This window comes from Scleropages formosus, chromosome 19, assembly GCF_900964775.1.
Source record: "Scleropages formosus chromosome 19, fSclFor1.1, whole genome shotgun sequence".
NCBI classification, from domain to species: Eukaryota; Metazoa; Chordata; class Actinopteri; order Osteoglossiformes; family Osteoglossidae; genus Scleropages; species Scleropages formosus.
The window spans coordinates 21,464,032-21,718,082 of NC_041824.1; the positions used below are offsets into that span (position 1 = coordinate 21,464,032).

At 43.8% G+C, this 254,051-nt stretch overlaps 8 protein-coding genes and 1 non-coding gene across 22 annotated transcripts; 1 reads left to right on the forward strand and 8 right to left on the reverse strand.

The window, feature by feature from the left end:
* Positions 1-11,583: 11,583 nt before the first annotated feature.
* On the reverse strand, positions 11,584-12,203 carry LOC114909179 (beta-1,3-galactosyltransferase 1-like). The gene has a single exon (XM_029246482.1). It carries the CDS (start codon positions 12,201-12,203, stop codon positions 11,679-11,681), a length of 525 nt encoding a protein of 174 aa, XP_029102315.1. The 3' UTR covers positions 11,584-11,678.
* A 3,859-nt stretch (positions 12,204-16,062) lies between these two features.
* LOC108939258 (sodium channel protein type 8 subunit alpha-like) lies at positions 16,063-79,588 on the forward strand. Of its 6 annotated transcripts, none has more exons than XM_018760426.2 (28): positions 16,063-16,236; positions 23,242-23,337; positions 24,304-24,635; positions 36,296-36,414; positions 37,944-38,033; positions 38,702-38,830; positions 40,346-40,437; positions 44,355-44,576; positions 44,704-44,767; positions 45,741-45,882; positions 49,657-49,863; positions 50,002-50,289; positions 51,149-51,421; positions 53,245-53,380; positions 53,658-53,896; positions 55,605-55,778; positions 55,976-56,332; positions 56,606-57,076; positions 59,833-59,950; positions 61,053-61,207; positions 61,950-62,123; positions 69,564-69,686; positions 75,112-75,396; positions 75,869-75,922; positions 76,398-76,535; positions 76,817-76,921; positions 77,389-77,659; positions 77,838-79,588. In XM_018760426.2, the coding sequence occupies exons 3-28, from the start codon at positions 24,360-24,362 to the stop codon at positions 78,989-78,991; spliced, it is 5,856 nt and encodes a 1,951-aa protein (XP_018615942.1). In that variant the 5' UTR covers positions 16,063-16,236; positions 23,242-23,337; positions 24,304-24,359; the 3' UTR covers positions 78,992-79,588. The 6 variants fall into 6 exon arrangements, with proteins under 6 accessions (XP_018615942.1, XP_018615944.1, XP_018615941.1 ...); XM_018760427.2 differs by lacking the exon at positions 16,063-16,236 and adding an exon at positions 18,607-18,620; XM_018760428.2 differs by lacking the exons at positions 23,242-23,337; positions 40,346-40,437 and adding an exon at positions 40,064-40,155.
* Positions 79,589-89,125: 9,537 nt separating this feature from the next.
* Positions 89,126-89,199, reverse strand: trnan-guu (transfer RNA asparagine (anticodon GUU)). Its single transcript has one exon. It is a non-coding gene; the product is annotated as a tRNA-Asn (tRNA).
* A 7,187-nt stretch (positions 89,200-96,386) lies between these two features.
* Positions 96,387-145,038, reverse strand: LOC108939284 (disco-interacting protein 2 homolog B-A-like). Of its 4 annotated transcripts, XM_018760471.2 has the most exons (40): positions 144,793-145,038; positions 118,793-118,864; positions 116,135-116,272; positions 115,089-115,214; positions 114,272-114,484; positions 113,334-113,474; positions 113,076-113,081; positions 112,668-112,787; positions 112,301-112,498; positions 111,681-111,772; positions 111,384-111,494; positions 111,073-111,196; positions 110,811-110,920; positions 110,611-110,713; positions 109,455-109,519; positions 109,185-109,278; positions 108,752-108,871; positions 108,547-108,661; positions 108,139-108,278; positions 107,915-108,051; positions 107,596-107,676; positions 107,203-107,330; positions 105,982-106,096; positions 105,590-105,791; positions 104,435-104,547; positions 104,162-104,185; positions 102,850-102,930; positions 102,594-102,717; positions 101,314-101,435; positions 101,082-101,193; positions 100,861-100,970; positions 100,469-100,599; positions 99,955-100,123; positions 99,318-99,488; positions 99,118-99,179; positions 98,946-99,003; positions 98,527-98,601; positions 98,074-98,248; positions 97,379-97,502; positions 96,387-97,059 (listed from the first exon to the last, which is right to left on the reverse strand). In XM_018760471.2, the coding sequence occupies exons 1-40, from the start codon at positions 144,875-144,877 to the stop codon at positions 96,807-96,809; spliced, it is 4,740 nt and encodes a 1,579-aa protein (XP_018615987.1). In that variant the 5' UTR covers positions 144,878-145,038; the 3' UTR covers positions 96,387-96,806. The 4 variants fall into 4 exon arrangements, with proteins under 4 accessions (XP_018615987.1, XP_018615988.1, XP_018615989.1 ...); XM_018760472.2 differs by lacking the exon at positions 113,076-113,081; XM_018760473.2 differs by lacking the exon at positions 104,162-104,185.
* Positions 145,039-148,226: 3,188 nt separating this feature from the next.
* On the reverse strand, positions 148,227-161,499 carry LOC108939435 (cyclic AMP-dependent transcription factor ATF-7-like). 3 transcript variants are annotated; one of them, XM_018760783.2, is made up of 12 exons: positions 161,300-161,499; positions 156,909-156,980; positions 153,709-153,805; positions 153,130-153,260; positions 152,751-152,903; positions 152,286-152,530; positions 151,981-152,077; positions 151,771-151,890; positions 150,786-150,935; positions 149,518-149,706; positions 148,931-149,036; positions 148,227-148,656 (listed from the first exon to the last, which is right to left on the reverse strand). In XM_018760783.2, the coding sequence occupies exons 1-12, from the start codon at positions 161,426-161,428 to the stop codon at positions 148,430-148,432; spliced, it is 1,716 nt and encodes a 571-aa protein (XP_018616299.1). In that variant the 5' UTR covers positions 161,429-161,499; the 3' UTR covers positions 148,227-148,429. The 3 variants fall into 3 exon arrangements, with proteins under 3 accessions (XP_018616299.1, XP_018616300.1, XP_018616301.1); XM_018760784.2 differs by having other exon boundaries at positions 152,286-152,443; positions 161,300-161,431; XM_018760785.2 differs by having other exon boundaries at positions 161,143-161,347.
* A 4,912-nt stretch (positions 161,500-166,411) lies between these two features.
* On the reverse strand, positions 166,412-171,076 carry asb8 (ankyrin repeat and SOCS box containing 8). Its single transcript, XM_018760214.1, has 4 exons — positions 171,017-171,076; positions 170,076-170,296; positions 168,702-168,806; positions 166,412-168,323 (listed from the first exon to the last, which is right to left on the reverse strand). Exons 2-4 carry the CDS (start codon positions 170,202-170,204, stop codon positions 167,688-167,690), a joined length of 870 nt encoding a protein of 289 aa, XP_018615730.1. The 5' UTR covers positions 170,205-170,296; positions 171,017-171,076; the 3' UTR covers positions 166,412-167,687.
* A 2,790-nt stretch (positions 171,077-173,866) lies between these two features.
* On the reverse strand, positions 173,867-190,064 carry LOC108939413 (la-related protein 4-like). 4 transcript variants are annotated; one of them, XM_018760740.2, is made up of 17 exons: positions 189,591-190,064; positions 184,299-184,440; positions 183,791-183,949; positions 183,578-183,665; positions 183,059-183,195; positions 181,950-182,053; positions 181,263-181,373; positions 181,088-181,141; positions 180,434-180,643; positions 180,049-180,152; positions 179,636-179,677; positions 177,772-177,957; positions 177,277-177,328; positions 176,979-177,131; positions 176,703-176,827; positions 176,321-176,513; positions 173,867-176,067 (listed from the first exon to the last, which is right to left on the reverse strand). In XM_018760740.2, exons 1-17 carry the CDS (start codon positions 189,681-189,683, stop codon positions 175,717-175,719), a joined length of 2,304 nt encoding a protein of 767 aa, XP_018616256.2. In that variant the 5' UTR covers positions 189,684-190,064; the 3' UTR covers positions 173,867-175,716. The 4 variants fall into 4 exon arrangements, with proteins under 4 accessions (XP_018616256.2, XP_029102152.1, XP_029102153.1 ...); XM_029246319.1 differs by having other exon boundaries at positions 184,290-184,440; XM_029246320.1 differs by lacking the exon at positions 189,591-190,064 and adding an exon at positions 185,547-185,768 and having other exon boundaries at positions 184,290-184,440.
* A 2,117-nt stretch (positions 190,065-192,181) lies between these two features.
* On the reverse strand, positions 192,182-202,972 carry LOC108939200 (integrin beta-7-like). Its single transcript, XM_018760354.1, has 14 exons — positions 202,879-202,972; positions 202,681-202,760; positions 201,263-201,458; positions 199,861-200,031; positions 199,087-199,328; positions 198,467-198,625; positions 197,731-197,826; positions 197,527-197,616; positions 196,718-196,858; positions 196,447-196,637; positions 195,612-195,937; positions 194,084-194,294; positions 192,829-193,022; positions 192,182-192,444 (listed from the first exon to the last, which is right to left on the reverse strand). The coding sequence occupies exons 1-14, from the start codon at positions 202,940-202,942 to the stop codon at positions 192,293-192,295; spliced, it is 2,313 nt and encodes a 770-aa protein (XP_018615870.1). The 5' UTR covers positions 202,943-202,972; the 3' UTR covers positions 192,182-192,292.
* A 1,594-nt stretch (positions 202,973-204,566) lies between these two features.
* On the reverse strand, positions 204,567-252,962 carry LOC108939069 (ATP-dependent 6-phosphofructokinase, muscle type-like). Its single transcript, XM_018760193.1, has 23 exons — positions 252,895-252,962; positions 217,662-217,773; positions 215,113-215,186; positions 214,482-214,559; positions 212,264-212,453; positions 211,320-211,485; positions 211,055-211,099; positions 210,737-210,845; positions 210,534-210,626; positions 210,285-210,377; positions 209,651-209,776; positions 208,815-208,879; positions 208,530-208,593; positions 207,684-207,830; positions 207,143-207,213; positions 206,912-206,999; positions 206,668-206,820; positions 206,405-206,569; positions 206,109-206,170; positions 205,790-205,901; positions 205,409-205,508; positions 205,144-205,249; positions 204,567-204,992 (listed from the first exon to the last, which is right to left on the reverse strand). The coding sequence occupies exons 2-23, from the start codon at positions 217,756-217,758 to the stop codon at positions 204,845-204,847; spliced, it is 2,352 nt and encodes a 783-aa protein (XP_018615709.1). The 5' UTR covers positions 217,759-217,773; positions 252,895-252,962; the 3' UTR covers positions 204,567-204,844.
* Positions 252,963-254,051: the final 1,089 nt, after the last annotated feature.

Genomic DNA, 254,051 nt, shown 5'->3' on the forward strand with positions numbered 1-254,051 from the left:
ACACGGGCCCCACTACATCCCCTCTCTATTTCATTGAGGAAGGAGGGATAACCTTACAAATGCCATGGAAGAGAACAGGGCTGAAGGGGGAATGAAGCAGGTCCTCCCTCCCTGCTGACCCCCCAGGAGCACCCCTGTTCTCTCCAGTCCTCCTTCCTTGTCCACAATCCTTATTAGTGGGGCAGCTGGTAGTGTAGTGGTTAGCTGCTCTAACTTCCACTCAAAGGTCCAACGGTTGAAACCCATCACCTGCTGTAGCACCCTTACGAAAGGTACTTGCCCTAAACGGATGAGATCGAAGTTACAAAATAGGTGGATCGCTGACAAATGTATAATGGTCCCGCCCCAGTTTGGTGCTCAGTCCACAGTCCTGCTGGTGTCTCCGCTCACGCTTCTGACCGCGTCCTCAATTGCTCACCGAGCCACACCCCTGCCTTAGTGCCGCTTTATCAGGACGGATTTCTTTCCGTCAGCCTGCGGTTCCCCTTGCGTTGGAGTAAAACACGAGTTTGGTCATGGACTTAACGTGGGGGAAGTCCTTTTCTAACCAAGGGGGAAAAAGTGACTCGTTGAGTTGCTTGCGAAAGGTCATTTTCTTTCGTTTAGTTATGGATAAATTAGCAATGTTTTATTCCCCGGTTGCGGATTTTCTGCAAAAAAAACGTTACACCCCCATCGTCTTGCGTTGGCCTCTGCAGTCGACGACCAGTGTGTCTGTGGAGCACCTGACCGTGACAGTGATCTCCTTTCCCGACTTTGATACCTTGGGTTCACGCTACACATTCCAGGCCAGCGACTGGTGCCTCTGTCCTCCGTACAACCCTGGTTACACCTGTCAAACAAAGAGCCAGAGAGGGAGGTTACAGCTGGGAAAAATCAACACTAACCTAGTGCAACATGTCATCTCTCATGAACACTGATGGCTGAGCTGTCGTCTTATCCGTTTTTTTTGCAGTATTATGGATCTGCCAGAATTTTAGTGCCTTCATTTCTATGATCATCTCTAATCCTAACAACATCTGGAACATCTTAAAGTGCACAACAGCGCAAACTCATGGTAAAATAAGAAAAAAGTGGATGAACGAAAGTAGCTGAGGGCGGCGGCGAGGCCCTGCCAGTGTCCTCCGTACAGTTGCCGGTGTCCTGCACTGACGTACCTGCCGGGATTCATACATCCCCGGTGTGTGAGGCATGACTTTGTTTCTAACCACCACAATGATGGCTCTCGCACACCAATTTCATCTGTCTTTCCTGAAAGCTTATCTTGTATTCTGTCCCTGCTCTACACTTGACCATTTTTTTCTTCCCTTTTCCAAAACTGAACAGGGGAGAAACATGGGGTACAAGTTTTCATTTCTTCCCCGCTTCCCTGCTGGTGAATGCAGCACTGGTGTGTACACAGGATAGAGAGGCCCAGTCAAAACATCCTCAATAATACACACGGAGTGGTTATTAAAACACCTCAAAGGGATGGTCTGGTACCCTCGAGATATGACTGTTCCGCTCACGCAAACAGATGTGCGAACATGCATGGGAGCGCTTGGGCACGGTCACACACCTGTACACACTTGTCCGTCGGGTTCTGGTACCTTTGTGAACCTTTATTGAAATAAAAAAAAAAAGCACTTGAAAAACGTACATATTTAACATTTTGACGCCAATAAATTATCTGCCACCAGCAGTGTTTTCCCATTTAACTGTATGGAATTTGCTGTATTTCAAGTTGCGATTCATTGACATTGTTCTATGGCAAAGGGAGGGGGAGAGCAAATTCAGAATAGTGGCTATAAACATGTACTGTATAATACCAAGCTTCTGAGTGTGGTCTCCTTTTATTTATATATATTCATTGAACTTTTATCTATTTACAGCTGCATCGTTGTTCATTTTATTACAAATATTTTTTTCAGCATTGTGGTGAGAGACCTGATGCTATTTCACAAATGGAATTATTCCATTACTTGGATTACTTGAGCAAGCAAGCTGCCAAAATGAGGCTTCATAAGTGAGGAAAAGGGTCACAGATATTAATTTTGTATGATTTTAACTGCTAAGAGCATGAAGGGAGTGAGTGTAAGAACGCCTTCAGTGTTTCATATTGTACACAGTAATTCCCGTTTGTGGTCCTGTCGGGACGGAGAAATGGGAGGACAGGGGCGACATCTGGTGGCCACTTGTGGTAACAGCAGCAGGGATGGACAGGCTTGAAAGTACCCTTGCGTCCCACACTTTTACCACGAAATAGGTATTTAATGGGAGGCAGCCTTTCTCTGGTGACATAATAGGTGTGTAATGACTAATCCCATATGTTGCTTTAGAGGAAATTGTGTGTGGTAGAAACAGAGAAGCAGCGCAGGGGTAAAAAATAAGTGAAGCCCAAGTGTCATTGGTGAAACCAAGTAGGTAAGTAGAGTCAGGTGTGTAAATTATCATTTACTCATAAATTTAAGACTTGGCATTTAAGTTTTGTAAGTTTATTTTATACAAGAATACTTGCCGTCCCTACAGGGTTCACATATTTTCGAGCACCACTGTTGATCCTGAGCAATTAAAATCACTGAATTTATGATGGTAATTTTAAAGAACAGACGCAAGGATTTGTTGTTGAAAGGGTCCTATAGGAACTTTCTCTTTTATCTCCACCATAGTTCTCAGTTCCGGCTTCATTGTGATGGAATGATCTCCCTCTATCCCTCACACCTGCTGAATCCCTCAACATTCAAGAATGGCCTGAAAACACCTCTTTGGACCCACTTCTCTCCTGATCTCTCATCAGCTCCATAAACTTGCCCCACATAATTTCTTTAAAATGTACAGTACCCTACTAGTTCCAACTGCAGCTTTATGTGTAACGTATGCTGGCTAACACAGTGCCTGCATCAGTATTTGTATATCTGCTGGCGCTTTTGTTTTCTCTGAATTGTATGTTGGTTTGGAGAAATGTATCTGGTAAATAAATAAATGTAAGAGAATACTTAATCCAAAAAAAAAAAAAAAACATGTACTTTGTTTCCATGCACTGCAGTTTAAAAGACAACTATAGAATGTAAGAGTGAATCCATAGTTTTTGTATTTTGTTCCATACCAAGACAGAGAGGAATTTGAGAAGCCTGTAGCACCAACACATAGTGCCTGTTGCCATATTGAGCAAGCTGGAAAAGGCCACGGTGGACCTTTAATTCTTAGCAAATCCACACACACACACACACATTTTCAGAACCGCTTGTCCCATACGGGGTCACAGGGAACCGGAGCCTAACCCGGTAACACAGGGCGTAAGGCCGGAGGGGGAGGGGACACACCCAGGACGGGACGCCAGTCCGTCGCAAGGCACCCCAAGCGGGACTCGAACCCCAGACCCACCGGGGAGAAGGACTGCGGTCCAACCCACTGCGCCACCGCACCCCCTTAGCAAATCCAATGTCCCCAAAATGTTCACCTCCTTCCTCAGGGTTGTTAGTCAACCCTTCACTTTGTTCACTTTTTTTACTGTCATGAAAAATATAGAAAAGCACTCTGAACACGTCTACCATTTCTGCTCACCAGCACGAATTTATCCGAAAAATGCACTAAAACCACAGATTTTCTTCAGTTTAACTTCTTTTCTTTTGCAATGCCAGTTCAGCTTCATTCTTATCTGCTTTACTGCATATTAACCTATTCACTGTAAAAACATTGTAAAAGCTGTCCTCGTGACTTATTCTGACTTTTAAAAAAAAATTAAATTTTGTTTTAAGAAACAAAAGTTTCTGTGCCATGTCATGAAGATGAGATAACATGGTATCTTTAACATCCAGAGAGGGCTTACATGAGTCCAGCAGGCCTGTGGTTAGTGTTGGGCTCCTCTACCCTAATATCCCAAACCTTGACCTGTAGGATCTGATCTCATCTGCTTTAAAGTCCCTATAAAATAAGTAAACTCACTCTCTCTCTCTCTGTCTCTCTCACAAACACACACAGAGAGTATTCCCTGAAACAAAACAACCTCAGACGTGAAGGGACGGGTGTGTGGAGTCGACTGTAAAATTAATCGAATGAAAAGATTTCGTTTTTTTTGACGAGTCAGTTCAGGAGGAAATTTGAACAGAATATAAATTCAGAATTAATTTTCGTTACCCCATGATGCCAAACCAGTTTGAAAAGAATATTTAGAAGCTAAAAAAAGAAGCATTTCGGGAGCAGGTTTATTCTTTCAGGGAATATGGATCACATGGCACAGACACCGATAGAGTCGGGAGCTGCTGCCAGCCTCGCGGAAGAGCCCACGCATCCACGGCTTCTGATCTCTGGGCTTGAGGTGTGTCAGTCAGGAAACCAATTTGAACGACGCTGAAGTCTGGCATCGGGCGGCGGGCTCTGGACCGGACCCTCTCCCACTCTTCCATCCCCGGTGCCTTTGTGACGCGCCGCGAGGCTGAGATGCAGGAGCTGTAATGAGCGATAAAACCGGCAGCGCTGACAAGCTGCGGCGAAGCCCAAGAGCTGGAGATCATCCCACTGACAGGAAGACAGCAGCACTCTGTCCTACAGCTGTTACACCATCATCCCCTCACCATGATATGCAAATTAAAATGTCCATTTAGTGCACATGCTTCTCCGCAACACCTTCCCAGGACCAAGCTATGTTCATTATTATGATTCATTGTATTTTGCTGAAATTAATTTCCTCTTTTTGTAAAGCACTTTGATGAGCAAAATTTGTAGGAAATTCACTGTATAAATAAGATTATTATAGTCTGTTATTTTCTCTTAAGGGTTCAGTTTGTCCTATTAACTTTTTTTATTTTTCTTTATTTATTTTTTTATTTATTCAAGAGCCCAAGTGGCCAAGCAGGCTAAAGATGTTGCTGAGATTGTGAGTTACCAAACGATACCAGGACTCGAGTGGGAGGGAAATGAGCTTCTGCTCAGCCTTGCAGCTCAGCACAGCTTTAAAATGCAGTGGGAGAACAGAGACCCCCCCCCCCAGTGTATTAACGACAAGGATGGAGCTGAGGAATCTACCCAGCGAAAGGGCCTCAGTGGAAAAAAAACACACTGCCCAAGTCTGGAAGAAGTCACATTGTATGTGTGTGTGTGTGTGTGTGTGTTAGAGCGTGAATAACACTTGAGAAATAAAATCTGGGTGAAAAACACAGGATGAAACAGAGAGATATACTCCGTTACATGTACTGTACTTCTCCATTTTTCCCCACCAAAAGCATCTTGTGGGAAGCAAACCTTTGGTGGTGATGATAATATTAATACTAATAATAATAAGTGCATTTACTGTTGATTGTTTTGCTGGTAATAAAACAAAGAAAACTATTCCAGAAGCTGCTGCTTCTTTACACACAAATTAAAGCAGGTTATTACATTTCTCCAGGAAATTTTTCATTTTTTAGACATTCCACGGTGTTACATTAAGGTAACCTGTGCTTTTCCTGCAGAAAGAGTGAGCCTATAGGGACTGTACTGTACTGTGTTCTCTGCTGTACTCTGCTCTGCACTGTAATGTACTGTACTTTCTAACATTGTTTACTATGTTATGTCCTGCACTTAGGGGAGTTAAGCGCGTCTGATTCAGGTAACAGTATTATTAATTGATAGTACTCATAAATATCCATTTGTCCTATGCAGGGTCGGACTCGTCCAGAGCCTATCCCCGAAGCGCAGGGTGTGAGGCAGGGGGACACCCTGGGCAGGGTGCCGGTCCATCTCAGGGCTCTCACACACATTCAGTCACTCACACCTACACACGCTACTGTGTTTTCAATTACATCTCAGGATCAAACTGGACAACTCACTCATTTCGCCTAGCTCCTTTGCTAAGAGTCTGGGAGTTGCGATTGATGCGAGTCTGTCGTTCTCTCGACATATCGAAGCCACAACCCGGTCCTGCAGATACATCCTGCATAATATTCGTAGGATCCGTCCCTACCTCGCTACTGACTCCGCCCAATTACTCGTCCAGGCCATGGTGACTTCCCATCTGGACTACTGCAACTCTCTCCTGTGTGGCCTTCCTGCTACTGCCATCAAACCTCTGCAGCTTCTCCAGAATGCTGCTGCACGAGTTGTGTTTGATTTGCCAAAGCGCTCCCATGTATCTCCTCTACTCATTTCTCTGCACTGGCTTCCTAAAGCTGCCCGAATCAAATTCAAAACCCTGGTTACTGTGTACAAATGCATCAATAGATCTACTCCCAGCTATTTACAGGACTTGATCAACCGGTACACCCCAGCCAGGCCCCTTCGCTCATCTACTTCTGCTCGCTTGGTTGTCCCGCACATGAAAGGCAAAGCTCGGAGGTTCTCGGTTCTGGCTCCGTTGTGGTGGAATGACCTTCCCCTGTCACTCAGAACTGCGGAAACACTGTCTGTTTTCAAGAAGGGTCTGAAAACCCACCTTTTCCAGATCCACTTCGCCCAAGATCTCTCCAGCTCATCTATGGTGTAACTGTTCACGCATCATAACTCCAGAAGCATCCCCAGATACAACGCCCAGATACAATGCCATCAAACCTCTGCAGCTTCTACAGAATGCTGCTGCACGAGTTGTGTTTGATTTGCCAAAGCGCTCCCATGTATCTCCTCTACTCATTTCTCTGCACTGGCTTCCTAAAGCTGCCTTATTCAGCCATTACTCTGGTATTGTACTGCTCATTTGTGTATCTTATAATAATTAATTTAAAAAAAAAAAAATTGGCGTGGGTATCGGGATTTGTCTATCCTCTGTCTTATGTACCTACTTGAACGATGAACCTCGGTGCAGCAAGTGGTAGGGAACAAACTAGGTTTGCTTGAGACTTTCATGTCCGCAGCTATGTCTCCTTCTCTTAATGTAATGCATAAATTGTACTTTTGCTGAGACGTTCGTCACATTGGACAAAAGCGTCTGCTAAATGAATAAATGTAAATGTAAATAATGTGATGAAAACAGCTGAGACCTGATTTAACCAAAACTGCTTTTATCAACTGTTCATACACCGAAAGAGTTGTTTGGCCATTGATGTGTTGTGGAAACCAACAACTGTCCCTTTTATAGACTGAGTACATGGCCGTTTAGAGGTTTCCTACACTGCGTCGGTATATAGGTTGTTTTGCCTACTTATTAATGTCCCACACACCCAATTTCAAGAACTATTTATCCATACCCAGTCCCCAAAGCTTATGATGTGATTTTATTTCACCCCATTTGGGACATTGGTCAGTTGCGGGGCACTGACAAATACACAGGTAGCTTCACACAGTCCGGCACTAAGGGAAAAATGAAGTCCATTTCACTTAAATGGTATGTCTTTAGGATGTCGGCGTGAACCGTCCAGTCATACTGAAAGAACACCATGAACACCATTATTGTGGAGCTGTGTTAGTGACCCACATTCTGGATGCGATCCTTTACTATGGAAAGCAACACGAAAAAGCTGCATTGCTCTTTTTACAAATGATCTGCTGAAGCCAGCGTACATGCAGTTTATTAAAAGCTGTTAATATGACCATTCTAACAAATTTAGAGGAGAAATATAATTATTCTCAGGGTACTGGGCAAGTAATTTTCTAAACTCACGCCTGCAGATGGAGCTCATGTTGTGTATACACTATGTACATATGAGACGGCACTGCCTGCAGCAAGTTCTTCTTGCGCCTTCACATTATAAGAAGAGGCTTGAAGAAGTCGTATGATTCTGAACTTGTTTTTAAACACATCACATACGGTAGCTTTAGTGATTTAGCAGTCGGTGTTTTAGTTAAAAAAAAAAAAAATTACTGGGGATATGGGGGGTTGTCAAAGCTCAGGTAAGTGTGTGGGAATCAAAGGAAGCAGAAAAACTGAGCCGAACAGGCAGACCTCAAGGGCCTCGATGTGCCCAGGACCGGACTCAAGGCTGGGCAGCGCTGGGCCACGCTGCACCTGTGAGCTGGGGCTCCAATCTCAGCACTGCACTTCCATAGACAGGAGAACGGCCAGTATACTGGTTCGATATAGTATGTGATATTGCCACATGCATCAAAAACACAGCAAATGACTGATTCTATCTACAGTATATCTAAAATAATAATGCAATATAGAGACTATATCACTTTGATAATGCAAGTGTGTGTTTTTTTATTTTACCTTTATGTTGAAATTATGACGGACTCCATTTCCTGCATACAGTTTGTATGAGATGTATATTATGCCATGCAGTGGCTGGTAGCGTAGTGGTTGGAGTTGCTGTCTTCGGATCCAAAGGTTGCAGGTTTGACCTTCATCGTTGGCTGTAGTACCGGTAAGCAAGGCAGTTACCCTGAATTGCTCCAGTAAAAATTACCCAGCTGCATAAATAATTGTAACCTTAACAGTGTAAGTTGCTTCGGAGAAAAGCACGAACAAAAGTAAGTAGCCTAGTATGTATTCATTACAACAATTAGAGAGTTTTGGAAAAACTTAAATACAATATGGGTTGCTGCAGAGGCAAAGATGAGGTAACGGGTTACAAAATAGTTGAGGGCAGGGCATTGTGTCCTTAAGGTTGCTGGTTCAAGATCCACTCCCTACTATTACTGTATTACACTTAAGTGTGGTGCTGTTCTGAATTGCTACTATAAATTCCTCAGCTCTCTCCGTCACTTTGGATGAAAGCACCAGCAAAGGACCAAATTTATTTTACTGCATGTCTCAGCGACCATTTTTATCAGGTTAAAGTCCTATTTTGGCACCATAGTACTGTATATATTCAGTGAGATTCTGAATATGGGTTGGCGTCTGCATGTGTAATAACACCTTCAAGAAACGCATGATCTTTAGCCAGATTGCATGCTGGAGTTTCCATAAGGAATATGGTGTTTTGGCCAATTAATGTAGATGTTGTTGTATTTTCAATGAAGTGGTAAAACCAAGCACAAACAAAAGCTGTTGTTAATGTATGAAAAATGATTATACATGTTTTTTTATACATTATACATTATAGATTATACATCTGTTCATGTACTATTATCCAAGATAACAGTGATCAGTGCTATCTGTAGTCTTTTTGGTGTACATTTATTCTGTGTGTGTGTATATATCTATGTATGTATGTATTTATTATTATTATTATTATTATTATTATTATTATCCATTTGCCTGATTCTTTTCTCCAGTGGAACTCACAATGTTAGGTTTGTACACAAGTTATTTGCAATTATTTACCCATTTATACAGCTGGGTAATTTCTACTGGGGCAATTTAGGGTAAGTACCATGATATAGGGTATTACAGCAGGTAGTGGGAATTGAGTCTGGGTCTTTCAGCTGCAAGGAAACAGCTCAAATCACTGCACCACCTGTAGTCCCCTCTGGTTTTTTGATACATTTTTTAGGTTTTCCACCTTTCAAGCTCACTGAGACCTCTGAGCTTCCCATCAAATTTGCATAACAAACTTGCATAACAGTTGGTTATTAATTCAGATCTAAATTTTTATTAAAAGAAAGTGACAATAAAGCCCCTGATCCCTTATAAATATGATTTTGCAAGGTTCCACAGGTTACAGAAAAACACTGTGGCCAAGTGCTGATCTAATGCATCCCGTGTTATATTTTTCCTTTGTTTTTTTGCTGGAGAGCAAAAAAAGAGAAGGAAAGAGTGTCTTGTGTGATGGGGGATGGTAAAGATGTCATCTGTATGTAATTTCACTGTATGAATTTTTCAGTGGGTCTTTTTTCATGTTTGACATTTATTTCAATTCAGCTGCTACACCATGTAATGAAACTAAACAACTAATTATGATGAGTCATGATGTCTGTCAATGTAAAAATACTTCTATATATAGAAAGGCTACATGGGATGAGAAGTTATGACATTTCACTAGCTATGAGTATTCTTGTATTATAATCATACAATATTCGTCAAAATACTATGGAATGTTTTTCTGGTTTCTTCATTTCTACTTAGAAACTTTATTATTCCGCAAGCAATGTGATTAAAATGTGGAATATCAAGGATGACTGTTTCCGCAGCTCTGCAAGACAAGAACAGGGCAGCTTAGGCAGAAACCTTTGTTGCATGATGATGATTTTCTGCCATCATGGGAAGTCTGAGGACAATATCCTCAGTGACAGCGTGCTAATCTGGCTGGAACGCCTATTAAAATCTGTTATGTCCCACAGACTTTTCTGCACTTGACATGTGAGAAATCATTTCTGATGGTACCTTCATCTGCAACATTGTATGTATTGGTGAGGCACAGTTTTGGGAATGAAATGGAATTTAATGGCAGATAAAGAGCACTAACGGTTCAACAGTCGTGTGGCTCAAGGTTACATTGAGTTGGAGTGGGTGCTTCTGGGGTGGTGGTGCAGTGGATTGGACCAGGTCCTGTTCTCCGGTAGGTCTGGGGTTCAAGTCCCACTTGGGATGCCTCGTGACAGACTGGTGTCCTGTCCTGGGTGTGTCTCCTCCCCCTCCAGCCTTACACCCTGTGTTGCTGGGCTGGGCTCCTGTGTGTGTGTGAAGAAAGTTGAAGAATGACTTTGAAGAAAGAGAAGGAATAGCTGTCAGGGACAGTTGGTAGTTCAGTAGTTAGAGCTGTTGAATTTGAACCCCAAGGTTGTAGGTTTATTTCCCACCTCCAGCTGTTGTACCACTGAGTAAAATATTTACCCTAAAAGTGTTCCAGTAGAATTTCCCAGTTGCATAAATGGGTATGTCTCTTTAGAGGCAAAAAAAAGCTAAATAAGTAAATGTAATGAATTGGCAGCAAAAAGGTCACAATCTTCTTGTTAGCAGCAAGACATAGACGTCCTTAGTATTAGTGCCAATGAAGACACTTTTGCAGCAGGTGGAATGTCCTCCACCTCAGCTTTGGTCCTTTAAAATGTGCCGGTGTAACGCTTTGATATGTAGAACAAGTTCATACGTTAGTGAAATGTGCAGTTTAGCAAACTAATTCTAATACAGACTAATAGTGTAAATGTAAACCCATTGCTGGGACAGCTGGTAGTGTAGTGGTTAGTGCTACTGCCTTTGGATCCAAAGGTTGCAGGTTTGATCTCCAGCTGTAGTACCCTTCAGTAAAGTCCTTACCCTAAATTTCTCCAGTTAAATTACCCACCTATGTAAAAGAGTAATTGTAAGCTTGTAACTGTAATAACTGCAACCTTAACATTGTAAGTTGCTTTGGAGAAAAGTGTCAATAAACTAATGTAAACCACACACACACATTTTCAGAACCGCTTGTCCCATACGGGGTCGCGGGGAACCGGAGCCTACCCGGCAACACAGGGCGTAAGGCCGGAGGGGGAGGGGACGCACCCAGGACGGGACGCCAGTCCGCCGCAAGGCACCCCAAGCGGGACTCGAACCCCAGACCCACCAGAGAGCAGGACCCGGTCCAACCCACTGCACCACGGCACCCCACCTTCTTCTTTACATTGTATGAAAAATAAAACAGATTCAATAGAAGCACAAACACAAAGGGGATTTGAACATACAACCCAGTGTATGGCTACTTACAACCTATAAACTTATAAAGTGGCACCTGTATAGAAATAGAACTTAATAGATTTGATTGTTCTCACAACACATGTAACATGTCTCTTCCTGAAAAAAAAAGAATTTTTTGTGTAACGCTTTCACGGGAGTGAAAATTACATATAAAAAATTAAAGGTTCAAAGCTTTGAAGGTGCACTGTCAGAGTTACAGTGTTCTACTCATGGCACAAAAGTGTTCAAAGTGTTAACATGTGGACTTGGCTTTCTGGAAGTCGTGCCAGATGCAGAGAAGCTCATCAGGCTGAAAGCCGGTCACAATGACGCGTTGGTAATAAACGCACCTCTGGTACTTCACATGATAGATTTCAAACAAGTTGTGCATTGAGGTGAAACTGAAAGCGTACACAGGCTGGACACCTAAAACCCGCAGGCATAAACCCACGTAGATGTCCTCAAGGGGAACGGGTCTCACAAAACGAGATGCCATGGAAATCTTCTTGCCGAGGTCGGCTGAAAACAGGTACCCGGCCCCGGAAACATATGGAGGATACGAGTCTTCCGGGAAGATGTCCTCAGGCATGTACCACTTGCTGTTCTTGTCCCTTCTTGGATGACCATCTTTAATGACCGAGCCGGTAATATAATTCCGTCTGGTGGAGTTGGGCACCAGGAGCTTATTGACCAGGTAGTCCACATTCAGGAAGATGTCTGCGTCGATCTTCATGGCATAGGATGCTCCCTGGCAACTGGTGGCCAGCCAGTTCATCATGTAATGTAAACCAAACTAAGTTAAATAATTGTGTCAAAAGACTGATGAATAGCGGAACAAGAAATACTCAAGATGCAAAAACCATGAAATAGATATGTGGGTCCATTACTGATCTATTAAACATTTACTGTGGTAAAGGAAGTGGGGTGTGGTGGCACAGTGGGTTTGGCTGGGTTCTGCTTTCTGGTGGGTCTGGGGTTCGAGTCCTACTTGGGGTGCCTTGTGATGGACTGGCATCCTGTCCTGGGTGTGTCCCCTCCAGCCCTACACCCTGTGCTGCCAGGCTAGGCTCTGGCTTGCCGTGACCCTGTATGGGATAAGCAGTTCACACTGTGTGTGTGTGTGTGTGTGTGTGTTAAAGGATTGCAGATTCCCAGTCCCTGGGTACAAAACAAAAGTAAATAAATAGGAATACCTTGATTGTGCCCATTGTTATTTTAAAGAAGTACAGCTTGACAGTATATTGATCGTAGACAGACAACCCATTGGCAGCGAGTGTCCTCGGAAATCTGACGTACGGACAGCACAAAGACATTAGACTCGGGATCCACAACACATGCAGATGAACTGCATCTTTTACGTGAAGGTGGTAAGGTACTGAATTCCCCCTCCCATTTTCAGTCACTACTGTTTGATGCATCTGTTAAATTAGGCTGACAATGGAGTATACAGTGTTTTGTACTTATACAAAAACATCGAGCTATATGTTTAACACCGATATCGTGCATTCAGGACCAAACTGTGAGGTTGAGCTGGAAATTCTACTTTAATGATCCCAGATCTTGCACGTAAAGCTCATCTGAGCAAAATGTGAGTATCCCCTATTTTTCCTGTTCCCTAGAGTAATTCTCAGTAGTTTTTAATTGCACGTTGAGAAATTGTGTGTGATATCACATCAAGTCGCAATGAAACAATTCAACGACAAATGAGTGTACGAGAACACAACTGACTATTGGTCTCACCTACAAACCTTTTAAAGCTTTAAAGTGTGTGAGAGGTGATGAAGTTATCTGAGTAGAAGATAAATTAGTTGGCTACACAAGCCATTAGAAAGCAACACTTATCATCATTGTGTGAAGTTTTTGCTGGCTGTTACTTACATTTTACTGACAGCAAGGTAAGAATGCATTAAAACTGGTTGGAATGGTACACTAACCACCGATCAACATGTCTTGTGCGATCTCCTCATTTTGATGTGACATCTTACCGATGTGATTTTATAGACATATTACATTGTTTTCTTCAAAAAAGAGCAATTTAGAATAACTGAGAATATTTGATTACATAGGGGGTGCGGTGGCACAGTGGGTTGGACCACAGTCCTGCTTTCCGGTGGGTCTGGGGTTCGAGTCCCGCTTGGGGTGCCTTGCGATGGACTGGCGTCCCGTTCTGGGTGTGTCCCCTTACGCACTGTGTTAGTGGGTAGGCTCTGGTTCTCCGCAACCCCATATGGGGCAAGCGGTTCTGGAAGTGTGTGTGTGTGTGTGTGTGTGTGTGTGTGTGTTTAATTACATGAGATAATATTCAGAAACACAATATTACATTGAATGTCAAATATTGAATATTCTATTTACGAACACAAGAGAACTCAACAGAGAGTTGGGTAATTCATTACAGTATTTCACAATACTCTTAACATCACGAGCCTGATGAATGAAATCTGTTTAGATTTCATAGCAAAAGCGAGGATGCAACCACATTAAAAAAATGCAGGCGGAAGCAAAAAAATGTCACATTGTCAAGTTTCACAGAGAACGTAATATAACGAGAAACAGTACATGCAGCACATTTTCAGTTTCAAAATTTTTGTTTGTTAAGATTTTTGTGTGTTTAAGACAAAATCCGTAGAATTTTAGAACCAATTTGTTCAGAAAAACACACACACAGTCTGAACCGCTTGTCCTATACAGGGTCGCGGGGAGCCAGAGCCTAACCCGGCAACACAGGGCAAAGGGCTGGAGGGGGAGGGGACACACCAGGACAGGATGCCAGTCTGTCGCAAGGCATCCTAAGCGGGACTCGAACCCCAGACCCACCAGAGAGCAGAACTCAGCCAAACCCACTGCGCCACCGCACCCCCTTTCTTCAAAATAAATGTTTAATAAATTAAGCTATTTATGTGCAAGACTAAGGGAAAATGGTAATGTACTGTACTCATGCTGAATGCAATAGCTAAGACACATATGTACAGAAAGGCAAATATAGAAATTTTACAAAGTCAGCAGGTGATCTGACAAATGCAACACTATCGCTCTACTGTACCTCGTCTCATTTCTCAGAAGGAAATTTGCTGACTAAGCAACTTAGTTTCTTCACTGTCGACTTTCGCTCTAGCCGTGTGGCACGCGGCAACTGAATCGTACGCCTCAAATTCCTGCACGATTGCCGTAAATGCAGTGTGAGCTGGCAGGAGGTGAAATCTCTGTCCTTGACCGACAGCTTAGAAATAAAGACCAGCTGCTTGCTGTTATGGAGACAGTCGCCGAAAGATTTAAAGCAGCTTGTCAGAGAACTGAGAGAAGACGAGGAAGGTGGAGACAACTGACAGGGAGCAGAGGGTTTCCCTCACCTAGAATGGTGGGAGAGATTTTTAGGTAGATTAGATTTTGTCAACTGCTGGGATTTAAGACTTGTGTTTTACTTTGAGGAGACCATGCTTCTGTTTATTGTTTGGAGTAGCAAAAGCCTGTCGAACAAGAAAATCCGGTGTGTTTCTGATTTCTATTAATCTCACGGTATCCAAAGAACCCATCTCACGGTGAATGGGTTCAAAACTTAAAAAAAAAAAAAAAGTTTGTTGTAATTTTAAAGAGAAATTAGATTTAATTTTTAAATACAATAGGTCTACTGAGCTATAATAATTAGCTGTGATTAAGCTGCGAGCAAGTAGATGGTCCATTCAGTGAATTAATAAAACAGAAAAAGTCTGATTTTTTTTTTTTTCCCAAACAATGATTTTAATAAACCAGCTGGAACACACAAAACTGAAGACCTTGCAGCTCTGCATGACTGGCCACCCCTACTTTATTCCAGTCATAATGGAAGTTTAAAACCTATGTGGGGCCTCCTCTCTGCAAGGCTATAAGCGTAAATAAAAATTGTCCAACAAGTGCACTCCATCACCAGAGGAAAGCTGCAGTGGGCAGAGTGAAAAGAGGCAGGTGGTACAACAGAGAAGGGAAGCCCATATATGTATACCCAGCTTTAGTTGGCAATTCCATAGGGAGACAAAAGGGTTGGATACTTGATCTGGATCAAATTCAGTGTGATAGATGGAGAAACGATGCATAAAATGAAGAAAAATATTCAACACCTTGTGCTGTGGAAAACTTTCAAAGTACTATAAGTGTTGACCCAGGTGTTTTCTAAAAATGAATGTCTATTCTCACACATGTGAAACTGACCTATTGGATGGGTTAAAAAAAAAAATACTCAAGAATAATTTTAATTTGAGAGTAGAATTGAAAAAAAGTAAAAACAGATGAAGAACAATAAACGTTTTACAGCGCACGTTTCATTGTACTTCATTTTAGACTGTTAACACTACTCACATGGAATGTAACACTTCAGCCTGGCAGTCCCACGTGTGTCCATCATTTCTGCTCATTTTCCATCATCCTACTGGACAGTGTGTGTGTGTGTGTGTGTGTGTGTCTGATCTCAGCTCACTGTCCAGCCGCACACACCTGTGACCCGGTACCACGAAACACTGACTGTAGGCTGGATGTTGTGCAAACGTTGAGGTATTATTTACAGTGGAACGTACGCCGGCCCTTAGAATAAAAAAGTGACATCTTTTAAGAAAAGCGTTTTCTTCACTTCTACACACAAGGCAGCGGAGTCAAGCTGGTTCGGGGCCGAGAATTTGCCGACACTCCCTAATATTTTGCTGAGAGTCATCAATTATGCAGGGTAGCCGCACGCACTGGGAAGGGAGATAGCGGCAATATGGCGACAACTGCAGTTTCTCCGCTATTTTTTCGACATCTGCAGTCCAGCGACGCCTATCTGGAATTCCGCTAACGCGAAAAAGGTAAGCGGATCTTGTCGTTAGCGACGCGGCCGCGGCTTTTCACGAGCAGTCGAGTTTTTTCCGGCTGTCAGCAGCGTAAATGAAAATGTCGCAGAGCGGTTTTCCGTCCAGCAGCGGAGCTGAGCTTCTCCTCCTCCTGTTTTCGGACGGAGCGACCGGCCGGCGGGGCTTCACCATCTCGGAGGTGTAAGACTGACATAAATCCACGGCATGGCGCGGTTCCCCCGACCCCCCCAGGCCAGGGTGTTGGGGGAAATTGTTGGATAAGGGAAAAGAACGCGCCAGAAGAGAAGGGTGTTGGCCCTTACGTGGGGCGCAACGGAATTCCGATTGCATGATACCTTGGCCAAGATGCTGACGACGATGTTACCATGTTTCATTGGTATTTTACTGCATTGATTCGCGAGGACGGATAAATGCCAGGTCCATTTTCCAGAAAAACGCTGTGTGTTTGCCATTTCTGTGCAGTGTTGCATCTTGAAGGCAATAACGTGATAATTCCGCCCCCCCCCCCCCCCCCCCCCCCCCCGTGTCCAGCCCCCCCCCCCGCCAAAAAAAATCACCCCCTCCTAAGTGCCATACTGCCCGTGTTCATGGGGTCTGATCAGTCTGATGTTCGCCCCTTGAATTACATTCTCTAAAACAATGTGTGTGCGCGGTACTACTGTCATTTATTTAATACATACAATACTTCTGCTAGACAGGATTGTGGCTTTACGGGTGTGGTACAATACCTCCATTTTTTTTTTTTTTTTGGAGTGGGCGCACAAAAGATGAATTTGTGGACACAGCCAAAACCTTTTTTTATGTAGAAGGTGTGTGTGATTTATTTGTTGGCGATGGCGATTGCGAGAAGCGGACTTGTGCTCCGACGGACAGTGGTACCCCGGAGAAACCACCCACTGCAGTATTTGCAGTATTCTTGGAGGCTGTGGCCCGCGCTCCCAACTACACATGTGTATCCTACATGCAACGCGCATCCACACTCACCGACGTGCACTCGCACCGGGGCCTTGTCTGCATGTACTTTATGAAGATTTTTAGCTGCTCGATTGCAGTATTTCAGTTATAACGGTATGAGTACATACAGCCCATAGATCACATAGGCGCGCTCCCCCACGTTGAAGAATAAGGCTGGAATGACAATCGATTTATAGCTTAAGAAGAGTTCTGTCTAAATGAGAGGAAAATACTAAGTGCTGCCCTCCCGCATTGTCTTTAAGAAAATAAAAAAGCACCAATGTCTGTTTCGCATTTTGTTGCGTTCGTTGTCGAAACATGTATGGGTGTACCACGTTAAAACATAGTAATGCTCTACGGTGGGGTTTTATTTTATTTTTTTTTTTAAAAAAAAAGGCAGATTCACTTGTTCTATACTTTATGGCAGCGGGGGAAATAGAGAAGTGAAATATGAGTGGAGAGTACATTGGCTGCTGTGGATGTGATGTGATGTGATTGTGTCATTGCGTGTAGGTGAACGAGCGCCGTCCGCGTGCTCCTGTATGTGGCTGTTATATAAGCGCTCCCCAATGTGCTGGAGGAGAGCAGGAAACAGCAGTAAAACGGCCCATCCTTGCATTTCCAAAGCACCCAAGAACGGGCATGGTTTCTCTCCCCAGCCTCTTTAATCGTTTCAAGCGGAGAACATTTTTGGATTCAGTGGGAGTCGCTGGAGCCGCGCGCCGGATCGCACGTTTTCCTCCTCTGCGGGGAACGGATGGGAAAACGTGACCCCCTGTAAAGATGGACGATGGGAACTGGTGTTACTCCCCCGATGTAAAGTCTAACTGCCGGAAGGTGCACTGATGTGGATTAGCGTGGGGAAGCTATGACAGCGGACTTTTTTTCTGCATTCCCTCCACGACGATCGGTCGCCAGTGTACGTGGCTCAGTCGGACGTGTGTGTGCGCGCTTCTCTCAGAAGTGCCTCCCGGGTGGTCTTCCCTCCCTCTTTACATCCTGTTCCGCCAGCAATGCGTGAATACACAGTGGCATTATTTACCGAGTTTTAGCCGTGACCGCCGCTGCCCGCCGTGTGAGTGTGTGTGAGTGTGTGTGTGTGTGTGTGTGTGTGTGTGTGTGTGTGTGTGTGTGTGTGTGAGAGAAAGATCGTGGCTGCTCTCCTGCCGAGCCGACGTGGTGCTGAAACGGACAGCGCCGCCGAGCCGAAGGGTCTCCTCGCGCCGCCTGCCTCGCGCCGCCTGCCTCGCGCTGCAGCGTAGACAGCGTCGCCGCCACGTCGCCGCGCTTTCGTTTCGCAGGAAAACACGTCAATAAATACCTGGATTACCGCAGCTGTGGTCTCCGGATCGATTACTCCTTTTTGGCTAGAAATGACTCCAGAGCAGAAAACGGATTGCGTTTGACGGAGGCTGAGTTAAAACGTGAGTATTATTATTTTTTTTTCCGTGCATTTTCTATGGCGTTGTGATGGATGCCGGTTAAATTACAGGTTTCATTGATCCCTGGTGTTTCTCGCGCCAACCTACCTGTGTGCTGTTCTCAAGTTTTCGTTCCTTTCCTTAGTGCACAGCTGTAGCTTACAGCAACGTAACATGTGTCTTTGGGAAATGTGATAATATTTCATCAGTTGCTAGTGGAAATACGACAGAACTGGTATTTTGTTATGTATAGTATAGGCGGCCGTCTCGTGCCGCGTGCTGTCTATGGCGCTCGGTGAACATGAATCACCTTGAAGCGGAGAACGAGGTTGTGTTTTTGCGCGTGACCCGTTCTCACTCGGTGCGCGTGCACGCGTCCATTGAATAATGTCATCGTTTGGTTCGTTTTTTAATGTTGATAAGAAAGAAGCTGGAGCAGCTAGACGAGGAGACCTGTGACTCGGAGTGGGAGCTCTGCCGTGACACTGACAGTGGAGAATAAGCTCAAGCTGAAAATCACGCAGAGCCCCTGCACTTCCTCGCAGGGGGACACACAGCGAAAGGACACGTGGTTCTAGAGACGTTCATTCACATCATCTATAACCTCTGCTTTACACCTTTATATCGCTTCTTTTCTTTTCTTTTCTTTTCTTTTCTTTTCTTTTCTTTTCACTCATTGATTTTCGGAGATGTTCTATTTCTGTCTTGGTACCAGACGGAATTAAAGCTGCCTTTGGTGCGCATGACTGCTTATGTCTGTCTGGAGGCATGGTATATACCTGAGTAATGTTCATGTACATGTACGTGTAGGGACAGCTGGTAGTGTAGTGGTTAGAGCTGCTGCCTTTAGACCCAAAGGTTGCAGATTTGAGCCTCACCTCCAGCTGTGTACCCTTGAGCAAGGTACTTACCCTAAATTGCTCCAGTAAAATTATCCACCTGTATAAATCAAATGGGTAGATAATTGTAACCTCAACACTGTAAGTTGCTTTGGAGAAAAGCGTCAGCTAAATGTAAAATGTCCATTATCATAAATGATATTGCCCTGTGTTCTTCCGCTTATTGTCTTATATAGCTGAAGAAAGGTTGTCGCTGAATTTCTTTATTTTTGAACGGTAAAGAGAAATCCATTCCCTTAGTCTGACTTATTTTATATGTGCAGTTTTTTCATTTGAAAATAAATGCTCATTGTGTTTGGGCAAAGTAGGGTTTGCAGTGGAATTTTCAAAATTGATCATTTTAACACATGCAAAAAAATGTGCTATATTGGTGTCTGAATATAAAGGATTAATACCTTATCGGGTGTTTGGTTATGAAGCTTTCATTTTTTCTGTCTAATTTCTGTTGGTCGTGTGGTTCGAATCAAATTCAATATCTGGTGCGCTGCGATCACCTGTTGTAAACATTCTGGTTACCTTAATTTGATGCACTCACTGGTGGAGGTAGGTGTTCACAGAGGTTTCACATAGTGTGTTTATTCCAAACAGAACACTCTGAGATTCTCCTCATTGTTCAAAATATTATACATTCCTCTCACCCAACAACTACCCGTCTTCTTCCAGAGAAAAATCACATTGCTGCCATGATCCTCCAGGACCTTTCAAATAACTTTTAAAAAATTCTTCATCAGTCTTAGAGCACTCATCTTCTCATTTTGCACACCCCATATACATTCCTTGTTCTTTCATTGTTTTCGTCAGAACAGTGTGTCTATGTTGTCTGGCTGTCTCTCTTCAAGACTGGAGGGCAGTTTGGACAGTTGAAACGCTGCCATTCAGATGTTATTTAAATCTGATTAATTCCTCTCCAGCTGCAGAACAATGTAGATGAAAACAGTTACTGCAACCATATTTTGTCTTCTGAAAGGACAAACGTTTATTAATTCCATTTTGAATGAATGAAAGTTAATGTGAAAACCTTGCTTGTGTTTGGAGAATCCAAGGGGATTTCAATTTACAGTAGATACGTACTACATGGTGACTGTTTTCGCAAAAAAATGTGATACTTTAAGCCAATTCCAGAAAAAATGTGCAATTTCATATATTTACACAGGTTGATGTGTTGGCTGCATAATTTAATGTCAGTGTCCAGCAGCAAGTCCTCTCAGGTTGAAAACCCCTGTTCATGACGTCCATATCTGCTTGCTCTCCTTCAACCCCAGATGGATTTTTAGTTATTTTTATATATAGTATCTGACAGAGTTAGAGTCATGAGTGACATTCTTTTATGTAGCCGTGATGTGTTATATTATAAATTTGAGTTGCATATGCTGAGAGTTGGACTCGCAACAAAAAGTAGGTATTAAAATGTATAATAGGATTGAGAGTTAAAAGTCAGATGTAATATTTCGTTTCAAAGTGTTATAAATGGGGATTTAAATGAGATTATCTGAAAGCAAGCTGGTATAGATGAGGAGACCTGCAAGACCTCCTGGTCTATGTGCAGAGTTTCTCAGTGTTTAAAATGTATAAGCGCTGCAGCCGGCTTATCGCTGACATCCGGTTTCAGGACCTAGTTCGTGTGAGTGAAAAAATGTCTCTATGGATAATGGTCACAGTAATAAAATCAGTCTCACTTTATAGTCCTGGTCTATAAATCATGGAAAAATTAATTAAAAAATTTTTCCATATGATTATAGCATCTGCTGTGGCTTTTTTGTCTGCTTCTATGATACATGATTTGACTATAGAGATTTCAGGATCTTCAGAGTAAATAAAAGTACACTTTGTTAATTGATACTTATTTAAAACAGACTATGCAAAATATGACAGTAGAACTGTCCTACCAAATGTGTGTTTTTAGGGAAACAGATGAACAACCATCAAAAGGGAAAAAACCCATGCATGGTTTAAAAATAACCTTAAAAGAGTTGTGTTCTACATCTGGACATGGGTATAATTAAAAAGCGTATTACAAAAATAACAGGACAGGAAGGAAAATGCAGGCTGAGGGCTTGAAATAGGAGATCCGTTCATCTGGCACCGATAGCCAGGAACAAGATGGAGTTAGGCGGATTCTTGGCAAATGTTCTGTCCTTTCTGGGGACACAATAAATAAGATTATTTGAACTGAAATGTTTAGAGAAATACATTTTTTTTAAAACTTTTAAAAATTTCTGAGTATACATTTAAAGGGGTTTTAATAGAAATACCTCCTTCACAATAGTTTCTATCTATCTATCTATCTATCTATCTAGGCAAATTACTAGGGAAAAAATTCAGTTTAAACTTAACATTTGCTTTCCACTATCATAATCATGCTGAGGGCTAATAAATATATGTATTTCTATTTCTGTATTTTAATTGTCTCCAGTTTATTAGTTGATTGTATTCTGCAAGGTATAAAAGTTTAAACTCATTACAACAGCATAAAATTTGAAAAACCTTTTTTAAAAGACAAAAGAATTGACTGTCTATATTTTACTACATATCTGGACATAAAAACTGGAAATAAATGGAATCCTTTTTACCCCAAATTCTGAAAATTTGGTTATTTTTCCCTGATAATGGCCAAAATTTTCTTAAAAGTATGATTTCATTTAGCTACATATTGTGTTCCTCTGATGACAAAATCATTTTTTTTTATTCTTGTAGCATTTTGCAAAGCGAGATTGGTGAAGTTTTTTATGTAATTATTACAAAAATATAAATATTAGATATTAATTAATGTTAAATGTTACAAAAGACAGGATTGTCAAATAGTGACAGTTCTAACCTTTTTCCACCTTGGCTATCCTGATTTGCTTACAAACATTTCCTGCAAATCCTGAAATGTATCCCAGAGATATTATCTGCAAAGATTTATTTTCTTATAGTTTTTAAGTTTTATAATATGTTGATATTTGTATTTTCACTATTTATGTCTGGATACGTTTTGGAATTACAGATATTGTATTTATTACTACATTTATGTTTCTCTGATTTTATGTTTTGTTGTACAAATTTATGGCTTAGGAAAGGTTAAGAAAAAAGGCTATTGATAAGGCAATAAAAGACTTTGCAGAGAGTCTAGAAAGAGGTATCATACAATTCTCAGACTCTCACACAATATGTTTAAAAATCAATGTAGGAGATCAGAAAAAATCTTGTTTTTTCATAAGTTCCATAATTTAAAGTATGCTGCAGCCCTGACCAGGACGGACAAACAAACAACCGAGTGAGTGAGTGAATTTAGAGTACAAGATCCCATGTGTTGTTGATATAGAACTTTATCTCGACTTTTTATAGTATTAAATGAACATTTGCAATTGTTTTTAGTCTCCAATAACTGAAACACTATAAAATATTTATGTGCTTCCTTAATATACTGTTTTTCGTAATGAAAAATTACTTAGTGTTTCCCACCTCATCCCCAAAAGAAATTGAAAATAAAACTTATAAAATACAGTTTTTTAAAAAATATATCTATATATAAATTATATAAAATATATCTACGTTTTACAAAAGTGTTTTAAAACATTAGCGAGTGTCAAACAGGATACAGTTTGTGATTTATATCAGAGACAATATTTATTTCATCGAGGTCTGCGTGTATTACGATTATAAAACACAGACTTGTGGAAAATGAAATGATGAAATAATATTGAAAGTAGGACAGAATCTGAATGGACCGTATTCTTTTTCAGTTGTAGTTTCACATGGACACAAAAGTGCCGAAATGCTGAGTTTGCAGAAGTTGATATGGGCCCCAGCTGCTCCCCCAGTCCCCTTCACCCTGTTCTGTGAGTCGATGCTGTCACCTTCGCATTAATGCTGAAAGGACAAATCGCAGTAATTTGTTGGAAGTAACGATTAGTGGGATGGATAACCGAAGATGTTTTCAGGTTGACCTGAATCTCTTATATTTACTCGTTCACAGTTTTCTGTATATGTGTGTGGTCTGTTTCAATTGACCGTTGTTACCATACAGCCCCGTTGTGTTCGGTGCTTCGTTATCTGCGCAGACGTGTCTACGTCAGTGTCACAGTGGATGCTCTCAGCTCTCCTTGGGTGTGTGCTTCACCGCCCTGCTGTTTTCCAAATGTCGAGAGAGAGAGAGAGAGAGAGAGAGAGAGAGAGAGAGAGAATGTATTATTCAGACACTTTGGTGTTTTGTAAGAATTCAGTCCTAATGCATATTTGGTAATCATATGAATAATTTACTCAAGTTTATTTTTACCAAAGTCACTATTTTACCTTTTCTACCATGTTCCCAGTAGAAAGTGAATGGTATGAAATGCTTCTATTCAGCTGGCATTTATTAATTTCTCTAGTTTTTTTTTTTACGGTACTGTCTGGATATTTTGGAGTTACAAGTATTGTGATTAATTTTGCATTTATGTTGCTCTGAGTCTGCATTGATGATGATTTTAAAGCAAGGATGAATTTTCAGATATACACAGAAATTAAATAAAAATAAAATCCGTGATATTTCAGAACTCTTTATTTCACATATCATTTAATTTAGATCATTCCGAAGGCATTTGTTATTCGTTATTTTTCATTTTACCTTAAAAAGAAAAAATGTCAGAAAATTAAATAAAATAAATGTATATCGTGTATTTCCAAATTAACGTGCTGCATATGTGATCCCAAGGGTTCGCGTGGCTATTTACAAGTATGGTAGATGCCGGACACCTGGGAATTACCTGCCTTGAACCCTTGGAATTAATCTCATGCTTGTTTGTTTCTCTGTACAACACTTTCAGAGCTGGCCGTCCTGGATGGTACATAACTAAAGAAGAAGTCGCTGCAGGATGAAAATATGGCTGCACCCCTTATTGCACCGCCAGGACCTGACAGCTTCAAGAAGTTCACCCCGGAATCTTTGGCCAACATTGAGAAACGAATCGCTGAGGAGAAGAATAAGAAGCCTCCAAAGCCCGACAGCAGCCACCGCGACGACGACGATGAGAACAAGCCCAAGCCCAACACTGACCTGGAGGCGGGCCGCAACCTGCCCTTTATCTATGGTGACGTTCCTGGAGCGATGGTGGCAACACCACTGGAGGACTTGGACCCTTTCTACGTGAATCAGAAAGTGAGTGTCCCCCACCCCCCACTCGGCTATGGTATTGGCCAGCCCTGTCCCACCCACCCCCCAACAACCTACAGCCCAGAGATTTCCCGCTGCCAGCAGCAGTGGGATCAACACACGCCCACAGTGAGGATGGAAGAACGCAGTGGGCACATCTGCAGAAATTCTGAGAATGTGCTTACTTTCCCTCATTTGTTCCTTTTTTTTTTTTTTGCCTTTTTCTGAAACATACATCACCTGAATCCCAGTTATATGAACTCAGGTGCTGCTTTATGATGCTTTTAGAAAGAGCCTCAGGTGTTATTTATCGCTATAGTGCGACATGTGCTTTTTCTGAAGTATTTGTTTTAGGGGTTAACAAGGTCAGCCTGGTCACACGGTAAGTACTTACTAAAAACAGAGGGGGTTCTGATTAAGAATGTATTTGCATTTATAGTTCAGGAGAAAGACTTTTTATTCTTTTTTCTTAACCTTTCCTAAGCCTGAATCTCATCCGTTTTAAACCAACATTTATTTCCTGGTTCTCCAGCTCAGGGTTTCACAGTGCTGCACCTGTGTCTGAGTCAGAGGAGTTTGGTCCATTAAAGTTTTGGGCTTATGGTGTATGGACAGGCCCACGAATATGATGGTACAAATTTTATGCATGTATGAACATGAAAAACTGAGTGACGGATGTTTTGTTTCAGGTGCTAGTTTGCATCTGGAAAGGGGAGTCCAGCTGGCACAGACAGTGTATTTGAAAAATGCAGTTTATTGGTTTATTTTTGACGTTGTTTCATGCCAAACTGTTTTTGTCTTTGAAATGCATATGCGATTTCAGATTTTTCAGATCAAACAAATGTCGGTTTCATAATATTTATGACTGCTAAGCTTCCACTGAGACAAAGTATAAATGAAGTGGTGCGATATTTGATGTCCAGTATTTTCCACATATGTCTCCGGGGCTGTAAGAAATGAGCCGAGACACGATAAAACTAAAGTGACACACTGGTAAAACTCCAAAGCGAATATGGGAAATTTAAAGTATGTATGCTATTACATAGTGCAAAAAAGTGGACATTTCAACATGAAGTCATCATCAGCAAATTGATGATGTCATTACATCATAACCATTGTCATTGTCATTGCCACGACAGTACAGGTAAGTAACGGAATTGTACAATCTGCAGTTTTCTAAATACTTTTCAGTTTAAGGAAGTAACATGAAGTAATATTTCCCCAAGCCACTAAAATGGAGCTAAAAGTGGGCAGATTTGAGGAAGATGATTGCTGTAGATTAGAATAATTAAGGTGTAGTGTTTTGTGTTCATAAGAATTTTCTAAGACATGTTTGTGTGGGATGCTGCCAGAATTTCAATATGTTGTCTGAATAGTCGGTCACCCTCAGCATATAATTAACTCAGAGCAGGTAGCTGATTGTCATCTCTTGGTCTTGCACCATCTAAGCACGGAACACACAAACGTTAGCTGAAGCCGCTTGTCCCAAGCAGGGTCACGACGAGCCAGAGCCTAACCCGGCAACACAGGGCGTAAGGCTGGGATGGGAGGTGACACACCCAGGATGGGATGCCAGTCCATCGCAAGGCACCCCAAGCTGGACTCAAACCCCAAACCTGCTAGAGAGCAGGACCTGGGCAAGCCCGCTGCACCACCGAAACACAGAACAGTGAAATCTTTTTAAAGCACTTGCTGTTGTGATAAAATATAACACTAAATACAGAAATAACACTAAATAACATATAACACTAAATAGAGCTAACCCCTAAATATATATTTGCTTTGTAATTAGTTTCAATTTTCCTTTTATATTGTGTAGGTGTCAGTTATTGTTCATTTTGACATTGTACCTTATTTGGCTTGTATCCCTTTTAATGAAAGCCAAGAGCAGGCAGAGGAGTTGATTCCACCAATTATGGGCCAGGAAGGAGAATGTGTGCGTTCTCTTCCCGTGGGGCATCACTGGCCAGCAGCTGATGAACTCAGAGTGTCGGTGGGCTGTACTGGTACTCAGCTGTGTATCTGCAGTGTAAGCAGTCATGAAGTAAGTCAGCATCACAGCACTTTACCAGATGGGACAGGAAGGCAACCCAAGAGCTGTTGAATATGTGATGTAGGGATTGTGGAAGAAGATCATTTGGAGGATGAAATTAACATGAACTATTTAGAGCTGGGGGGGACGTGGTGGCGCAGCAGGTTTGGCCTGGTCCTGCTCTCTGGTGGGTCTAGGGTTCGAGTCCTGCTTGGGGTGCCTTGCGATGGACTGGCATCCCCTCCTGGGTGTGTCCCCTCCCCCTCCAGGCTTGCGCCCTGTGTTGCCAGGCTAGGCTCTGGTTTGCTGCAGCCCCACTTGGCATAAGTGGTGTCAGTCAGTCTGTGTGTGTCTTTAGAGCAGTCAGCACTGCTGGGAGGATATACAATAAAAAATTAACATCATCTTTTATATTTGTGGAAATCTATGGGTATATTTCAACAGATGAAGTTATAAGAGATACGGTTATACATTCAGGTTGCAACAAGGCGAAATAAGAACGCAAATGCTGCACAGATTTATTCCTTGGACATTCTTAAGGACCCAACATTCTGAAGACGTCTTGCTGCTCATTGTATATGCCTCAGAGGGGGTGCGGTGGCGCAGTGGGTTGGACCGCAGTCCTGCTTTCCGGTGGGTCTGGGGTTCGAGTCCCGCTTGGGGTACCTTGCGATGGACTGGCGTCTCGTCCTGGGTGTGTCCCCTCCCCCTCCGGCCTTACGCCCTGTGTTGCCGGGTAGGCTCCGGTTCCCCGTGACCCCGTAAGGGACAAGCGGTTCTGAAAATGTGTGTGTGTGTGTGTGTGTGTGTGTGTGTGTGTGTGTGTGTGTGTGTGTGTATATGCCTCAGCTTTCTTGTTACCAAAACCCACAAAGCCACTTAAACCCTGGATGTTGGTTCAGATATTATGTAGCAATACACGTTTATTAACAAGCTGAACATCAGTCATGCTTTTTGATTATATATTATGTATTTGCCCATTTGTAATAGATATTTACTGTTCGTAAACCAAGAGATCAGAATCATTCTTTTGTGGATGAAAACCGAATCTTGAAAAACTACTGAGCTTGTAATATATTTTTACAATGAAAATGTATGATGAAAAGATACAAATTCCAAAAAAAAACCTGAAACGCTTTTATTTTAAATTATTAATATGGGTACAAGAGCAAGATATTAATATGAGATCACCTTCTATGTAGATCCTATGATTTTGCTCTCACAGTAGTTTCTGTAATGTAATGGACTAGTGTAATGTTTCAGGGGACGTGGGTATCGAAACAAAAGGCAGGAAACAGGTGAAATGTTCCTTCCATCCAACTCCCAGTGCTGGGTAAAACACTTTGCTCTTTGATCTCTGGATGCTAAAAGCAAACTGTACTGGACCATATAGATATCAGCTGAATCAAGGTTTCAGAACTTTGGAGCTCTTTCAGTGGAAATCTACATAAGCACAAGGATGATCTACAGTATGATTTTCAGACACAAATTACATCTTGTCTGTTACTGATATCCTTAAAAATCTGTTTGGCCACACCAAGGAGTTTAATTACATTTATCCGACTGTTTTCACCAAAGCAACTTCCATGTATTTACCCATTTATATAAGTTGGAAGTTTTATTACAGAAAGTCGTGGTAACCGCATTATTCCTGGATGCTAGAGTCAGAGAGGAGATTCGAACCAGTCACCTTTGGGTCTAAAGACAGTAGCGCTAACCACTACACTTCTAGTTCATGTTCCTTATTTGTGGAGGCGCTCATTAATCTGTTTAAAGTTTTGGAGAATGATGTCAAGCTTTTTGATTGAGTTAATTGATTGAGCAATCAAGAGAGCCAAATCACACGATTTGTTTATGTTATCGAGCACGATGCTGCCACTACATGTCTAGAATCCAGTCCTAAAAGACAGCTTGATGGCTGTCACTCCGGCAGGACCAAGTCTTGCGGGTCATTCAGTGGGCGGGGCGATAGCGCTGCCAATTCACGTGTGTGACGTGTGTGACGTGTGTGACATAATCGCCTTCCCTCCGCCTGGGACGCAGTCGCTGCGCAGTCCGGCTGCACACACTTTTGACAGTTTTTAAAAGGATAAGGGTTCGCAAACACGTTGTCAGCGAGATAGGCAGGAATTTTTCAATTCAAGAAATAAAACCTTGCATAGGACATTTATATGAATGCATTTTTATATTATGCCGGTGACTCGTTATTTTCATCCCGTGTTCTAACGTTTCATCTTTCAAAACATATTAAACGGAATGAAGAGTTTCAATATTAGAATAGAAGGCCACATATTATTCATACTTTCTGGAAACAGCGATGGTAACGGATTTACCGTAGTAAAAAAGTCATAACACCGACCGATACTCACGTTTAGTTGAACTGCTGAAATGGCGGGAAGTGAAGTAAGCGATGAAAAATATTTAGCTACGCTTATCGACAATGATTATTTATCTTTCAAGATAACAATACAAATTGCCGTGGATACAGAAGAGTCATTTATGGGAACAGTGAAGTTCTTCTAAATGTATTTACTTCTTAGTTTATAGAAATACAAGTCTGACAGCTTGTACAATACATCTTTGGGAATATGCAAATTTTTGCGCGTCCAGCTATAAAACTGGCGGCTTCACTAACACATGCAAAGCCCAGCTTCGTAATGTGTGTAACATTGTAGAGAACTGATTAAAAATGTCTCGAGAAAGATTATTTTGTTATTTATCTGTATTGTTTTCTCATTGTCTTATTTAGACTCACCGTTTTTAGAATAGCTCAAATATTTCTGTGTCTTAATAGCACAATAAATGTAAGGTGACCTCATGAGGCACGGAAAGATTTTAAAGCATTTGGTTAGTGATTTTTGTGAAGAATTATAGCAATATTATACTCCAGTTGTAGGTATTAAGAATATATTAATGTGGTAGTAAGAAAATGTTTGATTTTCTGACCTCCGAATCACCATCTGAACCAGTTGAGAATAGGGGGCATTTTACACACCTTTAAAAAACAGGATGGCAGATCAGTTATTGGAAGTTTAGTAAAAATGACATAATGAAAAAAGTATTTGATTCTTTTCTTGTTCTTTTTTCCGTAAACTTCAGAAATGTATACTTCATTACAGTGCTGCTTGTAAGTATGTGAACACTGCAGGGATGGTCATTATTCTTGTGTAAAATATTCAAATAAACTAAAATATAAATGTTAAATATTGAAATAAACATAAAATTAATAAATGATTATGATTTACACCCCTGACTCTACTTACTTACTTGCTTTAACCACTGACACTTGGGCTTCACTTATTTTTGCACCTGCACTACTTGTGTGTTTCTACTACACACACAATTTCCTCTAAAGCAACATACAGAATTGGTCATTTCACACCTTTTATGTCACATGAGAAACACTGATCCTCATTAAATAACCATTTCATGGTAAAAATAAGGGACGAAAGGGGTTCGCATACTTTCAAGCAACACTGTACTTTTTACGTGGGGTGTTTGGGAATACCCTCTCATGCTATGATACGGTTCTTTCAACATACTTTAACACTGTAAAAATACAAGAATTCGGTAGAGACGTGTGAATATTTCACTTAAGTATGCTTACCCACAGACCTTGGTCAGTTATTTTTACTTGCTTTGGCAGTGTAGCACCTGAAGGTTTGCTTACTAGTTAACGTCGACTGTCCCGCACTGCAGCTCTGGTTAGTGTGCTGTTTTCCATTGTCTGCACAATCATGGTATTTACTCCACTGTGCTTTCAGTGATACTTTTGTGATTAGTTTTTTGTAGTGCCTTTTAACAGTGCATCATATTATTCAGGAGTCATTTGTCAGCCTGTTCTGGCCTATGGTCCAGAGACAGTGGAATGGATCATGTGTGCTGTATTCTTTTTTCAGCTTAAGAGCGATACTGTACACTCAAGTCATTGTTCAATGTGATGAGGTGAACTACCACTCCGTCTCCCTCCTTTCAACCAACTAATGTAATTGCCTTCACTCCACCGTGCTGCCACAGCACTCACCCCTAAATGAAGGCAAGAAAGTGGTATACCTGGTATAGCCTATAGCGCCATCGCAACCTGCAGTTTCTCTGTAGTGCTTTAGCACTGTCAAGAAATTTACTTTCAATTCAATGTATTGACAGTAAACTTCATACACGTTACCTGTTTCAAGGTATTCTAAGTCATGGACCTGTTTTGGAAAACAGCTGTTTTCTTTGAATTTTCTCTTTTTCTTATTTTTCTTATCTTATTAGTTTTCTTATTCTGATGCTAAATAATGTTCACCATTATAAAGGACTGTGAGCCTACAGTTCTCTCCATGCTTCCTCAGTGCCACGTATATTGTAGGAGCTGATGATCAGACTGAAGTAGGCCTGGCGATTTGCAAAATCCACTTTGAGTCCATAGTAAGGCTGTGCCTTTGAATGAGAATTAAGACATACAATTAAGTGCTTTAGCATGATTTCCAGAATGTAAAATATAAAGGAATTCACATTTAAACAGCAGAAGTTGACATCCTCTATAAATAAGAAATATGACATCCTCTGTAAGACATCTTCCTGACTCTGACCTAGCTGGATGTAGGAATACCTTTTGTAATCTTGTCACTCATTTGAAGACTCAAAAATGAAATCTGAGCTAAATTTTAAGCGCATTTTAGTGCCTGTTTTCAAAGGCATCCGTATTGTTTCTCAGTCGATGCCTCTGTCCAAGATGACTTTCCAGGACAGTGTAATGTAAAGTAAAAGTGCTGAGAAGGTCAGATGATGGCACTTCGGGATGAAATATTGTGTTACGGCTAACATGTGGTCAACCTAGAACTGGACTACACATGATCATTTATGATTAGTAAGTTTACGAACAAAGAAAAAAACTGCTATCTTATTGCATTACTGCAAAGTCGAGCTTCTACAAAGAAGCGAAGGTTAAGAACACAGCGAAACACTAAGCATGCGTAACACAAGCCTAAACATGCCTAAAATGATTAGCATGTGAAATGATGAGTCTTCAAGAGCTGGCAGAAGGTCAGGTGACAAGTGGTACAGGTGATGTTGGATGGGAACTCATTCCAGAGTTTGGGATCTAGAAGAGATGAGCGACCCTTCCATGTGCTCTTGAGGAACGGAGAAGGCAGGTGGAGGCAGAGCAGAGGTTGCATTCAGGACTGTGGGGAACGATAGGGGACTCGATGCACAGAGGAACAAAGACCTGTAGGTCACGAAGTGGCTCTTAAAGGGGACTCCAGCGGCGATAGCGAGTAGTGTAGTCGTTAGGAATGTCGCCTTATACTCGAAGGACCGTTTAAATCACACCTCCTGCTATAGTACCCCTGAACTAGGGACTTATGCTGTATTGCGCCTATAAAAATTAACCATCTGTATAAATGGTTAAATCTTTTTAAGGTGCTTAGCGTTGCTTTGGATACAAGTATCAGCTAAATAAATGAATGTAACAGAGACACTGCAGTGATGGTGTGTGATTGTTGAAAAAAATGTTAATTTAATGAGCCTATTCAGACATATGTTTTGACATAAGTTTATTCTGATGTCAAGAGCAACTGTTGATGCATGTGTAATCATGGTTTTATCATCACTGACGTGATACATCTGAACCTGCTGTCTTGACACTCTGTAATGTGACTGCTTTTCACGTGGTGAATTTGTGTGGCCTCCGGCTAAGGAACAGAGTCCATTTAGACATATTTCAGGGATATTGCACATTACTCAAAAAGTTCAATGTGGCCATTTAATATGGAAAAATCACAAACTGCGCTAGACATGTAAACCTTACGAAATGCAGTACGGTTCCTCTCACCTCAGACTTTACTGCTGGGGAGGAGGCAGTATGATTACATTTTTTCATTATCGCATTGTCGTGGGATTCAGTGTGATTAAGGGGAACGGCTGCATGTTTGTGCTGACACAGGCAGTTGTTCCCCACACAAGTCTTTCTGACCATTTTATGACATAAATCAGGTCCATGTCATAGCTTAACTGCCAGTCTCTGAAGACATTGCTGTGATGACACGGCGCTCTCTGGGCTTGGGGGGGGTGCATGCTGGGTACTCTTCACGCCCCGGGCCTGCGTGTCTCTGTGTCCCGGAACATGGAACACGGCACACTGCATCAATTGGAATAACTCTGAAGTCCTATGCAGGATGTTTCCCTGTCCCGGAGCACAACTGTGTGATTTTTTTAACAGATTTTTATGTTTTTACCGTTTTCACCACTGTAATTTTCCTGTTACAGTTTATTGCTTCATTATTTATCCTGAATCTCATATCTATAAGAAAAGGTATTTGAATTTTAGTGTGTCTGCCAAGCGGTTACAGTGCTGTCATGAGGGCTGCGTGTGGCCGGTGGTCGGAGAGAAAGACCCATTTTTATGGCAAATTCAGCGAAACAAGTATACATGTAAATGGTCTTTTGTGATGTTTTTAAGTGCATTCCAGTGCATGCAAGGATTTATTTTTATTAGCTTCCAAATTAATAAAATATTAACAAAAAATGCCAAATTGTTTAGATTAAACTAAATTTGGCTTATGTTTGGCATATATGAAAACTAAATATGTCTTATATATGCATATATAAATGTGGCTGTGTGTATATATATATATATATATATATATATATATATATATATACAGTATATATATAGTGTGTGTGTGTGTGTGTGTGCGTACATATATATGTATATATAGATTTTGGACAAATGTATCCAACTGCAGGCGAAGAAGGGATTAACAGATGTTTGTTTTCGAGCGGTCTGCAAAACACAGCAGCATTCGCCGTACAGAGTAATCAAGGCCAGCACTTAAAATGAAAACCAGAGCATGCTGCAGTGTTTCCCCAGATATGGTGCCCTGCTGCATTTGTTTTAGTGAAAACCCAGTGTCAGATGGAAGCGCAAATGTTTCCAGGCAAATAAAAAAACACGCCAGGAGCTCACGGCCCATTCTGAGCAGGATTCTTGGCCCGGGGGATAGATGTGACGTCGCCGACTGTGGAGAAGCGAGAGCTGCACCCCTGCAGGATGACATGATGGTCGTGCTTCTTTCTGCACGAGCCCTCCCCCTCGTCCCCATGCACACACGCTCCTCTCCCGCCTCTCCTCTCTCCGCTCTGGTGTTACTGCAGTCCCCCCCCCCCACCCCCCCAGCAGCACCGGCACCACCAGCACCACCACAACCCGCCTGTCTCCCTCTCTTGGCTGCCGCGTTCCACATTATGAAATTTTCAGTAGCTTTGCAGCAATTCGTTCCTGCTTTCGGAAAAGAAAAACCTTCGTTTGCACGGTCTCGCGCGTTCGTATTTTACGCGTGTCCATCTGTGCATCACGTGCGTTTAAACGGCACCGTTCTCAAAATGGCAGCGTGGTTCCGCGCTGCCTGAGCCGAGCTTTCCTCCTGCCACTTTACTCACACCCACGCTGTTTGAACCGCTTGTACCATACGGGGTCGCGGGGAGCCGGAGCCTAACCCAGCAACTCAGGGCATAAGGGGGACGCACCCAGGACGGGATGCCAGTCCATCGCGAAGCACCCCAAGCGGGACTCGAACCTCAGACCCACCGGAGAGCAGGACCTGGTCTAACCCACTGCGCCACCACGCCCCCTTTACTCATGCCATTTGTCCATAATGTCACAGCACACTGAACTGTTTATGAGCACATCGCTGTGTGTTCTCCAGGTGGGTTTCTGTACGATCAGACGAATCATCTCAAACCATCAGTGGCCGAGAGCAGCAATGTGATGATATGTTGAGCGAGTGAGAAGCTCCATTGTCACCATCTACCACGTACCGTCTAGGAACGTTCGCCGAGTGTGGCTGAAAGGCCATGTGAGACCCTGCTCTAGAACATCTCGCACCTTCCCGCAACGAACCGAGGCTGGAACTAACTGCTCCGGTCTGGATATTTGTTCTTGTGCTGGAAAATGCAAAGGAGAATGACAGTTGGAGGGGGGTGCGGTGGCGCAGTGGTGCGGGTCCTTGGGGTGCCTCGCGACGGACCGGCGTCCCGTCCCGGCTGCGTCCCCTTCCCCTCCGGCCTCACGCCAGTTTCAGACTGCGTGTATGTGCGTGTGTGTGATTGACGGCTGGACAGAGATGGAACAAGATGCGATTTGTTCTCGTTTCTGATTTTTTATGTCAATTTTTTCCCCTGATTTTCGTTTATCGCTTGCAGTTTTTTATTTCCCGACATGTTTTTGTTTTATTTTGGGCATTCATTTTTTGCTGCTATTTCATTTGTGTATTTTCTTTCTGTGTTTGATTATTTCCTTTTCCTATTTTATTTTATATTTACTTTGTGCGTATGTTTTTTTGTATGCAAATTTCTTTTTTTTTTGTTTGTATTTTGCACCTCAGGGCCACCATCCATCCTCCCATGCATCTATTGGCACCACGGGGAGTGCGCTGCACCCCGTCGCGAGACCTTAATGCACTGGATGCCTTTGTAAAAGCACGAGGCAGCGCCCTGTTAATCTTTTATGCAAATCTCCATGTTTTATTCAGAGTGTGAGGTTATCTGCTTGTGCCGTGCAGGCCTGTATTGGCTCCTTTTCGCTTATTTGGAAGCAGCCGTCCCCAGCAGATAAGACACCGATTAAGGTATCTTAGCAATGCAACTGACATGCAAACATGTCTTTGGATTTGCTGGGGAGTTACTAGGCAGGATGGGGAGGGACCCTCCAGCAATGTTTTTTCCTCCATCGAACTCGCCGTCTCCCTGTCCGTGGATGCTGTCAGCAATTTGGGGAATCAACTGTACGCCGCTGACGGCAAACGGTCTTTAAGAGCATCTCCAGGGATGTCCATTTACAACAATCATTCTGATCAGGAACAAATTCCAGAAGAATAACGATACACGTTTTCTGGAGATGTCAATTGCCTCGAAGCACTGCGAGTAAGGGCAGCAGAGAATGAAATTCCCCTTATTTTTCCTTTTGAAAATTGGGGAAACAAGAAACATAAAGATGGGTCATGAGAGCAAACATACAACTGCAGAAATGGGGAACAGTGGTGCGAGTTGTGGAATTTATGAACCTGCTCTTCTGTTGATTTTTAACATTTGTTTTTCTACAAATGCTATTTATATGTTCTCATATCCTGCTGAAGTTAGTAAAAGTCCTTCATTTCCCATCTCATTGTGCTTTGTGCCATATATGTGCATTAAATTTAACGTTCTAGATATTTTCAAGGAACTGCCAGGATATTTTGTGATAACGATGTTTGCATTCATCATTTGCCCCAAGGAATTTCTTCTTCCAGCTTCTCTCTCAATTCCGTTGGTTCATTCTGATATGTGTTTGACTTAAGATTTAGAAACTCTACAACAAAAGTAACAATAACAATTGCTGATAGAAACGATATTGTGTGTGTTAAGCTGAATGACTGGATTGTTCACATTTTTGGTAGATTGTACTTAGATCCATTTTTATTCATACTTAACAATGTAATCACCAATAATCTAATTTGGAAGCATGTGCAACAAATTTTGTTTTGGTCACAATGTTCTTTTTTGCTAATTTGACATGTTTTAATGTAGTGCTTCTTCAGAACTGGAGATGCAAATTGAAATGTTTCAGATATGCTTAATATTTTCTCATTCTTCTCTCTTTCTCTCTCCACAGACATTTATAGTGTTAAATAAAGGGAAAACAATCTTCCGCTTTAGTGCCACACCTTCCTTGTACTTCATAAGTCCTTTTAATATTCTTAGGCGAATAGCTATTAAAATTTTGATACATTCATATCCTTTCAAATGGCGCATGACAAAGTAACAGTTATGTTTGCTATGCAGTGCTTATTGCTTTTTAAATTGAAGTGTGTGTGTTAGTGTTGGAATCTTCCAGAATAATGACTGGGGGAATTTCTAAATACACAATCAGTGCATTTTAAAGAAGAGGTCACAGCTGAGGTCATTGTGGGGATGATGCTAGGGCGCTCTCCCATCACTCTGCTGAAGCCAGTTGGGCAGCAAGTGACCGTGCAGGAGCGTATGGCGAGGAAGCGTGGCTGAGTGTGGCTCGTTCCTAACAGCTACTAGCTGGTGTCGAATGACACAAGCCACCAATAAGTGGTCCAACATCTGCTAAACCTTCAGTATAACAAAATAAAAACGTACAGTCAAACCGTTGGGCGTCACCTCCTACCCACAAATTTAGCAGACCTTTACTAAATAAAAAGGCTTATGAATATTTAAGTATGTAAAAATACATGAGAGTCTTCTCAGCCTTTTCTGGGCCTGAGGATCAAAATGTATTTTACAAAGATTTTGTTCCTCTTAATTGTGCAATGCATCTCAACAGACATATATATATATATATATATATATATATATATATATATATATATATATACGTATATATACACTGCTAGCCAAAAGTCTGGAGTGAAATTTTCCAAAAGTGCAAAAAGTGCGAACATTTCATTTAACTTTTTTGCATAATCACTATTACTGAGAACAACAGATTTTAGGGTGACTTCTTTGGCCAAGCCCCAATACACACAACACACACACACACACACACACACAAACACACACAGACCACAACATTTGTTATAGCAGCAATTATTGACATTATATACTGCATGCAGGTTAATGCATGTGCACAAAAGACAAATTTCTCAACATTTACAAGAAATTTGTACACTCTTAGATGTCATTGAGCCAATTGTAAAAATAATGTACAGTAGTGTCAGTTTGCAGAGATGCACAGCCCTCAGATTTACAGTGCGCCATATGCTTCTGTGGATCTCGGGGCGTTAATGGGGACATTCCTTCTTCGATGTTGTTGTCTGGAAACTGCTGAGAATTGATCTTCTAGAAGTTTCCTGCCCACTTGATATCCAACTTTGACCTTAGTCAGGGAGAGTCCATTTGGCACAAATAATGTGCAAACAGTACATTTTCCTTTCCCTGGTTTGGATATGTATGTAAAGCCCTAACAATTAGTAAATAGTGGCTCACCTTAGGTTTTCAGGCTATCCTCAGTGGGGTGCATAGAGACTCTTCATGCTTCCTGCTGTAATCTGTGAAATTTCCCCCTCCGCAGAAAAACAGATTAGCACATACTCAGTGTCAAAGTGAACGCAAGGTTGAGGAACCATGCGGTGTTAAATTACATTTTCAACACGGTACTATAGGACACGTGCGTCTGTAATTGCAAATCTGAATCAAATTCAGCTGTGATTTCTTCAGGGGGGGGAGGGACAATGAGATGTTGTCTTATGTGTTTTCACGGTTCACTTATGGTGGTTTCCTTAACCCTTTCTCACAGTCTTCAGCATGATCATTATGTGTACAATTCTGACCAACTGTGTGTTCATGACTTTTAGCAATCCTCCAGAATGGTCCAAACAAGTAGAGTAAGTATACCTTCGAATCAGCACACACAGTGGCTCTAAAGTCAGGACTTTGTTCAGCTCAAACTGAATCATCCTACTTTTTTACATCAGATCGAGGATGTCCTGAATTGTACGATATCTATGGTCACCTCGAAATAATGCCCATTATATGAAATCCGTATTTTCTTCTTCTCCATATAAGACATCCTGAGGCTAGTGGGCGTGTAAAGGTTTTAAATTTTTTTGTACATCATGAAAAAATATTCTTCTGTAAACATAGTTTCCTCTGGAACATTCCAGTAAGACCTTGACTTCAGAGAAATAACTGAAAAACGTTAATGCTGCTTCAGTCTTACGTGTACGCATGACATGAAAATCTTTTCTTTTCTTAAATACATAAGATATAAAGGTAAAAAAAAAACCAAAATCAGAAAAGTTTTGTTTAAATGGCTATAATGAGTAAAATTGTACTGGATGAAACATCTTTTGCTCATTTGAATGATATTAAAATGAGTGTCCACATACATACATATCCATCAAACATATGTTTGATGTCTTAAGGCAGAAACAGAAGGACAAAGCCTGAGTTTAGAGCCTTTATTATTGCATAAAACAATGCGCACAGTATAAAGAACTATCATGAAAGGAAATTTGCTCCCCTAAATTTCCTCTGTGGGCTTTTCTTCCAGGTACACCTTCACCGGAATTTATACATTTGAGTCCGCTGTAAAAATCATTGCCCGTGGGTTCTGTATAGATGACTTTACATTCCTTAGAGACCCATGGAACTGGCTGGACTTCATGGTGATCTCTATGGCGTAAGTACCACCTATGAGTGCCATCCTTCTCTGAAAACATAAGAGCAAGTGCAGTCCGTTTTTGAAATGGTGAGAATGCAACTGTTGGTAGCTACGCAGGGCAACAATTTCGATTTGGTTCTTCACTGCAGACACTGTTTTTTTTACCTTGTTTTAAACCATTGATTTGAACATCAGTTTTGTCCATAGCGATTTTCCCCATATTTTTGCCTGTGGCCATGTAGAGTATCATAACCAGCTCTGTATGAATCTTTTACTTATGAAGAGATCTGATAGAGAACATTAGATAGAAAACCAAGCAATGAAAGAAACCATAAATAAAATTCCTTCTTCCACTCTGCGGTAGTAGACAACGTTCTGCTTCTCCACACAATAAATACTCTTCCCTCATTCTTTCCCCGATTTTAAAGGGTCTCCTTAGCTCAATTACAGTGGACTCTCCAGGGGCCACTTTTATTACTTTTTCATCCTTTCCCCCTCTTTATTTTATTTTCTATTCCTTCTATCGCTTATTCTCACTTCTTCTCCTTCATTTTTTGAGCAACCTGACCTGGATGGACCCTTTACATTCCCACACCTGAGAGTCTTGACCTTTACCCTCATAAATCAGGTCCTAGCAAAGCCTTATACTGGTTTACAGAGCAGGATTTGCTAGGCTGGATGAAGCATTTGAATTTTGTAACAGCATTCTGAACTTCTCTCTTGTGTCAATGTTCTCCGAGAAACGGGAAACCAGTTCTTTAGCCCGACTGCACCCTGGAATGACGACGCTCAGGCAAACACATACAGACACAAACACACTCCCTGGAAAGTGGCTCTTCAGGCTTGCACTGATTTCTTTTTGGGTGATCGATGTTCACAGGTATATCTTCCAAAAGTGTTGTCAGGTGCAAGGAACTGAGCGTCTTTCCACAGCTGATCCTCCCGCCCCGCTGTCTCAGTGTCATTCTTCCTGTCTGGTGCCACTCAGAGGCAGGATCCAGAGTGGGAATTTTCAATATTTCTTTCCTATCTATTGCAATGACAGGGAATTTTTTTCTGTAGTCCATCTATGAAACACAGTGAAGCACATTAAATGGATAGTCACTGGCATAAAACGTGTCCGCCGATAGCCCGAGTTCAGTATCTGGTGAAAATACTGTAAGTTTAGCTGTTTTGTTCAGCTGACTCTTTTTTTCTTCCGAAAATGTTGCTTTTACAACCCCTACATGTAACTTTGGTTTGATCCTGCAGGTATATAACAGAGTTTGTAAACCTAGGCAATGTCTCAGCTCTGCGCACGTTCAGAGTGCTGAGGGCTTTGAAAACTATTTCTGTTATCCCAGGTAAGACAAGGGGGGTGGGCAGGGGGGGTGGGGTCGGTGTTAGGTGTGTTTTTGTTTCCTTTTCCTTTCCTTTTCTTTCCTCAAAGGACAGGCTCTGTGAGTGGCGTTCCTCCTGGTGGGTGTCGTAGTGCTCTGGTGTGTGTGTGTTTTTGTCATTTTGTCGTTTGTGTGTGATCCTCCCTTATTCCAGATATGTGACAGAGTTTGTGGACCTGGGGAATGTATCTGCGCTGAGAACGTTCAGAGTTCTCCGAGCATTGAAAACTATCTCTGTCATTCCAGGTGAGACCCAATTTAAACACTAAGGCTGATAAGGCTGACCAAGCTATTATTTGTTTTAATTTTACTAAAGGATATTTTCTTTTGAAAACAAGCATATGGTTATTATTTCTTTTTTCTCCAAAATTATCAAAAATGGTACAAATACATTTTTGATAGGCTTTGCAGTCTGCTCCCGATGATCTCACAGGTTCCTCAGAGGAGCTGGTGCCCCAAATAGGGTGAACACTGAATTCAGTTCGAAGCATACCGTTGCCCGGAAGCAAGGCGTGTTGTTCGCCCTTCAGCGTCACAGAGTTGCAGCAATACATTCATGTAAACTGGAGGTTATTTTAGCCAAATGCTCATCACTTGTGACCTCTCAAACATGTTTTATGTTTTAAACAAAGGTGATTAATTAAAATTAACTCGTCTAGCTGACACCGTTCCCCAAATGTTCTGTACAGAAGACTATTGGTGCTTTCAATGATATGCTGGTAAATTAAGATACCAACAAATATTTATGCATTTTTGCAGCTGTTTATTTCTTCCTGGAGCAATTCAGGGCCAGTACCTTGCTCAAGCCACACTATAGTGGAATCAAAGTTCAAGCCTGAGTCCTTCGAGTGGAAGGCAGAACTATCCGCAGCACTACCCACTGGCTTCAAATTGTTTAAATTGCATTCAATATGGCAAAAGGAAATGCTCCAGTCTTAAGTTGTAATAAGTGCCAATGAGTGGTTTGCATTTTTGATGCCCTTATTTTCTGAAACACATCAAAACCTTCTAAGTAGAGTCAAAAGCTGCTGTGTGTATGAAGAATGAGATGAAAGATCCATAAGAATTCAGTGTCACAGCTGTGTTACATTTGTCAGTGAAATACCCTCTGCAGCTCCGAGAAATGAATAAATGTAATGTAACGCAGCGCAACAAGACTTTAGCAGGCAGGAGACCCCAGAAAAGGGTGGAACTCTGCAATGTAGGCCATACCATTTTCGAATAGTCAGATTCTCATCCTCAACCGCTATTACAGTGGAAACAAGTGTATCCATCATATTGCTGCACCTTTCACAAAGATGGATGAAATTACTGAAAAGGCTTCAGTCAATTGAAAAATTTAACATTGGTAGGGCTTTGGCGTGTTAAAAATGCATACTTTTTAATGTGTGTTGTCTTCTGGATGACGAATGGCATACCATTTAGTGAGATCCCAAAGAACCTCCCTATTATTTATTCACGAAGACTGCCAAGCCTAGTATGTGGACATATTCTATGCTGCATGACGCTTCTCAAGTCACTTGCTTTCTTATGATATTAGCCGTTTAAGAGCTTGGCCCGAAAATTGCTTATTTTTAATTTTTTCCTTTGTTAACTTCTGTTCACGTTGTTAGTTTTCGGTTTTATTAGAATATAACATACAGCACAATGCTTTAGAAACAAAAATCGATCGTGGGAGATATTGTTTTGTGCAGCAACCTTTTGGTCGAGGACAGAGAGAGAGAGTGGCTATCTGGTTGTACACACTCATGGTTATCAATTAATCATTTTTGGCGCCGCAGAGAAGTGCTTGTTCTGCGTGTATCGCCCTCACTCAACAATACGTTTCATAGCTTGCATACTATATCTATTTTTTGGGAGTGAAAGAAGGACTGTATCAGTATTCATGAAAGCAATAATCTGGAAAAGAATCTCAACAACTTTACTTTGTACTAAGATATTAGCCACACATTACCACTGGTCAAAGTACTTATTACATTGGTGTGATTTTCTTTATGTGGGACTTAATGGGAACTTGTCAGTTGTAAGGGTCTGTAGCACTGTCATTCAGATAGATTTCTTTTACATATTTCCAAAATAAACATAATTAGAATATAATATTTTGATTTAGTTGAATACTTTTGAAAAATGCATTAGCTGACTCATAGGAACAGTCACATTTAATGACGTTAAACAAAAGAAGACATCATTTTTTTGGCTATTGCGTAATTGATCCGCTGTAAATTTCAAGTTTTTATATATCGGTAAAAGTCACTTTAAGTAGTACAGTTTACTTGATCTTTCTCCGCTTATGTATTACAAAATTCTAACAGCATAACAAACAAACACACTGAAATTCTATAAAATCCTGTTAATCATTTAAAATTATTGGCATGGTTAAGGATGGTTTTGTGAAATAAACTTTTACATAAACTTTTTAAATAGCAAGTCTCAACTCCATATAGAGCAATATAGTCGCATTCAAAATTGCATTTTATATGAAGACAGGCAGTACTCAAATTATCAGTTGAATTTCTGGTTTGAAATTTTTGACCAGCCTGCTGATATAAAATTGCTAATAAAGTCTCTGTGTCCCATAAGAGTCCAGTGACAGAGAACATTCTCTCTTCATTATTAGAAGCCTTATTGTATGTATTATTTACCCCTGTGTTTATAGCACCAAACAAAAAGCATCTGTAATGTAAAGTGAGAAAAAACATGGAGAGTATTCATAAATCTGGAGTTTTTTTCAGATGAACTCTAACAATATCATATTGCACTTGCAAAGTAATTATTTAAGTTAAGCACATTTATACTTTTTACATTTATATTGTTACATAGGTAGGAAAGAAAACGTTTAGAAAAATTTTAATTACTTTTTCTGACGAGGAAGTACATTCTAATATCATCATATTAGACATATAGGAGCCACCAAAAATGTGTTGCTGCGTTAGTCAACTCCATAACTGTTCTGTATAAACTTAATGTTGGAGGACTGCTGTGCAGAAGGTAACATGTTCTGCAGCAGCTCTCTAGTGGCGAGACACATGTCGTTAAACATGGCTTGTGTGAGGTTTGGATATTCGGAATTGTGCATTTGCCCTACAATTGCACACACCCCGGCAATGAAAGAATATTTTTCTTCAGCCTTGGCGTTTAAATGACTTGCATGTGATGATCATCTCCCCTGCCTGTCCTCCTGCTCTTTTCCTCTGGTTTTGCTCTTTGTCTATCTGCAGTGTTTACAAATGGACTTTTTGGTTTTTCGCACTGTCTATAGGAGTCTTCCCACTGTTTTCAGGTTGTCGCGACAACAGCGAGCGTGAAAACTCCTCGCCTGCCAGTTGTAGCCCCTACTTCCTGTAACAGGGTTTTACATTTTTTAAGTAAAACATTTCCTGTCCTTGTCCATCACCTACAAGTCAGTGTTGGCACTGCAGTGTTCTGGCGAAAAAAAAGCAGAACCTGTATAACACTTCTGAGTTACACTTAGGAAAACAGACACATGTTCAAGATGATCTGTTTATATACACATATGTTATTTAAGCACTTTTTTCTTCACAGCAACTTGTGATGTTATGCTACTTATTGATGCAATAACAATTTTATATGCATACCATGCTTAGGGATCCTATAGCTAGAGGAGGGATTTGAACCAGCAACCTTTCATTTGAAAGGCAGCACTGCTACCCACTACACTACTAGCTGTCCTTAGAGTGCCCTGAAATATAAGTGGGATGACTCCTACTTTTTGTTATGTATTAAAACAGGGTGACTGATCAAATGTTCATTTATTTGCTACTCTGTATTAAGTAATACTGGATTAAGTAAATAATGTGTCGTCGTGAAAAACAATGCTCATAAGTACAGATAATGGGTTACAGCTGTAAGAAAGTACAGAATGTACAGTAGTGTCATATTATTAGGCATTAGGTAAGTTATTTGTGTACCGAAAGAAATGTTTTAAATTAAACACATGTACTTATGTCGAACAGTAGGTTTACGCCACATAATAAAATTTTAATAGGTTTATTGTAATTATAGCATGACCTCTTTTGAGCCTGTATCAGTGTCTGAAACACGTGGCCTTCGGACACCCTGGGCAGCCATGGCACAGAGCAGCGGACATGTCTGGCAACCCTGTATGGTCTCCCTGTCCGTGTGTGTGTGTCATCACCCGTTAGGCCTGAAGACCATTGTTGGCGCCTTGATCCAGTCTGTGAAGAAGCTGTCGGACGTGATGATCCTCACCGTTTTCTGCCTGAGCGTCTTTGCCCTGATTGGCCTGCAGCTCTTCATGGGTAACCTGCGGCATAAGTGTGTCATCTGGCCCATTAACTCCACCGAGAACTACCTGAGCAATGGCAGTAAGGGCTTTGACTGGGAGGAGTACATCATGAAAGAAGGTGAGCGCTCCACTGTGAGCTGGCTGAACACCAGTGCCGACAGGCTGAGGGGTTTTCGGAAAACAAAAAAGCGTGAAAGGTTATAACAGACCCCACCTGGTTTTGTTTTTTGTTTTTTTTTTTCCAGAAAATTTCTACTTTCTGCCTGGACAAAACGATGCTCTTTTATGCGGAAATAGCTCCGATTCCGGGTGAGTGACATGTAGTATATTCGGCTTACTTTACAGTCATGCGTCGCTTAACATCCGGGGTACATTCTGTCCAATAGGACATCAGGCGATTTGGACGTTGTGTGAACATCATATATACTGTACAAGTGTCATCATATACACGATACAAGTGCCACAGGTGTCTACATCTGATATGGAGAAAATGTTAATGATGCGGTTTGAGGACCAGACCCGGAATTCTATCCCTCTCAGCACCATGACGATCGCGTGCCTTGGCCAGTAACATATATGTTTAACATTGCTGTTGAATATTATGTATTATGAAACAGATATGTACTGTACCATTATACGCCTGGCAGCTCAGTCGCTTTGTTTACAGAGGATACACGCGTTACAGGAAGATGCACTACGGCCGCTCACGTCTGCTACGTCCCGTTAGCCGATCGAGATTTTTCGAATCTGTTGTAACCTTCCGGAACCTCGGACGTATTATGCAGTCGGACGATGTGCGGAAGGACGTTGAGCGATGCATGCCTGTGCTTAATTTCAATTAATTCAGCTGAGCTGAGTTCATGGTTTTAGCACCCTTCCCCACAGGTTGCCTCAGAGCGTTTGAGAAAAATTCAAAATACCCAGAAGGACATGCAACAAGTAACCTAAGCAACAACAACGATAAACCGTTAAATAAAAGTGCGGGAAAAAACCGAACAGCTCTTATATACCTACCCATATCATTTCGATCCAGTTTGTTCGGAAGCAATAACGGGATAGTTCAACACCGAGGGGACGGGTCCGATACCTCAAAATCTGCGAGCTTGGTCAACATTTGCCGTGAATCCTCCAGTTGGGAAACTGCACGCTGAGTGTGAATGTGGTGAAGCTGTGCTCTACAGGACATTCTCAGCAAAGCTGAGCACATAATACACTACAGATGCTGCTGCTCACATCCAGCGAATTTTTTGTCAGTTAGATTGTGTGTTCCTTGCCATCCCAGCCGCTGCCCTGAGGGATACACATGCATGAAGGCTGGGAGAAACCCAAATTACGGCTACACCAGCTTTGACAGCTTCGGCTGGGCTTTTCTGGCTCTCTTTCGCCTCATGACACAGGACTACTGGGAGAACTTGTACCAGCTGGTAAGATCCTCTCCTTTTTTGTCGTCCGCCTTTGCTCGGCAAATGCCCTTGTGCGAGTGAATAGGGAAGTCGGTGAGCTTTATTGGAACAATGTAAAAGGATGTGCAGGGAGCTGGGATGCTGTGTTCTTTGGACGTGCTGCTCGCAGCACAATATCTCACCAATCAATGTCTGGGTGAGCAAGTGGTATCGTGCTACCCTCGCTGTAGATGTGCTGTTTCTGAAGTTGCTATAACACGAACATTACGTTGCCAACTTTCGTGGGCGTTCCTGTTGTAGCTGTGGCAGCTGGTAGTGTAGCGATGAGATTTGCTGGCTTTGAATGCAAAGGTTGCTGCTTCAAATCCCACCTCCAGCTCTACCTTGTGCTAGGTGCCCTAAGTTGCTCTGGTAAAACTGTGTAAATGGATGAATAATTGTAGGGAGGTTAATGTTGTAAGTTGCTGGGTGCTTTAGTTAAATTAATCAGTATGAATATATCTGTTTCTTTGGAAGGCTAATTTAAAGGGTACAGTGCACTTTTGAAGTTGGCTTGACATCCATCTATCATATTGTCAAATGTAATAAATTAATATACCTCAGTACCCAACCTGAGAAAAACTAGGTGTTTCTGTAGCTTTTATAATTCTTTATTTAAATTAATGTTTCACTTGGATGATTTGTGTTTTAATTTATTCATGCTTTATTGGCACTTTATATATTTAGGAATAATAAGCTGCTTGGCAGGTGGCATGGTGTTGCAGCAAGTAGCACTGCTGCCTCATAGTGCCTCACAGATGTTTGAGTGTAGATTCAAATCTGGCTCACACTCTGTGGAGTTTCCATGTTCTCCCTGCTTCTTTGTGGGATTCCTCCAGGTACTCTGGTTTCCACCCACAATCCAAAGACATTCAGTTTATGTGAACTGGTGATGCTAAATTGCTTGTCATGCGTGTGTGTGCTTACCCTGTGATGGACTGGTGTTCCATACAGGGTGTAACCCTCTCTGCCTTGCACCCAGTTATTCCAGGATAGGCTCCGAACCCCTGCAATTCTGACCTGGGCAAGCGATTAATGAACATGGATGAATGGATTAATACTAATTTATTCATAAAAAGTTTTATAAATGATTAAATTAAGGTTAAATATTTAAGTGAAGCAAATTCAGTCACACCTGGGTGTTTGAAGTTATCTATGAAACATACGTGAAACTTAGAGGTGTCAAACAATCAGTGCTCTACGGATTGCTTCTGGCGAATTTTTAGCTTTGACCTAATTAGCCATCATATTTATAAAAGAGACCATTAGCTTAACCCTACAACTCGTAAAAACAGGGGAATTTGTGCAACTCGAACATGAGGCCAGGGAATTCAAGTGACCCTCTGCTGGGAAGTTACTTAAAATTTCAGGGCAGTATGTGAATCCATTGCATCTCGCAGATGTCGGCTCTCTTATCCCAAATTTCATGAAATATGCCCCAGGTCATCCTTTTCCTCTTTATCCATGGCTCCTAGCGGCCGAGCTCAAGCGCAGCTTTACTGTTACGACGCAACTCAGACATATTCCGTACTTACCTACCGACGGCTTGATTCTCACTGAGGGCAACAGCTGGATTTTCACCAAATGAGTCCAAACATTCTCACTTTGCACATACATCTTGATCAATGTGCCTGAGTGTTGGCGGAGAAACTTGGCCCAGCTACCATGGCAACATCATAAACCATTCTGAAGCGACTGGTTGTTCATTAAGATGTGGTTACGGCAAGAATTACATTCTGAAAGGATCCAATGAAAAGTTGTTCTCAGCTTTCAGGGCGTTTCACTGGCAGTAACAATGACAGTAGTGACGGATGCTGACCGTGTCTAAGTTAAATATTTCAACTCCGGACCTTAGAACAGATGAAATGTTGGCAGAACCTTCCTCGTTAGAGAAATGTTAAAGATGGACGAGCCTGTTAACCCGGTCCGAAGAACGTGGTAGCTCAGCTCCAGATGGTGTTTTGGAACATCAGGTAAAATCTGAAATATGCAACTGTGGTTTTTTTTTTTTTGTGTACCAAACACAATGCAAAGCATCTTTCGTATGTTACATCACACAGTATTTTCAAAAATCGAAGTGGCATTGAGATATAGCGGACATCAGGATCGAGATGTCCAAACAGTCAGCCGAAGGGGTATGGTATCCCTTCCAGAAAATGCAGTGCTATACATTACACAAATAACCTGACACCGTACCTGTTTCCACACCCTGGAATAAAGAGAACTCTCTCTCTCTCACTTCCTGCACTCCACTACTGCGCGGTACACACTCAGAAAGGTTTCTTTTCCTCCACCTAGTTGCCTTTGTGTGCGTTGGTTCTGTGCACTCCCGTGTTTCGTTTTGTGCTTCTCGGCTTCAGTGTAACAAGGGAAACACTTAGGCTTTCTAATGCATGGGTGGATGGAGAGAAGCATTAAATATTTACTGTAGTATAACAGTAAGAGGCAATCAGAAGGATCGGAAATGACTCTGAGACTGGAAGCAGGTTTTTAGATGATGCCCTATTTTTAGTAATATCCTAAGATGTAGGTATTATCGCTGATTAAGATTCTCCATGAAACTTGGATTGTGTCATCTTTTTCCGTAAAAATGTTCTTTTACGTGAGGTGAAAATGCGTAAAAAATGATAATTAACAGCATATGAGGACTTAAAGATTCAAGTTAGTTGTTCGCTATCAAGGTGTATAACATAATGCAACTTATTCTTCCTAGTTTACAGTGCAGAAGACATGTTACTTTGTTCAATTCTAATAGTGATAGTAGATTTAATGCCATTGATTCTGCAGTGTAATAAGAGCATTTTGAGTAACGTGTGTGAACATGAATGTGCTGCAATGTTGCAAAAAAGTGGCCGTATTTTAATAACGCTTGTGGGAAGATGTTGATTTTGTTTGGTATTACAATTTCAGCACGGTTTACCATGTTATTGTCCGCCTTTGAGTAAAATCATCTCCATCCTATCTGCTCGTGGTCTCTCATCCTGTCTTTTCCAAGTCTCTTGTTCCATAGTCCTACACCCTTCACTTTGCTCTTCCGCCCTGGCAGCCAGTGCAGTTTCGACCATTGCAATGTGTGTGTGTGTGTGTGTGTGTGTGTGTGTGTGTGTGTCTGACTTGTCTTGTTCACCTTGCGGAGTGTGTTGCGCTGCACCGCTCTCATTCACATTGCACATTTTACTGCAACACACTTCAACAGACTTCTTTCAAGCACTTTCTGTAAATCGCATCAATAATAAATGTCCGTGTCAGAGCAAATCCACTCTGCCGTCTCTGTGAGAGGAGCACACACTACCCACAATCCACCTCTCCTTAATGGGAAACCATTACTTTACCCAAAACCTGAAGCTCAGAAAAATTCCTGGAGGGTCTTTCTCAGACCGACCTCAAAGCTACTCCAAGAGCCTGGCTTGGAGGCTTTTGAATTGTGGTAAATCAAAACAAAATTAACACCACATAACGAAAAATGTAATCGCTGCACAGAATTTTAGTCCTCCTTAAATATGAAAGCAAACCACAGCATTCTTTCACAAATATCTCTTCGGTTTTTACGCACAGTTGTTGGTAAAATACTGTATGTAGTATTTCATTTGTCTTTCTCCTTCTGCTATAATGCGTTCGAAGGATTTTACTAGAGATACGTAATGTGAACTGTCTGCGCTGGACAGGAGGAGGCAGCATCCAAGATGGTCTGATCATTGTGAAAAAAGATGTTTTATACAAGTACCAGACTTTTTTTTATTTACCCTCGACATTTAGACCCTGAGAGCTGCTGGGAAAACCTACATGATCTTCTTTGTGCTGGTGATCTTCGTGGGATCCTTCTACCTGGTAAACCTCATCCTGGCTGTGGTGGCCATGGCCTATGAAGAGCAGAACCAGGCCACCATGGAAGAGGCTGAACAGAAGGAGGCTGAATTCAAAGCCATGCTGGAGCAGCTGAAAAAACAACAGGAGGATGCCCAGGTTAGGCTTCGCCCCCCATACTGTGTGCGTGTGATGGGGTGTCTCTGCATCATGTTCCTCTGCGCTCTTTCGGTTTCTGTATTCCTTCCATTTACCTTCTCCTTCCCTCTTGTTCCGTGTGTTTCGCCCCCTCGCTAGGCTGCAGCTATGGCGACCTCAGCAGGTACGGTGTCAGAGGATGCGGTAGAAGATGATGGCGGAGGTCACATGTCCTGCAGCTCCTCTGAGATGTCGAAGCTGAGCTCCAAGAGTGCCAAGGAGCGCCGCAACCGCAAGAAGAAGTGGCGTCAGAAGGAACAGTCGCGTGGCGAGGAAAAGGGTGACAGCGAGAAGAAATTCGTCAAGTCTGAATCTGACGATGGCAGCAAGAGGAGTCGGTTCCGCTTCCCAGACAACCGGCTGGGCAGAAAGCCCTCTATGAACCAGGTGAGGCCCACAGAAGGGAGAGAGGTGGGCCAGTGGGGCTTTCTGGAAGCTGCGGGCAGGGTAAGCGTGTTAAGAAAAATTGATAATGGTGTTGCGGCAAACCTTCGCATCTCTTACTAAGTGAAAAAGGTTTGTGGTAGTTACAACACCCCTTAACACTAACCTTTCAGGACCTCACTTTCAGTTCGACAGCTTTTTGGTGTTTAGTAAAGTATCAAAACGGGCAACGTTGGATGCGTACGGTTGTATTCCACAAGAGCTCGACGCGCTGAGTCTCGCGTTGTGCTGACAGTACGGTTAAAAACAGGCGTAAACCCTGTAACGCCCATCTGTCTCACTCAGAAGCTCCAGTTTCATTTCTGTACTGTGGCTGCGGATGTGAACTGGTGTCGCTGTCAATACCGGTCAATAAGTATATTCACTTTAATGTCTGGTCGGTGCCCCAGTCCAATACGATTTGTGCTAAACTGGGGAAAATGTAGAATTCTTTCAGTGGCAATGGCTTTGTAAATATCGCTGTCCTCAAATATGATTCTGAAAGCAGCAATACATCTGTTTTCCCTGAAATTTTTGACTATGTTTGCTCCTGAATCCTGCAGTACACGATATGTGCCTGTATTTCCACATAATGATAGTCTTCATCTAAAAATCGATGTACTTTCTAAACTCATTTCTTCGACATTCTTTCTTTTTTATTTAGCACAAGCCTTTAGAACAGAAACTATGATGAGCTGGACCACTTTGGTGCAGATTTTCCTATCCGGTGTAAAATCACTGTAAATTATCTAAGTCGTCAACCTGCTGAGCCAGACACTCTTACCCTCTGCCTTCCCTCTCACTTACCTGTTTGTTCCCCCAGTCCCTACTCAGCATCCCAGGGTCACCCTTCCTCTCACGGCACAACAGCAAGAGCAGCATCTTCAGCTTCAAGGGGCGCGCCAAGGACGTAGGTTCAGAAAATGAGTTCGCCGATGACGAGCATAGCACGGTGGAGGAGAGCGAGGAGCGGCGGGGGTCCCTCTTCAGCCCGTACCGCCGCAGCAGCTACAGCGGCTACCACGGCAAGAGGAACAGCACCGTGGACTGCAACGGCGTGGTGTCCCTCATCGGGCCTGGACGCCTACTGCCTGAGGTGAAAATAGATAAGCCATCTTCCGATGACAGCGTAAGGACGTCTATGAGTAGATCAGTCTAGGCATGGTGCTCTTTTCTTCCCTCTTCCTCTTTTCTCGGATTTTCCCTTTATTGTTTGCACTTGAACCTTGCAAGTCCTGAAGAACTCTCTGCTCCCTCTAGCTTTTGTATGCCTTTAAATCCCGTCTTATCGAATGCCGCCCCGAAACCCTAAACTAAAAAAAAAACGGCAAAAAAAAAAAGAAAAACTACAGTCCTGGTTCTTTTATTTTTAATGCTCTGCAATCACAGTTTTGGGTCTCAAATTTAACTTTTTTTCTCTTCATTTGGTTGATGTGTTTATTTTTTAGACACGCCTCCCCCCATGTTTGAAACTGATCCTTTCCAACCTTGGAAAAGTTCCTTGTAGAGTTTTAGTGGTGTGAATAATAGTGTTTTACAACCACTGAAACCTGATAGGGACTGATGACACAGGCAGCTGTGATCCAGACACTGAGGGGGGTTCCTGTCCCCAGCTGGCTGTCAGAAGCCTTTCTAGTCATTATCTACTGCTTCCTCCTGTGACCTTCTGGGGAGGATTCCAACCTTCAGCTAAGAATTGATTGCAGTATACACTGACAAGAAGGTTGAGGTGTTCTTCACAGTGTGTCAGATGGTCATGTTGAAACAGAAGAATGGCATACCCAACTTTGCAGCTCCTTGCTAAAGCTCCCTGGAGTCTTAGTTTCTTTGTAAAAATTGCAGCCCATTGAGGTTTACAAGTTTTCACCATAAGGTTTCTTGGTCTTCCTTTTTTTAAACCCTCTTTTTTACATAAACACCAGGATAAAGCCCAATAGCTCATCCTCCCAGCTGGCATGGTGGTTTGGCGTCCTTATTACTCAGACTGAGCTTCTGTATACTTGTCACTCAGCATGACTAACAACCAATGCCTTACACTTAAATTTCTCCACTCCTTGCCTCACCCGTGCACGCAATTGCATGCAGGCCTCGATGACACCCTCCACTCCCACCTTGCCCACATTCAGCTCCCACCTAATTTTGGGAATTGTGGGATAGAATATTTGGTCAGGCCTTAGGAGAATGGAGTCAGTGTCTACTGTGGACTCACAGCTAAGACGGGACTTTCCAGAACTTTCGAATGTAAACTTCTAGAAGAGTTTTTAAAAATTTCTTTGGTTACTTGTGGCTATAATGTATAAACCAATGAAGTGGTAGTATACACTCTATGGAGTAACGTAATTTCTATCGCAGCCACTACTAAAACGGTAAAGATGCAACAGCTTTATACAATACGTTAAAAATAATGTCCAAAAGACAGTTTTAATAAAGCGTTTTCATTTTTTCCCCCCACTATTCACATCTCTCTTGTAACATGCGATGCATCCAACTTCTCAGCACCTCCGTGTGTAAATGCATGTATTTCGCTTTAGAAAAGAATTGCAACGTGAAGATTCTCACCAGACTTTTGTTCCTGCGGGTGATCGTAAAAGCTGTTTGTCCACTGGTAGTCATACCACTCCTCCTATGTCTGAATCCACATGCATGATTGTGGTGTGATAAGTACGCTTCCCCACTGAGACTACCACCATGTCCCATAGAAGGGTTTCGCTCTAGTACCTCTGTACTGTGCCCCCTACGTGCCCTCCTGTGTCACAACTGACTGGAAAAGCACACAAAAAGTAATCTCATTTACATATCGGTGGGTGAAAATTGTTTTCCAGTTCCTCCAAGGTATCCCCCGGCCAGTGCTGTAGCTATACTGCAGTGGGTCTCTCCTTCAGTTGCTTTCTCACTGCCGTGGCTTTCCCTCCCATGCAGCCTACCACGGAAGTGGAGGTGAAGAAGAAGCTTTCCGGCTCCTTAATGGTGTCTGTAGACCAGCTCAACACCTCCTTTGGTCACAAAGACCGGGCCAACAGTGTTATGAGCGTGATCACCAACACCTTGGTTGAAGGTACTGCTTTCTTTTCTTGCAACAGCTTCCACCGCTGCTCCCTTGTCTTCTCGGCCAGGGCACATGCAGTTTTATCTCTATCGTGTTTAATAATGGACTGAGATATAAGCAGAGGCACTTTTTTACTCATTTCTAATCCTAAGGTTGCTACAAAAATTAACTATCAAGAACTGACATGTCTTGTCAGGTTCTCCACAGTGAGAGACTGCAGTAGAATGCAGTGCAGTGCTCTTTTGTGGTTATTTGCTTCTCTCCCACTTTTCTCCCTGTTCTACAGAGCTGGAAGAGTCCCAGCGCAAGTGTCCCCCGTGCTGGTACAAGTTTTCTAACAACTTTCTGATCTGGGAGTGCTGCCCATTGTGGTTGAAGATCAAGGAGATTGTTAACCTAATTGTAATGGACCCATTTGTGGACCTGGCCATCACCATCTGCATTGTTCTCAACACCCTCTTCATGGCCATGGAACACTACCCCATGACACCCCACTTTGAGGAAGTGTTGACCGTTGGAAATCTGGTGAGTGCCTCTTTGTTGGGTGCTTGTTTGACTGAATGATCAATGATATTACTGGTATATATTGTGGTTGTTATGAAGGATCTTTACTGAAAGGGTAACCCTGCTTTCTCATTGAACTTGTGCCCTAAACTAAAGTCACAGACCGAGACGGACTTTGAAAACGGTTGTGTCAAATATTTTGTAGAACTCCCCCATATAAGGAAAGAAAACTCCATACAACACATCCCCTCACCCCTTCCTTCAAAGTGCATGCACTCATCTGAGCCATACAAGCCTGAATGTCAGTGAAATTACAGGTGCTTCACTCACTACTAAGTTTATATCTGCATTTATGTATTACATTTACCTGATGCATCAGGCTACAGGGGGTTTGACAGGGTCCTTCACTCAAGTGGGTCTATGGTTCAAGTCCCAGTTGGGGTGTCTTGTGACAGACTGGCATCCTGTCCTGAGTATGTCCCCTCCCCCTCCAGCTTTACACACTGTGTTGCTAGGTTAGGCTCCAGCTCCCTGCAACCCCACAGGGGACAAGCAGTTTCAGATGATGTGTATGTGATTTACCTGATGCTTTTCTCCAAAGTGACTTACAATTATTTCCACAGCTGCATAGTTTTACTGGCATGATTTACAGTGAGTACACTGCTCAAAGGTACTATAGCTGGAGGTAAGACTTGAACAGGTAACATTCAGATTCAAAGGCAACAGCTCTAACCACTGCACTACCAGCTGCGATTGTAAGGCATATCGTAACCCCATACCTTATGGACATCAGTCTGGGCACAAATTAATTTAGCTTCAATAACATATCCAACCCAGGTGCTCAGCAAAGTATGAGTCAGCAAATTTCTGCATTTCATAGATGCTGATCAGTCACCATAATCAACAGGAGACTGTGTTCTTTTTGCTAGTTGTCTGAAACAACAAGGATCACACAGATGGTGGCTTCATAGCCTGTCAAGGGGAAATTACCAAGTGAAATATCCGTTTGGATTAGATAATGCGTTGCCAGTAGTTTGCTGTCATCGCTCTTGGGAGAGGTCCTGAGCGTCAACACAACATATCTGATGAATCAACTCTACCGTCCTGTGCCTTTAATCACAGGCACATGGCATCTGCCAAGGATCTGAGATCCTTCACTCTGAGAGGTGCAGCGTCACCCAAGATGTGTGCTGAATTATTGAACGTCTACTTCAGTGACGAAGTGAGAGCAGGATAAGAGCATAGAGGTAGATTGAGAGATACAGAAGAAGCACAATGGCTTCCTGTTAAAGTATTTAGTAACCGCATAATTGTTGTAGAAATGCTTTGTGGATAGGTAGTTCACATAGGTAGTCCAGATAATCAGCTGTAGCACTGGGCCATTTTTGTGGGTTTAACAGGCCACGTTTTGGACCCTTTTAACATAGAAAGATTTTGGGTGGTGCTTTAAAATGAGTGAAAAGGGCATTCAAAGTATTTATTTTTTAAATTCAAACAAGGGATTTAATAATTGAAATAACAAATAAATATACTTAGCCACGTGGTATGTTTGACATATAAGGTTCTACAATTTGATTTTAGGGATGGTTTTTTTTTTTGTTTCGTTTTTTTATTTGGACTGTAGCACAGGTGTAAGTGAGACCAGCTGCAGCGGTAACCCCTTTTAGAGTCCTGTGTGCACCTATGAAATGAGCCGCTTGGTTTACTCCTTGTTTTCTTCACCTGGTAGGTGTTCACTGGGATCTTCACTGCGGAGATGTTTGCTAAACTTGTGGCCATGGACCCATACTACTACTTCCAGGAGGGTTGGAACATTTTTGATGGCTTTATCGTGACCCTAAGCTTAATGGAGCTCGGGCTGGCAGATGTGGAAGGGTTGTCTGTGCTGAGATCATTCCGCTTGGTAAAGTTGATGACGCACAAATTCTTTCACCCTCCTCTTACACCTTCTAACTTTGTTTTCATGTACTGCATCTATCAATTTTTTACAAATTTCATTCTTTTCCTGTTTATAATACACTACGTTTGCTGATTCAGTTATGCCTTTCATATTTTCTGCTCTTCACTTTTGTCTACATCCCTGTCATTCTGTGTCCTCAGCTGAGGGTGTTCAAGCTGGCCAAGTCCTGGCCTACCCTTAACATGCTCATCAAGATCATTGGCAACTCTGTGGGTGCCCTGGGAAACTTGACCCTGGTGTTGGCCATCATTGTTTTCATCTTCGCTGTGGTGGGCATGCAACTTTTTGGCAAGAACTATAAGGACTGTGTGTGCAAGATCGCTAAGGACTGTGAGCTGCCCCGCTGGCACATGAACGACTTCTTCCACTCCTTCCTCATTGTGTTCCGTGTGCTGTGCGGCGAGTGGATCGAGACCATGTGGGACTGCATGGAGGTCGCCGGGCAGACCATGTGCCTCATTGTCTTTATGATGGTCATGGTCATTGGGAACTTGGTGGTAAGGAAAATTTTCCCTAAAATCACCATCAGAAGAGAGAAAGCTGATGAGTCTGTGCAAGAAAAGTAGTCAAATTATTCTCAAAAGAGCAGTCAGAATAGCCTTTACTGAGCTTGCTTTCAGATAATGGGACTTGATTTTGCCTCAATAAACATCTTCCTATAGTTTTTTCCGTGATGCAGTTATGTATGATGTGAAAGTGTCATTAGAAAGGCCATAGTAATGATGTTCTGCTGTATGGGCTCAGGGCTGATTACTGTTTGCATTTTTCAGGTGCTGAATCTGTTCCTTGCCTTGCTTCTGAGCTCCTTCAGTGCAGACAACCTGGCAGCCACAGATGATGATGGCGAGATGAACAACCTGCAGATTTCTGTCATCCGCATCAAGAAAGGCATTGCCTGGGTGAAGGCCAAAGTGCAGCTCCTGGCCGCCACCATCCTGAAAAAGACAGTGCCGGAGGAGGTAAAGCCATTGGATGACATGTATGACAAGAAACTCAACTGCATCGCCAACCACACAGGCGTGGACATCAACAGAGAGATGGATTACCAGAAAAATGGCAATGGCACCACCAGCGGTATTGGCAGCAGCGTTGGCAAGTATATGATCGATGAGGACCGCATGTCCTTTATCCACAACCCCAACCTCACCGTGCGTGTTCCCATCGCTGTGGGTGAGTCTGACTTTGAAAACCTCAACACCGAAGACTTCAGCAGCGAGTCGGACATCGAGGGGAGCAAAGATGTGAGTATGAACAGATTTAGTGTAGAATGTATACTGTGCTGAATTTGAATCTTTGCAAATTTCACACAGAATGAATAAAGTCCGTTCATATTTGGTTTGCTTAAACACCACTGTAAGACTTGCAGATTCTGGGTCAACTTTTGACAGAATGACAGTGTGTCTCCTATGTGATGATCCAGAGATTTCTCCCGCATGAAAATTCTCCCGTCATAACATAAAAGCATTAAAAACATTCAGTGAGTTGACATAGTCTGTCTTCAGATTCAAAGAGGACTCTACTTAATATGAGTCTTATTTAACATATTTGTTTTATTTCTTCAAAATCATAATTGTTAACAAAGGATTTTTATGTGCCTGTGGTCTTTGTGTGGTTTTGATGTTGACTCAGTGTTATACTAAAATTATTTGCAACGTTTTGTCTAATATAGATGCGTAGCTATTGTTCTTTAAATTGATATGTAAAATGATGGCTTGTTTACCCAATAGTGAAGAGAATTTGAATAGTATGTGTTAAATTCAAAATATGGGGGCGCGGTGGCGCAGTGGGTTGGACCGCAGTCCTGCTCTCCAGTGGGTCTGGGGTTCGAGTCCCGCTTGGGGTGCCTTGCGACGGACTGGCGTCCTGTCCTGGGTGTGTCCCCTCCCCCTCCGGCCTTACGCCCTGTGTTGCCGGGTAGGCTCCGGTTCCCCGTGACCCCGTAAGGGACGAGCGGTTCTGAGAATGTGTGTGTGTGTGTGTGTGTAAATTCAAAATACTTAAAGGCATTGCGGTAACCTGTGCCTTTAGCTATAGTGGATAAGTTGCTCTGAGAATTTTAAAACCACATTTATAAATCAGAATATATTGTAGAGAAAGTCATTCCACACTGTAGAGCACAGTATCAAATGTCTCTATTATTTTTAAAATAATTTACCAGATATTGGAAAATACTGTTGATTTGTATCAGAATCCACCAAAACTTTAAAAAAGCCATCTATGTTTCTGACCAGCACTTTGGAATTTATTTAATACTTTCGTGTTGTCTAGTTGTCCGTTTACACTATCATGGCTTGATGCTCTCCTGGAGTATAGCGTTACTATTTGTTCTTCATTTGCAATCATAATGGGCATATGACATCATCCATAAACCTGTACACTATACTTTACATTACATTTTCAGTCTTTTAAGAAGATAATTCATAGTATATAGTGATCCCTGATTCTTCACCCTTTCTGTGTTCTCACCCTGTATAAAGTTGCCATTTAGGAAGACCTCAGCCCTCACCTTAATCTCACACACACAGTCTCTGCAGATCTGTGTGAAATGAGTGCATCCATCCTTATGGGTGTTAAAGTCTGTTCTTCCATCCATCTTTAGATGAGGTTAATTAAAGCCAGGTTAGCAGAGACCCATAAATAATGTCTTCTGACAAGATTATTAGTCTCATCTTGACCATTTTCTGCATGTTTAATTCATTGCTGTTCAGCTTCTCTGGTATTGTAAGAGACCAATGTGTTCTATTCATCTTGCATTTTATAGATTTATGTATGGCACGTATATGTGACCACGGGTGTAAATGATTCAATCAAAGCTAGATAAAATATGTAAACACACTCTATTTTTGGCCATTCATTGACAGTGATTTCTTGAGGCAAGATCATTATGGTCAGGTACTTTAAATGTACTGATATTAGAATTGCATTGTTGACAATATCCATTGTCAAGGTTCTTCAAATTCAGGTTCCCCAACTTCATGAGCAATATTTGTTAGGTGGTGGATGGTTACACACCTTGCCGTTATTTTGTTCGGGGAAATATTTCATATACCTTTTTTCTTTGAGTAACTGGTAGTATAGTATAGTGCTCTTGCCTTTGGATCCAAAGGTTGCAGGTTCGATCCCCACTTCTGCCTGCGGTACCCTTGAGCAAGGTGCTTATTCTGAATTGCTTGTGTAAAATTACCTAGCTGTGTAAATAATTGTAAGATGCTTTAGAGAAAAGTGTCAGTTAAATGTAGTTGTGTTTCTTGGATGTTAAAACATTTTACATTTGGCAAAATAAGCTCAGTTCATGGTATTGGGAGTGTCCTATATCAGGTACTGAATAGGTTCAGTTCAACACCATTGCTGGACGGTTTGCTGCAGATGCAGCGTGTTTAGAACACAGTCCAGACATATAAAGCACCCTCTACCTTATATATCTAGAAGTCATGCTATTTATTCTAGAAGTCATAGTTTCCAAGCTAACTGACATTTATTGACTGATTTATTTAGAAGATGCCTTTCTTCAAAAAGTGCAATTTGGAGATTGACTAGAATTAGCATGAACATAGTCACAGTGGTGGCACAGGATCACACAGAAGATTGCTTATATTGATAGACATAGCTTCTGTCATGATACCATGCAGCTTTCTATGCACTGTAGCTGAAAAATAACGCATTTAATGAGAAAAAACCCTGCTATATGAAGCCAAAGGCTCATTGTGTGAGTCAAAGGATACCTGTTTCCATTAACAGCTATCTCAGATTTTTGTTATGATGGGCTATGTTCAATAGTGAGGAGTCTTGTTTCCTTGTTTAGAAATACGTGGAGATATTTAAAGCCGTCTGTGTGTTGAAACCCCGTATTAAAATCCCTGTGATTCTAGTACAATCCAGTAGGAAAGACAAATGCCACAGAGAATTAGCACATCCAAATAGAAGCCACTGAAAAACTGTGTGTTACATGGGACTTGGAGCAGATGGTACACAGCTCACTGTTTCTCCTACTGCCCAGCTGGATGATACCAGCTCTTCGGAAGGAAGCACCATTGACATCAAGCCAGAGATGGAGGATGTGGTTGTAGTGGAGGTAGTGGAAGAGTACCTGGACCCAGACCCCTGCTGGACAGAAGGTGAGGTTCCTCTTGTGGCAGACCAGGGCAGCTGTGATGTCACCACATGCTTACGTGTCTAGTGCTTAAACTCGCTATTTATATACAAAAGTAGCTCCAACTGACAGAAAAAATATATCCGTTAAATATACATCTACTTTATTAGTTTTTTCCTTCTTTTCCCTCTCACTCTAGATATTCAGAAAGAACAGCCGTTTGAGTCCATGTACGTTGCGTTCATTCGTGTTTTGATTCGAAACTGAAACAACAAAAGGCAAATTACGATGCCTTCGGTCATTTTTTGTTTTAAAAACTAAAAAAAATTATGAATTAATTATGTTTAAAAACCATTTTTTGCTCAAAATGTGAAGTATTTAAAATATGTCTGACTTATAGTTTCTTGCCATCTTATTTTTTGACTTTGAGTTATTTCGTTTTGTGGTATTCTTGAACAAGCCGGGTGTAAATAAATTGAAACTGCGTACAATCCATCAGTGGATTCATCGAACGTGCCGACTTCGCTCCGAGTTATTGATCATAAGGTAATAAGGATCACTAGTTGCTTTTCAAAAGCAGCAAAAGAGTGACAGTAAGGGAGGATGACATGTCCACCGAGAAAATCGGCAGGATTTTGAAGTGAACTTCTACGTTCTAGTTCTAGGTTAGGCTACTTGTTAGACTGGAAATATTGTGCACTTTAAGGCATTCATCATATTTGCTATTGTGACATTGTGATTTCTACACCTTGATTAAACGAAAAGAGATAATTAATAAACGAGTCCTTTTCTTTTTTGTGCGTTTGCTCAGAAACAATAAAAAGCCGTTTTTCTCATGTTTCGCGTTCACATTTTGTTTTTCAATTTCGAATCAAAAAACAAATGAATGCAACGTACACGGAGCTATTTGCATGGCCATTTCTGCTGTCAATATATTACCTAGTACGTTAAACAGCAAATGCTAATAGGATCTGCAATGTTTTTCATACACACAGGACACTTGAGACAAGGCCTCCATGATCCATGAGAAGTAAATGAATAAAAGCCTTGTTAGTGTGGGATGTGTTTTACAGTGCAGCACAACTCTGGGTGGAACAGAGTGTGACGTTTACTGTCCCCTCCAACAGCCTGCGTAGCGCGATACAAGTGTTGTGATGTCTCCATTACGGAGGGCTGGGGGAAGCACTGGTGGTACCTGAGGAAGACCTGCTACCTGATTGTGGAGCACAACTGGTTTGAGACCCTCATCATCTTTATGATCCTGCTGAGCAGCGGTGCACTGGTATGTCCAGTCAAACACACGTAACAAAGGCACTTTACAGGCTGTTTTACACACACACACACGCAATGTCTACAACCGCTTGTCCCGAGCGGGGTCGCGGCGAACCAGAGCCTGCAGAAAAGGTTTTTTTCAAAAAATTGTGACTGAAGTGTGCAGTTCATATATTTGGAGGAGGACCTGTCTCTTCACCACTGCTAAGTGCAAGTGTGGGAGAGTAATTCGATTTTGCCTACTGCGCTGGGCATAACTGATCTTAATGGAGGCCGCTCATGCCTTTTAACATGGAAGTCCGGCTTGGATTACAGCAGTGAGCAGTTTTGTTATGTCTGTCAGATCTGCTGTCTCTAGGGGACTTAAAACCTTGAGTGAGTACAGTTAGTATGTACTGTTAAGTCCTTGACTTGCACTCAGCACCTATCTGCAAAAGCATGATGGAATGGCATTATATGTGGGGGTATGTTACTGGTTACATGTATGGGCTATCGATAGAAGTGCAGGACTTTCCTGTTTCCAACCCCTGGATGCCTGTCATTGTTTCCCCATCCTCTGGTATTTCTGCTAGAAAATAACAGTAATTTCAATTTCCAGTCTATATCAATATGTAATAATTAGTAATTATTATGTATAGTCAGTGACAATTATCAGATAACTACTGATGTACCTCCAAATATGGGAAGAACTGGGAAAAAAATGAGCTAAAAAAGAAGTAAGATGCAATATATGTCTTTTCTCCTCCTCCCAGGCTTTTGAAGATGTCTACATCGAACAGAGGAAGACGATCCGCATCATCCTGGAGTACGCGGACAGAGTGTTCACCTACATCTTCATTCTGGAGATGTTGCTCAAGTGGGTGGCCTATGGCTTTGTGAAGTACTTCACCAACGCCTGGTGTTGGCTGGACTTCTTCATAGTGGATGTAAGTACCCTCCTGCCATTCTCTCCGTTCAAACATCTGTATTTCACCCCACACACTGTTCTTTGTGTCCACCACCCTGTACACACGCCAAGGCTCGGAGGGGAGCCTATCATTCCACCTCGTGATTATCTCTTGACTACAAAGTCTATGAACACCCCTCCCGTCTTTCCCTATTTCTTCGACAATGCAGATATTATGTATCCGCAAGAAAGATTTAGAAGTGTTTTTTAAAGAAGTTTAGCAGGTTGTGTCTCGTTCCTCTGTAGATCTCGCATGGGAAAAGCTGTGGGTCGAGAGACAAACTAATCTGGACTGGCAGGCACTTCCCCTCCCTGCAAAGCGTTTGAATATCTGTAGCATTCAAGCATTTCTGTAATCCTTCTGAAGACAAACAAACTGTACTCCTCTTAAATCATGGCTGTTCAGAGCTTTCCACACCTAAATTTGCTCATCTAATTCCAGAATTTCACAAGCAGCAGAATTTTAACAAACTTACCCTACTGAGAATACTGGGATGTTGCTTATCCACAGTATTTCCTAACATCTATAATAGTCGTGTCATTTTACCATTGCTTTGAAATTTGATCTTGTTTAACCTCCAGTGTTTCAGTAAGCATGGTAACTGAAAACCTAGTCTTAAATGTGTGAATGGATAAATCTGGATGTGTTGAGGAATGGCGTGATCGCTAATTAAGCCAACTGGGAGTGGTGAGGTGAGGATGAAATGTCAGTCAGCTCTGTACAGTCATGCTGGGATGAACAGAACGAAGACTATGAACACACACATTACGGAACACCTGAGCCCAACCGAAAAGCAAGGTGCACACACAACGGATGTTCTCATCAATCACAAAAGACATACACGTTGGATTAGCGCAGCAGTGTCGCTGAACCTGCCATGAAAACATCTTGCTCGGGGCAGCCCTGTTGTATAACAGAGTTGGTCGAAGGATGGTGGCGTCATGAGTCAAAGCAGACAAAGTTGAAGAACGGACCACAGTATCATCATACGCAAGGAAGGACCTTTCCTTCTTTGTGCCAGAGGTCAGGTTCTGATTAATCAATCTAGATTAGCCCACTAGCAGAAGTTGATGCTCTTTGTGAGAAAAGACCTTGAATATTTTTACCAGTTAAGACACGATGATCCTTCTTCCCTGCCTTACTGCCTGTTAGTGCTTAGACATTTTGCTGTATGCAGAAGAAATGAATTACTGAACTGTTACACTGATCCAACAGTCTTGATGCGGTTTCTCGTTAGTGTGCTGGTCCATCTCCCTGGCATTCTCATGAACTGTTTGTCTTTTTATGCATTTCCCAAAACTCCACATGGAACAGAGAAGCTTGAATCCTGAAAGTCAGTGTTCTGCTAATTAATTCTGACATCCTTTGTTCTCCAGCAGATCCTTCTCCATTTAACTGAAATGTTTCCATTTGACAAGTGAATACAATTCTGTCCCAGTTTACAGGGCAGAACCAGAAAGCCTAAAGCAGAAATTACACAGAAGCTTCTCCAAGTGCAAAAACCTGGCTAGATACTGCACAAATTTTACCATCCATCACTCACCAGTTAGATGATGCTGACTTGTATTCAAGCATCACTGGAATAGTTTGTCAATATGTTAAGCTCTGTCTCCAACTTGTTAGCAGTCTATGTTGTATGATGGTGTCTTCAGTGTTTTTCATTCCTTGTCCTTCTTGCAAGCCAACTTCTGAACTGCTAACTTTCAGAGGTGGGGTTTGGGAAGACTTAGTCCAATGAGTGCTCTTTGTATCCTGAAGATCAGGAAGTATTTTATCAGTCATAAAACCTGCATCTAAAAACTAGCGTGCTATCTCAAGAAGATGAATGAGTTGATGGCTGAAGGGGAAGGAGGTACTCTATCTGTAGCCATTTGACAATGTTGGATATTAAAAAGAAAATAAAAAAGCACGCTAAAACAACAGGGAGGTGGGTCCCACAGCCAGGTTAACCCCTGTGTGGCCTGTACAAAGATCAGTGGATGATTCTGGAGGTACCACTGTCCCTATTCCTATAGAATTACAGCCCTCTCTGTGTACTAACTTTGACCCTTAACTTACCCCTTTCAGCAGTACCCAACACGTATGCTGGCCAGGACAAATTGTTGGGGTTTCTAAAAGGAGAGCTTGGGGTGGTCAGGGAGGATTCTGTTGTGAAATATTTAAATTAAATTGCTGTCCCAATGGACAAAGATCCAGTTGCTGTGCTTACAAATTGGCACATGCACTCCATGATGTTTTATGGGATGCTACGTTCACCCAGTCTTTTAACGTTGATCTAGGTCTTAATTAAAACTGGGTGCAAGAGCAACTAGGTGTATAGTCATTGGCCGCTACTCTCCACTAATGTATAAGAGCTGAAGCAACCTCAGCAGCTGCATCCTTTACATTATTTGTCTAGTTAGCAAATTTTAAGTCCATCAATCTTGCAGAGTGAACCCTGGCCTGATACGACTGCCAGGCCATTTCACAACACTCTCCCTTTCCGCATCCCAAAGCCATTGTACTGGTTCTAACCTTCCTTGTACAACTGAAAAGAAGACTAGCATATGCCCATTCTCCGCCTCCTCCCATTATCCCTTTTGCTTCACTTACAGCAAGAGTTGTAGAGGGACGGTAGCTGTAAGTGTAATGCTTGGGTTGGTTTTCCAACCTGTAGTTGGGTGGTGATGTTTTGGCGAGTAAAACTTACTAGAACAGTGAGACTGTGATGACCCTTGATGTCCTTACCCCAACCCTCCCCTACCCCTCAATAGTCCTAACCCCCGCAGTTCTCCTTATTGTTTCATGTGGTACAGAGATTTTATGGTGTTGGGGACAAGCGACTAATGGTAAGTCTGGTCGTGGGCGGTCTTTCTCTATCAAATCTCTGTTTGACCTGTGGACTGTGCAGTCGAGTGGTATGGCTGAAAATCTGCGAAGGGTCTAACATGTGATTAGACGTGCCGATTGTATCAAGAGGTGAAAAGGTTAGGCCTGCTGCAGGTTTCTGTGTGTTTGTGAGTGTGTGTGTGTGCGTGTGTGTGTATGTGTGTATGTGTGTGTGCGTGTGTGTTTCTGATTCCTTTCCTGTTCCAGTGCTTCACACGTCTGTTCATTGTTCATGTGTGCCTGAACTTTTGTTGCTGTGGAGATGCCAGGTGGGTGCTGCAAGGGTGGAATTGATGTTATGTTGTACAAGACCATGGCAATACCATGGCCAGTCAGTCTCTGCTTTCAGAGCCAGTTTTTGCTTCTAAATATAGTTTTAATAAACAATAATGTTTGCTGGCTTGTAACTTCTGAGATCTTGGCATTCTCTGCTGCATTGTAAATGGTGGGGTCTTCAGAAATAGTTTCCACGAGTCAAGTCCCTGGAAAAAGTAGGAGCTGAATGCATGAACAGAGAGAGTAAGTTAAATAAGGCATACAAATATAAAACTACAATGAAACAGTTGGAGGCATCTTGTCAAATCTAAATGCATAACAAGCATAAAAAAATGCAGCGATGCTACACTCAAATTGAGTGGAAAAAAATCATTAAGTGAGATATATTTCTCCAATTTAAAATGAATAAATTTAAAAAACAGTTATAAATTATAAACTTGATTTAGAAATCTACAAGTTTGTCTTTTGACAACCTGTTAGAACAACCTTCTTCACACTGCGGTGTTCAATAGCCTCCTCAGTAGTGCTTTGATTCTTCACTGATCCAGTCAAGGGGATCTGAAGCACCACAGATAGGTGCAAACAGGTAACACTGTACATCTGGCCCCATGAAGGAACTGTTCAGTCAGGCTGTTTCCATAATCATATGCAATATTTGGTGAAATCCTTGCAGCACTGTAAATGATCCCCTTTTCTCATCTGATTAAGGACGCTTTTATGACCTGAATGATGTTGCAGATGAAATGCCTCTCAGTCTTCACAAGTCAAAGCACAATGCTCTGTGCTGTAACAGGTTTTTGTACAGGTACAATGTTATGGTGGTCCACTATTTGTTATATTTTGCTCCTTTTCGTTTCTGTGCATCTGAGTTACAGTACAGTTCAGCTGGAGCATTCAGAATAAGGTGCGATGGATGGACTGTCATGGATAGCAAATGTTTTGGATATTTATTCTTGCAATATCATGGTCTGTTATTGAGTGATAAACATGCCCAATTCTGGAATTACAAAGTTGTGTTGTCTAGAAAGCGAATTTCATGATTTTTTTTAAATGTAAGATTTAGAAAGCAATTGTTAGCAAAGCGGGATTGATCCCCAAAGAGTCATTGGTGGCAAAAAATACTTCCAGTGATTGGGAAAATGGAATATTAGTTCCTTTGTTGCAGAACCTGAACATTGTGCCACTTTTTTTAAAGCTCTACTTGTGGGGTTAGGGTTAAGCACACAGCTACTCTGGGCATGTGAGGGCTCTGACTGAGCCCTGTGACCCCTGAGAGAGTCACCGGCCACCAGCTGTGGCACAGAAGGGATGCCAGTCATGGATGTGGGCTGAGCTGGAGAAAGAGGGAAAGGGCAAGTGGCTGCTGGTGGTGCCCAAAGGCTGTGGGAGGTGGGAGGCTCTGCTTTTGCTTTTGTTTTTGTTCTTTTTTTTTTTTTTTTTTTTGTTTTGTTCTCGTCATCGGATCACAGCCACAGATGTCATTAACCTTGCCTTGCAGAGCACTGAGAGAGGAAGGAGGCGCTTCAGGCACCCACACAGTCGGCCCAGGGGCCCTGGCCCCCCAAAAATGGGGCTCTCCATGGGGGCAGGCTGAGGCTGAAGGTGAAAATTCCCCCAAAGATCATTCTGTAGATGAAGGTGGAATCTTTATTCTCACTCTTGAAGCTGGATAGAAAGCCATTGGGGCGCTCGATGGGGAGTTACTCTGATCACCATCTTTTAACCGGCACGGAGAACTAAAGCAAATTGGCAGAAACAGGAGGGACTGAAGGCGTCGCTTAGAGTATCGGTGTGCTTCACTCAGAATCACACCGAGACCAATCTCTACCAGTGTTATGAATTCAGGTGACGCTCATAATATACAGATCTTCATAAATATATTAGCACCCTGTGTCCACCATCAATGGCTTTGTTTTCAGTTTTTCTTTGAGGATATTAGGCAGCAACAGTTCTTTGATGAATGTAAATTCATTTTACATTTAAGTATGAATTTATACTGCACCTTGTACAATATCTTTTTCTCACCAACACCTGTACTTGGTTCTTCCTGCATATGCTTTGAGTTCTTGATACAGGCCATTGTGGATTCAGATTCCCCCCACTGTGTGTGTAGAGAAAGCAATGAAAAAAACCTGCTTGAGAAGGTGGGGGGAGGAAGGGGTGAGTTCTGGATGGGGATACAAACTGGACCTATGAAGGCTGATATCAGAATAAAGCTTCCGCCTTTGTTAGAACTCCCCTTCTGTGACTTTGGTCAGCTTTGGATGTTGTGTCCTTTGCGGTGTTCTTACCGAGTAGTGTTGGTGGCTGGTTGGAGGTGTTCTCAGGTCTGTTTGATACCCTTTGTAGAAGGAACTGAGCTGTCCATGGACTTCTCTGCCCATTCACTCTTTGCCTCCTTAGATGCCCCCTCCCAGTGCAGAGGAGGTTTCATCACTGGTGTTACAGCTGAGATTTACAGTATTACACATGGAACACCAGGTGTGAATAAGTGCATGAACAATTTCAGTACTGCCAGTTTGTAATGATCAAACTAACGGTGTGAAGATTTCACCACTACCTCCAAATTGGCTGCAGCCGTGAAGAATTCAGCGGGGGGGGGATAGTTAATGCTGCCCCAACGGTCATACACCAGTAAGGTCTCCATTCGTCTCTTGCCTCTTTTAAGTGTAAAACAGTTGTTATGCGTGTGTCTGCTTTAGTTTTGCACTCACTTACTCACTTTGCAGTAATGCAGTCAGTGTACTGGCAAAAGTATTTACTTTAAATCCTGCGTTTCAGTTTTGCAGGATGAACAGCAGCCATTCAACGGGCTAAAAAGAGATCTGGTCGAGTGCAAAGTGTCACTATGCCGTAAACTACCTGTGAGCAAACTGCTGAACCATCTCATAATTATTATTTTCAGCTAACTGTAAATTTTACCCACAGTATTTATATCAGTTATATAGCATTTTATTTATGTATTGCTGAGACATTTAAGGGAAAAGGCTTAAATTGTCTATAAATAAAGATGATGTTGATATTTATAATGTAGAATAAGAAAAGTTTGTATGAAATACATATGAAGCTCAGTACAGTTTCATACACTGACACATGTTGTTCAAAATTCACACCATCATAAATTTAATTGATATACATCAGTATTTTTATTGTATTTGTGCGTAGCATCCTTTCAAGCATTGGTTCAGAACCCTTAACTAGGAAAACAGAAATTGCACAGTATGAATGACAATTCGTGGCAGTTAAGGTTAAACAGGGCTGGGAATAAAACATATCATGAGGAGCGTATTGTTTGCAGATTAAAAGGGATACATTTAACGTTCAGCATTTAGTTGAAAGCGAAAATAGAGCAATAATAGCAGTGGTGCAGAACTAACAGCGGGCACACAAACACGGAGTCGTGCTCATGCTGAGGCTGGAGGCTGGGACGTGGACCGTGACATCGTGAGGGTACTGGGAGGACGGGGGTCCGAGGGGCTGCGGAAGGCGAGTGGCGCACAGGGCCTTTGGTCGAGCTCCAGTTTCTCTCAGGTATTCGGTCACTTCAGTGCAGTACCAGTACATTAGCTGACTTCCCCTTCTCTTTCCGCCCTCTACCCTTCCTGTGATTGTGTGACTGTGGCTCTCCCCTTCAATTTTCAATGCTGTGTGAAACAATTGTGACTGGCAACATGACATACATGTACATTTTGACCTGTATTCTTTTCCATAGGTGCCTTTAATTTGTCTGTCTTAAATTATGTGGGATTTTATGCTTCTGCCCAGAGGGACTTGGCGGGACAGTGTTAGAAGGGCCAGGGTAAGGTTCTTGTAGTCTGTATCTTGGGATTTTTCTTTCCGCAGGGAACCCTCCCTCCTAAATGCCTCCCCCAACCCCTCCTCAAACTCCGCCCTTGTGCCCTTTCTGTACGAAATTGGCCTTGTGTGCTTGCTTCTCTGCCACTTATTTTCCCTTTTGTTTGATTCTTATGCCTCTCTCTCTTTCTCTTTCTCAATCACCACTTTCTTTCCAGGTACAAAGAAGTTTTCAAGCGCTGCCGCCTACCCAACCAAAAAAAAAAAAAATATATATATATATATTTTGCGCAACTATAACCTATACTAAACACAACTATTTCTATATATTTATATACATATATAAATTCCAAGTTATATATGTATATAATATTTGTGTATAACCGAACGTTCCACCAATGCTAGGGCCATTCTTTGTGAGGGAAAATACCTTCGCTTCTAACAGTTTGGAACCTCTCTTGCTTCTCTGTTTCTGTGTAGGTGTCTATAGTCAGCCTTATAGCTAATGCCCTGGGCTACTCCGATCTAGGGCCAATTAAATCTCTCAGGACACTAAGGGCCTTGAGACCCCTCAGAGCCTTGTCACGTTTTGAAGGGATGAGGGTAAGATCCAAAGCTAAGCAGCTGATCCTTCTGCATGCCTATTGAAGAGTTTAAGCATGCTAGAACTGATCAAACGTTAAAAAAAAAAGATATATTGGGGGATTAAAAAACAGGACCTTAAAAAAAGAAAATCACCTTTTCATGCACACATACTGCCTACCTAATGTGGTAAAGAAAAAAGTCATGATGCAGCTGAGAAAAAAAAAAATATACTGTGTATAATAATTTAATTGCTATAGTGGAAAGTCTGTTCCCTGATTTCCATGGAACCTATTTGTTTAGACCCAATTATTCGTCTGCAGTATTCTTGAGACCACCAATCATAGAAGCAAAAATTAAAGAGAGAGGTATTTATTGCAAAGCTGCCTCATCACAATAAACAGTAGATTTGTGATTGTTATATTAACGGTAATTAAATTGGCCCCGGGTAATATAAGAAAAGCCCTAAAAAATCCTTGATATACTCAAATCTCATGCCATTTCACAGAACATTAAATCTGCAATTGGCTGCTCATTTGGCCTGATTTATCAGCCTCTACTGCTTTTAACTGAGAACCCCCCTACCCTATCCTACTCCCCTAGCCTACACCCACTTCACCTCATACCCTGATGCATCTTGTACAGAGAACCACCAGTAGCAAAGGTGCACCATCACAAAAAGCAAATCCCCCAAAGGGCGGTAGACTCAGTAGATCTGAATGCTTTCTTCAGTCCTCCGATGGAAAAAAGAACAGTGCTTTTCAAGAACCAAATAACTAGAGTGCAAACGACTGCATAGATCTTGTCAAATTAATCAAAAGAATTAAATGCATAACCGCATTTGGTGTTTTTTTATGTGCGGTCACCCATTTGAAAGGTTAATTCAATTTGGTGGTAGCTCTGATGTCAGTAGATCACGTCTTCTGGTCTTTTTCCCTGATGGTTGTGGCCAGTTGCGCCTGGTTGTTGTCACTCCAGTCTCTTTTTCTCTGAGGACTGGTGGCCTTGTCTCATAGTTCCAGCTTCTTCTCACCCCCAATCCCTATCCCCAGCAACCACCACCCCCCCTACCCCCACCCCCACCCCACCAAACCTTGCCCCACATTAGCACTGTGCAGCTGCTCCCCTCTTACCGAACCTCTCCGCCCCTTCCATCCTGTCACTGTCCACTTCAGCACATTGGGCCCTGTGTTGCCCCCTCCAGCGCTGGAGGGCAGCTTGCTGGTGGCTCACCCCACTCTCCTGCTGCTCCAGGACCTACACATGGAATTGAGCTTTACAACACACACATAGCTGTGTATGTGGGATGGACAGATTTGCTAAGCTTCTGCCGGAATCACCACATTTTTACCTTTGCTCCTGCCAATTTGCATACGGCTGTTTTAAGCAGCCCCCCGATTAAGGATCCCAAAGAGGTACCAGGTGCAGTTTAAGGCCCATTCGTTCTCGTTGAGCTCGAAGCAGAAGCTTAGGAAACGCCCAAGGCTGTCTGCACACAGAAGGCATTAGCGTTTTCACACCACGGCACGGCACAACACAGGTGGCAGGAGCTCGATGTTGCCTCCCACTCCCAACGGGAGATGACCTGGGCAGGCAAGGTCTTGCAAAACTGAACAACGAGATTGACTCCACTCTGTGTCAGAGGAATAAGGCCGACGTTTGTTCCCTTGCACTTTGAAGGGGACGACGCTGCCCCGACAACACGGGACGCACGCCGACCCCAGAGTGGTGTCGTCTCCACCTTTCCGTAGTGGTCGAAATTACCAAAAATGACAAACTATATTTAACGGCAGAAAACGGCACGTTATGGTTGTCAAGCAAGAGAGTTCCATGAACCTTTCTTGGTTTCCTCTTCACCATGGCACTTAGAATGACGGTACTCTGTTAGGAGTGTGGTGATGCCTGTCTTCTTTAAAAGTCCTGTGTAGTGTCCTTTAAACTTAATGTACACATTCCAGAGCCACCACGCTACTGTAACTGAAGCAGAGCCACGTCTGACAGCATAAAAGGCTTTGTGTTCTCATAAGCATTCGAAACACTTTTAAAGCCTTACAGACATATAGTGGGCATTTCACCCTTGAGTTGTACACCACGTCACCCATATCGTGTTTCTAACTAATGACGTAGCACGCTTACGAGCCGTTTGCGAGGTCTTGTTTCCACTCGGTCTCCTCTACATTTCTGAAACGCTGCCCCGTGCATATTTTTCATGTTTTCTGTTCCAAAGTATCAAGAATACAGAGGTTGAAATAGTATTGTCATTTTTGGGTTAAATATTATGGTACATGTTGTCTAAAAAGGTAATTGCTATATAGAAATACCCCTACAGAACAACCAAATTCAAAGGGTAATTGGAGTTTGAGGTGGGGTTTAATTTCCTAGGAACAAAAGGCAAAACTGGAATTTGCAGGCAAATTCTGCCCCCACCTATACGTATACATATATGTATATATGTACATCTATGTATATATGTTTATTGATCTGCTACTCTTTGGAAAACCTTTCTGATAATAACTGTCGAAGGAAAATCTGAAAGATGGCATCTTATTGGTCTCTCAGTGGAGCTGGGATTGTACTCAGCGCTGTGTATTTGAGGGGCTCTGCCCTGACTGATGGTGTGTGTGCACTGTTTGTGGGACACTGGAAACAAAGGAGATCAGTACGAAAGAGGCGTAGCTTCAAAAAATTGCTCTGAGTCATCTTCGGCAATTTGACGTACTTTAATGCGCTCCATGTGGGTGGTGTAGAGGCTTCTTTGTGAAAGTAAGTGCTTGATTCAGACCCCTGCATAATTCCATGACTGTGTGTTCTTTGTCAGCCACAGCGAAGACTTAATTTCAAAATGCAATGTCATGTCACTTCTGGAATTACCCGTAGAGCTTGCAGATATCCTAACTAATCACCTGGCTGTTTGGGTTTACGATTTTAAGATACTGGAGTGGAGCCGCAAGGCCACGATCTCCTCGGGGCTCTGTAGTATCCCTCAGCCCTCCGTTGTTCCTTCAGTGTCCGAGGAAGAGTTAGAGCCACCTTCGCGATCCGGCGCGGGTGGCCCGAGGTTTCCGGCCTTTTCCAGTGTAACATAACCAGGCCAACGACTGGCAACCTGCAGCCACAGCCATGTACATCCCCCCCTTCCACTGGCTGCAGTAGCAGCAACAGGCAGATTGTGTCACATGGCTGTGTTGCTGTGGTTGGCTGTCCCCAGGTCCCCACAGAGCCCTGTGCGGGGGAGCGGGGGAGCGGGGGAGCAGGGGAGCGCTGACTGATGCTCCACACACGATTCCACTCAATATGCTATTGAGTTGACTGGGGTGTTTGTGTTTCTGCTATTATCTATCTACCTATCTACTTAATTTATAATCTGAAATTGCACAACAATGCCATGTAACACGCATGTACTCTTCAATTGCCAATGCACATTATGCACTACTGAGAGCCATTTTCCCTCTTTTCTCTTTCTCAGGCGCACTAACGTATGTCCCTTTCTCAAATGTCGTGGTTAAGTTCCATATTCTAAATTTACCACCGTACAGAGCAAGCTGTGATTCTCTTGGCAAATGCAGGCACGTCCCACAGAGAAGCTCAATATTAGCGCTTTGCTAGTATTCGGACCATATTTTTAGATGCAGACCGCGTACTATTTGTTATATCGAACCACGATGCAGTGACGCTCCATCGCCGGATAGTCAGGGATGCTACGCTCTGGCCTTCGGCAGCGTTAACCGTGCGGTCTTGTGTGTTTTAAAGCACGGTATTTCCATGGCCTTGGCTATAGTGGTTTATTGCTTAAGAGGGCAGGGTTAGTTGGGCAGTTGGTGGAATTATTAAAATCTCAAACAGCATCCATGCCTCACAGCTCACTAACGCTAACTGTACACCTAATTTCTTCCGTTACTCAGATATACCCCGTTGAAGACGCTCTGTGCTGCATTTCAGTCGAAAACACCGGTTTGGACGGTTAGGGTACTCTTCCGATTCCCTCCTCGCGCAGCTTTTAATAGGCCGGCCACGTCATTTGTCGATTGTGCCCCAGAGCCTTCGACGGCCGGACGAAGGCACGAAGCGTTGTGCTGGGACTATAGACTACAGTCCACCTTGGCTAAGCAGCTCTGTTGGTGTACGAGGTGCACGTGAGCTTGTTCACAGCGGTGCGCTCTCATTCCTCCAGCTGACGTGTAGCTCTCCAGAGCCACGTGACTTGCAGCGTTAGAAGAGGAGAGAGCAGCGCGGACGCGGGAACCGAAGGAGGGCGCATCCATTGATTCCCGCTGCCAAAGCCGGGTTCGAGGGAACATGCGATACGTTTTGCCGGGCTTTGAAACCGCGTTACCGCGAAGAAGCGAGCGTCCTGCATTCGGAAAGAGCGCGATCATGACACGCGGCACGCATAGCCGCTGCCTACCATGTGCTGAGAGAATCCAGCGAAAGCTCCCCGTTGTCAGTCTGAGGGGGAATATGGCTACGGAAATGAGTTTGCAAAAGACATGCATGCTCAGCTGTCTGCCTGAGAGTTACTGGTCAGCCTGCATTACACTAATACTGTGAGCGGTTTAGCGTGCGCTGAGCTCATTGCTATGTGTTTGATTGGAGCGAGGCTACGAAGGGGAGGGGGAGGTGCGTGTGGGTCGAGAACATGGAGAAGCGTGTGGACGAGTGTGTATAGTGCTTTAGCTTTTCACTGCAAATGTGAATTTAGGTGTGTGCCGTGTGCGTGCGTGCGGAAACAGAGTGAAAGCTGCATACAAGTGTGCCTAAAGGTTAAATGCGTAAAACACGTCAATTTTGCAAGTCGCAATAAAATATTGAGACTGATGTAAATAGTCAATTCCAGAGTTACGCGGAGTCGTACGGGGGTTAAAGGTCACGCAGTGACGTGGCGTCAAAGCCACACTTCAGACCGTGAAGATCTACAACGCTTGTTGGACATTAGATGTCCGCTTCTAGAAACGGTCGAATGTTTTATGAGAAGACGATGAAATCCTTCTGGTCTTAAGTAACAATTGATAGCTGATAAAAAGATAAAAGTGATGTAGCCACTAATGGCGATTATTATAATTATTATCGGGAGGTCCCATCTCTGGCCCTCAAGGGCAACAAAGTGCTTTTTGTTCAGTCTCACAATGGCTCACACCTCCTCACCTGTTCCTTCTGGCTTCAACCAGGCACTCGTAAAAATGCATTTTCTAAAATCTGCAGGAGTCCTTCCCCACGTTAATATCGATATGGTTCCGAAACAGTATCGGCTTCCGAAGGCAAACTGGAGGATGTGTGGAAGTGTTCGGTTTTAACTATGTGCCAAGTGTTGCGTTGGCGTCACACAAGTATGCAGCAGCTCTGAGGTGTGCGTGCGTGCGTGTTTGTGCATGCGTGTGTGACTGCGGGTCGGTGAACGAGCTCGAATATACTCACACTGTGGTACCCTGTCTCTCCCGGTCTGCTCTAGGTGGTAGTCAACGCCTTGGTGGGTGCCATCCCTTCCATTATGAATGTGTTGCTGGTTTGCCTCATCTTTTGGCTGATTTTCAGTATCATGGGGGTCAACTTGTTTGCGGGCAAGTACTACTACTGCTATAATGAGACAGAGGAGTATCGCTTCCTGCCAACGGAGGTTAATAACAAAACGGAGTGCTTCAACTACATCAACGCCAACATGAGTGACATCAGATGGAAAAATGTCAAGATCAATTTTGACAATGTTGGTGCAGGGTACCTTGCTCTGCTGCAAGTGGTGAGTGTGCCTTTCTTCTCTCCATCATCTCCTCCTTCCACCTCTGCTCATCCAGTCTCCTACCGCTCTTTGCTTCATTTCCACCTCTGACGCCTGGTTCCCTCAGTTCCATCGCACCTTTACTCTACCTACACTGGCCGAGGCTCACATGAGCCCCCCGTACACCTTCTTCCTTCACCCGATTTCCTCTGAAACACAAATTATGGCCCACTTGCGCCGTGTTACATTCTCAACGTGATCAACACAAGTGATTTATGGTTTAGTAACTTACATCATTGAATTTAAGACACGTATGACTTTGAGAGCAGGGTTTTGCCAAGCATGCTGTCTGTGACATGGTTTTAGTGCCCTCAGTAATCCTGAGTTGCAGTTCCTCGACACACCCGATAACGACACCATTTTGTGGTCCGACTCCGAACGGGTAAAGAAATGTTCCGTACTCTAACGTTTTACCGTTTTCTCACCCTTCAAGGCTACATTCAAAGGCTGGATGGACATTATGTATGCGGCAGTAGATTCCAGAAAGGTGCGTCTTTAATGGTTTTGTTTTGAAGCAAGGCTCTCACTGTCAGACTAAACTACGGCACAGCTGTGCATAAGGTCGGCACCTAACCCTTCAAAACCCACTTATGAAATCTCTAGCCGGCTATTCTAGTTAGTACATTTATTCATTTAGCTGATGCTTTTCTCCTTAGCGACTTACGATGCAATTATTTACCCAGCTGGGTAATTTTACTGGAGCAGTTTAGGGTAAGTACCTTGCTCAAGGGTACAACAGCCAGAGAGGGGATGTGAACCTGTGGACTTTAGACCCAAAGGCAGCAGCTTGAACCTCTACACTACCAGCTTCCTCGAAGTAGAGAAACCACTGAAGGTTTTGAACGCGATAAAAATCGTAAGATTTGGGAATATTTTAGTCTTAATTAGCAGGAACAGATTGTGTTTACAAGGAGTGTCCCTGTTTCGGGACTGAATATGCTTTGCTTCCTGTCTTCTACCAGGTGGAAGACCAGCCCTTCTATGAGGACAATATTTACATGTACATCTATTTTGTCATCTTCATCATCTTTGGCTCTTTCTTCACTCTGAACCTCTTCATTGGTGTCATCATTGACAACTTCAACCAGCAAAAGAAAAAGATAAGTCCCTGCTCTTTGTCCTTCTCTACCTGGCTGTATGTGCAATGTCGACATATCTGAGCCACTGAGGGTTTTAAACAATTAAATAACAGTACTAATTTTAAAATTACCAATATATGATATTAAATTGTACAATATTAAAATTGCCAGAGTTAAAATATTTAAATAATAATCATGCTATAAATCACTGAGAGTCTTTCTTTTAGCAGAGGTGGTACATATATGATATGTATAATGTATATTGAGCGAGATTGTAATCCAATTTTTGTTCATCTCTATACTTTGGGGGTCAGGATATCTTCATGACAGAAGAGCAAAAGAAGTACTATAATGCCATGAAGAAGCTTGGTTCTAAGAAACCACAGAAACCCATCCCTAGGCCAGTGGTATGTTGGAACAGTTTTTTTTTTGGTCAGTTTCGGGCTCTTTGGAGTCTTCAATCACGACCTTCGAAAAACTAGTTTATTGCGCTTCTATAGGATCTCATCGGGTGTTTTCCATCTTAGTCGGACACACCTGCGGCTTCCCCGCTGCCCTTTACTTACCTACACTCTCCTAGAAGTACACTGCAACAGTATGGACTCCATCACTTTCAAACATCAATGATATTCCCCTTACAGTCAAGTGTTGTTCTAAAAATGACTTTGTTCCAATGTGTTGAAAAACTTGTGGTCAGTACAGCATTCTGCAGGGCACAGAAGCAATGACTCTAGAGTCATGATCATTCCAAAGAACAGGAACACTATTGCCCCTTTAACGAACCTCTAGATCCCACAGGTGTGCTACAGTGGCATTTAGCACTGATGTTTAATTGCGTTTCGTTTCATTTCATTTTGTTTCTCTCTTCTTCCAGAACAAGATCCAGGGGATGGTGTTTGACTTTGTGACACAGCAGGTCTTTGACATCTCCATCATGATACTGATCTGCCTCAACATGGTTACCATGATGGTGGAAACGGACGGTCAGACGCAGGAGATGGAAAACATTCTGTACTGGGTCAACTTTATCTTCATTGTTGTGTTCACAACTGAATTTGTGCTTAAGCTTTTTGCGCTGCGCCATTACTACTTCACCATTGGCTGGAATATCTTTGACGTGGTTGTGGTCATCCTTTCCATTGTGGGTAAGTAAAGCGGGGGACTGTGCCGTCCATCTCTGGTGACGTGTAAGCCCATTGTGATTTTGTTCCTTTTTGCGTTACAGCCTTTGCTTTGGGAATTCTTTCAACCTCCTGAAAGCTTATCTTAAAATCATTTGAATTCTGTTTTAATTACTACTTCTCTTTCCACCCTGAACTTCAGGAATGTTTCTAGCGGACCTGATTGAGAAGTACTTTGTGTCACCAACTCTCTTCAGAGTGATCCGTCTCGCCCGAATCGGCCGCATTCTGCGTCTTATTAAAGGGGCCAAAGGAATTCGAACTTTACTGTTTGCCCTGATGATGTCACTGCCAGCTTTGTTCAACATCGGGCTGCTGCTTTTCCTGGTCATGTTCATCTTCTCCATCTTTGGAATGTCCAACTTTGCCTACGTGAAGAGGGAGGCTGGCATTGATGACATGTACAACTTTGAGACCTTTGGCAACAGTATGATCTGCCTGTTCATGATCACGACCTCAGCTGGCTGGGATGGCCTGCTGCTGCCCATCCTGAACTACCCGCCAGACTGTAGCCCTGAGAAGGAGAACCCGGGCACCTCGGTCAAGGGGGACTGCGGCAATCCTTCTGTCGGCATTTTTTTCTTTGTGATGTACATCATCATCTCCTTCCTTATCGTGGTCAACATGTACATTGCTATCATCCTGGAGAACTTCAGCGTGGCCACAGAGGAGAGCGCAGATCCGTTGAGTGAGGATGACTTTGAGACCTTCTACGAAATCTGGGAGAAATTCGATCCGGATGCCTCTCAGTTCATAACTTTTGCCAAACTGTCAGACTTTGCGGACGCACTGGAGCACCCGTTGAGGGTGCCCAAGCCCAACACCATTGAGCTGATTGCCATGGATATGCCCATGGTGAGCGGGGACCGCATCCACTGCCTAGACATCCTGTTCGCCTTCACAAAGCGCGTGCTGGGCGACAGCGGCGAGTTGGACATGCTACGGCAGCAGATGGAGGAGCGCTTTGTGGCCGCTAACCCCTCCAAGGTGTCGTACGAGCCTATCACCACCACGCTCCGCCGCAAGCAGGAGGAGGTGTCGGCCATCGTGATCCAGCGTGCCTACCGTGCCCATCTGGCTCGGCGGGGCTTCATCTGCAAGCGCAGGCTAGGGACCAACAAGCTGGAGAACGGAGGGGCCAACCAGGAGAAAAAAGAGGGCACGCCTTCCACTGCCTCCCTCCCCTCCTATGACAGTGTAACAAAACCGGACAAGGAGAAACAGGAGGAAAATGAGGGGAGGGCCCGAAAAGAGAAGGGCAGAAACCAAAAAGATGTCAGGGAATCAAAGTGTTAGGAAACAATAACAATAATCCACTAAAGAAAAAAACGAGTTGAAACGAACTCCACAAATGTACAAATGTTTCATTTGCAAGTAAAAAAATGGAAAAATACAAAAAAAAAATTGTTTACATGGATTCTAAAAGTATCAATGCAGGAGAAGCGGCTTAGTTTCTTACGGCTTTGAGGACACTTAAACCAAACATAGTCAGCTTAAGTGTGTGACGCGGGTGCGTAAAGAGCAAGATTTTTAAGAGCGAGGGGCGGTGAGCGAGAGCGGAAAGAATAACTCATCGAATTCTGCCCCGGTTCATCGGAGACTTCTTTGTCAGGGACCGTCTGCTAGGGGACACGTTTCTTTGCAGAAGGAGAGAGAGGACGACGGAAGACCCCGTGGGTGACGGTGCAAAAGCAATGACGCTGTGGATTTGTCCCAAAGGAGAGTGGAGTCTTTGGAAGGTGGAGTCTGCAGTGACATTCCAAAGCTGCCCGGAGGTTTCTCCGTGTCTCTGTCTTTATTAATCGAGGAAAACCGTAACCGGCAGGATGAGCAAATTTACACGAAAGGGGGGGAAAAAAAAAAAAAAAAAAACACGAAGGACAGAGAAACCCGGAACAATACAGTAGGGTTTTCCTTTGGTCGTTCCGAATATACTTGCATCTTTACGTTACTGGAGCGGGAAAAAGGAAGAAAAACATGGAGCCCATGTCACTAGTGTTTTCATCTTATCTTTGTTATACCTGCATAAAAGACATTTTCTACATGGGCGTTCACACTGACAGGGACGGGGGAAGAATCAGGGTTTTGATCTGGGCTGAAGGGGACTCGCTCAGACTGAGTTCCCGACGAATTAATAAATAATTGTGCTCGTTCAATGCATAGAAATGACTTGCATGATGGCATGTTTTGATCAGGAATCATGCATGAATAATCATAGTCCACAAGACACTAATACTCAGACCACAACAGTGGCTTGACCGTAAGCAGAAGGCAGTCCACTGGAAAGATTTAAAGAAATATCGAGAAAGACAGCAGCGTTCATTCCTGCGGTGCACAGTAACAGCGAAATAGGCGAATACAGATCATGTCCTTCACAAATATTACTGTCCAAGTGATATCTTTGAGAGAAGCCTCACAAGGATTTTAGGTGAAAAGAGACTGTAACCATTCAGTAGCTAGTGTTCCGATGTTCTGATGATGTTTAAATATGCCGACATTGTGCCACATTAAACGAGGAAACAAGCCGGGCAGGGAAAGGTCGACTTCGTGGATGGACAGGGACGCTGAGTGCGAGAGCGAACACTTGAGTCACTTTAAAGGAACGCAGAAGCGAACGGACTGGGCCCCTTTATGTTCCGCTGTACTCTTCTCTGGCCTGTCCTAGTCTCTGCGCTGCTGGACATCAGCTCGGGAGTTTGGATGCGGTGGACGAGTCGCGGGCGGAGTCGTAGGGGCGCGGCGACGGGGCGTTCCGCCCCGGCTCCGACGGTCGCCGCTCGAGAAGGGGTGTCGCTTTTCGACGGGGGCTGACGATGTGACGTTCGCCTCCGTCTCCGCGTTGCCTGTTAAATCGTTCCACGCGGTCTCTCTGTCTGTTGGCCTCGTCGTATCGAGGCGGTCATTTTCGCACCATTTGAAAGCGTTTCGTTGCAAAGGTGTTTTCAGTTCGTCCATTTTAATAATTGATAATCCTGAAAGGTTTTCGCTCAGATGTTGACTTGGAACGTAGCGTTTCCCGCAGAGAGAACCGTCGAGCCCGTCGACTTCAGAGGATGCGGAAACGGCGAGCGATCGCGCCGACGGTCAAGGGGAGATGGAGGGACACGGGGCGGGGACGACGAGGAGGGTTGTTCCCGCTTTTTCTTTGGGGAAGAGACAAAGCACCAGACCTGCCGATGCACTCAATCGAAGGGCTACGAGAAAAATCTCAGCTCAAGACAACTGCCCAGAACAGCGAGCGAAGGCGTGGCCTGGCGCGGGGCCGCCCCTCAGGGCTTCCGCGGGCCCGAGCGGACCCTCCGGAGTAGAAGCGTCCTCAGCAAGAGCCCGACACCTGGTTGTCATTCGGCTTTTCGTCAGACCAGGTAAACGTAAGGGCACTTTTCCCCCTTACGCTGCAGTGAGGTCTCCCTCTGCAGTGTGGACAAGGCACGAGGTCCTCTCTGCCAGGACGGGACGAGCCGCCATCTCCGCGAGCCGGGTGTCTTCTAGGTGTCGCTGACTTGGAGGGAAGCCCTGAGGTTAGCCAGAGCCAAACAAAGACTCCTACTGCCCTGTAAATCAGCAGAGAACTATTTTGAAAGTGGACCAAAAATAACAGTAACAAACTGCGACGCATTTTCGTACAAGCTACAACGCACCCCACGTTCGGGTGCGTGTCCTCCGTACCCCAAGACCCTTATGGTTCCTCCGGTGCCAGTGGCTGCATGAGGTCTCTGAATCGCTGGTGGTGTGGACTTAAACCAAATAAACTCCCACTTTAAAAAACACTAGCAAATAATACCATCCAATAGTTTTGTGTGCCCATCTTGGATGTGACGTATAAACGAAGATCTTCATTCATACACAAATAACAATAATACTATAAAAATATATGTACAAAACAGGCTATGATGTAAATGGCACAAAATGCTAAAAAGAATAGGGTGATTTTTTTGAAAGAAACTATAAATAATGTAATATATCATTTTATTTTATCAGCATGCGGTGTCGTTTTTGTAAATACAGAATTTAAAAAAAAAAAAAAAGACCACTATTACTCTAGTAACAGATAACGATAATATAGAATGGCTTCCAGCTGATGTCCTTTGTCACATTTGTTACTTTTTTCGATTTTTGAGACACTTTTCACATTAATGAGGGGAACTAAATGGAAAAAAAAAAAAAAATTATATATATATATACTACGAGAAATATATACAAATATATATATATATATATATATATGATAAGTTTATAAATGAACACTGTCACACTGGGCCCCCTCTACTCCCTGTTTTAAAGAAGCAGTACTAACAACAGTGATTGCTCACGTTTCTCTTTTGTGCAACACTTTCAGTGGAAGACCAAAACTCTGGCTGGCCCAGGACCTCTGTGTTTCAGGGACCAGCTGATGCACGGTGTTTTCTGAGCTGCTTGCTGAGGTTCAGTAGCCTGTGATATTGAGAGGATTGCGCTACCAGCACACCTTTTGTACAATCGTGACGTTTTTTCCCCCCGCGTACCCTCCTCCACTACGGTAGACTCACTCCCGCACCCTAACCTGCCTAGTAATTATGCTGCTGCCAGACAGAACAAGCAAGGTGTCCCATCTTCCATATGACGTAGTGTGGTGACTGTTTGTTCCGACATCCCTCCTGATTGTAAGGGCTCCCCAAACAGGTCAAATAACACTGGGGTTAGCTTTCGGTATTTGTTTCTTGTGCTCTCGAAACCATGCCATCCGCCGCTTTCCTTTGTTCGTTTCGCGTCTTTTTATTGCACGTGCCTTTTTCCGTTCATTCTGCGTATTCGACGGCGAAAAGAAATAGTGCCGGGCCAAAGTCGCCAAACCGTGGGATCTTGTCCAAAATGGAGCACAAATCGAATCCGGGGACCTGAACATATCCCAGGAGCCCAAAACACTGCCTGTGAAATGCTAAAAAAGAAACAAAGAGAAAATCCCGAACAGTAAGTTGAGTTTTAAAAAAAAAAAAAAAAAAAAGAAAAAAAAAATTTAAAATTTAAAAAAAAAAAAAACAAAAAAAAAAATCCACAATACATGCAAGTCAAGCATAGTGTTTTTTTGCGCTCGGTGTCGTGTCAACTTAGCGTGTGAAAAGCAGCTTGGGCCTCCCGTGGTGCCGTTCTCTTCGTCCCGGACACAGGTCTCTTACTTTTGTATCAGTATTGAGTTTTGTAACTGTTTTACTCATTGGCATGACTGAGATCTTTTTTCTTTGCTAAAAGAAAGAGAATAAGGTGCTTTTTATAAAATATTGTTATAATTTGCCACTATGATAACGGAGGGAATAAGAGGGTGTGTTGCACAACTACTTGGACTTATGGAATATTGTCTTCATTTGAGCACGAACCTTTTTATTAACAATAAAGCAGCCTTCCAGTTCTATGTTGTGTTTGGGTTTATTTAGGGTTTTAAGGGACACTCTGGTTTTGTCTCTTTTTTTCGGGTGAGCGAGCGGGAACCGGCGGTTTCCGCTTCTTTTCGTACGCGGACGCTCCGGCTTCGGATGTTCCTGGACTCGAACATTAAGAACCATTTCGGACAGCTGTCACACACTGCCACATCTGGACTGCCTTAGTAGATTTGCTTTTTTGTCCAAATCGTTTATCTGTATGTTCCCCAAAGGGAAGTCGAAAGTGTGTTTTTATTATGTGACTTGCTATATTTATACTCTGTGTCCGCAACCCAACCGTGTGGCTACGACGCGGCTGTAACAGACCTTTTGAGATCTCCTCAATTCAGTATGGCTCTTCGTAGGTAAGTAACCTCTAGGCTCTCTGCTCTTTAAGGCGTCGCCGAGGGTCTAGAGTATCGAGGGCGGGTTTTAGAGCGCCGCGCGACTCCTACCGACCAACGCGTCGTCGCGTAAACCCTTAACCAGATCGGTAAGTGTATCCCAGAAGTAGCCTGTCTGCAAACGTACCAACTGCCCGATTCTTTACAAGTGGGACCAAATATCGACAGGAAAATAAAGGTGCGGGAGAACGCTTTCGGAAACACGAGGCCGAAAGCGGCGCGGCTCTCTGGGCGTACTAAGGGCGTTGCGTGAAATAAGCGCAAAGACAAAGCAATACTGTACAGCGAGGGTAGTTCGTGCGATACGGTGGTCACGACTCGGAGGGCGCCGAGGATCCGCAGCACGTCTCCGCTCCTCTGCCGCGTCACGGCGGCGGCAAACGTACCGCAGAACTACGGGCGGCGTCAAATTCTTGTGTCGCCCCAGTCAGCCATATTGAATTCAGGGGATTCCAAATACACACACGCTCACGCATGGCAACCTTACGGTCAAAAGAGCTTCTCTGGGCTACTTGTAAAGGGAGATGCCCCAGGTCACGGTCGTATCGGGAGGAGGGCCTCGCTGGCCGCGGCGCCGGCACCGCCCTTCGGAAGCGGAGCGAAGCCAACCGAGTTGTTTCGTGACTGAAACGTGCGCCGAGGCCGGAGGCGAACGCGAACCGCTACCGCTCTGCTTCAAGGGTTTCCGTGTCGCCTTCATCCGTAAGGGTTCGACGAAAAGAAAAAGGAATGACTTCACTTGCTTCTCTGTGAAAGACGAAATCAGTTAAGTGTATGTGTATGTGCTTAACTACATTTTAATTAAAGCTTTCTTTTCCTTCGACCTTTCGAAAGAGGACTAGGAGCCCGATCTGTGCGCGCCTGGGTGCGTCTTCTGTAACTTTGCTGTTGTCGGTTCCTAGACTTTGCGAATTGAACGGGTGAATGATTCACGTTCTGTTTCCTCACACAGGTGTAGCAATTTAGATTTCCATAGGTGTGACGCTGGCACTTCCTTTTACACTCCAAATGAAAGTCTTTTGACGGAAACGTTGCACTGGGTGTTTATATGTGAATAAACAAAATATTTCAAAGGAACGAGATGTTTCACTTTTTTCATGCGCCCTTCAGAAATGGAGACTATTCCAAAAGCTTGAGGTTTTATTTCAAGTTGACACTGTACGCACCTCTAGTTTTTTTGTTTTTTTTTTTTTTTTTTTACACAAAAACTGGTCATGGGACTGGGACCCAGTCTGAGTTAAGTGAGTTGAAGCTGAGAAGGTGTGAACTTTGAGTTTGTCACTAGGATCACATACTGATTGAAAGCTCACATTTATTGCGGTGGGGGGGTGGGGGAACAGAAATTGATAATTGAAGGGAATCCTATGGAAAGCATTATGGAATTTAAAAAAAAAAAAAAAATATAAAAATACATTTATTAATCAATCCACATAAATTATTGTCTCATTCACAGACACTCATTACATTTACAGTACTTATGTAGCTCCAGGGCAAATTCCACTGTTAAGGTACCTACAATTATTTACCCCTTTATACAGGTGGGCAATTTTACTGTAGTAATTCAGGGGAAGTACCTTGCTCAAGAGTACTACAGCTGGAGAGAGGATTCAAACCTGCAAACGTGAGGTTCAAAGGCAGCAGCTCTAACCACTATGCTACCAGTACCACAGTGTAAGTACCCTCTATACCAGACAGGATACACAACTGTAACCAAAGACAGTAACTGTGCTTCTCCACCTGGGAACCTTCTCCACCTTCTCCACCTGGACTGTAACCTAACCCCCCCACCCCCCACTCCCCAAGCCACTGCAAATAAGTATGAACCGCCAGCCCTTAAGCATTTTGGTTACCTTGTGCTCTTACTAAGACACTATAGGAAGGAGAGGCGATCAGCCGTGTCCCTCACACCCTCACACACACTGTCTTTCCACAGTGCGCTTTGCGTAAATCCTCTCGCTGTCCTCCTCAGCTTCCTTGCCCATCCTCCTCCATCGCAGAACCCGAGAAGCGCCCCCTCTCGCACGGTCACGTGGGCTGCCCACCTGCTTTTTCCACCCATCCCTCTGCTCACTTCCCCTCCTTCTTTGGGCCGTGTGCGAAAGCGGTCGTTGTTTCTCATCTCTCGCCCACTCGTTAAGATTATTTTGCACACAAGCCGCGCGCGTTTCTTTCTGTTCCCACCCCGGCGTGCCGTGCCGTGTTTACGGCTTGGGATGGCAGCGTGAGCGCGGCTGCCGGGAGACAGGAGGGGCGCTGTTGGCGTGTGGAGGAGGGAGGGGGTTCGACAGAGCACTGCAGTGCAGATAAATGAATGCAGCACTGCAGGCTGAGTCAGCAGTCTCCTCGGAGCTCCGCCCACCGCCTGCGGAGAGCGCGGTGCTGCCCAGACGCGGCCTGAGCAGACCTGGCAAAGCCGGCGCTCAGTACAGAAGAGAAACGGCAAACCGTATAACGTTCTTCTCGTTATTCGTGGCCCTGCTGTCACACGAAGCGGCTGCAGTCGGGGGGGGACGTCACCCACATCTCTCGGGGTTTTCCGGGGATGTGCTTCTCGAGATGCCGCTTAGAGGAACCAGGGACACGGGTAAGACATAGGAGAGACACAGCAGTACGTCTGCAGCAACCCCCCCCAGCCCCCAGCTCAAGGGGAGGGGGGTGCCGGGCTGAGGCACGAGAGAGCCGTGTCATGTGACCGGGAGAGCCGTACCCCAGCATAGTCCCCGGTCTTCCAGGGAGAGACACAGTCTTTCCTCGGTCCAGCCCTTATGTTGCGACGTCTCGCTAGCGTCACCAGTGTGTTTTCTCACTGGGAGGAAACGTTTTTATAACACTTTCAGAATAGGTATATGGAGATGAAAACAGACTCACAAATACATGCAGCAGACACCAATAATGTTCTGGAGTAACTGGAGAAATAAGTATATTTGAGAGGGAATAAAACTGCACCGAATCCATTGTACCACACACACGGTTGCTGAAGCCATTTGTCCCAAGCGGGGGGGGGCGCGGTGAACCGGCACCTCACCCGGCAACACAGGGCACAAGGCTGGAGGGGGAGGGGACACACCCAGGATGGGACGCCAGTCCATCACAAGGCACCCCCAGTGGGACTTGAACCCCAGACCCACCAGATAACAAGACCCAGCCAACCCCCACTGCACCACCGCACCCCCTCCGCTGTACCATTGCATTTTAAGTATGCTACACATTTCAGTTGCCCAGCGAGCTCATGTTCTTAAACCCGTGACCAGGTGACCTCAGCAAAGCAGCTTAGTTACACTTATAACCCGGTTTTCAAACCTTTTCCAAAAAATCACTACAATTTTCCGACTATTCATGAATGCACTGTCGTCCTACTGCACAAAAGGAGAGGCGCACGCTTGTGACATAATTGCTGAACATTTGGAATCTAGAAATCTAGAATCTTGTGCATAATTTGTTGAACTTGTATAGTGCAAGTTTTTCATATTATGGAATCACTAAAGAAATGATATTTTCACAATCTGTGTTGGATCTCTGAGAGACACTACTGAACAGAGCTCTGCTCATAATCACTAAATAATTATTTTCTTCATTACTTTTTATTTTTTTGCAGTTTCTGGCCACTCAGACCTTAAACATATGCTTTCCTTTGACCCTAACCCTGCACCTTTTCACATCCCTCTCAGTATCATTAAAGAAAAAGCCTCAGTGTGAAGTGAGCCAGTGGTGGAGCTATCAGGAACAGTAAATCACAGCAATCGTGAGAAAAGCAGGCACCCGGGGACCGTGTTCGTCACTCAGTGATCATGAGGACCAGGCCAACCCAGCGCGCCCGACCGGGAGACTCAAACCTGACATTTCATTGTTTGGATTCGTCTGTGAACTTGTTCTCTGCTTGGTTTTAGCTGACAGATCTGCACCTGTGGGCACGTTGTGAGCAGAAAGTTAATGGTGAGGCTGGTGTGTTGAGGGGACAGTGACACTGGACACAGGCATATTACACACACACACACACACACACACACACACACACACACACACACACACACACACACACACACACACACACACACACTTCCAGAACCGCTCCCCCCATACAGGGTCACAGGGAACCGGAGCCTACCCGGTAACACAGGGCGTAAGGCCGGAGGGGGAGGGGACACACCCAGGACGGGACGCCAGTCCGTCGCAAGGCACCCCAAGCGGGACTTGAACCCCCAGACCCACCGGAAGGCAGGACTGTGGTCCAACCCACTGCGCCACAGCACCCCCCCAGGCATATTACAATTTTTATAAAAATTTAGAAATATTCCTTAGCCTGAGCGATAGTGGCATCCATTCCTGGATGAATCCTACCTATCTTAAAAGCCTCTTAACACACTATTCTTTCAGGATAAGTTCCAACCACTAGGACCCAGCAGTGTAGAAGTAGATGAATGAATGAATGAATGAATCTAGTTACATGTGTGAAATTAATAAATGTTGAGATAATATGAGATGGAGAGAAGAGTATCATTATTGCCAAAAAACTCCCTTCTAGATGTGACACTGACAATGCAGTCCATTATTACACTGAGCTCTATTACTATCTGTTTTTTTAGCTAAGGCCTTTGTCCAGGTAACGTAAAACATACAACTTACGATGATTTACCACTTATGCTATTGAGTTATTCTTACTCTAGCGATTCGCCGCAAGGGCCGTGCTTAAAGTTTCTACAAAGAGAGCACTAACTCAAACCCAGGATCTTTTCATTTCCCCTTTGCCAAGACACCTGCGGCCCCCCGTTACACTCACTCAGGGTGGACATTTGTGTCTTTCTTACGAGCTTCATGTGGGATAGCAGATGTATTTAGGATTTTTTAACCAGAGCAACTGGTGCAATCACAGGAAATCTGTGACACTGGGAAATATACAGAAATACTCTATATGTGTGCGGACTGAAGTGCGGTCTAGTGACGGCACAGAAGAGCTTCTTGCTGTTCAGTACCGTAGAGACCCCTTTGCTCTCAGCGCCCCCGAGTGTTCGCGCGTGGTACTGCAGCGTGGACGAGCAACGCTTGGCTTGCGCTCGTCTTCCAAAAAGCCTTTGGAGGACTTACAGTAAATACTTAAAAATAAACCCCACGGCTTTGAACTGCATGGGTGGATAACTGACTGGAAAATCACGAAAAATAACAAGTATGTTCTGTCTACACGATGCTGTCCCATGTAGTTTGATTATTGTTATTACTGATTACTTATTATCAGTCAGCATAGACGATGAGGAGAGTCAGCGTGTCCCAGAATTGTGCGATTTAAACGTCTCCTTGTGGACCAAGCTGAACGATACCGGCCGACTTCAGTCTACATTAATCATGTTTGGATCTGAAGGAGTCAGTGTGATATTTACGTTCATCATTTAGCTTACACTTGTACCCAAAGTGAATTACGGTGTTAGTACTGACCGTTATTTACCTATTCAGCGGGGTAATTTTACTGGAGCGATTTAGAGTAAATACCTCGCTCAAACTAAGGTACTACAGCTGGAGGTGGGATTCGAACCTGAGATCTCTGAGAGGAAAGGCAGAAGCTGTATCCCCGGGACGAGCAGCCATCCCACGAGGCCCAAAGGAGACGTTACCCGCGGCGCCCCCGTAAAATATTTACGCGTCCCTGGGTGGGCTCGAACCACCAACCTTTCGGTTAACAGCCGAACGCGCTAACCGATTGCGCCACAGAGACAAGCTGGCAGCGGAGGCGCCTTACTGCGGTATCATTGACTGCGTCCCGTTGCATCGCCGTGTCAACTTGCTCTGTATTCTTCTCGATGTATAAATGAAGCGCTGGACACGCGCACAATAACCGCCTGGTTCGCTTTAAGACGTTGAGCATTTTAAAGAAATATTTGCACAGGTTTCTGCTCTTCTTGTCAGCGATTACTGACGTGACATAAGCGCGGATTCACCGAATAATTGGACTCTTTAACCGATTACTGTTCGCGAGAAGCGCAGCTGGAAAGAGACGAAACGCGACTAATCGTGGACAGATTGGAATATAAAACACGTGACTAAGATCCCGACGTCCGAACCTTTAATTTATTATTGTGTTACAAACGCGAAACTGCGACTTTTTTCTGTGCTTCTCGGGATCCGACTTTTGTGGTACTATGCTGTACTGTACTCTACTGTACTGTGCTGTACTAGTATAATACTGTGCTGTGCGGGATATAATTTGGACGCAAAAAGAAAACATATGGGATGTGGATTAATAAACATTTCTCACTGACACTGTAAACATTTATAGGCCGCTATAAGTCTGTTATGCGGTATAACGTGATGATCCACAAAACCAGTATATAAAGCAGCAAGACAAACTTTAACAAATTCTACATGTACCACTTGCACTATTAGAACTGAAGGTAACGTCAGAGAGGGTTGCATAAACAGCCTGCATTATTCATACAATTGAATTAAGGATTAAACATGAAAGATCACACATAGGAAATTAATATAATTAAATAAGGAACCTCGACTACAGGACATGTTGGCAACAACAATAATAATGATAATACTACCAGAAATATCCTATTCATAATAACTCTAACCCCAAATATCTTTAAGATAATACATAAAGAAAACAGGTGTACAAGACACATGTATCCCCCCATCATGTGATCGCGATGAGTAAAGAATAAACTGGATAAAAAGTCTGAATTGTGAACTGTATATTTAATTTACTTTATTACAGACTTTATTCTGCTGTATTCAGTCTCTTCAGTTTATCACTGCTCTTTTCATACATGTGTTATCAACATATGTATTAGTAAAATGCAAAACAGCCATTGTTACCAGCATTCATTTGCTGAACTTGAAATAGAAGCACCTTACAGAATAATTTCTATTAGGTCTTACAAAACTCAACTCTCACTATAGATGAAAAAAACATTTTTACCTTATTAAATTTATTTCACACACAATTTTTTTAAAATTTTTTTACTGCCACCTCTAACTTTAGTGAACTATGATGGCAGTGAAGGCGGGACAAACTTGAGCACTAAGCTGATTGGTCAAGAATAAAGACTGGCCAATGAAAATGGCAGGTTTTACTACAGGGTTCCTGCTGTACAAGACGATTGGTTCTAAGGAGAGAAAAGGAGAAAAACACTAATTGAAAAGGCTGACACAAATGTAACAGTAAAAGACCATTTTTCCTTTACAAACATACTCCGGTAAAAATTACTCTGAAAAACTGTTTTTTCTCCAAAAATTCATTTCAGTATGAGTACTGAAGTACATGTAATACACTACAAGCGAGGTTCTTTTACTGTAATTTTTTAAATGCTGGTATTTATTGTAAATGTCCTTAGTCAATCTTGTTTTTATTTACTGTAAAGTAAGTGCTTTGAGAAGCTATATTTAAATGTGCTGCATAAAATATTAACCTTAGGGCAAGTTTCAGAATTAAAGTGATTGCTCATAACATCTCTCTCCTCAGTTATTTTAAGGTATAATTTTCAATGAAGTAACAGTAAATAAAATCAAAAAGCCATTGCTATTGCTTTTAAAGAGTATTTTTTGTTACCGTTTCAAGTTTTCAAGGCCTTTTCAACTTTTAAAGTTTAGGACTCATTATATGATAAGGTGCCACTTCTCATTAGATACGCTTAGGACAATTCGCAGTATGTGACACGTGGAGAAACCATGCCCTGTGTGGGGGGTCTGCTTCCTTGCCTGATGCTCACAGTCCCCAAGGTGCATTTTTGGACTTATAATTTCTGTTCTTACAGGGAGTTCCTGGTAAGGGAGAGTTGACCGTTTGTTGTGTGAATTTTCAAGCTACAAATTACATTTGCTCCAAACTGTGAATTTGTAAATGGAACAAGCATACAGAAAATTAAACAAACTGACCTTTAATTATCCCTGTTGCTTTAGAATACAAACACTTCTAGTCTCTCCCCAGCAGTAGGGACACACACAACCTCAGAAAGGACTTTACTTCAGATGATGTTACTATAGTAGCTAAGTTTTATGCTGGAATATATCGCACCACTTGCTGAAAGCATATTTTGGACTCTGCTTCCAAGGAAAAAAACAGACATATCTGCAAAATAACAGCTTTCATTTATTATTTTTATTTGCAACTTAAAACAATAATGATTAATGTGGAGAGAGCAGGTGATAAAAAGGATCCTACAATGTATAAAAATTAACGCATTGCCAGCACATTTGAAACCATTTGTTCCAACTTAAAAGTTGCAATATTGTGAACGTCAATCTTATTTGGATCTTCCCTGTTCAAAAGTGCATTTATGATCAGATATATTTACAATAACAATGAAATGTTTACTTATAACTGGAACTGTTACTTACAACCCTTGTGTTCCATCGACAAAGCTTGCATGCTATACAGTAGATGTGAGGATAAAATAGACAATATGTACTGTTTTAAGACATGGCTATACTTGCATAGTTTAAAAAAATCTGCTGAGATAACAGTTCTTTTAGGTTTTGTTATGACTCAAGTTTTTGGCCATTTACGTGTATACACGAATGACAATAGCACAGCCTTGAGGTCCATCTCTGTACAGTCATCATCTTAAATGAAAAAACATCACCAGTGACACCAGTAGCTCCTCAAGATCTTCGAGTATCACGAGAAAATGACAATCACAACCCTTAAGAATTTTGTGGGGAAGTTAACACCAGCTCACAGAATACAACATTTGCATTTATTTATTTTTTTTTTTAAAACAGATAATCTAATTATGGATATGTTCAAGACGGTTTGAAAGACAAAAGTAGCAGTTGGACACAGTAGAAAATGTTTTTAAAAAGAAAATAAGATTTGTAAAATATACATCTTTCTTTGCTGCTTTATTATTCAATTTACAGATTGTTGCAGGTATAATATGTGAGAAAAGCCATCAACGGGCGAATTTCACAGGCCTAATAATTTATCTATAAAATTGTCTATAAAACAAATTTTCTATAAAATCAATACTGCTTTTTCAAGCACACCGAGAATACAAAGTGGTGAACATGCTGCACTGTAAACAATATAAAAACTAATGAAACACTAATAATGCTCCACTTAAAAGATACTTTAGAAACAAAAGGTATGACAAGTCTCCCCATTTTGGTGAGAATTCAGTGATGTTTTGACCAGGGAGGAACACAAAGTAAATTTTCAATGGGTTTCAGTCATGTACGTGTTTTACACAAAACAAATGCTCAAGAAAACCTACAAACATGGGAAAATATGCTGTTGTAAAAGACAGTCTGTTGATACCTATTTCTCAATTATAAAACCGAAGTATGAAGAAGAGTGTAGTTTCTGTATTTCATTGGTTTACGGTATATGTTGTTACTCCAGGAAACCCTGCTACTGGGAAAATTTGGAACATTTTAATTAAAAAAAAAAAAATCAGATTATCTTAATGTAGCATGTAAGATCACTCAATATCATTTCTGTAGATCAGACAATCCATTCACAACTCTGGAAAGGATCAGGTTCCTGTAGCAAGAAGACTCAGTCTTCATTAAATAGACAAAACAGATCCAAGAAGTTCTCTGGTGTTAATATACACTCCATCACAAAAAATTAAGTCCATAAATCAATAAACAAAAACAGTAATAAGAATAGATGTTTTACTGCCAGCTTTTGTTGTTTTTTTTTTTTTTTAAACATTACAGACAGTAGTTAGATACAGTATTCTAAAATATATTACACTCCAGTTTTTGTTGGTCTTAATACAAATACATTGCTGATCTATCAAACCCAGTGATACCAGAACACCCCTGCAATCCAACAAAACTTCTAGGTTCCAGTCATATATATGAAAGCATTGTCCTATTCAAACACTAGTCAAAGGCAGCAACAATGTTCTCATGAGGCCCTGCTAAATGACATCTGTTTATGGACCTTAGGAATCACCAGCTAGTAGTGAGCACAGCATAGTAACTGCAAACAGTACAGTACTGAGTGGGAAATATATACTGTTTGTAGACAATGAGGGTTATGATGGTTAATATCTTGAGCACCTTTGTTAAAAATGCTTATGGAATCCATACATTGTCTGTCTAGAAGAACCAGATATGTACAAAGAGTGGTATTCCTGGAGGACAGGGGGAATGATCTCTGCTCGTTGAGTGAAACCTTATCTCCCTGAAATAAAACAAATCATGGAAGACCAAAAAAAAAAAAAAAAAAAAAAAAAAAAAAAAAAAATGTCAAATAGCAGAACTCTTGGAAGTGACACTTTCATGCCCACATGCTCATTCCATAGAAAGAAGGGTGCAGTTAAACAGCTATGCAACAGTATATTTGTTGAGCATGAGGAAGTATTGCAACGCTTTCAGTTTAACTCCCCAGTGTGTGCAAACATTTATGGCTTATTTTCAATTCAGTGGTTTTCAAATCTAAAATATTTGCTTTTTTCCAAACAAAGGGCATTTAGTTATACACATACATACATATACATATCACAGTATTTACAGGAGTTTGCAGATTAGGAGCGCTGGATGCATATCATAGTACAGAAATAGTAAAATTCATGGCACAATTGCCTCACCTGTATGTTTAAAAAAGAGAGCATGTGCACTTTTCATTGTTGAAGCACCACCCTACACTTTTTTTCCTCCCTTTCCTGTAACTTCTATACAAGTTGTTTTACATCTGTCACTGTCCTTTTGCTGGCTCTATAGGCTGTAAGGGTACAATTGGCACTAGAACTTTCTGTACACTTCAGAATTCGGAACATACAAGACAAAGTGTGTACCCACATGTTTTCTAACTTCTATTTGCATTTTCAATAAAATAGTTCAGTTATCAATATATTATAAATCTAGATTAATCTTTATGGACTCCCTTCGAATGGAGGGTGACATTAAACAGTATAGACAGAGGAGGATTCTTAAAGACAAGGTCCGTTTGTCTACGGCTTGTCCGTTGGGAGGTCCTGGCGTCTAAAAGACTGTACATTCCTGATTAACACAGACAACATTAGTGGAACAAGTGATAACTGAAATATGCTGTAAATGGTACTATGTTCTCCATATGCAACATTGTATAAGAATTTTCAGAAGCTAGGTGTCGAACTCCAGTCCCGGGAAGAGAAGGCCGTGTTGAGTTTTGGCCCACCTGAGCTCTTAAATACTGACTGAGCTGCTCATTATATTAATCTACCCATTAAATGACACTGAACCAGATGCTGTGCTTGAAGACCTGCTATTTTTAACTATGTTAACTCAAGCTTCTTTAAATAGCTAACAGGCGATGCCAAAGGCACAGTTGCTGTACCAAGTTCAGCTGTCTCTGTGGTGCTCCTTTGTACAGCGTGAGGAAAATGAAATTAAACAGAAAATTAGTTTTGAATATTAGATTTACAATTCTGAAATTACTAAATTATGGGGCAGCAGGTAGTGTAATGTAGGACTGTCATCTTGTAGTCTGAAGGTTTCTAGTTTGAATCCTATTCCTGCAGTAAGACCCTTGGTCAAGGGACGCTGAACTGTCACAATAGTAATACCCTGCTGTATAAACAGGTAAATAATTTTTAAATTATTTAACACTGCATGTCCATCTTGGAAAAAGATGTCAGCTAAATAAAGGACAATTTAAAAAAATAAATTATTTAATCAATAGCCTATTAGAAGAAGGGATGAAATTATTGAAATGAAATATTAAAAAAAATGAAGTGCAGGCCATTTACAGAGAAAGACAAAAATCAGTAACTCAAATGCAACTATATCTCAATTGAATTTTTAATTAAAAAATCATTTAAAGCACATTAAATAAACTAAGAACTTAGATGGAATTAAAACCTACAAACCTCCTGGTACATCTGCAATTGAGTTTGATGCCGCTGTACGAAGGAAATCCAGTAAGGAATTATTGTAATAGGTCATGACTCCATAATGTGAATACAGAGCATAAATAGAGGAAAATAAGTGGTTAAGCAAAAGCTTTAAGGGTAAATGCAGGTTATTGACAATTAGTATTATGAAAACATACAATATTAGAAGTTAGAAACATTTTTCTTGGTTTTATGAATATGTTCTTAGTCTTATTTAGTAGTCTAGAAAATTGCTATCAAGTATAAGACCAGTCAAGTTTTTTCCTTAAAAAATTAAAGAGTATTTCAAAAAGTAAAATTACCGAGAAACAAAACTGACCTTTATACATCATTGAACTCCCCCATTAATACTTCCACCAGACCTTTTCAAAAATCAAAATATACATAAAAACCTAACAAAGTTAAACTGTTAAAACGCACACGCGCACACACAGACACACACACGGACAGGACACACATAAGAAATGTCACGTTTTCAAGGCAAGGGGTTAGTCACTTCTTGGAACTACTATGAAGTTTTGTTTCGGTCCAAATTTCTGCCTACACACAGCATGAGGAACTCAGGGTATTGTACATATATTTAGTAAACACTTGCAGATAATGAAAATTAGTCATTTTTAACATCGTTCACAACAAGGAAAAAAATTGATAGTGTGTGCACTGATGAAGTGTCTGAACATTGCTAGCTGTTGGAAAAAAAAAAAAAAAAAAACAAAATTAAGAAAAAAAAACTAGGTTTGTTCCCATAATATAGTCCATTTTCACATAGTTTGAAATACTTGCAGAGTCTGAACAAGTCATCCTGAAATGACTCCATACTGAATGAAAACCAGGCTTTCTGGTCAGCGATATTGCCTTCACTTGTGCAGATTCGGACCTAAGAGGATGGTGTAATACTAAACAGACACAATGACGTACAACCAAGCAAATGCAAATGGGAAATTAAGTGCTTTTGGAAAGTGAGGCCACCAAAAGACTAAGAGACTGTAATTACTGGTTGATGCAGAGAGACAGAAATACATCACCTGGAAGTGAAGGGGGGGGGGGGGAGAGAGGAGAGAAGAAAAAGAAAAAAAAAAAAAAAAAAAACTTTAAAATTGCATTTTTAAGGTACTTGATCACTCATTGCTTTTGTTCCTCCCCCACCAGTTCCTTCCCTCCATTCCTTCCCAGCTCATTCGCCAGCTGAGGAGCTGAATCCTTACATTCACTGATTTACTGCACTGACTAACAAGTTTACACAGTCCTTACCAAAGCAAGTGGCACAGCATAAGTAATGCATTCCTGTAAAGGATGGTGGGAGATGGCTGAGACTCAGTGAGAGACTAGCGCTTTACACCATCGCACTACACCTCTGCCCAGCTGAGTGATCAGAAGCTTGGATAGTGGTTTACAAAGCACACTTCTAGGGCTTTCAAATGTGCAGTGTGTGATAAAAACCAAGTGCATCAGGTTACAGGTCCAGCTCCATGAAGCTCAGAGTCAATCCAGTAGTTCACATGTTATAAGCCACATAAATGGGGTCCAGCTGGTCGGCGAGGAAAGAGTCCCTTAGATGCATCCGCTGCTTCTCCCCACGGGAGTTGATGGGAATGACTCCTGGATCCACCACAACCACCACACCCACCACTAAGTGGTGCTCCTCCAAGACCACGCTAGTAACCAGGGGCACCAGGTCCAATGCCTCCTGCTCAGACCCACACAGCTCCGATACCACCACCAGAAGGTTTGTCCATGTAAAAACAGCACTAGAACAGATGGAAGAAACAATGGAGCATTTCAGTTTGGTTCAGCATAAATGTTGCAGGACTGTGGTCAAGCAGACGGTTGTAGAAAGATATGTATTCCAGCGAAAATGAGAGCTACACATACATGTCACAGAGCCAGTGGGAAAACCCTGAGTTTCAGACCCACTTTCAAACCTTTACTCATTCGAGCCTGTATACCAAAAGATTTTAAGGTGTATACATTTTGCACTCTAAGAAAGCTTACATATATTGCAGACGTGCTAGAGCAGCAAAATACATACTGACAAAAGCAATGAAGCACAACCGCATGTAGTCTCACCTCTCTCCGATGCTGCGATGGGCACGTGACACAGATGTTTCAATGTCGATGGGATGATAGCGCAGCCCCCTCAACTCCAGAGCTTCATCCAGAGAGCCCACCACAAACAGAGCATCATGGCGGTCTGGACAGTGTGTGAGGGGTTGACACCTTTACTATCCTGACTAGTAAGTTTATAAACACAAACATTTTAAACATAACAGCTACATCAAATCTAATAAATGGAAGCTTTAGGACTTAAGTGGAAAACAAACAAACAAAAAAAACCCGCCAAGTGGACCTCAGTTTGTCCACAACGCAGCTAACTCATTACCTGATTTTCAGGAAATGCATATTTTACAACAGAAGCAAACTGCAGAGACAAAAGACTTTGATGCTGATTCCTAGCTGCCTTTTTTGCTTTATTCACAACAAATATTTGAAAACTGAGGGGGGGAGAGGAAAAAAAAAAAAAAAAAAAAAAAAAAAAAAAAAACTTCCCCTGTACCAATGTTCTTAATCTCCCCAAGAAGTTATTATGGCAATAACTGTCGTTTATGGATGTAAACAGAGAGAAATAGTAAGAAAAATATAAACTGATATGACACCAACATTTCAGTTAACATTGTTGATTAATGTTTGTCACTATTTCGTAACATCAATGCCCAATTTTCCAGGAATCTGCAGGGTTAAGGTTCCCTTGTAGACTCACTGACCTCCACTGGCATCTAGCAGCTCGGTCCTCCTCACAAAGCCTAGGTAGCCAGTCCGGGCCCACAAGGTCTGCGGCTCACCAAAGCTCAGCCTGGTGTTGAAGTGATCTGCCTGCAGGCTCTCCTCACCATAGATGGTGTAATAACCACTGGAATTGTGTGGGCTGCTCACCCAGATCTGAGAGAAAGGCAGTATAAAACATATAAACTGACAGCAGAGCTCAAGAATGAAAAGGAATATCAGGGAGAAATGTGATGTTGACAGGAAAGGCAAGAGATTAGTGTGGACCAAGAAGTTTCAAACTCTTCTTTCTTTCCTCTTCTAACCCTAAAACAGCTCATGAGCAACAAGTAAAAATAAATGGAAAAATACTGGTGAATACTGCTCTTGGAACAGACTTGGCCTGTCAGTTCAAACGGCCTGAACCCAAGACTAATGAGATTCAGCACTCCTACCTCACCAAGATGGGAGTCTCCTAACGGGCCACGTGTCTCCGGGTTCACTATGATCACTCGGACCCCTGGAAGGATCTGAAAAGACAATGCCATTAGCATGACATGGTGACAGTGAGATTTCACACTCATGTAAAAACAGTACTAAGTACTACGAGTCCTACACACTTTTTTCCCCAACAGGTTTAAACACATTTTACAAAAAGTGTTGTGTGTATTTCAGATGTGTTCATTTTCAGGTTGACAAACATTTAATGTAAAGTTTTTATTGAAATTAGCCAACTACTGACGTCTAAATCCTTTTTTTGGAAACACGCACAGTATGAATGTGCCCTTAACTACTTAATGGTCACATGATTAAGTTAATACTAAGACAGTACTGAAATTATATTAGACAAGTATCAAACAGCATGCAGACTCACAGTTCCAGACTCCATAAGAGGAAGACTCTGAGGAGCTCCTCGCTCAACCAGTCGAACCCTGAAAGAGTGTCACACTGCATTAGTGCTATCAACCTGTGCAAGAACCTCCCTCTGAAGAGGCCGAAAAGACAAGAACGTGAGAGGACGGAAACACAGGCCCCCACTGTCTTACCTGTCATGCCGAAGTGACTTCATGTCAACATAGACAGTTGAGGGGTCTGGCCCTGTAGTGCCCTGATAGTGGAACAAACAGGTGACTGTAGAACATTTTTTCCCTGCAAGTCACAGTTCACAGTGTAGAGACTATGTGTGGAAATGTGTTCAGCCCTGTACTAAGTGATCAGGACAGTGTTCAGGGTGCACAAAACTTACCTGCAGGCAGAGAGCCAGGTTGACCCGGGAACCAAAGGCGGTGCTGACAGCACGAGAAGACAGGCCCAGGTCCTTGAACAACTTGGAAAAGGATTGCGTAAGAGCCAGACGGGGTCGCTCTTCTGCAACAACCACACAGCTGCGCACACATGACAGGTTTACCCCACGAGCCTACAGAGAAACATGGGAGATGGTTTAGGTTTGTGGGACCACTACACAGGAATAATGGAATATAGTTCTGGATGCATGGTCAATTATTCTCATTGTTCTCCATTGTCACATAAGCAATAAGTAGCAATGAGGATGATCTGGTAGTGCAAGGGAATGTTTATAAAGGGAGCCAGAGGTTAATTTGCTCTAAAACCACATTTGGAGGCAGAAAATTTTTTTTTCTCCCAAGCTGGTGTTCAAGTAACATTACCATATAGGGTCACATGGCAGAAACATTTTGGCTGCATTTCATACATTTATAACAATTCTTACTCATTTTTGGTCATAAATGAATGACAGACAGAGGAGGAGGAATTACAGAATGCAGAATAAAGAAAAAGAAAGAAGGAGAATGAGATCTAGGAGTAGAAAGGCCAGTATGTGTGTGTGTGTGTGTGTGAGAGAGAGAGAGAGAAAAAAAATGTACCTTGAGTGCCTCGGTCTGTGTACCCAATCCCTTGGTGCACAACTCCATGACAGAGTAGGAGCAGAATGTGTCTCTGATGCGGTACTGACTGAGCGTGCTCAACCACAGTGGTAGGGAGCTCTCCAGCTCCATCGGGGGAATCAGGATGGACTGATGACCTGAGTAAACACTGCAGATATACAAACACCATCAATACAGACATTACTGTCATAATGTTGCCTGTGTGTGACAGAGACTATGCCATGCACAGACAGAAACCATTGTTACACAAACCTCGCTAACCATATACGTATATTGCTACCACTGCTACCTAAAGTCAGAAAAACCACACCAGTACAGGCTCCCTAAATAATCCTGTGCAACTGGTACACTGACAATAAGAAATAAAGGACTCAAGTCTACCGGATATTTTCACAGATCTGAAACAAACCAGCTTAGAACAGATCTGCAAATGTCAAGTCCTGCTCCTCTTTCAGGGAACACAGAAGGTATATGGGTGTGTATGCGGGATTACCTGCTGAGACACCAGAGCACAAAGCCCAAACCGCAGTAGGGATCCAGACAGATGACAATTTGCCGGGAAGAGTAGAGCTCACACTGCAGCTTGATAGAGCGGCACAGAGCACTAACTGCTGCATGGGAGATCTGAAAGACAAATGTCATAGATTAAGCGCTTTCAGTACATGATCGTCCAAAGAGAACTTCAGACTTTCAAGTTTTTAAACTTCAAGCGAATCACACCCAGTAAAAAAGTCACATTCGCAGAAAGCAGAAAAAGACTGGAATACAAAAACAAACTATATTAAATATAGGCTACAACTGTATTATGAGGCAAGTATGTGTAGCTAAAGAGTATCATTATTTCTGAGAATGTTGCAGGGTTACTGATGGCTCCAGCTTCTTTACCTTGACTCCAGTCAGCATGCCGGTGGTGGATACACTGAAATCTAAATAGGCCAGCATTTCAGCAGTGGGAGGCTTGTAAATTTGCATTGGACGTTTTCGAGGGAGATCATCTAGGACAGATGATGAGGGCAGTAAGTTTTAGTACAAAATCAATCCTGTCTGGATACATGTGCAGATTGTGCCAGTTTCTGTTTTATTATTATTAAATATCTTATCATTACCTGTGTCTATGATAATTGGCCACGTTTTGACATTTACAGTGGCTGCAGCTTCCTTTGACCGGAGCATCTTCATAAGAGTTTGAGTTGTTAGTATGCAGGCTGCTTTACTGACCTAAATGATTGAAAGGCCACACAAAGTTAATACTTCTTAACTACAATGAGGCACTTGGCTCAATTCATAATTTACACTACATAGCATGTATAACTGTAGCTGAAGAACAAACACACTTACATCAATTATCATGCGCACAGTGGGCAACGTGGCAGCCAGGTTCTGTGGGTGTGGGGGGCGGACAGTGACTGGAATGCAGCCAGCATACAGACAGCCATAGAAAGACGCTATCAGGTCAATACCTGAAGGAAGAAGGAGCAACATCAACACTCAAAAACAGTTCCCCTGCACCTGAACGGGTAGACGAGGATGAAGCTGTCCTGCTGAATCTACTCTCAGAGCAGTCTGTCTTTTACGTCAGGAAGGAGTGCAAGGATTGTGCGTGAAAACAAGTTAAAGCAATAAAGAGGGGTGCATCATTAGAAGCTTGGTTTTTTTTTTTTTTTTAAAAAAAATAAGATGTTATTTCTGGCTCCTCCTGGCATTTTGATAGATTTATTCAGGGAATGCTACAGAATACAAGCTTACTGGAATAGTGTTAATCATTAAAAAAATATCTTTAAAAGGTTTGATTTGTTCCCCTCTTTATTCCTGCCTCAGCATCGTAGCACAGCAAGTAGCACTGCTGGCTCACAGCACCTGGGTGGTGCAAGAGGACATGGGTTCAGTCCCTGCTCAATCTGTATGGAGTTTGCATGTTCTCCTGGTGTCTGTGTGGGTTTCCTGCCACAGTCCAAAGACATGCTGTTCAGGTTCCCCCATAGTGTGCGAGTGACAGAGTGTGTGTCCACTGATGTACGGATGAGTGACCCAGTGTAAGTAGTGTGTCTAACAGTGGTGAATAAGGTGTGTGGGCCGATAATACTACATAGAGTTTGTTGGAAGTCGCTTTGGAGAAAAGCGTCTGATAAGTAAATGATTCAGGCTGTATTTTTGATGACGTTACACAATGTAAATCAATTACTCTTAAACATTTGGCAAGAAAATGTATTTAATAGCTATGATTTACACCAAAAGTTCCCTCTATAAATAGTATGTGGTTGACTACAGTGTCAAATGTTCTTCCACTAGAAAAGTTAACATCTGAACTGCAAGATAATACCATATTAATTTTGCAGGATTTGGTCACAGATTCCTCCTTTTGGAACTTCTTAGAGCAAAATGAACAACAATGTTGTCAGTACTGTATTTGTTAAGCACCTGTATGTATTTCCATGTTCTCGGTTTCCTAATCCTGCCTCAGTATTTACTGCTATGAAGTTCTGTTCTGTTGTTTGTTAGTTAATTGTAAAAAAAGCAAACAAGAACAAAAAACAAAATTCATGGCACAAGAGGTGGGCCCAGTCAGTGTACTGCAGAGTGTGTTTAACATAGGCAGAAATACTGGCATCATGTCCCACCAGGTGGGTAGAGAAGCACCACATTGTCTCCTGTGTTGATGCTGCCCTTCTCTGTCAAGGCAGCCGAGATCTTCTCCGCCCGCCTGTGAAGCTGAACACAGGTGGCTGTGCTCACTGCTGCCCCCTGAAGGAGAGACGAGCATGAGTATGGTAGCACTGAAAGGACAGTTGGGTAATGTTTTGGGAAGAAAAACGCACATAACAGTTTGTGATGTGTTAGCACATGGTTACAAACACCAGCTGGTCCATGCCCCACCTTAGCATTGAGAAGGACAAAGAGCGTGTGATCAGGGTCAGTCTGAGCTCTCCACTGCAAAGCTTCTGTCAAGAACTGGTGCTGTTGAGAGTAAAAGAGCAGGAGTTACCATGCAGTACCAGTTTCCTCACAGCGCTAGTATGTTCCAGCACTCAACCACATGTTTAGAGAGGATATGAATGCCAAGCGTAGCGGTGACTTTTACAAAGCTTGACTGGTAATCTGGCATTTCAGCAGTTTCAGTTGTCTGAAAATTATAACCAACTTCGTATGACTTCCATCATTATTACCTGTGGTTTACAAATGGATTTCTCAGCGGATAAAATGAAAATTTTCTTCTGAATCAGGTTATAAACTAGTTATCCATAAAAACAACACTGCTTTTATTATCAGTAACAACTTGTTCCCTAACAACAGAAGAACACGTGTTGTACTTCAGCTACCTTTAAAAACTCAGATATGCTCCTGTGTTTATAGGCACAGGACTGGGGCTACTCTTTGTCTTCGAAATAGCTTCAGTTCTTCTTGAAATACTGTCAAACAAGTCTTGCACTGTGTAACACTTCAAGCAAGCAAACAATTCTTTGAAGGATGAATGTAGTGTAAATATTCTCTGTACTTGGTACTCTAACTTCCCATAAAGGTCCAGTGGTGCTGAGATCTGACTTGAAGACACTGAAGTCATGGAAGGGGAACCCAAACTAAAATCAGTTCAGCAGTTTATATACGAGCAAAATGCAGTGCAGCTGGCTGTGTAAAATGGCTTTATTTTGACTACTGCACAAATACAAAGATCAGGTTTTAGACTCAATGACTGTTTCTGGCCATATCATTTTTGCTCCTCATTCCATGATGAAGTTAAGTGTTTTACACAAAAGAGAAAAAGTCAGGGTGAGTAACAAAAAAAAAAAAAAAAAAACCAACAACATGACAGCAAGTTAATGGAATGAGTAAAAATCACAAGAAGAAAAACACAATTAGGAAGTGAGGAACGAGACCACACAATAGTTGGCAGGGACTGGGCCAGCTGGGGAAAACTAGCCAGCAACGTGGGAGATGGGAGTTCTCACTTGTCACAATAGTACCCTTGCCCTCCTGCATTCATACACATTCATTTTTTTTTTTTTTTTATAAAATTGCCATTCAACAACATTAATATGTCCTTAACAGTAGCAATTAGCAATGGGGTTCTATACCCTTATGGCTCTTGTCTTTGAGCATGGTTGTGTGATGGGGTGTCACCACACAGCACAAGTGACAGAATGACAGAAGACAGACAAACAGAGTCAAACCCACGGACCATTACTCTTACCATCACGGTGGGCCACATATAGAGCTACATCCCCATGGTGGCAGGGAGAATAGACAGAAGAGAGCACAGTCTTTAGCACAACCCTGCACTTGTCTGCAGAGCTCCTAATACTCTGCTCTGCTGTCATCACTTATTAAAGGTGAATAAAAACTGATTTCATTTCACTTTGTCATCGCTCAGAACAATTGCTGCTGCTTTCTTGCTTTTTTTCCCTTGAGCTAAGGCAGTTCTGCCCCTATTTTGACTCTAGTCACAGAAAGGCCCCCGTCTTACCTTTTTGACTAGGTCCTGGTCATCTATTAGAGCCAGCTCTCTCCCAGCTGCTTGGGCAATCCTCTTCCCCGCTACCAGATTGCCGACCATGACTGAGGCTGGACCCACACCCACTGGGGAAGGAGAAAGTGAGTGGTGTACAAAGGACCCACACTCATACATATCCAAAGAATACATACATACATACATACATACATACATACATACATATTTATGTACATACAGACAAATTTAGATACATATATACAGTACTGTACAAAAATCTTTGGCACTTAGATGTTTCACAAAAATATTTTTTTAGACGGTTATTTAATGTCTTCTGCAGTAGTGTCAATGGGAAAGAGCATATTTTAGATTTCCAAGCACACACACACACACACACACACACAGTCAAAACCGCTTGTCCCATACAGGGTCGCGGAGAGCCAGAGCCTAACCTGGCAACACAGGGTGCAAGGCTGGAGGGGGAGAGGACACACCCAGGACAGGACGCCAGTCTGTCGCAATGCACCCCAAGCGGGACTCGAACCCCAGACCCACCGGAGAGCAGGACCCGGTTTGACCCACTGCACCACCGCACTCCCCGATTTCCAAGCATTCCTTTTGCAAAAAGTTACAGTATTACAGTAAAGGTTTTGTATGCGTAAGAAAGCACGCACGCACGCAGTCTGAGACCGCTTGTCCTGAGTGGGGTCGCAGTGAACCGGAGCCTAACCCGGCAACACAGGGTGCAAGGCTGGAGGGGGAGGGGACACACCCAGGACAGGACACCAATCCGTCGCAAGGCACCCCAAGCAGGACTCGATCCCCAGACCCGCCAAAGAGCGGGACCCGGGACAAGCGGTTGTTGACGATGTATGGTTACTAAGCTTTGTAGGAATTTTATTAATAAGAGCATTATTTTTTGGAAGCATTCTCACTTTACAGCTTTTTCCCCCAACCAAGTGCCTAAAACTTTTGCACAGTACTGCAAGAACAGAATCATGTGGACATATGCATACACATGGCTTTGTTAGTCTCACCTAAATTCCATTTATGATATGGTATTTCATCAAGGTGTACTGTCTTAGAGTATCAAGAGGTCAAGTAATTTTCCTGTACTCTACTGTAAAATGTTGCTGTTTTTCATGCCCTTTGAAAAACGCTCATTGCTACCTGGCTGCTTCTGGCGTGGTTTAGGCAGGTTGGTGACGCAGGTGTGAGGACACATCAGAATGTTGCAGGGGTGCAGATTGCCCTCCAGGAAATGCTGTTTGGTTTCGGACACGTGGATGCCTCCCAAGGGGGTCTTGGAGAGAGTGTTGGCAGGGACTAGAGCCAGGCAGTACAGCCCCACCTGGTGAATACTGTCTATGGCCTGGACAAGTCAGACACCACAAATGAGGATGATATAAATGTGTTCCACTCAAAACAAAGAATACAACGTGTATCCAACAATGAGCTGCACACTCTAACATGTGAAGCTGTAGTTAAACACAAAAATATATAGCTTTTAGCAGCCTAGACATGCAATGTGTAGGAGGGAGGAGTCTAACACGTGCATGTACCTGAAGTACTCGGCTCATCCATTGGAAGCTGTCCTCCTCATTGGCATCGGGCCTCTGCTCTGCTACCACCACGATCCTCTCGTCGTAGAACACAGTCACAGAGAACACCACAATCCTGCCACACACACACACACACACACACACACACACACACACACACACACACACAGTGTCTGAGGAGTCAGTGCCGCAGAATGCCGGCTCTTACAGAAGTGCTCCTGGTTTCCCTTAAATACAGCCTCTCAGGTAAAATACTGGTCTTTCTGAATATGCTAGTCACATCATCTGCCAGATGTTGGCAGTCCAGACAAGCAAGTGAAGTTAAGGTGGCTATACAGGGAACATTTAAGGCAGCATGGGAGAACTATTGATTAATGTCAATCTAATATCACAGCTGAAACAGCAGATTTATCATTTCCATTGTTACATTTGGTTGATGCTTTTCTTCAGAAGCAACTTACAATTATTTACCCATGTATACAGCTTGTTAATTTTTACTGGAGACATTCAGGGTTAAGTACCTTGATTATGGGAACTACAGCAAGGCTATGGATGTCACAGTGTGAACAGCTTCAATAATTTGAATGTCCTTACATTAGCATAACTAAAGCCTTAATATCCTGATCAAAAGAAAAACATCAAACATTTATTAGCTGCACGGCTCATCTAACAGCATAGTGTCCATATGTTTTACAGTGCGACACAGACACATGGTCTTGGGAACTTTAAATTATAAACACTTGTAAGTCAAATTATCAAGATGCCTCCATCTAGTGTAGCGCTTATTATGTCACACTATGTGCTTGAGACACTTCAGAGAACCATGCCTCAAACTGAACAAAGAGTTATTGATAAACTATACCAATGAAGAGAAGCCAGAAGTAAAACTTTGTTAGATATGATAAAATATGTTGGCGTTGTCATTATAATGCATAAAAATGCCTTTTTATTTTGACTTCCTTACTAATTTGAGGGGACTCATTTTTTTGTTTGTTCAGAATAAGAAATAATTCAGTCTCTCAAAAGAGGAATTTGCCTAAAAGGGTGATTTTGTTAAAATACTATAAGAATTATATATGTCAATATAATTCACTTCTGTTTAAATATAACAGTAAAAAATGCATTCAATTAATTAAAATTTTTTAAAAACGATTTTAAATTTTTTGACCATTTCTATTTCAAGGTGACCCCAGAACAGGATATTCAACCATAGTCTCCTACCTCCCACGGTAAACGGTCTTGACGGGCTCTACCGCTAGTGCAGTTGCCACTAGGTCATCCGCATTGTGCCGTCGGCTACTGACGTTCAGCAGGCCCTCCATCTTGCCCACCACAAACACCAGGCTTCCCTGCACGGCAAGAAAGCGCCATACACCTCTTCTCAGTTGAGACATTAATTCTCACCATCAGCCACGTCGGCCTGTTCTGACCAGACAGCTACTATGCCCTATAAGGGTGCATTTTCATTCAGATATTTTTTATTAAAGCAAAGTTGTTCTGCTAATGCAAAGTATGTTCCATCTGTGGTTTTGCAAACTCCTTGCTGCATTTGACTTTCCGCAAACAGCTGTCTGGTAGCCACCACTGCTAGGCCCAGTTCAGCATATCACTCACTGGCCCCACAAAGCCCAGCAGTCCAGAGCGCACAAAGGGGATGTCTCCTATGGGTGCACCACTGGAGTTCACTGGAATCACCTGCAAAAAAAGAGGCACAGGGGATCACACTGATGTCGCGTGAACAAGGTTAGAGATTACCACAGATCAGCATGACAAGTACTTGCAGAGTCACAACACAAAGCCTAAAGGAGAAGTCTTGACTCAAAGGGAAAATCTGAAAAGGAGTTTCTTTGGAAAGGGAAGTAGCAGTTGAAACAGACACACACAGTCATGTGGCATGCCCTGTGACAGGAAGCCAGCACATGAAATCCTTTACCTCAAATGTATTCTTTGTGACCCCAGGCAGACCATAGTACATGGTGCCCCCAGCGCGAGAGTTCACCAAGATCTCCCCAATTTCATCTGTCTTGCATAGCTGTGGTGGCCCATCCGGCTTCACGATGCACATCAGAGCTGCAACAAACACGGTAACAGTGTGTCCAATATGACCTATGCACATATTCAGAGAGAGATGCTAACACACTCACAACTGGTTCTCACCACCAGGCATGACGTGACCCACATCCTGCACGGTAAGGGCTGAGTTCTTATCTTCCGTGTTGACCCGTATCACCCCATGGCTCAACCCCCACATGGACAGGATAGCCCGAGCAGGGAGGGGTGCCCCAGGGACTCCTGGTCTGGATAAGAGGTAGAGGAAAAAAAAAGAAAAAAAACATTGTCAGCACCACTATTTTTCTACTTTAGTTATTCTAAAGAACATGCACCGTATGTAAAAGGCAAGATGAGGCAAAATGAGTGGGGATAGAGTTGCTTTCCAACCCTCTTGCATCAACAACTAGTGACACCTGCAAGAAGCAGGGTGGTGGTGTCAGAAATAAGGCTAGGAAAAATGAAACTGCACTAAACCCAACTGAACTTCCAGTAGGTCTTAAGAGCAAGGAGCACCTGCGGATGGCCACTGTCATGGCTTCAGGCGATGCCGCACAGGGGCAGATGACCTCTGGCTTCAGGCCATGAGACTGAAATACGTTGAGGAAGGCATCACATGATGACACAGACCCTGTGACAAAGATCTCAAGGTCAGAAAAGCCATCTTTGTGACGAGCCAGTGTGGACGTGAGGCACGTGGGAGTGGGGAAGCAGAACTCACAGGGGTTGGCACCGTCTGCGACGAGGAGCATACGCAGGGTCGCCAAACTGATGTCCCGCTGTTCTCTGAATGCCATCATGGCCCAGTGTAGGTCACGACACTTCACCAGAGCCACTCGCGCTGCAGAAGGTCACAGGAAGACCTCATTCACCCATGTCACCAAGCTAATGAAGCAGTGAGGAACACAACACTTGACGGAATCCCTGGCAGCTGTGTCCAGACTCAAACCAAGAGATAAGACAGGCTCTTGAGCTGCAAGTCGTGCCTTATAGGTTTAGCCAATCGAAGTGTACTTCTATGGTGACAACAGCAGCAAGTTAATTCATGCAGCACCTTAAGATACATGGACTGCAGACTATCACCTAGTGAGCGATTGTGCTTCACACTGCGAAGTGTTTCTCTGGCTTAACCACTGTATTTATCCGTGACAAACCTTTGTGAATGTTCACCCTCTGCACCCAGGACAGTGGGCATGCCTTCATCACGGAATAGGGCACGCTGATGGTGTGTATCCGATTCATGACACACTGCAACAAAACCACATACAGCCGCTCATGTAGCAATAGATGCAGAACTCTTACTCCCCTGTCCTGGCAGGGTTCTCTATTCTGTCAGTGTTTAACGGAGATGATTTCAGGGCAATGAACTGCTGCTACTGCCAGCGGCTGTCTGGGGCCGCAGAGGACCCCCGAACAGGACTTACTGTGAGAACGCCATGCCACAAGCCAATGTCCTTCTTAAAGTCCACTACATTGACCAGGGTCTCTCCTGATGAAATAAAACCACAAAACAACATTTGTCTAGAGCTGTAACCAGAGCCTCGGCATTCGGCGTGAGGTACATCCCTTATTACGCAATGCTTTGTCTAACCAACATATATTGACAACCACACAAAACACATAATTAAACAATGCTAAACACAATATTTGTCATGAGGCAAGTGGTTGGTACTGAATTATTTACTGCTCAGGTACCTTGTGCTGGGTAACTGCACGCATGCTTAAATGTTTCCAAACTGTCTCTCTCCCGGCTGTCTTCTCTCTGAATTCATCAACACCTTAACCCCCTCACCCCCCTCCCAGTCCCCTCACTATGTGCCCCATTTAGGCATGCGGTGTTTGTGCCCAGTACTGAGTCCAGTAGGGTCTCTGCATCCCGACTCATGTGCCGAAGCACGTGGCATCCCTTTCTTTTCCTCTGCAAACCGGCACGCCGCCTCTCCAGCGAGTGTGCTAATCTGCGCGAGTATGCGAGAATGTGTTTGTGGGGGAGGGTGAGCCATGCAAAAGACATGCTTAGCCCAATGGTTTTCAGTAAATAGTTATAGAATGGTGTTATATTATTGTGGGTAGCAAAATGAAAAGCTCTGAAATCATTCAGGAGCCAAAAGATGCCATATGGGTCTTAAATTTAAAGCAGGTGGATTTTTGGTACTAATGCTTTCTAAGTCAGGTTCTGGGCATCATAATACCTTTTGAAGTTTATCCCAAATTCTTGTCATGAGCTCATTAACCACTTGGTCAGGAATATTAATTTTTTTATATATGGTAAAGACGATGTGCACACAGATTTATGCTGAATGACACCTCAAGATATGCCTCAAAACAAACTGGCTATTAAAATAAAAGCAGTCAAGTCACCCCTTGTATCTTACATTCTGTAGGACAAGGTAAATAAGTGCATAATCGGGCCCTCCTCAGGACATGCATGCCAACAGAGGGCAGATCTAGCCTCAGTGTCTTCAATGAGCGTGTGGTCAGTGACGGAGCAACGGTACCATGAGTGCTGAGGTGCTTGTTCGTAGAGAACATTTCTAGGCTGTATGTGAGGATGACCTGCACACTGTGTGCACCACTCACCTTCGATGTAGTTGCAGGCTTGCGTCAAGGCTTGGCAGTGTGTCAGCATGGCTACCTTGGACACTGCCACCCCCATCACTGTACCCTCCTTACTGGCTTTGTACTGAGAGGACACAAAATACAGGTCCTCAGTGGGTTTGGAATTAGCCCACGCACAGAAAGAACGACGACAGTTACATAAGCAAATCGGTTGCTCTCACCTCAATGTAGGCCGGGTCAGTGTTAGCAGTAGGAATATGGGGCTGCCAGTCCTTCGACGGTTTTGTCAGATACTTGGTGTCAGTCACCACCCACTTCAGTCGAGGCCAACCTGCGGATAAAAAGTCGGGAAGAACACTACAGATTTCCATCTGCTGCTGTTACAGTTCCACTGCCAGGTAACAAATTCTTAATGACCTAACAAAACAACCAAGAAAACACAAGGCAGGGGGGAAGAGAAGAAGAGTAAGAGCCAGTGCTGACCTTTGAACTGTATGATCTCTCCATTGGGGGTCTTAGGCAGCCCCTTGAGGCACGCCTCACTGGTCAGTGCCAGAGACACCCCACAGCTGCCCAGCAGGAACCCGATCTGTTGAATTCCTGCATCCTGAGACAAAATGTTCATTGACAGAAGCATTTTAAAATGACAAAGTAATGATCAGCTCCTTCCCCAAACCCTTTTCAGTTCCTCATCTCTTTACCTGTGACTAGAGTCTAATTTAATTTTGCCCTGCTAAAACTCTGACAGAATGCTTTGTGATCACTGTGTCTGTTTTGCGTACATATCTCCTCACCTTGCGAGACAGCGGTACCTCTATTGGTACTGGTATGACCTCAGCCAGCAGGCAGCCATAGAAGGCTACATAGAACATCCCAGGGTCACTGTTGGGATACACTAGCGCCACCTACTTAGCGAAGACACACAAAGATGCACATAAACCAGTGTACAATAATCAGCCACTGGCACCTTTAAGTGGTATTAATATCAAGAATGTTTAACAGTTTCTCTGTTCTAAAAAAGCTTGACTCCTGCAGATGCAGTATTCTTTATGTTCCTGCTACCCTCGTGATCCCAGGAGCCTCCCTCTCACCCGATCTCCTGGTTTCAGCACTGGCTCTGTCTTGGTCCCCAGCCGGTTGAGAAGGGTAAAGGCTAGCTTCACACTGCGGCTCCACAGCTTCCCTGCAGGACACACAGCATCTACTCAGCCGGCGTTTTCACTTAACACGACACATATTGCAGTAATGCCACTTTCCCCATTAGAACAGCTAGGACATTTTTACTGATGCATTTAAGGCAGGAAGCACTTAGCGTAACACTAACATATGCCTTCAGACTCAGAGGTTGCAGGTTTAAACCCCACCTCCTACTGCAGTACCCTTACCCAGTAACTTACCCAGAACTGCTCCAGTTTTTATTAAAAAAAAAAAAAAAAAAAAAAAGAAACCCTCAGTTGTATCAATGGGTATATAATTGTATGTAACTTTGTTAGTTGCTTTGGCGAAAAGCATTCGCTAAATGAAAAAATGTAAGGTGGAACAGACTGCACAGCAGTACAATGCCCTTCTGGGATATGAACCTGCAACATTACCAGCGGCACCAATACACCCCAGCCTCATGGATGTATGACAGAAATCAACAAGAGTAGTACTCACTGAGCCTTGTACCTCCCCACATGACCAAACCCTGAAGACCTGCATTGTGTCTCACCGTAAGTAAGTGTGTACAAAGGCTTCCCTGTGATGTCCAGTGCTGTCAGGGCAGGACTCTTCGCCTGTGTGGCCCCCCAGCGTGCCAAGGCTGCCTGGAGGGCTGGAGGCCAGTTACTAACCACACCCAGTGGCTCGCCCTTCACCGGGGTACTCTGACGGCCCTCAGGTTTGGGGGTGTTGGGGTCTGGCTGTGGTACTGTGGGAGTGTGGATTAAAGGGTTGGAGAAAGCAGGCACAGGGAGAAATACATCTACTGAATGTGTTATTAATGCATTCTGAAAGCTAATAAAATATATCCTGAAATCATTGCCTTTTCTTGAAGGTATCTGCTGAATTGTACACACGTAGTACATTGATGTGCTCACCCTCCACGATCTCATCCGTGTCGTCTACAAAAAACTCACTCAGCGGTGGCCTCTTGGGGCGCTTGAGAGTGTTGAGCAGCTGCTGGATCTTGGTGGAAACCCTGCTGCTCACAGGAACCCCTGGGAGAGCATAGAGGGACACAAGATGACGCACATACACTGACCTTCTCAGTGGGAAAAGTGCAAGCACACGCACAAATCCTCTCTCCACTTACTCATAACACACTTTTCTACACTTTATTTTCTGTGTGGTAAATATTGTCTCGGGGTTATTAAGTGTATGAGTAAAATTACAATGTCAAACATACAACAGTAGCTGTTAATACACAAACACATTCACACATACATACACAGACACAAACAGATGCACGGATCTAGACTGCTAAGTCAGACTATCTTGAAAATTACCTTTTCCTACAGCCAGTAAATGATATGTGAAAAGGGACCAAAAAGGAAAAAAAGTCACAATTTCATTAGCAACATCCTCAAACAGAATGTTTGAAACATACATAAATAAATAACAGCATGCTCATGTTGTGCAGACAAGGCCAAAATGAAGAGTACTGAAATGTAGAAAAATAGAAAAAACATGAAGCGAATAAAAATCCGAGTGCTCATCTACTGATATGGCAGAGCTCAGAGTAGCATCACTTGTGGGGTCATTACCATCCGCGGTTTCCATCATGCTGGAGCGGCTCTGCCCACGGCTCATGCCCCGTACGGGGGCATTCGGCACCTCCACTCCACCTCGTGACACCTGGTCCTGAATGGCGGACGTCGTCACATCCGGAGGCACGCTGTTATTTTCTGGCCAGAAATGAAAACAGTCAGTATCACATATGCACATCCAAACACAAGAAAAGTCAGTACATTAGCATCCTTCTTATACACCTCAAGCAAAACAATAATATAAACAAACTCATACCACCTTAATGAGTACAGAAACTTGAGTGCCTAGATCTACTTAAAGTCACCATGTCTGTTCTGTGCACCTTCTCACATTCTGTCTATCACCTTTTTTAGAGCCCCTGGAGCTCACCTGGGTCTGAGTTACTGTAAGCTAGCAGCACCGCATCATGAGAACTAGTGAGAATGCCCCTTTCGCAGTGTGTACACCTGACATTATGCATCTCGTACATTTACATTTATTCATTATGTGACACTTTTCTCTAAAGCAACTTACAACGTTATGCTACTTACAATTATTTACACATTTATACAGGTGGGTAATTTTACTGGAACAATTTAGGATAAGGACCTAGCTCAAGAGTACTACAGCCGGAGGTGAGATTCGAACCTGCAACCTTTCTATTGAAAGGCAACAGCTCTATGCATTACAGTACCAGCTGCACACTTAACATTTGCTTTTTCCAAAATCAGACACTGCACCTGACACAACTGTGTGAGATTTAGTATGATGTACTCTCTTGAAAAGTGATTTTTTTAAAATCCATTTATCTTCCTGTCTATTTAAATTTCATGTTGTTGATGGTCCTTTTGAACGGAACCATTAAAGGCCAAAGAATTTCAAGGTACGTGAAGTGGTACTGGTGAGGAGGGGGTGGGGGCAAAGCCAGGAGGGTCGTGGGACAGGTGTGGCTCACCTATGCGGGTGTGCGCGAGCACGTCAGCCAGCGCAGTAGGTTGGGGCTTGCCCTCACCATGCGACAAAGTGGAGGAGGCGGAGGAGGACGTGGAGGAGCCCTGAAGGGAGCGACTGATCCAGGAGTCTGGGCTTTGGAGCGTCTGAGCCAGGGCTGCTCTCAGAGCGGCTCGCCTGCGCAGGGATCCTTCATCCTCTGAGGCAGAGGAGGTGTCTGTCCAAGAGACAGAAGTGGACAGAAGCTTAAAACACACACACACACACACACACACGGAAGTACAGTCAATCTCAGACAGAACAAAATCCCAACACAACAGAGTATGAGACAACACACCATACAGAATAATGGCGAGAGGGAGAGACACAATGCCCACACACACGCGCACACACACAGAGCGATATAAATAACTTGCCCAGGAAACCACAGAAGATGCTGTAACTCAAGAGCATCAAGGGAGACTCTGGAAAATATACCCAAGCACAAAGCAATATACACAAAGACACAAACACATACTCGCACATGCACACACACAAGCATGGATGTTTGTTTAGCTATCTTTGTGGGGATTTTACACTGACTGTCACTGCAGTAAACAAGCCCTAACTCCACCTCAGTGAAACCTGAAAACATATGAAAGTTCATAAACAAAACATTCTGTCCTTTTCATTTTTTTTTTTTTTTTAAAAGCAAAGCAACTTTGTTCTACTGGAATGTTGCCTCAACATTTTTTGGGGTTTTTGGTCCTTGTGGAGATGTTTGTTTTTCAAAAAGACACACAGCCTAATGGGGAATGGGCAGAGGAGATCAGTGAACCTACCAGGAGGGGTACAGTTCTCAACGGAAGAGTGGACAAAAGCGGAGCGGCGCTTGGTGGGCATGGGCAAGGCCATCTTCTGCTCCTTGTGCTTGGCCAGGGCAGCCTGCACTGCCTCTGTGTGGATGTCTGTGTATGGGGCAGGACAGAATAGGTGACAGAGATGGGGTGGTAAGTATGGTGAACAAAAACAAGGAGGAGATGTAGGGATAGGGAAAGAAGAAGCAGATGAAGGAGTGGAACAGAGGTGAGAAACACAAGTACAGTAAGGAAATAAGAGAAAAGGGAAAGGTCATTAGCAGATGAGCACGTAGGACAATACACAGTACATTCTACTGCACAGCCAATACTTCAGTAAAACACCATTTTACATTCAATCTGCAACTGAATTACAAAAACAGTATCTTCCATCCATTCATTTTCATCACCCCCGGCTGTCATCTTCCAAAAGAGACAGAGTGCCGACTGCACCCACTACCCATGAGCTCTTGTTCCTGATTGTTGGCAGAAGCGGAAGGAGCAGCCGTAGCTAAAAACCCGTGTCGCTCGCAGCATTTCAGAGGCTGCTGACCTTTCTCTTTATGAGTCAGCAAAGGTGGTTATGTCAGCCTGTGCAGAGGAGGCCTTGACTGACGGTACCCCTGGCATGACCCCCAGTGCGAGGGTCTGGTAGTCACCAGCTCAAGCACTGAGCCTCTGTCCTGTGCTTCCTGGTTTCATAGTGCATCGTGCAGAGACTGCAATGTCTTCATCACACTCAGGGGAGGGTGCGCAAAATCCAGAAGGTGAGTGTGTTCTCCACATCTCAGCAATGGAGGGAGGGAGAGGGAAAGGGAGGGAGAGGGAAAGGAGGAGAGGGAATGGGAGGGAGGGCAGGCGACAGAGAAAGAACTGAGGGAGACTGACAGTAAATGGTGGGGAAGAGAGAGCGAGAGAGAGAGCGAGAGAGAGAGAGAGAGAGAGAGAGCGCGAGAGAGATGTGCAACCCCTGCTCCCTCCCTCTGCTACATCAGTGTTATGCCCTGACAAACTGGAGGTGGGGGTCTCACCAGATCGGTAGCGGTCATCCCTGGCGCCACCGCTGCGGTGAGCACGACGCTGGCGGCTAGATGAAGGGGCAGGTGGAGGGGCCTGGGCCGAGTTGGAGGCTGGGCCCCGCTGGTCATTTTGCAGGCCTGGATCCACATCTGAGTGGACACAAGGAACAGCAAATCACTCACACAGAGGATAAACTCGACAACACACATCTCCAATACTGAACACGGTAAAGTTGCTTCTCAACACACTGAGCTCTGTGCATCCAACACTGCATACACTTCTAAAAAGAAGACCCAGTAAGAGAGTCAATGTGCTTGTCACAGGCCCCTCAAACTGAGCCTTTTCCTACTTATTATGAGCAGTATGGAGCTGTAGTCCAGGTTATGCACTCAGCTACTTCACATACACAATCACACTGGTCCCAAGAGACGCACACAGTCAACCCCAGGTGGAGAAGGTGGAAAGTGCATGTCTTTGGACTGTGGGAAGAAACCGGAGCACCCGAAGGAAACCCACGCAGTCACGGGGAGAACACGCAAACTCCACACAGACTGAGCGGGGATCAAACCCATGCCTTCTCGCACCTCCCAGGCACTGAGAGACAGCAGCACTACTGGCTATGCCACCGTACTAGATACTTCAATATGCATATAAACTTTTCCACAGCTGCTGTACAATGGCACTGTTCCATCAGTAGCCATATTCAGAACAGCACAGCTTACGAATTAAACTCATTAAAGACAAGCCAGGCGACTGGGAGCAGGTGTCAGCCAGAAGGCTCACTGCACACCACTGTACAGTGGAGCGGCAGGAGAAAGCCAGCCTTTCCAGAGAGTGATGGGATAGGTAGAGAATGCATTGGCCAGGGTGTGGAGCCCCTTCTCCGGGGCTGACAAATCCCACTGTGCTTGTGGGCCCATTGTACCCCCGGTGTCTGCGGTGACTCAGGGATTCAGCATCTCATTCCACACTCTCCCACACGCTCCACCACAGGCTCTTTGCAAAAATTCTTTAGAAGCACTTCAGCGTAGAGACACGCCACAGCAACGCCCTACACATACGCTATCCGAACATGGAGAGCTCATGAACCGCCACCACTGAGCCAGAAGAAGCAGCGCCGCGATCCCACACTTCTGCCTTGTCTCGTTCATTTCCTCTGGATGTTACGTGAAGAAAGTGCCATCAACAACTTTTTACAAAAGTAAAACAGCTACAAGAGTGGCTTCCTTTGAGGAAAAATGAGTGATTATTTCATGGACTCCTTAGCCACTGCACTACCTAGACTATAGGCACTTGGTTATGGAATGGAAAAGACATTCTCTGAAACCAGGAAGAGGTTGCCCAATAGTCATAGGGGGCCCGGTGAAGCAATCTAAGAGGCTTATGGTGACTTTTCCATCCACATGACACAGGGCATGTCATAGCTCTGTGGCAGTCACCAAAGCTGAGTATGACCCCATGGAGAAGGGGCAGCCAAAGTGCGCTATGCAACTACATGCCATACCGGTACACTGATGTGCCAGTGCACCACAAAGGCCTGGGCATTCAGCTCCACCAAGTAGCCTCCCAACTCTACTGCGGTGTAACAAAAGCTAGAGTGCAGTCACACCAATGCAGACAACAAACACTACAATAACACCATTGCAGGAATTTGCAGGAAATTGCAGATACTCCATGAAAGAAAAAAAAAAAAAAAAAAGCCAGGGGATTTTCTAGTGTTAAAATACACTAGTATTGATACCGTTTGCTGAGAGCCTGGCTATTCAGCCTTGTCTCTGACCTCCAGCACAGGAATCGCAAATAACACAAACATCCCCTCATCCTCCTGTGGGACTTCGGGGGGGGGGGAAAAAAAAAAAAAAAAAAAAAAAAAAACATATATATTACATATAAGCCAAGTAACAGCCCATGAGTATGGCAAATATGTTGAGCTGGGGAAATGCCCATGAACTCCTTTAAGACTGCTTCCAAAGGTTATTTGAAATAAACTGACCATATAACTGTTTAGAGGAAGCTGACATGTCATTTGGTAAGGTGGCAGGTTACTGTGAGTCGCACATGACTTCACTGGAACAAAAACCCTTTCACATCTACTTCTTGTTTCATGCAATGTCCGATGATAGGTCGCCGTTTCCCCAAAAGAAATGTGCTCAGGGTCACATAATAAGCGACAGTGGAAAACCTCACTTTTGCTCATTTTCCTCTAAAATACAAACCTGACTATTTCAAAGACACAGCAGAGCCTGCTGAGGATGCAAAGAAACTGCAAATACATTAAAGTAGCTTACATAAGCTACTAGGAGGAGTGACACGGCTTCTGGGATAGGCTCCAGTTCACTGGGACCCTGTTCAGGACAAGCAGTTATTGCAACTGGATGGATGGAAATCGCTAAGTGCAGTGAAGGGGGTAATTACCTCCACCACTAGAGGGAACCATTTATCTACAGAACAGATTTCACTACAGGAAGTTTTGTAAGACAATAAACATGAACAAGAAATCTGACATTATTAAAGCATATAGAACTTCACTACTCATAAGCTCCCCTACAGCTAAGTGAGATAAATATGAAGTTACAAGGATAACAACGGGTTTAAACTGGACACAACAGGCATTTTCATTATCGTCAAAAAGACTGAAGAGATTAGGCAGAGGTGAGAAAGTGTCTTACTCTGAGTCTGTGGGATGAACGGGGCCAATAGCTTGGCTCTTTTCTTCTCATAGCCCTTCTGAGTAATGTCTCCTGAAAAAGAGAGCACAAAATCAGCATCTGCCATGTATCAACCACGGGGAGGACATTTATGACCATGTGTCCATATACAGTTCGCAGTACTCTGGGTTTACACCAAGGTCAGTTTGGGAACACGAGCCCATCTCCAAACCACCATGTGATGGGTGGACCTGGCGTTCCTCTTGCTTTATGAGGGCTCTCGTGTTTCCACAAACACAGCAGACAGTGGCACAGTGGATAGCGCTGATGTCTCACAGCGGCTGGACAGCGCAAGAAAACAAGCTTGATCCCATGTTTGTGCTATTTGTGTGTTCTCCCCAAATTCTCATGGGTTTCCTCCTCCAGTCAGCGACGTGCACGTGGAGCCGTCGCACTGTGGCCTGACTGAATATCACCACGGCGATTAATAAAAGATTATTATGCCACTCGCCACCATCGCAATAGAAGGCTCTAGATTCAAGTGATTTTACCGTCATTAACAGAGCACTTCTACACCAGTGGTATAAACGGTTAAAATGTGAACACCGTAAGATCAATCAAAGCATAAGATCATCAATGAGCTTCGGACAACGGCTTTCACTGCGACAGCGAATACGGCAAAATAATGTTTGTTTCCCTTAATTGTCAAGCTCATTTTCTCAAATGTTTTGAGCATATCAATGAATGAATAGAAGTACTGCACTTACTGAAACATTCACACTGTGGAGTACAGAAAGGACACAGATTTCCTCCTGGATTCAGCCGACCAAGATACAGTACACTGTCCCCGCAGCACAAAAGAAAAAAAACATCACAACAAACAAAAACCACAAACAAGATGAAGAGCCAAAAGCAGCTCTTTAGCAGCACGTGAGGCTGCCTCACATGTCCCTTGAACTGTGGGCAGCAGGTTTCAGCACTCCCACTCAGGACTCTGGTTAAAGTCCATGCCAAACTCCCCCCCAAATACACAACCCCCCACCTCTGCACTCATACTGTCCACAAATTCAACTCTCGGGGGCAGGGGTGTGTGGGGGTTATTTACCCACATGATTTTCCAGTCCTTTCCCACTGACTTCAGTGAGTTATCAAGGAAGCATATGATAAGGTGGAAAGAGAACAGGGGTTGGTGGAAAGAGGAAATACGTGAAGACACAGAAAGGGCAAGTGATAAGGATGCTGCCAAGACGAACACACCACTGGGTTTGGAACCCTGGATGTAAAGATGGACGAGAGATGGGAACACAAGAGCCCCTCATAAAGCAAGAGGAACATCCTTTTCCACAGTATTTGCATTGCTCATGCTGTGCGCGACACACAATGTGTACTGTGTGTATATGTGTGCTGTGGCCCTGTTTACCATATGTACTTCCTGCCAATAAAACACTCTGAATGGAAAGCTGAACTGAGAGTGAGTGACAGAGCCGAAGGGGAGAGGGCCACAGCTGGGGAGGGGCTGGGTGGGGTGGGGGTGGTGCGGCGCTCCCAAGGGCTCAATGCTGCTGGCCTTCTTCCCTTTCCGGCTCCTGGGCCCAGGATCCCTGTGCTGGCTGCCGATGCTCGCTGTTCCCAGGGCGGGGTGGAGCCGCAGGGGTTTACCTGATATTTAGCAACCGTTTCACACCTGTAGGAGCAGGTGAGGTGAAGTCATACGCTGTTCAAAGAGGGATTTTAACACTGCTGCTTTGGAGAGGGGCAGAGCAAGGACAGCACAAGCTACTGGGGTGCTTGGGGTCCTCAGCCTGCCACGGAATCAAAGGACCAGAGATGACATCCAGATAGACCAGACCTCTCTCTGAGGGTTTGGGAACGGTGCGCTCAGTTGGAGCAGCAAAGGGACACGGCTTGTTATAGGACAGAGGAGGGCCTGTGCTATGCTGACGGGTACAACCTGGCAGTGCCACCACAACACTGAGACCGCATTGTGCTGCCGGCTTCGTGCGCTGGCAGCGGTACCCTGCAATGGCCCTGCCAACCAGACCCAAGCGGCAAGAGTGAGAATCAGAGAGTGACAGAGGGCCGTACTGTCAGATGGCATGATTCATCCCAGATGTCAAATTTAAAAAACTCCACACAGATTTGTTTTGAGCTCATTAATTACTAAAGAAATATAAGAATGTGATAGTTGGCGAGAAAGTCCCATGACAGTACAGCATGGCCTCCGATCCGCAGGCCACAATACACAAGGACCTGTTACTGCGTCACGGTCGAGCACAATTGCTATTGCACAGGGGTAACGCAGCACGGGTGCTGTACACGCCAACAGCCCTTTCCCTGTGGGACTGGGAGGTGATGCCGTTTTAAATGGTACTCTGTGCAAAGGTAGCTGGTCAGGAAGCATAGACCAACCCCACCCTGATGGGGTAGCCAAACACCCTCAGCCATCACAAAAAGGACCACCCTGGCAGAGTGACAGCAAGGCGAGAGGACAAGCCATTGGGCCAAGGGGCTGCAAGCGCATATACACACATAGGCCAAGCTGGAAGGAGCCCTGAAGGGTCTCACTTAGTTGAACAGGCCTGGAGGGGGGCAGCCTGCCAGCCCCCAGAGCCCTTTAATCACGTTTCGGGTATTGTGGCTCAGTGGCTGTGTCCTATTTCATATATGTGTTGTAAAGCACAGCAGTGCCACTCCACCGAGACTGTACTTCTATAATTTACTGACTTACAAAGAACAGCTCTCTACAAAACATCAATACATTTCATAAAGAGGTCAATTAAAAATCACGAAAGGCAGACAAGGTGTAAAATTCTAAGTAGTTTTCTAACATTCAAATTCATTCATTCAGCAGACACTTTTCTCCAAAGCAATACACAACTTGGAAAACAAAAGAATATTTCACAGCAGGCAAAGAGCTTTAGATATGGACATGATGTTCACAAAGTACTTTAAATCCATTACCACCATTTTTAAACACATGACATGAGTAGCTGTCAACAGAATATGGAAAACACAAAATAGGAAATACAAAGGTAATCATGACAGACTGAGCGATGCGAATTTAATGAGCCGCTAGCAGATGAGGAAAGAAGTGAGTGTGAAAGAGACATTTTGAGACTCTTAATGTTACCCAGTTATGACTATAAATTCATAACTCCATCAGGTTTCCAAACTTCCCGAAGATCATGACCGGCAATGTCAGCTTCCGCCACGGTGGGCACTCGTGAGACAGATCAGAGAGGGCAAAACCTCCCACCTAGCGGTCAGTGAAATGAGTAGAACACAGTGTCTCAGGTGACCTGGTCATCCCCCAGTTCTCCGTCACACTGCGTGGGACCCTTCTCCAAAACAGCCATGCTGGGAGTCATGCAGAGAGGCATTTCTAATGGTGCCAAATACCATAAGCAAATGATGATTCTGTGGGTCACGCTCACTTACAACTCATTCAGCTTGACCCATGGTGTGAAAAGTAACATGGCCAAGCGTTCACGGCATTCAAAGCATGTGGCAGACACGGCGTCGGGCCAGCACTCACTATCCTTAACCCGATGTTCCCAATCCACGATCACAGTGGTCCAGAACCCACCCCGGAGGCACAGGACACCAGGTGCTGTAAGGTACACCCCCCGGGTGGGATTCTTCACAATTCTCCAATACAGTTCTTGACAAGCATGTAGAACCCTGACACAGATGCAATACCAGTCGAAGAACATCAATTACTCGCACACCAGTTGCTTCAGATGCTGTGTGGGACAGACAGATGCTTTCACTAGAAGGATAAAAGCCCATTTAAGACATGGCGAGTCTGGGGCTGTCACTAAGGCGGACTGAACAACCCTAATTGTTTAAACGGCTGAAAGTCTTAACTAACCAAACGAACCAGTTAGCGTTTCAGCCGCAATCCTGTTAGAAAGGAGCAATGATCTAGTGCACTGACCTCTTTGTAGATTTACTTCTCGGGGTCCACCGGCCACAGAATGGGAAGCACTTCAGAGCACTCCTCCAACGTCGCTCTGAGTGATCCGTCACAGTTGACGAAGACACTCAGACGCACACAGAGAACAAAACACACGGCAGGCCAAAATGCCACGGAAGTATAAGCACTTTAAAAACAGCCAGCCGCACTTAATCCCATCAGTGTATCCGTCCCGCTGCCACTGGGCCCTCAAAGTGCACGTACAACTGCTACTGCCGCAGGATTAGGCACATCACGCCTGACCGCAGCGCTGCCTGTTGTCTTATGTTCCCGTGACTTGCATATTCCCCATTGTACCCAGACACAGATTTTATTAATAATCATCTTTTCGGCATTGAAAAAACCCACAAGGAGTAGTTTACAAAAAAACTGGTTATTTAGATGCCATGACCCGGGATTGGTGAGAACACAGTAAAGTGCTGTACCATTGAATGATTCCTTCCAGTAGTTCTAGAAACCAACACAAATGAGAACTGAGTAATTATATAAACAATAATTGATAAGTAAGAGACACTTCGGCTGGGACAAACTGTCGAGCTCTGATGAACACCTGTTCTTCCATTACCTCAGTAACAGGTAAAAATCCACAAATGGTTTTTTTCTCATGTTGTGTCTTAATCCGGGCCTGTAATCCCAGATTAGGACTATTTAGAGATGGGGGCCCGGGGGGGGGAAGGAGTATTGCAGTTGGATGGGATATGTGTGTGTGCAGGGGGAGGGGTTGTCACGAGACTCTGTGTGTGTGTGTGTGTGTGTGTGTGTGTGTGTGTGTGTGTGTGTGTGTGTGTGTGTGTGTGTGTGTGAGAGAGAGAGAGGTCACACTCCGCATGGTGTCTGCTGGGCTGCAGTGATCTGACCCACGTTACGAGGATCCTGAGCCTTTGCATCTCGGACCATCTTTACGTAGCCAAGGGGGATTATTTCCACACAGATTCTACTGAAAGAGAGCAGACACACATCTAATAAAAGCAAACTGCACAAAGATCAAAGGGCAGGGCAAAACACAGAAGGAACTGCCATCACCCAGTGGCCTTATTTTTAGTTCCTCTATGGGGCTACATCATTCCAGAAAACAGAGGGGAGGTCTGCAATCAGGGATAGTCATTTAAACCCCAACACATTTTTCCAAGACGTCTCTTGTGTATCTTTTCCATATAATTAGGCTCATGCAATTCCTTAAAAAGAAGCAGCGCCTGTCTGAAATGTAAAAACACTGTTCAGGGGGCCACAGCACTAAGACATACCCCGGTGTTCCAAAAATGAACTCTCCTCTGGAGACTGTGAGGTACATCACCTGGAAGTGGGGCTGAGTTTTTATTTAATTTGGACTGGTTAAAAGCACACTCCAAGGAGTACTTAAATATTTAAAAAAAAAAAAAAACACTGAACTGAAACCTAAATAAAGATGTTCCTCCTCCACCTCTGTCTGCTTCGTGGTCCCACATACAAGAGGTCCAAAATCAAAAGTCCAAAGGTTCTTGGTTCTGGCTCCAGTGTGACGGAATGACCTCCCGCTGTCACTCAAAACTGCTGAATTTCTCATTACATGTAAAAAAAACGTCTCAAAATTCACCTCTTTTGGACTCAATTCTCACCTGATCTCGGTGCATGAGAAACGTGCAAGTGTTTGTTTAATCACTTCTAATAATTTGTGTAAAAATGGAAAAGCCTAGGGGGCGTGGTGGCGCAGTGGGTTGGACCGGGTCCTGCTTTCCAGTGGGTCTGGGGTTCAAGTCCCGCTTGGGGTGCCTTGCGACAGACTGGCGTCCCGTCCTGGGTATGTCCCCTCCCCCTCCAGCCTTACGCCCTGTGTTGCCGGGTAGGCTCCGGTTCCCCGTGACCCCGTATGGGACAAGCGGTTCTGAAAATGTGTGTGTGTGTGGAAAAGCCTATGTGCAGCCACTCTTGAGATGCATACTGGTTCATATGGGGGTGTGTGACAAAAACTCTACTGTACTCTAGAATTATGCGTCTGCATCCAAATATCTCCCTTGCTGACGTAATGCGCTCTTTGTATTGTGTTCCGAGCTGTACATCGCTTTGAAGTAAAGCGTCTGCTAAATGAATACATGTAAATGTAACGTAAATGCATGTCTCTAGAAATGGAGACTTTGCAAAAAGCCAGCAACTTTCTAACAAACCAAAGCAAAATGCTCGAAAACAGTTTTGCAGAGAAAGCCGCATTGCTGGAAAAGCTGCAATGTGCTGCGTGGCCCCTAACCACAACGCCCCCAAAGGGTGTTATGTAAAGGCAGGCGTCTCTGTACAGCCTTTTGCATGGACTACTGCTGGGTCAGCTGCATCTTTTCAAGCCCACACAGAGCATACAGAGAGGCGCTTGCTGCCCCTTACACAGCCACCCATGAGGTCAAACCACCGCAGGAGGGGATGCAAACCAGCAACAGACCTGTATGCTTCAGCAGCAAATCATCACTCACACATCCTGGAAACTACTGCATTCAACAAACACAGGAATTGACTTTATTTACTAACCATACAAATCTGTGTTTCTTCCTGCCAGTTTAGTGAAATCAAATGTAGTTGACAGCCTTTGCTACTCATTAGTTGTTGTAAGATCCGTTTACTCTGCAGCATAAATGCTGCAATTCAAATTAGTGCTACGGGCAGCACGGTGGCACAGCGAGTAGTGCTGTCGTCTCAGCGCCTGGGTGCTGAGAGGGGACATTGGTTCAATCCCCGCTTAGGCTGTGTGGAGTTTGCATGTGCGCCCTGTGTCTGCACGGGTTTCCTCTCAACGTCCAAAGACATGCTGTTCAGGTTCACCCATAATGTGTGAGTGACAGAGAGAGTGTGTTCCACTGCTGTATGGATGAGTGGCCCAGGATAAGTAATGTATCTAGCAGCGTAAGTTACCCTTGTGAATAAGGTGTGTGGGCTGGTAACACTACATAGAGCTCGTCGGAAGTCGCTTCGGAGAAAAGCGTCTGCTAATTAAATAAATGTAAATATAATGCTATTTTGGGGTTTTAACTGCTTTGCATTGACGTAAAGAATCTGTGGCTGGAATTTTTTTTTGCATTGAACAGAGAAGTATGTATGTACCCGCAGAAAGGAAAAAGGAGTAAAAATAAAGTGACATATGCTCTGCCGCCCCCACACCCCCGAAGCTCCAGTGCGGCAGTCCAGCAAACATGGCCATCACACAGTGGGACCAGGAACCGCCCAGGCTGCTTGGCTCACCCTAATCAAACAAGTGCGGCACTGACAGGCGGTCAGCTCCACCTATGGTGCGGTGTATGGCTCTCCAGGTAGCACAGCATGCCAAATGCCCCGAGGGGGAGTGACAGCCCCCTCCTTCCCTCACAGTGACCCCCACCCCAACTGCCGGAAGGCATGCCGCTACAGGCCCGAGAGGGGACCTGGCTGCTGCCTCCACACACTGCAAGCCCTCTTACAGGACACTGCTCTACCTTAAATGTGTAAGAGCATGTGTGAAGGAGAGTCACACACACTTCACTGGAGGGATTTGGTGAGGCGCAAAGCCAGGATTGGCCGTTTAATACCTGTTAGACTAATAAAGCGTTTATAGAACAATAGGCATTGGCGACAGACTCGGCGGACAGAACAAGGGACCGTGGCGACTTTGCCGGGTACCCTGGGATGCTGTGCAATTGCTGCGAACAAATTGCATGGCACAGTAACGTACACAGCCGATCAGTCTTTGTGACACAGTGGCCCGGAGGGAGATATCGATCTACTTAAACCAGAGCCTATTCCATCAACCACCCTGGAACTGGCATCTGAAGGCCCAGACACAAAATAACTCCCTTCCATCACAGGGATGGAGCAGAAAAGAGGACAATCATACCCTTTTGCCACTGGCATTTATTGCAAAACGACAATTCCACCAATTGGGCTAAAGTCAGGCTGCAACCCTGGAGGGTTCTTAACAAAACTCTTTTACTGTCTGAGTGAGAGAGTACAACAGGTCCCAACAATTCACATCACAACACGGTCATAAAACCTGCCTCGCCTGCCTGTTTTCAAAACTGCAATGCCAGGCCTTCCCCCAGCTGCATCGTTTCCAAACCACATCTGATTAAATCTCACCAAATCCTTTCTGGGCTTACAGCACAGAATCTGCGTTCGTTTCCAATCTCACTTTCATCCAGCATTTAAAGTGCACAGCGCGGCCTTGTTCGGTTTATGTCTGACAATTCACACACACACACACACACACACACACACACACACACACACACACACACACACACACAAATCACAATGAAAGTTTTTTAAATGAACTAAACACGCACATCATTTAAAGAATCAGGATCAGTCGTCACCCATGGTCACTTTCCGCCATGCACCCAAGATGAAGGTCTGAACTGTCTCCAGCCTCACCGTCACACTGTCCCAGTGCAAGGAGAGAGGCACTGAATGTGAGGGCCAACACTTCCTTTCCCTTCACAGCGCGTAACATGACACCCCACACAACCTCCTAAGACTCCCTCTGGGTTACAAACTCCACAGATGTTCAAGTCCCACTGCGCTCGCTCTGGGCTCGGGTCCCACGCTGTCACGTTCTGAGCAAAGGCCAAATATTGCAGCAATACATCAACATTATGACTTGTCAGGTTCCACACACTGTTACTGTAAAAATGAAATTCAATAGATGTATTCACTTTTTCATCAGGAAAGTATGTTGGGGTGCGGGTTTATAAACTGTGACACTGTCACTGTACCTCACCCAGAGAAGACTACTCTCAACCAGTGAACTAAGAGTTAAGCCCCCTCTCTGTACCACTTCTCAGACTTCACAAAGCTTTCTCCCTTGCCGTGTCTCACTGTAGCTGCTCTACTGCCCTACTACCCAGCACATGGCAGTGCAAGACGGACCGTCCGCCTTAGACCGGACAAAACGAACTGTGAGGCAGGCACAAGGGCCACCATTGTGTGTGTAGACCTCCATGGGTTCTGCACGGCGGAGAGGCACGCAGAGGCAGAGCATTCCATCAGGACCAAACCATCTCCTTTTCTTCTAAAGTCCATCTACTCGTATTTCATGGGAATGCGGCTCTGTCACTGTGACAGAGAGACACCCAGGGGGGGTTTGGAGGAGGGGCCAAATGCAATCCAGCTCAACAACCCCCCCACCGCCGCTACAGGGCAGCCAGGCTTGGTGCCAGGTCACTGCAAGCAAACACAAGCCCGATGGAGACCGAACCAGTGTTTCCAGCCGGGCTCCTCCCCGCCCCACCCCAACCGCGGGTCACACAGCAGAGTACAGAGCCCCGTCACACAACATGACGCACATCGCTTCTTCATGTCTGCCACAGGTTGAAATAGTTACCGTTTAGTCCAAAAACATTTCACTGCAACAGGTACTGGTACCAGGCCAGAGTGGAGCGAGTGTCTGTGCAAAAACCGCTCGTAACACATGGCAACAGGCGTGGACACAGAACATGAGGCTCTCTCTCTCTCTCTCTCTCTCTCTCTCTCTCTCTCTGGTTTATGATGAGTTAAAACGCAGTGACTCATCCCTTGCCGCAATCCTGACAGACGGGCACGTGCACATGCAGGGGGAGCTAATGGCTCCCGGCTACAACTGTATAAAGTTCTGGTGTTTCTGTGGTGGTCTGTGTGTCTCTTCTCTGCCATAGCCTCGGTCCACGGCTCATTCTGTTAAGAGATAAGCGACGAGCCTAAGAGATTTTCCACATCCCGTGATGCAGCGTTTCTTTCCCGCTTAGAGGCCTGCCTTCCACCATGAATACATGCCAAGACACAGAGCATGCCGTCAGCAGTAGGTGTGGGGAACAGAAGGATAACATTACTCATCTTCCTCCCCGTCTCCAGGACGGGGCCCCTGCACATCACTGCGGGACTGCCTGGAGGGGTGCCTAGCAGAGCAGTTCGCACCCTGCCAAGCTGGTCTGCACTGAAGCAATTCCATGTGAACAGACTGACAACCAGAGGGCACGGCGCTGTAGCTCCAGTCCACTGCTAACTCCGGTACACATCACAACTGACGTAGGTGATGCAGTTTCGACAAAGCGCCACCTCAACTTCTGTGGGGTGACCTGTCGTGTTTACCGCAGAGTTCGCTCACCTGCCACTGACTCATTCCAGGCAGACAGGGAAAAGGTGAGCATAAGCCTTTTACTGGAAGCATGGTACGCAGGACAGGATAAAGACGACACGCAAAGCGAATCCATCGCCTGGCACTCACTCGTCCACTCACAAAGGGACAGTCTTTGGAATGTGGGAGCAGACGGTAGCACATGGAGGAAAGATACAGACTAAAAAACAGCCTGCAAAGACCATATGGACTGCTGGGGCCAAATTCTGTCTACAACTGTGGCGCTCGAAAGCAACAGCTATCCCACGTCTGTGAAAACACTGGACCCCCAACGCTACATTTAACAGGTCTCACGTAGATGTTGACTTATCACCCGATATTTTAACATTTTAACATACAACGTTACAGCTGTTACTGCCAAAAACTGTGAGAATCTGCTGTCATTTTATACACAAACTACACAAGTCAACCTCACTTCAAGTTCAGATTTCATGGTCTGCGAACTACGCCAAATGAGCACACAGTTGGCAGACACAGCAATTGAGCTAACAAGCTGTGAAGGTCTAATGAGAACTTCTCATATTCCTAAAACCGAAGGCCTAAGGAACTCGGTGTTTAAAACTGATAGGACAACAAAAGTATTTTTTAAGTAGTACTGAGTGACTGAGATTTTCAGATGCAAAACAAGGCACTGGTTCAAGTTACGAGGAGGAAGAGCAAGGTGTTGCTGACAAAAGGTGTGGTCATTCTGTCTTCTTCCAAACATTAGACCACGACCACAAGAAATGTCATTTAAACATGAAATCTGAGCGCGCAGTAAAGCGCAGTGTCATTTCTACAAAGTGAGCAGAACACCCCGTGCAAGTTGGGCTAAGCTTCCAAAACGAGGCCCAGCCGGCAGAAAGCACGGCGCAAACGACATGCCTGGCCAAGCGCCGCTGTCTGTAGGGCGCAGATCCCCTCTCTAGGAGGAATCAGACGGGCCCCACCAACAAGGCTATTGAACAGCAAACAAGGACCTGCTTCAGTGCCACAAAGGCCCCTTTGTTTGACGCGTTCAGACAGCGGTCCAACGGAAAGCGCGAACACTGGCAAAGCTCACACGCAGCTCGACACATACAACGGCCATAAGCTTTCAGAGAGCTGACAGTGGAGCACAGCTGTTTCTCTGCATGCAGCAGCGGATCTCTTATGGCCACCGAACGCATAGAGGGGCGAGGAGCCTGTTGATCTTTCAGCTACAAATGAGTAAGGTTAAATAACCTGACAGTGTTTGCGACAGTCCTCTGTCAGAGTGCACTGACAAACACAGTAGCGCAGCGCTTCTAATGTTTCCTTTTCGGCAACGCAGACTCATTCCTATGAGCTGCTTCCCTGAAGCAATAGGTGATCCGGACCCACTGCTCTTTCTCCAGGCATGGCTTCACGCTGGGCTCCTCCTCTTCATCGCTCACTCAGAAACATTAGACAAGGGACTGAGCCGGGAGCCATGATTTACGACATTTCTGCCAGTGGGGAGTTAGCGTTAGCACGAGCTACCAAACTGCCCTCCTACAAGCAGGCTCTGGCTACGTGCCATGGCAGCGCAAACGCTGTCACGAACCGCTTCAGGACCAAGGGCCAAACGCTGCCAAAAGTGGACGTAACTGCCGCATCCGTTGCAACACAGGATCATGGTCTCGGGTTTAATATTCTGCATGTCTCCCACTTGTATTGCATGTCCTCAGAGTGAAAGCAGCACTATGGAGAAACCGGCTCGCCCTCCTGCTGAGGAAGTCCTTTTGCGTTGCCACCGTCGGCACTCACAGGGGTTTTGCATGAAACCGCAGGCATCCTACGGTCCCTGGCACTGTTGCTCCTGTCAATTCATAACCACAGCACAGACACTAGCAGGAAATGACACATTTTAGTGACCTGGGTAAGTTCACAAGTCTGAAACTCTGAAGTGTGACGTCAGCAAGGCGGTGTGACGTTGATACAAACAGCGCCAGGCTGGTATCACATAAGTAACCCTCCATCAGCGTTAATTACAGATTCTACTGCTAATCACAGCTGCAAGGACAGACAGATTTATTGGTCTGCCACTCTGCTCTGGAGCAGCACGTCTTTCTGAGCAATGAATACCACATTTTCAGACATAAGACCAAGAGAGGAATTTTTCAGCGCTCAGACTGAAGGCTGTTGCACTTCAAGAGGCCTAATATCTGTCCTAATCGAGGAACACTTCTGTTTCTGCTCAGACGGATGTGGTGTATGCAGCTGAGCCAAACCACCACCCTCAGCCCTTTTCGTCATGTGTCCAAAACTGCACCTGTTGAGGCTTTGGGGGGTGGGACAGTGGGACAGTGGCCGGTTCCTCTGGAGGATGTCGCTTGTTCAGACAGCGATGAGTATGCTGCAGTTTACTAATGGAGAGGGACAGTAGGCAAGGCGTGTAATAAAAAAAATGGAAGAGGTCAACAACAGGACACCGGTCAGGCTGCAACCACCATATGGAAGTGAAAATTCACAAAAACATTTCACTTTTCAGCCAGAGTCCGTCATCACCGTGATAAAAATAAAAATGGCCGCAGCTCTTCTGCTGAGCAACCGCCTGCTTTAAATAACACAACAGACTACGTATATCAAGCAGCGGCTTTGTGTTTAGTATGATTTCATCTAAATTTCCATTACTGCTGCAGTCGGTCTCTTTCATTGCTCTTCCTTTATCTCTTATTATTCAAACCCAAGTTCATGGCCTTATATGCAAACAAACACACACACACACACACACACACACACACACACACTTGTTCATTGCTACACAGTTCAATGTACCTGAATTATTCAAGGAAGTGAGGAAATGCTGCAGGTCAACAGTTCATCTGTGTACATTTGTACCACACCCCTTTAATGTCAACTCCCATCTGTACTCTGTCCCGCTCTCTCGTTTAGGATTTGGAAGAAAGGCTCAAAAAACAAGGCTGCGGCAAAGCCCCTCTCCCAACTGAAGAAAACGAGCTTCTTTCCGACCATCTTTGCATAACAGGAAGGCGTGGAAGCGGTTCTGTCCTGACTCGACCACGCCATCCTTGCTAACGCTAGGGCCGCGGACGCACCACGTTCGGCCCCTGGCTCGAACCCATTGCATCAGCAGGCACTTTTAAAAAAAAATGGAAGCTGATCGACTGTAGGGGGAATTCTCCGCGCCGTCCACGCCCTGTCCTAACAATCGGAGCTCTAATAATGCGATCCTACAGGGAGAACGGAGCGCAGGGGGGGAAGGACAAAGGGAAAGAAAAGGAGTGAGCAAATGAGAGAGAACATTTTAGCGCTTTAGCCCTTCATGGCACTGCCTGTCACAGTTAAGATTGGCTGGATGATACTGCTTCTGATATCAGATAAATTTTTTTTTCTTAACACTAGATGTGCACGTAAGCAGAAGCACCCCGGGACCATGTCACATTCATGTTTAACAGGAACGCTAAGTGAAGACAAACAGCACGTAGCGAAAGATGGGCAACTTATCACGTTGCAGTAAGAGGACTTTCAACGAACAAGGCTGTCATGTGCGGTCTTGTGCCGTCCTTGTGAAACAGTGACACAACCGACAGCCTGCAAGAATGTCTAAGGGCTCCCAAAGCACACGTCCCAACCAGGGCAGTAGAGACCATCCTCTAAAATCCTTCTTCTCAAATCCTTCATCCCACTTGAACCGATGTGCCCTTTCTTCAAGTGCTCCAAGCAGCAGGTTTATATCATATCTTCTCAGTAAATACAGTCTTGAGGTTTCTATCTTAAAGCAATCATGTGTTGGGCATTATTTTACTGAATGCATCTATATTATTCCTAAAATGCGTAAAAAGTAACAGGAGGCTTAACAGTGCTGCTTGCTTCACATAAAAACTTGAACATTCACCTCCTCTGAAAAATCTTTCGGGCTCCGGTTCGCCGCGACCCCGCTTGGGATAAGCAGTTTCAGACTGTGTGTGTCTGGGTTCTGCTGAAGTTACCGTGACAGGTTTCACAATCTTGCATTCCAGATCACACACCTGACCATTTAAATTTATTTAATTAGCTGATGCTTTTCTCCAAAGCAATTTTAAGCTACTTACTATGATTTACACGATTATACAGCAAGGTATTTTTTTTACTAAAGCAATTCAAGGTAAGTAGCTTGCTCAGCTGGCAGAGGATTTAAACCTGGGTCCTTAGAGTGCAAGGAACCAGCACTAACTGGGCAGCACAGTGGCACAGTGAGTAGCGTTGCTGTCTCACAGTGCCTGGGTGGTGCAAGAGGATGTGGGTTCGATCCCTGCTAAGTCTGTGTGGAGTTTGCATGTTTTCCCCATGTCTGTGTGGGTTTCTGCCGGGTGTTCTGGTTTCCTCCCACACTCCTAAGACATGCTGTTCAGGTTCACCATAGTGTGTGAGTGACAGAGAGAATGTGTGTGTTCCACTGATGTATGGATGAGTGACCCAGTGTAAGTAGTGTATCTAGCAGCATAAGTCACCTTGGTGAATAAGGTGTGTGGGCTGATAACACTAGAGTTCATTAGAAGTTGCTTTGGAGAAAAGCATCTGCTAAATAAATGCAAACCAAACTACACAACCAACTGCTCCTGCTGACCAAAAGTGATCACACGTCTATCTTAAACAAAACACTCTGGAATCCTCCTGCATCTCAGAAGGCATATTGCAACTGTGTGTAAGGAAAGGATGGCATGGACATGTGATGTCAAACAGCACACAGCGCCTGTCCTCATCTGTGTCCATTTGCACAGCTGCACAGCGTCGACACATGTACAGCAAGAGCACCGCTGCTCCTGTCTGTGCAACTCAGCTGCTTCTTTCGGCTTATCTTCTGCAGCAACATCTCACACTGCCCCCAACTCTGAACCAGTGTGATGTACTCTCGCTGAGAAACAAGACATTCCTTCTGCTAGCTTAGAAGAGGCTCTTGACTACATTAGAGATGCAGCATAAATTAATAGGATGACAACATATATTAACATGGTGAAGTTATTGCATTCTTCTGCAGGAGGTCCAACACAGCTGAACAACAGACTGAATGCAGGGAACATCACTAAGGATTCCAACAACCCTACATGTGCTCACTGTAGCAGCATCTGGACTAGGCAAAAGACACAATGTGCACACATCCAGATGATGGATTTCTCTGGAAAGCAGATGGTGGTGAGACAGCCATGAGGACAGACTGACAGCCAACTTAGACTCTTGTGATGATCTTCTGAGATGTGTGTGTGTGTATTCCTCACCCGAGCACCTTAGTTAAAGTCCACGGAGTGTTTTAGAAAGTGGAATGAGTGGTGACAGTGTTTTGTTGTTTTGCATTACAGTAAAAGCTGCCCATGCTTCTAACGCTGCCTCGCAGGGGCCAGGCAGACGACGAAACTCCATATCCAGACCTAGAGTAAATGTAGGTCCCTGATCCAACATTTAGTGACTTAAACAGTCTGAAAGTTTGAACATTTCCTTTAACTAATGAGGGATACCCAGCCTCTCTGGAAATTCTGCACTGTATTTAAGGAATACTTTGTTTTTCAGGAGTATGTTTGGGGGAAATTTAAGATGCGGAAGTAGTACTGCTAAATGCAATTAAACAGGAATGATGGGTTGGACCGAAAAGCAGCAGACACACCATCCCTTGGCAATTTCGTCTGACACCCTTGACACAGCCTTCAGAATTTCTGTTTTGTTTGCATGTCAAGCCAGATGCTGTTTCATTTCATTTGACTGTCTGATAGATCTATGAAAGGATACAAATAGAGAGGTCCACAAATAGTGACCATGCATCCTGCTGGAAGTCATCCGTGGAGTCTGAACTTTGAGACAAGGAAAGGGAAAAAGCATCTGGCAGCTGTGCCTGAAGGTGTCAGCCCTCAGCTAACAGTGGCCTCCTACAGCACCTCTTCTTCGCTCCAGGTCCATTATCGTTGGAACGAGAGCCTGAACATGGCAATAATTACATAAACAACCCACCATAAACAGCAGCAGCAAAAGCCAGAAGACGTCGTATGCAAAACGACCTCTTCTCTGTGTCATGTCCTACAGTCTTATGAATACTTACGAGTTCTGTCCGGAAACATCCCTTCCACTTGCTCACATCTGTGTCACACAGTTACATCACACAAAACAAGGGACAAGCCACCACAGCTCCTTTTCCAGCAGAACAATGAAAAGACAGGCAGCGCATGGAGCAAATAAAACAGGTCCTTCTCTTCATGTAACGTTGGCTCCGTCCTCCACGCACCATAAAGAGAAACCAAACAGAAACACACAAGAAACATAGTGGACACCACTGTATTCAGCTTCTTCACACAAGTTGATCAAACTCAGCTAAAGTCTTTACACAGATTTTCTCCAACAACCTACCAAAGTATATATACAGTGCTGCTCTAGAGTATGTGAACCCCTTGTGTCCCTTAGTTTTACCACAAAATGGTTATTTAAAGAGAATCATTGTTTCTCATGTGACATATTAGGTGTGTAATGACCAATTCTATATGTTGCTTTAGAGCAAATCGTGTGTGAAGTAGAAACACACAAGTAGTGCAGGTGCAAAAATAAGTGAACCCCAAATTGTACTGGATAAACCAAGTAAGTAGAATCAGGTGTATAAATCACAATCACACACACACACACACACACATTTTCAGAACCGCTTGTCCCTCACGGGGTCACGGGAAACCGGAGCCTACCCGGCAACACAGGGCGTAAGGCCGGAGGGGGAAGGGGACACACCCAGGACGGGTAAATCACAATCATTTTTTCATGTTATACGTTTAAGATTTGTTTATTTTAATATTTTATACAAGAATAATGACCATCCCTATAGGGTACACACACAGCAAAGCAGCACTGTAGTACTCATTCATTGCGTATACAGCCACTCTTTCAATGCTGAGTTGTGGTGGTCTGGAGCCAGTCCCAGAAGCACAGGGCATGAGGCAGAATTCACCCAGAGCACTTGAAGGGAACCCATGGGAACATATGGAGAAGGTGTGAACTCCACACAGGCTGAACCAGATTCAAACCTCCTTTTATAACATCAATAAATGTACAATGCTGCAGGTTACAGAACAAAGTTGGTAGGGCTGCAGTCCTGCGTTAATTATAACTTGTCAATACCGAGGTCTTTACCACTTTATCTTACCTTCTATATACGACCAACTTACTGCAAAACAATGGAAATGAAATCACTGCAACATGATACCATGTAGCCTGCAGCAGCAAAGAGACACAAAGAGGTGAAAGGAGGAAAACAACAATGGCACAAAAAAGCTGTTTACGTGGCTGTTAGTCCCCATCTGACTGTGTAAGACAGCTGAACAAAGGGAGCACAGATTGTAGGCTCCTTAACCATGCAAATGTTTACAGCTTGTGCTCCACTTTCCCGCGTGTCGTACAGACCCAGGGCCTGCGGCTAGAGCCTTCATTTAGCAGTGGAATGAAGTGGCTTTGGACTGCGCCTATGAATTCCGATCTGCTCAGAGAGCATATCCACCAGAAGCCCCGCGTTCATGTGCATGAGCATATGGAGGCAGATTCACTGACAGCACCCGCCCACGCCAACAATAACACACCACCTCTGCTGCAATGTAATTGTTCACGGGACACAGTGAAATATTAGATGGTTCTCAGCCCACAACGCTCCGGTGCTACAGAGTGGGCTACAGGGAACAGCGGCTCATTCGAAAAAACACCCATTAGTGGGTTAACTGGTTATAGACAGGAAGTTATTTCTGAAACAACTGTTGGTACTTGGGGGAATGTATCATCCTGGCACGTGATCAAATCTGTGCAATGAAACACTTCGCAAAGACCATCAGAGACTTCTTCAGCAATGAAAGAGCAGTTCATGCAAGCGTACTGTGAGTGTACTCAAGCGGGGGAAGCATACAACAAAGGGAAACGCCATTACTAAATAAGCATACCTGCCTTACACCAAGTTAAAAGAACACCATCACGTGGCAGCAAAAGTGCAGAGCAGACAGAGCTTTTGTGTAGAGTAACACAAAGGAAGCCATTTGCACAGAACTAGTTACACACAACAAATGGTTTGATTTTGCAGAGGTGATATATGCCACTAAAGACACTTCAGGGAACACGGAGGTTATTAATGTAATTATTAAGTAGTATTTGTAGTATTTAGTTGATGCTTTTGTCCATGACGAATTACAGTGCTAGATGCACTACACTCATGGCCATCGTTCACCTATTTATGCAGCGCGGGAATTTAACACTCGCAAAACCCACAAACTATGGACGAGTTGAGTCACCAGTTCACCCGAAACGCTACTTTGTAAAGAGAGAGATCACGCAAACTCCATACAGACGGAGTTGGAATTGAACCCACATCTGAACCCACAGCCCAGTAGCTGCGAGGCTGTGAGATCAGTGTTTCCTCAGCCTTGGGCTGAAGTGTCAGTGAAGGAGAAACGTTTGCCGTTTTTCTTCAATCGCTAAGTGCCGCTGAGCTGCACCAACGCCAGAAGGGGGCAAACAGATGGGGAACGACGGGCTACTCGGTACACACACGGACCTTTTTCCTGTGAACAATGAGCCGGTCGAGGACCCGCTCTCCCCGCGCGTTACATAATGCCTCTCTGCTGTGAATAGTTAATGAAGGCTTCCATCTCCGCGAGGCTCCATGGCCACAAGCAGTCGCTAGGAGTCTAAAAAGAGACTGAATTATTAACACACAGTCTTAGAGCGCTGCCTGACCAGGCCTGAGCCGTCCTCAGGGCTGCTGCGCTTTCATTCTAGTCGTCGTATTCAGTAGAGTGCGGCGTTACGTGGGGTGGAGTACTCTGCTTCCTTTGGATTAACAGTGCATGGCTAATGACACAGCGTAACCATACACACAGTTCATTAGAACATAGTAACAAGTAGTATTTAGCAGTCTGTTGCGATCTGTAATATTTAACCGGCTATAGTGGTATGCAGTGTTTGGTACAGCTTAGCACTGTAGTATGTGGTATTGTACTGTCACACAAAGAATATCTAATGTTAAGAAGTTATGTAATGTTTGGAATAACGGTGCACAGTATTTATTAGGGTAGCTGTACTATATGAGCCGCAGTACGTGTATTCATTCAGCAGAAGCTATTATCCAAAACGACGTACATCTCAGGGGTACAGTAATACCCAGCAGAGGTATGGTAATACCCGGCATTAATTAGTATTCATTTTTACTGCACCGAAGGCATCTTTGACAGTTCTCACTAGAAGATGAGCAGTTGCAGCAAGTTACAGCAGTGGGAAAAGTCCGTTCTGGGAAACTTTTCTCTTGTAAGGCCCCCCGGGGAGGGGGGGGAACAGGGTGGTTCTGCCCTCAGCAGACGAATATCTGACAAAACCACAAAACCTGTTTCCCAGCCTCATACTGCTAAAGTTAGATGGTTCAACTCACCACTTGGGCTGTTCTTGTCCCTGCTTTTCGAAGAAGTGTATCACCGTGTACTTTCAAAAAGATTAGCTGAAAAATATTTGAAAATACTTATGTTGCTTAAGTGTATTTAGTTGGATTTTGGCCACAAGCAGACCTGGTGTGTTTCGAGCCTCTCGCTATGGCATTCATTTGCCAAATTGCAGGTAAGTCTTGGGGCAGTCAGGATCAATTTTTACACCATCCATAATCCATAAATAAATTATGTCTGACTGCGCAAGTGACATGTGCTTTACAGAAAAATGTTTTTGTGCAATAATAAAACAAACAAATGTCGTTACAAAAAAATTACCACAAGAAAAAATAAGTTGCCAATGCAGTTATGTCAGAAACCGGTGTGAAGAAGTCTGCAGCAAAAATATAAACTACTACATTAAGATGGTACATTAGAAGGATAATTTTAGTGAACACCCCACAGTGATGCGTGTGTGTGTGTGTGTCACAGTGATGTGTATGCCAAGATTAGCCTGTAGGTTTCATTTAGTGCGTTTACATGCTTTTTCAAAGCAAGCAACTGCTTAGAAACCCAACTGTCTCTGTTTTCAGAGACATGCTTCTGGCTTAAAATTTTGAAGAAAGTTATGTACGTTATTCACCACAGAGATTTCCCAGGGGAATGAAAAAAGCCACAATCTGGTTGAAAAACAGTTTACTGTACATACCCTACTTTTCAGTTTCTCAGCCTACGTAAGACTACATGCAAAAAACGTGTCCCTATATGGTATGGTCTTCATACTTGTTTGGTCTTACATCTGCCTATTGAAGCATTAAATGCAGCAGCATGTTTTTCAGTGTTCTTGAAGAATTGCACTGTTGAGGTATTGCTTGTAACATTAATTATATGTGCGTTTACAAATCTTGCTTCACAAATGTGAAACAGAAGCAGCTGAAAAGTTTTTGCAGTGAAGAACAGACAAACCGCATACAGCGGCCTTGCGTTGACATCGGTTGCTCATCAAACGGGTAAGACAACGGGAGCACTGTAAGCAGCCCATGCGATTCCCCTCACTGTGGCGCTGATCGATACAGCCAGAGAGGCACTGCTACAGCCCCAAGGTCGCACTGGGCTCAACTGTACACACAGCCCACCATAGATGGCCCACCACTAGATGTCTGGAGGTGTACTGGCCTCATCTGTGACATCCCTTAAGGGTTAAGAAGCACAAATGTTTTTTTCCTGAGGCATTAGTATAAACATGGTAATGGAAGAGTTTGGTGTTTACTCTGAGGAGGCGCAACTCCCCTCCTCTAACCTGGTCTTGTACGATGACTCTTGCGCAGCCTGTATCATCATGAATGAGTGTGATATTTGCTCATCAGTTCACAAGTATTCCACGGGCACTTGATCTCCATCCAGTCACCGAGGGAGGACACTTGTAGCCATCTGCAGTCCTCCAGGGTGACAAATGGTGAACTAGCTCTCCCTCAGCCATGCGAGTAATTCCGAACTTTATTATGAGTAAGATGAAGCGGGGCGGAGTGATAGTGGAGACATGAGCAAGGTTTCAACGTCATCCATACCCAGCCTTTTTTCCTTGTTTCATCATGTTAGTTTCAGTCATCCGTGGTGGTGGGTGGTGAACAAACAGACCTTAGCACAACACGTATGTCACAATTCAATTAGATGTTACATTTTAATGTACTTATGAAAATGAGAATGATTCTAAGTTTTGTTAGAACACAAAACAGAAATAAATCCATCATTTAGGTATACATGGTATGCTTTGTTACACTATAGAATGTTTACCCCTCAAGTCTGGTCACGAACAGATATGGATGACGTAAATGCCATCAGGCTACAATACTGCCACTAACCTTGCTTAGTCACAAAGTACTGTACCACGCCTACCTGGTGTATTTGCAGACAGTGGCCTCTGTAAAATTTGCATTTACCTTTGAATCCTCCCCCCACAGACATTCTGCACCACAAAGGTCAATTGTCCCTCAGAAAGACAGATGTTCGTTTAGAAACACGGATGATGAAAAACTGAACGTTTCTGCTTTCCCTTCCTTTGAGTCCCCAAGCTGGAATGTGCTTCACAACAGCTCCTCGTGAAAAATTATCTACATTGCCAAGTGTAAGCCAAACACGTCCCGACAACTGGAACCCACCCACCCTGTGCCACTGGGACGCCTTTTTAGTGCCGGAGGGCTGCTGGGAAAAGACGTCTGTTACTCACACGATACTTGCGTGCCTTTGATGACCAAATACTTTGAATATGTAATGTTTGTCCTTTACAGTGGACACGAATCTAAACAGTACATTCATGATGTAAACATCTTTTTTGATTCCAAAATTCATGAATGAGGCAGGTAATTTTTCTTAAAATTAGGAACTGTGCAGACAGAGAAAATTAATAAAGCAGAAACCAATCCAGTACAAAGCAAAATAATGTCATCACTTTGTTCCACTAAAACTGTGATTCTCAAAGGGTGGTGTATCAGCCAATTTCTCAAATTAAAAATAATACACTAATAATATGCTCAGCTTGGACATGCACAGAATACAGCTAAATAACTTACCTTTACTTTCATGTAATTTCAAAAAATAATTCTGATATTTATATTTTTGTGAAGTGGACAGAGGGGGGTTTGGGGCTACCATTTCTTTTTTATGGTAGTCCAAGTTTGACAAACATTTCTCTACAATATAAGAATGTAAAGCTACAAATTAAGGACACGCAAAAAATAAGTAAGCTAATCAAAGGATCTCACACACACACACACACACACACACACACACACACACACACACACATTTTCAGAACCGCTTGTCCCATACGGGGTCGCGGGGAACCGGAGCCCACCTGGCAACACAGGGCGTAAGGCCAGAGGGGGAGGGGACGCACCCAGGACAGGACGCCAGTCCATCACAAGGCACCCCAAGCGGGACTTAAACCCCAGCCCCACCGGAAAGCAGGACTGTGGTCCAACCCACTGCGCCACCGCAGCCCCCCTCTAATCAAAGGATCACCACACCAAAATCATCAGCCAAGTACCGAATGAACAAAGTAATTACCTTATTATCTTTAAAAGACTTCATGAATGAATGCATTCAAGTGAAAAAACCTACACAAATCATAGGACTCATTCAGGGTGAATGAGAGGCACTGAAAGTCATTGCCCTCGGGCAAATTCTGCTAGAGATGAATGGTCCTGGTAGCCAGTGGCAGCTCTTGTAAACCTCCTTGCTTCTCTCACTACCTGTATGAAGGCCAGCAGGAGCATGGAAGCTGGTGTTCTTCACAGGAGGATCCAAAACACCTGTCACATTGTTATAGATGCCATGTTCAATCGATCATTATAAGTTCTGTTTAAGTCTTTTCATATTATTATTAACCACATAAGAGCAACACAGGTCTATGGAAAATGTATTTTTGAGGCAAAAAAAAGCAATAGAAAGAGTATAATTTAAAATTACCATGCCCTTAACTTCAAAGGTTCGCTGCATCATATTAAAATGCTTACTATTGACCACACTGCATCTTTTACTGGGTACTGAACCTGATCCGACAATCAGACCCCTTGAGCTGTACTCTATGTACCTATAAATGTGGAGAAATGCTGTACTGGTCCAAAGTCTGCAAACACCTCGGCAACCTTGACAATAGTAGTACTGGACGAACTGGACAGAAGAGTTGAAGCAAAATAATCCACAAGTGTCCTGGGAACTGGCACTGAAGATCTGGATACACAGATCTACCCATTTCCTCATTTCCTGCTCACACTTGTTGACTTCATGAACAGTCAGGTTTCCATCAAATGGATTTACAACTTTTAACTGGTACTGTATTACACAGGAAAAGCTCCAATGGCGCAGTTGTCAATGTTTATATTTAACACTTTACCACAGTATTCAGTATTTATGTTTTAGGTTTATTTTTCCACTGAAGAGAAGTCACCTGAGCTGCAACCACTGGACTTCAATGCTACTGAATGCATCAAAAAGTATGTCTTTTAGATTTTATTTGATGACTGGATGTGAGAAAGCTGGACAATGGAGAAGCAGGACAGGAAGAATACATGCCTTTGAACACATTGTGATGTTCAATCAGACGTTTAAGGATACCCTAGACGGCGTAGCATCAGAGCTAGAGCTGCTGCCTTTTGACCCAAAGATCACAGGTTCAAATCCCACCTCTGGCTGTAGTGTATTACCCTTCAGCAAGGTACTTATCCTAAATTGCTACAGTAAAATTATCCAGCTGTATGAATGTGTAAGTAACTAAGTCGCTTTGGAGAAAAGCGCCAGCTAAATATGTGAATGAGGCCACAGGTTTTATTGAAAGCGTAAATGATGAAGACTCGGGTTATAATACTTTCAACTGGTCAGGAGAAGATTGGATTCTCCTGAAAAGACAGCAAAGCTTGAAAAAGGTAGAGGGAAAAAGAATAGTACTTCCAACAACCAGTTAGAAAGACTCAAGAACAATGACAATGGAGACAACCCTTTCAACAATAAGGACACAAGTATGTATGCGTGGTTGCCAAGACGACGACAACAAAATTCTTACTTGGTTGCAACATACTGTATAAAAATGAGACACGGTAAAATTATCCCCTCATAACAACTTGAACCTTTTGCACATCATCGGTATGAGACTCTCTCCTATAAGACTGGCTGCTGTAGCTAGCCTGCTCCCAGCTGTCACACTGCCACGAGCATCGAGCCCCGGTCAGATACCCACACAGCGAGGCACTGAAATTGTGTAATGCATTACTCAGCTGAAAACCCCCACAGTGCGCCTGGACACAGAAACTCGTCAACGTGACTCACTGTGAATTGAACATGGGTTTTCAAAAAAAATAAATAAGAGCCACGAGAATGTACATCATGTGTGAATTAACCAATATAGGTTCACATAGCTAATGCACTCCTCTTTTAGCACTGCTTTCATCAGCATGTCAGGATACACTTCACAGTGATTCCATTATGTAAGTCATTTCTTTAGGCCACATAAATATTTTTCCTACGAACAGCATGTTCCCTCAACTGAGATCTATGTTTAATTATCATTACAAAATGCACAGACACTATTTATGTACGAAACTGAATATGACAATTGAATGTCCAAAAGTAGATGATCGGGGTTAAGTTGTGAACTGAAAGCGACAACTAACGTGGTAAACAATTAGTTCAATTTAAACTCATAAAAACCCATAATAGAAACGTAATGGCAGGACAGCCGAGCCGCACCGCACCTCCGTAACACACAGACTCGGAGGCTCAAGGTTCTTCCCATGCTGCCTTTCTGGACGCAGAGCAACTTTTACCTGCTCTTTCCACACTCGCCTTCCTTAACGTGTATGTAAGGACGGTGCTGTAAACAGCCACATCCTTCTACAAAAGTAATGCATTAACAACTTCCTCCCTCATTACACAAAGCAGCTGCTGCCCACACACCCGACACTCGTACGTTCCTGGAGCTCTAATACTTTACAGGAGGCAACGAAAACTGCAGCATTGCTTCAAAGTGTGTGAATCCTATAGGGATGGTCATTATTCTTGAATCAGATATTAAAATAAAATCATACAATGTAAATCTTGAACATAAAATGAATAAATGGTTATGATTTACACCTATTTACCTACTTGTTATAACCTATGCATCCTGAGGGTTCAATTACTTGTGTGTTTCTACTACACACACGAGTTCCTCTAAAGAAACATACCGAATTGGTCATTACGCACCTATCTATTATGTCACATGAGAAACACTGATTCTCATCAATAACCCATAGTGTGGTAAACTAAGGAACACGAGGACTTCACATACTTTCAAGCAGCACTGTATTTTACAAATCTTCATATTTCAGTTTTCGCCTTGGGGGGGGGGGACTAAGTATCACTGTGATGGCAAAGTCTGTAGAAAAAGGAAAAGTGAAGAAAGCAGGGCGTGTGTTCCGTTGTGAGTGTGTTGTGTGTGTTCCGCAGCCGTCTGTAAGGCCCGTTCAGAGTGTATGTCTGCGTCTCTCACTGCCTGACGCCCGGCGTCTCGGAGCCACCAGACTGGTTCGTAACCACTAGCTGGTAACTGGTTACTGGTAGGTGTCGCTGGTGCTGGTGCTGCCTGCCTGTCTGTCTGTGACCGCGCGCAGCAGCGAGCAGGCCCGACTCGAGTCAGTGACACACACACACACACACACACACACACACACACACACACACACACACACAACGACGTGCAGTAAGAACAGTCCATGATGATGTACTGCCGTATCACTCTGTGTGGTACAATTTCACTGCGTGGTAACATTCACACACTGCAGTTTTACTTGATTATATCACTCTCTCTGGTATCCCTGTACAGTTACTGTGGTGTTATCTACTTATTTAATACTAATGGTATATAGTATATAGTATGATCTGTAGTGTGACGAGGGACGCAGTCAGAGTCAGACACAGAAGGCTACGCACGTCCAGAGGCGCGCTGTCCACGGTGGTGGACTCGGGGTGAAACAAACGCGTTCCGTCGCGACTCTGTGTTGTATTTACATCACCAGTCCCAGCAGTGAGTGAGTGAGTGTCCCCCCCTCAGTCAGTCCCTTACCTTCGGACAGCTCCAAGTCCAACTCCGCCAGCTGGTCCCTCACCTCTTTGGGCAGAGCGCACAAATCCACGCCTCGGTCCGCCATGGGTTCCGAAACACCTCCGCGCTTATCTCGGCGCGACAAAATGTCCGAACGAGGAGAACAGGCGTCGGGACAGAAAAGGGCCGTTAAAATGCGCTTGACGGTCCGACCGCGCGCGAGTGCCCCTCCGCCATCGTGAAGTGAAACTCTGGGAAGTGAGAGTCACGTGACGCCGCTCGCCCTGCTTCGCGTACGCAGCCTCGCTCGCGGGGCCGCGCTCTTAAGGGTGTCCGCGCGCCCCCTGGCGCTCACGCGCGCGAGCTGCAGCCGCCCAGCAGCTCGAGCTCAAACAGGCCGTTAGGGGCTCAGAATCGCCTCCTCATCCTGCTCCTTCAGTCTCTCGTTAAATTGTTGCCACCGCAGCTCCACTTCGACTTAGAGAACCTAGTTTCGTGCACAGTTAAGTCAATATGATTCTGAAATACCACCAGTCAAAAAGCTTAACATGATGACTTTCAGAACATATTTGCAAATTTTGCCAAGCTGTATTTTTTCCTTCTCCTTTAATTAAAACTGCAGCACAGTGTTTATATTTCATTTTAGCATGCATGAAAAAGTATATATAGTACAAATATGTACAATACATTGCAAATATCTAAAATTGCCAGAATAACATTCTGAGGTGCAACTTTACAGAAAATATATTTATACACTAACTGCTCCAAAATGGTCTTTCTCACTGAATTGTTCATTCACAGAACTAGTTTATGCATTTAACTGGCATACTGTACATACAATGGTTACATAACTTGTAACTGCCAACACATTAATAAATTTTTTTTTTTTTTAAAAAATCCCCTTGAAACATTCTCCTTAATAAATTAAGTCGTGTGTCTTGTTGAGAGGAAGCGAGTCCATTGGGTGGTGATGAGAAAGGAGAGCATCTCCACCCGCTGACCAACACAATAAAGTGGAGAAAATGAACACAGAAAGAAATGTGCTGGGGCATAATTAGTACTTCCTAAAAATGTCAAATAAAAAAAAGCTATATCAGTACAGATAAAACTCAAGAAAAAATTAAAAACAGATCTCAAAAAAGATGCATTTCTACATTTCAGAACAGTATAACTAAAAAAAAAAAGCATTAATCATAACAGGTGTCTGTATAATCTTGCAAAAAGCAAGAAACGTAACCCAGAGGATAAAAAAAAAAAAAACAGTGACTACTAATATGAAAATTGAATGAAGTTTTCTTTGTTCTTCCATTTCAACTCTATAATTGTCTAATGGCAGCTACCATTCAGGTTTTGATACTATTCCACATACACACCAAAGAATAAGAGCACCAACACAAAGGGATAAATGGATCAATCACTTGGAAGATCTGTGTTAAGCTTTAGCTAACCTCCTAGTTGTGTACATTTACATACATGAAACATGTTACAATGAATTCACATTAATTAAAAAATATATATATACGGAAGCATTCCTTTATCAGTACTCATTATTGCTCAGAGGAATAAAAAAAATCTGCATATTGCTCATAGTGCACTTAGGGATGTCAGACTTATTTTGTTTTACAGCATTAAGTACTGCATACAAAATGTAAGAGATGTGAAGATTCAAGTCATATATATATGTACACACACACATACTATAATAAACAGTGAAAAGCAATCCCTTGATTGAAGGCTAGTTTCATTTTCTATTTAAAGTGTGCCAAATCAGTTTTGCTGCAGTCTCTGAAAGTGGAGGAGAAATTCAGACCTGGCCAAGATAAGCTCACAGCACAGACCCAATTCAAGTACACAGTGGAAACACGAGCATATTATTACCACCTGCTAAGAAAAATATTAGAAGTACATTTTTATTACCTTCAGACAAATCCACAAATATTCTAATATGTGTGTGCATTTTGTTTCTGCATTGTTCTTTCCAATTTTTCTTCAAAAAAGTCAATTGCAAGGTGGGAAATGCAAGAAGAAAAAACATCCATGCTCACTTTGTCACCTGCTTATCTTGGAAAGGTAGGAGGCACTAGCGTGATATTTAAGGCAGACTTCACTTTTTTCTTTTTTGTACATATGACATGAATATGTATCCCAAGCAGGACCAAAAGCTGTGTTACAAGACAATCACATTTAAAATATAAACATGAAGAAAATGTGCAGTAATTAAGTAAGCATTTGCAGATATTTTGGAAATCTACAAAAAAGAGCCAGTACATAATGAATGACTTCCGCTTTGCTGGAAAAGAAAATTGTACTGGGACAGTGAACCAGAAAGCTGGTCTCACTCTAGTAGACGGCCAGAACCGCAAGAAACCCTAAAATTAATCCAGACTAAACACCAACACACTGTAGTTTTAAAACAAGGGTGCCCAACCTTATTCCTGGAACACTGCAATTCAGCACATTAGATAGAATATTTTAAATTAACACTTTGCTTACACCCCAAACTTAATAATGACTTCAATAAAAGAATTAAGAGCTGAGGTGAAGCAAAAACTAGACCAAAGTGCAGACATCCAGGACGCAGTTTGCCATCCCCAGCTTAAAGCTTTTTTCCAACCAAATGCAGATGGAACACAGAATATCTTTAAAACAAATAAATACTAAAAAAGACAATAATGGAGGAAAGACTGAGACAAAGAGAGGAGGATGCAAAAGTTTCAAGTCAGGTGCAGCATAAGTCACCAAACACGGAGCTTTATCATTTAGTAAATGGCTGTTCCAAATGACTGTTCATGTAGGTCCCACACTTTACATCTGTCAAAAAAGGCCAAGTTCCACAAATCCCATGGATACTTTATGAGTATAAAATTGAGATATTTAGGCGCTATGAGTAGCATGCTAACAAAACTGGTTATTAGTGTATCAGACTAGCTATAGACTATGTTCATGTCCATTGATGTGTGCAAGTGCCTATATGTACAAAACTCAGTCTCACAAAGACATGCACACATACGCACAGTTAGGTGTACGTGCACACAAATGGGTATTTATACAACATCATAGATTGGTACAAATGAGGTAAGCTCATTAAGAAATCATAGTACTGGTTTCTACTTAGGATTTCACAAAATGACCAGCATCCCTTCTCAATGTTAAAGGACTTCAAGTACCTTATTCCTCAGCCAATCCTGAATAAACAGTTCTGTATGTGTGAAAAACAAAAACACATGCCAAAGGACAAGTGTGCACATTAGAAAAGCTGGACTTTCCCAAGAAAGTAGAAAGGACAAGCAAATGAAATATATATCAAGTTGCTTGTTCATGAAATGTTTGAGAGTGGTAAGCATTACAGAGTGCCTTCTTGCAGTCATTTGAGAGTGCACTCAGAACCATTTATGCAGTCCTAAAGACAGATGAGGTTAGGGGTGAAGTATCAGTGGGTCTAGGAGGGTTGTAGGGGTGGGTCCATCCCCTGAAGTCCATGGCATTGTGGAAAGAAGCTCTTCATTAGTCCCTGTTCATTCAAAATGATGCTGAGCTCCAGACCAGCCACTGGGGGTGGAGAAAAAGAGGAGGTGGTGCCAGGGAGAGGCAGAAGAAGTAGGAGGATGCTCACTCCTCCACTGGCATTTGCCCAGTTCCAGCCAGCCCTGTACACTCATCATCTGGCAGCGGGCTGGGACTGTGTGGCCATGATGACGTGGGAGGGCCCGCTGCTCCCCTGCTGGCCGCCCATGCCTGCTAGCACCGACATGGCCACAGCCTCGGCTGCAGCACGTGCACTCAGCCCATTGGGCCCTCCAGTTGGGCTGGGGGTCAGGGAGCTGTGCTGGATCACTGGGGCTGGGGACCCCGTGGGCTCTGAGGGGTCTTTAAGGCTGTCCTCTCCTGCAGGAAAAGTTTCAAATACAAATCACTATACAGAGAGGAAATGCTGTGAGTTGATATGGACAGACTATTCCATACCAGCGTTTTCCTATAATGGAAGCTGTTAATTTCCATACCATAAAAGTGCCTGTACTTATCAATTTTGTATTTCATAACTGGGTCCTCTTTAGACTGCTGTTACAGTCGAGCTGGTCCAGGTTAATGAAACCAGGTTTTAGGATACAACTGCAGCCCTGCTTGGAAGGTGTAAATCCAAGGAAGTGACAAAACTCACCCAGGTAGGCAGCTTTCTTCTGGAGGGTGGTGACAGGGCAGTCTTTGTGGGCCAGTAGCAGTTGCTTGAGATGGGCCACTTCATTTCGTAATAAGGTCACCTCATTCTGACAGGAAAGACATTAAAGTTATACTCGAAGGGGGTCAATTACTCTATCATCAGTCTTCCAGTGGGCCAAGTAACATTGGTAGCTGAGGCCAGCACTGCAGGTGAAGCCAGACCGAATGTGGCTGAACAGCTTATCAGCACCCGAGGGGATGACAGAGTGACAGTACAGCATCGTTCGAACACACGCACACTCACGCATACACGCACGCGCATATAATGTACGGCAAGAGACTATCACATAGCTAAAGCCATATAAAGAAGAAAATGAACTAGTGCCAGAACTGAGAATGATTTACACTGTGCTACGCTGTCACAATAAGCTCTTTTACATTGTCAGATTTAACCCACTTGTGGAATCTACAACAGGCCTGAGTGATAAAATGGAATCGTCCCTCCTTGCTCCACTTAATCAGACACTAGGAGGCAGACAAACAAAAACAAGGTGAAAAGCACTGCTCAAGAAGGATCCACACACTTACCGAAAGTGATACATTCATGGAGCTCAGCTCCTCAGCCTTCTTCTCTAAGGAGCTCACCCAGAGTTTGCGTTTCTGACGGCAGCGGGAGGCTGCTGCCCGGTTCCTTTCCAAAAAGCGCTGCCTCCTTTCATCAGGGTCATCCTCTGCTGTCCGCCGTCGCCGGCCACCAGTCGGCTGTGCTGGGGACACCTGGTCAAAACCACAAGGGGTCCACAACTCAGAAACCAGAGATACAATAACAAAGAAATAATTATATACTGTACATAAAAACAGACAAACAACCAAACATGACCAAGCTAAACTATAAATGAAACACCTTTCATTCTACAAACGCAGCTGACATATCTTTACAGCACTATGACACATCTCAAAATTGATCTACATCTGCTATATATTCCAGTAGTACACCCCTGTTGGCCACCAGTTATTTGTATCACTGCACCCCCCCGAGCTGTTTTTCCCCCAATTATCACTAGTCTGATGTAAGCATAGACTGTTGTGTTCAGGGCACTTCTGTGCAACTTTCACTTCTAAGTTGTATTAAGGCTGAGCAACTGAGAAGTTACACAAGGCTATAAGGTGGTGTTTACACTTCCAAAGAAATGTGGTAACTACATACACCCTTTCTCATAAACAGCCCCGCTGCCAGACACCCATTCCTCTCAGTGAATGAAACACTGTGGTAAGGGAGTGTTATTAGCCTTTCACTGGTAGGAGCAATACCAACTTAACTGAACATAAATACGGCAAAATAATGTACATTTTTATAAAAGGACATACAGCTCTAACAATGTCTTTCATTTCAATGTCCATTTGCTGTAGTACCCTTGAACAAGGTACTTTTTTAATTGCTCAATAAAAATACCTAGTTGTATGTGTCAAGTACTGAAAGTTGCTCTGGACAGGGAAACTGGATAAATTAGTACCTACCATAATTCAGTATTACTTTTGCACATGCTTTTAAATCATAGTTTACAAAGTGTCAGAATTAAAGCAAACCCAGAATCTTATTCTTTTTTTAACACTGACAATGGACTATCTGCGAAAGGCCAAATGAAAGACTGATCAACCAAAATACACTTCTACAGTGTGCTCTTATGAGACAAGTGGTAAAATGATTTAGTGTATTTAAATTTCAGTTATGCACTTTGTGCTCATGAAAAGTGTGGCAGTGACAGTGAGTAGACAGAATCCCATCTGTAGCTGTGTAGAAGGGTCACTGTAGTGTACCTGGTTACCGAGGCAGGGGAACAGAAGGGGGCTCAAACCTGTGGCTGTGCAGGAGAGGGAGCATCAGGGTGCTGCACCAACAGCTGTCCTTGCTCTTGCCTCTGAGGCACCATTGGGCTTGAACCAATGGCCACACCACCACAATTTTGACCTCCAGGAGCTTGCTGGGATAGTGCAGCTTTCAGCCTCTGAATTCCATAGTAAACAATGAAAAAAGAAAAAAATAATATGTAAAGAAGCTGCAGACAAAAATGAAGAAAGAATCAAATACACATGTTTTTTTTTTCTTTTGCTGTTTTCACAGTATATCATACGATATTCAACCGTCTTTAACATATCCATTTTGTAATCCAAGTGATGACAGGAAAAAAAAGCTAGGGGGCATCAGTGATCTCATGACCAAATAAACTATAACAAATAGGCACAGTTAAGAGAGCATAGTAATAAATGTCCGCAGTTATATCAGCTCCTTTATGAATAAAGTATTAGTAATAAGCTTTATATTAAACCTTTCACAATAAAGTTCAGTTCTTTAAGTTTTTAAGGCAATGAAAAGTTTCAATTGGTATAACAGGAAAACTATTTTAAGTTTATTTTTATTATTTACTACATCTCATTCCAAGCCTATCTTCAGCTGTAGGGCAGACAAGTTTCAGACTTCTGCTCGCAAACAAACTGGCAAACACAAAACTGCATTTCCCAGTACATTCAAAGCAAGGTAATGGCAAGAACAAACAAGTCGACGGTAATGATAACATTCTCTGCTAAATGTCTGCTAAACCTGCAGCACAAAACCCACAGTTTCAAGACTCTCTGAGTAATCACTGCTAAGTGAACTGTGTCAAATCAGACCATCTGAAATGTGCTCGTATGAGATAAGAACAGCATGCTCACACAGGGGGGGAAAAAAAAAAAAAAAAAACCTCACAAAAAAAATACTGGGCATTTGCAAAATTAGTAGACATTTTTCCAGATTCTGTATCCTGCTTAAAGAGAAAAGGCAAGAGCCATGGAACCTCTCACCATCTTGGCCTCAGAGTGAGGGTTGTACCCGGAGGGCGAAGACGAGCCGCTGCTACTGCCACCCAGTGTTGGGCCCGGGATCCCAGGGATGTTGGGTACCATGCACACTGGCCGGGCAAGCTGTACATGACAGGAGGGGGACAAAGATTACTCAACTCTGGCATCACCTCTGTTCACCGTCAATACTGTAGGGCACCAGTGGAAACTCACCGAAATGACAGAGGGCATCTGTATGGGGCCTGGAAGCACTGGCACTGCCTGACCATTGGGGAGGTGCATCATCACTGGGTACTGCCCTGTGGGAGACCTGCAGGGAGAGTGTGTGTGAAAATCAGGCTGTCCACAATGCATGGCATAGAGATGGAAAAACTAAAAAAAAACAAGGTGGAACAGAAAAGAGGAGTGGGATGAATAAAGTAAAGCTGTCACAAAGGAACATGGACACAGCAGGGGAGCTGGGAGAATATGGGACTACTTTGCATAAGTGCCAAAACCAAATGGGCAAAGAAACTCACCCCAGTGTGCGGTTCGAAGGTGGGGCCTGCGTGATGACCGAGGTGGGTGAGGGCATGGTGGGGTGCAGAGCATCATGGCCAATGTGGAGTGGCAGGGACCCAGGTCGCACAATGGTGGGAGTGGGAGCCGAGCAAACTGCTGGCTTTGGTGGAGTCTCCTGTGGAGGATCACACCAGTGTCCTACAGACGCTCCGTTGGCATTCTGCTCATACTTAATTCCAGCCTCATTTTCTCCAGTCTTTATCTGTATGGCATATTGACATGTTTTTACCAGTTACTCACGGGTTCTCATTTCCTTGCCCAAAATTCGCTCGCCAGCCTTACCCCTGCCTTTTGACGTGGCTAGTTTTCATACCAGAACACAGTCAAACTCAATCCAACACATAATCATGGACAACATCCCATTTGCCTCCAGGTAATCACAGCATTAAACACATATCCTTCTCTTCCTCCTCCTCCCTCACCATGGCTTCTTTACAGCTGTCAGACATGCTGGAGATAGAGTCTGGGCTTCCAGGAGGGGAAGAGTCCACCTCCACAGGCCCTTCTTCCTTCACTTTGACCTCTGAAGGTGTCTGAAGGCTCATGTCCAGGGCACCAGAGTGAGGGGCAGGCAGCTGAAACGAGGGAGGATGCAGAAGATACAGATGCCATCACTGCTTTAGATCTCATGCAAAAAATATAGTTTATCTAAAATCTAAAAGCACTTATTACCTAATCCAGAGCTGAGGTGTATACACAAATGTTAAAGTGCCTGCTTTTTTTTTTTATGTTCACTCCATCTGTCTTCCATCTTTTAGTACTGCCATCACCACACTTTCCCTGTGCTCCCACTCAACTTACAGGATTCTTTGCTCTCTTGTCATCATCCTCTTGGGCCTTCCGAAACTCCTGTTCAAAGGAGCTGGCTAGCTCATTGAACAGCCCCACCTCCTCGCAGTTCTTCAGAAATCGGGTTGGTGTAGGGGTCTGATCTGGGGGATTAAGGCAGTAACAAATAAAACTACATTCATAAAGTGCTTTTCAGAAACAGACACCAAATTGTTACCACTGCCACTAATACACAGAAAAGTAACTACTATCCAGGAGTGGAAGAGCTGCTCTGAAAACTAGCTAATGAATTTGAGTGGTTCAACATATGATCATGCAGAGTGGGATATAACTAACTATATCAGGCAAACTGGAAATTAATGTACTGAGACCCCACAGATTCACAGTGAATCTCCCCATTTACATTCATATCCCATTGTATCCCAAAGGCAGCTTTAACAGAGATGTTCCCAAATATACACTGTTCCGTTACTTGCTGTGGGTAAAACAGCACACCTCTACAGATGAGAGACTAAAGACCACTAGGCAGGGCAGGTTTAATGTAGAGAGCATCCTGGTTGAGTGGCTCCAGTGTTCCGATGAGACAAGCACCTGCAATGATGACAGAGTCTGTCCTGGCAGGCCCAAACTTCAGTGTCATTTCATGCTTGTGCTTGTGTACAGCTAGGTGGTCCTCATTTGTAAACCTCTGCAGATACATAACAGAAATAAACCTATTGAGTGCAGGGAGATGCAGCGGGATTGGGTTCAATGTAACAAGCACAAAATAAAGGTAATCCAGCAGATGGAGCAAAACCCATATAAAAATAGCAGGTTGCAACAAATGAACATTCAGAAGGCAAATGACCCATACAGTTTCTATCATCCAACATGCATTGTGTGCACTAATTTAGCATTCCTCTGCATGAAAGGCTATTCTTAAACTATCAGTTCCTTTAGAACTGATAGCATTTTTAAGTTGATCTGCCATACAAAATCTTCAGAGTAGATCCCTACAACAGCTAGAACAAACAAACCCAGGTTACTGAGTCCGTGTTGGGAAAAATCACTGTATTTATGTGTAAGTGCTAATAATTGTTACATTATACAGTGACTGACAAGCAACAAGTGTCCTGTTTTTTGTGAATTATTTCTTGCAGTAACCTAACTACATTGAAAACATGAGCAAAAACTAATAGCAAATCTACTAGACTGTTAGAAAGAGATTCACCACAGGAACAAAATACTGCAGCAATCTTTGGTAGAGAGCAACTCTACTGTGGTGTGAAGCTAGGCTGCAGTGCTCTTAGCCTACGCACCACTGGTTAAAAATGTACAAAACACATCTTGTTTGATTTACAGTCTTTATTTCTGAACTGACCACAAATTTAGAAAAAAGTGCAAAGAACGACAAAACGCTTCTTTAACTCATGCGAGAGCATTTTAAAAAAAAAAAAAATAAAATAAAAAAAAAACCATACAGGAAAAAAAATGTTTTGCAGACTTCTATAAAATTTAAGAGTCAAATACAACATATGAGAAATTTATTTTTAATTCATGAGTGAGCATAAGTGTAGAAATATCAGGAAAGGTCAGAAATATTAATTTAACAGTCTGCTGTGACTTGAACCGTAAAATGTTACATTAAAAATATCCAGCTGAATCAAGGAGAAAAGTCATCACAATTTTTATACATACATAAATATACATTTTCTACTTATTCTTTAGCCAGCATCTTCATCCAGTACAATGTTAGATAATCAACAGCACATTATTCTTACTCTGTAAATTCACGGAAGATACCTCAATCAAGGGTATTACAACAAGAGTGGCTTTTGAAACAACACTCACACTCCAAATGCATATACAGGCACACATACATTAATACAGTCTATTGTACACATGCATAGTTATTTTCATAAAACTGTATAGTGGTTACATTAATAGTAAACTCATTAGCAGTACATGAATAGATGTGAACAACTTAGACAAAAATATCAAAATTGTGCATTAGTAATTAGTACACTGGAATGAAAGGCTTCCTTTGTCCACCGTGCTGTCTGCAACAGAAAGACAGGCACACATTGGGCAGAGACAATGTGTCTCCAAAAGAGATGAACCACATCCAGATGGAGAAACAGATGGAGCAAGGGCAGGCCCCAGCACAGCAGCAGACTTTGTCAACTTCAGACTATTTCTGTCACAGTGTCACTGTTGCAGCTGAGCAGCAAGAGAGCCAAGTGGAAACACTCAAGTGTCAAAGCTTATTTTTAGATGTCCCGGCAGCACCAATACAACTGCCTGGCTCACCAAGCCAACCCCATCACCAGGCAAGATAAATGGCAAGTTAAATAAGGCTTCACAGTAAGAGACAATGATAATGGCAAGTTCACTGTGAAGCTGCAAAACTGAAGTACTGAAGCATACAGCAAGAAATAAACAGGAAACAACTGCTAAACCTAACCATCACTTGGTGAAAGCTAGCCTTTCTGCCCTGCCACAATGAAAATTTTTATTTAAGCATCTTAACAGCAAAAACTACTGCAGCTAACACTACATTAGTTGAACAACATTGCAGATTTCAGACTTTCAGAGAACCACAGCAGATCCTGGCAGAGAATCCCAACATCACTGCAAAACATCATGAGAGGTCAACCAAACAGTACGTGATTCCGTGACAGTGTTATGTAAAACTTCAGCGCAGCCTACAAAGGCAGCAACACTAAGAGTGCAGCCTGAAGTTATACGACAGAAAGTAAACAAAGCCTTAGTGGCACCAACAACAAGCACCAGATCTTCCAAAGACAGCTCCAGCTGACAGGAAATGGGAGGGAAAACCCATACAGGTACCACAGCACTTGCTCACTACCTGGCCCATAGTAATCCTTGTCTGGGAGCACCAGCTGTGACAGCACAAGTTTAAAGAGATGAACAATGGAGTACACAGGCAATTAGTCACTACCCTTTCCCAAGGCAACCTTTCAAAGATCAGATACTTTTCAGAGAGTAACAGAAAGAACAATAGTCTTGCAGTCAGCCTGTCAGAGCATCAGCGTGCGCTCCTCCATGACGGAAAATTATTTGTTCACAATAGTAAGTTGCTGGAGAAATACTAACAACCCAGGCTGCTTTGAGCTTGAAATCAGCATTGTTGACTCCCTTCAATGTTTTATTATCCATCTCCACTCCTGATACCTCTTTACTGTCCAGCAAAATAGCAATGGCACCCTGCATTTACTGCCTTTCTACATTTATTCAGCAGACACTACATGTGCTCTTTATTGATTTATTTAATGATCTCGTACTTTCATTTCTTTCCGGACATCAAGTCTCTGTCTGCAGACAGTTGATGAGTCAACAAGGACAGATGTTAAATGCAACTGTACCTTGATTACTCATTCCCACTGACTCTGAGTCATTGGCATTGAAGAGACCTCAGCATTGTCTCACAGGCAAATAATCTACCCCATCTGCAAACTGATGGAACTGTGGCACACATCAAGTACCAGAGTGAGAACAAATATACCTTCACACAAGTCTGCACTATGTTGCCCAGTAGCCCCTCAACGAGAACTGATTCAAAAGATCAAATTGTGATGCAGATGGTTTGACAACTGGAGCACTGAAGTTCACCAAAAAACCTTAAAATAGACTTCATTGTTCTTCTTTTTCTTTTAGAGAAGCACCCAAGAATTCACTCAGCACACAGCATTTCTGCTTCTGCAAGCAAATACTATCTTGCAAATACACCCCCGAAACCCATGGCACAAGAAGAGGGGAGGAAGAGAGGAGTATGGAAACGGTGGGCTCACCTGCCCACAGCCCGGGGCATTGCACACGAAAGGTCGGTCGTCGCCCATCTTCACAAAGAGCTTGCAGTGTAACTGTTGGAGAGGAGAAGAGAAGATTGTTACACGTTTCAGAAGAGTAAAAAAACAGCAACAGAGCCTGAAATGCCTGAAATCATATCCTCAGCCAGCAAAGGAAGCAGAGCCCTTTTAAAAATAAAACAAGCAAGGAGGAAACAATGCACACGTCGGAGGTTAGGCTGCTCCCTAGTGATACATCTCACACACAGTTTCAGGCAGACCAGTGAAGAACACATTATATGTGGAGGAAGCCAACATTTGCACAATTTTTTCCTCTCTCCACACAGCATTTTCAATTTCACCCCCCTTTTAATGCTCTTCATCTGCCCTCACCGTTTCAGTCTCTTCATCTGTCAATCTTGTAAGTTATCCTCGTCTCATTCACATGCTACCTGAGCTCAAACATCAACATCACACTTCCTTCAAGTGCTCTCCATTCTGCAGGTTTCATCCATGTGGCATTCTTCAATGTCCTAAATTCTCAAACCCTCAAAAGTATATCTGTATTCACAGATGTCAAAACAGCTTGCTTTCCATTCGTGTTTCAAAAATAATTAAAAAAATGTGAAAATAAATGTATGACTGAATTTAAAATTTGGTCTTTTTAAAAAGTAACCAAATCTCAAAAAGCCAATTACAAAGATTACTGACCTAAAAAAACACAAATACATGTCTAAGGTACCGATGTTAGTCCTGTACACATTACCCAACTTAACTGTTTAAAGCCTTCAGCTTTACAAGGATGTTGCGCACACACGCACGCTGTCTGAAACGGCTTGTCCCAAGCGGGGGTCGCAGTGAACAGGAACCTAACCTGGCAACACAGGGCGCGAGGCTGGGTGGGGGCACACCCAGGACGGGATGCCAGCCCATCCCAAGGCACCCCAGGACTCGAACCCCAGACCCAGAAAGCAGGATCCGGCCAAGCCTGCTGCGCCACTGCACCCTCCTTTACAAAGGTGTCTCAAAACCCAATTGATTTTCACCTTTGATTAGGTCTGACATGGGCCTTCACTTGCCCAGTCTATCAACTCTTCCTAGTGACTTAAACATGTTGCAATTATAAAAAGATTCCCCATGAGAAGAACATAAGAAACATGTTGGGGGAAAACACATTCATGAAAGTTAAATCAGGAGCATGGCACGGAGAATTTTAATGTTTAATTGTTCCCTACAAGCTCAGGATGACGTTCGGTACTCTTACACAATATCCACAAGAAGCAAATAGCAATGACCAACTATGCCACAGAAGACATCGCCTCAGCATTTAATTACCTCCTGAACATCTCAAAAGATATGCCACGGGGTCAGAACTGTTATATCCTACCATTATACATTCACTGCTGTTGAAAATAAGCTTTGGTGCACATGTGAGCAATGTCCATTGCAAAAGCTATACAGGCCTACTCTAACTGATAGGGTTTGAAATCGTATTCTACACCGGTATTCCATCAGAAACTACAACACCATTAATATTCATTTAAAAAAATTAAAAAAAACTTTTTTGCTGAGGCCCACAGGCCAACAGTGGAAATGAGACATTCTGATCTCTGTTCTGTTCCCTTGCAGAAACCTGGTGTGTGAATGGCCTTCTCCTCAATGCTGAGGTGAAAAGGGACAGAGGTAAGCAGCCCACAGCCCAACTCCTCTCAGATCCCACCAGCTTTTACAAGCTGAGAATGTGCTGCTGGGCTCTTCAGGCTACTTCATTTGAGTCGATTCACAAAAGGAGTTGCAAGCAAACAACGAACTGAAGAGGTGCCTACACAAACACAACAGAATTAAGGGCCTTCAGTCATTCTCCCATGGAACATGTGAATATTGCTTTTTATGTTAATACACTCTAACAACTCATATCCAGCAGGCCAAAGTAAAAACCCTGTCACAGGGGTGACTGAAACGCAGTCCTGTTAACTTGGATTTCTCGTACTCAGCAGGTGTAAAGGAGCGACAGTCCTAGCTATAAGCGGCCACAGGACCCCCAATGTTTGACACAGCCTGCTAGGAAACTGACTAAACAAACTGTATTAATAGCTCCTACCACAGCCAGGAATGAGCAGTCTGGTCCTGAAGCTATTGGAGGGTGGGGAGACCCTGCCACCAAAAGGAAGGGCGACAAAGAAGAGAACAGGAACCACAGTGGTGCTGGCAGCCCATAGCAGAGCCACCTTGGCTTCAAAGAGCTGAACTCTGATGGTTTAGGCTGTAAAGTGGCCACCAGGTCAACTGAAGTGGAGTAACATCCATTAACCTTGGACTTAACACATATTGTACAATCTTCACAGCAATTGTGAATACTGTGATCTACTAACTAAACAGACAACTTACTACAACTGATAAGGTTTTCTGGGGGGGGGGGGGGGGGGGGGGCAACTCATGTCATTAAATAATATCAATGAAAACAACAAGATTTCATCAATGCAACATTCATTCAACCACTCCATCTAAAATGCCTTATGACCTCCTTCTGTGTCCACTTATGTGTTACACCACTAATAAAAGAGCTTCTGTACTGCAGTTCACTCATTTGTTCCAGACTTCAGTTTCCCATAAACGCACACCACACAGCCACTAATTAAACAGAATAAATATCATTTTAATTTTTTTGGCACAAAGCCTGAACATTTACTTAAAGTAGCAACAAAGAGACTACATACACATTTATGTACCATCTGTATATATAAATACAATCCATTACTTAAGAAACCAGGTCACAAAAAAAACCTTACCATAGAAACTTCAAGGATGAACCATTCAGCACAGAGGCAAAGAATGAAAACTATCAACGCAAAAGACACCACTGGTATATTCTCAAATTTACAGAATATTTATGCACTTTCCATGCATTCAACTGTAATGACTGAAAAAACAGATTTTTTTTTTAAAAAGGCAGTGGTCCTCAATGGTACCCAGACACAAGTAGCCATCAAACAAGTACATGTACCTTTAAATTTATGCATTTAGCTGATGCTTTTTTTCCCCCCCAACACAACTTACAATGTTAAGGTACTTAGAATTATTTACCTATTTATGCAGCTGGGTAATTTTTTACTGGAGCCATTTAGAGTAAGTACCTTGCTCAAGGGTACTACGGCGAGCAGGTGAAGCTCAAACCTGCAACCTTTCGGTCCAAAGGTCGCAGTTCTAATCATTACGCTACCAGCTGTACATGGAAATAATAAACTGAGTGTGATAAAAAAAAATAAAATAATACATCTGAACTGAAACAAACCCAAAGTCCTTATAAGTTAAACAAACTAAAAACATCCCTATTGTACCCAGTTCACATGACTGGTTCTTCGTGGCACATGTCAAAAAAAAAAAAAACGACATGCCAAAAATATCACAACTTCAAATCACAGTATTCATTTTAGCTTACAGTCATTTTATCTTTTGTGTCATAGAAGTAAACTGACTCTTTTGTTGTACTTTAAGTACACATTGGTTTTCAGTCAGTGAGCACAACCCGCAATACTAGTCACAGTGTGTGAAGTTTTACACTACAATTTTGGGACATACTCTGACGGATAGGGCAACGAACTTCACAAACTTCGTTGCTACAATCGTTAAGGTCATTTATCGGTGCGGGTTGTGGAGGTTCTCGAACCATTTATACATAACAGAAATCGACATTTCCAGCAAGAAGCAGAATGTCAAAAAAGACACAAGACCGGTGGTTCAGTGATGCTGAACAGGGACCGAACGACGGCCCACAGCAGGCACAGCTACCTGAGCAGGGGTGTCTCATTCCGCCCATTCCTGTACGGCACCGCCCTCCTTCTCCTCTGATTGGAGATTTATATGTCGATCCTTAATGTCCCATCGCCTGATTGGTTCTTTGGCTGTCAATAATGATCAGCGGCAAATTAGTAACGAGAGGCTGGAATTTCCCCCCCTCTGCTCCTAGCGGAGTGAAGAGTCCTAGCTGAGCAGGCCGCTCGCGCACCCGACCCCCCCCTTCCTCCTCCTCCCCCGACAACTCCAACACTTCAGCAGCCTCAGTTTGAAACCTGACACAAAACGAGATTTTAACACAAACACTTTACAGCTCAAATTCAGGAAGAGGGGCCGAACGGGCGAGCGGAACGCGGGAGTCAGAGAGAGAAACTCTAAAAACAAACAGGACGATGTTATCGCGGCTAACTACGGCTAGCTAACCAGTCACACAGACACTCACCACAAACTGAGCCTGTTACTCGTATTTGAAACCGGACACCGCCAGCAAGTCGATCTTCTACATATCCCACAGGCTCCTAAGGCTCTTCTTCCACCTTTTCACCTGGTGTGTGTCTTGTTTGCGAACCAAGACAAGGGCAGAGTGTTTACAAACTCACCTCAGCGCCCCTCTCTCCCTCTTTCTCGTCTCTCCTGGAATCTGACACTCCCCTCCTTGACGAAATCTCGCGATATCTGTCAACGTCAGCTTGCGAGTCGCCTCGAACAAGTCGGTAGAACTTGTTCATGCGCTGTATTGGAATGTCAGTAGTGAACCGGCATTTGAAAACACTAAAAAAATGTATTATACACTATCACTTTTACTGCTGTTCTCCATAACATATACAGAAACAGAAACAGACAACTTAGGCCGAAACGGAGAAGGAAACAAAAGCAAAGAAAAATGTAGGGTCTTTTAGTTTTGTGTAGATAGTAGATATACGAATTCTCGCTTTTTTAGGAACTTCATTTTTGGTTTAAAAGAAAAAAAAAAAGACTGCCCATCGCTAACTTTTTCCTGAGGTTCTTAAAAATACCAAGTGATTCGATGAAGAAAGCAGCGCCGAGTTTACTGCTCCTTCACAGAACACGTGGACGGAGACTGGGTTCCACTGGGCTGTAAAGCAGTGCTTCTCACACCTGGAGCGAGTCTTTCCTTGCTGGTATTTTCACTATAACAGACATCCCCTGAGTAAAAAAAAAAAATGAATCAAATAAACGTTCAGATAGCACGCATGTTTCAATATATACAGAGTAATGTAGATGAGACAACTGGACGCAATTAACAGCATGATTCCGTGAACGATCTCCGTCTCTCGCTCTGCGCCGCTAATGCGGGGTTTTGCTTCATTTTCCTCAAAAATCCCGATTCGCTGACATTTATCTGCGGGTCCAAGGAAGGACAACGCGTGGGTTCGTACACCAAATTCGCGTTGTCTAGTACAGAACTGTCAGAATGACGCACCTAAAACAGCCGACCATTTCTGAAGCTGAGGACAAACACAAGATTATTATTGAAACTCAGCAGAACTGATCCGGCCCTCTTAGCCACGTGACCCCCATTTGGCTTAATCGATACCAAACACTGTGTGTGTGTGGCGTTCTCGCCAGATGCATGGCCACAGATCAACGCTGAAACGTGCGCAGTAAAACACGACAACACACACGCACGCATACTGTATGTACAGCCGGCAAGGTTTCACCACAGATCTCGCGTGGCAACGGCTCGGCGATCAGAAACACTCTGACATCTCTTCAGATGACACGTGGGCCTCCACTTCACGATCGGAAGCTTATTTTAACGGGAAATCCGACTTAATCCCCACCGATTGGCTTTTGATTTGTTTAAACGTGAGTTTTTCGAACTGGACACAAAAACACGACGCGGCGCGGGGAGCGCGAGAAAGACACGTGTCCGGGCAGTGAGTGAGTGGGTGAGTGGGAGCGCCGCCCTTCTTCGCTGGGCATCAAGTGTCTCTCTGCGGATCCTACTGTACTGTACTGTATGTGTGCATGTTTTACACTCATCTAGGGTTATTTAATCCACCGTTTGTTTTTAAAAACAATTTTTGCTTCATCATTCCGCCGTTCGAGCTCCGTGGCCCGTTTTCTGCCCTTTCTGCTGTACCGTGAAGCTGCGAAGAGGGAAGCGGTGTCTTCAATTATGTATCCAGTCCCTTGGAGCACATGTTATTGCGTAAGAGCTGGTGGGGCCGCACACACACACACACACTCTCTCTCCCCCCCACTCCGCTTCTGCTCAGCTGCTTGTCTTTCCGACGAATCCTGCGCGAAGTCAGCGGCAGGAAAGAGAGGAAAGAGCAGAGTGGACATGAGTGGAAAATGTAGGCAAGAGGGAAGCGGAGGCACCGCACAATGGGGATGGGGATGGGGATGGGGATGGGGGTGGGGGGGACGCTATTGAGCCTCAAGTGAGTTTCCTTCCTGAGATCCGCCTTGCGTTGTTCCCTCCCCCGAATGATGGGATGTCCTGTGCGCGTACTAAGGCTACAGTAACTGAAATGCGCCGTAAAACAAGAATGATCAGCTGCCCAAAAACAAAGGACAAATAACGAAGCCTCGAAGCCTCACGTGCGACGATGACGTGTCTCTCCGATGAGCCTCACGTCATCATGATGTCTCGCAGATCATGTGCGAACACAACGTGCCTGTGCGGACACGCTCATCCCGGGAATCGGTGTGACTGAAGGAGATTTCCAGAAGCACTTGACACCCATTGCCCGCGGTGTCAAGTGTTACACTGTCAGTGTTACACTGTCACAGTGTTAAAATTGTGGCGAGAGACCTGCAAGAAGTGTTACACTGTCGTGATGTGATGACATGTCACTTGTGACCCTCATTGATCTTGTTTCAGTTTCCCTCTCATCATGTACAGAGTTGGAGTCATTTTACTCTGCATCGGGAGCAGAAGAGTAACTAACGTAGCAAACCAACAACAAGCCTGCCTGCTGACTCTGAAGCATATAACATGGTAAAAAGGGAAATGGTTTTAAAACACACAGGTAATTTTGTTTTCATTATTCAGGACATCAGAAGAAAGTTTCTGTATTTCGGCTCTGCTGGGCCTGCACCGGTGCGAGTCCCTCCAGACCAGGCGGTGCCTTAACTACTTACGTGGTAAACGGGTCAAGCAGCGCAGCCATGAGACAGAAGAGCCGCGTGGCTCCCGACCGGGCAGAAGCTCCGGTGGCACATGAGGAGGAGGAGGACAGCTGCCGCTTCAGAGAGGGGTTCCTGTCAGAACAAACAGGACGAGCGAGAGGTAGCAGAACAACTGACACACACGCTTCCAGACATGTCATTTCCCTGGATGTGCTTCGTGTTAAAAGGCAGGGGCAGCTGAGCGTATAGCGGTTAGGGTTGCCGCCTTCAGGTCCTCAAGGTCACAGGTTCAAATCCCACCTCCAGCTGTCATGCCCCTGAACAAGGTACTTAACCTGAACTGCTCCAGTAAAACTTCCGAGCCGTATGAACGGGTGACTAATAGTAAGTTGCTTTAGAGAAAAGTGTCTGCTAGATGAATAAATGTAAAAGGTGTTGATCCTTGCAGGTCTCTCACCACAATTTCTCGTCTCTCCTGGAATCTGACGCTTCTCTCCCCAGAACAAGACTTTTAACTTTATGACGAGGTTGAATATACTTTAAGCGATGAATAGTACCTAACCCGGTGTATCTGGCGATGAGGCTGCCGAACACTGTACCGACGGCAGTCCCCGAGGCCGCTGCTCCTCCGGTGAACTTCACTGCTGTGCCAATGTCCCTTGACAGAGGACTGTAATAATCAGACCATTAATCAGTAAATTACTGTAATATTTTCAAGGTTTTGATGTAATATTCTTGGTTATTGGGGTGTTTTGTAATTTATTTAATTTTGTGTATTTATTTTTTCTTTACCTTCCTCTGGCTAGGTTTGGTTGTTCTGTATTAATGTTCTTGCATTGAGAGTTCTTGAACTATTCTTTTAATAATACATATTTTTAAAAAATAAATAAGTGACAGTGAGTTACACTGATTTTTTTTTTTTTTTTTTTTGCACAACATTACACACACTGCGCTTTTTTTAAATTTAATCTTTAACATTGGACTTTACATTCATTCCGTTCATATACTTGAATAGGTCTGTACCATATTGCATTTTTCTCCTCAAATATATTTTATGTTGCTGTATATTTCTAATACATTTATTACATTTCTATGTTATTCTACATTTTTAGATCACTGTATTTTTATTTTACCTCTATATTTTTTCTTATTGTATTTTATCATTATATAATCTTCATATTTCTGTAGTATGTTTCTAATTTCCACTTTGTATCGGCTTTTTTTAAATTATCTCTACTAACAGCATGTATTACGGACAATTGGAAAAGCATTTCAGTGCAAGTACTAAATACGGTTGTGGATGTGACAAATAAAATTTGAACTTGAATTTGAATGTATGGATGAGTGACCCAGTGCAAGTAGTGTATCTAGCAGGGTAAGTCACCTTGGTGAATAAGGTGTGTGGGCTGGTAACACTACATAGTTCTTCGGAAGTCGCTTTGGAGAAAAGCATCTGTTAAATAAATAAATGTAAATGTAAATGTTAATATGCAAGAAAAAGGAAACAATGTCCCTTGACAGGACACTGGAGCACAGTTCCCTTCTGAGCAGCACCCCCTGCTGGAGTGAGACTGATGGTGCGAGACGCCAGGGGGAACTGGAGTGCTGTCATCGCACATCTGGAACCACACACACACACACACACACACACATTTTCAGAACCGCTTGTCCCTTACGGGGTCACGGGGAACCGGAGCCTACCCGGCAACACAGGGCGTAAGGCCGGAGGGGGAAGGGGACATACCCAGGACGGGACGCCAGTCCGCCGCAAGGCACCCCAAGCGGGACTCGAACCCCAGACCCACCGGAGAGTAGGACCGCGGTCCAACCCACTGCGCCACCGCACCCCCTCATCTGGAACCACTGCAATCTTTAATTAAATATTATGATGGTCTTGTGTACAACGTGCTGAATGACTAATGTGGCACGTTGTTGACCTAAGAAATTATTTTGGTTAGATATAGCTGACCGATGGATGACAATGATGTTAATAAATAAGCCATTTCCTGAAGAAGGCAAGCTGACATCAGACAAGTGAGAATATTTAGGAAACAGTTATCTGTGACACCACTACAGCAAACCAGAATGCATTCCTTTTACAGAAAAAAATACAAACATCCATTTTATCTAGCATTAACAGTGACATATTGATTCAAAACATCGCTGTTGTGACGCTTCACACACCCCGACAGCGCTGCAAGAACCCTGGAGCTACTCTGGTGGGCTGCAGGGACGTTCGAGATGAGCACTGCCTCCCCTGGCACGTCCAGCGATCAGGCCGATGAAGACGGTACCGATGCCGACCCCCGAGGACGCCATCAGCACCGAGACCCTACGTTGGACAAGCATGTTATTGGTGACAGGATGGACACCTTGACCAATGGATGGATGTTCTCAGTAGCTGCACTCCAGTCTTCTGCCCTGTGTGCCGCTCAGTTGTAGATTCCAGTTCTTCATTTAGCTCATGAGTCTGTCCAAGGTGAGTTACAACGTTAGGAATATACCGAGAGGGATGAAATCAGCAACCTGGAAAAGTGAGGTTGAGAGTTTTTTTTCATTCAAAGCAAATTTTAAGTAACACCAAAACTCCACGTTATAATAGAGCAAGGCTTTGACTTTTATTAATTTTACTGGGTAGCTAGAAGCAGAGAATGCACTTTTGGTCAGCTGCAGAATCAAGAGAGCAGATACAGAGTTACATTTACACACAAACACAAAAGCCACCATACAAAGATGAACAACAGCCACAATATAGCAATTAATAAACCATCCCATCTCTTGGGGGGGAGGTCAACGCCAGCTCAGACATATTTAATAATTACACTTTTATTGGCTCATTTTAGCCCATCTTCCCCATACTGACGAGTGTTTCTTAACATCCAAAATACTGTAAGGAAGCCTAAGTCCAGAAATCTCAAAATATCAAATTATACCCCAGGTGTGATAGATTAAATAAAGCTGGTAATGCTCTTAGTGCATAAACAAGTGTCACAAGTAGCTCTGTGCTTTGTACTCCTAAGAACTAATATGAATATTGATTAGTTCAGAACAGCAGCTTTTGGTCCTGATCCTGGTACCCCACTGTGCGTGCTGTTTGCAGACAAAATTCAATTCATTCAATTAAATGAAATGAGCTGTTCCCAGAAAGAACTGCATGGCTGAATCCATATTAAACTGAACATGTTAGCTGAGCACTTGCAGTAGTTTGTAACAGTGAATGATTAGTTGCAATGAAAATAAATGTGTTACACTATAAAAAAACAAAAACTGAACAACAGTTTATGATTTTAATGAATACTTACAAAAAATCCTACTTTCAGGTCTTTCATAATTGAGGTGAATGATTCCTAAAATTGAGTGATCTTTTATTTTTTTTTTTTTTTAAAAAGTATCAAATAATGGGTATATGTTATTAGAGCAAACAAACATGCAACAGTCTTCCAAAATCCTCTAAACTCATTCCACAACATGTCATCAAAAACAAAGTCCTTAGTTAACACATTCAATTCAACATGACTTGAATTCTGCCATTTGCTCGATGGAAAACTCAAAGCAAGACCGATGAACAAAATGAGCATGAAAGGTGTGGCATCAGGACCAAGACTGAACACTGTTGCTTTAAAACTTCAGCGAGGTACAAACCATATTAGCAGGATGTACATTTTACTAATGCAGACTTAAGCAATGCTTATGTTTCACAAAACCACATCTGTCAAATCAGGCTTGAGGGCAAATGTTAGAAAAACAAAGCTAAATCATTGTCGCGCATGATCACAGATATATCCGTATCCACACAACTTACATGGACATCCCCCCATTGGCCCCAGTCCCTTGAGATGCGCTCCCCATCTTTCTACCCTCCCCCCCATCCCACCCAGCACGCTCTCAGTCTCTCAGCAATATGTACTCCTTGACAGATTCAGGTAGTGGTAGCGTTTGTACAGCCGTGGGGAGAAACTGCACCCCCATGCTGTGTCGGATAGCACACCGAGCCAAGGCACGGAGCGATGGAGGCTGTGCCACCATAGTGGTTAAACGAGCCAGTAACTGGGGGTCTCTGCTAAGCTCTCTAGGCAAGGAGCCATCGGCTCTGCGGATCTCGAACTTCCCCGCAGCTCGGCAGAGGAGCTCCAGGCACTCCTCCTCCTGGTCAGCCCCCAAGCCCCGCGCCAACAGGGCCACCAGCCGGGAGATGGGCGTCTGGCCCTTGAGATTGGTTACGTGAACTTCGGCCCCGTACTCCAAAAGAACTCGGACGCTCTCCAGGTTGCCTTTCATTGCGGCCCAACTAAGAGGGGTGTCGTTGTTGTAGTCCCGGGTGTTGGGGCAGGCCCCGCTTTCCAGCAGCGCTCTCACACACTCGGGGTTGTCCTTGAAGGCAGCCCAGTGCAGCGGTGTATCTCGGTTGCCGTCGAGGGCATCCGGATGGGCTCCGTACTCCAGCAGCAGCTCCACGCAGCCCTCGTCCTTCTCAGCTGCGTAGTGCAGTGCTGTGCGGTTGTAGCCGTCCAGCGCGTTCACCTGAAGGGCGAGAGCGGCAAAGAGTGAATGGAGCGAAAATCAACAGCAGATGAGAAATGAACACGAGTCCGTTGTACTTTGAACGTGTTACATAAACAGGCGTGTGTGCGCGTGTCCGCGAGTGGAAAACGTTCATATTGCAAGAACTGACAACTGTTCTCAGTAACTGAGAATAGTGACATGGGAAAAATGAGGAAGGTGGGGATACAGTTAACGTGGAAATGGACACTTTTCAAAGCACACAGCCTTAATATTAGCATTACTGTTGAGTAACTAATAAACGACAATGTTTCACAGTCCCAAAAATCTGTCATTTTAAAATTATTATTATTTTTTGCTGTTTTACACCTCTTAAGGTTATGCCTTTAAACATGGTACCTCTGCTCCCTTCTCCAGCAGCAGCTCCACACAATCTGCATCAGCTACCATACAGGCACAGTGCAGGGGCTTCAACGTGCCATGCATTCTGTTCACATCGGCACCCTAGGCGGGGGGGGATCATGTGTTAGGACTCATCTACATCAATCGTTCAAAAACATCAACAGTATAGAAATGTTACCTAAACCCACTACAAGTTTACAATTAAGAAATCTATTCAGAAAACATGAATATACTCTCAGCGAACTCTTATTCTTATAAGGACTTAATGCTTCAATAAAAGTTAAATTTGCAAAGTTTTTCATTTGTTTTGATGAACAAAAAGGGTCTTAAAACTCATCTCTTCCAGACTCACTTCTCCCATAATCTCTTAAGTGCACGTTAATGCATAAATGTTTATGCTCAATAACCTTTTGATTATAACTGCTCAGTAACGGATAAACTTTCATGCAGCTACTCACGTAAATTTTTTTTTCTTAAAATTGTCATTTGGATAAACCTTTATGCAGCTACTCGTGTCATGTACACTGGTTCGTATTTCTTCATATTGGTTCATACAGTATGTTGTTTCAAAGAAACTAACTGTGCTTTAGAATCACACATCTGCATTTAAGTCTCTCCTTCTATTGATGTAACAAACACATTGTATTTCCTGTGAGATGTACGTCGCTTCGGAGAAAAGCATCTGCTAAACGAATACATGTAAATGTACATTTACAAAAGTCTTTCAGATTTATTTATCTTGATTAACAGTTCATCAGTGACTCTCGGAATTGAAGGAGATTTCAAATCCTTCACCACCAGCATAAACTAAGTGTTTGGGCTCATTAAGACAATAAACTCAGTGCTATTCAACTGCTTTTTTTCTGTTTAATCTGTTGTATTGACTTCCCCAAAAGCCTCACAAAACATTTGATCCAGATTCTGAGAGTATTTCCATTGAAAAACAGCCAATCGCACCTCAAAAACACGTACGCTCACTTATTCAGCTAACGCTTTCCTCCAAAGCGACCTGCAATGATTAATTCATTTAGAGCTGGGAAAGGTTTTACTGCAGCAATTCAAAGAAAGAACCTTCTTCAAGGATACAGCAGAAGGAGTCAAACCTAGGTCCTTCAAATGCAAGGCAGCACCTCAAATCACTACGCTACCTGCGGGTCCCAAAAACCCTGAATTATTATATTATATTATATTATATTATAGTGACAGCAGGTGGCGTAGTGGTTAGTGCTCTCAGTTTGCAATCTGTACGTTCCTGGCTGGTATCACTCTGCTTTATAAATGGGTAAATCAGCGCAAGTTAACTTGGACAAAGGCCTCCTATTAATAAGAGCTGCGTAAGTGATATCAGGGAGGACAGGGGGCTGCCCTCACCCTCCTTATGAGGTCCTCCACGTTGTCGTGCGGGAAGGAGCGGATGGCCGCGATGGTGCGGATTAGTCTCTCCGACAAAGAGTACTTGCTCTGGATGCTCTGCATGATGTACCACATAGTCGAGCTCATGGGGACCCGAGAGCATGGCACCCGCGCCCGGGATGACCGCACGCCGCAGGGGAGATGGCCCGCACCGGCGGGGACCGAGCGCCGCGCCGCCTCTGAAAGCAAAGAAGGGTGCACAAGAAATCAGACATTCCTCCGCCAAACACCTCCTCCCAGACTGAAAAACGTCCCTGTGGTCAGAAACGCATTTGCACGTAACGTGGAGTTGTTCACCACGCGACACCAGGGGGCCGCGCCATGGTCACGTGACCGTGTCTCGGCGGGGACAGAGCGCTGCGCTTGCAAGAGAGCGCCTGTAGGGGTCAGTAAAGGGCCCCTCGCATCGCCACTCTCATAAACGCACATCAACTTCACCACAAGGCACTCCGCAGGGGCGTCATAAAACATAACCCCCCCCATCCTGTAAACAATTAGCACTTAGCAATTAGCAATTAGCAAGCTGCCGCAACTAAAGTAGCGCAAACACGGCACTCTAGCCTGGTCGCTCGCTGTACGCTCCCAACACCGACATGTTTTCCTTCTTCTTGTCGCTGGAATTCCCAACTGCCACCACCATGCTACAGTTATACGTTCTTAAAAAAAATCTTTTTTTTAATACCATGCTACAGTAATCTTCTTGGCTTCGCCCAGCTGGAGTTTAACTGTCTAGTCTAGAATAGATCAGTAAGGTGGGAAACAATTAATTTTCGGCTCGATATCCACGTCCACTTCTGTTATCAGGAGCCGGTTATCCGCGATTCGACGAGACGAGTGAAATATTAACCGAACACACATCTGTAACAGTGCGCTGCACGTGCCACGAACGCCGACTGTACCTTTCACCGTCCTGAGTGCCGGAGACCAACTCCTTTTTCGACGCTCGACAAAAACACGGAAACGCCGCACGTCACGTACGTCACTGACGCCATCGCGTCACATCACGTGACCGACCAAACAACGTAGCACGTGTCTCTGCTGTCTTCAGTGCACCGGCTGCTCTGCATTTTGCCGCATGTCGCTGTCTCTGCGGGAAGTACTGGAAGGATATAACTCGGGAAATATCTCCGTCATGTGCTGCCATGACAGCGCGGTCCAACCTTTTGTAAAGCGCCGATAGCGAAGACGACCATGTTGGAATAGTGACACCGTTGTCCTCGTGCTATATTTGGCTGCCGAAGGGCGGAGCGCCGATGTAGTTCGTAGTCATGTGCATAGAGCTCGTTCCCTTCATACCAAGAAAGCCTGTCCTAATATAGTAAGACACGACTTCCAGCCCATACGCTGGGACGGCGGTGCGCTCGAAGTCACCTACACGTGTTCGCACAGAAGAGAGCTCGGGACGCGTGGCTTCGACGTGGTTTAATAAAAGGGATCATTTTGAGTGTGTGTTCACGAGAGGAAGTTCGCGCCACGGATCGCTTCTCACTGTGCGACTGTCCAGCACGCGTGAACACGTGGCAGAGCAACAAAAAGTGCTGTAAAAAGTGTGACCGAAAATTGAGAAACGTTATTTTTGCCACCTCTCTGGTTTGAACTACAGTACAAGTAAAAAGGGACAACTTGTCGCCTTTGGTTGAATAAAAAATACTGTGGCGCTCTGGGTTTGGATGGGGGGGAAGAAGGACGCGCAGATAGTGTTCATAGGAAGCGTTTTATTAGAACACCGACCCACACATAATGCTGTTGGTCCGAGGACCCGGTTTCCGTAAGACCTGCGCCTTAAACCAGCCTTCCCACCCCGCTCAGCACCCCAAGAATTTTTCTTTCTTCTCATTGGCAAACACGATCACCCCTTTATTGTGCCCATAAGTCCCCCCCGTGGTTGCACACTTTATTCACATCTTTCCCATAATGCAACTATTTGCAATGAACGCATTCCCCGCTCGAACTCGAAGTAACGCGGGTCTTGCAGTATTAATAGTATACAACGATGGTGCTATACAAAAATATTTGAGGAGGGGGGGCACACTTTCTTGCCCCCCCCCCCCCCATACTTGTGCAAAGGAAACATTACACTGCTGCATTAGAACTATTTCTCATACATGATCCAATGTGTGAGAGAACAGCAGAGTACTCCGAAGTTCCACCTTGAGGTCAACAAGTGGCCTTCAGCAGCACTATTGGGGGGTGTGACTGAGGTGATGGGAGTTTGGAAAGGAGAGGCCACAGTTATCAAAGTGGTAAGAAAGGGTAAGAACAAAGGTCATCTCTCCAAGACTACATTTACTCACCTTTCCTTTACAGCACATAACCCTCTGGAGACACCACCTCTGGTGTTTAGCCTTCAAACATTACCAGACAAAGGTAGAATAGTGATTTCTCAGACTGCTTCTGAACAGATCTAAAATGAAAACTACCCTGTATCATTACATCATTTATACAAGAAAGCAGAAGTGGCAAAGAACTTGGAGGGGGGGGGGAGCCTACAATTTATGCTATGAAGCAGATGGATATTTTCATATCAAGTCATTCTTGATATAATTGCATCAACTCCCCCTTTCTCCTAATGTAATTCACAAACTATTTGAGCTGTACATTGCTTTGGAGAAAAAATGTACAATGAATAAATGTAAATAAGACTATCTTGCCCAAATACAGCTTCCACAAGACACACACACTTCGTTTACCTCGACAAATTTTATTCAGACTTCTACAATTCAGTGTCTCAAACACAACACTTCATCCTCCAACATCGCATAACCTCTTCCCCACCACATCCTAAATCACCGTACAGAAAGAAAGATACCCGAAACTGATGGTAGGGAAGAGGGGGGGGGGGGGATTTTTAGCAAGCCTGTCAATTTTGTCAACTTACACTTCTAAAATTCACATTTTGTAATAATTAAGATGTTTTAAAACAAGTTAGTGCATTTAATTACACAATATTCTAGCTGCTCTTTATATAGATTTTTCATTTCTGGAAAAGACCCAACAACCTAAATGATTCATTAATCAGTTACTGCACAGCTACAACCCTTGTCAATGAATCAAGTATATTCTTAGCCGAAGTCTCAAACCATATGTAAAATGTGCAATTCTTTCAATGCAGTTTTTGCACAATATGGGGAATATACAAAAAAAGTTGCATTAAATTAAAAAGAATCAAAATGTTATCACCTGTTTGTTAGTTTACACAGTCAAGTTTCAGGAATGAAGAGAACTGCACTCTTCACCCAGTATAGGAACAATCAGGCATTGGACATCTGCCCTGGACCAGAGGGAGACTGTGCTTCTCCTCAAACATCCTGATGCATCCTCATGATTGTAAACTATACATTCTCCTGCGGGATCGTCTGAGAAAGGTCAGGTCTGCCAGAGTTCAGCATTTCAAACTCAACCAACAGCAACTTCCACATTCAAACAGTACCACCCACCCCAAGTCTTTCACCTCTACTTCCTTCAGTCTACTAGTTACTGACAATATCTGCTGATAATTAACTGGTTTCCTAACATTACAAAGTGATTTCAAATTAACTTTAAAAAAAAAAAAAAAAAAAAAAAAAAACTACACACATTTGGGAGCTTCTATGAAAACATATCACCTTAATCCGACTGTGTAAAACCAAATATCTACACTAAGCAGTGATTTTAGGCATCAAGCATGATTAATTTTTTTTTTTTTTGCCAAATTTTGTAATATCCACAGTAAGGAACACTTCCCCTGTTATGGAGTTAAGAAAAAAAAAAAACTCAACTTTTTGGACTTTTACTCAGGAAAACATCTTTACAGCTTGTACAATCATATGCAAAAATGAGAAAACGTTCTAAAGAGGGAGGATCCCAAATCAAAAGCATTCAAAGTTGAAAGTTGTAGCTAAAATATATGAATACACATTCCATCAACAGGCAGGCTAGAACAAAGCAAAACAGACAATTGAACCCCTCCACTACTTCCCTCCCCTACACTTGCACACAGACAGACACATCTAGAGGGTAAATGTCAAACTAGTCTCAGGGCAGGACAGGCAAACAGTTTGGTCAGGTTTTTAAATGGACCATAAAATGGACCACTTTATAATAAACTTAATTATCATGACCAGACTGGTGTATAACTTGGAGACAATGTATTAGAATTATTTAAATACTTACAGCTAATATATACACACAACCTGTGCAACCATATGAGATCTCTGAAGTAGTCAGTCACACTACAGCAATGCCCAAGGAGAAGGGAAAAACATCATTAAGCATCTCAAAGGATGCAAGTGCCAATTCAACACTCTGATGAGTGCAGACACAGTACTTTACTGAAAATGGTAAGTGGCCAAAAGGAAGTTAAAGCAAAGTGGACATAAAATGTAAATTTCCTCCAATACTTCACATTTCCTCTCCTTCGCTTGTGGATTAAGTTATTGGATATGCTATTTTTCAATGCAAGTCAATGGTTGTCTCATGCTTGTTTGAAATGTATCTTTTGAAGTGACTAACATGTTAGTGGATATTAATCACAATCAAGAATATAGGCTTAAACACTATGTTCTTTCAAAAAAAAAAAAAAAAAAAAAAAAAAGTCATAAATCCAACACTGAAACCCCTGTAGGCCAGACACAGACCAGCTGGCTTGGTCTTTCTCACACGCACGCACACCTGAGCCATCCACTCAGACTGAAAGTTCAAAATATTCTGCAAACAATGCAAAGTATAAAATAATGTTTATAAGACAGCATTTAGTTGAATAGCTTGCATTAGTCCTGAAATGCTGCCCCATCTAATAAACCAAAATAATCCTTGGTTATATAACTCTGAATGCAGGGATGTTTAAGTCAACTGAAAACATTCGACTTCTGCAACAGGATTAGACCAGATACAAGGTAGAACAAGACCTCCTTTCAAAACATAAATGTTTCAGTGGACAACATGAAGCAAGAACTGATATCTCAGTGACTTACTGATCCACTGACTTAATGGCTAGAACCAAAATTGGACAAGGCCAGCTGAAACCATTTTACCCAAACTAAAACTTACTGCAGCAGACTGTTGTGCTAAACAATACAAGACAACCCCCTTCCCTCACAGAGGAAGCTTAAAAAACAAAATCACTTACTGCAAACTTCGATCTTTCACTATGATCTATGGTTCAATTTTACAACTTATGTCCTTTTCCCTGCAACTTAATTGTAACACAGAAACTGCATTGCAGAATATGCATCACATATAAAGGTGATATTCTCTATGCATGTTGTTTACACCATCCAAGCCATGTGTTTTTAAGTGAATGATAAAGGACACATTTTTTGCCCCTCTTCTTGTTCCAACTTCCCCCTTGACTACATGAAAAGTGGAAAAGGAACCACACAGCTCAGCAGAAGAGCACAAGTCCTTGAAGTAGCCCTCAGGGCCTGTGGCACACTCCTGCTGAAAATCCAAATCTACTGACAGTCACTTTGCAACCCAAGTCTCAGCACATTCATGGGGGACAGAGGGGGCTAACCTTGAAGGATGCCTTTAAAATCTGTTTATATATATTCATTTTTATATTTATACATATAATACACCCCCTCTTTCCCCCCCATTAATTCAACAGAGTTCTGTAATTTCACTTTGGCAATCTAGGGGGGATGTTTTGCTCCTTGCCAGCATGTCTAAGGCCGCCTTGTGGAGAATTTCGGCGTGCTAGCGGTGGGCGTCTCTGATCGCGGACCTTGAAGCCTCCGTGGCCTCTGTAGGATCCCTGTGAATCACGGAACGACCGGCTCTCGTTGGCCTTGCCCTCCCCGCCTCGTTCTAGGAAGGGCTTTTCCTGCCTATCACAGGAGACAGGTTCCTCCGCCTTGTTCACTGGAAGCTCACGCAGAGGCTGTGTAGCAGCAGCTGCAGCTGGTGGTAGAGCAGGTGGGTCCTTGGGCGGTCGCTGGCATACCTCTGCATAGCTTAGCTTCCGGGGCTCCTGTGTGGAACAGGTGCGTGGTCCGCACAGTACAAGAATTGGTCAATGTTAAAAAAGACACTTTAGTCATGATAAAAATGAGGAAGGGAAAACCCACAGGTGTGCATAGGAATGAAGAAATGCCAGGAAGTAATTTCACAAAAACTGGCAGTCAATTACCAAAAAAAAAAAAAAGTCAGTAGCCAAATGCTTCAGTTTTAGCAAGTGTAAGATTCTAAATGTGCTATAGTAGAGGATGCAACGAAGGGCTTACAGGTGTAGTGTTGCTGGGTGGGGCTGGCATGCTTGTGACGGCAAGCGGAGCTGTTGAGCTGCGTGGGGAAGGCTGCGTGCTGGGGGAGGGCTGCGTGTTGCTGAGTGGAGAGAGAGCAGCTGTGGGAGCAGGGTGAGCTTCTTTCTGGACGGTGGGGTCAGGTTGCTCCATCTTTTTCTCCGGACAGTTCACACTGGAAAAATGGAAGATGTTACCCTCACACGTGACCTGTAGCCCTAAATATGCAGGCTATCCAAGAGAAAGCTTATAGTTTGCTAGGCTAAGAGAACAGCTTGTGCCTCAAGCAGCATGCTTGGTACACTGCTACCAAAGTCTGAGGAAAGCGCATCAAGCAAACAAAGAACGGAGAATCAGCACCTACTTTGTAACGGGAGGCTCCATAGATTGTGGGACATCTCTGCGGGTAGCCTGGACAGGGCTGGAGACACAAACCGCCTCCTCTGGAACTGTGGTAGAGCTTACAGCTGGTTCCTTGCTGACATCCTGCTGTTAAGGTCCAAGAAACAAAATTCAAAACAAACCGCAGGGAACATGCATGTACACACACCTTGGTCTCTAGAGTAAAAGTCAGTTCTTTAATCATGTGTTCACACAATACGTGGAGTATCACCAGCCTAGCAGCAGGCATGGTTCTCACCTTTTCTCTGTTCAGCCCGCGTACTACATCTGACATGCGGTTCTCCAGCACAGGCTCCCCCTGGACACTGACCACAGCTCCAGGCAATGGTGGGAAGTTAGAAGCTGCTAGGTCAAACTTGGGTGGTGACACCTTAACCTCTGTCACAGGTCTCTGCAAAGCAGAAAATAAATTTTTCAAATTTCATCATCCTACCAGAATTATGTCATTAAAAATGTTTCAAGCAAAGCTTTTAGAGAATATCTTGGGGATCCCTCTCTAACACAAAACTATGTTAAGTACAGAAAGGTTTGATTACCACCGTCCGGTCATCATCTCTCCTCCGCCGAGTCCCTCTATACGAGCTCCTCCTGTGGTGTAAGGGTGAATGAGGTATGACACACAGCAATGCAGTACAGGCTGCTCATGTATGTGCAGAACAGGATACCAACAACAAGGACACATCAAACATTTCAGACCCTCAGATCTCATAATCTTTCCGCTCACAGGGTTAAATGTAGCAGGACACAGCTTTTGGGGGGGTTGGGGGGGGGGGGGGTGGTTAAGAATGGGGTAGGAGTAGAAAGAAAGGGAAAAGAGGAAGAAACCCAAAGCCATGCATCCCACACACTGAAATCCCTCTATGCGCACTGGTTTCTCATCATAGGGTCTGAGCTGACATGTAAATTGAGCAAGTCTAGATGTTAACAAAAGCTGTACTAAATAGACATAACATCAACAACACAGAATAATAAGCTCTATATGGAAAATAACCCAATTACACAACAAAATTTTAAAAATATTCAATTCTAACCTGCCACGGCCAGCTACGCTACTGTCCTCGCTTAGATCTGAAGGAGAGAGATGGACGTCTCTGAGCTCTGAAGATCCCAGTATAGGCTGGGGGCTACGAGACCCTGAGATTCCCTCCACAAGAGGAATGGGGTTGATAGCAGAAGGCAGTCCATCACTGACCCTGGTCTGAGGCTTCACATGGTTCCTGTTATGGGTAAGAAGAAATAAAGCAAAGGGATAAGGAACTTGTAGGATATATATTTCTACTCTTGGTGAAATGATGCACGACAGACAAGTGACCTGTATCCAAGGCTGAAAGTACAATGATTTGTGTGTAATTGTGTGTGTGTGTGTGTGTGTGTGTGTATATATATATATATATATATATATATATATATATATATATATATATATATATATATATAAAACATGCAGCACAAGAAAAATCAAAGTTGAAAACTGCTACAGAAGCAGAACACTTTTCCTCCTTAGGATGTCCTTCCATGGTATTTCATGACAAAATGTTGACTTTCCAGGATGTGCCATAACCCAGGTAGGACAGTGTGCAAGAATCGAAAGCTTTTAAAAAATTGAACTGTGCCATTTCAAGGACTGAATTCAGAGCCAGCAAGAGGAAGACACCACCAGCCTGAAGCCCAAGAACTAGTGATCTGTGAACTTCATAAAATACCATTAAATATGGACTAAAATTCTGTGAGCGACAAGAGCAATTAAAAGCAGAGAAGAATAAAATGAGCCCTCTTCCCTCAACAGCTGACCGCACCAGTTATAATGCGTCAAGGACTCTCACCAGCTGTAGCAGTCATTCATAGAGCTGGAGGTCCATAGACATAGTGGCAGGGACCCCAAGCAGAAACAAACTTGTTTGGTTGACACATGAAGGTTGACCATACACAAGGGTAAGACTACCGTAAGAACAAGCTGTTAAGAACTGCAGCTGGTGCATGCAAATGACTATTGTACCCTTACAGCAATAGTTGAGAAAGCCCAAGCCATTGAAGGGTAACATTCCAGCCCAAATACCACTACAATTGTCCTTCATGCACATCACTCTGGTGTTGCGTGCAAACTGCTCACAATCCTAAATGAATTTTCCGTGAAGGAAGCAGCTGAGGTCCTCCTGTTCGTTAGACATTTCCTCACAGAAGACGGCAGTAAATTTAAGTTTTTTCTACCGCGACAGACAAAAGCTTGAGTATGTGTGTTGGAAACTAGTTCCCCCCTCAAGGTGTTTGGTTAAAAAGTTTGAGTAGGGAACCAGCAGGTGTGTCTTCGTAGCAAGGTACTCGTGGGTTGTTTCTCTAAATTTTCTGTCCTGGTTTGTCTCTTACAAGTACTGGCCAGATAGAATAGATGTTATGTATTTGACTGGTATATTAAGTCTTAAATGTTAATACAAAAATCAAGCAACAACCAATCTAGAAAACGTATAATGAAAAGTAAATAAAAGCCATTTCTTCAGAAATGAGGTAAACATTCAGTAGCTTCTGTTGATGTGCAAGAAGTACCCAACAAAATCAAACTGGAAAACAATATTAAATCAATGAAGAGACTGAACAGTCAGTCTGGGTTAAAATAGTCTCAGCCCTGTCACCTGCCAGTTGAAGGTTTATAAGTTAACAATACTGAGCTCCAGCAGGTTTTCACTAAAGGGAATACATACTTAACCAGAAGAGACCCTCCAAGGAGGTAACAATTATCAATCAAAAATGACTAACACTGTATTACTGCAGAGAAACTGCACAGTAACCATTATAGATGCCAGATCATATCTGGTTCAAGGTGCCCTTCTGTTCAGGGCCCCTGGGAAAATATGGCTGTGACAAGGCAGACAATGATGCCAATGAGATTTCATGGTATACCTGAAGGCACTTATTTCATTCTTTCTTGAATAGAGGGGAACACTGTGGGCACAGAACAGTGACAGGAATTTGATCATCACTGGTCATCTTCAATAAATACACTATGTGCAATATTACCACAGCACTCATATTTTCATTGGTGTTTTCCTTAATGGAACATTATGCAGACAATACAGTTTCAGTTCTGTAGCATGCTAAATGTGACATGTTAAACAGGAAATTGCAATATGTTTGGCTCTTTCACGAACACAGGGGATACAATCTCAAATACTGGGCAGACAAGTGCCATTAAATAGAAAATGGTTCCAAACACTTCTGGGAAACAAAAAAAAGAGGAACATACTGTAATCAGTAGGTGAACAGCCTGTAAAATCTGCAAACAAGTTAACTTTGGAGAAAGTACCGAAGCTTACCGGCTTCTGGGGAAGGTGCGTCCAATGTTGAGAGCACTGGAGGCAGTCTTGTAATGCCCATGTGAGCTGAACCCATTGACAAAACTGCTGTTGGGGAAGGGTGCCTGTAGAAAGAGAAAAAGAATGAGCTTGAACTGTGCAAGATCTCTGATGAGCTCTTCAAAATCTTCAAAGAACCAAGAGGACACCAATATGTACTCTAATAACACAGGAACAAGCATCCTCAAAAGGTTTCTTTATTCCCCTAGTTAACGGCAAATGATCTAAAAATGAGTCTCGTCAGCTTAACTATATTCAGTGAACACGGCAATACTTCATCATAAAAAAAAAAAAAAAAAAAAAAAAAAAAAAAAAAAAAAAGGTTTCAGAAAGTACAGGGCCTCACCAGCGGAGTTTCAAAATATGGTGCCGGGGATGGAGTCCAGGTTGGGGGAATGCCATAGATTGGGTACTGCTGTTGGGGACTGTAGACCTGCTGCATGAAGAGTGGGGAGCTGTACTGGGACTGTGATTGGGACTGCTGGGAATATACACTGGAGTCCAGGCTGCGGTATCCATTCTTAGCAAAGAAAGTGTTGATGGCCTTTATTCTCGCCTGAAAAAAAAAGATTAGGAAAGACAGAAGGGAGCAAGTTGGCAAGAAAATGAATAGGTATATAAACCCAAATATCCATCAATAAAATCACCACAGATGGTGTCTTTACAAATTTTAAATTAGCCAGTCATTTCCCTCAAATGGCAAATTATTTAATATCCTCAAGAAACGGAAGAAATCTTTGGGTAAATTATCCCAGTCTAAACGGAATTTAATAGGGGAAAAAAAAACCCCTCAGATCTCATAATCTCACGGTCACGAGGGCAGAACCACAGTGCTATAGAAGGGAACAGAAAGGAGAAATGAAGGGAAAGAGAGGGGCTGACAAGAAACGCACGCACGCACGAACACAAACACACACAGCTGTGGCCTTCTCCCTTCCAAGCGCGATACTGATCATCACTGGGGCAACACCACTGTCCAAGAGATCATTGCAGAACTCACCATGATTGGCTTTCCCTGAAATGTTTTCACTTCTTCCCTTAAAAACCGGTAGGCCTGAGGGAAAAATTATGACATTTAAAAACTTCAGAGAAACACAATGCAGGAAAAGAGATGTCATACTTTACAAAGGATTCCTACATGAAAATATGAGGATATGGAATTTAAAGTCACTAACCTGTTGGGCATCAGTGTCAGACTGGAACGTGATGTACCAGTTGTTGTTGTGTGCAAATTCCACACTTATTACCTTCGGACAGTTTTCACTTTTAAACAGCGCCTCCACCTCCTACAAGAGGGGGAAAAGATCAATATGAAACAAAACTGGCATTCAGTATTACAGTATGTCACTGTTACGCAACTATGTAGTCCCCATAATGAGCAGAGTAAACACACTGAATATTATGTTCAACAAGCACTCAAAGTTACACCAGAAAGAGTAACCACTTGGTTGAAGAGTCAGTTAAACCTGTGTATTTCTACAAAAAGTTATTTTGGAAGTGCAATATTACATAATAGCTACTTAAGACTTTGATAATGTTTCATAAAAAAAAAAAAAGAAAAAAAACTCTTAAACAGAAAAATCTGTCATGAATAAAATGAGGGTTATTTGGGTTGCAGGCAGGAAATACAAGACAGATGAGAATATGAATAAAATATTTAACATTGTGGCAACAAGAAAGCTCAAATCAAATGCAGTATGAGGATTTCTTGGAAATGGTATGAATGACTCACTAAGTAGTATATATAGCAGTATAAGTCACCTTTGGTGAAGGTGTGGGCTGATGACACTACATAGTGTTCACTGGGAGTCGCTTTGGGGGAAAAAAAGCAACCGTTAAATGAAATGAAGCAATGTAGTTACCTCGACTGGAGTAGTTTCAGGCACCTCTCTTAGGATGATGATGCAGCGTTTATGGTTGGGACGCACTTTCTCCCCCTTCTCATCTACTTGTACCATTGGAGAAGCTGAAAGAATATTGCCACCACAAAGACTTAAAGATCCAAAAATAGTGCGCTGTAAATCCAAAAACATCTCGCACATGCTTTTTTGTTTCATCGACAGAGAAATAATACTCTTGGATATAGCACCACAGTACTGAGAAACTTTATAATCAAGCAACACAAGCTCTATATAACCTTTATCGTATCAGCAACCAATTCTCATTCACAACATAGGCTTTTGTGTGCGACAGCCAAATCTAAGAACATTTTTAGATAAGAGTAAACCAAAGCACTGAGTTGCACATACACTTCAAGAAAAGACATGCTGCTTCATTCAAGATGGAATATGAAAATCCTAATATCTATAGAAATCAGACTCACATACTGGTTTCTCTCAAATTTGGAATTACAATGGCTCCTTGTACTACAAATAGTTATGAATCTTTGAAAGTACAATTTTTCCAGTTTTTGAAGGTTCAATTTTTCTCATCACTTTCAACAGCTGATCTGTAGTAGAACAAACCTGTCCATATCTATCAAGTATAAGATGGCTGTAAAGCACACCCAAACAAAACAGTACTGTAGGACCATTTCACTCAACTAGCCTCAAGTGCTCTTGTCAGTCCTTGTCTGGTATTGAGAGTATTGAGTGTTAATTCTAATAGCATCCGTATGAAGAGGCATACTGCTACCATTTAAACAAAAGGGAAGAAAGCTGAAAATGGTGGTATGAGTGCTGGCTATGTCGATGGGATGACAGTCAAATATTAGCACTGAACAGGAGTCTGCCAATAATCACCTATTCTGTCATTTTAAAAAAAGCATTAAATCTTTAATTGAACTAGAAATTACAGTCTTATTAAAACTCCAGTCGAAGTATTTACAGGGTCTGACAAAATCAGTGTACATCTTTTAACCTTACATTGCAACAGAAGATAAAAACGACTTTGCAGTTACAAAGAATGTGAGTTACTGACAGGGTCTTACGGACCCTACTGTGTTTGTGAGTTGAGCAGTAGGTATACTTACATCTTAACACATCTAATATGAGGTCCATGTCTGTGGTGAGAACCTTGATTCCTTCCATGTTTGCAATGGTCCAGATAGGAACAAACTGGTCACTATCCATTTGAGACATCAGGTACAAGTCCTTCGACAGGTTCTCTCTAAAGGAAAGAATTTAAAACTCAGTATTAAACCCCGCAAACCTGTCACTGGTTTACAGTTAAGTGTCAAAAGCTGTGCCATCTTCCAGTATATCTTCCTGTTCATTAGTAATTTTTATTGAATAGCTGGTTAACCAGTAAAACAAAATCCAAGTTTTTGAAAGTTACTGTCATGTACATGATACACTGAAATATGGTCAGACAAGGATGAACTATCTGCCTTCTTATATCAATTAACCTACTAACTACTCTGGTGAGAATGGTAAAATTTCAAAAAACTGATTTTTCCAAAAAACCACTTAAAATTAAGCACAAATAGTACACCGGTTATAAAAACAGCTAAAAGAAAATGGGGCAACTAATGTTTACAATATTTTCTCACCTAGAGAAGCAGAATTCCAGCTGCTTCTTGAGGGATTCGCGTAAGCTCTCTGTGGAAATGGGATGCTCTTCCAGCAACTCCTCTTCAACTGTGAAGACAGTCAAGACACAATATTCACACCTGCCCAAGAAAAGGTGCAACAGAGCACCTTTGCACATGTTAATTTTCAGCAGTGCGTGTAAACAGCACAAAAAGCACCTGGGCTGTACTTACCTGTGGCAACTGTGGTACCACCCCCCATGCGAAACGGCGCGTCAGGGGGCTCCAAGCCATTTATGGCACATTCGGCAGGTGCTGCAGGGCTGCCATCTGCAAAGCCAGTGAATCCCAGGGTGTAAGGTTTACACCCAGAAGTAGATGCCTCTGAATAACCTGAGAGCAGAGACAAGTCAAAAGATCGACACCAGAGCTCAGAGGCAAAATGTAGAGACTTGTACACATGCCACTGTTTGCAGCAGTCAAGGTCAAAATTAGACATGAGCAAATATACCGAACAAAGATCAAAAGGAAAACTTCTCAGAAAGACTAAAGGATTTTTCTGTACGACAAGCATTGAAGTACATATTCATCACTAGCAGGGTGGAAATGTATAATCAATCTTGTTCTGGTAGCTCAGTGCCATGGGATTTAGAGGGGGGGGGAAAAAAAAAAAAAAAAAAAAAAAAAACACCTGGCCTGTGGATACTATTGGTACTAAAATTCAGACACTGACCCTGCTCACCGTGGGGGATGGCAGCCATGGAAGGGGCTGCCTGGGGCCAATGTGAACCTTCAGTGCTGTCAGCAAGGGCTTCGCTGGGGGTTGCTGGAATCTCCTGCCACACTTTTGCATTTGGGTTCAGGCCTGCACCTTTGGAGGTCACCTGTGACAGGGAGGGATATTTTAAAACCTTTGGAGCGCTACATGTATTTGTTACTCCCCGCAGTCCCTTCAAATGTAATACATAAAATCTGGACAAAATGTTTGCCACTTTAAGGAACACATTATCCCCTAAGAACAAAAACAAGTTTTAACAATTTTTTTTTTTTTTAAGTTGGTAACTGTTCAAGAAGAACTCATCTTAACATTTTTGCTAACTAAACAACTGGTGCACCGCCATGAAGGCTGCAATTTGACAGAATCAAATATCAAATGAATGCAGATGTGAAGGAGAACAGGAAAAACCACCAAACTGAACTTAGATGTTACAACTCATTGTGAGTGAGGAGGCCAAGCAAAGTGATTTAACACAGACTCAACAACAGGTTGACTATTCTATTGACAGTAACACACGTGTGTGTGGTCAAAGGGAGTGTCAGTGTACAGAGTTCCAGCAGCGGCCGGAGCCACACAGGACACTGCTAGTTACGAGTGATCTCCAACTAGTTCTACTAGTAGCACACCTTTACATTCGTGGCTGAAGTGAACTACACTACTGAAATAGAAGCGACCGAGCGAGCACATTGCATAGTGCTGGCTTCTCTCCGAAACGCGCGGAGGAAAAAGACTGCAGTGCAGTGCTGCTGTGTTAAATTATTAGTACATTTTTTTTTGTTCATAAGAACCTAGTCTAGTAGTGCTAACGAAAGTCCACCATATTATATAGCTTATAAGCCACCTAACTGAAATTTCACGTGGGGGAGAGGAGAAAAAAAAAAAAAAAAAAAAAAACCTAGTACTACTAGTAGTAGCCTAGAGCAGAGGACTGACCCGCTACTTTCCCTGAACACACAGCCCCAAGCCAACTTCGACAGAACCCTTCATTCAACTCGAGTATATCATCGTATAGAAACGCTCTCGTACAAAAAAAAAAAAAAAAAAAAAAAAAAAAAAAAAAAAAAAAAAGCCTCGTGCTGCCGGCGCTGCCTCGCGTTAGCCGGGCGCGCGCGCGCGTCTCATGAGCTCTGCACTGACTGACAGACAGGTGTAGAGGTGACCGAGCGGTTGTCCCTTAGCATTCAGGCTAACGTCAAACACCGACTGACTCACCTCGACTAACAGCACCATGTTGCTCGCGCTCGTCGCTTTTACCTCGCTCAGCTTCACTGTGTATCTTCAGATATTTCCAGATTTACCGGCTTAAAAGTCAAAACAATTACTTCACTGACAAAAAGACCAAGATTTTTCCCCGGAAAGACGAACGGAGAGAAGTTTCCTTTCAGCGGCCTTCGCCCTCAGTCCATTTCCCCCACCTCTGTTCGCCGACACTTCTACGCAGCTTGGGAGTTCCGTTCAACACACTTGTTACCGCCATCCCCAGAAGCCCTTATTCGCTATTGGCTGACAGCGCTGTCAGTCTCGCCATCACCCTTTAAGATATGAGGTTCTCGTCTGCTCTGCCGCGGTTTCTGTTTCCGGCCAAATCCCCGCCCTCTAGAGTCCAACATGGCTGCTCCCGACAGCGTGGTGAAGAGCACATGGGGGAAAATATGCTGACCGTGAATCCCCGGGAAGCAGTGCCTGGTTGCTCTTTAATAAAAACTAGAAAACATACACCGAGGTCGAGTATCAACTACAAACTAAATTTATTTATTTATTTATTTATTTATTTAAAAAAACTGCTTGACTTAAATGGCTTGAACAAAAGAAAAAAAAAAATGATAGGAGCCCTACGTAGTGGCTCGGTGGAGCCGCTGAAAAGCCATTTTACCAGACGTGTGGCAACACGACGGGCTCCATTACCGACCCAGCCGCAGTGCTCCTCGCGTCTTCCACACACTGCATCGCATAATAGCTAACAAGAAACAAAACAGCCACAAGAATACTTGTTTTGGTTACTGTTTAAGAAGGAGTATCTTAAGACTATATTCAAAACCCCCAGATTATAATAAATCACTGACAACAGTGGGGGGGGGGGGGGGGGGGGGTCTGTACACACAGCACATTTGTTATGGACTAATGAGATCTCTTCCTACTTTGTTAATTTCAGTAACCCCTTCCTCCTCACAGATTTTTAAATTAGAATCAACTGCCTGCACTCCAGGTGTGTTTAAAGAACTGCACACAGCATTAGAAGATGCTGGAATAAGAACAGTGGTGTTTGAAGATAACACCGAGGACAATCGCTAAAAGGTGTGTTTCCATGAAACGACTGCTTATAACTGAACGTCCCAAATTACGCTGACTGTCTCATACGCAGTACATCACTTGATTAGGTAGAGAGGTGTTTAAGCTTAAGCTGAGGTTATTTACGCTACAAAGTAAGCCTGGTGAAAGTCAAAAACAGGAACCCCCCCCCACTGCTTTATACCATCCACATGACAGTATTCCAAAGGACAACAGGGACAATGCTTGTTCTTGGGCTGTTCAGGCAACGTCATTTCAGCAAAAGGGGATTAATGCGAGTTCTACACATTTAATGTATATGTTGTCTCAAAAAATGACCCCGAGGTAGGTGCCGTGGAGGTCTCAGACCCCCAAGTGAACAAGACCAGGACCGCCGAGGCCCTATCGAGATTAGATAGTGTCTGCAGATCCTATCTGCATCTTCTCAAAGCTTCTACTACAGATACAGTTCATGTCCTGCTTTGCTCATTTGCACCTATATGCTACACCTGAGACACTTTCACCTGCATCGCACTTGTCAGCCACGTGAACATTAACACTGCACACAGATAAATGCCAGCACACCCCTTGAAAATCCAGTACGCTCTTTTTTTGCAGTGCTTCCTTAACTATTTCAACAATCCTTCACAGACATGTAGCAGCTGCGGTAGAATGGATGTGGAAGCATATATAATAGGCTTGATTTAAATATGACTTTCAGTGTAGGCTGTTAAAAAAAAAATATAGTTTAGTAAAAGATATGGTTAACCTGAAAGTGTAAAGTTCTGATATTTGTCAATAGTCAGAAAAAAAAAAAAAAGTTTAAAACCCTGTTTTCTAAAATGACTTGTGATTCCTCGAGCTCTGCTCTTCTCCGAAGAAACTTACAATGTTAAACTATTCACATTTATACAGCTGGGTAAATTTCACTGGAACAATTTAGAATAAGAATCTTGCTGAAAGGCTCTAAAGCAAGGGGTGGGATTCAAACTTGTGACCCTCAGAATCAAAGGCTGCAGTTCAAACCACTATCCGCTGTCCCCAGCAGTTAAACCAAATGTGAAAAGATCAACATTCCGAGACTCAGAAACCTGCTGTGGCTCTAAAATAATAAAAACACGCTGTAATTTAATGCAGCGTCCAGGAAATGAAAGGACTAGTTGTTAAAGGAGGAAATCATCACTCAACGTATCTCAGTGACCATGAGTAACAGTGCTCTCATGTTCTAAATATAAATTACAGCTTGGGAAAAACCTTGCTGGGTTATCATGTCAACATATTCCAAAGTTCTTCCAAGAACATCAGAACTAAATAGAGCGTCTGTTCTGGTCATGATGCAATAATTAACACAAAAACTTACGTTTGAAATGGTGGCAAGAACCGCAGTAAGACGACAAAGACGATCCTGCTAACTTGGAGCTCATAGAAAAACCGCTACGATAAAATACACTAATGAGATAAAGAAATGAGAGTTAAAGGAGAGAACGCTTTGTTCGCGCGGTGAAATGTTCTCGACCATTTGTACAGCAGTGAGCGTTACTGGGGTTTACGTTCAGGCTGCTAAGGAAAGGACGGCTCACCGATGCTCTAACGCACACAAAGAGCAGCGCACACCTCCATTTACATTTATTAACTTAGATGCTTTTCTCCAAAGTGACTTACAAGGGATACTATGTAGTGTTACCAGCCCACACACCTTATTCACCAAGGTAACTTACACTACTTACAAATAATGGGTCACTCATCCATACCCTATGGTTTGTCTCCACACCTACAGGTCGAAGGAGGACTTGGTGCCCTTTTATAACCTAAACACTGACGGTCACAGAACTGACAGCAGCCTTGTGCCCCTGGATCATCAGTAATCATAAACCCGATCATCATCATCGTGCCCCCCCCCAAGTATTTGAGTGCTACTTATAACACATAATCATCCTGATAATATACCGTTCTGAGAGGGGCTCTTGTGCTACTATAATAATATTTACTAGTTACTCACCTCTTGTTAAGACCCCAGTCCCTGACAAGCTGTCACTCCACCGATGGGACACACTGACCACACTTTACACCAGTTGTTATACCGTCTTGTTTACACTGCAGGAGCTAGTTTCCATGGTACAGAACTTTTACACTTGGCACACTCCTGCGATGCGTGTGTGTGTGGAGGTATACACGCGGTGTGTGATCCCTCACTAATTATGACCTTTGAGACAGACACAGCTGAGCCACCAAAGCGACACACGCGCGCGGCGCCATGGAACCGAGATCGGCACTGCGCGCGCTCAGGCCGCGTGGCGCTAGTAATACTACTAGGCCTGGTCGCGTGGAGCTCCCCCTCGCGACATGTGGAGCGGGCTCAGACCCTGGACGCAGCCACGCCGGGTGAGGGCAGGGAGAAACGGGGGATCCGAGACGGAGACCCGCAGGACGAGGAGGACCGGGCCAGTCCCGCGCGCGCTCACTGACACACACCGGGCGGCTGTTCCGAGCAGACACGCGCGCGCACAACTTAGTCAGTGTTCAACCTGTCACTAAACACACACTGCCGCGTTTCACATATGGCTGTACCTGCCTGACGTGCTGCGAAACTTCCCATGATTGTGGATCGGATGTAATGATTGTAATGGATATTTGTTTGTGTGTGTGGCGGTGACACCTGTAGCTAAGGAGGTAGCCGTGTGTCCCTCACACCCGGTCTCTCTGCTCCGCTACACACACACGACACGGCGCCGTTAGCTAAGCACGGTTGGCAACGGTACGTACGCCGGAGCCTCCGGCCTCGTAACGTTAGCCCGCCTTAGCGTGGTTTATTTATAATTAAAAAGAAAGCGGCAGACAGGTTTTCCACATGAACTCAATTCACAAAAAAAACTTGTCTCAGTTACCCCGTTTTTGCGACTTATTATTGCGGAAAAGTGTTTTACTGCGTCCAGAGGCAGCAGAGCAGTACGGTGCGATGCTGCGCTGCCCGCCGGGGCCCCCACTCACCATGCCGCCCTGCTCCCTGTCCGCTGTCTTCTCTTCTTCTCCTCGGGCGTCTGATCCCGGCTTAGGCTCCGCCTGCTGTTGCTCCGAACTCATGGGCCGCTCCTGGCGCTCCGCTCCGCCGCAGTTCTCCGGTATCCTCCGCTCGGCCGCCCCGTTTCCGCGCCTCACACCGAGCGAATGCACCGCACACTTAACTTCGGTATTCTGCGATTTTGTTTCGGCACGAAATCTACACCGAAAGAGAGAGGGGGTGGGGATCGGCGAGGCAACTGCTGACGCCGCTATTATACGTTTACCGAACCGCCCCAACGAGCTCCTCCTGATAACCGGTTCGTTTTTTCTACCGTCTCTACGTCAAAGGGCATTCCGGAACGGACCGTACAACAGGAACACAAACCTTTCCCAAGTAACCTACACTGACGAACGTGCACGGGTCCGCCACGGTCCCGACGGGCAGCGCGACCTCTCGACGCCCTCTATAGGCTATCACCTTCCCACATGTATGTCAACTTCCGCTTCCGGTGGGCAATGAAACCTGATTGGTCTGACGCTATCGCGCTCATTATTTCCCACCGTTCTAAACATGCGTAACACATACGAGCTTTTTCCGTGTTACTCTAGACAGTGCTTTAAACTCTTTAATACATCTTTTAACCTTTGTTTTATCTTTATTATGCGAATGTGCACAGTCCAGTGAAATATATTTATGATAGTTTCATTCATCAGTTCTAACACATAGCTAAGGATCATTAAAATGAATAAGCTAGTAGTTGGATACTGCTTTTATTTGCAAGTTTTGTGCATGTAACTTAGTGTATCTTTTCATGAACTAAATATAGGTGGAGAGTTCTACCTTTGGAGCCATAGGTGTTTCAATTAGTGTTTTACAAGCGAATAATGTTAGATATAGCTCTTTTTCTAACTAGTTAATCAGAATCAGAATGAGATTTATTGACCAGTGTGCTGGTGCACAAGGAATTGCTGTGGTTCTAAGTGCCTCCACTACTTACACACAAACAGCTGACACAGAATTGCAGAATAAATGACATATTTACAGAGTATACAAAGTATAGATACTAAAAAAGTAAATCAACAAGAATTAAATTACCAAAAGTGGTTGGATATTGCACTGACAGGAGACCGAAAGGGGAGCGTTAACTGTTTATGAGTGATGGTCTCAGGGAAAAAAAACTGTTCTGTAATGGGAGTTAAATTATCCCAAAGCTATTGTTATAAGTAATCCTTTCTTACCTAATGAAAAGAACAGCCAATCTGTGTGTTTAAATAGCAGTTTGTCCAGTCACTACTGGTATACACCATGATTAGTGTAACACATGACAATATGCCTATACTTAATGCTGTTTTACCTTTTTATGGACCAGACATTCAGTATCCAGTTAATTAGTTGCTTGCTAGCACACAAAGTCAACCTGCAGACACTGCAAACCTGTTATTGATCGATTGACCACCCTGTAAAAAAAATACTTGAGAAAATCTTTAATTTCCCCCATCAGATGGTATACAGGGATACGTGAAATGGCGGAACGTCCAACTCATACAAAGTAACTAGACGCAGCGGAGTAACGCAGATTCTGTGAACGACTTTGAGCTTCAAGTTTTGTTGCCGGACCCACAGGGAGGTGCAAGCAGGGAAGACTTTTCACAAACATTGAAACGCAAGTCAACACCCTGTCTTTTTCCGCTTTTATTGATGTAAATGCAACTTTTGAGTTATGAACAAATCGTGTTACAGACACTTTCGGTGCCAGTAGTGTTTGTAAGTTGAGGGCCCAGACATAAGGGTTCAGACATCAGTTTTGTGTTCTATGGGAGGGGATACGCTGCTACAGTGGGTTCAGCCGATGCCTCGCAACCCGAGCTGCTCGATGGGTGTGCAGCGTTTAGATGTTTCTCCCCGTGTTTGTACATTCCAGACATGCATGAAAGGAGGGACTGGCAAATTATTTCTCTTCCTCCCTTGCTTTCAAACTACATGGTTGCTGAGTTGGGGTTGACTTGATAGCATATTCATCATATCTGGCCTGGAGTGCCAGTTTAATTTTTAAACAGACATCTATCTATAATGAGTTAGTGTACAACTCATTAAACCCATACAAAGATAAAACATGCAATGAAGCCTTGGAGCTTTGAAATGGCTTTGAATTTGTTATTGTAATGTGTGGGGTTTTTTCTTATTGTCAAGTGTAGGGAAAATAGTAAACTTGAAACATATTTCTAACTTTATCCTGAATGTTTACTCTCTGTCAGTCAAACTTACCAGCGTTAGCCTGTGATCTCAGGTATGTTTCGGGATTTACAGGGACACATTTTACGACCATTCCATTCCTTTACAACCCTTTATGGCAAAAATTTTAGGCCAGATTTACTTTTGAAAACCACATGTCTCTGTCTAATTCATGTGTTTGTACTGCATGTCAGGAATGCCGTTTCAGGACGTTGTGGAAAAACCACAGTGAAAGGCTGTTTATATATATTTATATATTTTTGCCACTTACATTAATGATCCATATTTTTATTTTCCTTAAACATTGTTTCTTACAAGATAATAAAGGTGGAAAAAAGCTGTCATGATTTGTGTTTATTTTAGCCTTTAGATCACAGAAGCTGAAATTTCAATAAGGGTGTGTACATGCGACATCCATCGTATGTATATTCCTTGTACACGTGAGGAAATGACATCACTATTTTTGTTGCCGTTTCTTCTTGAACTTCCAGTACTGTATTTGATAGATGACTTCAAGTAGAAGCCGGTAGAAGAGAAGCAAGACGATGCCGATGAAAAGGACCCCTAACACAGCACTGAGGATGATCACAGTTGTTATGTAAATACTGCCTGAGGGACAGAAAGGAGAATAGTTACAGGGGATATCTTACTGAAATACAAGGGTAGATCTGTGGTAAAGTACAACTCAGACACCTGCCTTCAGCACTGGGTGAAGAATCTTCACACAACATCAGTCACTGCTCTTCTGTGTATACACATTTCTCCTTCTTTCCACACACTTTCAAATGGAAACTGCCTCACCGTTTACAGTTGTCTTTCGGTGATTATTTACAGTTATTTAGAGACCAGGCCCAACCTTTTGTCAGTTTTTCTCATCAGAGGAATACTGTACTTGCAATGCTCTCATACAGAACATTTGTTTGGCAAGAAACAAGGTGTCATGACACAATTATCAGATTCATTAATTATTGGGGTAAGAGCAGGAGTACTCACCCAAAGGGTGAGCATAGTAGAGCAAGATACTGCCATCCCTTCCGTCCAGCTCCACCCTGAAGGATGTGTCAGCATCTCTACATGGCAGCAAGGTGGAGTTGGCGTGGATGAGCTTTGCAGCACCGCAAGTCTTTTTGCAGAGCTGATGGACGTCTACTCCCTCCACGCTGGATAAGGTACATCTGGCACAGGCCCTGGTAAGAGCAAGTCAGCAGCTCATATGTTGAGAGCAAAGAATAGATATTATGGGAATAATTACATTGTGTTCCCCTTTAGTTCCTGCATCCGTGCAGATACATTTAAAAATAACTTCAGCAGCTCAAAGTGAACTCAAAATTAAGCGAAAAAACACCAGGTTTTCCCACAGGGAAAAAGCTCAGCACAGGAGTCTCAATAAGGCTTTACAAGTAGTGACTGTATGATGAGAGAAATAATGATTGCAAGGAAATGATGAATACAACAAATGCACATTTGTCATATTTGCATGGCGCATGCCAAATGTTTCTTGAGGAAATCTGAAATAAATTAAAATCCAATATTTCAATACAGAGTTTTCACTCACAAATCTTGCTAGTCCTAGTAACTGTGGTTTTTTCATCTGGTTCTTTACCTATTAAATAGTAAGTGGTAAGTAACTTCAGCTTTTTACAGATTGGCTTCATTTATTTTACTCTTTTCTATCTTTACTGCTACAGTTGCTCACTTTCTCCAGATCAGGTGAACTAACTTGTCCATTAGATGCCAAGGAAAACCAGGAACCCCAGTGCTAAAATTACTGTGACAGTACAGTATTCACACACACACACACACACACACACACACACACACACTGTCTGGACTGCTTGTCCCATATGGGGTCACAGAGAGCCGGAGCCTAACCCGGCAACAGAGGGCATAAGGCTGGAGGGGGAGGGGACACACCCAGGACGGGACGCCAGTCCGTCCAAGGCACCCCAAGCGGGACTTGAACCCCAGACCCGGTCCAACCCACTGCGCCACCGCACCCCCCCTCTACAGTACAGTATTCCTAAATTGAAATTAATACATAAACTCAATTTAATAAATACTAGTATTTATACAGGCTTATATAATAAAGGTCACACATCACTGAATACATATTAGGATATGTATAACTGGTTGAAGGGTAATGCTTTTATACCTGAATCAAAGGTAAAATGACTAATGAGCATCACTTGTTCTTGGAAGTGGAAATGGTCACATTCTTTGCTTCCTTTGTTTCTTGGTCTGAACTCACAGGTATGTTTGGCACGGCGCCTCTATCTGAGCACAGTGCTCGCCGTAGAAGCCCGGCTCACAGTGGCACCTGTTGCACTTGCACAGGCCGCGGTTACTGCACTCCCCCGAACTCCCAGTCTGACACCGGTCTCTGAAGCTGGAGCACTGGCAGGCAGAACCTGTGTAATTGGGGAAACACTCACAGACTCCGCAGTTACATGTCCCCTTGCCTGCAGACACACACAAACACAACACATGTTAAACGCAAATTTAGCGATAGATTCAATTTATGATTTAAATACGAAGACTGTTCCAACATGTATCTTAACAGCAGCAAAATGTATGGATACCACTCCTAACACACAAATATATCTCTATACTATGTCCAGTCTGCCTCCAATAACCTGAATTATTAAGGAATAAGGCACAAATAAACAAACAAACAAATTGTATTATCTACTTACTTACAATTGTTAAGTCACGTACAGTAAACGCAGAGTTGGCTATTATCCTGAAAATCTGATTTGAGGCAGACAGTGGTGAACTGTAAACTGCAAACTCTTTCTGTCATGGAAATGGATGTCGAGTAAGCAATGAGCTAAGACCCAATACAGCAAAAATCTGGATTTTGGTAGACAGTAGTTACATGTTGCCATAGTAAAATTCATAGGATTGATCATCACAATGTACGGACGGGTATCATAAGAATAATTAAGAGCCCTCAGGTGGGATGAAGGTCAGAAGGTGCTTGAGGGCTGAAGGGTGCTTATTGGCCTTTTCTTTATTACACAATTTATAAATGGGGCAGAGAACTTGACTTACTCTTATCGCTGTACACCTGCACTGACCTTCACCACTGAGCGCGTTCAGATAGTACGAGGCTCGCGTGATCGCTGTTACCAGTTTCTGAATTCGCACTCACTTTCAAGAGCAATTCCTGCTACTCAGTCCACACCGGTGACATTGACCACAGGCAGTTTTTAATATTGATTAAAAAAGGATACATAATTTTCTTTTAAAAAGTGCACATTATTTACATTTATTCATTTTGCTGAAGCTTGTCTCCAAAGAGCCTTACAGTGTTAAGCTACTTACCATTATTTACCCATTTATACAGCTGGAGAATTTTACTGGAACAATTCAAGGTAAGGTAAGAGTACTACAGCTGGAGGAGGGATTCAAACCTGTGACATTTGGGTCCAAAGGCAGCAGCCCCAACCACTACATAAACAGCTGCCCCATTATTTAGAGAGGCTTGAAAACACTCATTTACCTGAAATAAATACTCTTTTAATATGCTGCTTTCTTGCCACCGTAAAACAGTTCTGCCCCTCCTCATCAGACATACTGTATATTAATACATAATTAATATGGTGAATTTACATTTCATGCAACCAGACTAATAAGTAAAGTTACACAAATGCTCTAGGAAGTGCATAGTTTTTCTTCAGCCATATTTCAGAATAATCCTAACAGGCAAGAAGCTTTTAAAATGATCTAGCTATTGGGTCATTAGTTCTGTCAACTTGGTGAAGAGCCCAATTTACCTACAGGCCGATTCTGAAACGAAGTTCCAGCACCGTTTCTGGGGCAGCTTCTTCTAAAGTTTAACGAGAATTGCACAGCGCCCCTCTCGGCAGCCTTACCGCCACAGATTGTGTTGTCATGGTGATCGCAGCTGGTGTCGTCACACTGGCAGAACTCGCCCTTGTGTTGGCCCCGGCACACGCAGCGACCGCACTCACACCTCCCGTGCCCGCTGCACAGGACAGAAGTGTTGGTCTGCCGACATTTGGACTTCTGGAACAACGCTGCGTGCTCGTCCTCCTTCTGCTGGCACTCACACCTCTGTCCTGTGTGCTCCGGGTCACAGCTACACAGATGGACTCAATACTCAGTGTCACTCTTTCTCTCTGAAGACTCACTTCTGCATACTCATTTATTGTTTCTGTTCATCGGGCAAAAGGGACACCAGGAACCTTCTCCAAATTCTAAAATCTGGTACAAATATAACTTCAACTTGTGCATTATTAATAGCACTTGTTTCACATCCATATGCCCTATGCTGCTGCTAAGCAAGTGACAGCTCTCCTGCACACACTAACCACTTTTATTTACCCATTTCACTGACACTTTTCTCCAAAAAAACTTACAACGTTAAGCTACTTACAATTATTATTTACCCATTTATACAACGGGGTAATTTTACTGGAGCAATTTTAGGGCAAGTAGGGTACTACAGCTGGAAGTGGGATTCAAACCTGTGACTTTCAGGTCCAAAGGCAGCAGTTGTAACCACTACACTACCAGCTGCCCTCACTTAACAAAGAAAGACTTGATTTCACGCATAACTGATCATCATAAGGCTGGAGTGACACCTGCCTGCACACCCCACAAATGAGGGTTCCATGTTTGCTGCAACTGGGGGACTTCTCCTCCTGGTCCTGGCAGTTGCAGTCACACTCTGTGTCCACAGAGACCTGAATCTCCTCACTGAGACCCTGCAGTTTTATGACGAAAGTCTTGGTTCTCTCCAGGCAGGCGGAGCTGCTCAAAGTCACGGAGAAGTTTACCTGGTGGGAGAATACAGCATGTTGCCAATAAGAGCTAATCTGCCACCGGTTCCATGTGAGCTTCAAGTCCCTCTTCTCACCTGCTGATTGGTCTGAACACTGTGGCATTCGCCCCTCTTTTGTCCTTGGGTGTGGACTCCAGTGAAGCAGTGCGAGCTGTAGGAAATACTCAGGCCTGGCGGGACGTCCTGGTGGTTCAGGATCACGGTGGAGGTCAGCTTCTAAGAGGCCGAGAGAAGTCATCAGCATTGAGTACCATCCTGGGACAACATCACATGGGAAGAACTGACACCTGTAGGTTTTCTTAAAAAAGAATATAGAAATCAGTTTAAAGTAGCAGGCTGTCCTTGAGTACTTCTGAGCTGTAATACAGAGTTCAACCCCTTTCCTCTCCTGATTTCCTGACAACTACATACGTTTCACCCAACGCTACCTGCTGTGGTTGTCAACATATTCACAGGATATTTGAGCTATCTGAGAAATGTGTACTAGGAAAATGGTGGTATGTATCAGACAAGCAATCTGTACTTTCGTGATCGAATCTCTGTATTTAAAGCTCTTCCTTTGTTGCTGAAAGCACTTTTGTGTATTTCAGGTTACGTTTCGCTTCCTTAGAAAAGCGTCTGCCAAATGAGTAAATGTGAAAGCAATCTGTTCAAAATATAGAAAAAATTATTTTCTGTTACTACTGGTTGTAATCTATGATCTATTACTTTCGTTACGGTCACCTCAGATTCACGATGCTACATAAAGGTAGCATGGAGTGTGAAATGTTTTATTCCATGAGCATATTTTGATATTTAAGAGTCAGTGATTGATGGATGTTGATCTTATCGATGGGAGGCGAGAGGTGTGTGTCTGCAAGTTATAAACTCTACTAAGTACTCACCTCGCAGGCCTCTGAGATAAGCTGGACCACATTACTGGAGTCATCACTCAGCGCTCCCACCACAGACTGGGGGATGAGCTTACTCAGTTCCTGGTGAGGATGAGGTGGGAGGGGTACTGAAATGGTTAGGCCCAACTCTCGCACTCAGCACATCAACCCCGCGATCCCCCCAAAGTGGACGACAGAGGAAGCAATGCCTCTCACCATATAGCTGTCATAATTCCTCCCCGTGACAGCAAAGATGAGATGAATTTTGTTAGCGGAGACGACCTCAGAAAGGTGGCCCACCGAAGGGTAGTCCTGAAAGGTGAGATAAATTCGACTTTAAGTGCTATAGTTAAAGGCCAAACAGTGTGACCTTAGGGGAGCTCAAATGTGAAAGAGGATCAGCAGGAAGCCTAGTGGATACAACTGTTCCTTTGGAATGAAAGGAAGGGGGTTTGAATCCCACCTCCAGCGGTAGTACCCTTGATCGAGGTACTTACCCTGAATCGACACTGTAAAAATTTCCTGATGTATAACTGAGTAAGAAAATCTAAGTGGCTTATTATACAAAACACAAATTTGTCAGTCACTTTGCAGATGAGTGTGACCAAAATGAATAAATAGTCCCCAGTACCTAGTTACTGATTTTAAAATTCAATAAAGGGCAGAAATACTGATCAACACAACATTCAACATGATTTTGTTTCAACTTTTAGAAACCTTTCTGTGTTTCAGATTGAAACTCGAATCTATCATAGCTGTTCATTCAGTTAAGAGTATACATTTCATATAAAAGTGGGTCTGTACTGCCTCTGTTGAAATGCAGAGGAAAGGGAAGGGAAACTGGAGATAGAGTGTCAAACCACAACGTTCACTGAGTGAGTGAAATAGAATTTTGCAAATTGGGGTGGGTCATAAACACTGGTACGAGTCAGAAAGCGGAATGGACACTCACATAGAGCGCATCCTTGTCATAGACACCTTCGTTGTCGAGATGGCACTTCCCATCAGCGGGAAGGTAGATCCCGGCCATCTTGCCATCGCCAGCAGTGTGGAAGGTGTCGTCAGAAGCGTACACCAGGATACGGGTGACATTCCCCCAACCAATGTGGTTCTATATAGAAAAAGAAGAGCACATCAGCTCTGTGCATTATTCTGTGCATTGAAATTCCATAATCAAAAATAAAAAAACATCTGTAAGCTCTGAGTAATGACTGTCACATTACAGGTGTACCATGAGAGGGAAATAATGTAACAGGGTCACGGAGAAAATTGATGAGCTATTGGAGTGAAGAATGGTTTTATTGTGTGCGGTATCATGTAAAATATTCAATGTCATCAGCTGGTCTGATATGTTTGCAGTTTCAAAGAACAGTGTGTTATTAAATTATGGTTTTCTTGCCTACTGGTGTCTGTGAACTTGATGTTAAGTGCTTCAAGTTAACCTTGCTGGGAATATCAAATACTCAGTTGAATTTTCTGTCTGATGCTGTGTTCCTCACTGAACGTATTAATGCAGTATGAGAGAGCTGAAAAGCAACGCCAACAGGACAGCTTCTGGCCTGCCATCTCTACCTGACAGACTGCAGCCTGCATCATGGCATCAAAGCCGCCCTCTGCGTTGTCCAGGTTAGCTGAGATGTCTTCCTTGCTCACTCTTCTATGAAATTCCTCGGCATCATCGGTGAGACTTAAAACATTCTTGAAGCTGAAGGCAGGCTGGCACGGTCTTCCCGTATTGGGGCAGGGCCATCTGAGCTTCTCAGACACCGTGTTGACAAATGGAAGGGCCACTTTGTCCACAAAGGAGCCAAATCCTGAGTGTGATGGATAGTACTTTGTTTTTTTCCTTGTTTTTTTTTATTTGCATATCTATCCGTTTTACTTATTTAATTGGTTTTATGAGCAGCACAGGGTCACAGCAACATACAGATAGAAACAGTACAATGAGATATTAGAAATATGTCCACATACATAGAGTGAGGGCTCGGGGTAAAAAGGTTACAACTTATCACAGGCATGATTATATAACAATTTCTAATAACTTCCAAAAGTGTGTCCACATATTCCAAAATTAACTACAATTGTCATGCAAACCAAATGTCACCTTTTTAAAGTGGTAGAAATTTAAACGCATCAGTCATCCACATATTTATATTGGATATGCATATTTTGATATAGATTGCATATACTGTATTTACGTATAACGACATTACGTCAGTATAAGTGTTTGAAGTTTGGGATTCAGTTTATTACCTTTCTACAGGAGAAGTCTATGGGCTTTATTCAACATTATTGAGCTGCCACGGAAAGACAGTGATTTTGCCTTTGTGGAAGCACTTTGCTCACCAATCCGAACTGCGGGAGTGATGTTCCTCAGGGCATCAAAGATCTTCTGGCCCAACTTCCTGACATTTTCTAGGTCGTCCTGCATCGAGTAGGACAAGTCCATTAGGTAGTACAGGTCGATGGGGTGGCCCTCTGCTCGCTTGAACATCACCTTAAACGTCTGTGGGACTCCTAAAGGAAAAGATGACAGATTTAATAGATTTTAAATCTGTAACAGGTACCTCATGAAGGATTCGATGTAGTCAACATAAGAAACACACTGTCCACAGTATAAGCATACACTCAGCTCTTTTATAACGGGGTTCCAAACAACTGCAAAATTGCTGCAATGGCATGTGAAAATATATACCCATATTACACATATTACAATGCTGTTATTATTCAGGACAACTGCATCTATTCTAGGTACTGCAGATATTCGAATTTCACAGCAGCTATTTTATTCACTTCCTATTCTGACTTTCACTCTGCCAAGCATGAGAAATTCACCCTTCTTTGATAGCAAAACCAAGTGTATATACTTCCTACCTCCTTTCACAATCACTATGTCAACCAATCTCAGCTCTTGATTAAAGTAAGTACACATCTGACCTGATCTGTTACGGTGAAATACTTGTGGTATGTCAGAAGACAGTATGCACACATATGCAGAATACTGAACACAACATGTGCTTGTAGAGAATGGACCATAATGCATTACCATTGCCACATTAAGAACATCACACACTCAAACATCTGTCTTGCTTACTATGCTCGTAGACATGCCACCCTCACACATACACAGTGTTACTGGCAACATCTAGTTGATCTGACTCCCCAATTTAAACCCGTCTGACACTGAGGAAGGACCTTCCCTGGAGCGAGAGAGAGAAGGATGTGTTCTAATCCCCCCTACCTTAATCCTTGTCCAACCTAAGGGGTCCTGAATAAAGACCATTGAATCAAAAAATCCTAAATCAGAGTCTTCTTACCCCACAAACATTACATATACATTTGTCCCAGGTGGAGGATAATTTCAGAGAAGGCAATCATGCAGTTCCTTAAGACTAAAAATGGCCCTAAATGAGATTTTCTCCAGATTTTACTCTGATTTTATTCATATTAATCTTTATGGGTGTTTATACCTGGGGGTTTGACTCAGGTTTTTGAGATGAAGTTTTTCTGAGCAGCTTCTTTTCTTGCATAAAATAATGACAAAACAAAAATATTTCATTAAAAGTTTAAAAACAGATTCATTTATCATTGTTTATTTTTGTTTTAAAGACACATGGAGGCTGCAGGTTCAAGTCCCAGAAATGCCCCACTTGGAGCACCTTTGAGAAAAGCTCTTTCGGAGAACTGATCCAGTTAAACAGCCATGGCATAAACGGATAAATGAGAATATGTAAGGTCATACACTCACCCACTCGAAGTTTCAAGTGGAGTTTCTGAGGACGCAGCTGCACCACATTATCCGAGTCACTCCGAAACTCGCTGTCCTTGAGAACTTCTTTGACGGACCGGGGGTTGATCACCTCACCTTCAGAGCAGTTTCTGCTCCTCAGATCCTCTGCACTGCTACACCGCTGCTCAGTGGGCTCACTTGGCTTAAGGAAACCCTGAGAAATAGGCGGCCAGGGTTAATCGCTGTCATTTAGACCATGCAACCTCAAGTAATAATAATTCCGGCAGGAAGCACTGCTATGAATTCATGCAGCCATGTATTACTTTTTGTAGTGTTATATAAATGTTTACAGTTATACGTGCTAGTTGATTATGTATTCCTCCAAAGTATTTTGCAGCTCTCCAAGTATGTTTGTAACATTACACAGGTTAATTTGGTGTTTAAATTCAAAAGAAAGTTCTGCTCTGATTTGAGCCAATATCAGTCTGTTGCACTGTTGCACTCTGCAGCAATGATGATGTTCATTACCGCTATAAACTACAGAATTACAGCCCTGCTGTGCAAATGTTCTTGATTTACATTGATTAAAAAAAAAAACACAAAACTTTCTTAAAGTCCCACTATGATTTTTTCTAAACTGGACTGGAGTGGACTGTAAAGTGGCGTGTCTGAGTATCTCCAGTAGTAATGTCACATCCCCTCCTCTAGACTGATGGCAGCACCAACTGAAGGTTGATTCATGATGGTTTTTGTGAAAATGCTGAATTTTGTGATGGTTTTTGTTGTTCTCTTGTGATGTTTTTTCTTTCCACTTTTTATATCTGAGCTGAGACATTTCAAATTATTTGGTATTAGTTAATTGCGTTGGTTAATACAGGAAGAGGTATCAATAGCTGGACATCCACCCATTGCAGTCTCATGCCAAGTCACATTATACTGGGAGGTCCAAACAAGATAACTTTACACTCTTTAACAATTATAACTTTGCTGCAGTGGTAATATCACCCCCTAGACCTGGGGAAAAAAATAAAGACAGATTATCTGCAGATATTTCTCTACAAGCGCTGAGCTACAGGGTACTCATTCAACATACAACAGAGGTGGTCATAGATCATCATACAGGTATGCAACTTTCTTCAACTCTCTCCTTGTTTACATGAACACACACACACACACTTTCTGAACCGCTTATCCCATATGGGGTCACGGGGAACCGGAGCCTAACCCGGCAACAGAGGGCATAAGGCCAGAGAGGGAGGGGACACACCCAGGACGGGACGCCAGTCCGTCGCAAGGCACCCCAAGTGGGACTCGAACCCCAGACCTACCGGAGAGCAGGACCCGGTCCAACCCACTGCACCACCGCGTCCCCCTTACATGAACACCTGCTGTGTAATGTCCAGTAAGTGTAAGAAAAACAAATAGGGTGGACTTACCTGTTGTTTACACCAAGCACAGCCTGGGCTTCTTATACACTCTTTGCAGGATGTTTTGGGCTGGCACTGCCCCTGCCATGCTGGGAAACATGCACAACAAAAGCTTTCAGTGGCAGTTCCTTCTGCTTGCATTCTGACATCCTCTTCGCATGAACTTATCTGCCTTCATCTCACTTGTGAAATTCCAAGCAGACTTACTCAGAGTTCCCCGCACCCCTGCACAGTGGAAGAGCAGGAGCAGAGCGAGTGCCGACTCCATCATGGTGGGCGAAGAGGAAGGCAGCAGTGAGCATCAACTTCATTCTCCGGAGTGAGGGACTCAGTGCAGGTGTTCAGAAGAAGCACTGTGGGGTGTCTCCATCACAGACCACCAAGCATGACGTCTTGTGAAAAAGCACTGAGGAAGCACACCACGAACTCAGATCTAACCATAAGTTCCCCTCACAAATACGTGGTTGACTGAAGCATCCAACAGCCAATACTCACCCTTGAATGAACTCCGGAGGACTAGCTCATCTTTCTCGAGCCTCCCGGATAGAGCTGTTGGACCAGTCCTGCTTTGCTTTTGAATCGTTTTACACACCTGCATTGCATGCATTTGCATTTTGTTGTACCACTATATTGATTCTGCCCCTATGCTACTGTGATCACTTCTGCTACGTGTATATTCAGGATGACTGCATTCCAGTAAATTCACACCTAGATTTGTGCACCGAATTGGCCATGTGAACTGAGGACATTTGCCACAACTCCAGTGTTGTGATTTGTGATTCTCTTTACGTCCCCACCCCACAGGCCTAGCTCTCAGTTCCCCTTTTGGAGCCTTGTGTGCTTACCGTGAACACAGCTGTCCGCTTTACCTTACTAGCACTAAGAAGTACACTACTTGAGCGTTTGGCTTGTTCTATACAAGGCATAAAAAGGGTATTACAAAGTGCACTTACCAGCACAGCATCAGTCATCCCTGATTTTTAATAGATTGTACACTGATAGGTTGCCAGGATCCCATCATAATTATTAGAAGTATAAGTACTTCTAATCTGAGGAGTTCCTGGATTTTCTTTGCTTTTGCAGAACCCTCACTAGTTGGGTCAATGGTGGAGATGATTGTAGGGGTCCACAACTGAAGAAGACCCATAAAAATTCCAGTAGAATTTAAGTTATTTTATTTAAAGGAGGGGAGTGTAGTATTCTTTCACGGGGCCCATAAATGCTCACTATGCCCCTGCCTATTGACATATAAAGACATATGAAGTTTGACAACACAGCTGTTCCTCCCTTCCTGTACATTTCTTGGAAAAAGGTGTCCACTAAAGAAGTCTGCAACCAGAGAAACAACTAGTCACTGAGCCCTCCTCTGCAGCAGTGTAACACAGTATATTGTTTTGCTACTTCTCATTTAAAAATTAAATTGCACATAATTTACTCTTCTAAAGAACCCATCACGTACCTATACACACCCTTTTTGCCCCCAACACACCTGTTAGCCACATTTTTCAAGTCACTGAGATGTTGAAGAGTGACTAGCGGTGTGTGATGTGTCTGTTTGACAACCATTAGACATCTTTGAATAAAAATGGATGGGAACAGATGAACCAGCTCTAGGGCAGCCCTTCACAAAATGTCAGTCTAGAGTATTCCATGCACTCCATTCATTTTCATGAAGTATGAGCAATTAATTAAGCAGAACCCAGGAAAGGTGAAGACATCAATTATATATTATAAATCAGTATCTTCTCAGTTTGACAAGGCTGTGCAAATGCACGTGAAACTGCAGTATAATAACCAGCATCTACTGTGTATCTGTTCATACACAAAAAAACAACACACGATCAATCAATCTACTTCCTTTACTGGAAAATATATGATTTGAGATGCCATACCACACACTTTACCCCCCATTCTCTTGGGACAGAGGGGCAAGAAAGACAGAGGAAGAGGACTGGTTTCAGGAAGATACTGTGTGTTAATGAATGACATTGCGGAAACAGTGGAAAGAGGAGGATCGGTAGGGTAAAACAATTTGTGGCAGTGACTATGATGGGGAGGTAAGGAATTCGGAAACAGAGTGATGAAGCACAGGAAAAACCAGGAGATTCCAGCCTTGAGCAAGGGAAAGGGAGAGAAAGTTACCCCAGGGCTACATGAAAATGCCTCCCATATCTTAAACAGGCATCAGGACTGGGCTCCTCTTTTGGATTACGTGCTCCATGTGGGCGTGCTCCGAGGTGTCCAGGTTGATCTTATACTTGGCCAGGATCTTCATAATGGGCCGAAGCTTCAACCACCACTCTGTTTTTGGGATGCGATGCCTTAAGTAGGGGTGGAAAAAAGCAGAAGGGTTAGGTAACATGCTTCATCCAGCTTATTTGTGGCGTATAAAAGTCAGACTCATATGGAGTGTGAAAATGTGGAAGTCTCAGTGTTTGACTGTTATGCAGGGCAGAGCTGGTGGAGACTCACTCAAAGTCCGTCTGGTCCCTCAGCTCATCGAGGGGTTGGAACATCAGAGTCCTCTTCCTCATGCCGAGCACACAGGCAGAGCCTGGGGTGTTGGCAAAGATGCGACCTGCCACACATGCACGAGCGGTTTGAACGGGCCGCCCGCAGCCTCGGCAAACGGCACATGATTTCCTCAATTCGCGCACGTCAGTGTACACTTGAGCGTATACTTGATCAGTTCAGTCCCTGTTATACTGCCAGCAGTATGTTCTCGGGTGGCACTCACCATGTCGGTAGCACTCCTTCAGCTTGTCAGTCAGCCAAAGCACAGCCTTAGCTCCCATCTTGGTGCCAAAGTTCCTGTCAAAAGGTGTGGGGGTGCCACCCTGTTGGGGGTGCATCTCAGTCAGTTGTCTTATTGCCATCATTGCAGGACAGGGACAGAAGGACAGTTCACCTCATGCACTGCCAGTGAACATATCTTGTACAGAACAGCCAACCTGTCCTCTGTGTTTCTTACTTTCACCCATTTACCTTGGTGCAATATTGGTAGTATGGGTACAAACATATGAGCCCGTAGGACCAGCTGGGTCAACTGTTCAGAGACAGGAGCTTTCAGGCTGTTTTTCACAGTAGCTTTTCCCAGTTATTAGCACTGCACACCCACCTGCTGCATGTGGCCTAGCACGTTCTTGCGGCAGTCAAAGACACCCTTCCCCTCTTCAGAATATAGGCTGAAGATGAAGTCAGTCGTATAGTTTGGATTGCATTTTTCATTTCTTGAAAAGAAGAACCAGACGTCATTAAAGAATGACAGGATTTAAACGAGCAATTGTGATTGAAGAACAAACGTATTAAAATTTTTTGGCATTGTTCTAAATTAGAGCCAAATAAAACTAAGAAAGAGATTGTCTGATTTTGAGCAGTATGGAGCGAGAGGACCCTGACCCCTGTCTCACAAAGCTGACTGTAGGAAATGGTCTCACCTGAGAATCAAACCTCTTTTCACCGTTGTTTTCATCTTCTCCACCAGATGTTCCACATTTACCTGTGAAATACATGCAACCAGGTGGCAATAGAGGGAAAAACAAAAAAACAAACCAAAAAAAAAAAAAACTTTGGTGCAGTTCTAGAGCACGCAATGCCTTCAAAGTACCAACTTGTGATAAAAATTTTGTCAACAATTTTTGTTTGAGATAAACAATGACAAGATTGTATGTATGTAATACGAAGGCACTGCTGCCTGGGCTCGTAAAGCACGGTCTGACCAACCATGACATACCTTGAGATCATGGATGTTGAAATGTTCCTCAAAGATGTAGGCGGCGTCAGCTCCAGAAGCCAGGCCTGCCACAGTGGCCAGATAGCCACAGTACCCACCCATTGTCTCAATGATGAACACGCGACGCTTGGTGCCAGCGGCCGACTGCTTGATCCGGTCACAGGTCTGAGAGAGAGAAGAGAGAAGGCAGGTAAAGGGAAAGGGTACTTCAGTGGGTACTCATTGTTAATGCCCATACATGCTTGCGAGCCTGTGGTCCTGACCGATGTGATGGTGTTGAGGGCTGTATCAGCTCCAATGCTGAAGTCTGACCCAGGTACATTGTTAGACACAGTAGCGGGGATCATGACTATTGGGATACACAGCTCCTCGTATTTCTGTCTGCCTGCTAACAACTCCAGCCCGCCAACAAAAGCCTGCGGGAGAAAGACCAAGACAGAGTTATCACAGAGAGACAGAGGATTCATTTTCTCTCGCCAAAGTCCACTTTGATGTGCTGATGCTCACCTCAAACCCTCCGATAATGATGAGACCATGGATGTTGAATTTGGCGATGTTCAAGCTGATTTCTTCCATAACTTTTGCAGGCAGTGTTCTTCAGGTAAAGAGAGAGAGCACACTTTATGAGGTCAGCAATAAAAGACAAGAATGCGTTTTTCACAGGCAGTCTGTGACCCAGTGACGTAAAAAATTGGCGTAGACCTCACTGTCCACCTTGGACGTCAGAGTGCGCCATACCTCTTGGTGCCCAACATAGAGCCACCCTTTCCTGTCCAACCCCCAACCTCAGTCCACGTGATCGGCTTCACCTGGTGAGAAGGAGATTTGATGGAAGGAGCAGGCGGGAAAATTTTTCAGTTGCATTGATATGACACTGTTCTCCAGAATGACTTACAATGTTAAGCTACTTAAAGTTATTTACCTGTTTATACAGCTGGGTTTTTTTTTTACTGGAGCAATTCAAGGCAAGTACCTTGGTTAAGGATACTACAGCTAGAAGGGGGATTCAAACCTGCAACCCTTGGGTCCAAAGGCAGGAACTCTAACCACTGTGCAACCAGCTGCCTTCACAGCTGTAACTACACAATCATCACAGCAGCATAAGTCATTTAAAAGAAACCTACTGTACATACACTGTTCAAGATGGCTATGTTTGCATTTTTATTCTGAACTTCAGCCACACTGACGGAAAGGTAAGATTACTAAAGGGAGGCCTTATTGCCTGTTGGGTTGCACATATTTGGTGAACAAAGTGAGCTGCTGAGAGGAATGTCTTTACCAGCCCCTGGGCAAGCCCCTCGAACCCATCATGGACGGCCAGCATGTGGTGACCCTGGGTGATTCCGATCCTGACGGCCGAGCGCACAGCGGCGTTCATTCCTGCACAGGGGGCTCCCACGTTCAGGATGGCCACGCTGACGTTGCTCTTAGAATGGCAGCCAAGAGAACACGGACAAACAATGTCAATGTACATTTCATCACATTCTTCACGTTTTCTATTTGTTTCGCACGTTGTTCAAATACCAACCCAAATGTCTCGAAGGGCTCCATAAATAATCCAACCCAAATGTCTCGAAGGGCTCCATAAATAATCTGTGTTATCGCTACTCCCGAAAAGTCAACCTCAAGACTGTTTTGTCACTGTCCTAATTCAAACAAAAAGTAGCATTTCATTTCAGCACTGGGATATTCAGTTCATATTTTTAATAATTTACTGGAGTAGGGCAGGGGTGTTAAAACTCATCCTGACAAATGCTAGTTCTGAGTTTCATTTTAAACATCTAAAATAGTGGAGAAACGAGCAAAGACGTTTCTGAAACAGCAACAGTGATTACATCAGTGAAACCAATATTAATAGTTTACTTAGTTATCATTAGCTTTTCAACAGTTTAGTGACTGATCGATAAAGATATGGTATTTAGTACCACTATTCTATCATCTATTTTCAGGACTTATCGAAGACTGAAGAAGCGTTATTGGCCTGAATTGTGCGGCGCGTTCAATAAACAGCTATGATGGCACATTAACGAAGAGCTCGGATTGAAGGGCCACATAAAGGATCAAGAGGAATATCGCAGCACGCTGAGGGTGGACAACAGCCGATAGGAGCGGTGCAGTTGCTCACTTTGACATCTGGGGGGTGCATATGAGCCAGCAATTTGTAGGTGTTCCAGTTGTTTTCGAAGCTCCTGTTGAGCAAAACGTCATGGTGTCAGTGTGAGAATAAATTTTTTCCTCATAAGAAATTTACTGCTTTTCACAGTTCTTTCAAATCCTATACCACACACAAACACAGACAGACCCCATAAATAGGAATAATAAGTGTCATCAGTTAAACAAGAGACTTAATGTTCTCTGGGCAAAAGACAAAATTCATAGAAAACTGAGTAGGAAGGAGCAAGAAACACACTTTCCCCTGAGTTTGACCGCATCTTCATATCGGCCTTCGGCCATCGCTTTGCTCACATCTTTCGTCTAGGAGACAGAAGGGGAAACAAGCAAAATGTTGCAGAAATTATTACTTTATTACTACCTTTCACAGTAGAATAAGAACCATTGCTGGCTTAAAAAGACATTTTAACAATAATTTTGTCAAATATGATTGATTTTTTTAGCAAAGTAATTTTAAAATAATGTACCATAAACTATACATTTACAGCATCTCTTTTAGGATCTGCAACTGACATTTTTTCCCTACATCTGGCAGAACAGAGTGGAAATATGGAACAGCCAATAAGACAGAAAATAACTGTATGACAACTAATAGTCCAACGTACAACAATGCAGGTCTGACAAAAGACCCGCAAAGAAGGAAAAGTATCTAATAACAACCAAAATTTTTTAAAAGTTCTTAGTTATGTACATTTTTGTGTTATAATTAGTTTTCTAATTACAAAAAATACCACTCGTTCTTCCCAGTTTTAGTTTGCTACTTTACAGCCACTGGAAAATTCTAGAAGACACAACACCATTTTAGAAAGTACCAAGACATTCTAGCAAGCATGAGATCCTCAAAAGGTACTGGATTATTTGGCGCTTGGAACCCAGTGCCAAAATCTGCTAATCTAAAGAATACGGAATATTTTTCTAAAAACTGACATATAGTACAAACTAATGCCAATTATGCTTAATCTAACAAAACAATGTAAAACAAAAAAAAAAAACACAATCAACATAAAATTTTGTCATATTGTTTAATCCGGAAGGTGTGGTCAAAAAAAAATAAAAAAGACATAAAGAACCCACCACTTGCACGCATTCCATAAGGGGCAGTCGAACGGCCGTGTTCCCAGAGAGGCTCACCACACACGCCGGGGTGTCAGGTGTAGCTTCCAGAAGAGCCATCACTGCCTCCACCCCCATTCTGCTGCCCTGGGAGACAAGGCGAAGAGCATGAAAATCAAAGTGGGACGTGAGGGCAGCAAAACATGGCATATTTCTTGATCTCATGAAGGACACTTATAAGTCATTACAGTGCTGTTGCTCTTTTACCTTATCTGGTACATTTACATTTATTCATTTATCTGACACTTTTCTCCAAAGCGACTTACAATGTCAACCTACTTAAAATTATTCACCATTTATACAGCTGGGTAATTTTTTCCAAGAGCAATTTTTGGGTAAGAACCTTGCTCAAGGGTACTACAGCTAGAGGTGGGATTTGAACCTGTGACCTTGGGGTTCAAAGGCAGCAGCTGAACCTATCTATGACATTGCAATCTTCCCTAAATTAAAAAAAGTTGCTGTTGGCAAGTTTTATATTAGACCTGTACACACAAGTGCCTTTAAAAATGAATTAATAGTTGGTGGAAATAAAACATTTTCAGCTGATGTGAATTTTGAAGTGAGGAGAAATTAGGAGATTGAGAGAAAGATGTACAAGGATTCGGTCGAAAGCTGACGGGGTGCCTCCTCTCTGCACGTGGCCAAGGACTGTGGCGCGAGTGTCGTAGCCCAGCCTCTCCGATACAAGCTACAGGGAGAGGGGGACAGAGACACTTCAGTGTTCTGCATCCAGAGGTTACTCTGGTATGAATTTGAACTTCTGATTATAGACTTTAATAGAAGGTAAACACATTGAAACCTGGTTTATGGGTCACTATAGCAAAAAACGGAGGATGGTGCTCACGTGTTTGATCTGGTTCGAGGTGATGGGTTTCCCGTTCTTGTCCATGGCACCCTCAGCCACTATGATCACATTGAGTCGGGAACTCCTCCTGGTCTGAGAGAGAACAAAAAGACTCGTCCAGTCAGAAGTTCTCCTACGGGAGGCTGACAAGGTCAATACGCTGACATGTCAGCATCGAGGCAACATGGGATCTGCTGTGGTACCTCAGCCAGCCTCCTGCACAAGTGGTCCTCCCATTTCTCCTCTGGGGGCATCTCTGGGATGAACACCCAGTCAGCACCGCAGGCCAAAGCGGTCACTAGAGCCAGGTACCTGCGACAGGTATGCAAAGGCGCTGTCACCTAATTCTCAGCAGAGCAGCGCAGTGCTGTCAGTGAGAAGCCTCGCTCGGCCCCTCGCTCCCACGCATGCTGTCACCTACCATCAGCATGGCTTACTGGGCCGTGTACCTGTGCTGCTATCGCAGAGCCTACAGTGCTACATGAGCCGAGTTACACGGCACTCCACTGCTTTCAACTCACCCGCAGTGTCGACCCATGACCTCCAGAATAAAGGTCCTCTGATGACTGTTGGCACACAGATGAGGAAAGGGGCTTCAAAATACAACATCGGGACATTTTATACAATAAAGAAATGCATGAAAAGCCTCGCTTGATAAAATCTCCCTAAACTGCAGTGAAAGGTAAGGCACAGTAAAATGTCAGTGCAGCATATCCCTTAAAAGTGGTAAATCAAAAACAATAGCCGTTATATCTTACGGGCGTTAGTCCAGCAAAGGGCTGTTACCTCTGTGCAGTTGTGGTGATGGCATCCACTACCTCCATGATGCGATGTAGGGCGGAATCAGTGCCGATGGTCATGTCCGTTCCACAGAAGTCATTGTCAATGGACCCCACCATGCCCACGATGTTGAGGTGGGAGGATTTCTTGGCCTCATCAGATGTGATCTTACCTAGAATTGAAGGAAGTAAATCCAAGTTCACATGTATTGTACTGGATAGGAGATAAGAACCGTCAAATAATTCTAGGATATATATAAATCTGAGGATGATAAATCATCAGGGACGCTTGTGCTGACAAAATCGAACAAGCCAATGTAGCAGATAAACGGTGCTCTTCTCTCCTAATGAGCCACAGGATGTTCGAGTGCACAGATCTGCGCTTGTTTGTGTGGCTGACGCTAAAATCAGTGAGTAAAATCACATGTCATGACAAGCAGAGAGTTTCAGATACAGACACGCGACTCTCAGTTATTTCGTCTGATGCCACAATTTTTTGACACCGTGCGTTACAAAAGCAGCTGCCTAGAGAACGGAGTGTGATGGGAAATACAAGGGCGGTCATGACAGGTAGTGCAAGGCACATTCATGAAGCTGTTTGGAGATCGGGAAAGAAGTGGGTCTGAAAGAGACGCGATTTGAGACAGTTGGAAGGGATTCAGCAGTTCCGAGGGACTGATGGAGCTCATTATACCACATCAGAGCCAAGACCAAAATACCTCGATATCTAGACCAAAGCATTGATGGTAAATAGCCAATACAAAAGAACAAGGCCAGATTACTGATGGTGTGAGGATAAAGGGTATTGAGGAGGTAGTTTGCTGGAGGAAGCCAGCACTGACCTGGTTAACTGGCAACACACTGAAGTAGAACACCAGCATCCAAGTCGAGAAGCGGTTCGCAGAAGAACACGAGCTGTGACCAGCTCAACAGGCAGTGTACAGTACTCACCAGCGTGGACGAGTTCAGCCAGCAGCTCACTCCACTCATTGCGGAACTGATTGGCCCCCGTCAGGCTACCGTCACCGCCAATGACACACAGGTTGGTGATGCCCAGCTTTACCAGGTTGCACGCTGCCTTGGCACGGCCCTCTTTTGTGCGGAATTCCTGGCAACGTGCGCTGCCAATAACAGTACCACCCTGGGATAAACAAAGCAGGAAAAACACGGAATGTAACTTCTTCTGAAGACACACACACACACAGTTCTTACAGTGCTCCAAAAATGTCTTAAAAATGTTCGCTGCAAATTTTTTTCACTGTCTTCAAGGCAGCAGCTATAGGTGTTTTCTTCCCCACCTCTTCATCACCGTCTCTGATCCACAAGCTTTATTCAACGTTTTGAAAATTGAAACCAGGTCTACTACTGGTGTACAGTCACAAGGGCGTGGGCTAGACTCCCACACGACTGCGCAGACGCAGAACGTGTGGGGTACAAAGACACTGACACTCATTTCTCCTTGTATTCAGCTGGGTCATTTTTACTGGAGCAATTTAAAGTAAGTGCCTTTCTCAAGGGTACAACAGCAGGAACTGGCATTTGAACCTGGGTTCTTCCAGTGAAAAGCGTTAGCCCTAAACACTACGGGAGCCGCTGCCTAAACATGATGATGAGGTTGAATTCCCTAGTGTGCATTTACATTTACATTTATTCATTTAGCAGACACTTTTCTCTAAAGCGACGTACATCTCAGAGAAAGTACAATTCCTGCATGTGGTCCTGAAAATTTGTGAGGGAGACATCACCCCTACAGACGGTCTCCGAAACTTCACCCAGCAAGGTGGCTACCTGGCTCTCCATCACTCTATAAAAGCTTCCAAACCAAGGTGGCTGAGTTATTGGGACCACCCAATAACTCAACATTTAGAAAGGAAATGACACTCATGACACTGTCCTTTTCCTGAGCTGACAAAATCATGGCATATGAATAGGCCTTCTAGGTGTGTGTGTGTGTGTGTGTGTGTGTGTGTAAAAAAAAACAGCAATTTATATTGGCTGAGTCTCATCAGGCTATCATATGTGCTACACAAACAGTTACGCCAATGTGCATTTTTCATGGTCAAGGTGACTCACTACCTGCCTCATATACCTTGCAGAATAATTCACAGATTTGTTTTATACTAATTTTAAATCATTCTGGATGTGTGGAAAAGCAGAAGCATTTCCCCAAATCAGTCGAAGGAAAGCAGGCTGGTAAGGTCACCTTTTTCTGAACTCAAATACACATTATTGAACCAAAGCTGTGCTACAGTTGTGTGACGGCCTACAGCTTCCGTGCAGCTCTGATCACTCCGGGAAGAGATGGAAAACAAAGCAGAGGACAGTCCGAATACCAGTCTTTGCCAAGAAGGCTTAAAAGAGGTCCAGTGTCTGTTCAGCTCCTGATCAGGTGGTTCTCTGGAGGGAAAGGCTCTGAAGATAAATGTCAGTCTTCTGACACTGCTCCCCAGTGCCGAGGAGATGGCTTCAAGACCAACCTCTTAAAATTCTCCCCTCGCAGGTCAATGTGAACATCAACCCTTGAGCATTTATCTAAAAATAGGAAAATATGTCTGCGATTCCTGCCACCTCTTAACCCATGCCCACCAGCTGCTGTTAGGACATGGTATACATGTTTTTTTTAGTTTTTATTTACGTTATATTTAGATTTTCGGCTTTTCTCTAAAACCACTTGCAATGTTAAGGTACCTATAATTACTGACTCATTTATACAGCTGGGCAATTTTACTGGAGCCATTTAGGGTAAGTACCCTGCTCGACGGTACTATGGGCAGAAGGTAAGATTCAAACCGGCGACCTTCGGACCCGACGGCAGTTCTAACCGCTACTAACCACACCAACCACTGTCCGTTGCCCCAATGCATGACCGTCTATCCTGTGACAGTTTACATGTGTGGTAAAACAGCATTCCTCCTAGCCTTTATCATCACGAAAGGGTGTTCACATCAAAATGAGCAGGAAGTCCTCTATAGGATCCACCCCCCCGTCAGGTACTGGAAATCAGAATTCAGTCACCCCCATCAGCGTGTTAATGGGAACCTCACTCTGGCAAAAGACCGAACCGTGAACTGAAATGTGAGGAATAAACACAAACAGCCCCCCAGACCTGGTGATGACAGCTGGAGATGGAGAGAAGGGAAGGTGGGAGATGTGGGGGGGCATGACTCACCAGCTGGAGCATCATGGACACACTTTCCCAGGTGGCAGGGCGGATATTGTCACCTCCATCAACCAGCCCCTGGTAGCCCTGCAGGAGTGAACAGAACGCATGCTGAAAGCAACAAAACACTGAGGGAAGTAAAATTACAGCATCTTATCAGGATATCACTGAACTTGAGCGCTTATTTTCCCTTTTTTTTTAGCTGACACTTTCACCCAAGGTAATGAGGTATTGTGGTACTGATATAGTGCCCAAATCATAACGCAGAATAAACTGGGATCCTTTCTGTAACTACATTGATTTTCAATACTGTCAGCTTTTTTTTAAAAAAACTTCTACTTTCAAAGGGCTCGGCAATGAATGTCCCACCATGTCTTATAGTGTTGTGGTTAGAGCTGCTGAATTTGAACCCAAAGGTCGCAGGTTTGTTCCCACCTCCAGCTGTAGTACCCTTGAGCAAGGTACCTACCTTAAAAACCACTCCAGTCAAATTACCCAGTTGTATAAATGGGTAAAAAATTGTAAGTAGCCTAACACTGTAAGTTACTTTGGAGAAAAGTGTCAGCGAAATGAATAAATGTAAATGTCTAGTACAACATAAACAGGATCAGAATATGACAGCGTCACTCTGAGCTCTGACCTCATGAACAAAAAAGACCTTCGCGCCAGTATAAAGGCCCACTCTGACTGTGGCCCTCACGGCAGCATTCATACCTGCAAAAACACGCACAGGGTAAATGATCTGGCACAGGGAGTAAATCATTGTACAAGTAGGCACACAGCAAACGGCCAGAGCCACAAACTGCAAGCTCTGCTCATGTTTCTGGAATGATGGGCAATGAGGTTCTCAGGCTTCAGAGGAACAAACCTGGTGGTTAATACAATCAATTGAGAATTAAATACTGTGAATTACATGATCTCTCTGGAGCCTTAATGAATGCGTGAGCCCGAGAAACATGTACCAGTTTCCAGAAGTAGTAAAGTGATGGCGTTGAATCTGATGATACTTGACAAAATCAGCCAAATTAAAGACTGGTCAGAGTAACGGGAAAAAGAAATTGAGGAAAAAGTGGTCTAGGTGGGAACTTGTGAGTCAGGTAGGTTTTAGCAACCCTCCTATCTCCCAGGCAGCGTTTCACTTGGTCATGAGCCTTTACAGTTCCTCTGCTCAAAACAACAGATTGAACGATTTTAAATATTCATCTCGCAATTATGGTACTTGGTATGGTATGGTAAAAGTGGGCAACTGAGCCCCTTCCATCCCTGTTTTGCGTTAAGTGCTCACGTCCAGCTTCCACTTGGAAGCACACGGAAGTTAAAGGATGGGCAGGTATGACATTGTGGAGGAACGACAACACAAATAGGAAAGAAGAAACGAGAGAACAAATCGCTGGGACCCTGGCAGCGTATGTGTGGATAGAAAAGGCCACGGTTTTGGGATTGCGCTACTGTAAATGTGCCCGAGGCATCTCCGGTTTCAAGAGACAGCAGCTGTGACACAACACAGCCCTCGCTGCCCTGCCACATCACACCAGCGAAAGGTCACCTGCTCCAAAATTAGCCCCACGTACACTTCTGGTCCACACCGGAGACAAAAGGTTACCCGGAAAGTAGAGGACAACAAAAGTAGTAGAAGTGCCCTTACTGTTACCCAATTGTTGCCGAAAAATAACCACGCTTCAGAGAGCCGAGGATTTACTCTAGTGTGATACACCATGGAAACAAACATAAGAGCCCAGGGTGGGCAATAATTTCATGTCAATGATGCTCTTGCTGGAGAAACAAGTTAGAGTCTTGTGTACAATGAGATCCTGATATTTGTTGGCAAACAGTTACATTCCTAATTACATTCTAACAAATGAGATCTAATTAATATTTGTTTAATGGGGTCGTAAAAATTGTTTTGTCCAATGGATAATTTCATTATGAGTCAGTAGAATAAACAGTTAAACGGAGCGCACTGCCTTCCAGCTCAGTTGGTATAACACACTGTGGAAAGAGCTGCTGCCTTCGGACTTAAAAGTCACAGGTACGAATCCCACCTCAAGCTGTAGCACCCTTAAGCAAGGTACTTACCCTAAATTGCTCCAGTAAAATTACCCAGCCCTATAAATCGGTGAATAATTGTAAGTAGATTAACATTGTAAGTTGGTTTGGTGAAAAGAATCTTCTAAATATTAAATTTAAACTCAGCCACTTCTGCTGTTTTGGGTTTTCATTACTTTTAGAGACTATATTTAAAAGAATCTTTTCTCACAGCAAGAACTGCTTTAAACTACAATAACAGGAAGAAACTCAATGAAAATTCAATGTAAAGAACAAAACCATTGTGCAGATCTCATGTACTGGCTGTGTGCCTTCACTGACATTTCAAGTTGAACTTTGATCATTCAAATCTACATGGTTTCGTGATTAATAATTCTGAAATAATTGTGACTTCAGTCGCCGAATATCCGCGGGGACTGCGAACCAGGAGTAAAACACTGTGATCAAAGCCGCTTGATTAACTTCGGGAGTTTCAAACGAAAAACTCATTGACATGTATAAACGTCACAGTATGTGGGTCTGAAGTGCGGATCGAGTGCACTTTACACTCTAAAGGCAGATGAAAAATATAACGTGGCAGGTAAAGTATGCTGCCTTCATCTAATTCACACAATTTATTCCTTATTTCATCAACGCCAAGCTTGACAAACAATACAACAGTTACTGTGCTCAAAAAGCCTCAATCCCAGAAGGCAATGCGTGATGCAAGTGCTAGAGCACATTTCTAAGGTGGGACGCATGGCAGCAGGTTGGGGATGTGAACGCTTTCACTGAGGACCAAAGAATGTCAAGGGCTTTGGCTGCCGGTGTCCAGACAGATCACTGAGCGGCTGCCCTTTCAGTTTTCCCCACAACCCTTTTCTGCTGGCCAGTCACATGCAACATTAAACACAAAAACATCGATCAGCCTCCCGACAACCTCCCGACCGGCCCCCGTCCGATTATGTACGAGAAAGCACCGCTTTTGGATTCCGCGATCACTCATTGCCTCCCTCCCAGCTGGAGCGACTCTTTGTTGCCTTTGGATGGTCAGTAGATCTTCAGTCTCTCACTCCTCGTCACCAGTTTGTCCACACACCTGAGGAGGGGTGCCAGTGCTGCCAGTACTCTTAGCCATGGGTGGTCAGGAAGGGCCTCACTTACCTTGGGCATCCCCCCCAGATGTCAACACGGCAATAGCCCGTCCCACGCCCATTTTGGTGGGCTCCACTGGGGTAGGATCTGGCTGAGGCTGCTGCATGTTGACAGATGGGATCTGTGAGAAACAGGAAGGGAAGAGAAAAGCCAGGGAGCAAAGTGACAAATCGGGATGCTGTGATGGGTTTGCCTTAATGCCGCAATTTCGCCTCTCGGTCTCCGGTGTCTCTCGGACGAGAGACCTACACGCGTCTGTTTGAAGGACACCAGCTACCCCCTCCTACGAAGCCACTCAGCAGTATAAATAAACCAGTCCAAACCCACCTCCTACTCCTCTGAAAGAGTGGACCCCTCCCACTTATCTAGTGCTTTACCACATCTACAGCTCCACTGAAGGAGATGTCTGCTGCAAAGTTCCTGTCTCCCTGCAGTAGATGTAGGTGCCCAGGCATGATCTACTGCTGTCAGCTCACGATGGGGCTCACAAACTACCAGCAGGAATCATTAAACAAGATTTTACTGAAGGCCATCGAAGCAGGTTTTAGAGTTGAACCTTGACAGATTCTGCATGAACAAGCCCACATTTCACTATTTCTCAGAGGCGAACCCCAAGTATTTAATATCAATTTTCATGTGCAGCGGTGTGACATCGTAATGAGTTTCCAAATAATAACATGATATATTGCCACTCAATCATCAAAATCATACTGTATGGTCCAAGGGAAAAGTAACTTAATAAGCACAGGTCTTCCTTAAACATCACATGCGTAACTGTTTTTTTTGACATTTAAATTTATTTTACCAGACATTTTCTCCAAAGTGACTTCCAATGAACTCTATGTAGTGTTACCAGCCCACACACCTTATTCACCAAGGTAACTTACACTGCTAGATACACTACTTACAATGGGTTACTCATCCATACATCAGTTGAACACACTTTCTCTGCCACTCACACACTATGAGTGAACCTGAGCAGCATGCCTTCGGAGTATGGAAGAAAACCTATGCGGACACGGGGAGAACATGCAAACTCCACACAGACTGCCATGCTGTCTCTGGGAGCAGGAGGCGGACCCAAGTGCGGAGCTCTCCGGAGTCGGCGGGGTGAAACAGAAATCGTGGTCAGGGACAGGCGTGGGTCTTTTCCGGCAAACTTCGTTTAATGGGTAATCCAAAATTCGTAGTCAAAAAGTCAGGCGAGGGGTCAAAACACCGATCAAGAAACCACAGGTAGGAGAGGTTAACGGGAGAGGGCTTCGGGTTATGGACAGGGGAAGAGGAGGATAGTAAGGAGCAGGTTTGTTCAAACACGGACGCTGGTCGGGTCGGCGAATCAAGGTTCCGCGTTTGTCTTGGTTAGCCTTCTCCCTTTTATCTTGCTTGAGCCAGGTGTAGCCTATCCTCGCGACGGCATGGGCGTGGCATGACCCCCCCTCCGAGGAGCGGCTCTAGACGCTCCCCTGGGACCCGGGGGGCGACCTCGGGGCCGGGGAGCGGGCCGCCCAGGATGATCCCTGTGGAAATCAGAGATAAGATCAGGGTCCAATACATCACGGGCGGCCACCCAACTGCGCTCCTCCGGCCCATAGCCCTCCCAGTCCACAAGGTACTGAAGGGTCCCCCCCCGGCGACGGGAGTCGAGGAGCGCCTTTACAATGTACGCCGTCCCCCTCCCTTCGGGCAAGGCGATGGGCGGCGGAGGTGCGGGCTGCGGTTGATGTAAGGCAGAGGCCACGGGCTTCAGGAAGGATACATGAAACGAGGGGTGTATACGTAAGTGCCGGGGCAGTTGCAGCTTATAGGTGACCGGAGTAACACGTTTCAGCACTTTGAAGGGTCCCAGGTATCTAGGGCTAAGTTTCTTGGACATGTACGGCCCTTGTAAGCCGCGGGTGGCTAACCAGACCCTCTGGCCAGGGAGGATGGAGAGCGGTCGTCGTCGTCTGTCCTCCTGCCGTTTCAACTGCAATCGGCGACGGAGGAGATGTTTGCGTACGGTCTTCCATACCTTCTGGCTGTTCCTGTGCCAGGCCTCCACCGCCGGCACGTCACTTGGTTCCGGACGCCATGGGAATAAGGGTGGTTGGTATCCTAAAATACACTGAAAGGGAGAGAGTCCGGTCGACGAATGAGTGAGGGCATTGTGGGCGTATTCTGCCCAGGGCAAGTACCTCTCCCACAGCTGGGGATTGGCAAAACAGTAACTATGGAGGAGTCTACCAATGTCCTGTTGTAGACACTCCACTTGCCCGTTGGCCTGGGGATGGTAACCCGAAGTCAGACTCACCGTGACCCCTAGCCTTTTCCAGAAGGCCTTCCAGACCCGTGAGGTGAACTGCGGTCCTCGGTCAGAGACGATGTCCTCTGGCAGACCGTAGAGCCGGAACACGTGGTGGAAGAGCAGTTCGGCGGTCTCGAGAGCCGTGGGTAATTTCGGTAACGGGACCAGGCGACAGCCCTTCGAAAAGCGATCCAGGATGGTCAGGATGGTTGTCTTACCCTCAGACCTGGGGAGTTCGACCAGGAAGTCGATGGCTATGTGGGTCCAGGGACGTCTTGGGATGGGCAAGGGTTGGAGGAGTCCTGCAGGTTTCTGGGTTGGCACCTTTGTTTGGGCGCACACCGTGCAAGCCCGGACATAGTCGAGCACGTCCTCCTTGAGGGATGGCCACCAGTATCGCTTCTGTAGCTGTTCCTGGGTGCGGCTGAAGCCGGGATGACCTGACGCGGGGTGATCGTGGGCCCATTGGAGCAAGGTCCTTCGTCTCTCAGGGGGCACATATTGCTTACCTTCCGGTCCTCCTGGCGGTGAGGTTGACGGATCCGGGGGCAACCCTCGGTTGATCTCCCATAGCACAGGCCCTAGTACACAGGTCCGGGGCAGGATATACCCGGGTTCATCGGTGGTTGGTTTTTCTTCATGGAGGCGCGAAAGAGCATCTGCTTTGGCGTTCTTCGTCCCCGGCCGGTAGGTCACTGTGAAGTGAAACCGAGCGAAAAAAGAGCGCCCACCTGGCCTGCCAGGAGTTCAAACGTTTGGCGCTCCGCAGGTACTCGAGGTTCTTATGATCCGTCAGTACCAGAAACGGATGTTTTGCACCTTCCAGCCAGTGTCGCCATTCGTCCAAGGCCAGCTTCATGGCCAGTAACTCCCGATTCCCGATGTCATAATTTCGTTCTGTGGGCGACAATTTCCTGGAAAAGAATGCACACGGGTACAGTTTTTCTGGCTTACCCTGGCGTTGGGAGAGCACGGCGCCTACCCCCGTTTCTGAGGCGTCCACTTCCACGAGGAACGGTAGCTCTGGATCCGGTTGGTGAAGGATGGGCGCAGAGGTGAAGCGGCGTTTGAGCTCCTCGAATGCCTGTTGCGCCCCGGGATTCCATGGGAGTCTGGGGGATCTGTTGGCTGTTAAGGCGGTGAGCGGGGCCGCGATTGAGCTGAAGTTCCTGATAAACCGGCGGTAAAAGTTGGCAAACCCTAGGAATCGCTGCAAGGCCTTGGTAGTGGTCGGGCACGGCCAGTCTAGCAATGCACGGACCTTCCCCGGATCCATGGCGACCCCCTCCGGGGTCAGTATAAACCCAAGGAAAGATATCCGCTGCTGGTGGAATTCACATTTTTCCAGCTTTACGTACAACCGGTTATGTAGCAACCGCTGCAATACCCGTCTAACCAACTGAACGTGGGGGTGAAACTCTTTGGAAAAAATCAAAATATCATCCAGATACACTAGCACCCCACCAAGCGCCAGGTCCCCCAGCACATGGTTGACGAAAGCCTGGAAGACACTTGGTGCATTGGCGAGTCCAAAAGGCATGACCCGGTACTCATAATGCCCCATAGTAGTGCTAAACGCGGTCTTCCACTCATCCCCTTCCCGGATACGAATCAGGTTATAGGCACTCCTCAAGTCTAATTTCGTGAACCACCTTGCATCTCGGACTTGTTCTAGGGCCGCGGTGATCAATGGCATAGGGTGAGGATACCTGACCGTGATGCTATTCAGGCCCCTATAATCGATGCACGGACGCAGTCCACCATCCTTTTTCTCTATGAAAAAGAAACCGGCAGAGGCAGGAGAAGTAGACGGTCGGATGATGCCGGATGCGAGCGCCTCTGTTATATACTGCTGAAGCGCCTGCTGCTCGGGTCTGGCCAGGGGATACACTCGGCTACGGGGTGGCGTGGTACCTGGGAAAAGATCGATCGCGCAGTCCCAAGGGCCCTACTGCGGCTGAAAACGGCAGCCAGATCTCGGTATTCAGGGGGCACCGGAGCCGGTTGTGCCGATTCATTTCCTTCAATGGAGGTAGCCCTGCAAGGCAACCTCAGACATTTCCCTTCACATTGTGCCCCCCACGAAGTGAGGTCTCCGGTGCTCCAATCGAAAACGGGGTTATGAGACACTAACCAGGGAAACCCCAATATCACTGGAACCTCGGGGGTGGCGATTAGATAAAATTGTATTGTCTCCTGATGACACGCCCCGATCCCCAACTGAACCGGGGCTGTCCGGAACTCCACAAATCCCTTGCCTAGGGGCTGTCCATCTAACGCATTGATTTTCAGTCGCTGGGGACATTTCTCTACCGGGATCTTGTGGTGCTGGGCGAAATTAAAGTCTAGAAAACTGCCTGCTGCCCCCGAGTCGACCAACGCATGGATGGACAGGTTACCTCCCCCCCACGACACGGTAATGGGGACCGTCAAACGGTCACAATGGAGGAACCCACTCACCTGGGCCTTGGGACGGACAGGGCACTGGATACGACGGTGTCCTGGTTCCCCGCAGTACAGGCACAGGGCCTCTTGGAACCTTCTCCTCCGTTCCGTGGGGGTCAGTCGTCCCCGGCCCAGCTGCATGGGCTCCGCAGGGCCGTACTCGTGTCCGGATCGTTCTGGAGTGGCCCGGCGCCGTGGTTCGTGGGTTCGGACTGCGCTGTCAACGGCCATTGCCGTTTCAATAAATTGGTCCAGACTCCACTTGTCTCCTCGGAAAACCATTTCCTTCCGTATGCGCGGGTCTAAGCCCCGGCGAAAACTGGCCAGTAGCGCGGAGCTGCCCCAGTCACTGCGTGCAGCTAAGGTGCGGAATTCGAGGGCGTAGTCGGCGACTGTTCGTTCCCCCTGTCTGATCTCGAACAGACTCTCATTCAGGCTGTCATCTGACGGGGGCGGTCCGAACACCGCTTGAAATCGTGTCTTGAAGTCTTCGTACGTTGACTGTGAATTAACCCCCCAAGTGGCCGTCGCCCAGTCTAGCGCACGGCCAACAAGGAGGGACGTGATATAGGTGACACGGCTGAGGCTAGTGCCGTAAACTTGAGGCAGGCTAGCAAAAACAAGTTCGCACTGCATTAGAAATCCCGTGCAGCGTGTGGAGTCACCTTCAAAGCGGGCCGGCGGCGGGAGACGCGGATCTTGGGACGGTGGGTACTGGGACAAGGGGGACGGAGGTCTTACGGACGGGTTTTCTGGTCTGGATGATGCCGCGGGGGCGGTACTTGCCGCGACGAGCATACCTTGCTCCTGCATCGATCCGACGAGGGACTGGAACGCTTCCGCAAGATTATTCAGGTTTTGTTCCATCGATCCCAAACGGTGACCTTGGGAGGCGAGCGCCTTCTTGACGCGGTGGATCTCCGCTAGGTCCGTTCCGAAGGCGGAACCTTCTGCCATGCTGTCTCTGGGAGCAGGAGGCGGACCCAAGTGCGGAGCTCTCCGGAGTCGGCGGGGTGAAACAGAAATCGTGGTCAGGGACAGGCGTGGGTCTTTTCCGGCAAACTTCGTTTAATGGGTAATCCAAAATTCGTAGTCAAAAAGTCAGGCGAGGGGTCAAAACACCGATCAAGAAACCACAGGTAGGAGAGGTTAACGGGAGAGGGCTTCGGGTTATGGACAGGGGAAGAGGAGGATAGTAAGGAGCAGGTTTGTTCAAACACGGACGCTGGTCGGGTCGGCGAATCAAGGTTCCGCGTTTGTCTTGGTTAGCCTTCTCCCTTTTATCTTGCTTGAGCCAGGTGTAGCCTATCCTCGCGACGGCATGGGCGTGGCACAGACTGAGCAGGGATCGAACCCACGTCCTCTCGCACCACCCAGGTGCTGTGAGACTTTTTACATTCTTGCCTTATGCTTGTGTTTTTTTGCCTTATGCCTGTGTTAAAGCGCTCTGTGTCACTGAATGAGAAGAGTGCTCTATAAAAATAAATTTAACTGAATTGAATTTCAATTTATAATGGTTAGTATAAAGTACCTGACAGCACAGGGCCACAGGAACATACAAGCAGAGACAGTACAAATATGTCCACATACAAAGAGTGATGACTCAAGGTCAAATATATCAGGTTACAATATATCAAGTATGATCACGTAGTTCTTTCCAATAATAATAATACTTTTAAGAAGGATGCCCACACATTCCAGAATTCCTAAGAATAGTCATGCAAATCAAATGTCAGTTTTTCCAGTAGAAGACATTTAAAAATATCAGTCATCCACCTATTTAGAGAGGAAACTTCTAGTGTGGAATGCAGCATTAAAATAAAATTCCTGGCCAAGTACGTGACATTAGTTACCATACATACCACAATGTCACCAAAAGAAGAATTCAGAGTTGAGATTTAAAAAAAAAATAGATGGACAAAAATCAAACTTTTTATCAAAGCTTTTTTGAATGGTTGCGTGAACCTCAAGTCCAGTAGAGCTGCAACACATTTCACGTGTCACTGGAAGCCCAGGGCTTATTGTCCACGTCACTCATAATCCTCAAAGTCTGAGTAAAATATTGGAGATACAGGCGATACAAGAAATCACTGCAACATGACACTCCACTGCAGCATGCACACACACACACACACACACACACACACACACACACACACGCAGTCACTCATACTGCTGTTGGGTACGGCAGAACGCGCAGCGCATAGAAGGTGAGCGGTATGGCTGTCCATAGCCCTTGCCCTGCCTGCTTTCGTCCAGTTGCCTCCTTGCCCAAAGCAACTCATTCTCAGGAATGGAGGGCAGTGCCAAACTCTCCAACACTGCCCCTTCAAAAAGGCCACGAGGCCCTTTGAACACACAGGGTCTATCGGATTTCAGCGTGACACGTGTACACTATATCACCAGGACAGATGAGTGACCTTCACCTTTACCTTACTACCACTGCTTGTAAAAGTGCATGGTGACCTGTTGGGTGTTCACGGCAGTAATCCACGTCCTGGAACCTGGCATCTTGAGCCAGCGCTCGATAATCCCAGCCATCTTCAGGGAATCTTGGCTGCAGAGGCTAGAGGCATAAGTGTTCAGAGCTGATCACATCTACCCTTTTGTGTACCTGCACCCAGTGAGAAAGTTCTCTTGGTCAACATACTTCTTAGCTGCTCTCCATTGACGCTTACATTACGTTTACTTATTTATCTGGCGCTTTCCTCCAACGTGATTTACAATGTTAATCTATCTACAATTATTATTGTAAATAATATAAATAAATAACTATTGTAAATATTTACTCATTTATACAACTGGGTAATTTCACTGGAGCAATTTAGGGTGAGTACCTTGCTCAAGGATACTGCAGGTGAAGGTGAGATTCAAACCCGCTGCTTTTGGGTCCAGAAACATGTTTCAAGTGAACTGGGGAATCCAAATTATCCTTTGCATGTGTGTGCCACACACACACACACACACACACACACACACACGCAGAGTCTGAAACCACTTGTCCCAAGTGGGGTCGCAGAGAACCGGAGCCTAACCCGGCAGTACATGGCGCAGGACTGGAGGAGGAGGGGACACACCCAGGACAGGACACCAGTCCATCACAAGGCACCCCAAGCAGGACTCGAACCCCAGACCCGCCAGAGACTGGGACCCGGCCAAACCCGCTGCGCCACCGCACACCTACGTGTTACACCGTTTTACTATATAAATGGGTAAATGATTGTAGGAAGTTCAGTGCAATGTATCTGGGGGACAGCTGGTACCATAGCAGTTAGAGCTGCTGCCTTTGGACCCAAAAGTCACCAGTTTGTTTCCCACTTCTAGCTGTAGTACCCTTAAGCAAGATATTTGGGTGCAAGCACACAAAAGCATGGATGTGATAACCTCTGAACACTTATGCCTCTAACCTCTGCAGCTGAGACTCCCAGAAGATGGGTGGGTCTATCAAGCACTGGCTCAAGCTGCCAGGAAGCCCTTGTTGGAGGCCTATGCCCCAGGAGGGGTGGAAGGCCTAAGTAAGAAAGTAAGTCTGCAGCTGACACTCACAGAAGATGGGTGGATCCATCTAATACACCTTAACACCTTAGATGAAGGTGCTTAAACACTAGTTAATAAAGTAAACACCAGTTAATCATGTCGCTTTGGGGAAAGGATCTACTAAATTAATGGATGGACCTTTCTAACAGTAAAGCAGTAAGTTCTGGCTACAGGTGGTCTTCTGCTGTGTGTGGGTGTGTGGAAGTCAACTTGTGGACACCTAGGAGAGAAGACAGAAGCGATCATAAAAATTAAGCGGTGTTCAGGTGGACAAACAGCATCCTCTACTGGTACCAGTAGTGACTCAGAGAGATGAGCAAAGTGTCCCTCATCCTAATGAACAGGACACATCAATACTCCTCCACACAACTCATCAGAAAGCATTCATTATTTCAGTGTTATGTGATCAATGACATTTATTAATTTAGCTCACGTCTTTCTCCAAAGCGACCTACAATGTTAGGGTGTTTACAATCACTGACCACACATACAGCCAGGGAATTTTACTAGAGCAATTTAGGGTAAGTACCTTGCTCAAGGGTACTACAGCTGGAAGTGAGTCGAACCTGTGACTTCTGGTTCGAACGGCATCAGATCTGGCCACTATGCTACCAGCTACCCCCAGGGGGGGCAAGTACTTTTCTGCAGTCTCCGCTCATGTGTATCAACTCCGTTTTCCATGTGTTCAGATCCTTATTTCGTATCTATTAAGCCCACGCAGAAGCTCAGTTATCTGTGCTGTGGACACGAAAGACATCCAACAATTACATGTGACATTTAATTTTAACTAGAGCATTTAATAATTCTTCAGGTAAAGCACTACCACGAAGTAAAAATCAAAACTTGCCCACGTAATCCATTTTAAACCCTTAACCACAGCTATGAGTTATTTTGTTTTAACATAACATTATTATTGTGATCATCAGTGCTACTAGCAGGCACCTCTTCCATTAAAGATGTCCATTCACACACAACATGCAAAAGATCCTTTGCTTGGCCTGCTTTGAAGGGACGTTAACTTTTAATGTCAGAAAACGAGTCCCTCGGTACTTAAGGCACTAAAGGAACAAAAATGTGTTTAATCATGCAAATGCGCCGCTCTCTCCGGGCAGGAGTGCCAGCCAAAAGCATCACGTATCGACATACGCGTCATGTGCGACTCCTGCCTTTGTGTATCCCCAAATCCCTCTTCCCTGGTGGAATTTGTGAACGTTACCCTTTTTCGGGACCCAATCGATAGCCCCATTTCCTGGTAATCCCGCCTTCACATCTTCCTGACAGTCCTAACACTCACCCTGGCCATAATAACCCATCAAAATCAATAGCAGGCAATTTCGGACCGAAAAAAAAAATGCCGCGGCTCTGAATCACGGGGAGCAACGTGCGGTACATGTACTTCTCTAATGAGCTGAAATATGAACTTGTATTCTCATCTCACTCATATTCCCCTGGAAGTCTATGACAAAGTGATACACTCCCCCCTTCCCGTATTGTCTAAATAGCTCCCTTCCTGACAGCCTTGCTTAGGGCATCATTCTCCATGACCCTCCTTAAGACGTTCCATGGCTCCAGCGGCGGCCTGACAATATCTCCCGCGTCCCTCTGTCATGTGTCACAGTGTGTTCTCCTGCGAGGTGCTCATGTTCTCCTCTACTCCCCTGCGCTCACTGAGCCTCCCTCCTCCACCCTTCTTCCCCTACGACCCCCCCGTCAGCGTGTTTACTCCTCCCCTTCACATTCCTGCCTTCCGCCACGGCCCTTCCTCTGCGGTTCTTTTTATACATGCTCAGGCCAATTATGGACAGTGAAATGGACAGGCGCAGCTGTAATTACTTCTGCTTAAAAGCAGGGAAACTCCACCACAGTTAATGAAGTGAAAGGATCCGAGTACCGCCAATGTCATGCGGTGGGTAGGATGCCAGCGAACGCTCCACTTTTGCCCTTGCGCTGTCGGTTCGCTCAGAAGCAGCGTATAAGACAGCTCTTCTGTGTCCACGTGTCTCGTGCCTCCAAGCAGGTAAACACACACTCGGTTATTGTTCGATATGCGACACGGCCTCCATGGTTTCACCGTTTCTACTCCCAGTCAGGCCTGCCAGGACCATCATGTACTGTGAACGTGACCTCCAGAACCGGCTCGCACGTCTCTGTCTCTCGTCTTTCTGTCTTTCTTTCCCTAACACATGGGGACATGAGCCAAAATACAGCAAAATGCTTAACATCCGGTAACGGAAAACACTGGTTTGCAAAATATTTGAAACAACAATTTACCTGTGCAAATAACAGGCTAATTATGACAGCTCAGAATCATGGAAAATGTCAGCACTCACATGCGTACCAGTGAGCACAGAACCAGTGCCACACTTCAGGTCCACAACCTACAGCTCCAGCATAGCGTTTATTCTGAAGCTCATTTCTTACCCAGTGATAGACTTCATTTTCTTTTTACACAATACAAAACCTGTTCATAAATTCAGCATTATACACTCAGTAGACATACAGCACTTGTACAGAGTGCAAGCCCTCACCGGTGGCACAATGAGTGGACAAAAATGATAAATAAAAAAACTTTTACCACCCTCAGCAGGACACAGTCAAGCCAGTTTCAAATCGCTCCATATTACAGGAGGGGCAAAAGTTAGGGAAGTTTACACAAATACTGTATAAAGTTTGATATCAATGGTTTTATGTTAATTATGCTTAATTTCCATATTGTCATCTCCGAAAATGGCAGCACGATAAAAGCTAAATGTCATTGCTGTCACAGGGTTTAAAGACATTTCTCACAGATTTATAGATTCCGCCCCCCATACTAAATCTCGCAGTATAGATGTTGGTTTATATGTTATTGCACGTTTTATACGCAACTACATATGAAATGAACGCACAAGAACCAAGGAAACGCCACAGTAACCCACCTATGGAATCAAAGAGCCATTAATATGGTGTGAGCATCACTTCCACCAGACAAGCCTGAATTAAACCCTGTCTATATAAAAGATGTTAGTGTTATTGATCCTTTCATCTGGCAGGTGGCCTTATGCAGGCTGACTTGGAGTGTTTGTAAATACGAGAGTGATGACTGTGGAGGGTCCCAGGCCACCTGCCGCTCGAGTCACAGGGAAGGAGTCGCCTGCCTATAGGCCGAGCACCGGAGGGCAAAGACTTCCACAATTATTTTATTGTACGGAGGAGCACCGTGACTGTTAAATTTGAATTTCCTCACATACGTGTGTCTTTTTAGCTTTACAGTTAAGAGCACTTGCTTGAAATGCAGTATATTTTCTTGCACCTTCTATGACACACAATCACAGTTCCTGCACTGTAATGCATGCAGTTCCTAAAATAACCAACAGGAGGCAGTAACATACACTGTTTTTCACTGTGGGGCTGTGCGCTCAAGCAGAAAAATAAATAATAATAATAAACCGGTGTGTAATAAAAAACACAGTGAAATGAAATGCAGTACTGTTTAACCACGATTTATTGTGTGATAATCACGTCTATGAATTCTAAAATAGGACAATGTTTCAAAGAGGGGTTCTGATTTACATACTGATAAAAGGCTCTTTAAAAAATAAAAAGAGACACACATATACAAATATAACACATGTCCCCTGCATTACCATGTATTTCTAGGAACTTGTGCAGAGGGAATTTTGCTCGGCTTTGCAGGATAATGTGGTGAAAAGTGCGACGTGGCCAATGAACCCCTCCCCCCTCATCAAACTGAGCGGGGGGCCTTGAACCGCTGGCGGCTTTCACAGACACTGCCTGCGGTGAGCTTTACGGTTTATGCAGCGCCCTCCCCCAAGGCAGAGCACCACGAATTCTCATTGTTTGGTCATGGCTGTCTTGCATCTCATGTTGGTGGACCAACACAGCATGACCAGCTGAACCATGGGACCACACGGAGGATCCGAATTAAACAGCTGAATTTACTGGTCGCACCAGGCTTCCGTTCCTCTTTATTCCTCACTGCGTTGCCTCTTTCCATCACCACAAGAGTGTCCTCCTATACCACCCGCAATATGCTTACTTCTTTAATTTCTTCCCTTCCGCCACTTTTACCCCTTTGTCCCCTTCACCGTGCTCCTTTCTGTACGATTCGCAAGTTGCACACTGTACAACGGCCATTCCCCCCCTCCCTGCCCACGCCCAGCACAGTTATGTAATATGACCAGAGTGTCTGTCGTAATAAACAAGTTGTAGGTAATTAAAGAAGAGCGGGCAACAGACCGCGGTGGTCCGGAGACAAAGCAAAAACGATAAATCACAGCTCCCAGCCGAGCCGTCCCGAGCGGCGCACACGGCGCTCACCGAAAAGCAATTCCGCCAACTTGAGTTAGCACATTCGTCTTCATCAGTGGCCAGAGGGTGGCTGGAGGAGGTCGGGGGTTTGGGGCTGGCTCAGGTACGGCTTTGCTTGCTCGCTACCGGCGTCATCAGGGAGGACACAAGTGTCAGACACGGCCATTTAACACTGCTGCCTGACTGCTCATAACTGTTGTTACGCTCTCAAAAGCTGTCGGCCAACAATTAGACGTGGTAAACTCTGCCGGCACGTAGCGCACTCACAAACTACGCTGCTGTTCGGTGGGCTCATAAGCAAATGACTAACATTTCTATATATGATGCAGTCACACATCGCAGCCACAGTATTGGGACAGCTGGTACCATAGTGGTCAGTGCTGCTGCCTTTGGACCCAAAGGTCACAGATTTGAATCCCACCTCCCACTGTAGTACCCTTGAGCAAAGTAGTGACTCTGAAGTTGCTGCAGTAAAATTACCCCGCTGAATAAATGGGTGAATAATTTTAAACAGACTAAGACTGTAACTCGCGTTGGAGAAAAGCGTCACCTAAATGAACAAATACAAATGTACTGTATATCCTGCTGGATAATCATAAGCTGTAAAAATGCACTTTGAACTCATCTTACCACATATTATACTGAAAGTACTTGCACTGTTGGTTGCAGTGTGAAAACAGCAGTGCTTTACCACAGGAAGAACCAGAGCTACAGCAACTGTATGGAAAAAAAGATCTATTAATATTGAAAATTAATAATTAATTCCGTCTAATTAGTACAGAGTCTGACCTGATGATGCATTTGGCTGAACGCTCACTCGTGACACATCCTGCTGTGGCAAATTGGGGTTTATGAAATTAGGATATCAGTCACTGCTTTTAACAACATGGAAAGAAATAAGAACTCTCCTCAATGAACCTTAGAAAAGGAATTTGAAATTTGTCCTTATATCTGTCAGACAGAGCCTCATCGTTTCAATGGATTTCATTAAATGTCTACTGGTACCAAGTAATAATGAAAGATACATGTAAATGTCTCTGGGTAAAAGCAGGTAAACATCGCACCTGTAATCACCCCACAATGGAGACTTTTCAGTCGATTGTGATTTTTGGTCACCTGTAGTCCAAGGTGCCAGAAGTATGTAAAACCAGTCTTTCTGCCAAAAGAAGAGTAAAAACTGACAAAGTCAGGAAGAGAAAGCAAGGCCCGAGGGAACAGAGACGGGGGGGGGGGGGGGGCAAGAGCACAGGGACGGACACAGAATGTAAAAAAGACAACAAATTAGAGTTAAAAAGAAAACTTAGACAAGCGGATGTCAGTCTAAATTCTCCCTGTGTCTTCTTCACAGATGTACGTATGACTGACAGCTGTCACTCATGGCCCTCAGCCCTCCCGGCGAGACGAGACAGGGCCGCCCGCAGCGTCTGGGCCTTCAGTGGGGACAGAAGCGGACCTTGATGGACCTGAGCTGGAGAGATCGAGGCAGGGCTGTGAACGGGGAGGACATCCACACGCACCACACTCTGGAGGAATGGAGAAAGCTGGAGCTGCTGGAGCAGGAGATGTGGAGAGACAGCACAGGAAGCCCAGCAGCAAAAGCGACATCTGATGGACAGAGAAGAGCCCAGAAAAGTTGTTTTTTTGCCCCTACATTTTATTCTCAAGTAATTTATTCTGATCCAGGTAGATGCTGTGAGAGAATGGATTTGATGCCCTTTCAGAAGGAAAACCTCTATGAAAGAACTACAGGGATCAAGAGTGCATGGATCCTGAGAGCTGCCCGTGTTGCTTTTAATTGGTACTTTACAGCAGCTTACTTTACAGAGATGAAGGAAAAAAGTCCGAAGCATTCAAATGTTGACGTCCTTCAGAAAAAATAAACTGTGGCTGGCCCAATGGTCCATGGGTAAATTTCAGCGTGCTGAGGTGGGGATCTCAGTTCAAATACAAAATGTGCCACATGAGCCATCCGTGGTGAGAAAACGTGACACCTGAGAGACGCCCGAAATTCTGCCCTCTCCGCCGTTCACAGCACCCGTAGCCAGTCAAGTACCAACCAAACTACGAGTGTGTGACAAGAATCGCTCCCCTCCAAGTGTGTTACATCACCTGATATGGAGAAACAGCTGCCTCACAGAAGTAGCTCCAGTGATGTACAAGTTTTCCCACTTTCTACGGTAAACTTCAGCAATTAGCGTTTAATACATACCCTGACGAGACTGTTGGACAGGGACAGAGCTTAGCTGACTACGGCGAAATCCAGTCCACTGCAGAGCAATAAACTTGTCATCAGGATCTATAAACAAACCAGTAAACTGTAAATGTTAGCAACACAAATGTCTACTACATATCATTGCTGTACCGTGTAAATACTCTATTGGTCATTTAGTCTTACTCATGTGTTCCAGAGGATGTGATGAGACTCCCTCATCACATACACACGATATCAGATGCACACACAGAATAAGTAAAGCAGCTGGTAGTGTAGTGGTTAGAGCTGCTGCCTTTGGACCCCCCCCCCCCCAAGCTTGCAGCTTCAAATCCCACCTCCAGCTGTAATACCCTTCACCAAGGTATTTACCCTAAATTGCTCTAGCAAAAATTACCCAGCTGTATAAATAGGTAAATAACTGTAGATGCATTAACACTGTAAGTCATGCTGCAGAAAAGTGTCAGATGAATTAACTGTGCTTTAGTATCATGCATCCAAATCTCTCCTTCTGCTAATGTAATGCACACATTGTATTTTCTATGAGATGTGCGTCGCTTTGGAGAAAAGCATCTGCTAAATGAATAAATGTAAATACAGTACAATGTAAGTAAAACAAGCCAAGAATCTATTTTACACTTTTCAAAATGAAGAACTATGTGGCCTGTATTCCATTTTACTTTCAATTTCTTTTAAACTTTCCTCAACTATACACTTCCTGAAACAAAACCAATTTAAAAAAAAAAAAAAAATTAAATGTATTAATTTAAGCTGATATCCAAAAAGTTACATTTCTGAGCAAAATGACACCAATGGTTGGAAGGCGAGTGTTTCAGAACAAGGGTGTGAACACGAGAGGCTGCGGAAGGGAGTAAACACACTTTCAACTCATTGGGGCAGAACAGCGCGCCCTGAAAGCTTACTTTGAAAGAGGGACGTGATGCGGCTGTCAGAGACGACACCGCAAGAGAAGCCAGGTTGTCACTCCTCATCTGTGTTGATCCTCCCAGCCAGGTGTGGCCCGGTCCACCTGCACCAGCTGTGGCCCCTGTCTAGCGGGAGAACATGGGCAGAGGGGCCTTCCAGGTGTCACTACCACTCGTTCTTTCGCACCGGCGCCAGTCCTGGCAGCTTTGTGTTCGGAGCTACAGACGCGAAACACTCGGTATCTGGAGAACCAGCTACAGCGGCTTTGGCTCGGAACTGCTGAAGTGCATTTTTCTTGACACTGGATAAACACACACTTCCATTTTAATAGCCATACTCTTTTGATACCAATATCAATTACAAGGAAAAGACATTTAATGTTCCCCGATTTATCGAGTTCTTCTTGAATAGTGGGATCCTCTCTGGAATTTTAATAGGGTGTGGAACAATAGTTTGAGATTGTTTTTGTGGCCCTGTTCCGCTCTCTTTCCCGTCCCAGAATAGAGAAGCACGCTGCGAATCGCTGGCAAACGGGCTGAGACCAAAGCGGTTACTCTGCCGTCCTCCCTCCTCCCGGTAATCCCCCGTGCGGGTGCAGCGAGTGGGCCGTGGGCTGCTGGGCACAGCAGAGCTCTGGGGGAGCGGAAGCTGAGATGGGCTGGAGCTGGCAGCGTGAACCGTGGACCCCCAGCTGAGACTACAGGAGGGAAGCACAGGGGAGGGTGACAAGAAGGGAGAGGAGAAGCTCTGCATATCCCAATCTTTACACCAATGTATCCAGCTTTCCGCTCCTCCCTTTGCTTAATTAACTCCATCATTTTGACATGAAAAGGCAGCAAACAAGTGCCCCATGTAGCCGGGGCTTGGGGGGGGGGAGGGGTTCACTTGGTAGACAGCATGCAAAAAGTGATGTTCAACAGTTCTGCCCCTTATGTATCAGCACAGTGACAAGGAGAACCACGGTGTTATCCCATAGCTCATGAAAGCTGCGCTATATTGATGGCAGCGACGGCTTTAATGCTAATGTGCACCAATGCAAACAAATTTTTAAACATATTTACATTTATCACTTCTGCACATTTTTCTAAAGTGATATAAAATATTATTAACTAGTATTGAAATGAAACGTTTGTCCAACATGAGCTACAATGCCACAGACACCACACTAAACACCGCACAAGCCATCCATTCACCCATGCATCACCGCTTGTGCTGAGCAGGGTCAAGGTGATCCGGAGCTCATCCAGCAAGGGTCCCGTACACCCTGGATGGGACGTCAGTCCATCGCAGGGTACAACCTACAATTGATTTATACAGCAAAACAATGTGACACACTCAGTGACTCATACATACACACACAAAGAGAAATCTAGTGTCACGAATTCACCTAAAAGACATGCTTTCGAACAGCATCTATGTGAACACGAGGAAATCATGCAAACTCCATATAGACTGGGCTGGATTCGAACCCAAGTCCAACTGCACAGCCCAGCTGATGTGAGGCAACTTCACTACCTGGTGTGCCACTGTGTTGCGTATCAAAAGTATACTTAGTGTATAAACATTCAGCAAAATGTGAAACTTCATATTTCACATGAAATTTTGCTGAAAGGTTAAAAGTTCATACATTAATAATGTCCACCTAAGAGGATGAATAATGTTACAAACTGGATCCATTCATTTTATGCCACTACAGTGGGTTTTACACTGAAAAAGCATTTAAAGATAAAATGAGAGCGATCTGAGAGCGTCGCAATTCTCATCTTAGAGAATAAGAAATGAAGTGTCACAAGCCCATGCTTTTCGGGAATCGCTGTGGAAATTTCATTTGGCTGCTTAGAATAAGCAGCTTTTTCTGTCACCACCGTTGTGTGCAGATGAGGAAATAAAGCCACTGGCCCATGTCCTTCCGTCAGAATCTCAGGCCTCTCTTCCTCTTTCTGTCTCACAGATCTTCGCATGAATATCAACCTCCCTGTCTGACATATCCTACTGGGGACATTCTTACCACCCTAAACCCAACCTTTCTGGAACTTTCAGACCTCTGTTCTCTTCCTGCTCCAACTCTTGCGACTCCATTAATAAAAGGGTGTCTTTTTCTTCTTCATCTTTTAAAAACCAGCAGTGAAACATAGTACTGCCTGCCAGTTTACACATACAACTTTACCTCAGTACCCTGTACATTATACCCATGACAAACACTTAACAGTAAGTGCTCAGTTATGAACATCAGGAAGCCTGAGGGTCCGTTCATAAGTCAAATCAATCCTGAATCTACATTTCACCTCATTATTTTCAAATTATGTATAAAATACAACACTGTGCCAAATGGTGTGGCTGTTCTGCCTACGTCCATCACCGTTCTTGAACACAGCATAGTGCAGAAGTACTACACTGAAGTGCAAGGGACAAATGACTGCATAATCATCATCATTATCATCTTCATCACTAACAATAATAGTGCTAGTTTGGCAGAGGATGCTGGGATTGCGTGGGGTGTGGTGGCGCAGTGGGTTGGTTTGGGCCCTGCTTTCCAGTGGGTCTGGGGTTCGAGTCCTGCTTTGGGTGCCTTGCGAGGGACTGGAGTCCTGTCCTGAGTGTGTCCACTCCCTCTCCGGCCTTACGCCCTGTGTTGCCAGGTTAGGCTCCGTTACCCTGTATGGGACAAGTGGTTTCAGGTGATGTGTGTGTGTGTGTGTGTATGTATGTGTGTGTGTGCGCTGAGATTGCTGGTGAACACCGGGTGCGGAGTTACAAAAACCATCTCCGGTGACACTGCTGAACTTTTGTTGGGTAAAAGGAAGTTAGACATATAACCTAGTTTGTATCTCGAACGCTCATAAACAGAAAGTTCATAAGTTGAGAACTTATGGTGATAATTTACATTAATTCATTTAGATGATGTTTTTCTCCAAAGCAACATACAATGTTAAGCTAGTGACAAATATTTACCGTTTATACAGCCGTGTAATTTTACTGGAGTAATTTAGGTTAGGTACCTTGCTCAAAGGAACTACAGGTGGAGGTGGGAAATTAAACCTGCAACCCTTGGGTCCAAAGGCAGCAGCTCTAACCACGATGCTACCAGCTGTCCCTAATTTGATTTGAGTTGAAGTATTTCCCAGGTAATCAAAAGGAGATACTGTGAGAAGTACTACTGCAGTGTTATATGCTAACATTAAGTCAATCACCAGAATTGACATAATAAACAGTTATAATGACTGAGTCAATGCAGATGTTATGAAGTAAAGCTTCATCAGTTTGTTATATTTATACCATCTTGTGACAAAAGCATTCTGGTCATCAATCAAGTGACACAAAAAGCGGGACAGAAATTGGCTTTGTTCTGAGCATATATCGCATTGATTAGAGATGAACGGTGGGGGGGGTGTGCAGGCACCCGCCCATCTCCCAACAGCCGTGAGGGCACATAATTCACCAGGTAAGAGCTTCCGTTTGCCGCGATTGAAATTCACAACTACGTGTCCAGCGTAGGGCAACACAAAGGTGGGACAGGGAAGCATGGACAGGTTAACGCGGAAGATGGAGGCAGGGAAAGTGGAGGGGGGGGATGCAAGAAAATTCCAGCATCCAAAGAGGAGCTGTAGCTGCATGCGTGAGTGTGCGGTCGCATAGATACACAGTTACCGCACATACACGTGTGTCATCGTGCTGCCTACACGCAAATCAGGGTGTCCAGCTGGGCAGCTACACGGTACCACTTACGTCACATTTATTCATTTTAGCTGAGGTTCTTCTCCAAAGCAGATCACAACGTTGAGACTTACAGTTGACCGTTTACCTGTTCACACAGCTGGGTAATTTTTATTCTGAGGATTTAGGGTAAGTACCTCGCTCAAGTGTACAACAGCAGAAAGTGAATTTTGAACCTGGGCTCTTTAAGTACAGGATGGCAGCTGTAACCACTATGCCACCTGCTGCCCAAACAACATAAGGAGGTTCACCACACTACTGTGGCAATAAAGCCCATCATCGCCCAGCCTCACATTTTGTGCAGAAAAACAAATACAGTGGTGCTTGATGGCATGTGAGGCCTATAGGGATGGTCATTACTCTTGTGTAAAAAGTTAAAATACACTTCTAAAATCCACATGTTAAATCTGAACATAACGGTATAAATTGAATAAATGATTATGATTTACACACCTGATTCCATTTACCTACTTGGTTTAATGAATACAACTTGGGCTTCACTTATTTTTACACCTGCACTACTTGCGTGTTTCTACTACACACATGATTTCCTCTAAAGCAACATATGGAATCGGTCATTACACACCTATTATGTCACATGAGAAACACTGATTCTCATTAAAAAACTATTTTGTGGTAAAACTAAGGGACATGAGAGCTTTGCACACTTTCAAGCGGCACTGTACATGCGTTAAAGTGGTATTAGAGACATTTTGGGGAAACATCGAGTGTCAGCGTGTGTACTGAACCACGACCTAAGCCAGTGTCATCCAGCCACAGCTGTATTGAAGAGTGGGGGGGGGGGCTTCAATTTATTATTAATGAGTGCAGGCTGTCTCGTTCGCACCCAGCCAATGATGCTGGAAGCACAAACAAATTGCCGCAAATTTGTTCAGGTAATTGCCTTGACTTTTTTTTTCCCACCTCTCTTTCTCCATTAATCTCTTCTGATTTTTTTTTTTTGGTCTTGTTTTGCTGACGCTGACATTTCAGTGAATTTTTTCAATAAATGATAAAGTTGTAATCATGGTCTTGCCTCTCCTCAAAGAGAGTGTGTCGGTGTTTCGTCTGCATCGGGGCATGAGCATGAATGCCGAATAAGCATTCATCACACGAACGCACCGCAGAGGCACTTCAGTTGAGGTTATAAACACCTAAAAGTTTTTAATAAATGTCTGAGTGCATTTTAAAAATACTATAAAGTGAGCAAATTCATACAGTTCGTAACGTCTCTTGCTCTCTCTCACACACACACACACACAGAGTAATTCTGCACACCAGTTGACTGCCTTATTAGAAGCATCTCTTTGAGCCAATTAATGTGCTCCTTCTCTCTGCCTCCCCATCCTCACATCCACATCCCAGTCCTGCACAGGCAGCCCTCCATGTGCCCTGCACCACTTATCTGCTTCCTCTTCCCCTTCTGCACCCCCACCCCATCACCTCCACCTGAGTTTGTCAACAGGCGGTTTCAGACAGATGTGAGCAAACACGGGTTTTTAAACATGTAGAGTGAAGCCAGATTAGAGTGGTGGGAGAGACAGGATGGGGGGTAAAGGAGGATGAGGAGAGAGAGAGCGCGAGAGAGAGAGGACGCACTGCTGCCTGGCTGACAAACAGAGGGTCCCTCCAGAGCATCGGAGAGGAAGGAGGAGAGCAAAAAATAGAGGGTGAGAGAACGGAAGAGAGTTTGATGTGAGAAGCCCTCCTTCCCCTCACACGCCCCCAAACAGGGAGAGAGAAGACAGGGGAGGGAAAAAAAAATCTATCCTTGGTTTCTTAGTATTCCTGGCGCCCCTTGCTCAGACTCTAGAGCAGACTGCAGCAGCGCCACAAAGAGTGACCCAGCTGAGTGCGATGGTGGATGGGTGGTCTGCAGCGGGCTGTTTGTTTAAGGCTGACAGGACTGACAGAAGCCCCTACGACTCTGCCTTAAACCCCCCCACCAGGGATTTCTGCTGGACAGGTCCCCCTCCCTCCTCAGCTCTCTCCTCTGCTCTCATTCCCTTCCCCACCTGCTATGATATGCGCTCTCAGCTTGGAGTGAAAACGCATCACCGCCATCGCCACTGCCCCCGCCACTCGCGTCCACATCGCGCCGTTCAGCATGCCACACAACATCCTGGATGCAAATCTGGGAAAAATAAATATTTGCACCAGCGTGCCTTCAGAAATAAAAGCCCCTGCTGGTGTCGGTGTACGACGAGTGTGTGCTCCACGAGCGTACAGGTGTGTGCTCGCGGAGGGCCGTGTTTGTGTACGCCGTTTCTCAGAGGAGCCCGATCAGACGAAACAGCAGCCAGTCGTGTCAACACAAAAGGCTCCGAGAACAACACTAATTAGAAGCTTCGCTTCTGCGGTCGAAAACAATTAAAAAATTCTGCCTAATTAACTGAAAAAGGAGTGGAAGTGATGTCACACCCCAGTTCGCCGTCTGGCTCACACACACAAACAGGAGCTCCTCTGTCACCTTGGATCTTCCCCGTTATGCCTCCACGCTCGATGTAAAGGTCACAGCTTGTACCCACTGTCACCACCTGTCACTCTTGCACCTCGTTCCTCCGCCATCGACCCCCCCCCGAGCCTCTCGCTGTCATGCGTCTCATGCCTCTGTTTAGGAGACAGATCAAAGTGCCAGTGGTTGTCAAGCTTTGAAGGTTAAGAGCAGAGCAGTGATCCCATGGCAGTAAAAAAAATGTACAGCCATTGTACTCTGTACAGTGAGCAGCAGTGTAAAATGAGAGTAAGTGGACTGTTGCATTAGTCAGAGGTTAATCCTTCTGGTCCGTATAGCAGTCGGCCAGCGAGTGAGTCGGTGGCCCAGAGGATCAGGAGATACAGCTGTGCTGTAGCTTGTAATCGGGACCTTCTGGCTCTGTCTGTCTCTGTGTGTGTGTGTGTGTGTGTGTGTGTGCGTGCATGTGAGACAGACAGAGAGAGAGACTTCACTGTTCAAAGAAAGTGTGCTGTTGACAAGAAAGTGGCCACAGCAACCTCAGGTGGGCAAATTTCACATATCGTTCACAAGACGAAACCAACTACACGGCACCAGTGAGTAACTGCTAGTATGAACTTCTTCCTTTTCTCCTATTCCATCTGTAACCTACAATGGTATAAACGGCGACTTTCAGAGGAAACTATTTTCCAGTTAACATTTTTCCTCACATTACTAGAGGTTTATGGAAAGATTGCTAGAACATGCTGATTTAAATAAAATAAAAAAAAAAACCACAACTGGTTCTTTGTAATGATTCATGGGTTAGGTGTCACCTTGCAGGTCTCTAAATTTAAACTAGTGGTTCGCCACCTCGGTCAAGACACCCCCCCAAGTGTCCTTGTTTTTTGCTCCAACTAACCACTTGATAAATAAGGCATGACCGGGCAGTCCCAGAGCGCTCATCTACATGTCACGTTATTAATTTTTCCGAGTAACAGATACTTCAAGCAAAGCACAAAGGCATCTCAGTTAACAGCACTAAAAGCAATACCTTTCCTTGAATGTGCCTGCATTTATATTGTACAAACTGTAATGTTTATTGCACTTATACTGTACCAACTATAATGTTTACTGCATTTATATTGTACAAACTAGAACAAACAGTACAAAAGTAGAATCACAAAGATCAGTCATGTATTAGTTTGGAAAAAATATAATCTGTAGCAAAGAGCTGATTATACAAAAAATATACACTTGTAGATCTATACACTACAGACACAGATATACGTTATACACACAACACACAAAAGTACACGCACACATACATACATTTAAACAGAGATGCACACAGATTATTGTTCTTTAAAGGATTTCTTACAACGATTGATGGTTAATGGCTGCTGGCTACATGAACCACATTAATAACACTTGCAGCCAGTGAGCCCAATTTGAATGTTCAAGTGTTTGATTTGAGAACTTGCAGGGTGTCACATTTGGACCCCCAATGAAGCTCTGTGAAGTGCCTCTGAGAAGTGTGACCCCCCCTTCCTTGTCTCATCCTTCCCCAGCCTTAGTTGAGCTCTTCAGTCTGCTTCAGTGATTCTGAACCCGGAACCCTTGCGCTTTCTAGACCCCTCTTCTGTGTGCCTCCTGCCCTTTCCCCTCCTCATAGCTTTGTGCCTTTTTTCATAACATCTTAGTCTGTTTGCACCAGTCATGCATGCAGAGGGTTTACACAGCGACATTTTTTTTTATTATTATAAATCGTACTATTTTCCAATTCACCCGCTCTGACTCGGGTCCAATTAAGCTTTACAAGTGAAGAAGCAAATCGGCCAAGTCCAATGCGTTCAATTGATGTACATACATCAGTCCTATCCTGCCAGCTATATGAACTTAATGGTCATCACCATAAAGCACCGTAGAACGTCCCTTTACAGAAACCCAAAGGCTACGTTAACTCAGCCCTCATGTTTGACCCCACCGTGATACACTCGATTAATGCATTTCATTCTCGATTCCTTGTACTGAGTCACCAAATCCCTTTTCTTTGCTGTTTTGCCTGTTTTCCATTTCACATCTGTCCCTGATTTTCATCTGAACGGATTCCCCCCACTAACTCATTTCCTTTTATCCATTTGTCGACTCTCCTTCTTCCACAATTTTACTCTCTAGGCTCCCCTGCAATGTTCAAGCGATCACGCTATGCATTAATGAATTCTCAACATCTTTCCTCGTCACGGCAATTACACACACACACACACACACACACACACACACACACACACACACACACGCACGCGCGCAGATATTTTCTGTTTTAAAGAGATTCCCTTACATTTACAACTCCAGAATAAAGACAAAGGAAGAATTATCTTGAATTGTTGTAAAATGTAAACAACACCAGCACTACATTTTTATTTTGTCCCCAAAGTCATTTCAAGTCAGTCAGATGTGTCCCCAAAGTATCTATATAGCCTGATGATTCCATCTGTTTGGGGGTCTTTTCTCTGATTTCTCTTTTGTTGTATTTCACCAGCACTTGATAATAAACAGTCGGTGAGATGCTTCGACACACAGGAGTGTTTCCACTACTGATGACAGTCATAGTGTGAAGATGTGATGGTTCCCAGTGTCACTCAGCTCCAGTACGAGCGCACTTCCCATCCTGCAGCGAACCTGCACCCAAAACCTCTGACGGGGCGAGAGGCGGACGGCACCTTATTACCAATGAGCGGCGGGTTAACGAACGGTAAACTTTAATCAGAAATAATTAATAATTCATGGCCCGAGTCCTTGGCATCTTAAACACTTCCACACTGACAGCCCAAAATGAATTATTCAACGCTCACTTTCACTCAACACACCATCTTTGTTTTTATATCAAATTGGTAAATATTACATAACACTTTGAGGTATTAATCAATGTGAATAAATTTTTGCTTGGTTCCGAAATTTAAAAAAAAATAATAATAAAAAAAAAAATCTCAGCTTTAGCTGGTACATTCTCTGGGATGTTGATGAAAAGAAAGTATACATAAAACATGGGTTACAAACACTACAGCAGATGGGCTTGAGAGTTATACTGTGAAAATACAATGAGCTAAGTTACCGTACCAAAACCAAAAGGTCAGTCCTCAAGAGACACGGCAACTACTTATCATTTGTTAATTAAGTTATTAAATGAACAGGAAGTCCCCTCTAAAGTAAAATAAACATGGTGTAGATGGCACTGAGAAACACACCTGGAACAACACAAATAAAGACCTGATCTGTCGAGTGAATCTGTTCCACCCATTTTAAGACTTAGATGTGTAAGGGCCGTGAAAAATCAAGATCAAAATGAGACAAGCAGCAGTGTCTGTCTGCCAGGTGAACTGTACCTGCAGGTGAAAACGGGTGTTTAACTCTGTTCCAATCACATGGTACATCTAGCCATGCTCTGAAGATCCTTGGGAAGGAAAAAAAAAATCCCATCTATGGCTCTATAGCTCAGTGGCTGGTAGAAAAAAACTTACCAATTTCAATAAATAAGAAAAGCATTTTTGAAGAAATGGATATATGCACACACCTTTTAAATTATGGTTAAAAATATATCTCTCTCACTGAAGACCATCTTACAGTGGGGTTGGATATTCATTCGTAAAAACAAAGCAAATAGCAGCAGACCAAGCTGCACGAGTCTTGACATTTAGTTCTTGCACAATAATTCTGCTTGAATATAGTCTGACAGGGCAGGTTTAACCAACTATAAATTTTGCTAGTGAATTATGCTGTGGATCTGTGCGTGCCGTCCAGCAGAAGACACAGTGCTCTGTGCTCGTATCCGCACTAACCCCAGAAATGACAATAAAAAACAACACCCGTCTCCTAATAGCAAAATATGGCAATAAACTTTAATGTATTCATCACCTTAACTTGAACCCATGCTCAAAAACCTCAACATTAATTAACCTTTCAATTTAGAATATCATTATGTTCTAATAAAACTGCCATGTGACTCGTACCTATAGACTGGGTCTCGGAAATAGTGCACTACATATTTTTCTTTTTTACATAAGTTTATTTGTGTTAAACTTATTCATGATCAGATATGCTTTACATTACTTCTTCTGTCCTTTTAAATGCAGAGTTCAAAAACAATTGCATAGCAATGTCTTTTGTGACTGTTCCAAAAAGAAGAAATTTCAATGTTACAGCTAATTATTTTTAAAATTTCATGTTCCTGTGTCCAGGGTACCACAGATAGAGTCGGTAAATTGTAATATTAGCATACGCAGTACTTTGTAACTCAAAAATTGGAATACAATATTGTTTCGACTCTATAGGGGACCATTTGTTGTGGGAATCGGATCCCAATCTCCCACATGAAATGCATCGTCAATAGGCCAGGGACATTTAATAAGGCTTCCAGCAGTACTACGGTGCTTCCTCCAGCTCAGAGGCACTTACCAATGCCGCATCAGCCCTACATTGAATTACGCTGAGAATCACAATTCTCAAAATACATTCACTCAGTCCAATACCATATTTTCGTTGGGGCATGAGTAGCTGCCTATAGGACTGATGACGAGTCCCTTGTCCAAGCCAAGTTCCCACGTTTTTAAACAAATTAGGCCCTTATTACTTCTGACAACCTGAGCAAAAGAAATAATATCCATGTAACACAACTGTCCACTTAGGCAACGCATAAACGTCTGAGACGAGAGAATTAGACCTCAGTAATCTAAGCAATGTATCATTAGAAATCACGTAATTACTAAGAGGTGCACTAGGAGCAGTTATTGGCAATAATGTGGAAGAGTTAAAAAAAAAAAATTAGATAAATACTGTACTATGTAGCCATGTGGTTTTAAAGCCTTGCATCAATGAGCAGGTCAAGTTTGGTGCAGGATAATGGAAGACCAAAGGTAACATTTTACAAATTTAAAAAAATAAATAAAATGCACTCATTTTATTACTCTATTTGCACAAGTAATATAGATATTAGAACTTTAGAGAGTAACAATATTATAACGAGCATCAAATCAGCCCTGATCACAGATATAAAATAAATTAATGACTGCTGCCATAGGATATCTTTATATCTTTGGCATGTTCGAAACAGAACATGATAAAAATGTTAATTTGAATATTTGCTAAGAGACCACTAATCACTACATTAGGTATAAATGGTGATGATTTAATAGGGTTTGCTTAAGAATAATATTTAAAACAACCTCCCTCTAAACAGGAGTTTCAGAGGGAGGTTTAATGAGGGTTCTGTCATTGAATTTGTCACAGTTCCTGCTGATTTGCATTTCTCTTAGACATACAGTACGTGATTAAAGAAACATTTTCAACAACTGGACATCTCATCAAAGGCTAATCAGGCCATTTTTATTATTAGTAATACTATTAGCAGTTGTTGTTTGGGCCTTAATTCAAAGTGATTAACAGAGTTCGATCTGTTTGTACAACTGAGTATTTTATTAGAGTAATCCAAGTATTTTGCTTCTCAGTACTGCAATGGTAGCAAGGAGTGGGACTTGAACCAACAATTTTGAAGCTACAGGCTTATGCCTTTAATCAGTACACTCCCTCCCTTTTCTATCCCATTGGTCTTAAACAAGCCCAATTCTCTCAGACACCAGAAATTTCATGGTAAAGGCTGGTCCAGAAAAGCAGTAAGTTCACAGGTACATAGGCTGCAGGGACAGGGAGAAGAAAGAGCAATGCTGACATGGTGGCAAATGCAAACGCCTGTGGAGATGAACAGAAGCAGACATGGGAAGCACTGAGCTGGTCTTTGCAGAGCAAATCCATGAATTACATCTGTGACTGTGGGGGGTGAACGGGGGGGGGGGGCTCATTACTCTACAGAAAGACAGACAGACTAAAAGAAAGTTGGGTGAGAGGAAGATGGATGGACAAGGGAGAGAGAGGAAGTATAATTCCTGGATAGGCGTGATTTATCCTCAAAACCCATGACAGCCACTGATCATAAGTCACCCGATAATCGCTTCCCATAATTAAAAAAAATCCTTCATGTCTTGTTCTCCTCCCCTCTTTCTCTCCACCTAGGAGGTACAACATACTGAGGTCACAGACATCGTCCGTATTGTTACTCATCGCGCCTCTGGAAACCGTGGACGCAGCCATGAGAAAAGGTGTGAAAGAAATGGTGAATGTTTATAAATAAAGACAGAGGAAACATGCAAGAGGGTAGAATGGAGGCAAAGCGGGGACATGGTCAGGGAGGAAGAGCTGATATGTTGATCAGACGGTATGGAGACAGTCCTCAGGGACTGCGAGAACAGAAGACAGGTCAAACGCTGCCCTCTGACAGGAAGAACATGTGGAAGACAAAGGGAGAGACTGAAGAAGATTTTTCAACCGGAAAATGAGGTTTTTCCTTTCATGAAGATAAGATGAGCCCACAGAGGAAAGAATACAAAGTAAAGCAAAGTAAATACAAAGTACAGCCATCACACACCTGACACACCCTAAACCCCCCCAATGAAGGTGTCTACATGCCATGCGCTGCAGAGCGATCACTGCTGCTCCAGCTTGGGCAGCCTTCATTAAGGTCTACAATTAGGATAGAATGCTGGTACTTCCTTCGTCCTGTTTAGGCTAAAAAAGCTGAAATGGGAGTCACTCAATGGTACCAGGAATAGCAGAACCATGGCACAATAAGGATGTGCTGCACTGATATATCTCCATGAGAAACATCACAACGTATTTTGTTATGGAAACATTTAAACCCATATTAAGAACCGAAGGTAACATAGAATATTCAAGAAATGCTGCCAGTATCTTTATTATAAATCTTCCTGGAGTATTTTTGTACACCTCTGGTACATAATGAGGACTATGTGCCTAGAACAAGGGGGACACGTGTTAACATAGAGACTCGGAGAGACTCCCACACCCATCTACGACCACTTACAGTGCAGGGTTCATACATGAGGTTCTGAGCGGTTGATCACGGTGGAAACAATTACACCTTCATCGGTCATTAACTAATCATCCCCAAGCAGAAGTGATCTAGAAGCCCATACAGAACTACCTGACAGCCGTGTAGGAAACAAGGAAGAATGAGAGAGAATGGTAGCCCGAGAAAGCAAGAGAGAACATCATGTAATTTAACGGAGAGCATTTATAAGCGCTGTCCAGAAATAGACAGAAAGATAGAAAAAGATGGATGAGATGAGGTAGAGTGACACAAGCAGACAGATGTATTTTCAGTGCTAGATATTACAGGTATAAGCACAGTAATAGGAAAATAGATGGATGACCTGGCAGACAGTTACTCTTAAACTGTCACAGAATAATCACGAGAAGCAGTTGTGAGAAATATAATAGTGTAATGCCACAAAAAAAACAAGCCGCAGAACTCTAATGTAATTGTAAACGTAATTAGCAGTGAGAAAAAATCAGTAACTGAATATGGCAGAGTCTAAATTCCAGTTGTTTAGCCATAATATGCATTTGTTTAGTGTTTATAAAACCTGAACCTGCTAACACACTGAAAGCCATCATATGGAGAGTTTGTGTGTTTGGTTTAAGAGTCTCAGTGACTGCTTAGCGCCTGTTTGGCAAGGGAAGAATTGATCCCCACATCCACACACCCTTTCTCAGACAGTGTGCTTCACTCGTCATTCCCCTCCCGCTCCTTCCACGCTCCACACACACTCATCCATCAGAACACCTCTCCTACTCGTCCCTCTTCCACTGCACATACCGCCACACCTTCATCCCTACCAAGGTTTACTCTCATCATGGGCGCATTTTGGAAATGCCAATTTGAAACTCGCTTTTAAATTCACATTTAAGAAGTTTAATTGCTTCCATTGCCCAAACTATGAACCTCACAGGCTCCAGGAGTTTGATCCGCCTCGTTGGTATGGGGAGCAACAAATAAGATGCTACAGAAGTGAACTGGGGAGGGTACTTTTTGACATCCCTTTAGAGGGTGGTGACCCAAGAGCAGAGCCGATTGGAGCTGGTAAATTATTCAGCCCGCGTGTCTCTCCCTGCTCTCCAGAGGGGGCTGGGCCGTGATTGCTGCGAGCTGATTGACTGACATTTGCACATGAAAATACGCTTGGTTACTCCCCAAACACCAGCGCTGTTTAAGAAATATAGCAGAAGGGCCCATTTCCAGGCCTTGGAAGCAGATGGGTGGAGTTTGGTGTCATTGTGGCCCCGCTGGAACTACTTCTGGAACGCCGGCATCCCCGTCAGTGCTACGTGCTCCTGCATGCTCTTTTTATACTTGAGAGCCTACAAAAATACACATTATTATCTATCCAAAGGGAGTATTTACTTGTTTTTAAATCAAAATGTGTTTTTTGGATAAACAGTGAAAATTAAAATCTAGACTTGCAGATTCATAAATGCTTTCCCAAATAATTGGTATCACACAAATATTTTTTCAAATGTACTGTATAAATACTTCACCCTAAGCTTACGAAGCTTCACAGCACAGGCATCTTGATTGGCTGTTTATTACAGGTCATCCTGAATCTCTCTGAATGACTTGCAAATGAACTCTGGAGTCACATTTAAAATCAGATGCTGCACTGACTGCATGTACCTGATGAGTTCTAACAGATACTCATGAGGGAAGATTAATCATAAAAGAATGATCAAAGCTCCAGGAATACTTAAAATGTTTTGTAATTATTAATTACAATAAATTATGAATTCACTTGACTCAAAGCCAACTCTCATCTCAATATATGTTTGGATTCATGTGTTAATTGCTCACCAGCACAGTAAATTTGGTTATAATTCACCTCCAAGACTCATCCTTTTTCTGTCATGAAGGTCCTAGAATAGGTTTCTTCAGTTCTTATCCCAGCGGGCCTGCCTATAGGCAGGTTTTTATTCTACCTAAGTATTTAAGCACTCAAACTAATTATTTAACCAATCTAGTTTTCTCTCAAAATCCATGGTTGATAGCTGTTTAATGAAAGCTTTCAAACTTCAAACTGCTGTAGCCTAGTACTACCTGATATGAAAATCCCAGAATGAGGTTTTAGTTTTCATTTATGAAACATATTTTCCCACGTTTACAGTGAGAAACAACTGTTATTATAGTTATTCTAAAATAAATTACTTTGTGTTGTCAAAACATAGTGACTGCAAATATTTTTCAAAAATCAAAAACTGTCCGACATGAAGACTGTACAAAAAGAAATATGAGTATAGAAATGGTAAAATGAGACAAATTAACCACAATTTTCATTGCAAGAAGATTTACGGCCGTGAGAAAAAGACTAAAATTATAAAATTATAGCTTTCTTGAGAGGAAATGATTTGGCTGAGCCTTAATGGTGGACTTCTGGAGAAGGGAAGGTGGGAGGGAACAAGGGAGGGAGGGAGCTGAAGCAGTGGAGAGTGAAGCAACCTTCGGTATGCTTGACCATATCTCTGAGCTAGAACGTGGGGGTGGGGGAAATGGACAGCAAGAGGAAGAAAGCAGAGTGTGGAACATCGGCCACATGACAAATTGTGATTAATAAATGTGGTCCTGGGTAGCAGTGTGGAGCTGAGGTTATTAATAGAGAGAATTAGGGTAACTGTGCAACTCAATCTGCACACTGTCACTCTGCATCAGGTCCCATAATCAGAGCTTAATGAAACAGCACAAGCAGCGACGGGACGCGTGATCGCCATGCTCACACACGCGTGCACGCACAACATGGCCACCCTCACATTGCTGTATTGCTACAAATTCCAACACACAAATGCTGGGAATTACACTTACCCAAACTGTGATACATATTAATGCCAAGAGACACTCACGAAAGTATGTGCTAATGACATACTAACAAACAGCAACCACAGATTTGAAACGTTATAGCAGAAATCTGAAGCAAAACACCTGTATCTCCCGTTTCATGAACTTCAAAAAACTTAAAAGAATTAAGCTTAATACACACACACACACACACACACACACACACACACACACACACACACACACACACACACACACACACATTTTCAGAACCGCTCGTCCCATACGGGGTCACGGGGAACCGGAGCCTACCCGGTAACACAGGGCATAAGGCCAGAGGGGGAGGGGACACACCCAGGACGGGAAGCTTAATACAGACACGTTCAAACTAAACATCAAATTAAAGGTAACCATCAGTACAAAGTATTACGACTATACCTACAGACTGTCAGATGAAAGGTAGATCTTTTTCTTTTTTACTCTACACTGCCATCTCAAACTCATGTTCCTATTGACCATATTCAATGTGCAGCACCATCAATGTTTGTTTCATGGTATCTGCATTTCCTTTTATGGTCTCCATCCTTCTCATGCACAACGTGGAACTAAGATTCACTGCCAGTGTCTCATAGCTCAGTTCTTCTTTCTGTCCTTTGAGCCTTTGAGGTTTGGACCAGGTCATGTGTGTTTGTCACCAGTAATTTCATTTGAGGTTACAACTTATCCACAATTTCTCCCCCTCTCAAAGTTAACAAGGCAGTCCTCTCCCCTCTTTGGGCCATGACCCTTCCACACTATTTCCTATGAGTCCTCGCACCCTTTTGACCTCTGTATGGATAATCATATGAGCCCTGGGCGCACCCTTCACCTCCACAGGATTACACAAATTACACAAGCCACGCCTCCTTCTTAACCTAAACATAAGTGGCATCAGCACAACACTTCTGAGATTTAACATTATTAACATCCCATTGTCATCTTAAATTGATCTTTATGTGCCTCGGCCTTTTCCCAAAAACTAATTGCCTTATGAATTGTTACATTTATTGTGTTTTATGTATATGTGTGAATGACTTAAGGTTTACTGTTTTATATGATTAAATTTCTAGGTCCTTACCCACTGTTCAACATGCTGGCCAGCTGATGAGTAATTAGAATGAGGAGTGAAAAATACGCCTGCTAAAGAAAGAATGAAAGAAAGAACCAAACAAACAAACAAACATAGAAACCATCAAGCTGAAAGGGAGTGTTGGCTGCCCTTCCACAGCTCTGTGCCTGGGAGAAGCCCCCAGGCTATAGACTGTTCTGCTTGCTGGCCAGCCAGCTGGAACCCCACCCCCTGTCCTCAGCTAACAATGCTTCTTAAGTGTAGGAGGAAAGAGAAGCCCTTCATGGCTGCATGTGTCTCCATCCCTATCAGTTCTTAATGACTATTCTCTCACTTTTACACACTCGCCACCTTCAAATTGCTAAAAATAAATATCTCCACTTCCTCTCTTTATTTTTTCTCCCCATCTATAAATGGAGCAGCAAAAACATCTAATCTTGACATCTTTGCTAAGGCAGAGGTATTTATGATCAGTGACATAATATATGAGTCGGGGGGGGGAATTCTGAAAAGGTTTTATAACCTAGACAATAAATTGGGTGCTGGGTAAACACATTTACACTCTAAAGCAAGTGAAACATGCTACTGCATCCTTGCACCTGCATAACTCAAACTTGCCCCCAGATAATAATGAGGAGAATGACCTGGGAACATACCCTGACACAGACACAGGCGCAGACTTCGGGAGGGAGGGGGGGTGTACGGAGAGAAACGGAAAGCTCTGAGACATGGCAATTTCAATATTAATCAGCTCAGTAATATTTTAACAGGCACTAAAAATCCAATTCTCTGTATATTGTCTCAGACTTCTGGCAATGATTCAGCCTCCTGTAGACGTCACAGTAGAGGAGCAACAACGCTCTCCTTCTGATGGCCCAGACTGACTGATCTGACAATTGGGACTGACACAGTGTTTAACACATTTGTGTGTCAAACAGGCATCCCTGACTCTCAAAACAGAGTCAATTCTCAATCCATCCCCCCCATCTCTGCTACACTCACAGCCACCATCCATTTCACAGCACCTTTCCAAGAGCATTCACGTCTGGATTTCTCATCTCCTCCCATATCCTTCCATATCCAGTCATGCAAAGTGCGTAGGTGAAATGGAGAGTCAGAGAAAGAGGACCATCGATATGTATTCCCCCCGCCGCCACCTCTCCCATTAAAGTTTAAACACACAGATGTGTGATTAAGCCCAATAGAGCAAAAGAGAGAGGGGGAACGGAGCGAGGACGAAGAGGAAGATTCACAATGAGTTTCCCCCTGGATAAGCACCGATATTCTAGCATTATTAAACCCATCAGAGGCTGCTGCATTGTCATTCTGATCAGCGATCACTGCAAGTTAATTGTACAAAGATCTACGGCGCAGTCCTGCTGATGCTTCAAATCATGCTGAAGATACTTCAGCAAGGTGTCTGGGGTAAATTTAAGTCTTTTGTCCCTGACATATTATGACACATTCCATCTCAGGAAAACACGTAAATACGAAAACTTGGTGAACTAATGTTTGACACATTTTAACTGAGCCATTCTCATTGTTGGTATAACTCACCTGTTCACAGCAGTTTGCACAATTAGGTACATTTGTGGATAACGTTGTTCTTGTAGAAAGTGTGAATCGAATTACCTGAACTCTGATGTTTCAACCTACACTATACAGGGATGTAGTACTAAATGACCTTTACCCACCGGTGCAATATCTGACCCAACAATATAATCAGTCACTAATGATTAACAAAAGATATTCATAATAAAAACCCAAACCAATGTAATTTTGAACTAAGAAAAATGCAAGGCAAGGTTTTGAGCACCAATAGGTGAGATATAATGGAGAAAAAGTGCAGGAGACCACATGGAGCTGAGGTAAAACAACACTTATGCTCCTGGACCTTGGTCCTTGCCAAAGAAGAAAAGTGTTCAAACTGAAAGAACAAGAAGAACCATCCAGGACCAAAAAAGATGACAAATGACAAGGACTCGAGACACCGACCGAAGTTACATGTTCTTAATTTAGCCTGTTTTTACTCGGTCGATGCCTTGCCCTCTCGTTCGTCTTCCATTTGTCACGCAGGTAACACACACACATACACAGGTCTATCCACGTCGTAAACTCTCGGACGAGCGATAAATTCAACAGGAAAAACCAATAAACTGAGAAGGTTGATAACTACGTTCGTCTAATTTTACAACTAGAGAGGATAAATGAGGAACAGCACCACGAGACTTTATACAAGTGAAGTACTACTTTAAAGAAAGGAGCCCAGTGTTACTGTATTTCTCAGCGTCTGCGGGCCAGACAAACGGCGCTTTTCCCTCGAACCGCCCGCCGCGGCTGCGCGCGCTAGAAGTGGCCCAACACCTGTACATTCGGGAAAGCGTTTTTAAATTATATGAAAGTTTAAAACGGCTCACAAAACATCACAACTGATGAAAATTAATAATGGTCAGTATATTTAAACGAATGAGTCGAAAAACAAACTTGGACAAACAGTCACCATGAAGAATGTGAAATATCATGTCCTGAAGTCATACCTCACAAATCTTTGCGTCCCGCGGATACGGCGCGTGTTAATTGGCGAAGGCGGGAAAGGCGCGCGACACAGCGGTTGGGGAAGAGAGAAGGTGGGGGCGGGATGTGGTGGCGGTGGTGCTGGCTGCTGGGGGGGGAAGCATCTGCAGATAGAAATCTCACAGGTGTCCGAACGGAGACCCTTCGAGACGAAGAACTCCAGCGTATACATTTACATTTATTTCCAGATTATATAGTCACGACAAGGATAAAGGAGAAAAACTGTCAAATGATACAATTTTTTTAAATTAACCTTTTTTTTCCCGCGTGCAAGATACAAATAACCGACTGAGGTATAATTCGGATTAACATACAGAAAGAAAAAGCAGGAGGACGGGGAAAGCGACCGAATCAGTCTTTTTTTGTAGTGTTACTTCACTTGTCCGAGTTCGCCGGTCTCCTACTCGGGCGCTGTGGGCTCCCACCACGCGCGGCGCCGCGCGGCTCGGCTCCACTCAAGTCACGCGGAGATCCTCGCCACACGCGAACAGGTTACCGGGGGCTTCGGCTCATCCGCAGCGGGAGGAGTGCGGTACAAAAACCATCACGGTCTACAGCGAACGAAACACAAAATCGACGCAAGTGCTTCACTTCTGAAATGTAGTAGAGGGGATTTGAATAAGGTGAGACGCAGCCTACCTCACTGACAGCTCATTTTTTATAACATCTATGATCTTTCTTTGTAGAAATCGCCCGTGCTTAGATGGGCACTTGTTTACTCGGGGAAACGAAACGCTGAGGTAAACGCCAAAGAATAATTGGTAACAAATTATGAAGTAAAAAAAGTTTCATGCGTCTTAGTTATGATGCCGGCGGCGGTTTATTTTTCGTTACGGAATATTAGATATTCATTCATGCATATAAAAAACTGACCTACGCTTACAAGATAAACCGTGTTATAATCTATTTTTTCATACTGTTAAAAATATCGAAACGTTTGAGAGAATATTTTAATTAATTTCTACCACGTACCAAGTTAGTAGCAACGCGAAACAATCAGTTCTGATAAGCTTTCATGCCATGTACATGTGCAAAAACTGAACAAAATATTTTAAAAAATAATCTTGTTGAATTTGCCTGCCTGGTGTCACTTTTCCAACGAATCTCAATGTGTTTATAG

Excerpts from the sequence above, each read along its gene's own strand:
- LOC114909179 (XM_029246482.1), bottom strand. The coding sequence starts at position 12,203 with ATGATGAACTGGCTGGCCACCAGTTGCCAGGGAGCATCCTATGCCATG.
- LOC108939258 (XM_018760426.2), top strand. The coding sequence starts at position 24,360 with ATGGCTGCACCCCTTATTGCACCGCCAGGACCTGACAGCTTCAAGAAG. Across the intron at positions 50,290-51,148 it reads GAAAGCCCTCTATGAACCAG|TCCCTACTCAGCATCCCAGG; the intron begins GTGAGGCCCACA and ends TTGTTCCCCCAG. Across the intron at positions 53,381-53,657 it reads CACCAACACCTTGGTTGAAG|AGCTGGAAGAGTCCCAGCGC; the intron begins GTACTGCTTTCT and ends CCTGTTCTACAG.
- LOC108939284 (XM_018760471.2), bottom strand. The coding sequence starts at position 144,877 with ATGGCGGACCGAGGCGTGGATTTGTGCGCTCTGCCCAAAGAGGTGAGG. Across the intron at positions 116,273-118,792 it reads GTTCATCCCACAGACTCAGA|ATGTGGATCCAGGCCTGCAA; the intron begins GTAAGACACTTT and ends GTGTCCACTCAG. Across the intron at positions 109,520-110,610 it reads AGCCTGCAACTACATCGAAG|GAGAGACCCTGGTCAATGTA; the intron begins GTGAGTGGTGCA and ends TTATTTCATCAG.
- LOC108939435 (XM_018760783.2), bottom strand. The coding sequence starts at position 161,428 with ATGAACAAGTTCTACCGACTTGTTCGAGGCGACTCGCAAGCTGACGTT. Across the intron at positions 153,806-156,908 it reads ATGCCCCGGGCTGTGGGCAG|AGGTTTACAAATGAGGACCA; the intron begins GTGAGCCCACCG and ends ATGTATCTGCAG. Across the intron at positions 149,037-149,517 it reads CCATGAATGTATCACTTTCG|AATGAGGTGACCTTATTACG; the intron begins GTAAGTGTGTGG and ends CTTTCCTGTCAG.
- asb8 (XM_018760214.1), bottom strand. The coding sequence starts at position 170,204 with ATGAGCTCGACTATGTGGTACATCATGCAGAGCATCCAGAGCAAGTAC. Across the intron at positions 168,807-170,075 it reads TGGAGGACCTCATAAGGAGG|GGTGCCGATGTGAACAGAAT; the intron begins GTGAGGGCAGCC and ends CCCCCCGCCTAG. Across the intron at positions 168,324-168,701 it reads TGCTGGAGAAGGGAGCAGAG|GTGAACGCGCTGGACGGCTA; the intron begins GTACCATGTTTA and ends CTCGCCCTTCAG.
- LOC108939413 (XM_029246319.1), bottom strand. The coding sequence starts at position 189,683 with ATGAGTTCGGAGCAACAGCAGGCGGAGCCTAAGCCGGGATCAGACGCC. Across the intron at positions 177,958-179,635 it reads AATGAAATAAGTGCCTTCAG|GAACCATGTGAAGCCTCAGA; the intron begins GTATACCATGAA and ends TACCCATAACAG. Across the intron at positions 176,068-176,320 it reads CACCCAGCAACACTACACCT|GAGCCCCGGAAGCTAAGCTA; the intron begins GTAAGCCCTTCG and ends TGTTCCACACAG.
- LOC108939200 (XM_018760354.1), bottom strand. The coding sequence starts at position 202,942 with ATGATGGAGTCGGCACTCGCTCTGCTCCTGCTCTTCCACTGTGCAGGG. Across the intron at positions 201,459-202,680 it reads GTGCTTGGTGTAAACAACAG|GGTTTCCTTAAGCCAAGTGA; the intron begins GTAAGTCCACCC and ends CCTATTTCTCAG. Across the intron at positions 197,617-197,730 it reads GGAATTATGACAGCTATATG|GAACTGAGTAAGCTCATCCC; the intron begins GTGAGAGGCATT and ends CATCCTCACCAG.
- LOC108939069 (XM_018760193.1), bottom strand. The coding sequence starts at position 217,758 with ATGCAGCAGCCTCAGCCAGATCCTACCCCAGTGGAGCCCACCAAAATG. Across the intron at positions 210,627-210,736 it reads TGTGCAGGAGGCTGGCTGAG|ACCAGGAGGAGTTCCCGACT; the intron begins GTACCACAGCAG and ends GTTCTCTCTCAG. Across the intron at positions 204,993-205,143 it reads AGGGACCAGACGGACTTTGA|GCATCGCATCCCAAAAACAG; the intron begins GTGAGTCTCCAC and ends CCCCTACTTAAG.